The 288358-nt window shown below is 42.0% G+C and overlaps 8 protein-coding genes across 11 annotated transcripts; 5 read left to right on the forward strand and 3 right to left on the reverse strand.

Moving 5' to 3' along the window:
• The first annotated feature begins 31657 nt into the window (after nucleotides 1-31657).
• On the forward strand, nucleotides 31658-72072 carry COG2 (component of oligomeric golgi complex 2). Its single transcript, XM_072141237.1, has 18 exons — nucleotides 31658-31814; nucleotides 32483-32644; nucleotides 35796-35861; nucleotides 45046-45126; nucleotides 48946-49043; nucleotides 50809-50917; nucleotides 52211-52390; nucleotides 54916-55040; nucleotides 55145-55271; nucleotides 56815-56954; nucleotides 57960-58021; nucleotides 59746-59897; nucleotides 61383-61574; nucleotides 62437-62509; nucleotides 65307-65449; nucleotides 66064-66203; nucleotides 66637-66814; nucleotides 70086-72072. The coding sequence occupies exons 1-18, from the start codon at nucleotides 31758-31760 to the stop codon at nucleotides 70179-70181; spliced, it is 2181 nt and encodes a 726-aa protein (XP_071997338.1). The 5' UTR covers nucleotides 31658-31757; the 3' UTR covers nucleotides 70182-72072.
• Nucleotides 38897-42030, forward strand: LOC140121534 (uncharacterized). The gene is made up of 2 exons (XM_072141236.1): nucleotides 38897-41640; nucleotides 41713-42030. The coding sequence occupies exons 1-2, from the start codon at nucleotides 40012-40014 to the stop codon at nucleotides 42013-42015; spliced, it is 1932 nt and encodes a 643-aa protein (XP_071997337.1). The 5' UTR covers nucleotides 38897-40011; the 3' UTR covers nucleotides 42016-42030.
• Nucleotides 72073-74464: 2392 nt separating the features above from the next.
• AGT (angiotensinogen) lies at nucleotides 74465-85387 on the reverse strand. Its single transcript, XM_072141238.1, has 5 exons — nucleotides 85228-85387; nucleotides 83098-83889; nucleotides 79787-80054; nucleotides 79544-79688; nucleotides 74465-74787 (listed from the first exon to the last, which is right to left on the reverse strand). Exons 2-5 carry the CDS (start codon nucleotides 83873-83875, stop codon nucleotides 74596-74598), a joined length of 1383 nt encoding a protein of 460 aa, XP_071997339.1. The 5' UTR covers nucleotides 83876-83889; nucleotides 85228-85387; the 3' UTR covers nucleotides 74465-74595.
• Nucleotides 85388-89953: 4566 nt separating this feature from the next.
• On the reverse strand, nucleotides 89954-92756 carry LOC140121537 (uncharacterized). 2 transcript variants are annotated; one of them, XM_072141240.1, is made up of 3 exons: nucleotides 92085-92756; nucleotides 91931-92015; nucleotides 89954-91841 (listed from the first exon to the last, which is right to left on the reverse strand). In XM_072141240.1, the coding sequence occupies exons 2-3, from the start codon at nucleotides 91982-91984 to the stop codon at nucleotides 90528-90530; spliced, it is 1368 nt and encodes a 455-aa protein (XP_071997341.1). In that variant the 5' UTR covers nucleotides 91985-92015; nucleotides 92085-92756; the 3' UTR covers nucleotides 89954-90527. The 2 variants fall into 2 exon arrangements, with proteins under 2 accessions (XP_071997341.1, XP_071997340.1); XM_072141239.1 differs by having other exon boundaries at nucleotides 89955-91841; nucleotides 91931-92756.
• A 740-nt stretch (nucleotides 92757-93496) lies between these two features.
• Nucleotides 93497-120957, reverse strand: CEBPZ (CCAAT enhancer binding protein zeta). Of its 2 annotated transcripts, none has more exons than XM_072141242.1 (16): nucleotides 120787-120957; nucleotides 120548-120693; nucleotides 115487-116994; nucleotides 113922-114153; nucleotides 112083-112230; nucleotides 109021-109109; nucleotides 106955-107008; nucleotides 105675-105777; nucleotides 104605-104670; nucleotides 102873-102939; nucleotides 100179-100279; nucleotides 99821-99878; nucleotides 98479-98672; nucleotides 96397-96458; nucleotides 96053-96134; nucleotides 93497-94067 (listed from the first exon to the last, which is right to left on the reverse strand). In XM_072141242.1, exons 2-16 carry the CDS (start codon nucleotides 120650-120652, stop codon nucleotides 93949-93951), a joined length of 2988 nt encoding a protein of 995 aa, XP_071997343.1. In that variant the 5' UTR covers nucleotides 120653-120693; nucleotides 120787-120957; the 3' UTR covers nucleotides 93497-93948. The 2 variants fall into 2 exon arrangements, with proteins under 2 accessions (XP_071997343.1, XP_071997342.1); XM_072141241.1 differs by having other exon boundaries at nucleotides 120782-120956.
• NDUFAF7 (NADH:ubiquinone oxidoreductase complex assembly factor 7) lies at nucleotides 120763-160690 on the forward strand. Its single transcript, XM_072141243.1, has 10 exons — nucleotides 120763-120954; nucleotides 123265-123422; nucleotides 126228-126308; nucleotides 136299-136409; nucleotides 142780-142993; nucleotides 144962-145020; nucleotides 147559-147672; nucleotides 158401-158544; nucleotides 159292-159465; nucleotides 160452-160690. Exons 1-10 carry the CDS (start codon nucleotides 120897-120899, stop codon nucleotides 160650-160652), a joined length of 1314 nt encoding a protein of 437 aa, XP_071997344.1. The 5' UTR covers nucleotides 120763-120896; the 3' UTR covers nucleotides 160653-160690.
• Nucleotides 160691-180702: 20012 nt separating this feature from the next.
• Nucleotides 180703-225804, forward strand: MOCS3 (molybdenum cofactor synthesis 3). Its single transcript, XM_072141244.1, has 13 exons — nucleotides 180703-180856; nucleotides 185843-185978; nucleotides 189533-189625; nucleotides 190969-191089; nucleotides 193059-193133; nucleotides 199072-199189; nucleotides 200064-200172; nucleotides 200331-200393; nucleotides 208320-208483; nucleotides 209150-209197; nucleotides 220593-220689; nucleotides 222099-222200; nucleotides 223388-225804. Exons 1-13 carry the CDS (start codon nucleotides 180734-180736, stop codon nucleotides 223543-223545), a joined length of 1407 nt encoding a protein of 468 aa, XP_071997345.1. The 5' UTR covers nucleotides 180703-180733; the 3' UTR covers nucleotides 223546-225804.
• Nucleotides 225805-245283: 19479 nt separating this feature from the next.
• QPCT (glutaminyl-peptide cyclotransferase) lies at nucleotides 245284-278404 on the forward strand. 2 transcript variants are annotated; one of them, XM_072141247.1, is made up of 7 exons: nucleotides 245284-245398; nucleotides 253030-253176; nucleotides 257534-257815; nucleotides 259689-259868; nucleotides 267932-268031; nucleotides 271667-271783; nucleotides 276814-278404. In XM_072141247.1, the coding sequence occupies exons 2-7, from the start codon at nucleotides 253102-253104 to the stop codon at nucleotides 276957-276959; spliced, it is 900 nt and encodes a 299-aa protein (XP_071997348.1). In that variant the 5' UTR covers nucleotides 245284-245398; nucleotides 253030-253101; the 3' UTR covers nucleotides 276960-278404. The 2 variants fall into 2 exon arrangements, with proteins under 2 accessions (XP_071997348.1, XP_071997347.1); XM_072141246.1 differs by lacking the exon at nucleotides 245284-245398 and adding an exon at nucleotides 245758-246063.
• Nucleotides 278405-288358: the final 9954 nt, after the last annotated feature.

A 288358-nucleotide genomic window follows, 5' to 3' on the forward strand; every position in this document is an offset into this window, starting at 1 on the left:
GGGAATCTGTTCCTTCTGGAATAGATATACTGGTTTGGTTTTAATGCTTGATGTCAAGGGAGCTGCCTTACAAGGTAGTTAAAAGAGGCATGGTTTTCCATATCCCATCCTGAAAAACTTTGCACATTTTCCCAGAATCCCAGAATTATGGAGCATCCGTTACCATAAGACTCCACACGCCTGCACGGCAGCCTTAATTGTCAGTCTCCGTAAGGAGAACTCTAACTACCCAACCCTAGTCAATATTTTTATTTAGAAAACACAAACACAAAATATTCACACATGATACATATACACAGGACAATGATAAGACCCTCTTCCTATTACATAATCAATGATGACATATGGACATTCCTCCACAGCAGGTTTTGAGGATAAACCCCTTATCCCCCTCATAAACTCTCGAGAGGGCTTACCAACCCTAGTCACAAGCCTCTCACTCAGCCAAACCAGTTCCCTACGCTGTACTGAGGATACCCAATCAGGTTGAAACAGTGCTGTCTACAGTTGGGAATCTGTTCCTTCTGAAATAGTTATACTGGTTTGGTTTTAATCCTGCATCTTGTCATAAGGCCTCTTGTAGGTCATGCTTGATGTCAAGGGAGCTGTTTAGGTAGCTAATAGAGGCGTGGTTTTCCTTATCCCATCTTGGAAAACTTTGCACATTTTCCCAGATTCCCCCTAATGGAGCATCTATTGGCAGTCTCAGTAAGGAGAACTCTTACTTCCTTAGCCCAACCGAAATTAGACATTGCTTTATCTGTAACAACCTGTACTAAAAATGTCATAGTGGACTTTAACCTAGTATATATCCACCTGAAGACAACTAAATTCAGAGGCTATTTACCAGGGAACTTTGGAGGCTTGGCCCCCAGAATATATTTACCTGGTGAGCTCAAATAAATCTCATTATTTTTTTAGAAAGTGTCACAAAGCAATAGATATCTGGGTGCACTGGTTCACTTCCACAATACATATTAATAAATAAAATGCCACTAATTTTCAAGATGGGAATACTCCTTTAGGGTTATATACATATGTAGCAAATTTGACTGCTACATGCAAAAATATGTATTTGTCACATCATTCTAGCCTCCATTGACTGAGTAATTAAAATATTGAAGTAACATAGAACCATGTTAGGTCTTCTCTAGTCTGGATACATGATGAGACGTGGTTGAACAGGGAGACATACAGGTTTCGTTTGGTATCCTCTGGTGCATTTGCCCACAGATGCTGATGCTAGGTCTGTAGATCCTGCACTTATAGATTGCTGAATCCAATATCCCAGCTGGTCCCATAAATGTTTAATTGGTGATAAATCATATGAATGAGCAGGCCAACAAAGTACTGCATGCAGGATGTTCTGTGTGTGTGGCTGACCCCCAATCATCAACCCAGATCATCACTCCAGCTGTTGGAACATTAGGGCACATTTACCAACAGCATTGCAAACTGTACTAAATGCAGTTTGCCTCTGTAGTGTGCAGAGGGGCCAGATTCAGGATTTATGGCCTCCGTTCTACACGAATCTGTCTACATGGTGCAGTTTTTGGTGCAACTGTAACATGGCGCGTGCGACACACTTCTGTTGGACTTTGCATGTTAAATCTGGCGCATGGTCTGTATGACCACCGGAACACCCACTAATTTGGGTCGCATGATGCCTAGTGCAGCTTAAATACTTGTGCAAGGAGTTTGCACCAAAAGATTGTGCAAAGTCCCACAGATGTGCCCCACTATGTTACTCTACACTACAGCAAAGGCAGTTTTGATGCGCTCTCAAAAAGCCCTTTATACTCAAACACAACTGTCATCAGATTCCAAATCCAGTTTCTAAACTAAACTCCTGGTATGTCCTGCTCTGCCGAGGCTTCTGACGATGGCTATAAGTGCCAGAGCCAGGAAAGTGAAGCAACAGGAGTAAGAGGGGACCCAAGTGTTGAATACATGCCAGCTATTCTGTACTCACCGCTTGTTTACTCACCTGCTCCGAGCATTACACTGCCTAGGGTCCTAATGCCGGCCAGTGTCAGAAGCCAGGGCAAAGCAGATGAAGAAGAAAGGAGAAGAGGAGCCTGGGGAGGTAACCATTTCTTTTGCTTTGCCTGATCTGGAGGATTTAATATAATTATCTGCTCTGGAGGTCTCTAACATTGTATGTCTTATTTGCGGTGCAGACACTACTTCTTTCCACCCAAAAGACAATGCAAAGTCTGAAGGAAAACTGGCAAAAGGGCCTTAGTAAATGTGCTATGTTACTCTACAGCATAGGCAGTTTTTTGCTCTCTTCGAGGCGCAGACTTTAGTAAATGTTGCTAGAAATACATTTATACAGCTCCCCAGTTATATATAATATATAAATGTGATAATAACTATATACAGCCCCCATAATAACTGTAAACAGCCCCCTATAATAAATATACAGCCAAAACTATATATAGTCACCTAATAATAAATATATAGAGCCCCCTGAAATAATTATGTACAGACTCCCTACAATTACTATATACAGCCCCCCTGCAACTATATACAGCCCTCCTATAACTATATACAGCCTTCCTATAAGAACTGTATACACCCCCTACCAATAACTATATACAGCCCACTGTGAAAAATATATACAGCCCCCAGTAACTATATATAGTCCCCTATAACTATATACAGTGTCCCTATAACTATATACATACCCCTATGACAATATACAGCCCCCTATGACTATATAAAGCCTCCTATTACTACTTTGTCTTACAAATTTATTTGTCAGTTAAACTCATTGATGGTGATGTGTGTCAGGGCTCTTTATAACACTGAAAGCAATTGCAGACACCTGTGCTAATTAGTTTGGCAGGTGTGTCCAATTAAAGGCAAGACTACTTAAAAAGTCTGTCCCACATTATTAAGCAGTGTCAGCTGCTGAGAAACAACAAATTGTGGAGACGGAGGCAATTTTGTGCATAAAAGTAACTTATAGTTCTTTATTCAAACCAACAGCAGCAGCAGGCCAAAAGATTCTGTATAAGTGCAGTTTACTGGAGTGATCTTGGAGAGAGAACCTCAGGAGTTGGGCCACCAGCCTGGATAGAGGGGCAGGCTGGGAGGTAGCTTTGTTCAATGCCGGAATCTGCAGCTTTAATCCTGGGTAATGTTCAATATCAGCCCTGAAGGTGGACTGACACTGTAGCTCTCTAGTGGGAGCTGAGGCCTAGGAGGCCTGTAGTAAGAGCATGTGCTCTAAGAGATGCTCCTCTGTCACAAGCTGGATCCAAAGAGCGCTCGTCATTTCCTGTCCAGAGGTTTTGTTACTCCCTCTGGTCATGTGGTGGCTCACTCTCCAATTACATTACAGTTACAATGAAGTGCATTGAGGCATGTCATTGGATTATAAACATTAAATACATTTTTAACCTTTGCCTATCCAGGCAGAATCTACCGCTGCAATATTACCTAAGCATATGTATAGTGTCCTGCAGAGGAGCCGATCAGACTCTCTACTAGGGGAACATACATATTAGGGGCATATTCGCAACAACTCCTCTGCCTTGCATTGGCAGGGGTGTTGCAGAAGGGTGACTTCAAAACTGTTTTGTTCAACTATGAGTGCCGTGCAATGCCCGACGGTCAAGATGGACACCCCATGCAAACACGGCTATGCCGCCAACAAGGAGGAGGAGTGATGTTTTGGGTTGTGATCATGGAGAGTAAGATTCTCAGCCCCTTTAGAATTTCCTCGTTTTCACCATTATTTCCAAACTAAACAAGGGAAGAAACATTGGACATAGATAAAAAAAAAACAGGTTGGACATTAACAAGTTAGCTATATAAATTGGACTTGAATGAGCTACATGCTAGAGTACAACTTCAGTGGAGAAGATAGGGACATCTACTAGCTACCTGAAATAAGAAGCCGCCTATATGACAGTTTTAAGGGAAACATAAGGAGATGCTTAGAATGAAATTGATTAGAGGTTAACTGGTGGAGTAAAGGGATTATGTCATGAACCTGTCCAGCAACAGCGCAAGCTGTAAGATTGGGCAAGCAGTAATGAACTAACCCTGTGATGTCCCTGTGGGCTATGGAAGATAAAACCGGCTTGACAAGAGGGAATCTGCTCTCAAGAAGCTAACTAACAGAACCAGGTAAAAACCAAGACACCGGCAAACGTACAGAATCGAAAGGCAATAGAATGGTTGATAAGACAAAGCTGAAGACCGATACACAGAATATCAATAGTACAAGCAAAGGCAAGGAGAAGGACTGCAAAAACCAGCACCCTCTGAAGGAAATGGGCAGAATGTAAAGGGGGTAATGGACACTGCCCCCAGCACTGACTGGTCAAGCCATCCATCACTCAAGACACAGCTGCACACAAATCAAGCTCAAATCACACCCAGCTTTCCCTAAGGAAAGATCCTGAAAGTGAGCTGTGTGGCTCTACATAAAAAAACATTCTTGTCCCAGTGACAACTGGATTTTCAAAGTTCTTTTCTGTAATGGCAACAAGGATTATTAATAAAGCTTCACTACAGACACAATGGAGCAGATCATTGCAGCCTGGGACTAAAGTAAAGCATCCAGAGATCTTAATTGAAGGCCACAGTGGGCAGAGGGATCTATAACTAGGTGTCGTCTGTAAGTTAAGTGAGTAGGGGACTGCCTGTAATTAAATATTCTAATTGATGCTGTTGGTTTCAATTGGCAAATCCTCTTTGCCAAGTTTCTTTTAATCCACATTTATTGGATCCAGGTATTTGAAATTTATATTGAAAAGCGAGTTAAGATTAAAATTGAGAATTCACACAAACAATGTTAGCAATATGAAGAGTATTAAAGATCTTGAGTAAGTAGTAGAAACATTAAACAAAATGTTATATTTGATCCTTATGTCATAATACACTCACCGGCCACTTTAATAGGTACACCTGTCCAACTGCTCGTTAACACTTAATTTCTAATTGGCCAATCACGTGGCGGCAACTCAGTGCATTTAGGCATGTAGACATGGTCAAGACAATCTCCTGTAGTTCAAACCGAGCATCAGTATGGGGAAGAAAGGTGATTTGAGTGCCTTTGAACGTGGCATGGTTGTTGGTGCCAGAAGGGCTGGTCTGAGTATTTCAGAAACTGCTGATCTACTGGGATTTTCACACACAACCATCTCTAGGGTTTACAGAGAATCGTCCGAAAAAGAAAAAACATCCAGTGAGCGGCAGTTCTGTGGGCGTAAATGCCTTGTTGATGCCAGATGTCAGAGGAGAATGGGCAGACTGGTTCGAGCTGATAGAAAGGCAACAGTGACTCAAATCGCCACCCGTTACAACCAAGGTAGGCAAAAGAGCATCTCTGAACCCACAGTACGTCGAACTTTGAGGCAGATGGGCTACAGCAGCAGAAGACCACACCGGGTGCCACTCCTTTCAGCTAAGAACAGGAAACTGAGGCTACAATTTGCACAAGCTCATCGAAATTGGACAGTAGAAGATTGGAAAAACGTTGCCTGGTCTGATGAGTCTCGATTTCTGCTGCGACATTCGGATGGTAGGGTCAGAATTTGGCGTCAACAACATGAAAGCATGGATCCATCCTGCCTTGTATCAACAGTTCAGGCTGGTGGTGGTGGTGTCATGGTGTGGGGAATATTTTCTTGGCACTCTTTGGGCCGCTTGGTACCAATTGAGCATCGTTGCAACGCCACAGCCTACCTGAGTATTGTTGCTGACCATGTCCATCCCTTTATGACCACAATGTACCCAACATCTGATGGCTACTTTCAGCAGGATAATGCGCCATGTCATAAAGCTGGAATCATCTCAGACTGGTTTCTTGAACATGACAATGAGTTCACTGTACTCAAATGGCCTCCACAGTCACCAGATCTCAATCCAATAGAGCATCTTTGGGATGTGGTGGACGGGAGATTCGCATCATGGATGTACAGCCGACAAATCTGCGGCAACTGTGTGATGCCATCATGTCAATATGGACCAAAATCTCTGAGGAATGCTTCCAGCACCTTGTTGAATCTATGCCACGAAGAATTGAGGCAGTTCTGAAGGCAAAAGGGGGTCCAACCCGTTACTAGCATGGTGTACCTAATAAAGTGGCCGGTGAGTGTAGATAGCTGTTAAAGTGGATGTTTGCTTTTGACCTTTTTTGTGAGAATGCCAAGTAAAATTTCCATTTATATTTTTTTGTGGATTGCATAAGGTATCTTCAGCATTTCTGTGACAAAATCATGATGTAACATGCAGATATTGCCATGTATTCGCTAAAAAATAATGATGAAATCGTGAATAATGATGAAACAGGTTTTTTTTTTAATGTCCCAAGTTGTACCCACAATCTTAGTTGTATCAGTGTAGGAAGTTATTCTCTATCCACCAGATACCAATATACCAAACTGATCAGTGAGCTTCGAACTGCTAGGACCCCCACCAACCATGCAAACAGGAACCTAGAAATTCTGAGAACTGGGATCACATTCGAATAAATGAGTGAAGTGGCAGGAAGCATGCTCACCCATTCAATAGTATGGGAGTGTGTAGTGTCTGAGTGCTATGCTCAGCTATTTCTGACATTCCCATACTATTGAAAGAAGCGCAGGTCCCATGCTCATCCTACCTCACCAGCCATAACTGAGAGTGCAACCCCCATTCTCCAGATTGCTTGGGGTCCTATTCTCATAATCGGTGGGGACCATAATAATTGGACCCTCACTAGTCAGCTTCTTCTAACCATAACTTTCAAAGTTGGTACAAACTCTTCAAGGGCATTGTAGGGAACTGGCCCAGTAGAGACTGAGGTAATGGAGGTTTGTGGTACAATTCAATACATTTACACCAAAGCTCAGTTCAAAAAGGTCTTGTCTGCATTTATTCAGACAGCAGGAGCAAAATTCTTACCCGTCTGGGTGCGTAGCTAAACAAAGGGTTCCCCTAACTCACCACTAAGACATGTAGTCATCTTGCAGGGTTATCACCTTTCTTGGTGTGGAAGTCAGGGCTATAGCACACCTTGTCAGCTTCTTTTCAGTCACTCCCTCTGCTGCCCAGCACAGCAGCTCTATGCAACCCAATTAGGCTGCTACTACCACCTCTGTCCAAAGTGCTGGACGACACTTGTAAGTGAGAGATGGGCCTTAGGATGATGACACACGTTTTGAACCCGTTTTTGGTCAGTTTTTAAGCAGTCCGGTAAAAAACACATGCGTTTTTTGAAAAACACATGCGTTTTTTGAAAGGGTGGCAGGGTGAAGGGTGGCATCACCCTTAGTCTAACAGGGAGATGGAATAGACTGCCCCACTACCAGCCTGTGAATCCATTCCATATAAATCCGGCCGAGGAGTATATTTAAACAACCCCTCCATCAAATAATTTGTTCGAGCCGTACTTCTCGGATTTACAGTGTTTGCAGCTAGACAAACACAACCTTCGCATTAAGGCCTTGCATAATAGGAAAACTCAGGGGAAAATATTGCCCATCCACCGTTAACCCCTACAGTGTCTCACAGGCATATTCATAGTGTCTACATTAAATGCAGTTTTGATGGAACTATTCAAAAGGCCATTTTTTGAACTTATAACCATTCCGTTAAGAAGTAACGCGTGTTTACAAACAATAGTTTTAGTGGCAACTGTGAAAAATGGATGCCACAAAAAGTAACTCTAAATCCATTAATAAAAGTTATACATTATGCACTTTAGAAAGATGGGGTAACAATGTGGAATAGGAAAGTTCGTCACGCATCTAAAAAATACTGATGTAAGAAACGGAAAGAGATGTGCATGAATGACACAAATTAAACTTTATTAGTATAGCATTTAAAACATATTTAAAAACCCAAAACAAAAATTGGGTACATAGATAAGGTAAAGTTAAATAGTAAGCTTTAAAGCAATGTACACATATACCTAGGACCACAAAAGTAAAAAGATCCCTCATACACAAAGTAAAAGTGAGAATAAATATGTGGTTCAATGTAGGTAGACTGCGGAAAAATGTAGGTGTAAAAGATTACATTACCAGCTAGGTGGTTGCGGACCCTGACGAAGCCCACAAGTCGGGTGATACGCGTGGGGCACTCTCTCCTCCCCGGTCCGCAACCACCTAGCTGGTAATGTAATTTTTTACACCTACATTTTCCGCAGTCTACCTACATTGGACCACATATTTATTATCACTTTTACTTTGTGTATGAGGGATCTTTTTACTTTTGTGGTCCTAGGTATATGTATACATTGCTTTAAAGCTTACTATTTAACTTTACCTTATCTATGTACTGTGGTTTATTTGTGATCCATTTATGTGGCGGCATTGGGGAGTTCTCTGTGATATGTACCCAATTTTTGTTTTGGGTTTTTAAATATGTTTTAAATGCTATACTAATGAAGTTTAATTTGTGTCATTCATGCACATCTCTTTACGTTTCTTGCATATCAAAAGTCATACATAAGTTATATATCAGTTTTTACTCCTTTTGTTATTATATTGTGTGGCAACACATTAATCTGCAATATAGACACACACACATCCTCCAAATACTACTAGTACTAGAACAACAGAGTCAGACATAGATATTTTGAGGCCACGTTTACACATGTGTGTTTCATGCGTTTTTATTGCATTGGAGAAGGCAACGAAGGGTGCTCATTCCAGAAGGCCTGTTTTTCAAGTGTTCTGGCAAAGCCCCTTCCCGTTGCAGTTTCCAATGCAGTCAAATAAATGCATCCAAAAATGCAACGGGTGAATACGGCCTCAGTTAAAATCTGGAATTCTTTTTGTTACTGGGGGCTCCTTACTGCTTATTACATTTAATGAGAGCCGCAAAAATCCATATGCAGCGGGGGCTGTCTTGTAGCAGATGCAGAATAATATGAAAGAAGTTTAACATGTTACGCTGTGGATGTGTAAAAGGAAACAGGATTTGGAACAATTAGAAAAATAACAGATTAAACCATACTTACTTTATATAATATATCAGATTATAACTACTAAACCATTTATTAGACATTATTTGTATTAATCAGATAGACATAGCTAGGTACATTTGAAAATAACAATAAGGATATGTGGTTACTGAGATCACAATAATTTCTTTTCATGAGGATTTTGGAATGCTGGTTGGGCCATTACTACAAAAACAATGGCAGCGTGGGTGGCATTGAACCTGTCCATCCTCATCTTATTTTATAAATAAGAAACATATTTACTCCTAGTCTTAGTCTTTAAATGCGTTGCTTAATTGTGTGGCATTTGTGTGCCAATTCTGGCATAAATAAGCACAGACATGCAGTGAGAAGACGGCTGATCACCATTCTTGAGTTTGCCATTTATGATTAAAAAGATAAATGTATCTCATCTCCAAGTAAACCTCTTCTCACACCAAAAGTCATTTAAAAAATGTACTTGGAGAGACCATATTAAGCTGGTTAGCAGAGGAATACTGAAATCAGCATTGAGATTGCATTTGACAATGACCTTTAGGTGCTTCAATTCTCAAAGTAAAAAACAGAAGCTAGTTGTAAACAAGGTTCACTTCTGACAGATGGATTGAATGACAGAAAGGTTGTGTGTGCCAGAATAGCCCTGGCAGAGGAGGAAATGTTCAATGGAATCCAACAGGAGAGGAGGTGTGAACAGGTGCGGGGCTGCTGTCGGAAGGGGAACCAGATGGAATGAGCCAGAGCCAGTTTATTTAAAGGAAAAAGCAGAAAACATTGATAAGCTATGGGATCAATGGCTAAAATGAGGGAGGTTAACAAAATAAACTGCCTAATTGGAATAATATCAGTGTCATTATATATATATTATTACACTTGCTAAAATTATTTTTGTCTTTTAAATATCATTTTCATATTTGCAGAATACAAAATGTTATGGCCTTATTTAGATTGTACATTATTGTAACAGCAGTAGTGTTCTACTAATTAGCTACGTGGAAATTGGACCTTTTATTTTATAACAGCCGTACATACATTTGTCTGAATCTTAGGAAGAATCAACACTAAAATGTTAATTCATTCAGCTTAACCATCCGTGTGTCAAACAACTGAAAAAAATGTGCACAATGCATTATATAGGTTTGTTTGTGTAAATATGCACTGAATGGCCACTTCATTTGAGAACCCTGTTCCAACTTCCTATATAGAAATTAGACCGCAACATAAAATGAGGTGAGTATGTTTTTCTTGATGATCTCTTCAGTTTTATAGGAATGGAAAAAAACAAGCATTCTGAGTAATTTTAAAGAGGCACATATTTCAAAAACGGACAACCTTGTGTCACTTGCAACACTGTCAAAACTAGAGCAAGAAAGAACTCATCAAGAGAAAGGGAATCCTATGGACATAAATAACTCATTGATAATATGTCATGACAATAGGACTTACTTATGCATAGAAGCCTACCAAGTGCATACTTCTTAGTAACTATTTACCCTACACAACAGTTGTCCCAGAGATGCTGTGTAGGACATAAATCTCAGGCATCGATAGTGTCTAGCTTTTCATCCTATAGTGGATATTTAAAGCTGTAAAGTTAAAGTGATTTTACCAAATTATTAGATGTGTTTCCCTCTTTGAAAACAAACATAATGATGCCTACTTTGTGCTGTTTGTCCTTTATTTTCCAAAGTTATAACATTTTCTGTTCTGAAATTGTTTGACAAAAATCTTTCTCACCAGAAGTGAAGTGGGCGGAGACTAATATCTGTAAGTCTATTGCCTCAAGCGGAAGCCAGTTAGCTTGCCCACAGATCCCATGATGCGTTGTGTTCTCTCTCAAAGTAATTTAGCATTAAATCCATTTAGTTTCCCACAAGTAAATTCAGTGAACACTGCTCAGTGTATATTCAGGATGTATATGGTGAATAGCCTGGCGGATTCTATCACATGGAGGAGCAGGGAACATGTAATAAGTGGTGCATGACATCTTTAGACTGTGATGAGTGAGAACTAAGGGTTAATAGCTCATCTGCACAAAGCTGATACTGCAGATGATAAGATGGGGGAGCAGCATAAGGTGCAGGGACAGACAGAGAAAGTTCTATAGAATCACAGACTGGGATGGAGAGACTGATAGGAAACAGGGAGATCTTGTACCTCACTATTCTGTGCAGGAGATCTGCATTCACTGTCTTGGAGACATTGGGCTCTGCAGAGAGCTCAGTCACATGTCCTCCTCCCTTATGAGCAGGGAGCAGCAGCTCCTCTGGTAAAAGGAAGATAGTACCAGCTCACCTGCCCATCAGGTGTCAGCAATGGCAAGGAAAAAGGAATGCACGGTCCAGCCAGGCTCCAAATACCAAGGATTTCTTTATTCAGTGCATATACAAAATTCAGTAATCCACTCGGATAGACAGTGATGCCTGCGCGTTTCGGACAGTTGCCCTGTCCTTAGTCATGGCTACATTACATGAGACATGTTGATACATTTAAAGCCCAGTACAAATAGAGGTACCTCCCCTTCCCCCCAGCATTCCGCCCACTTCCGTTGCCACCCACCAATAATAAAGTATAGCAATGACATATAATATTAACCGTGCCAGGTATTTGGTGGTACAGAAATTGCTGGCCGTAATAAAAAACAGCCCACAGAAACATCTTATCTTTTTCCTTGAATTGTAGATAGTCCGTCTAGTAGCGCAGTCCCGGTATCATGATCGTGTTCGATCACATGACTTGGATCACATGACACACCCAGGTCACATGATCTTGCGGCGTGTCACGCTTGTGGTTGCCTAGCAATCCAGGCGCACAAAAGTCTCGGGCATAGAGAGCTGTATAGCAGGCAAGGCAAATCTCAGTAGGAACAGAAAGGGGGGACCATGGCGAGGAGGAATCCTGTCGGCATCGCGGCGGAGATCCCAGACAAGAGCCCCTGGAACAACTAGGTTCAGACAAACACGACAAGGATCCTCGCGGCGAAACCGAGAAAACCCCCCAAACGTCAAGGAAGGTGGCATTAGATCTAGGGCAAATAAAACAGGTAATGTTAGAAAAACATGAAAGTACAATCTGGTAAAACCAACAATTTGAGCAAATTAAAAATTATGACAAGGAGTCATTTAAAAGAAAAAGCATGGACAATGGAATACAGTGGTGCTGGGTAGGCTGCAAACAGTTAAAAGCAGTCCTGAACCAGCACCACTGAAGCATGAAATATTTGGAAATTTTTAGGAGACCGGCATGACATAGGATTCGTAGTGATACATTAGTTCCTTTCTCATGTTGAGACCTTGAGGGAAACAGGTTTCCAAGGAGAAAATCCAAAATGCCTCTCTATTGGCCAGGCGGGCTGTCATGTTGCCCCCCCTTATGTTCACATGGACCTTCTCTATGGCATAAGTGGTAAGAGAACGAACATCCCCATTGTGAGCCGTAACAAAGTGCTGTGATGCACCAGAAAGGTTGCGACCCGTAGGATTCATAATGTCACGTACATGTTCCAAGAACCTGATTTTAAACTTGCGGGATGTGTACCCAATATACATCAGATTACACATAGTGCAGTGTATGATGTATACCACATTAACTGAGTTACAGTTAAGAAATTTTTTGATGGCAAATTCCTTTGAGCCATTACTTGAGGAGAAAGTTTTCTTTCTGTTTTCCACAAATTTCCACAAAGTTTGGCAGCGGGTGGCTCCACATTTAAAGAAACCCTGGGTGGAGAGCCAAGTTGGTTTGGGTTGTGAGGAGAACAGAGAGGGGGAAAGTAAATTCCCCAGACTTTGACCTCTTCTGGAAACAATACGGTAACCATTTTTAAGAATGTTTTCAAGTACGGGGTCTGTTTTGAGTAAGGAGATATGTTGGTTCACAATGTTGGAGATAGCTTTGAACTGGGGGCTGTATTGCAGGACTAACGTGGGGGTGTAGGAAGAGTCAGAATGCCTGTTGAGGGTATAATTAGAATCCAGTTGTTGTGGATATATAAGATTGCGTCTGTTTCTGAGGGCTCTGGTATAAGATGCCTCCTCACGGAAAGTGGAAATATCACTACAGTTTCTCCTTACTCTTATTAGTTCTCCTATTGGAATGGCCTGTATGGTATGGGGTGGGTGTTGGGAATCGGCATGCAAGATCGTATTGCCTGCCGTAGGCTTGCGGTAAGTTTTGGTAGTAATTTTTATGCCCACAGCGCCATGTAGGGATAAGTCGAGAAACGAGATATCATTGGGGTGAGTGGCATGTGTAAACCTTAAGTTAAACATGTTGTTATTAATATAATCAATAAAGAGTGGTATGGCAGGTATATCACCGCGCCATATGATCAGGATATCGTCGATGTACCTGCCATACCACTCAATGCAGTCCAGGAAGGGGTTGTCAGGGGAATAAATGGCAAGTTCCTCCCACCAGGACATCGTGAGATTGGCCAAAGACAGAGAAAATTTGGCCCCCATGCTTACCCCTTTTACCTATAAATAAAAAGTGTTGTCAAACATAAAGAAATTATGTGTAATAAGAAATTAACAAGTCATGATGACAAACTCCTTAAACTCTGCCGTATATTCAGTGTATTTATCCAGATGAAATTGGAGTGCCCTAAGGGCAACAGTGTGGGGGATGGAGGTATATAATGATACCACATCACAGCTCAGCCAATGAAGATCATCCCTCCAACAGATTTTATCCAGTGACTGTAGGACATCACGTGAGTCCATGGAGAAAACCCGGGGGGGCTTCGTACCAAGGGTTGTAATATCCAGTCCAGCCAGCTGCAAAGATTTTCGCTCAAGGACCCGATGCCTGAGACAATGAAACCGACCCAGAAACATAGTGTAAACAAAGTACAGATTCATAGGACTTATAAGCAGAGGGAGAGGAAGCAGATACTGAAGCTCTGAGGTAATCTGAGGGGGATAGCAAAGAAACTGCTACCATATGGGTAGCAAAGATTTTAGGCAAAGTTGTTTTACATCCTAAGAGCTATTGATTTGTGGGAAAATAAAACTTTACAGTTACTCTTTAAGACAAGATAGCGTAGGCTATACTGAGCAGGTCAGTGTCTTCATGAAATTTACATATATACAAGAAGCCAAAATTTAGCTTGGCCCAATATTCCTGCAGAATAATTTTGTCACCTATGAGAATTAATTCCAAAAAGTATTTTTGAAGGAATTAATTTTTGAGGTCTATGCTACTGGATGGATTTTCTACAATGTTCCTTATAATAAAATGTAAAAGATGCACAAAACTGTATATGGCTGCTCTCTCAACTGGTCACATGTCCATATGACATTTTTTGCAACTGCCTGGGAAGGTCATGTGATCATCACTATTTTTTTTTCAACAAGACTATATACCATATTAGACCTTTACGTAGACCTAGATCTTCCTACTAGTTTCGAAAGTGTCGGCTTTCTTCCTCAGGAAAATGAAAGGAGAAATCTCATGATTATGCTTAGCAGGTTGCATGTGTGCACAAAATACATTTATTAACCTTACTCTGCTTTAAAGTTGGCATTTGGGTCTGAAGACTACTTGCAAAGATGGCATCTGTGTTTGTGCCTAAAGATGGCATTGGCATGTGAGATAAGACTGGTATGTGACCACCCTGAAGTCTTGGTCATCTTGGATTTTCCTATCAAGAACTCTTGTTTCTATATGAGTTTGTGAACTTCCTTGAATAAAGCAGAACTGTTTGTGCCTCTGATCAAGTGGGTAGTGTATCTGCTTTTTGTCTGATGTGATTCTTTATGCATGTACTTGGTTTCATCAATTTGGACAGGAGCAACAACTCATATAAAAAGGGGGTCTACTCATAAGGAGTATCCTACCTTATCATTATCTCTTTGGCAGATTTCAATGTATACTTATGAACCGTGTTATTTAATATACTGTCAACAAGTTATGAGTGTAATTTTTGGAGGATGTTCTGATTTAATTGTAGACACATACATCATGTTCTATTGTATTCTTTCATGTCACTGTACTTATCCATTATCTATATATTTGCAATCCTGACATATTGTACTACAAAGATGTGTACATATACTGTATATAATTTGTTTGTAATTTTTATTTTATTCCATTTACTGTTCCATAATGTCTAAAGAAGGTCACTGTTTTGACCGAAACATCACAAAATTTACTGTGGATTGCGCAATTTTTGTATGACATAATCACCACATTGCATTAAACATGGGTGCCAAGTTGCTTATTAAATTGTGGTATCCTACTAAGGCACCTCTTACCCATTAGGAGTGATGTGTATTCTAAATAAAATCATCACAATGTTTAGCTGTATTTGTTTTTGGGTATGGTTACACAGAGGGGTGGGGTCTATTGTAATTAGGGGGTAGAACCATCATCGAGAAGCCTGTTCTGACAGGTCAGTTCATGGAGGAGAGAAGTAAATGTAGAAGAAGTAGATGTGGATGTGTTGAAGGCAGAACAGGACTGGATCATAATGTGCAAATGATGCTCATTTGCGTATCAGTTTTTTTCTTGTTCACTGTAACAAAGATGACAAGTTTGTGCAAAGTGCAATATTAGAGGCTTCATTTGCTGGCCGAGTATTGTCTTTGCCATGAAGGTTCCTTCAGAACCTTGGCTCCCTTTTTAATTCTTTCAAAACTGGAGAAATGTTGTGCTATCTCAAAAATTCTCCTTTTGGGTTTACCATTGTAGATGTGCACTACCTGTATTCAAGAAACTATTTGTAGCTTTCTCCTTGCAGGAAATATCAGTCTTAAAGGAGTATTCCCATATTATTATAATTTTCCAGTATATTTTCTGTATCAAAAATTGAATAGAAAATTGTATATCTTTTCCTCACAAAACAAAAAAATTTATTTGCTGAAATGGCAATTCCCCTTTAATCTTGCCATCTTTGCACAACTAGTTACAGTCATTTTTACCTCTGCTGGGTAAACATCCAGACCTGCATACCATTAGATACAATGCAATATATGTAATAACTCAAGCCCGGGCCAAAATAGAAATTTGTACTATACCTACAAGGGACTATTCAAACAGCCATACATAATATGATTATGGTATCTTATGCTGGCTCACATGTTCAAAGTAGGAATAGAAACTAAAAAGTGTGACTGCTAGTTTGCTCAACTTTCTGGTTATCCAGTATAATCAACGCCACTTTGGCCCACATTTGTCAAAACCAGTGCAAACTTCACTAGTTGCAATTTGCTTGTGGAGTGTGCAGGGTGCGCAAGATTCATGTGGTGAACCTGTTCTGGTGCACTTTTAACATACAGCGTGCGTCACAATTCTGTCGAACTCTCCATGATAAATGTGGAGCACGGAACGCCCCTTTGAGTGCAGAATTTTGTCTCATGTCGGGTATAATGCAGCTGTGATAGAAATGTGTCACAGACACTTTACGAATACATGTGCAAGCATTTTGCACTGATAAGAATGTGTATAGTGAGACAAAAATACGGTGCAGGGGATTTAATAAAGGTGAGCCTTTATTTTTTTTAATGCCTACATGGGTTTATTTTAATCCGATAGATATGCTACAATATATTGAGCTGCTACATTTTATATTTACTTTGTGTATTTCATATTTATTTATCTTGTAATATCTGATCTAAATATCATATACTGTATTTAGTGAAGGGCCATACACAATATAGTTCTAAACCTAGTCATATTTTATGTACCGTATTTTTCAGACCATAAGGCACCCAAAAATCCTTTGATTTTCTCAGAAATCAAAGGTGCGCCTTATAGTCCAGTGCTCCTTATATAAGAACTGTACTTACAGACAATAGCTGCCTTGAACTGTGCACAGGTCTGCCACCTGCTGGTCATTCATCCTTATAATCCGGTGCACCCCTTATATGAACCTAGACGTTTTAGCAGGCATTTATTGATAGTGCGCCTTATAATCCGGTGTGCCTTATAGTCCGAAAAATACAGTATGCTTTTATGTTGGTTTGAGAAGTTAAACTTGCCTTACTTACAGTTACAGATTTTAAGGTATATTCACACGGAGGTATGTCCGGCGGGCGGGCATACCACCTTGTGCTGGAGAGGAGGAGGAGGTGATCCCTCCCCCTTCATAGAAAACAGCGGCGCACGGCCGCCGACACAGGGAAAGATAGACATGCCCTATTTTTTCCCCATGTACCATTGCCATTGCAAATTTGTGGCCGCATATACAACTCCACAGACAGCCACCTGAATGAGGCTTTAAAGATATTACTCCTGACACATCTTGATAGTATAAAGTCCTTATATTCAACTAAAGAATTAATTGTTTTTATAAATCTAACATAAGCTGGTATTATTTTAAAATAGGACCTTACCAATGCGCTTCCCTTATATATATTTTTCTATATCGTTTGTCTAGCTATACACAGGACAGTATATGTGCACAGTATAGTCCTTTACCTTTAAATAGGTTGCCCCATTGAATTGCATAATGTGGTGTGTATAGTCCTGTAACTCTTCTTCCCACCAACTAAGGAACAAATTCGCAAAGGTGGTTGAGCAGCCTGCCCCAATTGCGGTTCCCTGGGTCTGGAGGAAGAAGTGAACAACAAAAATAAAATAGTTGTGTTTTCATCTCCAAATGCACTTCTTTAAGATCTTTCAAGATTTGCATAGTATTCTGGTAAATGAGGCCAACCAAGAGGAAGAGTCTCTCCTGGGAGGAGATGGCTCTCTTATTCCATTTTTTCTCTAATAATATTTTATATTTATCTAGAAATTCTTCTAGCCTTCTCTTAGCCTCCTTAGGCCACACAACATTTCCATTAACTTTTAATGCTTGATGCTCTTCCCTGTTGATATTAACCCTTTAGTGAACACCCATCCAGATTTCTCATTTCTGTACCGTATGTAGTTTCCACATTTTTTTTATCCATTTTGATTATTAGCTATTACAGTGAAATCTGTCAATGAAAATTACTTGAGTTGTAGATTAAAGCAATGTAATTTTTCCTGGAAAATACAAATCTGCAATAAAAAATGGGGGGGTTTGTGGGGTTAGGAGGTCGAGCTTGACATCATTGGATAGACTACTGAAAAATATTTAACACTTATATTTTTGGCTTTTCAATCCAATGTGTATTTCACAAGATATTCCACCATTTCTGATGCAAGAATTCCAATGCCATTGTTACCATTGGAAAGGGGTCACTTTTATAATAGTGATATGAGACTTAGAGTTTTAGATACCGTATATACTCGAGTATAAGACGAGACCCCTAATTTACCACCAAAAACTGGGAAAACCTATTGACTCGAGTATAAGCTGTGGGTGGGAAATGGATTGGTCACAGACACAACCCCCCCCCGCAGTATATAGCCAGCCCCCTATAGTATACAGCCTGTCCCCAGTAGTATACAGCCACCCCAGCCTGCCCCCAGTAGTATAAAGCCATCCCAGCCTGTCCCCAATAGTATACAGCCACTCCAGCCTGCCCCCCGTAGTATACAGCCTGCCCCCAGTAGTATATAGCACTGCCCAGCCTGCCCTCAGTAGTATACAGCACTGCCCAGCCTGCCCCCAGTACTATACAGCACTGCCCAGCCTTCCCCCAGTAGTATACAGCACTGCCCAGCTTGCCCCCAGTAGTATACAGCACTGCCCAGCTTGCCCCCAGTAGTATACAGCACTGTCCAGCCTGCCCCCAGTTGCCCCCAGAGCAGCAGTAGAAAATCATCACTTTTTTACTCTTTTTTTGTGTGTGTGTTCATCATATAGCCTAATAATTATGTTATCTTTATTCTATGGGTCAATACGATTATGGGGATACCAGACTTGGATATTTTTTCTTATGTATTACTAAATTTACCAAATAAAACCCTAATGTGGGGAAAAATCTTTTTTTCATTGCCATCTTTCAAGTGGCATAACATTTTTACTCTTTTGGAGCTGGTTGATGACTTGTTTTTTGTGGTACATGTTGTACTTTGCAACAGTATCATTTTGGAGTACATATGTTTTTTTATCACTTTTTGTTGCATTTTTTGTGGGATTCAATAGGTAAAAATTAGAGATGGGCGAATTTGTGAAAATTCGCTTCGATCCGTTTCGCCGAATTTTCAAAGAAAATTGGATTAGAATCGAATCACGGCATGTGACGTAAATTACGTCACATGCCGGCTGCGGGTACTTGGAGAGGGCTCACGGGCTGAGCCCTCTACATAGCTGGTAAGTCTTTGCTGCATATTGCCGATCGCAGGTGCTACCGCTATGATCCTTTCTTCTTCCCAGAGCTCTCTGGCCCATGTAACACGTTGTGCTTGCCATTTTGCTAATAAAGGGGGTAAAAAAAATGTTTGGTTTTTTTTACATTCGACATTCATTCCCACGAATCACTGTAAACTTCGGATTCGTGACGAATCAAAGTTTTCCTGAAATTCTAAACGAACTTAGAATCGTTAGAATCGATTCGCCCATCTCTAGTAAAAATCATAATTTTTGGTGGATTTTTAACAGGTATCGTGCGAGTTCAATAATTATTTACTTTTATTCTACAGGTTGTTACAGACGCGGTGATACTATATATGTGGGTTTGTGTTATGATTTAGACTTTTTTTGTGTTATATGTCTCTATATACTTTTTTTACTTTTTTACTTTTTCCACCATGGGTCATGAACAAGCGATCATCTGATTGCTTGCTCATGATAATATGCTGTAATACTGATGTATTCAGGGTATTAGCAGTGTCAGCCTAGGCATATGCATAGGCTGACACTGTGCCTTTAAGATGACGTCACTGCCGCCATCTTTCAGGCAGTGCCTACAGGCAGCTCTGGGGTTCTGATCGGACCCCAGCACTATCATAGCAACGATCGGCACATCTGCTTACTTGTCGGGAGATACGCGCGGAACGGTGCGAACAAAATAGCATGTGAAGAACACTTTATATGTGTGAAGAACACATTGCAGATGTATGGAAACATCATCACATACTATTTTGTTCGCACCGTTCCATGCGTATCTCCCGACAAGTAAGCAGATGTGGCGAACATCTGCAATCTATTCTTCACTGTGTTTTTCACTTAAATGATCCTGTGTTCACTGTGTTCACTGTTTTAATTCTATTCTCTGTTCTTCACATCTGCTAACTTGTCGGGAGATAATATACGCGCGGAACAGTGAAGAATAGATTGCAGATGTTTGCATACATCTGCTAACTTATCAGAAGACATTCTTTTTCAATTAAATAACACATTTTATTCCCGAACCATGGTCCCCTTGAAAAATTCTCGAGTCTCCCATTGACTTAAAAAACGTGTGTGAAAAACACACCGAAAACGCAAGAAAAACGTGAACAACATGCGTGTGAAAAACGCAAAAACGCTAATGACTCCAAGGAAAAATGGAACAAAAACGCAGCCAAAAACGTCAGTTTTTCACGCATTGCACCCTGACGTGAAATGCAACGCTAGTGTGGAAGGGGCCTAACACTCTTGCTCAATTAGGTTAAAATGAGGCTAAAGGGAAGAAGGAATGTGTACCAACACCCTGGCCATAATTATCACAAGCGTGTTGGCTGAAATTTGGGACCAAACTTTGACCCGAACATGGACCCCATTGAACACCCAAAAATGTCTGTAAATGGGGCTAGTAAGGGCTAGAAGGCTGACAAATGGTAGGAATAACAGGACAGTTGCCATGCCCAGAATGGGCTAGGGAGAGTATTTAAAATAATCAAATAAAAAATAAAAGAGAAAAGCATTAAAAAATGATGTCACAGCGGTTAAAGGTTCACTGAGTTCTCAGACCCAGTTTTTCGCATTGCTTCTTTTACAGCGATCCATGTCTCGGATCGCGGGGGCACCCGTGCCCTGCTGTGCGGCATCGTGCCCCTGCTCCCCCCGCCGCGATCCTCCCATCTGACAAGGCCGACAAGTCCTGATTTAAAGGGCCAGCGTCCTCCTAATTGGCGCTGGCTAATCTGACGTGCCCTTATATTCCAGCACCTCCCTTCACACTCTGCCGGATCTTCAAGTCATTCCCTGAAGTGAAAGCCCTCCTGTGTTTCCTAGTGTTCCAGAGTTCCCAGGTTTCCTCCATGTGTCTATTCTCGAGTGTTTTCCAAGTTCCCGTGTTCCTGTGGTGTTCCCGTGTTCCTGTGTTGTTCCTGTGGCGTTCCCGTGTTCCTGCTATTCCGAAGTGCTGCCTACCCAAGGTCCTGCCTTCCCTGTCTACCAAAGGTCCCAGGTTGCGGCTAGTACCATTATCCCCTGCAGTGGTCCAGGAAGTCCAGGCTTTAGCCCCAAGAGACTCACCCACACCCCCGTGCGTGACAGAAAACCACACACCCTTCCTCTCAATGCAGTTAAAGGCGCTCTGAGTATTCAAATCCTGTTATTTACATAGAGATTTAAATGACAACTGTAATAGCAGACACCCTCACTGTGTTTAAAATTCTGGAAATATAAAAAGTCTAAATTGTCTAAATTGAAGTGTAACCGTCATCCTGAGCAAAAAAATAAAATAAAATAAAATACATAATTCTGCTCCAGGTGTCCCTGGGAATCATTCCTCAAAGTATTTTCCTTCTCGGTCCTAATTTAGTACCTTTTTTGGCCCATAGCAACCAGGGTTTCCAGCTCTCAAAAAAACTACAATCAGCAAGATGGAGGGGCGGGACCTGCTTCCTGTCACCTCATCACAAGCACAAGGTGCCGTCCAATGACACCAGAGTTATCTTACATCCGTCTCATATCTTTCTATCTCCTATCTATGTATATCCTATCTATATCATATCTATCTATCTATCTACGTATCCATGCCTATCTGTCTATCTATCTACCTACCTAAGTAATACTCCAGCACAGCACATGAGGGCACAGCTTGTAGACTTGGAGATTCTCTCCTGCCATTTCCTTGTGTGAGGTGGTGGGTGGAGAGGGGGGCTGCAGTTTCTGTCTGTGTGGATAATGTGTGTATACACAAGTGTAGGGAAAGCTGAGGACAGAGAAGATGAAGGTGCTTGGTTATTACATTAGTCAGGTCTTCTCCCTGCACATGGCTGAGTGCTGGGGCAGTGACACATGAGGTAATCAGCTGTGTGCAGGGAGACATGAGGTAATCAGCTGTGTTCAGGGGGATGGGGGCGTGTCTCCTGTTCCGTAGTCTGGCTTCTTTATGAAGACGGAATGTCCATAGTAACAGCTATCTGAGCAGTCACTGCCATCTAGGGGAAGTCTGCAGAATACAAGAGGACGGAGCAAGATTCGGGTAACTAATCCAATTGCAAAAGGGCTTAAAATTACCTGCCCTACAACATCAAAAGTTTTTTGAAATGACGGTTACACTTTAAGTTCCAGGACTGTGAAATTGAAAAGTTTGAAGTTTCAGTTTCGGGAATGCAGAACTTATTCAGACATTGGCAAAACCAAGTTGAATGGGTCCCTGCCAGGTTCAGCTAATGAATGTTAGGATGTCCACATTGGTTGTATAGAGGCAGATCTTCTTGTCATTGATGATACCACTGGCGGTGACAAACATGCAATCTGACAGCAAACTAGCTGCAGGGAAACACAGCACTTGCAAGGCATAGAGGGCAAGGTCTAGTCATGCCCAATTTTACAACCCAGAAACTGGTCAGGGAGGGTCCATCCTTCAGTACCAGTAGATGTGTGGACAGATAATTCCTTCAGCATGTCACATTCTGCCTCCTGATACTATGTGCCCCATCCAATGGTTTTGATCCTTTTTTTTATATTGGTACCACATTTGCTATGCGCCAGTCCTGTGGAACATGACCAGTCCAACAAGTTTACCTTGCAAACCCTATCCTAAAAATGCAGACTACTAACACTGTGCAGAAGAGTCATATTTGGAACGGCGACTTACTCACTGACACTCTGTGAAGAATTCTAAACTTGATGAGGGTTGTCTTACATACCAGAAGGTTAGTCAGTTATTACAGGACTGTAGGGGCAACTAGAAATCACAGGTGATGATCTGTTTCAATGGGTCCAGAACTTTTTGGTGATTTCTACAGAATTTTCACCAAGATGTTTCCAACAACTATAATTCCTCACTTAGCAACTAAAGATACCACAGTCACCATTATATAATGTCACCTGGATAACAACAATGGGGCACATTTACTTGGTCCCTGCGCAATCCCCGAGGTACGTTTTCCGACGGGGATGAAGTCTTCTGCAATTCAACGAGATCCTGCATGTGTCGCTTCCCTGCTCAGGTCCGCCGGAGTTCACCTTCTTCTTCCAGGTGTATGTGACTCAATTTGAGTTTTTTGGCGCAATCCCTCAAAACGTCGAAAAAGCCGACGGAAATGCGGCCAGGGAACCTTGGTAAATAAGCCCCAATATGTTCCTAAATAATCCATACTTCTCACACCATAACTGAGCACACTGTGACCACTCAAATAAATATATACACGCCCCTTATTACTGAAAATAATGCATCCCCTAAATAATTTAAGATGCACCCCCTTAACAGCTATTTATATCCTTCTTCCTGTAATTAACCCCTTCGCATTGCGACCTTTTTAATTTTTTGCTCCCCACATTCAAAAATCTATAATTTTTTCATTTTTCCATGTAAAGAGCTGTACAAGATCTTATTTTCTGCATAACAAATTGTACTTCTTAGTGACAGTATTTATTATTCCACGCTGTCTACTGTGTACTGGGAAGCTGGAAAAGAAATTCCAAATGTGTTGAAATTGACAAAAAACACATTTGTGCCATTTTCTTATGGGCTTGGTTTTTACGGCTTTCACTATGCACTTCAAATGATAAGTCTACTTTATTATTTATATTGTTTTTATAGTGTTTTAATACATTTTATAGATGTATGTACGAAAAAAAAATGTCACCATAATAATAACTTTTTCATTCTACAGAGCTGTGTAAGACATCATTTTTGCGAGATACGCTGATGTTTTCATTGCTACCATTTGCAGGATGGTACAACCTTTTGATCACTTTTTATTAAATTTAACCTTAGTGTGCTATTTAGAAGATAAAAAGACAATAACCATGGACCTTAGCCTGCAGCAGCTGGTGTAGGGTGGGGGACCCCATGCAAATTTATAATATCAGGGTTGGATAGTAGATGGATGATGTTCCTCCACACCCTAAAAATAACAGCTTATTTCCTGGCCAATACTCAAGATGGTTAGACAGATAGGTGACCTATTTGCCAATGCCAATACTAAGGCAATAATAAATTAAAGAAATGCTTGAATATCTATAGAATATCTATAGAATAGAGAAAAAAGGATTTAGTCACCCACCAATTGGGCAAGTTCTCCCACCTAAAAAGATGAGAGAGGCCTGTAATTGACATCATAGGTAGACGGGCAGACCTCAACTATGAGAGACAAAATGTGAAAACAAATCCAGAAAATCACATTTTCTGATTTTTAAAGAATTTATTTGCAAATTATAATGGAAAATTTGTTCAATAACAAAAGTTAATCTCAATCATTTGTTATATATACTTTGTTGTCAATGTCAGAGGTAAAAGCTTTCTGTAAGTCTTTACAAGGTTGGTACACACTGTGGCTGGTAGAGCAGTGATGTTTTGGGGCTGTCACTGGGCAACACATACTTTTAACTCCGTTCAAAGGTTTTCTATGTGGTTGAGATCTGGAGACTGGCGAGGCCACTCCAGGATCTTGTAATGCTTCTTACGAAGCCAGTCCTTCATTGCACTGGCGGTGTGCTTGGGATTATTATCATGCTGAAAGACCCAGCTATGTTTAATCTTCAATGCCCTTGCTGATGGAAGGAGGTTTGCATTCAAAATCTCACAATAGATGGCCCCATTCATTCTTTCGTGTACACTGATCAGTCATCTTGGTCCCTTTGCATTTCCTGAATTTTTCCGATTTGCGCTGAATTGCCCCGGGATTTTGGCGCATGCAATCGTATTGTGGCCGTCGCATGGGATCGGGCGCATACGATCGGGCGTGGCCATCGGAAAACCCGATGGATTCGGAATAAACACGGAATTAAAAAAAAAATTGTGTCGCAAAAATAGCACTCACATACACCGAGACGAAGAAGGTGAATTACGGTGAACTTCAGCGCAGCAGCGACACCTAGTGGAAATCGGGCGCACGACCTTAGCGAATCCCGGCAGAACCAGAATCAGCGTCGGTGAACGCGCTGCTGGATCGCGACTGGACCGCGTAAGTAAATCTGCCCCAATGAGTTGTGTTTCAACCAAACAGTTCTACTTTGGTTTCATATGACCATATGCAAAGTAATTGGCCAGTTTAAAAAAAGAGTACATTTAGTGAGTGGAGAACCCCTTTAAGCAGGGGGACACATCTGGCACTTGAAGGAGTCCCTGGTATCATTGTGTTTACTGACAGTAGCATTTGTTATGTTGGTCCCAGCTTTTTGCAGGTCATTCACTGGGACCCTCCCCCAAGTGGTTCTTGGATTTTTGTTCACCATTCTTGTGATCATTCTGACCCCAAGGGGGAGATGTATGGAGCCCCTGATCAAGGGAGATTATCCATGGTTTTGTATGTCTACCATTTTGTAATTATTACTCCCACAGTTGATTTCCTCACTCCAAGCTGCTTGCCAATTGCAGATATAGTCTAGCCTGGTGCAGGTATACAATTTTGTTTCTGGTGTCCTTCAACAGCTCTTTGGTCTTCACCTTAGTGGGGTTTGGAGTGTGACTGTTTTAGATAGTGGACTGGTTTCTTTTATACTGATAACAAGTTCAAACAGGAGCCATTACTACAGGTAGTGAGTGGAGGACATTGAAGCCTCTTATAGAAGAAGTTACAGGTCTGTGAGAGCCAGAAAACTTGCTTGTTTGTAGGTGACCAAATACTTATTTTCCACCATAATTTGCAAATAAATTCTTTAAAAATAAAAAATATGGATTTGTTTCATATTTTGTCTCTTTTTAAGTGGGAGAACTTGCACTTGAGTAGGTGGCTGCCTAAATAGTTTATTCCGTCAGTTTAACTGTCAGGAACCAGGGGTAGTGGACCCACTAGACCACAGCTGACGGTGAAGTAATCCGACACCTGGGATCAGAGTCTAAGTAGTATCCGGTTTTCACCAGAGCCCACCGCAAAACGAGTTGGACTTGCTCTGGCGTGGTACCACCAGGTAGCTATACAGGCACGACTTTGTCCACGGTGGCGGCCTTGGTGTAGTACAGAGTCGTAAGGCAAAACCGTGGACGAGGACAGGCAGGAGATTGAGACAGGCAGCACAGGATCAGAGTTAGGGATGTAGCGGGTCAGGAAAAGCAGCATAGGAAGGGAATCGATGTCACAACGTGAAATCAGGATGAACGCACAGGGCAAGAAACACAGCTTTCTCTCAGGCATAGAAGCAGAAAGATCCAGCAGGGGACACAGGAAGTGGCTGTGAATTTATCAGGGCAGGCGACCGGCCGGCCCCAACTATCAGCGCAGTGGCCCTTTAAATCTTAGTGAGCCGACACTCACGCGCACTAGGAGACTGGTACGTCCGCCCTGGAGTGCAGGAGACCGTGGATTCCGCTGCTGGAGCCAGGAAAGGTAATTTACAGTGCTGCCTTGCCATGCTCAGGGAGCATAGGGAGGCACACAGGTGCACCTGCGACCCGGGATTTGGGTTGCAGGAGCACCTGTGTCCGTGACACCAGCTATATTTATTGATATAAACAATCCACTCAAAAGCCTTGTTGATTATTTTATTCAAAATTATTTGGTTGAAAGTAATAGATTATATTCAAAGTAATCCACTTGAATCAGGAACCTGTTGAAAAAAAAAAACAACACACACACAAAACAATTTTATGCTAACAATCTCCTGGCCAATGTATCTTTCTTTTTATTAAACTAAGCAATTCTATCTGTAAACTCTAACTGGCTAGTTTAGATGATGTGGTCCCAGGTAACTGAAGTCTATCACCTTTCTTTCAAAAGTACACTAATCAGAAGTACGGCTAGATATTGGGGGGTTTGGGGGATATTCCCAAGCCACTTTTTCAGCTAGAAATTCCTGCTATTCCTCATAATCCTACTGTTTAAAGTAGACCATTCATAGGTCTATTCATATGCTTTAAAGAAAGCCAACAGGAAATTAATTAAAAGTGATAGATATGCATTGCACATGCTTTCAGTTTCAGGCTGCATGCTACACCTTTATATAAAGGATTTTTTTTTTAAATAAAGGTTCTTTGTTAAGAAATAATGGAAAAATTACTACTTGGGGAGTTGCCAAAATGTTGACTCTCCAGATTTTACAAATAATGCCAACACATGTTTAGTAGATGGGACATAATTCATACCTGCATTTAATCATTTTACAGTGGAACATCCCAGGATAAACCACAGTAAGAACATAGCAGATGGCACCACATAGTTGGATTGCATGAACTGCACAGCTTTGAGATCACATTGAAGCACAGTAACCAGCAAGGAGATACAAACTTCCAAGTATGTTTCCCCCACAAGCAAGAGGAACAGGAGAGATTTCAAAAGCTGCTAGCCAAATAGCGGCTGGCTAGGATGGAAAAATAAGAGGATATTGTGCAGTAAGGCTGAGAGGACTCCATATGGCCTCATATAGGCTGGGTGAGAAGCGCATCTGCAATACAATTGTTTATGCCACATGTATGTGTGCTTATGAGAAGTAAAATGGGCTTTTATAACGAAATGGACGAAATATATAAGTGTTGTCTTATATAAAATTAGTTTGCCTTATACCAGTGACTAAACATTTTAATCCAATAGGAATTTACAAAAGCAGAAGGAATAAAATTGATACCAGTGCATAATATTGTGCCTGGTGTGGGGTGGTTTAGCTTTCCTTAATAAAATATTCTTGGTGTACCTTTTAAAATATTTTTTATTATGTATATAAAATATGTAAATAAGTTTTCCAGGATGGGATAAGGAAAACCATGCCTCTTTTAGCTACCTTGTAAGGCAGCTCCCTTGACATCAAGTATGACTTTCAGGAAGCCTAATGACATGATGCAGGATTAAAACCAAACCAGCATATCTATTCCAGAAGGAACAAATTCGCATTTGTAGACAGCACTCTTTCAATGTGATTGTATCTCTACAGTACAGTGTACGGAACAGCTTTGGCTGAGTGAGAGGCTGATGAGGTAAGACAAAAGCTTCACTTTACATATCAAGAAAGTGGTGCAGAACTTTTAATATATATATATATATATATATATATATATATATATATATATATATATATATATATTACCTAATATCTTGCCCCCCACTCTTACACACACATTACAAAACCCATTAAGCCATTGTGGGTACTGATGCGCAGAAAATTGTGTGGGGGCAGTACATTTAATATTTTGTGCCATGTACTGTGAAGCTGGAAAAACCACAGTTTCAGCCGTATTCTTTCAATGTGTGGTCCAGATGACACCTTTTCGTTTATTCTTTGAATGAGTACAATCATAGATACCCCACATGTATATAGTTTGGTAATTCAGAAACCTTGTATTACAAAAGCCTTGGGTTGCCACATTCTGACACTCTTTCAAATTTTTCATACTTTGGTTTACTGAGCTGGGTAAGGTGTCATTGTTTGCGGGATGAGAGGACATTTTTATTGATATCATGATAGTAACTGTACAATCTTTGGAACATTTTTAATTAAACATTCATTAGACATTTCAAAGCTATTTTCCATTACAAGGGTTCACCACCGGGAATAATTTTTTAAAATATTTTGTTAAATCACACATTTGAATGCAGCACATTTTGGGCTACCCAAGACTGCAGGAAGAGGCCATTAGTCAAGCAACTGGCATTAGTCTGGCAAACTCTGCCCACAGAGATGGTTCTGAGTGCCACCTCTGGCACCCATGCCATAGGTTCACCACCACTGTCCTAGGGTATTTTGAACCTAAAGTTGGCCTGATCATTTATACATTATACTGCATATAGCACTTCACCACCACAAATATAGAACTTATTGCAAGTTCTGAATTTCAGTTATGCAGGAGATAGGATAGCTCTGTAAGGCACCTTTCACACAAATGTATTAAAACTGTCATATGCTAATTGGGCAATATGGACATACATTTACATCGCCGTATTTCCCAGCGTACCATATCGTGAGCCAACGATCTTTCCTGTGGACCAACTCTCCATGAGCATCCCAGCATAAAGAATCTGCTGTTAACCCGTTTCTGGGCGTTGCCTGCATTTCAATAAAGAACTGTAAGTTGATTTGCACAACGTTGCCTCCGTCTGATCCCTGGATACGGCTGCTTAGCACCCCGGACTCCCCATCCATCACCCAGGGATTCCTACAGACAACTCAGGGGTTGCCCCAGGAAGAAACCACTGTATCAGCTTCAGCAATGCTTTTTAATCATAGTTTTAATGAAATATTTATTTTGGGTATGTTAATTTTAATGGCGGCTTCTCTTTAACAAACTAATATAACACTTTGTAGTTCAAACAATGACTATTAGGTGGTGATAGAATTCTTCCTTGCTCCTCCATCTAGGGCAGTGATGGCGAACCTTTTAGATACAGGGTGCCCAAACTACAACCAAAACCCACTTTTATGTCGCAAAGTGCCAACATGAGCAGTAACCTATTGACCTCTGCTGTATCACAGGTTTAAATCATATTGGCATCCTGAGGACACCAGTACAATAGAAAGCAGGAGACATTTGGATTGTAGCTTCCCTCCAGGGTCCCCTGAAGAGGAAGAATCAGGGGACCCAGAGCAGGAGCTCCAAAGATAATCCATCGCTGTCCACATCTTCTGGCTCCTCCTGTAGTCCTGGCAGCCAAGTAAGCCACTTTAAAATAGCACTGAGCTTGGCTCCTCCTAGGCTGTCTTGGACTGCAGGAGGAAGCCTTGAGTCCTATCTGGTAAATTCTGTGCTGGGTGCCCACAGAAAGGGTTCGGAGTGCCACCTCTTGCACCCGTGCCATAGGTTCGCCCCAGGATCTAGGGGATTAGACACTGAGAACTTGTTGCCATGACTAAGGCTCCTTTCATCTGCCGTATGTTAGCCCGAGTGAGTATACAGCCTCGAACTGGAGTGGAGGAGGGGTGAGCACTTCTCACCCATCCACTCTCCATAGGGAGAAGTGCAGCACAGGGGAAAGATAGAGTAAGCAAACTCTACCTTTTACCCAGTACAGCATGGTGGGCAATACGTCTATCAAAATGGATGGACGTATTGCCCATTGAAATGCATGGAGATGTATGCTACCAGTACCGCAGTGGTTTTCACACCACCCCTGGTTTAGACACCAAAAACTGAAAGTGTGAACTCACCCTAACCGTATGTTGATTGTAGGGTAGCGTAGGCAAAGGTGAAAAATGAAGTGAAAAGCTTGTTTCTGATTCGGATACTGCTATGATGCTGACGAAGCCAGTGGGTGGAGTTTAATGTTGAACCTCAGCAATAGGTACCATGACTACAGCAAAAAGGCTCATATACATGTGCAACATCCCCCACCGGGGCCTAGCCTTTTCTTGTGACCTGGAGGCAGCCGGGGCCCAGAATACCGGAGTAGCTGGCTATTGTGGACTTGGGCACGGTCTGGTCATGGTGCTTGGTATGGGGACCGGAGCGCTGTCCTACAGCCTGGCAAGTCTCCAGCAGGTGGTGTGTGCAAGAATATATATAAATGGAGGGCGAGGCTGATGCAATGGTTTCTCCCTGGGGCAACCCCCTGATAACTGCAGGCTGTGCTGGTAGAGATAGAGTCCAGATGGGGATCTAAGTTCTAGGGTTTCGAGTGTCCTGACTTGCCCTCAGGTATCAGGAAGCAGCCTGAGGTACCTCTACTTCCTGGTACTGGGTCTGGAGAGTAGCTCTGCTGGAGCTGCACACTGGACCTGCTCCTCTACCTACTGACTGGAATACAAGACCATGTGCTCCCGCCCACCAGGGGTTTATATACTCCCTTGGTCATGTGGTAGCACTCTCCAAACAGCTTCCAGCTTGCTTTACAAGAACATCATTGGACAATAACGTTTGGTATTGTTACCTCTTGCCTTACCAGGCAGTGGCTACAGCTGCAATTACTAAGTTCTCCAGTACTTAGAGACGTCCTAGATAGGTGTCCAGTCTCCCTAACAGCTCCGGATATGGAGAGGGCTCTATTTGTGTGTTGCATATACAAATATGCATATTTTCAGGGGGGGTATAGGGGCCCGTTTGGAAGTCTGCAATGGGGGCCAGACTCGCCTAGTTATAACCCTGCTAGGGGGTGTCATAGGTGGTCCCATGATCCCGTAGACAAAAAATCCATCCTCTACAAGAGTTGGTTAAAAAAAAAATGGAACAACCAAATAGTAAAACTACCAATGAGCTGGGGTGCTGAAACAACAGCTCCATGTCAACCCCAGGCGAAGCCATATTCCTGCTAAACAACAAGCTCCATTACAACAACAGCTCCATGTCAACCCCAGGCGAAGCCATATTCATGCTAAACAACAAGCTCGATTACCTACAACATTTTTAAGTAATGTGAATTTACATTTAGGCATCTCAGGCAAATTACCATATTATATAATGTCAAATAATAATGATATGTTAATTATATGCAATAATTATTAAATGTATTATAAGACTTGTACACAAGAATTAAGGGTCCGTTTTGTGTTACAAACCTGTCAAGTATCGCATACATAATTACAGCATAGTGATTCTACGCGGTTACACCTGGCGACCAGCAGGTGGCGCTATGATTTGCAGGTTCCCTGGCGTGCTGTCACTCTCTATGTCTCGACGTCACCAGATTGTGGAGGTTGGCGGAAGTGCCGCGTCAACCGAGAGTTGTCATCAGGATTTTGACGGAGCGAGTGACGATGCAGCTGCCGCAGAGCCCGAGCGCCTTGTGTTTCGATAAAGATGAGTTCATGAAGGTTGGGGCGGATACTTATTGGTTGTGCTGCGTCCTGTCATTACCCTGTGTGTAGTCTTCCCCGGCCCCCATCATCTGCTAGTGCTTATAGCCTGTCTGTATAGTCTGTAGCAGCCCGTGGTCATTCTCTTGTAGCAGGACTGAATACAATGATTTTATATTCCAGCTTAGTTAAAGGGGGTCTTCCTTTTAATGAAACGTATCCACTGTCTAACTTGGTAGTTGATAATGGGACCCCCAACGATCGGCAAAGTTTGTCCTGCACTTCATTGATTAGTACTTAACTTGTAGGTCAAGCCACTGAAATAAAAGTAAATCAAATTATTAAACTGGATTAAACAATTAATATCAGTGCAAGAATAGTGAACTAATATGGGATTTGGGGGAAGAAGCGCAACCCTGAAACCTTCACTGACCAGCTTCTGAAGTTATCATGGAGCAGGCCTCTTCTAATTTTATAGGGCCCCACTACAGTTTTCTGCACTGCGGGTGTCAGGGAATCCACAGTGTACAGTTATGTGGCCCCTTTATTCTCGGATTCTCATAGGTTGAACCCAAACTGGTCATTAAGTGATTTTACAAGATGGCATTTCCCCTTTAAATTTCAGATTGTTAATGTATAATGTTTCTGTAATCTTAAAATTGTGAATTTTTTTCTTTCCTCGATAGGACTCTTTTGATGTCGACCACTTTGTGTCAGAGTGTAGGAAGCGCGTGCAGCTGGAAGATCTTCGAGATGATCTTGAAATTTATTATCGTCTTCTTAAAACGGCCATGGTTGAGCTCATCAACAAGGACTATGCTGACTTTGTTAACCTCTCAACCAATTTGGTACGGATTCTTTTTATTTTTTTGTTCAGTGGTCTTAAAGATAACCTGTCACCAGGTTGCACAAGTGACCGTGTGGGAGACAGAGGCAGGGTCTGTCACCTGTAAGAAGGGATCCAGGAGCAGACTGCCTTTTAGTTTTCAGATACCAGAATATTTATGTAACGGGCTTTAGAAACCTCTCCTTTATTTAAAAATGAGAATTCTGGTAACAGGTTCCCTTCAAGGGGGTATTTCCATTTTGAACATTTATGGCGTCTCTTTTCTATTATCGGATGTAGCCTTTACACATCTGGACTGCTTTGCTGGTACTTTTCCGTTTAAGATGGGAAAAACCCACAAAAGTAACTTTACTTAAAATCAACTAATGTTAATCAGATATTTCTTATGGATGGGGGTTCAACAGCAAAATGAAGCTGTCTCGGGTGTGAAGGAGCCATCTCCAGACTGCGGCTGCATTTGAATTGCGCATTGTCAGTTTCAAGATTTTTTTGTGACTACTGAGGGTTTGTCTGAGTGAATGTGAAGGTTCTTTAAATTTACTGATGAATTAAAAGGGCATAATTGTTGAGGATATTTATGGCATATCAATAGGTATTCTTCAATCTGCACCTCAAATTTCTGTGCAGGAAAATCTGCTGCTTAACCCCATAGCGCAATAAGACGTACTCTTACGTCTTGATGCGCATGGGGGAGTATGAAGAGGGCTCACGGGCTGGTGTTAACGAGCCTGCGGCGCGTGGGCGCCGCCATGTTGGCTCCGGTCGTCACTCCTCAGGGAGCGGCGATACGTTGCCATGACAGGCTATATATTACAATGTCAGATTTGCACATTGTAATAGATGGTGTGAAAAATTCAGTAGTATGGCCCTATATGGAAGGATCAATCAGACAACCTAGGGTTATAATACCCCAGGGAGTCTGAAAAATGGTAAAGGAAAAAAAAAATATATGTATTAAAGAACTAAAAATTTAAATCACCCCCCCTTTACCTAGAAGTCATATATAAATAAGCAGTAAAAATCATAAACACATTAGGTATCACCGCGTCCGAAAATGCCCAATCTATCAAAATATAATAACTGCGTTTTAACTACGGAAAATAGCGGCCAAAGTTGAAAATGCCATTTTTTTTGCCATTTTGAAAAATATTAAAAATTCAATAAAAAGTGATCAAAAGGTTGTGCAGTCCTAAAAATAGAAGCATTGAAAACGTCATCAAAAGTCGCAAAACATGACACCACCCACAGCACTGTACACCAAAGTATGAAAAAGTTATTTGGCCAGAAGACGGCAAAATGAAGAATTTTTTTTTTGTACAGGAGATTTTTATTTTTGTAAATGTATGAAAACATTATAACCTCATGATCGTACTGACCCAATAAAAGAAGTAGACATGTCATTTGGGGCGCACAATGAAAGCCATAAAATCCAAGCCCACAAGAAATGGTGCAAATGTGTTTTTTCATCATTTTTACTTCATTCAGAATTTTTTTCCCGCTTCCCAGTATACGGCATAGAATATTTAATACCTCCACTATGAAGTGCAATTTGTTATGCAGAAAGAAGCCCATACACATGCTCTTTACATGGAAAAATAAAAAAGTTATAGATTTTTGAAGGTGGGGAGTGAAAAATAAAGACACAAAAAGGGGCTGGTCCTTAAGGGGTTAAAGGACACCTGTCATCATGTCTCTGTAACTAATTCTACCTGTTAGAGCAACTCACTAGGATTCTATCTCAGCTTTTATCTAGTTAATGCTTACATTAATCATTCTTAAATCATATTTTCTTTATTATGCAAATAATAATATGTCACTTGTTACCCCTCCCTTCTCCTCCCCCTGCTAAGGTCTGTGTCTAATGTAAAGTATTGCTAATTGTGCTTTATTTGTGTGTTCGAGACACAGAAATCAGCTACACAAGTAGCGGACATGTTCTCTTCTCCTATACACATGTTAGAGACATAGACATCAGCTACACGAGTACCTGACATGCTCTTTTCTTCTATACACATGTTAGAGACATAGACATCAGCTACACGAGTGCCTGACATGCTCTTTTCTTCTATACACATGTTAGAGACACAGACATCGGCTATACAAATACCAGACATACTGGGGCAGATTTATCAAGTTGTCTGAAAGTCAGACTATTTCTAGTTGTTCATGACAAACAATCACAGCTTAGCTTTCATTTTACAAGTGCTCATGAATATTTTAAAGGGGAGCTGTGATTGGTTGCCATGGGCAACTAGAAATATCCTGACTTTCAGACAGCTTGATAAATCTGCCCCACTTTGTTCTACTATACACATGTGAGAGACACAGACATCAGCTACACAAGTACCTGACATGCTCTGTTCTCCTATACACATGTGAGAGACACAGACATCAGCTACACAAGTACCTGACATGCTCTCTTCTCCTATACACATGTGAAACAAACATCAACTACACAGTTCCACCAAAATTGTCCTCTCCTAGACACAGAGAATACTCTTTTACCACATTTGTCCTCCAGACTACACCTATAAGATTGAACCACTAGATGGCTGTACACAAGTGCCTGACATGCTCTCTCCTCCTATACACATGTGAGAGACACAGACATCAGCTACACAAGTACCTGGCATGCTCTCTTCTCCTATACACATGTGAGAGACACAGACATCAGCTACACAAGTACCTGACATGCTCTGTTCTCCTATACACATGTGAGAGACCCAGACATCAGCTACACAAGTCCCTGACATGCTCTGTTCTCTTATACACATGTGAGAGATACAGACATCAGCTACACAAGTACCTGGCATGTTCTGTTCTCCTATACACATGTTAGAGACACAGACATCAGCTACACAAGTACCTCACATGCTCTCTCCTCCTAAACACATGTTAGAGACACCGACATCAGCTACACAAGTACCTGACATGCTGTCCCCTCCTACACACATGTGAGAGACACAGACATCAGCTACACAAGTGCTAAGTCCTAAATTACTCGTAAAAACTAGAGTTCCATCTACAGATAAATCTGCTCCAGATGCATCTAGCCTTAGCGATATAATGACAATATCTATATTTGAATGAGTACTTAGGATTTATTTGCTATTCCAGGTTCACTCCTATTTTTATTTTGTTTTTTTGCACAGGTTGGAATGGATAAAGCTTTGAGTCAACTTTCTATACCACTAGGACAACTTAAAGAAGAAGTACTGGTATGTGTGGGGTTTTTTATAGCTACATTTGGTTATGATTCTCTGCAGAAAAATATTTTGGTAAAGGCGTTTTCCCACAAACAAAAATTAGGCCCTATCCACGGGATCGCGAAAAAGGGGGGGGGGGGGTCCGTCTGACACCTAGTCGCACTGTCAGACTAATGGAGCAGACAGCCGGGCATAACCGTTCTGCTCGATTAATCTCGATGGAGATGAATGAGCTCAGACCCCTTGTTTTTGCAATCTGTGGGGGTCTCGGCACTAAGATCCCCACTGATCAGCAAGTTAGGCCCTTGAAGAGGACCTGCTGGGGGGGTGTCGGTAGGCGAGTACACTTTTTTTTTTTTTTTTTTTTACTACTACAGGCATTATATTGGTGCAGGGGCTGGCAGGCTATATACTGGGGTGGTGCTGGCTGGCTATATACCGCAGGGACTGGCTGGCTATATACCGCAGGGACTGGCTGGCTATATACCGCAGGGGCTGGCTGGCTATATACCGCAGGGGCTGGCTGGCTATATACCGCAGGGGCTGGCTGGCTATATACCGCAGGGGCGGGCTGGCTGGCTATATACCGCAGGGGCGGGCTGGCTGGCTATATACCGCAGGGGCGGGCGGGCTGGCTGGCTATATACCGCAGGGGCGGGCTGGCTGGCTATATACCGCAGGGGCGGGCTGGCTGGCTATATACCGCAGGGGCGGGCTGGCTGGCTATATACCGCAGGGGCGGGCTGGCTGGCTATATACCACAGGGACTGGCTGGCTGGCTATATACCACAGGGACTGGCTGGCTGGCTATATACCACAGGGACTGGCTGGCTGGCTATATACCACAGGGACTGGCTGGCTGGCTATATACCACAGGGACTGGCTGGCTGGCTATATACCACAGTGGCTGGCTGTATACCACTGGGCATGGGCATGTCCGATTTGCACATTGTAATAGATGGTGTGAAAAATTCAGTAGTATGGCACTATATGGAAGGATCGATCAGACAACCTAGGGTTAAAGTACCTTAGGGAGTCTGAAAAATAGTAAAAATTAAAAAATAAAAATTCAAATCACCCCCCATTTCCTAAAACTGAAATAAATAAACAGTAAAAATCGCATTCACATTAGGTATCGCTGCATCCGAAAATGCCCGATCTATAAAATTTATAATAATGTTTTTTCAGTGTGTTTAACCCCGTAAAGGAAAAAGGCACTTTCCATAACGTCCCCCATGACGGCCCACTAGGAGGATGACCCTTGACCTCTGTAGGGACAGGAAGCAGAGAGGTTAAAAGCCTCCCCCCCACATCCTCCCGCCAGTGTCTTCCTGTCCCTACAGGGGTCAGGTCAAGAGAGGGTCTCTCTCCTCCTAGGGGGGGGGGACGTTTTAAAAAAAAAAAAAAAAAAAAACGGAGAAGGATCTCCATACTTACCAACCTTACCTGGGGTTACGCCGACTGCGGTCCAAGTTCCCCTCCGGACAGATCCTCGGTTAGCCCGGCGGCTGCGGGCTCTCCCTGGACGGAAACATCGTCCGGCTGGCGTCCTCTCCGGCGGGCTGGCCTCCAGACTCTCGCGCGGACGCAGGGAACTACGTTTCCCAAAATTCCCCCTGATCGATGACGACTTCCGGTCGCGACCGGAAGTGACCGCGGACCGGGCGCGGGACGCGGAGGAGGCCACCGGCAGGGGGATGGGCTCCCCATGAAGGTATTTAAATCCTCAAAAGCGGGTAGTCAGTTGGTCTGAGGTCTATGACTTGTTTCTTTCTTGGCTGGCCGTCCCAGACATCATAATGGCTGATGAGGCAGACTTGGGCCTACTCCACCCCCCGGTGCACGTGAGTGGTGCTGTATGGCAACATATACAATTATTTTTTGTTGTGAGCTCCAAGTCATTGTCTCCTTGCCTTCCTTCCCTAGGAGCAAGTTTCTAAGGGGAAAGGCAAGGAAGAGAAATCAGGAAAGTCTGAAAAGAGTAGAGAAAAACCTGAAAAAAGCAGGATTCCTGTTAAAAAATGCAGTATGTGCTTCCGTACCCTACTAGAAGGCTATAAGAAACCGATCTGCAAACCCTGCATCGAAGAATTTATGCGGGAGGAGAAGACGTCTTTTATGGACGAGCTTAAGTCCTTTATAGACGAGAAAGTGGTTTCTTCAGTGGCGGCGGCTACGCAGGGAGCCCCCCCACGTAAGAAAGCTCGGATAATATCGGCTTCCTCCTCAGAGGAAGAAGAGGGGTGCATTTCAGACTCTCCTTCCTGCTCTCTGGCGGGAGACCAGGATCATCAGGATCGTGAGCAGGCAACATGCTCCCGCTACTTATTCCAAAATGAGGATCTGGACGATCTTCTGAAAGCTATGCGAGATACATTGAACCTCGAGGACGAGGAACCCCCTCTTTCTCGTGAAGATGAACTATTTGGGGGACTCAAAGCCAGGAAACAGCGCGTTTTTCCCCTCAACGATACCCTTAGGGGACTAATTAGTCAGGAATGGAGAGACCCTGAGAGAAAAATCGCGGTCTCTAAGAATTTCAGGAAACGCTTAGTCTTCGACCCTGAAGAGTCAAAGGATTGGGACTCGTTCCCCAAAGTTGATGTACAGGTTTCCAAGGTCTCTAGGAAGATGGACCTGCCCTTTGAAGATTCGGCTCAGTTAAGAGACCCGATGGACAGGAAATCTGAAGCTCTTTTAAAGAAAGCATGGGAAACTTCCATGCTAAGCCTGAAGTCGAACTTAGGAGCCACCTCGGTGGCAAGAACACTATATTTCTGGTTGGGGAAATTAGAGTCCCATATCCGGGAGGGTACTCCCAGAGAAGACTTACTGGAAAGCATACCATTGTTAAGATCAGCTACTGCCTTCCTTGCTGACGCATCTGCCGAAGGAATAAGGTTTGCTGCAAAAGAAGGAGCTCTTACCAATGCCACCAGGAGGGCCTTATGGCTGAAACAGTGGAGCGGGGACATCCGCTCTAAATCCAAATTGTGCAGCATTCCTTTCTCCGGGGATTTTGTGTTCGGACCCGAATTGGACGCTATACTTGAAAAGGCGTCTGACAGAAAAAGGGGATTTCCAGAGTCCAAAACAATACCCAAGAAATCTTCCTTTCGTCCTTTTAGGAACACCGGAGAGACTTACCGTGGCAAAGGTAAGCAAGGACGGTGGAGTTATCCCAAAGGAGGAAGGGGAAGGGGTTTCCTTTTTTCTAACCTCCCAGAGGGTCCAGGAAACAAGAAACAATGACGCCAGAGTGGGGGGGCGTCTCCTGGGATTCCTATCCCAGTGGACAAAGGTCACCTCGAATCCCTGGGTACTGTCTATCTTGGAATCGGGCTACAGGATAGAATTCTCATCACCCCCCCCCTTCTCCAAGGTTTGTCGCTCCCTTACCATCTCTCTCTCACTCTACACATTCCTTCATTTGGCAGGAAGTATTTCATCTAATCCACATGGGAGTGGTGGTGCCGGTCCCTCAAGAACAAGAAAAATTGGGATTCTACTCCCCGTTGTTCCTTGTCAAAAAACCAGATGGATCAAATCGCCTAATTATCAACTTGAAAGAACTAAACCGCTTCATCGTTTACAGAAGATTTCGCATGGAGTCGGTAAGAACAGCTACCCAACTTATTCACACAGACTCCTATATGTGCACTTTAGATCTAAAAGATGCATACTATCATGTACCTATTCACCCCTCATCTCAGAGATTCCTAAAATTCTCGGTTCTCTCTCCCGAGGGCTCTGTCTTACACTTTCAATTCCGTGCACTTCCATTCGGTATCTCATCGGCTCCAAGGGTCTTTACCAAGATCATGGTGGAGGTGGTAGCCTTTTTAAGACTACAAGACATATCAATCATCCCTTACCTAGACGACTTGCTAATTATAGGGAAAGACAAACAAAAACTAATTTTGGCAAGAGAGTCTTCCCTAAGAATTTTAACAGAGTTGGGGTGGTTAATCAACCTGAAAAAATCAAGTTTAGTACCCTCCACTCGAAAGACCTTTCTAGGGATCATTCTAGACTCAACTCACCAAATGTCTTTTCTTCCTCAGGAGAAAATATCCAACATAAAGCATCAGATTCGTTCATTCAGACGGAAGGACTCTGTACCAGTCAGACAGGCGATGAAGATCCTGGGGCTCCTCACAGCATGCCTACCTGCGGTCGCCTGGAGTCAGAGCCATACCCGGATCCTTCAGAATTGGATCCTAACTTTCTGGAACAGGAAGTCTTCAGGTCTAGACAAGAAGATCCGGATTCCTTCCTTTGTAAAGAGGGACCTGCTGTGGTGGATGGAATTAAGGAACCTAGAGAAAGGGGTATGTTGGCACCACCTCCCAACCATCACCATAGTGACGGACGCAAGCAGCTCAGGCTGGGGAGCAATCCTTCCTTCCCACTACGAGCAAGGGTCCTGGACTCTAGCCCAAGCAAAAAACAGCTCAAACTACAGGGAGTTAAGAGCGGTCTGGGAAGCGCTAAGATCGAACACAGCCTATCTGAGGGATCATCATATCCACATTCTCTCGGACAACGTCTCGACAGTGTCCTATTTAAGGAGACAAGGGGGTACAAGATCCCCAGTATTATCGAGTCTGGCTCGTACCATCTTCCAGTGGGCAGAAGAAAACATCCTTTCCATCTCTGCCACTCATTTGAAGGGATCCCTAAACAGAGAAGCGGATTATCTCAGCAGGAGAGAGATCCTACCGAACGAATGGTGTCTCAACCAGGAGATTTTCCTACATCTAACCAGCGTCTGGGGCATGCCCCAAATAGACCTATTTGCCACGAGGGAGAATTCAAAATGCCAACAATACTTCTCTCTGGAGGCCGGCGAGTCCAGAGACCACTTGGACGCGTTCAGCCATCGTTGGAGCGGAAGTCTCATGTATGCCTTTCCCCCAATTCCCCTAATTGCGAGAGTACTCAGAAAAATCTTGCTCGACCGGTCAAGGGTGATCCTGATCTGCCCAAACTGGCCAAAAAGAAGCTGGTACCCACTGTTGAGGTCCCTATCTGTCCAGCAACCTTTTATTCTACCGATTCAGAAGGACCTTCTATACCAAGGTCCGATTTTCCATCCCGATCCAGGAAGACTCCGTCTGGCGGCTTGGATCCTGAGTTCGAGTTCCTAAGGTCCCAAGGTCTCTCTCGAGCTGTAATAACTACGTTGAAGGCAAGTAGGAAAAAGGTTACTTTCGCCATATATCATAAGATATGGAAAAAGTTTGTGACCTTTTGTGGGGCTAATCCCCCCTCTCAGTCTAACCCAAATATTTTACAGGTACTAGACTTCCTGCAAAAAGGACTAGAAATTGGTCTTTCTACTAGCACTCTGAAAGTCCAAATTTCGGCTCTGAGCGCATTCTTCGACCATCCCCTGGCGGACCACAGGTGGGTCAAAAGATTTATTGCTGCTGCAAATAGAATTAGGCCTCAGATTCTGAAGCGGGTTCCCTCCTGGGATCTCTCCCTGGTTCTGGATGCTCTCTCCAGACCTTCCTTTGAGCCTTTAAAGGACGCTAGTATAAAAAACTTAACTTTAAAGACTTCCTTATTGGTAGCTGTGACTTCAGCTAGAAGGCTGGGGGAACTCCAAGCCATTTCTATTAGAGAACCCTATATGTGTATTCTCCCTGACAGGATAACTCTGACTCTGGATCCAAGCTTTGTTCCCAAAGTGGCGTCCAGGTTTCACAAGAATCAAGAAATAATTCTTCCATCATTCTACGGGAATCCTTCTTCAAGCAAGGAATTGGAGTGGCATTCCCTGGATGTAAGGCGCTCGGTCTTAGAGTACTTAAAAGCTACAAAACCCTGGCGCAAAGATCACAATCTCTTTGTTCAGTTTCAGGGGAAGAACAAAGGGGTAAAGGCATCCAAAACCACGATCGCCAGATGGTTAAGGACTGCCATAGCCTCTTGTTACACAGAACAAGGGAAAGAAGTTCCTCCTAACCTTAAAGCCCATTCCACCAGAGCCATATCCGCCTCCTGGGCAGAGAAGAGGGGCGCTTCTCTTGAACAAATCTGCAGAGCTGCCACCTGGGTTTCTTCGTCCACCTTTGCAAAACACTATCGGCTGGACTTACCCAACTCACAGGATCTCGCCTTCGGTCAGAAGGTTCTCCAGGCTGTGGTCCCACCCTAACTCTACTAATTTTGTAGATCTCCTAGTGGGCCGTCATGGGGGACGTTATGGAAATTGGGAATTAGACTCACCGGTAATTCGGTTTCCATCTAGTCCTCCATGACGGCCTATATATTTTTCCCTCCCATGTTTCTTTCACTTTATTGAAAATTCTGTATGTGATTCAAACAAGACAGAATAAAAATATGTTGTATCTTCCACCGGTGTAGTTATTTGGTAGACACTGGCGGGAGGATGTGGGGGGGAGGCTTTTAACCTCTCTGCTTCCTGTCCCTACAGAGGTCAAGGGTCATCCTCCTAGTGGGCCGTCATGGAGGACTAGATGGAAACCGAATTACCGGTGAGTCTAATTCCCAATTTTTTGTGCCATTTTAAAAAGTACAGAAATTTCTATAAAAAGTGATCGAAAGGTCCTAAAAATGGCAGCATTGAAAATGTCATCAAAAGTCGCAAAAAATGATACCACCCACAGCTCCATACACTGAAGTATGAAAAAGTTATTATAGCACCAGAAGATGGCAAAATCCAAAAAAAAAATTGTGTACAGGAGGTTTTAATTTTTGTAAATGTATGAAAACATTATAAAACCTACACAAATTTGGTGTTACTGTTAGAAGTTTACTTTAACTTTTACTTTAACTTTTACTTTAATAATTGCTTTATTTGCGATGTATACCATTCTCTAAGTGTACACGCATTACTGACTGTTGCAAGATAAGTAATGCCTTATCACATCGTGTATTGCGATGCAACAATCAATAAAGTTTGATGTTGAACTATAAAACCTATACAAATTTGTTATCCCCGTGATCGCACCCACCTAAAGAATAAAGTAGACATGTAATTTGGGGCACACAGTGAAAGCCGTAAAATCCAAGCCCACAAGAAAACGGCGTAAATGCGCTTTTTCACAATTTTCACTGTATTTGGATTTGTTTTCCCGCTTCCCAGTACACGACACAGAAAATTAAATACCATCACTATGAAGTGCAATTTGTTACGCAGAAAACATGTCGTCACACAGCTCTTTATGTGGAAAAATAAAATGGTTATAGATTTTTGAAGCTGGGGAGTGAAAAATGGAAGTGAAAAAACTAAAAAGGGCCAGGTTGTTAAGGGGTTAACTGGGCGAAATTAGCAGGTGCCATCTTCGCATTGGATCACTGAGCATGCACCCGACAGAGAAGACAGAAGAAGGGACCCCTCAGCTTAGCTCGGTGCATGCGCTGTGTTTCAGAGCTGTGCCTCTATCCCCTGAGCAGAGACCTAGTAGTGAACACTCACAGTAGAAAATTGGCTACGTCATGGGACCATGCACAGGACGGGAGGAAAGGCATGTGTTCCTCGAGGGAGGGAGCTGGCCAGGACAGACTACACGTTGGAGAATAGGCTGCCGGATAGCTCAGGAGGATCGGGGAAATGCTGGAGATTTCTTTATAAAGGTAAGTAACAATAATATTTGTTAGCCTGCCCCATACAGCCACAAGAAAATTAAAGTGGCTAATCCCTTAAACATTTTGGAATAGAATAGAATAAAACTTTATTAATCCTGTTGGGAAATTTTGTGCATCATTACTCCCGGCAAGGCATGAACAGTGTTTCACATAATAAACAAGACAAATAACATTACAGTTACTACGGTCGGAGCTACGAAGGCACCCTTCTATTAGAGGACAGCAGCAGCAGCTTCATCCTCTGGTGCAAACATACTCCGTCTACCTTCTAACTGCTGAGGCTGTCACAGAATAGACAGCAGGAAGCACAGTGGAATCTTTAGGAGGAGGGAGCTGCACACACTGGTCGCTGTGTCAGCTGGAGGTAGCTGCGGGGTTGCACTCTGGCTGTCACTGCTGTTTCTTCATCCCTCAAATCACAGGATGCAGTCTGATGAGCCACTGTCGGGGGGGCTCTCGGGAAGCTTAGGGCCCTGGGCAATTGCCCAGATTGTGCCTCCTCCCCCGTAATGCCAGCCTTGGCAGTGTAGCTCACAGATCTATATATGCAGTCCTGGGATAGTGATGCAGTGTTGTCTGCTGGTATGTACTTCTAGCATTTCCTTTATGCACTGCTTGCTATATTTACTACTTTGGTGCACTGTATGTAGTACTGAATGATCACTTTTCTGAGTTTTCAGTTTTAATAACATTTTTTGTAATAAAACTTTTTTGTAATTAAGAAAACCCTTGAAGGAGCTCATAGTGTTGGCCTGACAGAGAATAGATACAGCCTTTCTATTAATGATTAGATACGTTGGAGCACTTACAGGGAAGTTGCTGTAATAGGGACTGACAGGGAAGCAACATTATTGAAAACCAACCTCCTCCTTTGAATCGGCAGTGAGAGCAGCCTGCAGCCAGGAAGCTACTGATAAATGTGTCTCTATACAGACGGTCCCCGACTTAAAACACCCAACTTACAGACGACCCCTAGTTACAAACTGACCTCTGGATGTTGGTAATTCACTGTACTTTAGTCTTAGGCTACAATAATCAGCCGTAGGAGTTATAAAAGGTGTCTGCACATAAGCTTTATTGTTAATCCTGGTTTTTGAAATTCAATTTTCACAAAAACCAAAAAAATTTTGACTAGGGTTACAATGATAAAATGTACAGTTCCGACTTGCATACAAATTCAACTTAAGAACAAACCTACAGAACCTATCTTGTACATAAACCGGGGACCGCCTTGTATTATATACAGCAGCAAGATGGTAGGATACTGCACGCAGCAATGATTCTACTGTGGTAGGACCAGCCATAAGAAGATATGGGCAAGTTATTATGGGGCTTGTAGGAAACTGCTACTATGTGTGAATCTTCTGCTAGACTCTGCATGGACAGTGGAGGTAGATATAGGCTAATTGTGTGAAAAATGTATATATGCATAATGATGTTTACTGTTTACCCTTCCTATAAACATCGCTCACATTTTGTGGGACAAACCCTTTTAGCTGTGCATTGCATAATTTATTCTATACATATTTTGACAAACTTTGCTAAAAGGTTGCACTTTGTAATTTTCTATTTGCAGAGCCTCAAAACATCTGTTAATGATGGCATTAGTGCGGTGGATGAACGTCTGGCAAAACAAGATGATATAAGGAAAAAGAAGGTAAGTTCCCTCACACTGAATTATTAAAGGTAAATATTTCATCAAAATGAAGCATGCTACACCAGGGACACTTACTCGTAGTTCCAGGCCCTGTGACTGTGGTAATCGCCTTGTTTGTTATCCATGGCCTCCTTCCTTCTAAAACTCTTTAAACTTTTAAACTTGTGTTATTGAGCCAGAAGGGCTCTGGGAGGCGTTAACCTGGCCCCTCTTTGCTGTAGCTTTGTAGACTGTTAAACTGTGCAAGGAGCACTCCTTCCCATTGTGTGCAGAAACTTCCTCTGCTGCATTGAGATTGCATTAGGCAGGGGGAGTGGAGACAATGTAACGGCCTGTGAAGCTGCAGCACCAAGGGGCTCTGGTAGAGCCTCCATAGCACTTCAGACTAATTAGCATATTTTAAAATTCATTTTTGAAGGAATGAGTCTATGGATTAACAAATATAAGAACAACAGTCATGGTGCCTGGATTTATGACTAAGTGCCCCTGGTTATTCATGCTTGATTTTGGTGGTAGATTTCCTTTGGCCTAGATTTGAAGCAGGGGCCAGCGGCGGCGCTCTGGACCGGAAGTGGCCGGATCCCGGACCGGCCCTGGAATAATGGGCCCTGCTCCATCCAATGGCGCTCAGCATCTGGGCCCCATTAGCCCTGAGGACCCTACAGTGGTGCTCCATGCTGTGGCCTGTCTGGGTTGGCAGCCTGGATCTAGATTTTAAGAGATTGGCTGTGTGAGACCTCCCTGGGGCCGGCGCAGGGCTCTAAAACCTGGCCCTCACTAAGGAAATCCACCTGTGTGCTCCTGTCACCCCTGTTACCTACAGCCGATCCTCAAAAGTTCTCCATCACCTGTGACAGATTGCCAAGTGCCTCCGCTGAGTGCTGACCCCCCGGAAGAACTCCTATCTGCTGCACTCTCTCTGAGGACTATACTGCATTACGTCCGTTTCGTGGGCCTGCCTAAACTCTGAGAGTTGAGATCCAGTTACATCCCTGGAAAATCTGCCATCTACCTAAGGGCATGATAACTTCTCCTCCTCCTTTCTGGTGGAACAGGCGCACCACATTCTCCCTAAACCACCTCCACCTGGCTCTCCGCCGTGCCCATTCATTGCTAAATTTCTCAACTATAAGGACTGCAATGCCATTCTCCGCTTGTCCAGAGAGCAGGTTCTGCTGTGTGTAATGCTGCATTGTGGGAAACCTCCTCCTCACCCCACTCTCCTGCATGCTCAACCCATTTTGGCTTACAATCCTGCCCCCTCCTGCATACTTATCGCATTGTCTAAGGTGCAACTTCTTGAGATTGCTTATAAACCATACAAAATGTGTTCTATACAATCACTTTAAGAGCTATCTGCACACTTATCTCCCCTCTTGACTGACAAATATAGGAAATAAGCTGTATATTCCATTCAGTATTGAGAAGATTGGGAGAAGACTGCTAGTTCTCAGTGTGCCTTCAATCAGCAGCAGTTATAGAAAAATAAGTGCTAGCTTGACTGTGTGTATGTTTGCAGCATATCGTTAGCTTATAGCATATTTTTACTTTTTATTATTACGTTGATATATATCCCCTGTGTGATATATAACCCCCTGTGGGTTGGGCAGGGTGCCGCTTGAAAATCTCAAATGGGACCCCCCATTATTGATTGCAGATTCAGAGGAAACGATTACAATGATTCAATCTACAATTTTTGTCATTTTCATTGATAGTTGGCACTGTAATTGCCAAAAATCAAAATGGGTAAAAATTGCTCAAAAATGGGGATATCTGTAGAAATACACATTAGATCGGAAAAAAAATATATATGACAAATGAAAATGTATCCAATTATACTAAAATTGACCCTGTATATTCAGCCCCCAGGGTTGAGGTGGTGGAAATCTAGGTTTGTTTTATGTAGAACTACATTCGGCGTAACCCGGGAACAACAACTTGGAATATAGTAGTTTTCTGTTCTCTCGGTGGGCTTGTTTCTACCCTCTGAAGATGAGTATTTTTCTTGTTGCCTACAAAATGTTTAAATATCAAATGCTGTACATTAAGTGCTCGAATTTGGTGACATTTTATAGCTTATAGAAAAATATTGCATACGTCTATTTTTAGATGTTTGATCTGATGTGTATTTATCAAAATATCTCCTTTTTCCAATGTTTTTTCAATGTTCATATCAACTATGCAAAATTTTTAGTGCAGAAAAACATGGGCAATATTGCTTTTTTGACACCAGATTTGGTGTACAGGCAGTCCCCGGGTTACACACAAGATAGGTTCTGTATGTTTGTTCTTAAGTTGAGTTTGTATGTAAGTTGGAACCGTATACTTTATTATTGTAACCCTAGTTTAAATTTTTTTGGTCTCTGTGACAATTGGATTTTAAAAATGTTGGGTTGTCATAAGAACCAGGATAAACATTAAATCTTAATTACAGGCACCTGTGATAACTGTTAAAGCTGTTTATTGTAGCCTAGGACTAAAGTACAGTAAATTACCAAAATCCAGAGGTCCGTTTGTAACCAAGGGTCGTATGTAAGTCAGGTGTTCTTAAGTAGGGGACCGCCTGTATATGTAAAATGAGAAGTGACATGGAAAAAATGATTAAACATGTAAAGAAAGAGATGCAAAAAGCCACAGGAAGTCATTACAATAGCTAAATCTATCATAAATTAGAAACCAATGAGCCACCTCAAGACCTTATGACTGAACACTATTCAGGGGTCAAGACTCCAAGCATCATTGTTATGTGATGCTATTAGTCCCTTCTTCACCACAAAACATCCACACTGCGCTGAAAACATGATTTTACTATGGTCCAATAGTCCGCAGCTTTAATATGCATTTTATATAAACTGTAACTATGATGCTTGAAGCCCCATCCCCATGGCCCATTGATATGTGAAATTATACCAACACACAGTCAGTAGTTGTTAACTACTGCAGGGCAGGGAGCCCTGTTAGAGCCATAATCCAGTAGAAGTGGGGAAAACGCCATGTCACTCAACCTCCATGGCCTGTATATGCACTTGCCACACAAGACCCCATTGCTGAACAAAAAGCATGATCAAGTGCTTTTAAAGTTTTCTCAACATGTAGAGAAATCTGTGAAATACCGGGAGAATATATTTGAACTCTCTGTTTGCAGTAAACCCCTCCCCCCGGGAAAATTCATATGGTTGAAGGTATGAATGTATCAAGACATCAATCAAAAATCTGCCACCTACCAGGATGATGAAAAGGACACTGATGCCAAACACAGATCTACTGAAACTGTCAGTTGATTTTAGAGAAAGTTAATATACAGCCAATCGCTTGGGCCGAAAAAAATGACTTGGTAATGAAGGCCCAACACAGACGGGTTTCTAAAGGGGTGTTTTGAATGGCACACATTTTTTTCAGTGCAAAAACTTACTGGAGGTGCCTTGGCCGTGCACAAGGGAATCAGTAGGGAGAGGATACAACTATTCCACTGTATTTTTCTTTGTTCACATTACGTGCCATTTAGCAAAGCACTCTCTATCTATGAAGTTATGAAGATCGCTTGTAACTTTCATCTGTACTCTATGCTGTGTAACTACACGATTGCTGTGGTCCAAAACACTTCCAGTATCTCTGGTAGTAGCACACTGTACTTAAGGTGTTTGTATTATTTTTAATGTATGTCTAATTATATAACATTACAACATCAAGGTCTGTCATTTCTGATTGGGCAAGTTGTATTTTAAACAATTAAAAATTAAATACCACATTTAAAAATTAAAAAAGAAAGTTTCCAAAAAAAAGTTGAATAACTGATTTTGTGTACCTTTTTTATTTTAGATGTGCGTGTTGAGGATGATTCATGTAATACGTTCTGTTGAAAAAATCGAAAACATTTTGAACTCCCAGAATCGTAAAGAAAATGCCGAGCTGAACAGGTAAGGTATAGGACTCGCTGATGGTGGGTGGTATGGCTCTGTACAGCTCTAGTCTGATTCTATTAGCACTCAGTTTCTTACGGATCTTTACAAAAGTCATTTTTTTTCTTACCAAACTCTTTAGGATCTGTCTATGTAGTTCAAAACAACATTTTCTGCCATACACCAAACCATGAAACGTGAAACTTACACACGGATGTTTACAGACTGGCAAGAAAAAATATTTCAGTTCTTTAATCCATACTAAAAAAGACTCACTGTTATTGATCAGATAACATGGGTTACAAACCTCATAATTTGTGAAAGCTGCATACCCTGCCATTGCACTACCTCAAATGCACCTAAGCTGCAACCCCATGCACAAATGAAGCCAACTAAATAAGAGTTGTAAAGTAACTTTCGGCAACTGTATATGGCAGAATTCAGTGCCTGATAAATCTCTGACAGTTTAAGAGCTCATTCAGATGTCTGTGTGCTTGGCCAGACCGGATCAGGGGTGAACACAGGGTCGGGAGGAGGAGGGGAGATAGGTAAGCGCTCATCCCCCTTCCTCCTTTCATACAAAGACAATCGGCCGTGCTGCAAATATGGCAAAATATAGGGCATGTCCTTTAGTTTGCATCGCAGTCACCCGCCTCATTCACACTGCAGTGACACATAGAGATCTGGCCACAACTTATGTGACCAGATCACAGGCCCCCAAACCAAAATAACTCTTAACTTTTAAAGAACCTAGCCATTTCCTTTTTTTTTTTTTTTTTTTTACTCCCCAGCTTCAAAAGCTGTATCTTTATTTCCTGTTAACAGCGTTTTTTTGAAGGCTTGTTTGTCCAGTGGCACTATTTAATATTGCGTGCCATGAACTGCAAAGCTGGAAATAAATTCCAAATACACAGCTTTTTTGACACCCATAACTTTGGCATATGAAGCTGTGTTAGGTGTCAACTGATCTTGAAAAGAATTCTGTTTTCATTAAAGTGTTTGTCTGACATTAATAAAAACTTTCCTGGGGCTGGGGGGGGGGAGCTGAGAAAAAAAATAAACCTATACTTGCCACCCTTGGCGCTCCCGATGTACCATGCCACCGTCCATTGCTGCTATGCCCCTGTTTGTTTACAACGCTCCCGTCTGGTGCAACCACCCGTCCTTATATCCCAGAACAGGAGACTGTTCGGTATGTTAAGTCACTAGCAGTTGTTGAAGCGGAACTGACGTGCCCCTGTAAACAAGTGATACACGTGACGGACTGCCCCATGAGACACTGGAAGCACAGAGGGGGGTAAGTTTAGGTTTATTTTTTTTCACAGCCCCCCAATCCAGTAGTATAATTATTTATTAATGTCGGACAACCCCTTTAATACCATTTTCCGTACTGTTTGACCTTTTTTCTTTAAATTTTTATGAGTGGCAAAAATGCAGCAGTTAAAACATTGGGACCACAGGGATGCCTTTGTGATTTTGTCTATTGTGTACATTCTAGGAAAAGGGGTTAATTTGAATTATTAGGATTTTTATTTATAATAGCTCATGCTATGGAGTTTTATTGGATGGATTATTTCTTTCCATTTTTCAATTTTCACACCAACATGAGAAAATTAATTTTGTCTTATTAGAAAGATTGTTTTTTGTTGCAATGAAATGATGCAAAGAAAAAAAAGCCTTTCTGGTCTTGGAATAAAACCGAACATATGATATCTTAGAACAAAGTAATAGTAGAGATTTAATTAGTCTTAAATGTATTCTTCCTGTTTTTATCTCATTGAAGCACATTGCTAACCGGGCAAATCTTGGAAAGAATTGCTACAGAATTTAATCAGCTGCAGTTCCATGCTGTTCAAAGCAAAGGCATGCCTCTTCTAGATAAAGTGAGACCTGTAAGTATACTAAACAACGCCATGCAGATGTAGGTGTTCAGATCATTACATATTACTTCTTATATTCACATATACAGTGTTTTTTTTTTTTTTAGAATGTTTTTGAAATTTAAATTAAGATACAGTTTATTGTATAATTATATGTGGGTATGTTGTATATTTAACTTTTTTGCCATATCAATATTTCAGACTTTTTATTTTTACTCAACACTAGAAAAAGCAAACATATGTGAAGATGTTTGCGTAGCTCTGCTGGTGTGAGTCTATTAACCTCCTGATCATATGACTTATCCAGGACCCATAGCAGTCACCAGAACAGAGGTTGTCTGACCTCCTTCTCAAATCTGCAGCACATGGATTATAGGCTAGAATTCGCAGCAATCTCCATTTACTTTTATAAAATTGGAAAAAAGCAACACAGCTATATGAATGCTGTGTGCTGTCCACGATCCAACATGTCCACTTGCAATAAAACAAAATATATCTTTGAAAAAGTGAGATCATGAAGGTGTATTCACTTATAAGTTTGAGTGCTGACTAATTTTTGTTTCATTCACTTTTATACCTTTCTTAAAAACCAACCATACCTGTATGAATGGCGTACATGTCCAAGATGGAAATTCCCCATTAAACTTAAATTCAGACTTTCATGAATCAATGTAGTATAAGAAACTATCCGAATAAAAGTAAAAAAGAGGCAGAAAAGAATTTGAGCATAGAATTATGCATTGTACTTCCAATAGAGGGGCTATAAAAATTAATTAAAATAAATATAAAACTTGCCCCAATAAATACCTAAACTGCTGTTTTTGCTCATCTTGCCAACTGGAATGAAATGATTCAATAAATACTACAAAATTAATCTGCAAGTCGTAATAGCCTAAGACTAAATTAATAGAATTGTGGGACAGTCCTGTGGTTTGAAATGTGAGCTTTCCTGTCTGCTGCTTCCATTGGACCCGGTGATCATATGACAGTTGTCCGATACAGAAGAGCCGCAATTAACTTCCATCCCCATTGACGGCTATTTCTTATGTAACTGAAATTATTATTCATGACCCCGTTATAAAATAAAAATGTAATAAAAAATGTTTCCCAAGATTCTTAAATGATCTCAGCCTTAGCCCTCTCCCCCAGACAACGATTACAGTATTAACTGTTTTCCAGCCTTTTACATGATATTTATATTCAGGCCCTTTTAAACATTTTGCAGTCAGGACAGTCTGGCTTGTAATAATGCCAGTGTTTTATTACTTTACCTAACATATTTTTACTCTTCAATTGGTGTCTAAGCGTATTGCAGGTATCACTGCTATGTTACAGCGCTCCTTAGAAGGTCTCCTGTTAGAAGGTCTTCAGACCTCGAATGTGGACATAATCCGTCACTGCCTGAGAACATATGCCACCATCGACAAAACAAAGGATGCGGAGGCACTTGTTGGCCAGGTGCTGGTAAAACCCTACATTGATGAGGTACGTTTGCTTTTGGCCTACAATGCATCAGACACTGAAAGAATTCTGTTTCACAATCCCAGAAGTCCAAATGGCATCTCTTGTCTTTATATGCAGTAGGTAAGGCTGCCTTTTGTTTTAGGTGTCCGAGACTATTTTATGCTAAAATCTCTTCCTCCTGATCTCAATTATTCAGTTAAATAACAACTATGGTATTATGACATTTTTTTACATCTACTGGAGGCTTCACTGGTTATATCCAACCAAATAATGACCAGAGTGTCATATTGGCCCCTTATAATGATTTCATTCTGTATTTTGCTGTTAATATACAAAGAAAGTTGTTTTTTCGAAAACTTGTATTAGAAAAAAAATGCCAATATCTTAACTTTGTCTAAAGCTTGAAGCTTTATAGATAATGCTATAAAAACAGGACTGTATGAGAAGCAAAGTAATTCAAAGCTTGTCCCTTTCAGCACATCCCCTCACCTACCGCCCCTAAAAATTGCAGTTGAGTCTCAACTTTTCCACAGATCCAGTTCAAAGTTTATTGACCTCACCTTAAAGACCATGGTCTATGCTCAGCTTAAACACTATTGTTGTGGAGGCAAAAGTGTATTTCCTGTACAGATGGTGAGAATGAAACAACGTATGCTGTTTAGCATAGAACGCTGTTTACACTGTCTCCTTGACGACATCTGCCGGCCCTCGTATATATATTGTGTGCTACGCGGACAGATGACGTCAACGGCTTGAGAATGCGCTAGGAAGCCCGAAACAGCCCGTCGCCGCCAGCCCCTGCGCCTTCCCTGTACTCTACTCTATTAATAAATAAGGACTTTTGCGCAGAATGGTGAGTGCTGCTTTTATGGATTGCTTATATGGATTGAATATCCTCAGCGGAGCACCACCGTTTACATTGCCTAAGAGAGGCTGTTTTGATGGCTGTTGGTAACTTAATGAAAGTGGATGGTGCCGTAACCTTTTTTCTTTTTGTACCTCAGAGTGAAACAAATCTTATACACACACTGCACAAAAAAACTTGCAATGCAAACTTTGAATAAAATTTTGCAGTATAGTGGTTGTGAAATAGACCTTCTATACAATAATCACATGGGGAAATGGTTTTCAGTTACATAAATTCTGTGACAGATCTGCCACATATAAAGTTAACCTTAGAAGTGCCCCATTGCAGATTATCTGATGTGTTTTAATATTGTCCTGACTCGCCCTCAAAACAGAGAGAGAAAGCTTGCATTTACAGTATTGGAGTTGGAAGGAATATCTGTTGGGTGAACAGATATTCAGCTACCGCTGTAGATGCTCAACAGATTTACTGCTACACAACATTTTCTTCAAATTTAAAGGAGTTGCGTTTTTGTTTGATCAAAATTCAAATGTAACGAGGGTGTCTTAGGTTTAAAGTCAAAATTGTAAACCACCTGCCCATGTACTTAATATTTTTGTATGTTTTTCAGTAAAGAAAGTTCTATTTTCTCATTCTTATAGGAAGTTACAATTGTTCATATTCAGCAGAACAGTGCCACCTGCTGGAATCTAGAATAATGCAGTAATTTTTTTTTTATTTAAACTGGTGAACTTTTTTTTAACAATTTTGGTGGTTTACCACAATTGTTACAGCCTGTATGCAGTAAATGGGTGAAAAAAAATGTAGTTAAGTGACTCAACCTGTAAATGTTTCTGTATTATTAATTGAGGGGAAAATGTAATATTTTGATATTATGTACAATTGTATGTACATGTATTTTCATAAATTAATGTCTATTAACTAGTGTGTGTGGGGGGTATTGTGTATCTACTCTGTATTTATTGAAGGAGATATACTAAGCACAATGACCCACCTTTAGCAAAACTGTGCAAACTGCACTAGATGCAGTTTGCCTGTGTAGTCTGCAGATGGCGCCAGATTCTGAATTTGTGGAGCCCGTTTATGAAGAATCTGGCGCTCCCATGATTCCCCCTACAGAGTGCACCAACTTCAGTAGTAAGACTGAACTAAATTCGTTAAATGTTCTGTTATGTGTAATAAATCTTCCTGTATAGGTTGACTGACTTGTCATTTAGTGTCATGGGAACTTGATAAAAACACTGTAGAGCTGTAGTGATGACCAGACTGATTCTATATGATACGCCCTGATATTGCAGATTGTGTATAAATAGTATGTCTTTCAAAACCCTGAAGAGGTTGCTTTCCCCATAAAGTAGAAGGCTAAGTTATTCTACTCCTGAGAAACCCTTATGTAGACTGTCCATAAATGATTGCAAAGATGACTGGGTTACTTCTTTTGGACTTTCAGGGTAGCTTATAGATTTCCCACAACCCGTTCTGTATGGGGCATGTCATGGTGACTCTCAGTGGTTAGATCGCCAGCAATAACTCATATACCCCCTTTCCTGTGAAATAGCTTCAGGTTCATTTCTAAAGAAACATGATATTCAAATTTAAAGACGCCTTAAAATCTAGCCTATCATGTATTGATGTGGATGCTATTTAATTTTTTTCCTAATGTCTCTTTATTTGTCAGGTTATTGTAGAGCAATATGTGCAGTCCCACCCCAATGGCCTCCAGGTTATGTATAACAAACTTCTAGAGTTTGTTCCTCACCACTGCCGACTTCTAAGAGAGGTGACAGGAGGAGCCATATCAAGGTACATTTACAATTGACATGAACTACATTTTGCAGAACATTATTTGTTATCTTGCTTTGATATTTTTTGGTTGAGGAAGCTGTGTTCTCATTCTTATCTTGTAGTGAAAAGGCCGATATGGTTCCTGGATATGACTTTTTGGTGAATTCTGTTTGGCCAGAAATAGCTCGTGGAATAGAAGAAAGATTGCCTTCACTCTTTAATCCTGGGAACCCTGACATATTTCATCAGGTCCGTAACATGCACTTTCTATAGCAATGTTTCTTAGTCAAGTTAATGGATGAATTGCATAAATATGAAGCTTTGGTGCCTTAAAGATAACCTGCTATTAAAATTACTGTAACCCTACCAAAATATATCATTAAAAACTATTATTAAAAAGCATTGCCCTTATCCCTAAATTGTTCTTTACAGTGGCTGCAATGTTAAAAAGTCAGTTTGTAAACTTACCATATTTTTTGGCCTATAAGGCGCACCAAAAATCCTTTAATTTTCTCAGAAATCAAAGGTGCACCTTATATATGAACTTATACAGAAATGTACTACAGACAAGATGTACTGTACATTTACCAGTGTTTAATAGCTCCATCCCCAGAAACGTCCTGCACCTTCCCACACAGTATACAGGGTCCCTAGCTGAAGTGCCCTGGCACCACAACTAACATTGTGCCCATCCTGCCCTCACCTAGACCGGAGCTGCCATAGTACCGACCAGGAGGCAATCATCATCATCATCTGTAAGAAATCCCCCATACCTGACAGCCCTGTAACAGGGGAAAGAGAAGGAGCCACAGGAAACCCCACCGAAATAACACCCTGGCTGAGGAGGGAAGGAGAAGGGGCAGAGGGAGACAGCCTAACCCCTGCTGCATCATCCTGCATTAACCCCCAGCAGCCCATACCTCTGAGATCGGAGCTCTCTGACAGCTGAAGACAAGTTTCCCGGGAAGTGTAGCTGGCTTGAACTGTGCGCAGGTCTGCCACCTGCTGGTCATTTTTAGGTACTGCATTTGCTCCTGCGGCTTATACTCCAGTGCGCCTTATATATGAACCTAGATGTCTTAGCAGGCATTTATTAGAGGTGCGCCTTATAGGCCGAAAAATACGGTATATGCAACTCACCTGAGAGTCCATCACACTGAGTGAGTCCAATGAGGCCCTTTTTCAGCGGTTACTGTATTGTCCTGCCTCCTTGTTACTGATTGACAGGTCTCAGTGCTATGGTTTTCTGCTGGAACATTGAGAGAGGGCTATTTTACATCATTTGGCACTTAGTTTACTGGGGATAGTGTCCTAATTAGACTGCTCGTTCAGTCTAGGCAATTCTAGCATGTTTCTAATGCTCAGAAGTCATGAGGTTTTTTCCTATCAGTAAACTGTATTCACAGAAGAGAACAAGTATGGCTTGTCACAGATTTTGGAACGTTTTAACCCATGACATGAAAATTAGTATTTCAGGAATTCCAGTGAGGGGGTTTGACTCCTAGAATGAAGTATTGTGCGGGAAGGTATTTTCACAATGGGGATTATGCAGCATATTTGTAATGGATTTTTAGGTCTTAGATTTCGATTTAATAATGTATTCAGTTTATACTGTAAAATCTATTGACGTATAATTTTCAAACTGATAGCAGCTCAGTATAACATCACTGTTAATATATATAACATCATGATTAATATGGTACCGGTGCATGTTGTGGACTTCACTCTGAATATTAGCTTAAACTTTAATTTTTTTTCCTTTGTTTTATTTTCTCTTTTCTTTGTTATTCAGAAATACAGCATAAGTATGGATTTTCTGAGAAAATTTGAAAGACAGTGTGGTTCACAAGCAAGTGTAAAGCGATTACGTGCACATCCCTCTTACCACAGTTTTAATAACAGGTGGAATTTACCTGTGTATTTTCAGATAAGGTAACCTTTCCATTGTATATGACAAATGTTTAGATCAGTATCAGATTGGAGGGGGCTTAACACGAAAGTCTCCCTTTAAAAAGATGGCGCTAAAATGGGGTTTGCTATAGATAAAATAATTTCAGATATTCAACAGCAGTTAGGAGCCACATGTCCCCGGCCTCTATATACCTATTGTTAATAAGTAGGTAATGTTTATGTGTATAGATGGGAAAACTTCACCTAATAAGCACCAATGTGTTCATTTTCTGCATGGTCCTGGGCATTAAAGGAATGGCACTGTAAATTTGATGCCATGATCTCCTGTACTCTAACATGAGCACATTGGCTCCCTGACATGTGATCACCATGTTCCCCTCACAGGGGCGCAGAGCCAGATCAGTTATGCTAGAGAGGGTTCACTGTAAGAGGCTGGTTTTACCTGTTACTATTGCTTCCCTGGATTCCCCATTTACACTGGAAAGCAACAAAACGTACAGCTCCATCAAGGAAAAAGCCTTGAATTTTATAGGAGGCAAAATTATTCCTTGGAAGAATACGACATACATACATACATACATACCTACCTACCTACCTACCTACCTAAAAAGGTAAAATTATAACTCATCCACACCGTGGACTTGTCCTGTGGGATGAAATCAAGGGCTTTGGCCTTGTCCTTCATGGGGTTAAGTCTTCAAAAGACCCCCAAAGACTGTTAATTTTCTATAACAAAAGAATTGGCACTAAACAAGGAACCCATTTTGTTTTACTTTGAAAAATATGAAAAAAATGAATTTGATAAAGAAAGTTAAACTCTAGTTTTTATAATTTTTGTATATTTTGTAGTGATGGTACTTTATTTTTCATATATGCACATATGAACAGAGCTTAAGATCTGCATTTTGTTACAATAATTGAAAACTTGTGGAGCTTTTGGCTATGATTTTTTTAACTGCATGACGTACATTTCTATATTTTTGTTGCAAATGTTTCAGAGCTGATTTGAAGTTTTACTCGTTTTAGGTTTAAAGAAATAGCAGGAAGCCTAGAATCTGCATTACTTTCTCATGTGGAGGAAACAGCAAGTATATATCATTTCAAGTATTCTGTTCTTTACCTTCTGCAAATGCTACAACAGGGCACTTGATTTTGCAATAGCCCTATATTTTGGAATCTAAGGTATCACTGACAGCCTAGAATGGCTGGGTTTACCCATAATGCAATTCATGCAATAGCTCCAGAGATCAGGAGGCCCCACATAGAGGTGGTATACAGTTGTTAATGTAAAAAATTTGATTAACCAGTGTGAAGCAGTACCTCTCCCGTACAGCGCCGCAAGGCCAGTGAAGTGTATGGGGGATGTGTATATTCCGTATATACGTCCCCCATACGTTCGTGTGAATGTAGCCTTAAACTGCATCCTTAGCATGTCAATACAGTTTTAACATATGGCAAAGCAGGCAGCAACCGTCTTATCTTATATCTAAAAGCTATTCACCAATGTAGGAGTGACATATCAGAAGTCCTTTAAGTTCCCCAAATGTTAAGAATACGAGGGTTAGAAATGAAGACACCATTTTTTCAAAAACCTTTTTTTTTTTTTTTCAACATAGTCCCCTTTTACACGTTCCTGCCATTTTTTTTAACCCCTCCAAAAAATAGGATTTGTCAAACTCTCCAAAATACACCTCTGTCTTGGCAATGACTTCCTCGTTTGAGTTAATTTTTTTCCCGCAAGCCATTTCTTCATGTTAGGGAACAAGAAAAAGTCGCAGGTAGCCAGGTCGGGTGAATATGGGTGGTGTGGCATCAATTCATGCAGTTTGGCGGCGACAACTCCGGATGAATGTGCTGGTGCGTTATCGTGTTGAAACAGCACCTTCTTTTTCGCCAAATGCAGCCGTGTCACCTTTAATTTTTTTTGTCGAAGCGGTCCAATAACTCACTGTAGTATTGTCCAGTGATTGTTCCTCCTTTTTCTAAAAAATCCATGAGCATCCCAAAAAATCGCAGATTTAACAAAATCCATTATTTTGATTGTTACTTAGTTTCTGGTGTGTAATGATGAATCCAGGTTTCATCAACGGTGACAACTCGATGCAAAAATTCCTTCATATCTCGTTTAAATTGCTCCAAACACTGCTTCGAAGTTAACAGCCCGCATCTGCTTGTTGTCCACCGTGAGCAATCGCGCCACCCGACAACTTATCATGTAAAATATTAATTGCCATTCTGGTTGTCACACCTACGACCTTTGCTACTAGCGCACTTTCGTTCGTCCATCAGCGAGTATCATATTGTGGACTTTGTGAATGATTTCCTCGGTAGTTTAAATTTGTTGATCCCATATCTAACTGTGGTCATAGATGGCGAAGTGTCCTCACAAACAGCATCCAACTTTGCATCTCCTCGCATTTTTTCCCAAACCAAAAAGCAAATTGCCGAACGAACTGCTCTTTTTCCATCTTGGTGAAAATATGTCGTCAAAAACTGGTACTTATTGAACCGCCCTCGTATGTTCAGGTTCAGCCTGCTGCCTGGCGTGTATGGGGGTTTCCAGTGTGTTGGAATTGATCAGGAATACTGCTGCTGATCATTGTTCTCTGGCAATAAGCCCATGCATGCAGCGTTTCTCTCCTTTCAGTGCACATGTACTTTTTGTTAAGGTGTCCATACATGGATATGAGGGATAAGGTAGAGATGGTGGTTGTCTAAATTTGTTTGGGGATTTTTAGACCTAAAGCTTATTTTGATCCATCAACACCCAGCATGCGTCAAATGAAATAATTTTTTTTGTTGCCCTTATCAGATGAAAGTGCATTTTGCCTCAGAGCCACCAATGTCCTGTGGAACTGTCTATCTGCATGTTGGTCTGATCACATCTATCTGCCATTACTTGCTCACCGTTTCTATAAGCTGACCCTGCAACTGCTGTCTCGGTATTGTGTCTATATTAAAGAGGTGAGTAGATCCTAGTATTTTTTTTTTCCTTTATGACAATTGTTTGCATAAGCTACAAAGGTAAAATGGGAAAACATTGGTGGTTCAAGATCAGGACTGTGGAGTCGTTAAGCAAAACTTCTGACTCCTCAATTTCCTTAACTCCGACACCAACTCCAGTAAAATGGACTCTAACTCCATAATCCTGTTTTCCCGATCACACTAGCAGAGGAGCTTCACTACTGAGCACGTACATAAAGAGCAGCCATTTTATCTAATCTAAAAGTCTAGATCAGGAATGTATAACCCGCAGCTAACCGTCCATGCGTGGTCTGTCAAGAAATGTGTTGCAGCCCACACCCCACTAACAGTGTTCTTACGTAGGTGCAAGGGACCAGGTTGCGGTGAGTGCAACTGAGAAGTCCAAACTGCTCTTAGGTCCTTCCCCGTCACTCCGCTCTGTGACCTGACTCCTGATGCTGGTTGTATGCGTCAAGGTCAGGACACAGAGTGGCCCCAGGAGTGGAAAGTATTTGTCATCTGTACTGCTCCTGGGTCCTCTCCTGCTTCTGGGACAGTTCTGATGCTGCTACATACAAACAGCGGGGCACAAAGCAGAGCCACTTATGGGGGAGAGAAGAGGTGCCATGAAAGGAGAAGATTTATTTAGGTTTTTTTTGTCTGCTTTGGGGGCTTCAGTATCATTGTTTTAAATCAAACAACGCTTTATTGCTACATATAACACCGAATGTAATACAGCGCCACACCATGTTAATAACACAAAAAGGTTACCAAAATCAATTACAACAATATACATGGTTACCGGTGCAACCCCTTAAAGTTGAGTATTTGTTTATGTATGTTTACCCCTGGCATAAATCCTTAGATCGGTAACAGGACTGACATTTATAAAAGGAAATTTCATAATTTGTATAATTTTATATTATTTGTCTGAGTTTATAACATTTTATCACAACTGACTGTGACCAAAATGGCTCTGACTCCACAGCCCTGCCTTGAATCATAAATGTTACAGTTCAGTTATATTTTCAGAATGGAACCTTCAATACTTTTAACCTCCCTAGATATTCCATCTGCACTTTCGGTTTACGTTTCTGTTGTTACTGGTGATGAACCCACATCGGTGATATTCCATTTTATTAATGGTATATAAGGACAAACATGACCAAAGTGAATAATCCTATTAGTTGTAGCAGGAGCATAGTGTATGTGCAGTGAAGCAAGGAGCTCCGGAACAAGGTAATTATAAAGGTTTTTTATTTTAATAGCAGACACGGAGAGACTAGCTAAAGGGCGATTGTCCAGACATTTTAGGGGTCTTCTGGAATTTCGGCAATAGGCAAAACGTTTATTCTTATTATAGCATATATAGCAGAATGTAACGGAAGGGGCTGCTCATAAAAAAAAGAATGGTCACAAGTGTTAAACACGTCTAAGAACATTTAAGGGGATCTTTTGCTTAAATGATTGTTTGCGACTTTACAGTTGTCAGCCTGCGCCACTGCAGATGGAAGTGTAACCGAGAGCAAAAGTTTGCCAACCCGTGGCAAAGAAGAATCTGCTTCTCTCAGTTCTGAAGATCAACAGACTGGATTGGCAGCGGATGCTCAGATGTCTGCTTTGTCAACACGTCAGCTCATTCTCATAGTTGCTGATATAAATAAAATAATGGAAAAGGTAAGAGAAACTTATTTATTGCCTAATTTGTTTGATGTGGTCTTCATTTTATTTAGCTGATTAACCCCAAACACAATTTTAAAAAGTTGCACTGAATTACCCAATATAGTTATTTCCTTATAAAAATGCTGAAAATGTGACCTTAGGCTTTGTATATTATAAAAAGTTATAGACTGTAACACATACTCCTCACAGTTGCTGCTGATCATTAGACTGCTCCTGTCGCACAGTTATAATGAAGGAGATGATAATTCAGCCTCCCTGCCTGTATACATATGGTCTTATGGAGTATATATAGAGAAGGATAACTATATACTTGTACTGGGGGTGATTAGAGATGACAGGAAGCTCCACTGCAAGGAGTAAGTGGTTCAATGATTTTCATGGATGCCTTACTGAGACATTGGTTTCAATAAGTACCGTATATTCCAGCGTATAAGACGACCTTTGAAGACTGAAAAATCTTCTTTCTGGTCTGGGGTCGTCTTATACGCCGGTAATTGACCGCCCGCCGTGTATTCACGGCGGCGGTCAGGTCGCGCTGCATGGAGAGGGCTCACAGGCTGAGCCCTCTCCATAGCCGGTAAGTCTTTGCTGCATATTGCTATGAGCTCAATGTGTTTTACTATATAAAGAATTCATGAATATTTATTAAATTTAAAAAAAGGATTTTTTCCAAAGTTTTTTTTTGCCTAAATCCATTTTGAAGTGTTGGTATTTATTTTCATGTGGATTAACACTAGAACACTATACCTTTTTGGACCTGCATCTCTGTTCAATTAATTATACTGTGATACTATGAATTCTATAGTATCCCAAGATACAATTTATATATTCTGTAATTTTTTTTATTTGCTTCCAGCTACCAGAATTAATTGAGGTTATTAAAGTCAAACTTAATAAAATTGGATTTAAAAATATGGAAATCATAAAAGGTAAGATATATTTCTACTCCTAACATAATGTGCAGTTCTATGAAGTTGTCATTTTCTATTTTGTGGTGTAAAATTTAAGTACAGGCAGTCCCTGGGTTACGTACAAGATAGGGTCCGTAGGTTTGTTCTTAAGTTGAATTTGTATGTAAGTCGAAACTGTATATTTAATAATTGTAGTTCCAGACAATTTTTTTTTTTGCCCTTTTGACAATTGGAGTTTCAAAAATTTTTTGCTGTAATTGGACCAAGAATTATCAATAAAGCTTCATTACAGACACTTTTAAGCTGATTATTGCAGCCTGGGACTATAATAAAGCATCCAGAGAGCTTCCCCAGAGGTCACAGTGGGCAGAGGGGTCCGTCTGTAACTATGGGTCGTCTGTAAGTTGGGTGTCCTTAAGTAGGGGACCGCCTGTACTTAAAAACCAAGAAATGTTTGTGTTAATATTCAGACATCACATACCATAATTAACCGGTTAAGGACCGGGCCCTTTCCCGTCTTTTCATTTCCATTTTTCACTCCCCACCTTCAAAAATCTATAACTTTTTTATTTTTACACGTAAAAAGCTATGTGATGGCTCGTTTTTTGCGTAACAAATTGCACTTCATAGTGATTGCATTGAATATTAAATGCCATGTACTGGGAAGCGGGGAAAAAAATTCCAAATGCAGGGAAAATGGTGAAAAAACGCATTTGTGTCGTATTCTTGTGGGCTTGGATATTACAGCTTTCACTTCACGCCACAAATGACGCATCTAATTTATTCTTTGGGTCAGTACGATTACAGGGATACCAAATTTGTATAGGTTTTATAATGTTTTCATACATTTACAAAAATTAAAACCTCATGAACAAAAATTTTTTTTTTATTTTGTCGTCTTCTTGTGCTTATAACTTTTCCATACTTCGTTGTACGGAGTTGTGGGTGCTGTCATCTTTTGCGACTTTTGATGAGGACTGTACGACCTTTTGATCACTTTTTATAGAATTTTTAATTTTTTTTTAAATGGCAAAAAATTGCCAGTTTTGACTTTGGACACGATTTTCCGTTACGGGGTTAAACGCAGTGAAAAATCGTTATTATATTTTGATAGATCGGGCATTTTCGGACGCGGCGATACCTAATGTGTTTATGATTTTTACTGTTTATTTATATTTATATCAGTTCTAGGGAAAGGGGGTGATTTGAATTTTTAGGTTTTTTTATTATAATTTTTTTTTTTAACTTTTTTTTTATTTTTATTTTTACTATTTTTCAGACTCCCTAGGGTACTTTAACCCTAGGTTGTCTGATCGATCCTACTATATACTGCCATACTACAGTATGGCAGTATATGGGGATTTTACTCCTCATACATTACAATGTGCTGATAGCACATTGTAATGAATGGGTTAACCCGAAGTAGCTTTGGGTCTTCGTGAGACCCGAAGCTACCATGGCGACGGATCGCCACTCCCCGATGACGTCACGGGGAGCGGTGATCCTCGTAAAGATGGGGGCGCCCATGCGCTGCCATCAGTTTGAAGCCGCCGGCAGCTTTGCCGGCGGCGATCAGCAAGAAAACACCCACGATCGGTGCCGGCACCGATCGCGGGTGTTACCGGTAAGCCTTTGCTGCAATATGCAGCAGAGACTTACCGGCTATGGAGAGGGCTCGGCCTGCGAGCCCTCTCCATGCATCGGAACGCGACCGCCGCCGTGAATACACGGTGGGCGGTCGCGAACCGGTTAATGAAGGGCTTAATGATACACACTGTTACATTGATTCCATAAATATCAACCACATGCAGTCATTGACAACACCCTGCTTCTCACTCTACAGTCAACATTCTCTCTCTGTTTTTATCCCAAATATCTGTGTAAGTCCTTGGTGTTGTGTATGATACACACATTTCCTTTTCCAGCTACCTCCATATATTATATTGTGAGATTATAAAACAATCACGCCTTGATGCACAGCTACAATACTGTAGAAATAAAGTAGGGCAGCATAGTGCAAAGCATATTCTAAACATATCACCCATTTGGTGGATAACATTACACATTAGTACAGGTGGTTAGAAGGCTTTGATTTAACCTTTTACCTCAAATGCCACCATTCATTTAGTAATGAGCACCGTGGACGCACCAACAACCAAGGTAGAGCCGACCTTAACACAGGAGTCACACACTCACCTCCAGAGTGGACTATAATACAAGAGGGAGGGACACTCAGACGCTGTACAGGAAGTAGGTGCTGGGCTGTCTGTCTTGGCCTCAGTACAGCTCCGGAGGAAGCGGCTTCCCTGAAGAAGAGCCCTGGCAGTAATAGAATAGAATTCTTTATTGTCCCCACAGGGGAAATTGATTGTGTCACAGCAATAACACGTCCATCTCCGCATAATCACAACTACAGATACAAACAATAAAAACATAATGGCATACATACGCAAAACATTAAAAAATAGTGAAAAAAAAACACAAGATGAATAAAGGTAGTGATTACATGCCTTAGGTATATATAGCCTCAATTACTTACCCAGATTGACTAACCCAATTACCCTGGGTAGAAATAATTGTGAATATCTTGCTGACTGCACACGGGGTTCTAGGTTCTGCCTGCAGGGTGCCGGCCACAACTCGAGGCTGCTGGTTGAGCACCCCTACTCTGTAGCCATGTTCTTCATCAGTGAAAATAAATCCTTTTTCAACTACAAAATTCACAATTAATGTTCAACTGTGTATAGCTATATTTTGATGGAATAATTGTTTCCTTTGCTAAAATACTGAAGAGTTTCTTTTTTGTGTTTTGTAGGGGCACTAGAAGACCTATCAAGTAGTTTATCAGAACCTCTTTCAACCATAAATAATAAAATCTCAATGGACCTTGGAGAATCGTGCTTGATTTACTTTAAAAGCGCTCTAGAAGTACCTAGGCTTTACAGGAGGACCAACAAAGTTAGTATCTATAATTTATCTTATAGAGTGAATGTTAACAGTAACTAACAAACCTGTGTGGTGTAAAACATTGTGGGGGGAATTAATCATTCGCCGGCAATTGTGCACCAATGTATGATAAAGACCACACTCCCAACCCCCTTCCCTATTCTGGCAAATACATTAAAAGGCGCAGGTCTCTTGATGCATCCATCAGGTGGCATGGCTGCTTGGCAAAACTACGCCAGGACGGCCAAAATTCACACCGCTGGCAGCCACGCCCGTTCAAGCCTCTCCACATCCGCATGGTGTGGAGGTGGTGTAGTCGCTCACTACAGAACTGTAAACCACATCCCAATAACAAAAGTAAAATAGTCTCTCAGTGCTGCAACATAACCAGTTCAACAGCTTGGCAGGGGGATCCTTGCATTGTATTTCTCTGTCATGTAAAGACTCCTGTCCGCTGGACTGTGTTTGGTCCATGGGATCAGACCAGCATACAAGTCCGGTTCCATAGCACCCTAAGTAACCTTTAGTCATACAACACAGAAATATATTCACCCTGAGACTAAATGAATGGCTACTACCATATAATATATTAATGTGCGTGTGAAATAAAGGTCTATTATTTGCAGGAGATACCTACGAAACCATCCTCTTATGTAGAGAGTGCGCTCAAGCCACTCTTTCAGCTTCAGCATGATTATGGGAATAAAGTAAAAGTGCAAACCAGACAAGAATGGCTAAGAGGAGCCCTTTCTGAATGTACACACAAGTAAGTGGAAAACTCTTACCAAATACATGTAAATCTCTAAACAAAAGAACATACACAGTATATATGTGTAGTGCTAATCCATGGAATAAAAGTAACTACTCATTTTCTGATGCTACCTAAATGCTTTTTTCAATGCATTACTTTAAAAAGTAAATTGTGCCATTGTAAAATGAAACATACCCCACAAAAGCCTAGTAATTCTTGGAAGGTGAGATGGCAAAAAAAAAAAGCATATAATCATCGGTCCAGTTTTGAAGGTTTTTTGCAGCCTTGCTGGGTGTTAAGCAGGGAATATTAATGGAGGATGTACAGTATTTGTATAATTATCTGCTCTGTCATTGGTCTTTGCTTTGGAAATGCAGTACTGAAAAAGGTATTGGTAAAATCGGCCTGTTCCTTCTGCACCCTACATACACTGTTATGTGCTTTACAGGTATTATGAGACGGTGTCTGATGTTCTCAGCTCTGTGAAGAGAATGGAAGAAAGCCTGAAAAGACTCAAACAGGCACGAAAAACCACAATGTCCAGTAATACTCCCAGTGGCGGAATGAGCGATGACAACAAAATCAGGCTTCAGTTGGCACTTGATGTGGAATATTTTACAAATCAAGTATGCAAATTATTTTTTAGTTTACAGGGGAAAAATGTACCTAAATATCTTAAAATAATTGACATTTGTTTTTATTGCATGTCTTTAATACTGCTACAGGAATGCTAGAGGGGTTAGTCATCCCTGGCACCCCAGGCTGTATCTAGGGAGTCCCTCCCTCCCAGCACTTGCAGTGCAGTTCAATCATTAACCCCTTAAGGACGCAGCCTGTTTGCAGGTTAAGGCTCGCAACTTTTTTTTTGAAATTTGACCAGTGTCTCTTCCTGTGGTAATAACTTTTGAACACTGTTACTTATCAAAGCGATTCTGAGATTGTTTTTTCCCCACATGTTGTACTTCATTTTAGTGGTAAATTTTGGCTGATAAGTTTTGCGTTTATTTACAAAAAAAAAGAAAAAAAATGATGAATTTTTAGAAAAATTTGCCATTTTCGAAATTCAAAATCACCGCGTTTTCAGGCAGATAGATTTACCACCTAAATAACTTGCAGAATAACATTTCCCATTTGTCTACTTCACATTTTCATAATTTTTGAAATGTTTGGATAATTTTGACGTCACGCGGCCTACAAATCGAATAGCGATTTTCCATATTTTCGGAATTGACGATTTTGGGGATAAATACTGTTTGAAATCAAATTTTACATATTTAGCAACAAAACCCCCTATATAACCAACCCATTTTCAACTCTGCACCCCTCAAACTATCAGAAACAGCTATTACAAAGATTGTTAACCCCTTGAGATCTTCATAGTAATTGAATCAAAATGGCGGTGAAATTTAGAATGGTCAAATTTTGTCGGTTATACGTTCATTTAGCCCTAAAATTTACACATTTCCAAAAGATAAAAAGAGAAAACCCACCATAAAATTTGTTCTACAATTTCTCCTGAGTGCAGCGACCCCCCACATGTGGACATTACTTGTGTTATGGGGGCACAGCGAGGCGCAGAAGGGAAGGAGCACCCTGCAGCTGCCAGGATTTTAGTTTTCTGGTTGCCCCCTTTTGAAGGCTATAAAATTTTCGCTTTTCCGTTATTTGGGCCATGTGACGGCATTTTTTTTGCGGGACGAGATGCTTTTTCCAGTGTTACCATTTTGGGGTTGGTATCACCTATTGTTGAAAATTTTGGAACTTTTTTTGAGGTCATGAGTAGAAAAGCATCAATTCTGTACTGGATTTTTTACTTTTTTTTTTTTTTCGTGTTCACCGTATAGCCTAATAATCATGTTATCTTTATTCTATGGGTCGATACGATTACGGGGATACCAGACATGAATATTTTTTCTTATGTTTTACTAAATTTGCCAAATAAAACCCTAATGTGGGGAAAAATCTATCATTTTTGCATCGCTGTCTTCCAAGTGGCATAACATTGTTACGTTTTTGGCTACAGAGCTGGTTGATGGCTTTTTTTTTTGCGGGACATGTTGTTCTTTGCAACAATATCATTCTGGAGTACATATGTTTTGTTGAGCACTTTTTATTGCATTTTTAGTGGGATATAATAGGTAAAAATCATAATTTTTGGCGGGTTTTTGACGGTTTTTTTTTACGGCGTTCATCATATGGGTTCAATAGTTATTTAGTTTTATTCTATGGATTGTTACGGACGCGATGATACTATATATGTGGGGTTTGTGTTATGATTTTGACTTTTTTGAGCGTTATATGTCTCTTTATATGTTTTGGGGCTTATGGGCATTTTTAGTGATTTATAAAGTAATTTTTTATTGAAAAACATTATTTTGTACATTTTTTACATGATCCAGCATGGGATATGAACAAGCAATCATCTGATTGCTTGTTCTTGATAATACTCTGCAATACTAATGTATTGCAGGGTATTATCAGTGCCAGCCTATGCAGATGCATAGGCTGACACTTTGCCTTTAAGATGACGTCACAGACGCCATCTTAAAGGTAAACCCTCCAGGCTTCTCTGGGGTCCCGATCGGACCCCAGAGGAGCCAAAACAGCGATCGCGGCGACCGGTGCGGGGGGGGGGGGGGGGGGCGATCGTGGGGTAAAGACCCCCAGAAGGCATGTTAAATGCCGCGGTCGCGTTGACCGCGGCATTTAACGGGTTAAACACCCGCGATCGGAGCCCACTCCGACCGCGGGTGTTAGCCGGGGATGTCAGCGGTAAATTACTGTTGAAATCCCGCGGCTAACGATGCCGGTTCGGCTGCTATGCAGCGCTGAACCGGCATCGGCTCTGCGCAGTAGCTGTACTGCGCTGAGCGCTAATCGCGGGACTCAGCGCAGTACAGCTACGGCGCAGCGCGCTAAGGGGTTAAAGAAACTCCATCATAGCCCACAAAGTCTGATTATAGTCCAGTACTTTTCTCCCCACGTGCAGTATATGAGGTACAACTAATTTATGGAATAGTCATTAATAATAATCTTTACTTATATAGTGCTATCAAATTCCATAGCACTTTACAAATCAAACATCATACACTGTAATGGGTGTTAACCATTTAGGTGGTTTGGTCTAACAAACCCAACAGCACATGGACCTGCACCCTCCCAAGTGATTCAATTGCAGTATTTTGAATCTGAGATAAAATCCTAAATCAAGGCCTTAATAAAGTAAATATAAACTTAAAATCACAGCCCTTTTCTTACCACACACATAACAAATAAACAAAGCAAATAAAATCACAAACATGTTGGGTATCCCCACATATCTCATGTCCCAATCACATATTTTTGCGATTTGAATGCACATAAAAGATAGATCAAAAAGTCATTTAGTTCCCAAAATAGCAACCATGAAAACGCCAGCTCCTCCAGCAGGACGCCTTACACAGATCTGTAAACTGAAGTGTAAAAGTGTTCGAAGGGTCAGAAAAAACTTTAATGGAGAATTTTTGTTTAAAGTAACAAATCTTTATAAATTTAGTATTTGCATGATTGAATTGACTAAAGTAAGAAAGGAAATCTGTAGTGCAAAGCCAGCAATACCATACCTGCATTTGGAATTTTTTTCCATCTTCCCAGTAGATTGCACAGAATATTGTATGACACCAGAGTATAATTTTTACAGAAAACAAACCCCAGTTCAGATCTTTACACAGAAAAATTCACAAGTTATGGCTTCCAAAAGTAGGGGAGAATAAAAAAATAAAATGTTAACGTAGTCAAATCAACATTTGGCACATACTGCAAATGCCAATTTTAATCCGTTTCATTGATAGGATTTGCTTTTGTCAATCTTTTTAATATTGTATTGTTTTCTCCTTTTTTTTCTATTCCTTCATACAGATTCAGAACTTTGGATTGAGTATACACGAGTTAAAAAGCTTTGCTGCCCTTATAGAGTTGGTTCAAGCTGCCAGGGAGCAAATCACAACGGAATAAAGCAAAAGACTGAAATACAAACTGCAATGGTTTATTTCCATACATGTTTTTGGTGCGTTCCTGGTTATGTTTTTCTTTAAGGTTTCAAATGACAGATTTTATTAAATTGACCAAACTAATGAACCTAGAACTATCTGATAGGCTCCCATTCATATTGTTTTGTTATAAAAACCTCTTTGGGTCCAGATTTGTGTATAATATGAATATTCATGTATGAAAGTCTTTTTAGAACTTGCAAAAATAAATTTATTTAAACCCTTTACTACAAAATTTAAAAAAAAATGGTTAAACAGTGAAATATTATATATACCAGTACAGTAATCATTTACCTAATTAAAAGTCTTCATGCACCCATATTGGCCCACCAGTTAACCATGTAGTATAGGGCTCTTTCTAATTGTCCAGGCATACTTGCATAACTAGAAGGAAGGAAGAAGACTTTGCTCAGCTTGGCCAAACCCATGGTTCAGGAGAAGCTTAATAGACTGAAGTGCAGCTTCCCTAAAACAGATTTCTGTGAAACAGGAGAGGCCTGCAGTTGTCACTTTATTAAAGGTGTTGTCTGCAGTTTGGAAAACATGGCTGCTATCTACCAAAAACCGCTCCATACCTCATGGGTAATGCGTGGTATTGCAACTAAACTCCACTAGATAAAGCTGAGCTGCCAAATTGATGCAAACCATGGTGAGGTATGAAGTTGTTTTGTTTTTTGAATGAAAGCAAGCATGTTTTTCAATTACCGGACAATCCCTTTAACGTGTAATTATTTGATCTCACAGGATACTTTTGTATACCTTATGGTGAGAGTTTGACTGCTAGACATACTTCTATCTAGCCTATTTACAGACTTTGAGAAGGGGGGACTGCCATTGTTGGACTGAGAGAAGCAGGATGGTTATTTTGACAAATGACAGGCTCTTGCTGGCCTGCTAGTTCAGCAGTAGCAGAGGATCATTTGATCACCCAACAAACATGAGCAGCTCCCACAGTTTCCATGTTAAACATTCAGACTTTGGTGGTACCTTCATTAATTTTTTTTCTGCCTGAGCCATTTCCAAGTGCTCATGTCATGGGGCTGCAAAACATACCCAAATCATTGACCCTCAACTTTTGTGCTTGACAGTGTAGAAAAGATGATTGCATTTGGGTTGCTGTGATGTTTTGGACAGTGGCCAAACGTCTTTAGTTTGGCCTTGTCTATCTAAAGAACATTGTTTCAGAAGTCATGTGGCTTCGGCAGCTTACGAGTGTTCAAGATCTGTAGAAGTAGCTATAACATCATTGCGTAGATGTGTTAGACATCTTACAGAACCTCAATGCCTCTATACAAGTGGTAGCGCACCTATGGCACTCAGAGCCCTTTCTGTGGGCATCCAGGACTTCACCCCAGCACAGAATTTGCTAGATTTGACTCAAGGCTTCCTCCTGCTATTTTAAAGCGACACCTCCTTGGCCACCAGGTCTACACAAGAAGTGAGAAGGTGTGGACAGAGATGGATTATCGTTTGAGCTCCTGCTCTGGGTCCCCTCATTCTTTCTCTTTTGGGGACCCTGGAAGGAAACTATAATACAAATTTCTCCATCTTCTTTCTATTGTATTGGTGTCCTCAGGGCGCCAATACGATTGAAACTTGTGATACAGCAGAGATCAATAGGTTACTGCTTAAATTGTCATGTTGGCACTTTGCGACATAAAACTAGGTTTTGGCTGTAGTTTAGGCACTCTGTCTCTAAAAGGTTGGCCATCATTGCGCTATAACCCACCATTATCTCCGCTATCTAGGAGACTAAAGCTTCCCTTTAATTGTACAGTATAAAGTCATACTTTTGAGATTGTTTATCACATGTATCACCATTATATCACACACAATTAAAACTATTTTTCAATGTCTTTGTTTTGTCAGTGCAAAAACAGTAGTGTCCTAGTTATATTGTCAAGCAGTAGTCTACCTGACACACTTTTTCTCAATTGTAGTCAAAAATAAATATCAATTTATTTCCTCAAATTACTAATGCTGGTGCCTTGAAATCAACACTGGTACACCCAACCATACAATGATCAAATGGTGGTAGATACTGGTTATCCACAACCCTCCTTATTATAATAAAATATAACACTGTAGTGACATATAGGAGACATCTCTGTACTCATACACATTTCCTTTCTTTTCCGGATGACCGGTACCACTCTGACTTCTACCAGCCACATCTCTGATTTGGCAAAGAGAACCTGTCTGGGGGATTTAGGACACCTTACCGCCCACAGGTCCTTATGGGGCATTTATACTTGGCTAGACCTGAGTCGGATGGGGCACATAGGACTCACATCTGAAGCTCTTGGCACCTCCTCCCTCAATGCTTCTGTGATGTTGGAACACTCTGGCTCCATACAGAGCGATTTGGAATACTAAACCACCAGTCCATAAGGACCTGTGTGTGGTTCAGGCTCCCAATTCCACCTGACAGGTTCCCTTTAAGTTGATGACAAGATATATTTGGCAAATGCCGTCACTTTACTGTTACAGAGCTGTGCATGACGACAGATATGAAAGGAAAATCATCAACCTGGCTTTATCATTACTAGTACTGACCTGTCCCATATATACAGAATAAGAGTAGTACTGTGCTGTGCCCAAATATACAAGATAGGAGTAGTAGTGAGCTGTGCCCATATATACAGGATTAGAGTAGTAGAACTGTATTACTACTCCTATCCTATATATATATATATATTATGCATAGTACTACTACTCCCGCTCCCCACTCCAGATTCGGCTAGACAGTCACATTTTTCACTTCTGTACTGACCGGTTGGGACAACGTCCAGAAAATGCCTGGAGTGTCCCGCACTCGCTGGTTTTGTCCCGTCTCCATCCTGGTCACAATACAGTAAAGTATCTTTGTCCGTAAAGTGCCATGGTCCAACCAGCTTAGTTTTATCACTGTCACATGCCAGGAGCTCCAGTGTTTCTCTGGGCATGGATGGCGGTAAAACGAGCAGCAGTGCAGAGATTGATATTATCTGCACTGCCACTACACTGCTGTCCTCAGGAATCAGCCTCCCAGTGCAGGCTGCAACTCACCTTGTTTCCCTCTGTTTATCAGCACCAGGTCCATCTCCCCTCTGTATATAGGGGCTTTCAAGTGATTTGAAAAAGCCTAAATAACACTAAAGCCCCATAAATTACCCCACTATACAAACTACACCCCACAATGTATATAAAACAACATCTATTAAGTCTATTAACCCTAAATTTTTCAAATGGGTTAAAACAAAATGGACCTGCGATGTAGAAACTTTTGACTTTTTTTGGAAAATACATTCATTTAGGCCAAAAATGACACTTTCATAATGAATAAAATGCTCTGCAAAGTTTGATACCCCATATGTGGTGGTAACCTGCTGTATGGGCGCACAGTCAGGCATAGGAGATACAATGTATAGCTAATTTTGGGGGTCTATACCTTATTCATGAGATTTTATTAACTTTTTAGCACTTTTTCTCCCACTTGCCATTACATAAAAATAAAATGTATCTTTATTTTCTGGTTCACTACGATTATGGTGACACCTCATTTATATAGTTTTTCTTATCTTTGTTCAATTTTACTGAGCAAAACCAATATTGGAGAAAATCGCATTGTTTTAACCATCGCCAAATTTTTAGGGGCATAACTTTTGTATTTTTCTGTGGAGAGGTCTAGTTGACGGCTTATTTTTTGCGAAAAGAGTTGTTCTTTTCAGTCATATCATATGCAAGGGCTTGCAACTTTTTTTGATCACTTTTTAGAACATTTTTTGTGAGCCGAAGGCTCAGTTGGAGCAGATACGCGTGTCGGGGCGTACAGTCGTCCCGGGCAGTGGAACACCCTACTCCATCAACTGGTAAGGACTGGCATTTATACAGCCCTGGGTAACCTAGACCCTTTTCATTTGCCACTTAGGCACGGTATTTACCTCATCAGACTGACCCGCATGTTCTTCCTTGGGCTTCACATACTTCATCCCAGTTCCTTCATTTGTAATACTATACATATGTAAGGTTTTTTCACAATGTTCCGCATCCTGTCTCGGTGTACGACTGCAATCATTCTGTGTTTCACCGCTGTGTGTGCCTAGCATCTTTTCTGTACTATGTTTTTTAATATATTTCATCAATAAAGATTTATTCTTTTATTCATTCTTTGTGGTAGTCTCTTCTCCCTTCCCCCTGTTGGGGGATACCTTTGGCTAAACATAAACACACCCCTTTTGGAGTGTAAAATATTGCCAGAATTCAGTGTAAAAGTCCAATCTATGTTTATTTTCTCACACAAGTAAGTTAGAATTATGTAGAATACATAAAAACAATATATGCATCTATTACTCTATTTATTGGTTTACTTTAAAAAAAAATGTTAAAACTGGTTGATATTAAATGACATTTGTTGGTTTTACTACTTTTCCAAGCAGCAGTAATGATTTGGAAGTTCCCTCAAACAAGGCCAGAATGAAAGGTTTATTGAGCTTTATGTCCAACGGTTCTTCTTTAGTTTCCGGTACATTGGTATCATCATTTGGATCCACATCACTTTCTTCCAACACAAAGTCAACCGTGTTAATAACCTATGAAAACCAAACAGGATTGTAACTAAGTATAATGACTTTAACATTAATAGTGATTACTTTGTGCATATAATAGTTAAGCTTTAGTTCCCATTTACGAAAATATTTAATCCCTTTTAATGGGATTTGTACATAATCTATTCCACATGTCCTATTTGCACAGCTATGTCCTATAGGTTTGCTAAAAGAAATGCTTTTGAAAAAAGACTTTGACTACACCCATATCAAGTGATAAAATTGATTATTTATGTGGGGAAAAATAAGTACAGCCAGTCCCCGGGTTACATACAAGATAGGGTCTGGAGGTTTGTTCTTAAGTTGAATTTGTATGTAAGTCGAAACTGTATATTTTATAATTGAAGTTCTAGACAAATTTTTTTTCTTTTGTCCCAGTGACAATTGGAGTTTCAAAATTTTTGCTGTAATTGGACCATGGATTATCAATAAAGCTTCATTACAGACACCGTAAAGCTGATTATTGCAGTCTGGGACTATAGTAAAGCATTCAGAAAGCTTCACCAGAGGTCACAGTGGGCAGAGGGGTCCGTCTGTAACTATGGGTTGTCTGTAAGTCGGGTCTCCTTAAGTAGGGGACTGCCTGTACTTTATCCTTCCCCCAATGTTCCTTTGCCATATGTCTGGTGTCGTTTAGGTGCTTCAGGAATAGCCTGACTTCCAATGCCAGTGACTAGTTGCAATAGAACATGTCATTGACATCTTCTCATGAAAGACTGACGGACCACTAGGGGAAAAGGCTAAACTTTTATGACAAAGTGGCAATACTGAAAGACATTTTAGAAAAGCATCCTTCTGGCCTCCGTGTGCTCAGTATACATTGCATTCTGCAGAAAACACAGGATGAAAAAATGCAGCAGACAGGAAAGTTTAGTCACCCAGAAAATCTGCTGCCGATGTTCCCTCATTCTCCAGCAAATCACTTCCAGCTGCCGATGTTCCCTCATTCTCCAGCAAATCACTGCCTGCTGCCGATGTTCCCTCATTCTCCAGCATATCACTGCCTGCTGCCGATGTTCCCTCATTCTCCAGCATATCACTGCCTGCTGCCGATGTTCCCTCATTCTCCAGCAAATCACTGCCTGCTGCCGATGTTCCCTCATTCTCCAGCAAATCACTGCCGATGTTCCCTCATTCTCCAGCAAATCACTGCCTGCTGCCGATGTTCCCTCATTCTCCAGCAAATCACTGCCTGCTGCCGATGTTCCCTCATCCTCCAGCAAATCACTGCCAATGTTCCCTCATCCTCTAGAAAATCACTGCCTGCTGCCTATGTTCACTCATCCTTATCACTGCCTTCTGGAGGATGTTCCCTCATCCGCCAGAAAATCACTGCCTGCTGCCGATGTTCCCTCATCCGCCAGAAAATCACTGCCTGCTGCCGATGTTCCCTCATTCTCCAGCATATCACTGCCTGCTGCCGATGTTCCCTCATTCTCCAGCAAATCACTGCCTGCTGCCGATGTTCCCTCATTCTCCAGCAAATCACTGCCTGCTGCCGATGTTCCCTCATTCTCCAGCAAATCACTGCCTGCTGCCAATGTTCCCTCATCCTCCAGCAAATCACTGCCAATGTTCCCTCATCCTCCAGCAAATCACTGCCAATGTTCCCTCATCCTCCAGCAAATCACTGCCAATGTTCCCTCATCCTCTAGAAAATCACTGCCTGCTGCCTATGTTCACTCATCCTTATCACTGCCTTCTGGAGGATGTTCCCTCATCCTCCAGAAAATCACTGCCTGCTGCCGATGTTCCCTCATCCGCCAGAAAATCACTGCCTGCTGCCGATGTTCCCTCATCCGCCAGAAAATCACTGCCTGCTGCCGATGTTCCCTCATCCTCCAGCAAATCACTGCCTGCTGCCGATGTTCCCTCATTCTCCAGCAAATCACTGCCTGCTGCCGATGTTCCCTCGTTCTCCAGCAAATCACTGCCTGCTGCCGATGTTCCCTCGTTCTCCAGCAAATCACTGCCTGCTGCCGATGTTCCCTCATTCTCCAGCAAATCACTGCCTGCTGCCGATGTTCCCTCATTCTCCAGCAAATCACTGCCTGCTGCCGATGTTCCCTCATCCTCCAGCAAATCACTGCCAATGTTCCCTCATCCTCCAGCAAATCACTGCCAATGTTCCCTCATCCTCCAGCAAATCACTGCCTGCTGCCGATGTTCCCTCATTCTCCAGCATATCACTGCCTGCTGCCGATGTTCCCTCATTCTCCAGCAAATCACTGCCTGCTGCTGATGTTCCCTCATTCTCCAGCAAATCACTGCCTGCTGCCGATGTTCCCTCATTCTCCAGCAAATCACTGCCTGCTGCCGATGTTCCCTCATTCTCCAGCAAATCACTGCCTGCTGCTGATGTTCCCTCATCCTCCAGCAAATCACTGCCAATGTTCCCTCATCCTCCAGCAAATCACTGCTAATGTTCCCTCATCCTCCAGCAAATCACTGCCAATGTTCCCTCATCCTCTAGAAAATCACTGCCTGCTGCCTATGTTCACTCATCCTTATCACTGCCTTCTGGAGGATGTTCCCTCATCCTCCAGAAAATCACTGCCTGCTGCCGATGTTCCCTCATCCGCCAGAAAATCACTGCCTGCTGCCGATGTTCCCTCATCCGCCAGAAAATCACTGCCTGCTGCCGATGTTCCCTCATCCTCCAGAAAATCACTGCCTGCTGCCGATGTTCCCTCATTCTCCAGCAAATCACTGCCTGCTGCCGATGTTCCCTCATTCTCCAGCATATCACTGCCTGCTGTTGATGTTCCCTCATTCTCCAGCAAATCACTGCCTGCTGCCGATGTTCCCTCATTCTCCAGCATATCACTGCCTGCTGCCGATGTTCCCTCATTCTCCAGCAAATCACTGCCTGCTGCCGATGTTCCCTCATTCTCCAGCAAATCACTGCCTGCTGCCGATGTTCCCTCATTCTCCAGCAAATCACTGCCTGCTGCCGATGTTCCCTCATTCTCCAGCATATCACTGCCTGCTGCCGATGTTCCCTCATTCTCCAGCAAATCACTGCCTGCTGCCGATGTTCCCTCATTCTCCAGCAAATCACTGCCTGCTGCCGATGTTCCCTCATTCTCCAGCAAATCACTGCCTGCTGCCGATGTTCCCTCATCCTCCAGCAAATCACTGCCAATGTTCCCTCATCCTCCAGCAAATCACTGCCAATGTTCCCTCATCCTCCAGAAAATCACTGCCTGCTGCCGATGTTCCCTCATCCGCCAGAAAATCACTGCCTGCTGCCGATGTTCCCTCCACCGCCAGAAAATCACTGCCAATGTTCCCTCATCCTCTAGAAAATCACTGCCAATGTTCCCTCATCCTCTAGAAAATCATTGCCTGCTGCCAATGTTCCCTCCTCCAGAAACTCACTGCCTTACTGTATATAGACAGGTGTCTGCCTTTCCCATTAAAGTCCAATCCATTTAATTAAACACAGCTGGACTCAAATGAAGGAGACGAACCAGAAGGAAATGGAAAGCATGTGGACGACATGTGAATTAAATATAAGTGCCACAGCAAAGGGTCTGAATACTTATGATCAAGTGATATTTCAGTTTTTCTTGTTTAATAAATTAGCAAACATATGTACATTTCTGTCAAAATGGGGTGCAGAGTGTACGTTAATGAGCAAAAAAAAAATAATATTTTTGATCTTCGCTCTTGGCCAGCTGTATATCAGGAGGCACTCAGTTACCTTTGCTGTGTGAACACAGTCCAGCCTTCAGCTCTCTATGTAGTGCCTCACCTACTGCTTCTGGCCTGTAGATTATATCAGGCTCTAATGAGGTCTGTGACCTGCACCTGTGGGCTATGCAAAAGCCCAGGACCGAAGCCCCTACTCCATAATAAGCAGGTACATTATGGACTTTACAAAGGTGTCTATCCTAGCTAGGCCAACATAGACTAACAGACTGCTCCTGCTTACCAGGTTACTGAAGACAAATCCAAGGCTTTTACCATGCACCTTTCATCTGCTTGTATTACAAATAACACCTCTCACTTTCTCAAACTATGGGGCATATTCATCAGGACATCTGCGCCACGTTAGTGGCACAGAAACCCTGAAATAATCACAAATGCTAGCTTATTGCTAGCACTTGCAATTATCTGCCCCAATCTGCCACTTTTACACCAGTGGGGCATGAAAGGGTGTAAAGGGGGGGGCATGGCTGGCGAGGAGTGGGCTGGCGTGTTAGCTTTACTGTCCTCACGTCGGCGCACTCGCTGCTGCCGGCGTCTTTTCACATGATAAATGTCACCCAATATATCTACCTATCTATATCTATCATATTACCTCACATATTACTTCACATCTTACCTAACACATAAGCTGCCTTATACTCATTGCCTGTATTAAACAATCAAAGCTCAGAGCTCATTATATATATATATGTATATATATATATATATATATATATATATATATATATATATTATAGTATATGTGGTCCCAGCTTGCCAGTTCAGACAATGGGGCAGATTTATCAAGCAGTCTGAAAGTCAGAATATTTCCAGTTGCCCATGGCAACCAATCACAGCTCAGCGTTCATTTCACCAGTGCTCATGAATATTTTAAAGGGGAGCTGTGATTGGTTGCCATGGGCAACTGGAAATATTCTGACTTTCAGACTGCTTGATAAATCTGCCCCAATATGTAGAAACAATGTGCAATACCTGACCTCATGTGATGAGGTTAAAAATATGATCTTAGAAACTTTGAGAGTATTACCTTTCCCACTTTTATGCTTGTTGTGCTCATTTTGTTGAAGTCGGCATCTTTTCCAAGCAATTCCGACAAATTTAAATTGTGAAGCACATCTTGAATATTGTATGAACTTTCTATTTTCAATTTTGGTAAAGATAAATGTATATATCTAAAAGACAATAATATTGATTTGCAGTTAATGAACAGTAACATATTATATTTTCCTACATTTTTCTAACAATATTATAGTTTATTATTATATCTTACCTTTTTGATAATTCCTTCCCCCATTCTAAATGTGTTACCCACATCATAGAAGACTCAATATTTTCAAGGGTGTTCCCATTTATTGGTTGGACCAAAAGCAGGAAATCATTGTCACTTAGGGGAATTTTTATTATTAATTGGTTTCTTGTGTTGTCTTCGTGAAATTGAAATATTCCTGATACTGCAATCATAGGAACCAAAACTATCTTGTTTGGCTCAGTCCAGAAGGGTTGATGGTTTGGAATTAGGGAAGACTTATCCACTTTACCTGAATCAAAGCAAAAGTACTTGTTAGCTTATGTAATGTATGGGTTGAAACTTGGGCTATTACTGCTATGAGATCAACCAAGGTCAAAGAGTAATTGCTTTACTTACTATCAGATCTTAGTAATAGCTTCTTTGGCTGGCTTCAAACAATTACCTATTTTTAAACCAGTTTTTTTGATAAGCACAATCTTTAGAAATTTTGGATGCTTTGTTTTTACTTTTTCTATGGCACTAAAAAATATTTATGGTAAAAAATACTACCGTACATACTTGAGTATAAGCTGACCCAAGTATAAGCCCGAGGTACCTAATTTTAACACAAAAAATTGGGAAAACCTATAGACTCAAGTATAAGCCAAGGGTCATCTAATGGCTTCCTGTAATTACTAAGCAGAGGCTCAGGAGTAGGGACAGTGCATAGCCCCACCCCTTTACCTCCCGCTCACTCCTGTTGCCTCCTGTTTCACTCTATAGATTCTTCTTGGCAACTAGAATGCTGGGCTGAAGGAAGAGGTATGTACTAACTGTATGTAAATATGTATAGTTAAACTTGAAGCATAATAATATACTGACATCTGCTAATACTGTAGAGGTTTTCAGTGCAACAGTCATTTATATCACTGATAGGATTACAGTAAAAGGTAACATTTCTATAAAAAGCATCATTATAACATTCACTATGGATAAAAGATGATGTCATAGGACAGGTTATTTAACCTGGATTTCCTTCCCATAGTGACAATGTATAAAATTACAGTGTACTTGGATACTATTAAAAACATTCCAAATGTGATGAAATAAACAATAAAATTTCAAATAATCCCCTTTTCCTAGAACTGACATAAATATAAATAAACAGTAAAACTCATAAAAATGCCACTTTTTTAGAAAAAAATATATGAAAAGTGATCAAAAGGCTGTACGGTCCTCAAAATGGTAGCATTGAAAATGCCATCAAATAATTACACTCCCCACGGCTCTGTACACCAAAGTTATTAGCGGCAGAAGACTTCAAAATGAAGAATTTTTTTTTTGTACAGGAGTTTTTAATTTTCGGAAATGTATGAAAATATATGTATTATAAAACCTATACAAATTTGGTATCTCTGTGATCGTACTGATCCAAAGAATGAAGTATGAATGTCATTTGGGTGCTCAGTAAAAGCTGTTAAATCCAAGCCCACAAGAAAATGTTGTAAATGCGTTTTTTCATCATTTTCACTGCATTCAGAAGTTTTTTCGCGTTTCCCAGTACAGGGCATGGAATATTAAATATGGTCAATACGAAGTCCAATTTGTTACGCAGAAAACAAGCCCATAACACAGCTCTTTGCATGGAAAAATAAAAAAGTTATAGATTTTTGAAGGTGGGGAGTGAAAAATGAAAACGCAAAAACTAAAAAGGGCCTGGTCGTTAAGGGGTTAATAGAATATTAATCTGTAACTAATTAATAAAATTTTCATTTCGCCATTGGTATTTTCCTCTATTCTTTTGTATTTAATTATGATTAAAACAGATCAAATATTTTGTACAAAATAAATATAAATTATCTGTGTAAGGTGTCATTTTTTGTCAGACAAGATGATGTTTTCATTAATTTGGGATGTTTGGGATGTATAGCACTTTCACTTTTTATAACATTTTTATGGGTGGCAAAATGGTGAAAAGTGGCTGCTATTTTCCAATACAGGTTTCACCGCCAGGGGTTATTTGTTTTTATATTTTGATAGATTTGTAATTTGGGATGCAGGCATACCTTAAATGTTTATGATTGTATGTATTTGTTTATTTACATATGTGTGACTTTTGTTTGAATTTTTTACATTTTTTCTTACTCCCATTTCAGGCCTTCTAGTCTACTTTAACCCTAAGAGGTCTTGTGACTCTTATAATATACAATAATACAACTGTATTGCAGTATCTAATAGACTGTTAGGGTTCAGGCTCCATGACAGGCTTAGGAGTCCAAGCTGTCATGGTAACTGATTTATGCCCTTTATTGCCATGTGGGGCACCCACCGGCAGTACTGCTAACTACTACAACTGGTGCCAGCACTGACGGTGGTAATTAGAAATAGGTGACACAAGCCCTGTATGGAGAAAATTGAACACATGAGCTCTTTCTATACAGCCCCTACCACACCGTGATCTACTATAAGATTGTGGTGTGTGAAAGAGTTAAACCCAAGGAGAAGGAAACTCCATAGACTTCAATAAGTAAGCTCCAAACTATTGCAATCTATGGCCATAAGGTAGAAGTAAAGCTAATACCTAAATGCTGTTAATAGAGCACCTTATAAAATGTTTAAAATATATGTAATGAGCACAAACTGCATTGGGGGGCTCTGGCTCCATGGTCAATTATACGCCTCTCAAAGCACTTCCAACTCATTAGCATTTTTTTAAATATCAGCCAATAGCTAGAAAAAATGGCTTCACTATTTGGTTTAAAGTAGAAATATAAATTGGGGATGCATCATATATTGCATCATAAGCAATCTTCTAAATAGTTCATTAAAAATGCCCCAATTTGTTGCTTTAATGCTTGCGCTGACATAGGGCCTGAGGCTGCCATCATTGGTTTTTACTGAAAGCTTGCTTTCTCAGCTTGGAAGAGGAAGGAAAAGAGGAAGATGTTCTTAACATAAGAGAGGGATTGCATCCAATGCATTTTATACAAGAGGGGGCTTGTTGGAAGCCTGCAGATGTGCAGAGTTTCTTTTAAAATGGACCATCCAGTTATTGAACTAATCTGATAAGAAAGTTTTATAATCGCTATATGTAACTATTATAAATATTATATTATATTAATATTATAAATATACTATTTAAATAGGGTTGAAGCTGTGGGGAGTCAATACACTCCATATTTTGCTATGGGGGATAACAACAAGCCATTTTGTATTGACAAACATTTTGCAATCAGCCTGGAAATGGTTCTAAGCTTAACCTTGAGAGAAACTCATGTGAATGTCCCAGCAAGAATGGAGAATGGGAAACTTCACAGTATATGGCCAAAATCACTATATAAGCATTAACCTACCTTTGAAAAGAACATGGCTTATGTACATCAAGTTGGCGGTTTCATCAATGAAAGTTAATCCAGATTTAGTATCTTCTGACAGTTTAGAATCCAGAAATTCACTGATTGATTTGACGGCCTTAGTAGAATCAGTGAAGTCCACAGCCCTTACGAAGAAGTTATCAACAGATCCGGCTAATGCATGAACAAATTTCTCGGACAATTGGACTTTTGGAGATACAAAGATACATACAGTTCTTAGTGTATTGATATTGGAATCTTTAGAAACCAGGAGGCTGTCAATATTTCGGAGCACTGAGATTACTTTGAAACCATTCATTTTAGAAGTGCAGTTTTTAGATCTTGATGGGTCTTCAATGCCTAAAAAAGATTGTAGACTGCTGGAAGTGCTTTCAGATGCTCCAAGATAAAATGACACAATTGTTCGAAAAAAATCAGTGTAGGGTATTAGGATACTGTCTGTTGTATGTTGTTTAAACAATTTAGCTGCACCCCGAAAGCTAAGAGCTTCAATAAGTGGCACTATATAATTTCGAAGGATTTTAAGCTTATCTTCTTCCAGAACTGTTTGGGGTTTGACATTTTTCTCTTCAGCATTATTTTTTGATTCAATAGCTGGAGGGAATAGCATATTTTCAGCACTAGGATTCTGAGACTGGACTTTTTCACATTCGTCCTTGCTATAAGCCACTAGATTGAATGGATGGACATAGACACGGTTGCATGTTGAAAAGCCAATAACTGCAGTTAAGCTCAGAAAAATAAGTTGAAAGTGCATTGTTAGATGAAAAGCTGTAAAACAAAACCATACATATAGATAAGTTTCTTCTATAACGTGTTATAAAAAGATGTTACTATTATACAATACACTCAGTATACATAACGTAATTAGTAATTACCATGGTAAAGACTAAAAATTAACTAGACTTGAACAACTAATGCAATAAAATAACGGGGTGCATCAAGATTGTGGTAGATGATAAGGACATAAACTTTCTCAGATAACATCTTTTGGGAAGGATGTAGCTGAACTAGAGCAAATGGAGAGGAGTAAGGAATACGTTAGAAATAGGTGGATGAGAGTACAAAGACAGGTTATCAAAGTGTAGACACTGGACAACAACAGTGATCACTATTTTGGAACTCTAACTAACCCCACTAAAAATCAATTATATATATGAGGCCATATTATTACTCTCGTCTTATTGATCTGGCAATGCTTTAAAGCTTCATCTTTCTGTAACATAACATGTAAGGCTGGGTTCACGCCTCGTTTTTAGGATACACTCAGTGTATATGTCAGGAAAGCTTCCGACATATGTGCTGAGCATATCCATCAACATATATTGGCAGAATTTGCTTAGAATTTTCATAACATATTCCGCAACCATATGTGATTTACGTTTTGTCTTGCTTCGTTACCAATGTATACAATAAAGAATTCAGTAACATTCTAAGGTGAGGCACATGTCAGAAATATATTGGGTTATTGTGGCCAGTATTCTGCTTGCACAAGAAGGTAATCTGCTCACAATAAGTCATGATTGAGTTAAAGACAAATTTCGTACCATAGAAAGCTTCCACATTTATAAGTTGCTTGAAATTTATAGAAAAAAAAATAAATAAAAACTTTGTCAATTTTTATTTGCATAAATATTTAACTGTTGTCCAAAATATGGTTCTGAACCTTTTATACTTCTAAGCCTTAAACAAAAACATGTATCAAAAGACAGATCTTTACTTGTAGCGGAAGTGTATCAGAAATACTACAATAAAAGAACAAATGTAAACCACGTCCTGTTTGCAGTCCATGGTCCATGTTCTCTGTGTATTTTTGGCAGAAAACAAAAAAAAAAAACATGGAGGTAATGGATTTGTTGAACATTGTATATCACATTTACTAATTATTCTAATGCACTACATATTACTTGAATAGCAGCTGCCCGGCACTGGTTAAAAAATTATTTTCAGTCCCTTTCAGTGTTAATTTTACCCGATTTCCATTTAAGCCTTGGATGTACATGTGAATATGTGTTTGTGTTGAGCTATCTAAAGGTTATTATATAGGCATTGTCTAACAATTTAGATGACAATGTACTATTCATAATTTGAAATAATATAAGAACCTACCTTGTGATAAACCACCTTTTTGCTTTGACTTCTTCTTGTCTCTTTGGAAATCTAGAGCAAATAGACGTGGCTTCAGATATTATATCAATGGTTGCATAACCACTGTTACTTATTAACTCATCCAAGTGGGCCCCACACTGTTCAGAATGTTCTGTGACCACTCGCTGTTCTTTATTTATTTTTAAAGGACCACCATCATTTCCCACAAGGGCTCAAGTACTGAGGACAGATCAAAAGTATTTCATCATATGATGCACTGTTTCTTATTAACACAGTATGACACAAAATCTAAGCAAACAAATGTAACTTTTTGTGTTATTGCAATAGCAGGTGGTTTTATGAAAATCTGTTTCCAATTCGGTTGTTTATGCTCAGTCGGCAGTAAAATGTTCTTGTAGTGTATAAAAGATCACTACAAAACAGAAATGGAATTGTTCATGGCATGGTGATACAGTCACATGATGTTGCATCATGCCAATAGTGAAATGATTACAAATATTTAACCAACCCAAAACTAAGAGGTTTATTCCACCCAAATCCTGAAAATTCAGGTTTGAGGACAGTTGTTCTAACATCAATTCCAAGTTATACACATGGGTGTCCAAGTGAGCTTAGGTCTAGGAGCTTCTCTAGTGTACTCTTTGGTAACATGTTAGAAACAAACTTCTTTTTTTTTTAAACTTTGGTTAGAAAATTCATTTATAACTTGTATGAAGAACACATTTGTACATACAATTTGATTGCACATAACTTAAAGGAGATCTACCATCAAAATCAAACATATATAAACCAAGGACACTTACTCATAGATCCAGGCACCATGACTGTGATAATCATTATTATTGTTATCCATGGCTTCCTTCCTTCTAAAATTAATTTTTTAAAATTATGCTACTGGAACGGTTCACAGCTCCTGCTGGACACTCTCCGTCCATCTGTCTGATGTATTCTCACTGCAGCACAGGAGGTGTCAACACACAGTAGGATGGAGGAAGTATTCATTCCACACTGTAACAGCCGGTGAATCTCAGCATAATTTTAAAAGTTGATTTTAGAAGGAAGGAGGTCATAGACAGCAAATATAAGACGATTACAACAATCATGGTGCCTAGATATATGTGTAAGTGCCCCTGGTTTATCTATGTTTAATTTTGATGATAGATTTCCTATAAAGCGTAATCGTCATTTGAAATAATATTTTATATTGTGTGGGGGGATGTGGTAACCATTTTGCTAATATACATCATTAACAAATCAAGCTACTCTCTACCATAATGATCCATATACCAGCCTGTACCGTGTGTGTCTATGGAGGCTGCATGATATATCTAATCTCCCTGTGTTTGCTTAAACAACTCTGAGATGTGAGGATTAACCCCTTCCCTTTCAGCACGATCCTTTAAAATAATGTTTGTAGCATACTAAAGCCATGGAGAGAGCAAAAAGGATTAACAATCACAGCTGTGTAACAAACAGGAGAGGAGAGAGAGCCCGTCCTCAATCTGGTAGACAGATTTGCCATAGCAACATAGAAGTAGCATTGTAATTTAGGGGAACATTGCAGCCAGAACATAAGCAGAATTTCTTAATGAAGTATACTATAAAAATGTTCAAAAATCTAAAAAAAAAAAAAAATCACCTGAAATTACAGTTACTCTTTAAAATTGGGATATTTGTACTGTATAATCTGTTTTTGTTGCTAGATTGGAGGCCACAGTACCATGGGTATAGGTCCGGCCATGTAGGTAGAAAAAAAAAGGTATTTTCTCCACCTTGGGCTATACGCTCACCACAGGCTTTATGCTGATCAGATCCTGCAACAGCTGGATAAGAAGTCCGTGCTTGATCAATCCACAAGGGTGCAAAATCAACACTCCAGGTGAGCTGACATAACCATTGCTATAGACATTACAATTTTTTGGTCCATGGCCAGGAAGCTCTTCATATCTCAATCCCAATGTTCAGGAATATTTGTACTTCTATACCATGGAGAATAGTTAAAGGGCAGAAAAGGAGAATTATTCTCACCGTTAATTCGGTTTCCATTAGTCCACCATGACGGCCCCAACTGGAGGATGGCCCTTGACCTCTGTAGGGACAGGAAGCAGAGAGGTTAAAAGCCCCTCCCCTACACCCACACTCCAGTGGCTACCAAATAACTACACCGGCTGTGGATGCAACCCATTTATTGTATGTTATAGTCACACACAGATACAACAGGTTAAATAATAAAGACTAAGACTACTCTGTCTTAAAAATAAAAGGGGACGGGAAAAATATATGGGCCGTCATGGTGGACTAATGGAAACCGAATTAACGGTGAGAATAATTCTCCTTTTCCATGGCGTCCCCCATGACGGCCCCAACTGGAGATGTACCAGATTACCAGTACCTTAGGGTGGGACAACTGCCTGCAAGACTTTCCTACCGAAAGCCTGGTCCCTGGCGCTTTGGATATCTAATCTGTAGTGTCTAGCGAATGTTAACTGGCTAGACCAGGTAGCTGCTTTACAGATATCGACTAGAGAGGCCCCACGTTTTTCAGCCCATGAGGCTGCCACCCCCCTGGTTGAGTGGGCCCTGACAGTCCCAGGAATGTCCATATTTTCTGCATCATATGCCTCTTTAATGGTAGTCCGGATCCAACGGGCAATAGATGCTTTGGAAGCTTTCTTCCCCTTATTCTTCCCTGTATACTGCAGAAGGATGTTGTCGTCCTTCCTCCAAGGCTTAGAGATGTCCAGATAGTGGAGAAGACATCTCCTCACGTCCAGAGTATGCCATGCTGACTTCTTACTGTTCTTAGGGTTCTGGCAAAAAGAAGGTAACACAATTTCCTGATTGCGATGAAAACTGGAAGACACTTTGGGAGTAAAGGCCTTATCTAGAGTTAGAATCACTCTATCTTCCAGAACTCTAAGGTAAGGTTCTCTAAGGGAGAGAGCCTGGATTTCTCCTAACCGTCTAGCTGAGGTTATGGCTATAAGGAAGGTTAGCTTGAGGGTTAGGCTTCTAAGGTCCGTAGTCTCTAAGGGCTCAAACGGAGGACCTGTCAGGTGATTCAACACCAGAGACAAATCCCAGTTTGGGATATTTTGTTTTAAGTGAGGTCTCAATCTGGAGGTAGCTTTTACGAACCTCTGGATCCACTTGTGCTCCGCCAAGGAAGTATCAAAGAAGGCACTAAGGGCTGATACCTGGACCTTGAGTGTACTCGTCTTCAGCCCTTTATCAAACCCAGCTTGCAGGAAATCCAGTATCTGCGAGATGTTGGGAGACAACTGGTTAGGAGGGACTGAGCCACAAAAAGACACGAATTTCTTCCATATTCTGGAGTAAATTCTGTGGGTGACCACCTTACGACTAGCCTTCATCGTGGAGATCACTTTGTCCGATAGCCCCTGGGCTGTCAGTATCTTCCTTTCAGGATCCATGCAGCGAGCTGGAGAGCCTGCGGATTGGGATGAAGGACTGGACCCTGGAACAGGAGGTCTGGACGGGGTGGTAACAGGAATGGATCCGCCATTGCCATCTTTTTTAGCCAAGGAAACCAGTTCCTTTTTGGCCACCAAGGCGCTATGAGTATAACCTCCGCCTGGTCTTCCCTGATCTTTTGTATGACCCGGGACATAAGAGGTATCGGAGGAAAGGCATACAGTAACAGCCCCCCCCAGGACTGGCTGAACGCGTCTCTTTGGTTGAAGGGAACTGTAGGTTCCAGGGAAAAGAAACGCGGGAGCTTCGCGTTCTTGCTGGAGGCAAACAGGTCTACTGACGGATGTCCCCACCTCCTTGTTATGTGAAGGAAGACCTCTTCGTGAAGACACCACTCGTTTTGATCTATCTTCCTCCGACTGAGGAAGTCTGCTGCCTGATTTTCTTCCCCCTTGAGGTGGATGGAGGAGAGGGATTGAAGGTTGTCTTCTGCCCAGGTGAAGATTTTGTTTGAAAGTGCCAGGAGACTCGGATTTTTGGTTCCCCCTTGGTGACGTAGGTAGGCTACCGTAGTGACGTTGTCCGAAAAAATTCTGACATGCTTTCCTCTCAACATTTGTGTGCTGGACCTCAGGGTTTCCAGAACAGCTCTTAACTCCCGATGATTCGAGGAACGGGTTTTCACTGAATCCGGCCACAGGCCTTGGACAGGATGACCTGCGACAATCGCTCCCCAACCTGACTGACTTGCGTCCGTCTGTATAGTTGTCACTGGCCAAGGATGCCAGGGTACTCCTTTTCCCAGGTTTGCTGGATCTGTCCACCAGTCTATGGACCGTAAGACTGAGAGGGGAATCTCCACCTTTTGATTTAGGTGACAAGGATCTTTGTCCCAAGAGGACAGCACCCAGTTCTGTAGTGTCCTTGTATGACTTTGGCTCCATTGCACGCACTGGATGCATGCAGTCATGAGCCCAAGGATCCTCATTGCTTCTCTTATGGAGCAGCTCTTCTTTTTCTTGAACGCGTTTAGCTGGAGAATTAAATTTTCTCTCTTTGCTGGAGGGAGAAAAGACATCTGTCGTGTGGAGTCTATTAGAACTCCCAGGAATACCACGTTCATGCTTGGTTCTAGGTTGGATTTTTCTGTATTGATGATCCAGCCTAGCCGCTGAAGAGTCTTCATGGTGATATCCCTGTGCAGAATCAGCTCCTGACTTGAGGCACTTACTACCAGAAGGTCGTCCAGGTACGGAATGATGGATATTCCTTCTTTTCTCAGAAACGCTACCACCTCAACCATAATCTTTGAAAAGGTTCTCGGTGCAGAAGATATCCCGAAGGGAAGGGCTTTGTATTGAAAGTGAGCTTCCTCGCCTTCTGGTGACAGGACTGCGAACCTGAGAAACTTCTGCGAGTTGGGGTATATTGGGACGTGGTAGTAGGCGTCCTTCAGGTCTATTGTACACATGAACGCCTGACGGTGGATTAGCGCTGAAGCAGAAGAGACGGTCTCCATCTTGAATTTTCTGTATAGGACGAACCTGTTTAGCCCTTTCAGGTTGCAGATCATTCTGGACCTCCCGTTCGGTTTCTTTATGAGGAATAGTGGAGAATAATGTCCTCTTCTCTGATGTTCCTGGGGTACAGGGATAATCACATCCAGATCTAACAACTTCTGCACTTCTGTCCAGAGTTGGAGCGACAGGTCCCGAGAGGGTTGTCTGGTAAGGACGAAACTTGTGGGAGGAAGAGCGGTCAATTCTATCTTGTAGCCGTCCTGGAGGATGGACAGAATCCAGGGGTTTGATGTTATCCGGCTCCATTGCTGATGAAAATTCAACAGTCTTCCTCCCACTTTGGCGTCATTGTTTCCTGAAACTCGTAGCGGAGTTACTGGGGTTGAGCAGAAACCCCCTGCCTCTTCCACCTTTAGGGTAGCTCCACCTTCCTTGTTTACCCTTGCCCCTAAAGGATGGTCTCCTCTCTTTGGGGTCACGAAAGGAAGGTTTCTTCAGACTGGTCCTGGATTCTGGGAAGCCTTTTTTCTTATCCGCCGCCCTCTCCAGGATGGTGTCCAATTCGGGCCCAAACACATACTCGCCCTTGAACGGGATGCCGCACAATTTAGACTTCGACCTGAAGTCTCCGCTCCACTGGCGCAACCAGAGAGATCTTCTTACGGAGTTGGAAAGAGCCCCTTCTTTAGCACTAATCCTCACTCCTTCTGCCGAGGCGTCAGCAATGAAAGCTGTGGCTGCTTTCAGGGTCGGGAAGGTATTAAGTAACAGCTCCCTTGGGGTTCCATCCCTTACATGCTTTTCCAACTCCATTACCCAGTGGAATAGTGTGCGGGCTACGGACGTTGTAGCAATGTTGGATTTAAGGTTCAGCATGGAACATTCCCAGCTCTTTTTTAATAGGCTGTCTGCCTTTCTATCCAGCGGATCTTTCAACTGGGTAGCATCCTCAAAAGGCAAATCGGTCTTCTTGGTCATTTTAGTGACCTGGATGTCCATCTTAGGAGCCGAGTTCCACAGCTTGGCTTCTTCTTCATCAAAAGAAAGACTATTTCTGAATTCTTTTGAAAGAGAAATTTTATTTTCCGGATCCCTCCATTCTTCTAGAATCAGATCCCTGAGAGTATTATTGACCGGGAACACGCGCCGTTTTTTGGCTTTGAGCAGACCAAAGAGTTCATCCTGAATGGACTGCGTCTCCTCTACCTCTTCTATCTTCAGGGTATCTCGCACTGCCTTTAAAAGGGGTTCCAGGTCTTCGGAAGCCAGCAGATATCTCGATTCCATCCTGTTTGCAGAGGTGGAAGGGAACGTATCAGGTTCCAAAGAATCCCTGACCGTAGCACCATCAGAATCTGAAGCGGGGTCAGAAGATGAATCCACTATTTTCTGGCGCTTTTGAGGTGGTTCCTGGGGGGCAAAGGCAGCCAAGGATGATGACACAGAGGATCTGACTTCCTCCTGGATAAAGCTACGCATCTCATCCATGAATGAGGTCTTTTCTTCACGAATCAAATTATCCAGGCATTTTTTGCACACAGGTTTCTTATATGCACTAGGTAATTTTTCAAAGCACATGTTGCATTTTTTATGAGGAGTTTTCTTCCTCTCAGAGGAGGATTGCTCCTTAGCACGGCCTTTTTCCTTTTCCTTGGGATCCTATCAAGGAAAGGAGAGCCCGGATAAGGAACTGCTATAAACGGGACGTGCGGGTGACCCACCACCCTATCCCTTTAACCCCTACTCACAGGAGGTGGGGATATGAGGTCCAGACCTGAGGCCTCTAAATTGCAGGGTTCCATGCTCCTAGAGGAACTACAATAACCAGCCAGCCTAGAATGTAATAATAACAATTGAAGGCTTGTAAATCAGCACTGTAATGGTTAAAGGGTAGGATGTTACCTGGTAACGGTAAGCCAGGAGAGATCCACCAGGGTCTATAAGGTAAACGTGGCCAATATCAGAATACAGTGCAATAAAATATAGTATGTGCCAGCATAATATACAGTTATACATATCAGGGTGTTTGAAGCCAAGACCTGACCTGAAAAAACGCCAAAGGGAACCTTTAACTCGTAAGCCGCAGGTTAGAGGTGTGCTCCGGAATGAAGATTAGACCTCAGATCAACGTGATTACCACGCTAGAGCAATTTAAACTTACCGCCCCGCGATCCTGTTTCCGGGTCGCGTGGCTTTGACGTCACTTCCGGTTTCGTCACTCCACCGGAAGTTGACGCCGGGGTCGACCGGAAGTGCGCGGGAGCGCCAGAATCACATATTCCGGGTGTCGTAAGCTCCAGGAGCTGCGGGCAGAGCCGGAAGACAACACACAGATCCACACAGGCAGAGGAAAGGGCCGCAACCCGATCGAGGCCCGGAGCTGTGCTGGGTAAGGGATAGGTCCCGCGCCATGGTGTCCCCCCTCACTGTCCCAACTAGTGGGAAGCGAGGAGAGAAACTTCTCTCTACTCCCTGCCCTGTGTAGGGACAGGAAGCCACTGGAGTGTGGGTGTAGGGGAGGGGCTTTTAACCTCTCTGCTTCCTGTCCCTACAGAGGTCAAGGGCCATCCTCCAGTTGGGGCCGTCATGGGGGACGCCATGGAAAACCAAAATCTGCCTACAGGGTGTACATATAGTTGTTCCCAAAAGCTTTGTTTCACATTGTTGAGCTGTGGCTATATAAAGGGATATTCCCACAAAGACAAGATTCTTAACATACTAAGACATAAGAAAATAACACATTCTCTAATACACTGTTATATCTGTGAAATGTGGTATTTATGTTAATAAGTCCAACCTGTGTCTATCAGTCCTGCTGTACATAATTTCTGTTGCCCCAGGTTCTGACTGTAAATCCGAAGTCTAGGTTTGGGTGGGATGGATTCTTAACCAGTCTGCTGCTGCACGCACACACTTACTGCCGGTTAGCAATAGTGTCAGGAGACTTGCTCTACAAACTAGAGGCAAGACAATGTCTTTATCAAGGGGAGGGAGGCACGCAAGAGCTGGCAGTGTGTGTTGTGGCAGAGACAGAAGAGCTGAGAATGTCATTGTGTGTTATATGCATCTCAACATCTCTGATCTGTCTCATCTCTCTATGTGCCAGATAATAGTGGACGTTCAGAAGCAAAATGAAAGTGTATATAAAACTGGACCCTGATAATCTAACCACATTGTCAGCACACAGCATTTCATAGTACAGAGGAATCATAAAGTGTCTGTTTAGATAGTCCCCACCCGCACTCTGGAATTTTACACTGACCATCATAAGTGATAGGATCTAAACAGCAATAAAACTGAGTAAAATTATAAAGTAAGGGGTTAAAAATGATCTTTATTGTGTAAACATCATTAGGGAATTGAAATGTGAGAATTTTCAGGAGCAAACCCATTTAAGTCCTGGTTATGGAGTTTTCCAGGCCGCATAACTAATAATGACCTATACATAGGATAGATCATTAGTATAGGCTTATGATCTCATCCCCCTTGGAAGCAGTTGCTTGATTCTGGATGCTGAGGTTAAATTAACAGTCAACTACATATCCCAAACCTGCAGGACAAGAGGCCACATTAGATGGATGGAGGTATTTTGTGAACTGTGAAACTATGTAACTTTGTACCAGGTTATAAACCTTATAAAAAGTTGCAAAAAGGCAGTCACACCAAACAGTAACTGCAATGTTATACATTTGTCACAACTGATATGTCTACAGTTAAGTTGGCGCTTGCTTATAAAAAAACAAAAAACAAATCAGCAACAAAACAATCATTTTTTATTTCTTCCTCTTTTATGAATTTTTGTTCTTTTTTTCTTGATCATCGTTTTGGCATCTTTGTTGTGAACCCACTTGTCTCGCTGTTCCTCCCATCTGAGTTGTTTGACACCTAGTGGGAGAACAGAAACATGACTTAAAACTTTGAAGAAAAAATAAATAAATGTAGTTGTGTCTTTGTGGTAAAATAGTTGAGTTAAGTTGTCCCCCCCCCCCCCCATGCGGAAATTGGTGTCAAACGTTTGTGCAGCTATCATTTTTAATATATTAATAAAAGTTTCCAGAGGTCAAAGATCAACCAGCCCCCCCCCCCAACCACATTGCCCAAACAAAACTGGTGCCAATCAATTGTTCTATGTTCGTGCTGCTTTTGTTTTGAATATATCAACAAAATTGTAAAGGCCAAAAGGTCAACCAACCTCCCTCCCCACATTAACCGAATCAAACAAAACTGGTTATGAATATGAATATATATTCATAATTTTTCCCAGAGGTCAGCAGAGTTTATTCCTTACAAAGTACAATGTGTTTGCCATCTCCCTCTGGTGATCAAGCCAGAGAAGTGATCAAGCAACAACTTTGACCACCAGCCTGGTAAACCATTGATATAAAGAAAATATTCCATAAAGCAGCAGCCTGCCTCAGTAATTGCCAGACCATGGGAAAAGCTAGTTGCAGGGTATAACCACATCTATCCTCTCACACTATAAAGCATTTGATGAGAACAATGTTGGGAAGAGGAAGCTGCCCTGCCACTGCCTCTTAGGTTTGGCAATAACACCAAGGTTACATTCACACTTTATTTTATAGCGCTGTTGGCAGATCTCAACATACAGCTTATTACAGAGGGGTGCAACTTATCCTATTATTAACATTTCCCCCTAAGGAAGCTTAGATCATAATACAGAATCTTGATACATTATTTTTGAGTTGAGTTAATGAGCAAATTTTAAAAAATAAACTTTTTTACAAAACTGAAAAACAAAAAACGAGTGAGCCTTCTTCGTAGAGACATGGTTTTTCTGCATTTTGCAGCAAACACCCACCGCTGGCACCAATCGTGGGTGTCAACCACTTGATTGCCATTGGGGGCCACCATCTTTGTTTTGATTGTTGCTGCCCGTGACGTTATCTGGGAGAGACAATCTGTTGCCAATGACAGCCCCGGGTCTTTAAAAGGCCCGAGGCTGCCTTGTTTCTGCAGATCTGTTACAATGCGCTATTTGCTGATCAGATGTGGAAAAATCAACATATATTGCCATACCATAGTAAAAAATAAATCCTAAAACTTCAAAAATCGCCCCCTTTTCCTACAACTGACATAAAAATAAACAAACAAGTAAAATTAGCAACATGTTAGGTTTCCCTGCGTCCCAAAATGTACAGTCCACCAAAATATAAGTTATTCCCAGCGACTGTTTTGCCATTTTGCAACATATTAAATGTAATAAAAAGTGATCAAAAGACAGTCCTCAAAATGGCAGCAATGAAAAAGTCAGATAATCTTGCAAAAATAAAAAAAAAAAGTCTGACGTACTTTTGATGAAGTTTTCAATGGTACCATTTTGAGGTTTATTTTCTATATAATATAATACAAGTCCAAGGGAAAGGGGGGTGATTTGAATTTTTAGGTTTTTAATTACATTTTTTTTAACCATTTTTCAGGTCACCTAGGGTACTTTAACCCTAGGTTGTCTGATTGATCCTACCATACTACAGTATGGCTGTATATGGTCATTTTCCACATTGTAATAGATAGCCCACAATCAGACAACCTTGTGGCTTTGTATGACCCGAGGCCATCATGGTAACAGATCGCTGCTCCCTGATGATGTTACAGGGAGTGTCTGAGCCCATATGACGGCACCCATGGCTTTAATGCTGCCAGAAGCTTTGCCAATGGGCATCGAAGGGTTTACACCCCCGATTGGTGCTAGCACTGATTGAAGGGGTTACTGGTGGGTGTTTGCTGCAATATGCAGTAAACAATCACCGTGTATGGAGAGGGCTCAGACGTCACACGTCTTTAGGGGGCTATACAACAATTTTTACAACCTGTATACATGTTTGACATTGGTTATAGCCTTATATACTTACTAGCATTTTCCTTATTCGAGACAGCATTTATTCCAATGTTGTCAAATTTAGAGCCAGTGTTGTCATCCAGTATATCGCCAAACTGAAACACAAAATATATGTGATTTAGAATGAGATAAAATCTACAATTGCTACCTCTTTGCTCCATAACTTCAATTGTGAAATGTTATAGGATCCTTATTCAACCTCCTGCACATCTGTTACTGTGATGCGATATATATTAGTCATCATTTGCTTATACAATTTTGTTGAAAAGTAAGTGACCATTTTAGGTGTTTAATTTTTATTAAGAATAATTTTATGCTTGGGCTATATCTTGTGAAAAAGTAAACAAAAAACTATACCTCTTCTGCAGCAGCTAACAATTCTTCTTCCTTTAAATGTCTCTTCTTTCCCTTTTTTACTTCTGAAAAGAAAATATACCAAGTCACTAAATGTGAGAAAACACAACAAATAATGACAATGTGGAAAACTGTAATCTTTATGGGTTCACAGGGCAGAAAATCTGTGTCAAAAAACGCTATTGGATCTGCCACACAGATTTTGGAAGACATGCCCAGTATTTCTAGCAGAACCTGTCCAGATCCCCTTTGGCGTCTAGGACAGGTGTCTTTTCCCCATGACCAATTTGTTGTTGGCAAATCTGCAACAAAATGTTCAGTATGAACCCAAATAATAAGCTACAGGCAATCCCCGGGTTACGTACAAGATAGGGTCTGGAGGTTTGTTCTTAAGTTGAATTTGTATGCAAGTCGAAACTGTATATTTTATAATTGTAGCTCTAGACAAAAATAATTTGGCCTCAGTGACAACTGGAGTTTAAACATTTTTTGCTGTAATGGGACCAAGGATTATCAATAAAGCTTCATTACAGACACCTTACAGCTGATCATTGCAGTCTGGGACTATAGTAAAGCATTCAGAGAGCTTCACCAGAGGTCAGAGGGGTCTGTCTGTAACTATGGGTTGTCTGTAAGTCGGGTGTCCTTAAGTAGGGGACCGCCTGTATTTATAAAACTTTGTATACTACATTGGTCACTTCTAAACAATCCACACAATATATTGTTCACAATGAATGTTTTTTTGGGTAAAACCAAATGTATAGTAAAAATGGGATGTAAATATAGTAACAAGATTGATCCATGTTTAACATTTATCTACAAATAAGGGAATTACAGTCTGACTGATGTGAGTCTGATCACTGCGACCACCATTACTCAACAGAATTGGGGTAGCAGAGCGATAAGCGTCAGTGCCCAATACCTCCAAGCACAGTGTTCAACTAGCTTTTATATTTCTAACAACATCTGAAATGCATAAAACTTTGATTGCTGTTCGTTCGTGTAAGATGGAAAAATTTTGGTTTTGGTTATAGTGCATGAGAAGCTTGTCTATTGAGTTGTTGGAGTCCAATATAGAGTAAATATATTGGTTTAATTATATAATACTACCATACCAATATTGCATAGTTTTTTACCCACAAAAAACATTCTGTGACAGAAGACTTTTACAGTATTATTATTATTTTTTTTTTTAATACAAATAGGAAGCTTAAAGGGAACCTGTCACCTCCGATTAGCTAAATAAACCCTGGACAGTACCTTAGAGCACACTGTAGAGTCATCTAAATTATCCTAATCCTGTTACTCTGTGTTGCTGTTGTGTGATAAAAACTACTTATATTTTTCTTGTCCTTGTTCATTTCTGCAGTCAAGGAGGCGGGACAGCTTTCCAAGCCACTCAAGCTCTGCCCGCCTCTTCACGGCTGCTCTCACTTGAACCCACAAATAAAAACACTTCCCCAGCTCTGTGTCACTACACGCTGTTTCAAAATCCCCTGCATGCGCAGTCCGTCTGTTAGTCTGGCATCGGCGTGCACGTCCACAGCCGGCCCTAGAGGTGCACCACACATGGGCCAGTGCACTGCTGGCTAACTCTCAATCACACCAGCGCCATGCACGGGCACAGACGCGCACACCAATGCCAGACTAACAGGCAGACTGCACATGCGCAGAAGTTTGATACCTAGTGTAGTGACATAGAGCTGGGGAAGTGTTTTGATTCGTGGGTTCAAGTGATAGCAGCCGTGAGGAGGCGGGCAGAGCTTGAGTGGCTCGGAAAGCATTAAAGAATTAAAGTTGTTTTTATCACACAACAGCAACGCAGAAACAGGATTAGGATCATTGCAATGACTCTGCAGTGTGCTGTAGGGTACTGTCCAAGGTTTATTTATCTGATCGGAGGCGACAGGTTCCCTTTAAGCTTCCTATTTCTACCGTAAAAGTCTTTGTCACAGAACGTTTTCTGTGGTTCCCTTTAAGCAATAACAAAACGAACAGTAAACTCATCTTTTATTTATTCGTGATGAACCACAATATTGAGCCCCAGTAAATTGTTACTATGCAGTACCACATATGAAACTTTACCTTTTCCTGTATAAGATGCTTCTTCTGTGTCCATAAAAACACCCCCAGCATCATCAGCGTCTTCAAAATCTTCTTCACACATGCTACCCAATGAAACTTCTTCATCATCGTCGGCAACATCAGAATCCCAGTCGGAATCAGAATCGGAAATGTTGCCTTTTTTCTTTGTAGATTTCTCACTGGGCTTTAAGTTCCTAACGTGTATATAAAAATTTGTTACTAACGTACATAGCAAGTAATTGACAACACAATCCAGATGTTTGCACTTTCAAGGTTTCCTTCAAAATTGAAACACTTCGCGTAAAAAAAATTCCAAACCGAGTACTAATCCTATTTTAAATCTTTAACCCCTTAACAACTTAGCCCCTTTCTGTCTTTGTGTTTCCATTTTTCACTCCCCACCTGCAACAATCTATAAATTTACTTTATTCTTTGGGTCAGCCCAATCATCAAAATTACCAAATTAACAAAAGTTTATTGTGTTAAATGAAAAAATTCTGTACAGAAAAAAAAAAAAAAAAAATTCTTCTTTTCCCCATGTTCTGCCACTAATAACTTTTTCATACTTCTGTCTTTTTTTGGCGGGATGAGCTGATGTTTTCATTGTTACCATTTTGGGGGTTGCATTACCTATTGATTACCTTTTATTACATTTTGTATTTGTTGCAAAAAGTATAAAAAAATGTGGCAGTTCAGACACATGGGCGTTATGTTTTGTTTCTAATTCTATCTTATGTTTTATATCAGTTTTAGGTAAACGGAGAGGGAGGGACAATTGACTGTTTAGATTTTTTAAAACTGCAGTACATGGAGACATTTCTATAGATTTGTAAAAGTGTGCCACTGACAGGCCATGGAGTTGTTCATGTTGCTCCCCAATGACATCACGGGCATCCACTATCAAATAGGGCTTTGCCATAATGGGAAAGGTAACTAGATCGTATTAAAAAATTTGAAGAGATCAATTTTGGGGGGGGGGGAGCGGTATTGTAGTAGGTATACTTTTTGTTAGATGTATGTGATTTTTGTGATAAGAAAATTTCATAAAGAAAATTTAGAAAACCGTGAGTAATTGACACAGCAAGTATATTGGAAAATTGTATAACTTTTTCTTACACAAACCATATCAATTATTAACCAAAAGAGGACATTAAAACAAAATAAAAAAATTATGGCTTTACCAACGCCAAAGGGTTAACACTTGTGATTGGTGCCAGCAATATGCAGTAAACACCCACCTTGTATGGAGAGGGCTCAGCCCGTGATAAAAAGGAAAACAGCCAGTGACTGGAAGGAGTTAAACTGTCAAACAGTATTGTCATTCTACATTTAACAAACTTACCCAGCAAAATCAAGATCATTGTTCTCTTTAGTATATAAGCTGTCTCCTTCAAGGGAATCTATGATAAAAGTAGACATGCATGTGAAAAGCTATCTCATATAATGAAGCCTTCTCTGCGTGGCAGTTACTACTCTGGATGTATAAAGGACAACATACTATAGGGTCACACTACAGCTACAAGCAAGCAGTGTGTGCAGCTATAAGGCCTGTTTGGGGGGGGGGGGGGACTGTTATCGACCCCCAACAAAACTGCAAGTACAGTAGGACTCAAACCAGAGCCGCCTGTTCAAGTTGGGACAGCTCTATATCTTTTAGAGGGGATTTTCCGCTTTATAAACCTGTTGACTTGTCCTCTTACCCAGAACTTTTTCAAACTCATCATCGTCTACATCTTCTAAACTCTCTCGGTCTGCATCTCGCTCATACTTCTGTTTATCAGTAGACAACTTCTTGAAGTATCTATGTTTTGAGGGAAAATATAAAATTAGGAAAGAATGAAAACCCTATTAGCCATGCAATGCCCACCGTGCGTGTAAAGCAAACTACATCAGGGAAAAGTGAGGGGGAGAGTTTTCAATCTGTCTACACGGGAATTCTGCAGAGATTTCTGTCTGAAACCCACACTTACTCAGGGTTTTAGAGCATTTCGTGTGCAGGAGGCATGATCTCGGTACCAGAGCGTGTGGACTAACCCAGCCGTCTGACGGAAACTAAACGAACTACCAGCTGGACTGAAGTATGACTCCACAGTTCTAAACTATTCCAGATAAATCATTGAGCATGGTTTATCTGGCGCAGAACTAGGATGAGGAGTGTGACTCAGCACTGGTGTATTCACCGACACTTTATTAACACTAACTTTATTTGCCGTAAAAGTGTAAATCTCTAGTGCAAACAACCAAAAGTGGTGGTTCAGAAAGAGTTTCAGGTTTTTTAAATGAACACTACATATGAAATATTACATGGGACATATAGTTCACTAAAAATTTTAACTTTGCACCTATAGTACAGTATAATAATCTTTATTTATATAGCACCATCAAATCATAGATCTAAAAGAGTTCTGTAAATTGTGGGGCATTGAAGTACTCAAACCCTGTTCAAGCTCTTTGTTGTCATGGCACCAGTGTGCTGCAAGAAGTGGTGCAGAAGACACTTTGCAAAAGTACATGCACCCTCTGCCTCTGAACAGAAAATAGTTATGGATTGGCTGTACTTATTTATAACATATTTTCGTAAAGGTTTTTACAAGTACACGTTTGTTCTTAAGTTGAATTTGTATGTAAGTGGGAACTGTATATTTTATAATTGTAACCCCAGCCAGAATTTTTGTTTTTGGACTCTGTGACAAATGGATTTTTTAAAATGTTGGATTGTCATCAGAACCAGGATTAATAATAAAGCTTAGTTGCAGACACCTGTGATAACTGTCATAGCTGTTTATTGTAGCCTAAGGCTAAAGTACAGTAAATTACCAACATCCAGAGGACTGTTTGTAACTAGGGGTTGTCTGCAAGTTGTGTGTTCTTAAGTAGGGGACCGCCTGTATACCCAAAATTTAATGGGAAAAAAAAAATGACAAAATGCATATATTTTCACATTTTTATTTGCCTACTAGTTCTACATAAAAAAAATTCTCTCATGTCATGAAATAAAACAAAGTAAAAATTATAATGATATGTAAAGTATTTGGAAAGATATCACCATTCAAATAAGAGCAGAACAGAAGTGCCCTGGACATTCGTACCAATGACCCTTGGTTATAAATAAATATTTTCAGGATTAAATAATAACACATTCCCTAATTTACTATTATTAAACATAAATACAGCATTTCACAGATATAATTCCAATCTGTCTTTCAGTCCTGGTGTTTAAGGTTGTATCCAGGAACAATCATAGTATTATAGTATCATAGTATATAAGGCTGGAAGGAGACGCAAGTCCAACCTTTAAGAATTAAATAAATGTTTTATCCCCATAACCCGTGATATTTTTTCTCTCCAGAAAGTCATCCAGGCCTCTCTCTATAAACTGTTGACTATGGTCGGGCAGATTCCTTTCACATAAAAAGCTTCTCTTGTACTGCAGGGGGAGGTGCACGGGGCAGAGAGCATTACAGACAAAGGCACTTTCTGTCGAGCAACAGCTCTACAGACAAGATAAGGTCTTGATTGGAGGGGAGTGGGACAAAGCAGTACAGACTGTTTTATAAGTGTGGTAGCAGATGTGAGTGTGTTATTGTGTCTTATATCCACCTAAAGACTCTGTTTTGTCTCATCTCTCTTTTCCTATGTGTCAGATACTAGCAGAATGTTCAGAAGCTAAATGAAACTGTAGCTGAACCCTGTACTATGATAATCTAAGCACATTGTCAGCACACAGCATCTCATAGCACAGAGGAATCATGAAGTGCCTGCTTAGCTAGTGCCCACTCACACCGCTAAATTTTACACTGACCATCACCAACAACAATAAAAATGACTAAAATTGCTGATTAAAGGGCTAAAATGATCTTTATTGTGTAAACATCACTAGGGAAATACATTCTGAGAACTTTCTTTCATGGGCAAACACCTTTAAACTAATAATGCCTTTAACTCGAACTTCAGAAAAATATGAAAAAGGTAATAGTTTATATGACTAATAGAGGCATAACTTGAAAGTGCTATCAAGCTTTTCTAGGCTACGGATTAGAAAATGTGGCTAGCTGCAAGAAAAGATAAGGTAAGAATTTTGCACTACAGATAATTATTACTTCATAAAAAATGTGACCTGGATAACAAAGACAACAAAACTGATGACACACAAACTTCCAGGCCCCGAGCCAGCAAAGCCCAAGCTGTGATGCCCCTGATCTGTAAATATTTACCCAACCATTTATGTGCTATTAGTTTATATTATGGTTGTCTCGGACTCCAATAACTAGCAGACCAAGGACTACACTCTAGCCACTAATTCAATTTATATTTTCTAGCCATTTGTAAATTTCAGCAATATTAAGATTTGTTTAGATTTTATTCTGTTTAGTGGTCCCTTAAATATAATTTACCTGTGGAAGAATATTTCATCTACTGGAATGTCCGCCTCTTCTTTTGCTAGGAAAGTAGCACTATTTACTAAAAAAAAAAAAAAAAAAAACCACACAACATAAATGGCAAATCTATTAGAAAAGGGATACTGTAGGCAAGAAAAAAAAATGATTCAGACTACAGATGAAATTAAACTTGGTCTGTACTTTGAAAAATAGTTTTTTTTTCAATACTGATTATCTGTCTTCAATGCAGTATGTCTGGCCTTTAAAGGGAGTCCACGGCAGTATTGACCATACAAATATGCAGACTGTGGAAGGTCTTGATACGCGATACGAGTATAACCATAACTTAGTGTTTGTTATTAGCAGCAGCACTTTTAAAAATTCACTTTTATTTTGGCTTTGGTGGGGTGCGAGGTCTCCTCACTGAACAAGGCACAGCCCGTACCCTCTGTGCTGAGTAAGAGTGATAATAATAAATAATAATTCCTTTATTTATATAGCGCACACAGATTACGCAGCGCTGCACTGAGCTTGCCACATCCGTCCCTGTCCCCAATGAGGCTCACAACCTAAATCAACATAACAGCATGTTTTAGAGTGTGGGAAGAAACTGGCGGACGCAGAGGAAACCCGAGCAAATACGGAGAGAACATACAAACTCTTTGCCCCTAGTGGTAGCAGGCTTCTGGTTTTATATGACAGTAGAAGAGAGAGGCAGTTGAATGCCAAGAGAAAAAAAAAAAACATAAAAAAACACAGCAACTTGCAAACTCTACCCCTCCATCTTCAAGCTTGATTACACACCTGGTGGATAAACCCATTTTGCACAGTCCTGCTGCTACTAACAAGACACAAAGGTATGGTTACATGAATATCCATGAGGGCTATACCATACCGTTTGCAGCTTAGCGTGGTCAAAACTGCTAGTAGACTCACGTTTAGGGCTTGTCACAACTAGAATATCAATAGTGGAACTTAAAGCAAATTATTATATTCTTTGTCTTATACAAAGTTATACAACTTTTCAATATTCTTTCTGTATCAATTTCTCACAGTTTTCTAGACCTCCGCTTGCTGTCATTCTATAGAAAGCTTCTGTTTACTTTCATCTGACAGAAATCTGACCATGGTCACACAGGTGCACAACTTGTTATAACACCCAGTTTTGATTACTCTCTGTGCACCTGTGTGACCATAGTCAGATTTCTGTTCACTGGAACATAGAAGCTTTCTATAGAATGACAGCAAGCAGAGATCTAGAAAACCAAGAGGAATCGATACAGAAAGTATATTGGAAAGTTGTATAACTTTTTATAAAATACAAACAATAACATTAATTTGCTGAAATGGAAATGCCCCTTTAAAAGTTTACCCATCTCAGGGGCATATTTTTTTATTGGCTTCTCTTATGATAAAACCACATTCCAAATGTTTTATACTAAAAGCATAAAAAAAAAATCCTAAACACCCCCTACCCCAAGGCATAACATAATGTGTAGCTGTGGATGTAGTCACAGGATTATATGTATGTGTAAATGTATGATCTTGACACATATTGACTTGGTATTTTAGGCAGGTTTAAAAAAACAAAACAAAACAAAAAAAAAACAATAGGAATGCCATCTTGGTGTGTAGATCGACACGTCAGAGTTTGATTTTAAGGCTGTGTGTTGTTTTAGTGTTGAGTTCATGCCGAGAAGTATATCTTTTATACGAGGTAACTGTATTTTGTGTAGATAAGACATACCTGGTTGTTTTTCTTGCGTCATGTACAACTTCTTGTTTCGGTGCCTTAAATAGCCTCTGTTGTTTTCTATACAGAGAGAAAATTAAAAAGGTACATTTTATATTTTTTTCTAAAAACATAATTAAGATTTTCATTCAGAGGCTGGTTTGAATCCGTTTTACTTTATTGCTTAAATGAAGCTGCTTCCAGCAATTAAGTAAAACAGAGTCAAACCAGCCAAACACATGGTAAACCTGCAAAATGCAGTCTCACTAAAACCTGCAAGCCATGAAATACAACTTTTATCAGTTTTATTTTAAAAGATGTGCATCGGTTTTGCGGTGATATCAAATGTGTAGATTGTTACTTGAATTTCAGTATATTTTTGTAATTAAAGGGAATCTGTCGAACCAGGGGCTCGTTTTAGATTCCCCCACAGGCAATTTTAGCACATTCTTAAACTTTGTTTTTTTTAATAAATCAGATAAAAGAAAAGTTTACTTGGATCTCAGTCCTCCTTTGTCCCGCGGGTGTTTGTAGCGAGGAGCGTCCCCCCCCCATTCTCTACCCTCTAGGGCACAACTATGAACACTCCCTACGTGTCCGCCCTTTCTCCTCTGCCTCCTCTTCCCACCGTCCGGTCTCCATATTTATCTGCTTATACGCTTGCGGTTGCTAGGCCGAAAGGTAAGCAAACTCACTATTATTGGAGTATGTCATCATGAAAATGTGGAAGATGCGAGGAAAGGAGACAAAGGGCAGACACATAAGATGTGTACATAGTTGGGCCCTAGAAGGAAGAGAATAGGGTGGGGGGGGGGGGGGATGAAGGAGCAGTTTATTTTTTTTTTAAATTTTTAAATTTTCTTATAACAAACTTCTTGTCACTACAACATGAATGTGCCGATCGGCTGCTCCATAAATTATAGTGACGGTCCTATTCCTGCCCAGACTGTGGTTCCTTTACTCATGGACAGAAACGGGCGGCTGAAACATACACATGAACGTGTGTGCATAATGGCTAAGGCCTTACTAAAGAAGATCCTAGACAATATTTAGCCTTGATAATTCTCAGCTAACCAAAGTATTACCTGTGATTTTCTGCTGTTTAGGATTACGATACACAAATCGATCCAAAAACCTCATTAATGTGAAATCTTGGAGAGGATCACCCGTATACTGCACAGAATTGCCCTGGAGAAAAAGAAAGGACATGTGGGTTTTCATAGACATTCAGCCTTCTGGTGTTTCATCTCAGCTATTAAATAGCTTCCACTAATAACCCATTTTTCCTCCATTCTTTACCTTTAATTCACCCTACACCAAAATGTACACACTAAAGAAATGGTCAGCACACCCTCAGCCCTTTTCATCCATATCCCAATTCCTTTCCATAGCACTACACATTTCTGTGTACAATGCCAATTGGATAAAGCAGTCATACTAACAGCAGCAACCTCTATTGTGTGCGCTTTTACCACAGCCAAGATGTCCCTGAAAAACTCATTTAAAGAAAATAAGATGCAAGCATTTTCATTTTTAATACTTTTAACATAAAACTACTTTTATCCTATTTGTCATGTGTTCTCCAATCGCACCTCTGCTGTCATGAATGTGCCCTATGCCGCAAGATGTATTTGTATACAAAACACGTTATTGCCAATGTGTAATATGGCAGACATAACTCTCCAACACTGTACAGGTTTGTAACCAGTATAACAGTCTAAGGGTGGTTTCACATTGGCATTTTTTTCACATCAGTGATTTTTCACTGAACCCATTTGGTTATGGGCACATACAGATTGCTTTTCTCTTCCTGGCTTCAATGATTTTCACTGATACATTACTGAACAATTCTTTTCAATGAGCTTTTTCAAACTTCAGTGAAAAAAAAACCTGAAGTTTAAAAATTAATGGTTCCGTAAGGCATCAGTAAAAACAAAAAAAACAAAAACACAATCAAACTAACTGTATGTGTGTATGGGTTCAGTGGCAAATCACTAAAAAAACGCCAATGTGAAACCACCCTAAGGCCTCAGTCACACTTTGTGCTTCAATTGCATTTTGAAACTAGCACCACATGGTGTGCATTAGCCATGGTATGTGTTTGAGTTCCAGAATGGTGTAAGCCCCATGGCACATGCATTTCCACTCAGAATCTGAGACAACTAGAATCGCAAAGCAATGCAAGATCTACTAATATTTCTCACTGGGCAGCGGAAGAGATGCCACACTGGCAATATGGTCAATAGTTGAACTTCTAGCACATAAATCACCTGACCAATGAAAGTGCTATAAAGAAACCATATAATATATGTGTACATGATTTTTAGAAAGATACAAAGTTAAATACTGTGTCCTTATCACATACCTCTAGTATGGTCCTCGCAAATAAAGCAACAGATGGATGAAAGTGTTCAGAGAGCTGTGTAAAAGAGAGTTACAATGAACAAATATGCAAATAAGGTGCTTGACACCTAGTGGGGATTTTAAAAAACTGCAGCAAAAAAGGCACATCCATTATATAAGCATTGCTTCTTTTCTGTAAGCTTCAACTGATATGTGCCTCACTGATAAAACCTGTGTTTTATGCTACCTCACCCCCTTGCGTCGGTATAAAATGAGAAATGTGACAAAAGCGGATATAGGTTGTGTGATTCCCCTTTGACTTTGTACTCTGTGTCGACCTTCTCCTCCTTGCATGGTGACTTTTGAAATTGAGATTGCTGCCTTCAGAATCATTGTTTTTTTTGTGCTGGTATTTTGGCTTGATATTATAACCACACTGTAGCATCAGGTTAATGACTATGCTATGTATATGCTAAGCAAGTTAGTTTGGTGTCCTTTCTTTACCATTGCATTCTGCTCCTTGACATGTTTTTGTCTACTCTCATTGTGCATACGTCAACTGACCCTTCAATAAGCAAGTTAAAAAAGTAACTTTCCTTTTATTCTCTTTACCCATGATATTTGGTGCCCGAAATGAAATATTAAGACCATGAAGCAAAACTTCACATTTATCTACATTGAACCTTTTTTCCCATTGTATATGGAAAAAACCCCAGTAGGTTAATTTATGACAGCATGTAAACCAAGGACAAAAATGTTGCCTGGCTGTGGATTCGGAGACGATTTTGGTGGAGTCAGACATGATAAAATATACCGATTCCACACATATATAATACATTCTAAAATTATGAAATTTTCTTTTATTTCACCCCCAGACAAGTAATACTGGAGACCAACAGAACAAACTAATAACAATACTGGAAACCAATAGAATAGACAACTAATAATGGAAACAGAGCAGATTAGCTCCTTTCATGTGTCCTTTTCTGCTTCCTGCACCACAGCTGCTTCTCTCCTCCATGTGCCCCTCTGCTCTGTTAGTAGCATGCAGCAGCACCAGAGAAGAGATGTGCCAGGAGAAGACCTGGGAGCAGAACAGTACAGCCGGGGCCATCTGCTCAGGGTACTGACACCGCCACTTTTAAACAGCATCAGGAGTAGGGAGGCAGGAGAGAACTAGGAAGAGGTGAGAACTTCCCAGCTGCACTCACCACAACCCAAGGCTTGACATGCTGCATTTGGCCAGGCAGCCGCTGGTTGTGCACCCTCCTCTAGGCTTTTGGTTAAGGTGAATGTGTGGGGCACATGCAAAGTAATGAAGCTTCCCCGATACAGATCAGAGAAATTAATCACTGGGAAGGCATGTCTGCATCTATCTTGGCACTGCTAGAGTTACCAGGAAAACTGCCTGTGGAGTCAAAGTAGTTGACCATTTTGATGGAGTTGGAGTAGAAGTTAGGGAAATTGAGGATTCGAAGTCAGAATTTTGGTTTACAGACTGCACAGTCCTGAAAGGTTGTGTATTATTTTGTGTGTACATCAACTGCAAAGTTTTATGCAGATGCATTTGAATTAAAAGGAACAGAATAAAAAACACCGGCCAGACCTAGGGTAATGTTTATTTGTACAGTTGTGATTATGATCACTGTTTATTAATGCTAATGCCGTAATAATTATATGATTTAATAAAAGTTTCCTGATATAAAAAAGACACCTACAGTTCCATGGCCCTTTTATGTAGGATAAGAGACCAATGTTGCTTACCACACGTTTAATGTATTGTTTACAGTATTTCCTATAACCCTATTATACACATGCTTACTGTTGTGTGGGTTTTAACGTAACAAGGACAAAAGAAAACTTTGTATGTATGTACATCACTGGAGAACAAGGTGAACTGCCGATTGCTACTATAATATTATATTCCCTATAACAAAACATTTTATCAATTGAGGCATGACTTCATATAGGTGTAGCAGATCTATAGGACCATTTAGCCATGTGAGAAATCTCCTCTTTCTAGTATCTTATACTTCTTGTATTATATGGAATTCACCAAATGGATAATTACATTTGAATGGCTTTTACCTTTTTAAGCTCCCAGATACTCGTGTTATCAGCTCCACAGAATAAAGGATTTCTATTCACTGGATCATACTGGCTTGTTTTTTTGAAACCTTTAAACAAAAAAAAAACAAAAAAAACATAAATAAAAATGTTTAGCTTTGTTCTTGAATATCACAAATAAACTTTGTGAATCCTCCTGCATGTCAATTTCATGTCACAGGCACGTTATATGTCTGTATCCTATGTGTCATTAGAGTTTGTCTGCTCACGTGCCGATGACACTATAAAGCCTGAGCCACAAGCAAAGGCAGGAACAGGACCTACTCTATAAACCGTGGCCAGAGAAGTCAGCGCATACCACGGCCGTATGCATGAGCCCACTGAAATAAAAGTGGATCTGAGCAGCTACAGCCAAGAACTCACGCTATGTAAACTATGCAACTAATGCAAATGTCATCCAGTAGCAAATGAAAATACTTTTGAAATAAATAAACGCTGTATGCTATAACAGCTATTTTAAGGGCAGTCCACAGGATAGTGGTGATAGTCTCAGAAGTGGGACCCCAATGGCTATAAGAACAGGGGACCGTTGTACACCAAATGAATAGAGCAGCAGGTTGCATATGCATTGCATTGAGCTATCTAAGTCAGTTCCATACACAATGAAAGGAGCAGCAGCTCGCATGTGTGGAGCTCCCATCAGTGAGATCCCCTCCGATGGATAGGGTTAACTTGTTGATTCGGCACAACCCCTTTTATTCTACAAGAATAAGGCTAGGTGCAGATGCTTATGGTCCAATATTATAAGATTGCAATGTCACATTACTACATAGTATGGTACAACAGATGGCTTATTTCCCAAATTTGTAGAAATCAACAGCACACATAAAAAAGTAACTAATTTGTGTGCATGAGGAATATCCTTAGGAAATTCCACACATAATGAGGGAATTTAACAATATATCTCAGGTTTCGCCAGTCTCTGGCTAGAAAATGCTAGTCTTTTATTGCGCCAGTTTTATCAATGGGATGATGAAATCTGGTGCAGTATAAATATGGTTAGTTGCTACTTTATTCCTAGTTGTAGTCTAAACTGTTTGGCAGATTTTTTGGCACAGACTTTTTTTTCCCATTGGCCAAGCCCCTTTCACATGAGGTCACATCTAGTTTCCAATGGCTATGTCCCCTTAGTCTGTCAAGTTGGAAAAGTGCCAAAAAGAAGGTCTAAAAGCTTTGATTAATGTGGCACAAGGCAAGTGTTTTAATACGTTCCGCCCAATCTGTCTGTGTGCCTTAAGGTCACTTAACACATTCTGCATTACCTGCGGATTTGTTTTGTGGGAGATCGATGACAATTCCAGTGGGGAAATCAACTTGTGCAATGCAAATTGGAATTTCTCAGAAACAGCATAATGTACAGAAATAACAAAGGTGTTTTGGAACCCACAATACATTTCTCTACAGCATGCATCCACCATATAATGCTTGGGGAGTTGGAAGACTTAAAACGCATCATTATACATACACAGTGCAGGTCAAAAGTTTGGACTCAGCTTTTCATTCAAAGAGTTTTCTGTATTTTCATGACTATAAATACTGTACATTCACACTGAAGGCATCACAACTATGAATTAACACATGGAATTATATTCTTAAAAAAATGTGAAACAACAGAAGAACCTAGGATATAAGACATTTTCACAGTAGCCACCTTTTGCTTTGATTACGGCTTTGCATTCTCTTGATGATCTTCAAGAGGTAGTGACCAGAAAAGATTTTCACATCACAGGTGTGCCCTGTCAGGTGTAATAAGTGGGATTTCTTGCCTTATAAATGGGGTTGGGACAATCAGTTGTGTTGTGCAGAGGTCAGGTGGATACACAGATGATAGTCCTACTGAATAGACTGTTAGAATTTGTATTATGGCTAGAAAAAAGCAGCTAAGAAAAACAAGCGGCCATCATCACTTTAAGAAATGAAGGTCAGCCAGTCTGAAAAATTAGGAAACTCTGCTTCGGAGGATAAGTTCATCTGAGTCACCAGCCTCATAAATCACAGGTTAACAGCAGCTCAGTTTAGAGACCAGGTCAATACCACACAGAGTTCTAGCAGCAGACACATCTCTACAACAACTGTTAAGAGGAGACTGTGTGCAGCAGCCTTCATGGTAAAATAGCTGCTAAGAAACCACTCTAAGGACAGGTAACAAGCAGAAGAGACTTGTTTGGGCTAAAGAACACAAAGAATGGACATTAGACCAGTGGAAATCTGTGCTTTATTCTGATGAGTCCAAATTTGAGATTTTGGTTCCAACTACTGTCTTTGTGCGATGCAGAAAAGGTGAATGAATGCACTCTCTATGCCCTGTTTCCACCATGAAGCATGGAGGAGGTGGTGTCATGGTGTGGGGGTGCTTTTCTGGTGAAACTGTTGGAGATGTATTCAAAATTGAAGGTATACTGGACCAGCATGGTTACCACAGCATCTTGCAGCGGCATGCTATTCCATCCAGTTTGCATTTAGTTGGACCATCATTTATTTTTCAAGCAAGACAATGACCCCAAACACACCTCCAGGCTGTGTAAGGGCTACATGACCAAGAAGGAGAAAGATGGGGTGCTACGCCAAATGACCTAGCCTCCACAGTCACCAAATCAAAATTGTTTGGGGTGAGCTGGACCGCAAGGTATAGGCAAAAGGGCCAACAAGAGAATGCCAAGAATGTGCAAAACAGTATCAAATACAGTATTACCAAACACAGCTAGGAAAATGGGTTTTAACCCAGAGCTGTATCCTGGGCTGTAGCACTGTGTGAGAGACATTGCTCTGTCACTAGCTGCTGTTTTGTTAGAGAGGGAACCGCTGATGTACAGGTAGTGCTCAGCTTTTGTTTTCCGTTTTGTTTTATTTTACTTGCCTGTAAAGATGCATTGTTTTGGCTGCCAATAATGTTATCGTTTCTAAAAAGTGTCTAAAACCCTTGGAAAATGTGATACTAAGCCAGAATTCTACCACAGTGCTTTTCTCAAAATGGGAAATTAATATTTACAATTGATATCAGATAAAGCACAAAACAAAGTTACCTTGGAGAGACTGTGTGTGTATCCATGAAGCAGATGTAGGATTTCCTGTGGGCTCCTTATTAGTATTAGCTTCATCCTTGTTGAGAGGTTCTTTATCATCACCTTCATCATCAGGTAAATCATGAAATTCTTCCTCTTCATCGTTTTCCTAAACAGTAAAAAGTAGATTTAATTCCTACATGCAACATACCTTGTCAATAGAGCTGTAATGCATTACCATTTGTTTGTTTGTGTTTACAAAAATCAAATAAAAATCTGATTTAAAAAAAAAAAGTAGATTTCTAAAAATTATTAAAGAGGTTGTGCCAAGTTTTTTTCCGCAAGATGGGGGGATAAAAATAAAAATTAAAAAAAAAAAAAAAAAAAAGGTGGAGGTTCTGCTACTGGGGTCCTGTAATTACTAATAAATGGAGCAGAAGTTCGAGCAGGCATCCTGCTGCTCCATTCAGTGTCTACTTGAAGTTGCTGAGTACAGCACTCAACTTTCTCAGGCACTCTCATAGAATGGTAAAAGGTATTGCTGGAGATAGTCGACGGCTATGCTTGGCAATTTCTGACACACCTTTAGTATCGAATGTAGTAGCTGGACACATGATCGACCTGCTGCTCCATCAAGTGAAAACAAGACAACCCCTTTGTGATGAATGGAGGGGGGGGGGGGGAATGTTTTATGCATCATACAAAATATTGTGCTGCTATGGTGGGTCTAAAACCTGAGGTACATGTCACTTATACAATTGTTATCTATTTCTTATGTTATTTGCTTGATGTTTACACGTTGTGTCCCCATAATTTCATATATCTTCTGAAAACTATTTCATGAGCCCAAGTACGTCACAGATTTTGCCAAGCTGTTGACTGTCTGCGACAATAATCCCCCGCATACGTTATATATCTAGGTTGTGGGGTAGAGGGAAGTACAAAAGCCTTTTCTCACAAAGAAAACACATCCAAGCCCGGCTACGATTTGTCAATATCTACATTTTCTTTCACCTAAGGAGTCAAGGGTGAACTTTATATCAATAATTTTGACAGATGTGTTGTGTTGTCTATGAACTAAACCTCCAACCACTTCCATGTCAAGAAAAGAACAGTATTGTCTTGGCAAGACCAAAGTGCCAAACCGAAACGAACTAAAAATCTTTGTAGAAAGCTCTACACAGGAGATACCATCCCAATCTGACAGTTTTGGCGAGACTACCATATCTAGATGTGCCATGCCGATAGACCCGTAACCAAAAATACTCAAAGCTGTCATAAATATAAAAGATTTTTCTACAGAGTATGCCATTCAAATTAACCCAAATATATTAAATACTATAATTGCCCTTACCTCTTTTACCTCCCTGTCCTACGGCATTTAAAGATGCCCGTACAAAGGAGCATACTTGTTAGATCCTCCGGTTGGGTTTGACTGAGGCCCCTAACAGGTAAACTGCCGTGATCGTTGCCAGCTGCTTAATGCAGCCCTCTCCATACACCGCATCACAACGGGCAGATGTATATTTATGTTGGTCGGTCATGAAAGGGTTAATCTAAAGCTACAATACCATAATATTGGCATTTATGGAAAAATGTATTGGTTACTATTAAACCCTGCTAAAGAAAGGGTTTAATAGTGACCTTACATTGGCAAGCCTGGAAGCCTTCAGAAGACTTCCACAGGAACTGAACACATTCTGCAATCTCACAACTGGGGACCATCTGCCAAAAAAATCTAAAACGAAAACGAAAGACAAAAATAACACCTCATGCTATTAAGCAAACAGAGGTAGATTAAAAAACACAGAAAAATATATATATATATATATATATTATACATAGATCACAGGAACATACCCCATTTTCATTTAGCAGCACTTTCAATGCCGGTTTTAATCGGAAAATCTCAGATATCAGGTATAAGGCTCCACAGATGAATGCAGGCTTTTGGCAGCATGTAACTTGTAGTAGTCTTTTTACAAATGCTTTCACGCGTCTCACTACAACATCCGCTTTTAAGGATTTGAAGAGAAGATTGAGGAACATTGTCTGCCTGCTGCCCTGTGATAATCCAGGATCAAGAAGCTTCCTGTTATTGGAAATCAAATAAAAATATTTAACATCAGTAAACTAATTGCACAAGAGTAACTATTCTATATATCCATCAATGATATATTACTTGCCATTCAACACACCGAATTTCAGCATTCAAATTGCCATTCAAATATGTTATAAGATATACTAGTTCACAAGGACATTCTGCATGCTGGTCTTGATAATCCCCAGTTCCGTTTCATCATAAATCATGGCATGGCATGAGAGGATACAATGCAAGGATCTACCCGTATCAAAGATGATAAATCCACTTAAGCATATGTAGCCCTGATGTTTCATTAGGCAAATCTGAAAACATCCAATATATAGGATCGGAGTATGCCAACATGGATAATACACTGGAGATCAAAATTAGAGAACACCACACAATTTCCAAAATGCCAAGGTCATCGTGTAGTCATATGTGAATATATTCTTACATGTAAAATAGCAGTATTTTAGGCTTATTTCATAATACATATTAGATATATATTGTAAAACAGAGTAAATTGAGATAACTGTAAAAGACCACCGATCAAAATTAGAAAAAACACTTTAAAGATACCTGCAAGTTATTGGTGCTAATCAATGTTTAAAGGAAACTTGTCATCAGAAACTAGCCTAATATACCACTAACAGTATGTTGTCTAGCATCTTTACACCTGCGTTCTTGCCACATGTGTACTCGCTAAAGCCTGTGAACATTCACTACTGTCTCTACACAAAACCGCTAGGTCAGCCTGGCGTTGTTGCTCTGGTGCTCGACGGATTCATCAGGATGTCTAAGCCTCTTTATGTATCCACCACAAAAGGTGGAGTTATAGCTTACATCATACGCCAGCATATTATGATAAATTCTTACCATTGAAAATCCTTGGTGACAAAGTTATGTCTAAGAAACCCACAACTACCACAGAACTATGGAAGAGACTGGAAGAAGAGTGGACCAAAATCCCACCAGAGCAGTGTGAGAGATTAGTGATGTACTGTGGCCGCAGATCTGCTGAAGTCATTCAAAGCAATGGCTGCACATTTCCTATTTATTGGTGACGGATGTAACATTCAGAAAATGTAGTTATAATCTTTCTCTATGCCACAGTCATTGCTGTTCTCTAATCATCAACATTTTTTTTTTTAAATAAAAGTTTCATGCTAATATACTTTAGAAAAATGTTTTACAGAATAACCAGTGGCATGGTGTACTCCTTACAAAAATACATCAAATGTTTATCAATGGAGATTCAATATTTCTGAAAAAAAAAAAATCAAGTGATCATACATTGTACTCCAGTATACAAGCTACATATAAAAGGTGCTATGATATTTACCTATACAAAGCTGCAAAGTATCTATTTGACACAGTCTGCTGTGAATCCATGACTTGGAACAGAAGCATAAGGATCTGCACCCCTGTGTTGAAGTTCACTACAGGCAGGATTTTGAATAGGGTGTCCAGTTGCTCCTTGACCTTTTCACTTCCTATTTCAGCATATGGATATGCTCTATTGACTCCAGTCAACAAAGCCCTCAGAATTTTGCTGTCAAGTTCTTTTTTCTTTATGCAGGCCCGAAAAAAGGAGAAATAAACTGTAATGAGCTGATTTGCTAAATCAGATTCTTCATGGGAAAACATGATCTGATTTAGAAAGCAAATGCCATAATACTGAGCCTTCTCGTTTATGTTTGGCCGGTACAAGAGTCTTTCCACTTCCATACACACAACCACTTTCATGTTAGGATGCTTATCGAGCAACATCTCCAGTAAGTAGGAGGCTTTGGTGGCGACTCTATACTGGGGATCTCCAATTTTATTGACCAACAAGACTAGAAGGCTCTTCTCCTCTTCAGGTTTATTACAGAGAAGATCGAAAATCACGTTCAGAACTTTTGTCTTGGTTGCAATCAAAGTGTCATGAGTTAAAGTTTCTAAGACTTTAATAAATTCTGCCACATGCTGTTTTAGCTGCTCTTCAAAGTACCACAAGATCAGGCGCCGGTCCCTGGCATCTCTGTTACCACTGGAAATCTCTTCAAGTTTATCAAAAGGGTGCTGAACAAACTTGTACAGTTTGCGGTACTCAGGCAGAAGGTCCGACTGTAGCAAATCCTTGAAGGTATCCAATCCCATGATGTTTTGCCTTTTGCTCCCCTTTTTCCTAATCAAATTTACCAGCATGTCTACAAACTGTAAGGTATGAACAGGGGCGTCTTGTATAAGAACCGTCATTGCTGCCATTCTGTCTGCTAACGTACCTGTTGACACAACAGTTTTCATCCATGTAGTGTTGGCCCCTTTCTGGAACTGCTTCTTATTTCTGTACAAGTTTACCTCGTGCTCATATAGTTTCTCAGCCAAAGCTTTGTATTTTTTGACCTCCTCTTCATTTTGCACTTGCGTTGTATACTCCTTAGTATATTCATGGTCATACCACTTTCCACCAGGCTTTAGAAGCAGAGTCGAACGTTCAGAGAACTCAAAGGTAGGCTTCACCTTGCTCTTTGAAGATGTGCTTGTCACTTGACTGTCTTTTTCTGAGACTTTAGACTTTACCTCTTTGGTTTTCTTAGTTTGTGTTTCAGTTGTATTCTTTTTCATATCACTGTCTTTTTTCTCCTGTTTAGTAGAGATTTTAGGATCCTTTTTCTTTCCTTCAGGTTTGGTAGAAGCATTCCCATTATCATCTTGTTCTAGAATTTGTTTGCCAATTTTTCCAATGCCCAGCTTTTCAATGAATGTCTGCAATTCACCTTCCTCCAAATCATCAATTTCTCCTTTCTTGTTACCCTCCAATACTGCGGCTGTTTCATCCAGGCTGGCAAGCATTATATAATCATGCTAAAAGAGAAGACAAATTATTGAAAGGATTAACACCAATATGATATGGACAAAAGAAAAGTTTCTTAACAATTCCTTTCACAAAAGATTTTATGTACATCTAAACTACATATTGTGCAGGACAAAATTTATCCCCTTGAAGGGGTTGTCTGTGAATTGTTCATTTTGAATATATGGCTGAGGGAGTGGGGTGGTGTCTTTAAAGATAAACCCTTCTTATACTCACCTCTACTCCTGTAGCTACTGTTTATATATACACTGAAGGTCACGCAGTAGCTCGGCTGTATTTGTGCAGCCACTGTATAAAAACAGAAGCCGCCAGTGACAGAGAATGGGAGTTGGGGTCTTTTTATTATAAACACCCCTTCAGCCACATAATAAAAATTGTCTATTCCCGGGCAACCCCTTTAAGGGGTATTCCCACGAAGAAAAGTTTCTTATACGTACTCAGGCTTACAAAATAATACATTGTCCAATTCACTGTTATTAAAAGGGAACCTACCACCACAAATCTACTTATAAAGGTAGATTGGGTGGTAGGTGGATCAATGGGACGTGAGGATAGCCCTTTTAAGGGCTAATCCTCACGTCCCCACACTTTTTTGTTAACTTTTATTAGACTTCTATGCAAATTTACTGGGGCGTGGAGTAGCCGCATCTGAGGTTACACGCATCTTTTCCCCTCCTACTCACCATCTTCGGCGCGCAGCTCCGCGTAGCTGCGCGCCCTCGTCCGGCGATCCTGCCGTCTGCGCATGGGCAGAAGAGCAGGCGCGGGCCTGCTCTTCTGCGCATGCACAGACGGCACGATCGCCGGACAATGGTGAGTAGGAGGGGAAAAGAGGCTACCGGGGCGGGGAGTAGCCGCCTCGTGTAACCTCAGATGCGGCTACTCCCCGCCCCAGTAGCCGCATAAGTAAATTTGCATAAAAGTCTAATAAAAGTTAACAAAAAAAGTGTGGGGACGTGAGGATGATCCACCTACCACCCGATCTACCTTTATAGGTAGATTTGTGGTGGTAGGTTCCCTTTAACAAAAATACGGCATTTCACAGATATAGATCCAACCTGTCTCTATCAGTCCTGCTGAACACAATTTCAGTTGCCCCTAGACACGACCCTGTAACTTCTGGCTTAGGGTCGAGCAGCCATCTTGGATTGGCATTTGCAGCGTGCAGATGTCTGTCTCTGCTAAATGTCTGTAGCCACCTCTCTGCATGGAGCTCAGAGACGCTCACTTATTCACATCCTGTCAGCACATGGCGAGCAGAGAAGGAGATAAGTGATCCCAGGGAAGGAGGAGGCAGGCACAGATCTAGCAGAGCTCACAGTGTAAAAATCTGTCAGCCTCTCTCTGTGTAATCTCTCTCTCTCTGTGTCAGGGTGTTAGTACAGAAGCCAGATGAAAGTGTATATATACACCTGTTCCCTGATAATGTAACCACATTGTCACCCCACAGAATTGTATTGTGTTTTAAAACATTGGGCATTCTGCAACAGGAGAGTTTACATATACATATACATATATATATATATATATATATATATATATATATATATATATATATATATATATATATATGCAACACCCTCGCCGATGCAATGGCGAGGTAGTGCTTGCGAATAAGCCCCATAACATGTCACCACATCACAAAAGGGGAAATTGCAGTGGTTAATCCTGCCTGGCAAGGCAAAAGTTAAATCTGTATATGATGTAAAAGTCCAGTATCCAATGATATGTGTTACATCCTGTCTTTGTGAACTGAGAGGTAATTGGAGGAGCAGCCACCACCTGACCAAAGGGAGGTAATAAAACCTCTGGCCAGGAATGTTCTAGAGAACACGCCGAGAGTAGTCTCTCTTAGGAGAGTTAGGAGAGCAGTCTCTCCCAGAAGGGAGAAGAGGCCGGTCCTAGTCAGGCCCTCTGGGTCTGCAGGACACATGCAGAGAGTAGTTAGCTGAGCAGCAGCTCAGAGACTCTAGCACACCGGACCAGTGCAGGAAGAGCCTAGCCCCTGCCTGAAGTGGAGAATAAGACTAGAGTTAGTGTAGTGAGGAAAGGGGTATCATCCTACCTTCAAGGGTGATACCTGAAGAGATCCAGGACCGAGCTGAAGCATCCTCTAAGGACACAGCTGCCTCCCAGCCTGCCCTTACATTCAGGCTGGTGACCTACATCCTGTGGCTCCCTCCAAATACCTCTCCAGTGCTCCATCTACCTGTTAAAGGCACGTTTGCTGAAGTTCCTGCGGTTCCAATAAAGAACTGTAAGTTGTTTTCTTCAACTTCTGTCTCCGTCTGGTCCCTGCTAATACGGCTGCCTTCACCACCGGCACCCTGTCCATCACCCAGAGACTCACACTCGGGACATTAAGGGGTTGCCCCAGGGAGATACGCTATAGCAGCCTCTCCCTCATCATTTCTTGCCAACACCACCCTGCTGGAGACCTGCCAGGCTGTAGGACAGCCCTCCGGTTACCCCGTACCAAGCACCGTGACACAAGCGTGCTTAGGCCGCAACCGCCAGCCACTCCGGTACCGCGGGCCCCGGCTGTCTCCAGGCCTCACCTCAAGGGCTAGGCCCCGGTGGGGGATGTTGCATATATACACACACACACACACACACAAGTTCTAGGAAAAGTGCTTATTTGAACGCTTTGAAAGCAGTCCGGCTTTTCTAGTCTAAATCGCGTCAGTGTCTGCTAGCATTATCGGAGGTTTCCGATAGTAACACTGCTGCGTCTGTTGTAGCACTAGGAGCTGCTTACTTTATCAAGCAGCTCCCAGTGCCATTTTTACAGGTGACAGGTCCTCTTTAAAGAAGCCAGCAGGATAATATAGTTCGCTCTATCCTATGTTGTCAGCTGTATGCAACATATGCTCTTTTAGCCTGTCAGACAGTTATGTCTTCAGACACAGCTTGGGTATCAGTAGAGTCATTGAGAAGGGCTTCTGTTTCCCCATCTTTGGTGTTCATTATTCTATTCCATAGCAGAACAGACTAATGGACACCAATAGCAGTCGTGTGAACCCAACATAACATAGTTCTTGGTACACAGATTGCATAGGTGATGTATACTTTATTCTTAAGGAAATCTACCATTGATTTCATGAAATATGAACCAAACATACATCGAGAAGGCTGTAGCTGCACGGATGCAGGAACATTTCTTAGTCAATCCCTGAGCTGAGTGGTTTTGCTGAAAAAAATAAAAAATTCAGGACCAAGAAGCGCTGAGCAAGGCTAAGGAGCAACAGAGCCTCATTATCCTGAATTGTATAATTGTTTTTAAACAAAACCACTCAAATCAGGGATTAAACAAGATATGTTTCTGCATCAGTGTAGCTACAGCATTCTCAAGGTTTGTTTGGTTGATAATGCATGAAACCAAATGGTAGATTCCCTTTCATTCTGCACAGATCTGCTACATACATAGTCTACATCTCCCAGAATGATCAAGTATTATTAGTAGTATGACAGCACCACGTGAGTACTAGAAGGACAACATGCCCGCAGCGTACCAGCTGCTGATGTATACGAGGGGAGCCATACCTTAGTGCCCCCTAACCGCAGAACCTCCTCTAGAGTGAAACCATCGCCTCCGGAGTTGGAGGTCTCGGGGCCCAAATTGTCGTCCATCTCCAGATCGTCCTCCATCTCGTCAGATACCTGGCAGCGGTGACGGCGTCCTGTCTGGGCTGTAAGAGGAGATAGATAAGGCTGGGATCACAGCGGTAACATTCCGTAAACTATACGGGGCATACACTGTAACAACACGGAACATACCTCACCAGTGGGTCTGCCAGGACCTGCATGCGAGGAGCACGATCAGCAGACACGTGGTCGCGGCCACTTCCGGGACCTTCCGCCGGCGGAGAGAGGAAGAGGTGACGCTGCGGCCATGCACGCGCTCCACAGGATGCAGACATGTGCGAGGAGGGCGCTGCGTGCGCGTGCTGGTGAGCGCTGGGACTTGTAGTTCCACACAGCAGATATGATATCTGACAACCTATCACAGTCCTAGAAAGACCAAGCCCACCCTGACATTAAAAACGTCCCCTCTATGTCTCCTTCCGCTGGTGACACTGGCTCATAATAGCTGACACTTTTCTCTCAAGTCTCAGCTCGAATAGTTGTGTGGTGACCTTCTAAAGCAGTGGTGGCGAACCTATGGCACTGGTGCCAGAGGCGGCACTCGGTGCCCTCTCTGTTGGCACCCAGGACAGAATAGTTCACCAGACAGAACTCAAAGAATCTGCCTACAGAATCTTCCTACAATGATAGAAGAGTTTGCCCTCCTCCTTTCAACTGTGTTGGTGTCCTTGGGAGGCTGAAGAATTGAAAGTTGTCAATGAACAAGGAGAAAAACATTACTTCTTAAAGGAAACCTACCACTTGAAGTGGCAGGTTTCCGATGGCAATACCGGGCACCAGCTCAGGGTGAGCTGGTGCCGGAGCTTATTTTAGTTAGTGTTTTAAACCGCTGTATCGCGGTTTAAAACACTTTTTAAACTTTATAGCCGGCGCAGGCAGGTACGCGCTCGGCGCTTACCGTGCGCGCGGCTACATAGGAAGTGAAGGAGAGCCACGCGCATGGTAAGCGCTGAGCGCGTACCTGCCTGCGCCGGCTATACAGTTTAAAAAGTGTTTTAAACCGCGATACAGCGGTTTAAAACACTAACTAAAATAAGCTCCGGCACCAGCTCACCTTGAGCTGGTGCCCGGTATTGCCATCGGAAACCTGCCACTTCAAGTGGTAGGTTTCCTTTAAATTGCTACGCTGGCACTTTGCAATAAACAAGTGGCTTTTTGGTTTTGGCACTGAAGCTGAAAAAGGTTCGCCATCACTGTTCTAAAGGCTTTATACGATCACATATGGCATCATGTATGGATGGACTTAAAGGGGTTGTCCAAACCCTAGCACATTTCCTTTAAGGGGGCTCCCGATCGTGATGTGATGAGCACACAAATCTAACCATGGGCACAAACTATGTGCAGTTTACCCCTTGGAATGTGCAGAGTAATTTGCACTGAAAAGGACGTGCAAAGTCCGCCAGAAAACTGGCGCATGGACCTTAGTGCGTGATGAGGCGCTGTGCAGAACATGGGACATATGGGCGGCTGCTTAGCGTCATGCCACATGTACCGTTTTTGGGTCGTTTTTTAAGCATGCGTTTTCAGTCCGTTTAAAAAAGCATGCGTTTTTCATGTGTTTGGCTGATTTGAACCAATTTATCTTACTAAACAAATAGGTTCAAAGCATCCAAACACATGAAAACAGATGCATTTTTAAATGGAATGAAAACGCATGCTTATAAACATACCAAAATTGTCACGTGTAGCATCACCCTTAGACTGTTAACCCCTATACTATGACGAGGGGATAATAGTTAAAAGTGGTTTTCTAGAGATTCCAGAAAACTTCCTGGGGGCTGTGACAGGTGTAACCAAAAAAAAAGTGTACTTCCAGTTCCAGTGTTGCTGTGGTTACTTCAGCATTGTTGGCTGAACTGAAAATGTATCCACTGTGCCATAAGTCATAGCATAAGTGCAACATCTGTAGTCCGAGTGTGAGGCTGGAAATCACAGCATCATAGATCCATCACAGAGAAATTTTAGAAAGTTGAGGCTTTTAAAAACAAGTTTCAAACCTAAAAATGTGTTTGGTTCTACCCTGCCTTTATCTGGTTATCAGAGATTGGACCATCGTTACATTTATCGTCTCAGCTTTCCATGGACATTGTTTCAGGGGTTTTACCTTCTTTGCTTTTATATCTTTAAAGAAAATCTACCTTTGGCTTAATCCCTGTGCTGAGTGATTTTGCTGAAAAAACAATTATAACATTATGATAATGAAGCTCTGCTCCTTTGTCTGGCTCAGCACTTTTCCTTTCACATTAGCTATGCACTGCCCCAGAGGATGGTGCAATCACTGTTCTCCCTGCCAGGCAGAATAATCAATTGCTGCACCATCCCCCAGCTGCTGTATATGAGTCATCCACCTAAGGTTGATTAGTCATGTCTGGAAAGTACAGAAACCCCCAATGTGATGTGTTCATCAACGGCAGGCTGAAGCAATCCAGCTTTCCCAAGGTCCTGAATGGTATAATTGTTTTTTCAGCAAAACCATTCAACTCAGGGATTAAACAAGACATGTTTCTGCATCATTGTAGCTATAGCATTCTCAAGTTATGTTTGGTTCATAATGCATGAAATCAAATGGTTTGATTTAAAGATATTTTTTTACATTTCTTCATATTTCTTTTCAGCATTTGCTGCAAGTTGCATTGTCAGATACCAAAGTAACAAAACTGGAGACTCCGAGGATGGCAACAAGCTATTGAAACACCTTATAATGAAAATAAAGGCCACCGGTCCTATTACTGTAGCTGAATACATGAAAGAGGTTTTAACAAATCCAATAAAGGTACAGGTTCTAATTTATAAAGTTGTCAGGAATTTTGCTGAATACCAGTGTATATTCCTATCTGGTGATAGGTTTGAAGTAGAGTAAAAACTCAGCTTAGATTCTTTGTGTTTTGTGTGTATTGCAAAGGGGTTTTCCTAGAGTTATACCGTATTAAAAAAAAAAACGATGTGGCTGCATAAAAAAATAAACATGTACATACCTCCTCGGTCCCTCTCTGTGTCCTATGCCACTGTCTCTTTGTGCTGTGCCTCTTTACAGGGGCTCAGAAGCTCTTCTCAGACAACTTCCAACCAGACCGGCCCGTCGACCTGTTCCCTGTCCTAGCTCTGTATCGGGTGCTGGGATATGGTGACAGGTGGGTGTGCCCGGCTGGCTGGAAGCTGTCTGAGCACGGCACCGGCGCGGTTAACTGGGAGGGTCCATCCATGGCCCCCCTAAAAGGCTTGTACCCTTGTGCTACCGCTCAAACCGCCTATATTATAATACACTACTGGCTGCTGAATGTCCCCTAGGGGTAATACTACTTTTCTTCTGTAATCCACAACTTGAAATGCCTAGCTTGTTGTGGATTCCCTGGAAGAATTCATTTTTTTCTTTAAAAGCACATTAACCCCGTAAGGACCAAGCCCTTTTTCGTTTTTGCGTTTTTATTTTTCACTCCCCACCTTCAAAAATCTATAACTTTTTTATTTTGGTATTATTCAATATTCCATGCCATGTACTGGAAACCAGGAAAAAAATTCTAAATGCAGTGAAAATGATGAAAAAACACATTTGCACCATTTCTTGTGGGCTTGGTTTTTACAGCTTTCACTGTGCGCCCCAAACGACAGGTCTATTTCATTCATTGGATCAATATGATCACGGGGATACCAAATTTGTATAGGTTTTAAAATGTTTTCATACATTTACAAAAATTAAAACCTCCTGTACAGAAAAAAAATTCTTCATTTTGCCATCTTCTTGCGCTAATAACTCATACTTTGGTGTACGGAGCTGTGGGTGGTGTCATTTTTTGCAACTTTTGATGACGTTTTCAATGCTTTTATTTTTAGGACTGTACGACCTTTTGATCACTTTTTATAGAATTTTTTTCTATTTTTCAAAATGGCAAAAAAATTACATTTTCGACTTCGGCCGCTACGAGGTTAAACGCAGTGAAAAACCGTTATTATATTTTGATAGATCGGGCATTTTTGGACGCGGCGATACCTGATGTATTTATTTTGATTTGATTTTTACTGTTTATTTATATTTATATCAGTTCTAGGAAAAGGGGGGTGATTTGCATTTTTAGTTTTTTTTAAATATATATATATATATATATTATATATTATATTTTTTTTTTTACTATTTTTCAGACTCCTGTCTGATTGATACTATCATATACTGCCATACTACAGTATGGCAGTATATGGGGATTTTGCACACTATCTATTATAATGTGCAAATCGCACATTATAATAGATAGCCGAGATCATGATAGCCTCGGATCTTTGTGTAATCCGAGGCTGTCATGGCAACGGATCGCCGCTCCCCGATGAAGTCACGGGGAGCGATGATCGGAGCCAAGATGGCGGCACCCACGCGCCGCCGGCTCTTTAATGCCGCCAGAAGCTTTGCCAGCGGCGATCAAAGGGTTAACACCAATCAAAGGGTTGCAAGCACCGATCGCGGGTGTTAGCGACGGGCGTTTGCTTCATTATGAAGCAAATGCCCGGTGAGTATGAAGAGAGCTCAGCCCATGAGCCCTCTTCATACTCCCCCATGCGCAGCAAGACGTAAGGTTACGTCTTATTGTGTGGTGGGGTTAAAGACCATGCCACAAATGAGAGAGGTAGGGTTGGGTGATGATTCAAATGAATAGATTAATATGCTAATTCAGTTCATAATGATTAATTTATTTCAGATTTATTCAATTTAAAATATAATGCATGTTTAGAGAAGATTTGCCAAATTGCACGTCATCATCGTTTACGTAAACACGTTATTAACACAATACAGTTAGGCAGCTCTCCTCCAAACGGCCTTTAAATTGTGTTTTAGAACTGTACCCTGTAAAACTAAGGTAGAGATTGGGCATAGAAAAATGCATTATGTGAAAAAAAATTAATAAATAAAATGAGATTAACATAAAAATTGATATGGAGTTTGTGCCGGTGCCAGGGAGTAAATGACAGAAGAGGTGCGGCCACGGAGCTGTCGCGGACCTGTGGCATGAAGATAAAGAGGAGCTGCCCGGGCGATAATTTCCAGGGGGCTGGCAGACTATAACTTCCAGGGGTCTGGCAGCCATAACTTACAGGCAGGCTATAACATACAGGGGACTGGCAGGCTATAACTTACAGGGAGCTGGCAGGCTATAACTTCCAGGGGGCTGGCAGGCCATAACTTCCAGGGGGCTGGCAGGATATAGCTTACAGGGGGCTGGCAGGATATACCTTACAGGGGGCTGGCAGCCATAACTTACAGGCAGGCTATAACATACAGGGGACTGGCAGGCTATAACTTACAGGGAGCTGGCAGGCTATAACTGACAGGGGGCTGGCAGGCCATAACTTCCAGGGGGCTGGCAGGCCATAACTTCCAGGGGGCTGGCAGGATATAGCTTACAGGGGGCTGGCAGGATATACCTTACAGGGGGCTGGCAGCCATAACTTACAGGCAGGCTATAACTTACAGGGAGCTGGCAGGCTATAACTTCCAGGGGGCTGGCAGGCCATAACTTCCAGGGGGCTGGAATATATATACATACACATCTATATGAATGCAAATCTAAATCTTTTTTTTCTTATCATCCAGGGATACTATATGCATCGTGACATGCTGGGAGAACATGGAGATTTTGTTACATCACCTGAAATAAGCCAAGTATTTGGAGAGGTATTTGTGTTCAGTGCTGCTTTGTTTTATATTTTGCCATGAATCCTCTCAATAGTCACCTTAGTACAATAGGGTATCTAGTTCTTTAGTTTTTTACAGCCCCATTGCATACTATTACATTGAGGTGATAATTAATCCCTTAAGTGCCAAGCCCTTTTTTGTTTTTGCGTTTTCATTTTTCACTCCCCACCTTTAAAAATCTATAACTTTTTTATTTTTCCATGTAAACAGGTGTGTATATATTCCATGCTGTGTACTGGGAAATTTATTGAATTTTTTATATTTTTCAAAATGGAAAAATACACTTTTTTCCATTACAGGTTAAACGCAGTGAAAAACTATTATCATATTTTGACAGATTGGGAATTTTCAGACACGGCAATACCTAATATGTTTATGATTTTTATTGTTTATTTATATGACTTCTAGGGAAAGGGTGTAATTTTAATTTTGAGGGTTTTTAATATACAGGCAGTCCCCGGGTTACATCCAAGTTAGGGTCTGAAGGTTTGTTCTTAAGTTGAATTTGTATGTAAGTCGGAACTGTATACTTTATCATTGTAACCCCAGCCAAATTTTTTTTGGTCTCTGTGACAATTGGATTTTAAAAATGTTGGGTTGTCATAAGAACCAGGATTAACAATAAAGCTTCATTACAGACACCTGTGATAACTGTTATAGCTGTTTATTGTAGCCTAGGACTAAAGTACAATAAATTACCAACATCCAGAGGTCCGTTTGTAACTAGGGGTCGTATGTAAGTCGGGTGTTCTTAAGTAGGGGACCGCCTGTAATTATTAACTTTTTTACATTTGTACTTGTACATTTGTATCTGTACTATTTTTCAGACCCCTATGGTACTTTAACCCCTGGTTGTCTGATTGATCCCACCATATACTGCCATACTACAGTATGGCATTATATGGGGATTTTGCACATCATCTATTACAATGTGCAAATTGCACATTGTAATAGCCTAAATCGCGCTCCCTAATGACGTTACAGGGAGCAACGATCCGAGCCAATATCAGCTTGTTAATGCCACCGGCTGCTTTGCCGGCAGCAATCAAAGGGTAACAGAGTTCAGTCCGCAGCATAGTAATAAGTCTGTAGCACGGCACCTCTTACATCTCTGATCACAGACCAATGTGAAACCGGCTTAAGAAGAACCTGTGCAGACATCAGCATGGGGTCTGACTTCCCTTGGGATACCTTGGTTGGAATACTGGTAGGGCAACTCCCTTAAAGAGGACCTTTCACCACCCCAAACATTCTCAAGTGAACATAACAGCATGTAGGCACTTGCATCATAATTCAGGGGCACTTTGAATTTTCCTTCTAGCTACCTCTGTTCCTGAGATGAGCCCCGGGATCTTACTATTCCCTGTGCTTACTTATTCTATCTGTCACACATTTTTAATCATATCATAGTAAAAGTTAATTTTTGAATACTTCAGCAATTTTTTTTGGTCTCAGCATAGGAACATTTTTGAAACATAACAAATTGTGAGAATAATTTCCCATGGTCTATGGTACTTTGTGGGGAAACCCTTTACTATGCCCCAAATTTATCACAATGACTCATAAAGGATCACAGATTTGGTGCTCTAAAAATATGCTTTATAAACAGGTGCCACAGTGCAAGAAATCAGCATTTGTTCTTGTCTTAATGTAATATATATGAACCCCTTTTGATTGTATAGCACCATTAATGGTGCTCTATAAATTAATAATAGCTTAGAAGAAGATAGTCGCTGAGATATGTAGAAGGTTAGGAATCGATACCAAACCTTCTATAGAAAAATAGCCAAACACAGGCATAAAAAGTCAAGCTTTTACCTCAAATCCAAGGGTGCCAGATTCTTCACAAGTAGATCAACAGTACTTTTAAGTGCTCCAAATAAACAATAAAGAGCTATTTTCCATAGCGTCCCCCATGACGGCCCCAACTGGAGGATGACCCTTGACCTCTGTAGGGACAGGAAGCAGAGAGGTTAAATACCCCACCCCGGCATCCATACACCAGTGGCTTCCTGTCCCTACACAGGGCAGGTAGTAGAGAGAAGTCTCTCCTCATCCCCAGTAGTTGGGACGGTGAGGGGGGACCAAAGTGGCGCAGGGAATCGTCCCTTACCCTAAGGCGGTCTCGGCCTCGATCGGACTTCGGTCCTTTCCTCTGCCACAAGCAGAGACGCCATTTTCTCCGGCTCTGCCCGCAGCTCTGCGCAGCTAAGGACACCCGGAGCGTGTCCATCGCGGAAGTCACGTGGACCGGCCGCCGTCAGACTCTGGTGACGACTTCCGCCTTAAATGACGGGACCGGATGTGACGTCACGATGGCGCGACCCGGAAGCAGGAGCGTGGAGCGGTAAGATTCAAAAGCGAGATAGTCATGTTGATCTGAGGTCTAACAGTTGCTCGTATAGCCCTACTCAAGCATCGCTGAGATCGGACGCTATTCTAGGCATTTCCAGCCATTAAGGTCGGTTACATGCTGTATGGTTGCCTCATATGTGTCTGGTCAAAATCCAGGTCTATATACATGTGTGTATTTTTCTTAGGGACCTGTGCAGTATATCCCTCATTTGAAGATACCTCAGGTACTCCTTCATTTTGTATTCCACTTGGTTAAAAGCAGAATTTATCTCACCTTCTGTTAAAATGTTTAGGCTTATTCATACCAGTGGTCCCACAATTGGGAATATGGAGACGCATGGCATGGAGGCTTCGAGTCTGGATCTCTTATCCTTGAACCCTGTAAGTAGGGTTAATTAGGGATAGGGTGGTGGGTCACCCACATATCCCTGTATTTTCACATAGGGTCCGGTTAGGACTAATTACTTCTCCTTCTCCTTGGTAGGAACCCAGGGAAAAGGAGAAGGATAAAGGGAGAGCTAAGGATCAGTCGAGCGCAAAGAGAGTCGCTTCAAGGAAGTGCAATATGTGCTCAGAAAAGCTCCCTGCAGACTACAAAAAACCAGTCTGTAAAACTTGCGTGGATAACCTACTCAGGGAAGAGAGGTCTTCTTTCGTGGATGAGATGCGTAGTTTTATCAGGGATGAAGTTAAAACATCTATAGCTTCATCTATAACAGCCCTTATACCTCAAGAGCCTCCGCATAAAAGACAACGAGTTATAGAATCCATGTCAGACTCCGCATCGGACTCGGAAGGGACCAAGGAATCTATTGACATGGAGCCAGGACCATCCAATTCAGCATGTAAAATGGAATCTAGATATCTACTAGCTTCAGAAGATCTGGAACCGCTTCTAAAGGCTATGAGGGATACCCTCAAGATTGAGGAGATAGAGGAAACTAAATCCATTCAAGATGAGTTATTTGGACTCCTTAAAGTTAAGAAGAGGCGAGTGTTTCCTATAAATAACACTCTTAAGGAGCTGATTCTTGAAGAATGGAGAGAACCGGAAAGTAGAATCTCCATTTCTAGAGAGTTTAAGAACCGTCTCTCCTTTGATGAGACAGAAGCAAAAATTTGGAACTCTACCCCCAAAGTCGATATTCAAGTCACCAAAATGACTAAAAAGACGGATCTTCCATTCGAGGATGCAATTCAGCTAAGGGATCCTCTGGATAGGAAGGCGGACAGCCTTCTAAAAAAGACATGGGAGTGTGCCATGTTGAATCTAAAATCTAATATTACTACGACATCTATGGCGCGCACTCTGTTTCATTGGATTACAGAATTGGAAGGTCACGTTAGAGACGGCACTCCAAGAGAAATGTTATTGGGCACATTCTCCACCTTAAAAGCAGCTACAGCCTTCATTGCAGATGCCTCAGCGGAAGGAGTAAGAATAAGTGCCAAGGAAGGGGCACTGTCAAATTCAGTTAGAAGATCACTCTGGCTTCGCCAATGGTCTAATGATTTCAGGTCAAAATCAAAGTTATGTGGAATTCCATTCGAGGGGGAATATCTTTTTGGTTCAGAACTCGACACGCTTTTGGAGAAGGCGGCGGACAGAAAGAAGGGGTTCCCGGAGTCCAGAAGTAACCCCAGGAAACAGCCCTTTCGGGACTCTAAGGACAGGAAACAGCCCTTTAGAGGGAAAGGCAAGCAAGGAAGATGGAGCTACCCTAAAGGAGGGAAAGGAAGAGGCTTCCTACTCAGTGCCAGCAACTCTACCCCGGCTTATAGAAAGCAATGACGCCAGGGTGGGGGGAAGACTATTAAAGTTCCACTCTCAATGGACTCAGATAACATCAAACCCCTGGATACTAAGTATTCTTCGGGAAGGTTACCATTTGGAATTAACCTCTCTTCCTCCCAGAAAATTTGTTCTGACCGAGCAGCCCTCGGAAAATCTCTCAAACTCATTATGGTTGGAGATACAAAAACTAATTCGACTGGACGTCATCATCCCTGTAGCTCAAAAACAGTTAAAAGAGGGACACTACTCTCCCCTCTTCTTAATAAAAAAACCGAACGGTGCCTTCAGAATGATTTGCAATCTGAAAAAATTAAACAGCTATATACTCTATCGAAAATTCAAGATGGAGACCGTGAGCTCGGCAGTCGTTCTGATACAACAAGGAGCGTTTATGTGTACAATAGACCTGAGAGATGCATATTACCATGTGCCGATACATCCAAAATCTCAGAAGTTCCTCAGATTTGCAGTTCGATCGCCTTGGGGAGAAGAAGTCCACTACCAGTACAAGGCACTGCCCTTTGGGATTTCTTCAGCCCCAAGGACATTCACAAAGATCATGGTCGAGGTAATAGCTTACCTGAGGCGGAAAGGGATACTAGTCATCCCCTACCTGGACGATCTGCTAGTGGTGGCCAGTTCAGAAAAGGAGCTAATACACCACCGAGATGTTACAAGGACAATCCTACAACAGTTAGGATGGATGATAAATTGGGAGAAATCCAGACTAGTCCCAAATACAAAAGTCGTGTTTCTAGGAACTTTGTTGGATTCGATCCAGCAGATGTCCTTTTTGCCACCAGAAAAAGTAGCAAGACTGAAACAACAGATTATGACGTTTCAAAAAAGAAATCATTGTACAATAAGGGAGGCCATGAGGATACTAGGACTTATGACATCCTCCATTCAAAGCGTACAGTGGAGTCAAAGTCACACCAGAGCCCTTCAAAACTGGGTTTTGACCTCCTGGGACAAAAATCCCCAACACTTGAATCAGAAAGTTCGGATATCGAGTGCAGTCAAGCAATCCCTGGAGTGGTGGACAAATACTTCAAACCTGGGAAGAGGAGTGTCATGGCATCCCTGGCCAGTGATAAACATCCAGACGGACGCAAGTCAGTCAGGTTGGGGAGCAGACATAGCAGGGCGACCCATTCAGGGGCTATGGCCATCGACAGTCAGATCCCGTTCCTCGAACTTTCGAGAATTAAGAGCTGTCCTGGAGACCTTGAGAGCCAGCGCTCAAAGCCTGAAGGACAGACATATAAGAATTTACTCAGACAACACCACCACAGTGGCGTATCTCCGTCATCAAGGGGGTACCAGGAATCCAGATCTCCTCAGTCTCTCAGACAGAATATTTGCTTGGGCAGAAGCCAACATCTGTTCTCTCTCGGCCACCCATCTAAAGGGAGAAAAGAACTTAATAGCAGACTATCTAAGTCGTCAGACTATAGACCACAACGAGTGGTGCTTGAACGAAAACATCTTTCTACATCTCACACAAAAATGGGGACAACCAGTGACAGATCTCTTTGCCTCCAGCAAGAATACAAAGGTTCCCCATTTCTTCTCTCTGGAACCAAATACTCCGTCTTGCCAGAGGGATGCCTTCAGTCAGACTTGGGGCGGTCCTCTAATGTACGCTTTTCCTCCTATACCTCTCATAGCGAGAGTGGTTCAAAAGATCAGAGAAGACCAAGCGAAGGTTATTCTCGTGGTTCCCTGGTGGCCAAAGAGGAACTGGTTTCCGTGGCTAGGGAAGATGGCATTAGAAGAACCTGTCATGCTGGAACCAGTAAACAATCTGTTATTCCAGGGTCCAGTTTACCATCCAAACCCACAGGCTCTCCAGCTCTCGGCGTGGATCCTGAAAGGAAGTTGCTGATTGCCAAAGGACTGTCAAACAAGGTAATTTCTACACTTAAAGCAAGCCGCAAACCAGTCACCCACAAAATCTATGCAAGGATATAGGGAAAATTTGTATCCTTTTGTGGCAGGACTCCTCCTAACCAACTATCCCCTAATATTTCACAGGTGCTAGACTTCCTGCAGGCAGGATTCGACAAGGGCCTTAAGACGAGTTCCTTAAAGGTCCAGATTTCAGCCCTCAGCGCCTTTTTTGACACCTCATTAGCAGAAAACAGATGGATCCAAAGGTTTGTCAAAGCTACTGCTAGGCTAAGACCACATATTAAGCAAAATATCCCAAATTGGGATCTTTCATTAGTGCTAGACTACCTCACAAAAAGGCCGTTTGAACCTCTCGAGACGGTTAAACTCAGAGAATTGACGCTGAAAATTTCCTTTCTCATAGCCATAACAACAGCTAGGCGTGTAGGGGAAATCCAGAACTTATCAATTAAAGAACCATATCTTAGACTATGTGAGGATAAAATTGTGCTAATGTTAGATAAAACCTTCACACCTAAAGTAGCATCTTCTTTTCATCGTAATCAAGAGATTGTTCTACCTTCCTTCTGCCAGAACCCAAAGCATGCCAAAGAACAGGAGTGGCATACACTGGATGTCAGAAGATACCTGCTACATTATCTCGAAGAGACCAAATCCTGGAGAAAGGACGACAACATTCTCCTACAATTTAGAGGAAAAAACAAAGGCAGAAAAGCTTCAAAAGCATCCATCGCCAGATGGATCAGAACGGTCATCAAAGAAACTTATGACGCCAACAACCTGGACATCTCAGGGACTATTAGGGCCCACTCGACCAGAGGGGTGGCAGCCTCCTGGGCGGAGAAACGTGGGGCCTCACTAGAGGACATATGTAGAGCAGCTACCTGGTCTACTCACCTGACTTTTGCTAAACACTATAGGCTAGATGTCCAAAGTGCTAGAGACCAAACCTTCGGAAGGATGGTCTTACAAGCTGTTGTCCCCCCCTAATTATTTAATCTGGTACATCTCCAGTTGGGGCCGTCATGGGGGACGCTATGGAAAAAGAGAATTATTCTCACCGTTAATTCGGTTTCCATTAGTCCACCATGACGGCCCATATATATTTCCCACCCTGTATTTTGATTAAGTTAAATTGCCTATTTGTTATGTGTGAATTGATAACATACAATAAATGGGTTGCATCCAAGGCCGGTGTAGTTATTTGGTAGCCACTGGTGTATGGATGCCGGGGTGGGGTATTTAACCTCTCTGCTTCCTGTCCCTACAGAGGTCAAGGGTCATCCTCCAGTTGGGGCCGTCATGGTGGACTAATGGAAACCGAATTAACGGTGAGAATAATTCTCTTTTTCCTCTTTATTTTCCATTTATCACATTGGTCTCTGTGGACACTTCCTACAATCCAAAGCCCTGCAGTTTCACAATCGATTTCTATGAAGGAACTATATTTAGGAAAATGTGCTGAGAAAGATAGATATAAAGGGGTTATCCGCGTTTAGGAATAATTTAGGGTCAGGCTGGGGCAGGCTATTTAAAAATAATAAAAGTGTACTTACCTCCTCCGGCGCTGCTGATGTCCCGTGCCGTGGTCCGTCTGATATGTACACCAGTTTGATTACAAGGGCGCATAGGCCAGCCGGAAGCTCCCATCCGACACATCTCCCAGCGCTTACGGATTTAATACTGCAAATAAATAAAACTTGGGTAAGTTTAAAAGTATTTATTATACTCACAATGCTACGTGAAAAAGTGCTGTGTAAAATCAACAGGGTAGCCAGCAAGACATCATCGCCTAATCCTGGGTTTCACCGTCCCCCCCCCCCCATAATATGATTTATTGGAAGCCAGAAAATTACAAGACATAGGACAAAAATGCTCCGCAGGACCCACAAGTCATGGAGAAAAAAGTGCAAACAAATTATTGGATACTTCACTTTAGTCCCAGGCCGCAAATTGTCAGTGGAGCAAAAAACATTTTCTGGAGTTACAATTATAAATTATACCAGTTCCGACTTACATGCATATTCAACTCAAGGGTGCGTTCACACATTTAGATTTACAGATGTAGTTTTTCTAAGCCAAAGGCATGTGTGAATCATATTCGGAGGACTTATCATTAAAAGTTGTTGCTCCTCTGTTTTCACTCCACTCCTGGTTTGGACATCAAAAACTGCATCTGAAAAACTGAACATATGAACGCATCTTCAGAACAAACCTAAAGAACCTTGAACCTAACCAAGGAACTGGCTGTAAATACCAGAGTTTTGATTTGCACTATTAGTACTGTCTTCCTCAGGAGATTTTCCTAAAAAGAGCTTATCCATAGAAATTGATTGTGAAACCGCAGGGCTTCTGATTGAAAAAAGTGTGCACCAAGACCAACCTGATAAAATAGAAACTAAAGAGGAAATGGGTTGAAAATAGCTTTTTATTGTTTATTTGGAGTACTTAAAATACTGTTGATCTACTTACCTTTTTAAAGAATCTGGCACCCTTGGATTTGAGGTAGAAGCTTCACTTTTTTATCACTGTTTGGATTGAATGGAGGTTTGACTTGCCTTTGGTCCCTAAATACGGAACAATATCGCCTGTCCAATTTTCCCCACAAATAGCATACATTTAACAATGTAGTGCAAATGGACCTAACAGAAACCATTAAAAGTTCATCCAAATCAATAAACTGTTTAATAGATCAGTTAGTCATTTGTTGTTATTATTTAAAGGAAATCAAAATCCATCATGATAAACCAAGGGTTCTTACTTATAGATCCAGTCACCGGGACTGTGGTAATCTTCTCATATGTGTTATTCATGGCCTCCTTCCTTCTAAAATAAACTTTTAAAATTATGCTTATAAGTCTGAATGGCAACTGGGGTGGTTCCCAGAGCCCCAATGTGCTGTTTTCACAGGCTGTTACACTGAATTTTTAAAGTTTATTTTAGAAGGAGGAGGCAGTGTACAACAAATATAAGAAGATTACTAAAGTCATAGTGCCTGGATCTATGAGGTAGTGCCCCTGGTTTATCATGATGGATTTTGATTTCATGATTTCCTTTAAAGGGCACCTACCACCACAAATCTACCTATAAAGGTAGATCGGGTGGTAGGTGCATCAATGGGACGTGAGGATAGCCCTTTTAAGGGCTAATCCTCACGTCCCCTCACTTTTTTGATAACTTTTATTCCACATATATTTAAATTTACTTATGCGGCTACCGGGGCGTGGAGTAGCCGCATATGAGATTACACGAGGCGGCTACTCCACGCCCCGGTACCCACTTTACCCCTCCTACTCACCCATCTTCGGCGCGCAGCTCCGCGTAGCTGCGCGCCCTCGTCCGGCGATCCTGCCGTCTGCGCATGCGCAGAAGAGCAGGCCCGCGCCTGTTTCGGAGTTGTGACCGCGCAGGCGCGGGCCTGCTCTTCTGCGCATGCGCAGACGGCAGGATCGCCGGACGAGGGCGCGCAGCTACGCGGAGCTGCACGCCGAAGATGGGTGAGTAGGAGGGGTAAAGTGGGTACCGGGGCGTGGAGTAGCCGCCTCATGTAATCTCATATGCGGCTACTCCACGCCCCGGTAGCCACATAAGTAAATTTAAATATATATGGAATAAAAGTTACCAAAAAAGTGAGGGGACGTGAGGATTAGCCCTTAAAAGGGCTATCCTCACGTCCCATTGATGCACCTACCACCCAATCTACCTTTATAGGTAGATTTGTGGTGGTAGGTTTCCTTTAAGTAACGAAAGATAATAACAGCAGTGCAAATTATTTACAGTAACACTTTTCTTGCCTAAATTGAGCCTGTTGTGTGTAGTACCCTTCACTATTATTTTCTCTATTTATTACTGAATTAAGCATCATACTTTTTTTGTACAATAACCTATTTATGTCTTTAACCTAGCTAATTGGAATTTGGTGCATCAGTGAGTGGATGTCTGCTGGAAAACCTAAATCTCTGAATTTAGTGGAACTAGGTCCGGGAAAAGGAAGTCTAATGGATGACATTTTGAGGGTGAGTGTATTTAATTCATTAGGTTACACAGTAGGTCATTGAGATGCTGTATAACGGCTCACAAGTAAAGGGGAGAGGAGCGAGAAGGAGCACATTAAGGACAGTATCCCACTTTTCTTAATTCACAGGTCATTCAAACACTTTATCAGTACAGATCAGCAGTTTTCCAAGTCATCCTGCTGATGCTTTACACTGAAGATTGTTGTGTAGCTAGTTCTCCTCCACTTTCTTTGCTCTGTCTATAGTAGACATCAATGCAGCTGGTCTTCACCTTCTAGCTCTGAGGCAATTAACAAGTTGAGATACCTGCAAAAGCGAAAATTACTAAAATACAATGCTAACTGTAGTCATATAATGGTCACATGGATAAATGTATGATCACCAGGATTGACTTCTGGGACTCCTGGGGACTGCACAGCATTACAGAAAACTGTCTTTAGATCCAGCTGTTACTCTCCCTGAGTGTCTCTCACTCAGACTCACTGGCTGTCTCTTTGTGAGAGACAGATGGGAAGAGTGAATGACACACTCAACAGCAGTTCCTCTGTCACTCACTTACTCTCCCTGGTTGTCTCACTCTCCCTATCTGTCTCTATGTCACTCATTCTCCCTGTCTCTCTCTGTCACTCACTCTCCCCTTCAGAGCTCATATTAAAGACATGTGGCAAAATACAAGCTGAGCTGTGATGGGTTTTAATGCCACAGCAGATAATGGCTCCCGTATATGGTGGTTATCATGTTACCTAAAACTACCTGATATAGTACATCACATCTTACCTCACACCTAAGACTAACATTGTAACTTATACATTTGTTAACATATGCATTAACATCGCATTAATGCTTGTGTTTTGTAAACGCAATGTTGACAATGTAATTAGGCAAATCCCCTTTTCTATGCTGTTAACCCAAACAAAACGCAATGTGTGAATGAAGCCTAAGCTGTGTTATACTTATTGCCTATAATAACCTAGAACAGTTCTGCTTTAACCCCCTTCCCCACATTTGACGTACTATTACTGCATGGCGGGACATGCGTTCCCGCAATATGCAGTAATACTACGTCATGCTTCTGGCGCCGGCTCCTTAACGGGGCCGGCGCCAGAAGCTGCAGGTGTCGGCTATATATTATAGCTGACACCCGCCTCTAACACCCGCGATCGGAGATTTCTCCGATCGCGGGTGTTAACCCCTAACACGCCGCGGCGTGTCAGGGGCATTTAACGTGAATCGGCCCCACCCGGAGCTGCGCGATCCTCTTCCGGGGAGCCGGGTGCTGTCTTATGCGCAGAATGCTCAGTGTGTCACATAATACAGTGTAATACATCTGTATTACACTGTATTAGGTGAAGAATAGCTTGAACAAGCGATCAGAGGATCACTTGCTCAAGCTAGCCTGTAAAAGTAAAGAAAAAAAGTTAGAAACTCTAATTTAACACACTTTTTAATAAAAAGAATTAATTAAATAAAGTTAAAGTCCCCTTTACACAAACATTCCCTATACACATCTAATAAAGTAAAAAAAAAACCTGAAAATCACCAAACCCCCCCCCCCATATATTTGGTATCGCCGCGTCCGTAACAATCTGTACAATAAGTCAGAAACATTATTGGACCTGTACGGTGAACGCCGTAAAAACCAAAACCCGAAAAACTCGCCAAAAATTAAAATTTTTTATAAAATCCCTTCACAAAAATGTTCCAAAAAGTGATCAAAAAAAGTTATGTGCACCAAAATGGTACCAATGAAAAGGACAACTCGACACGTAAAAAGTAAGCCCTAAACCAGCTTTGTCAACCAAATATTAACGTTATATCTACGAAAAGATGGCGATGCAAAAACAATTGAGATTTCTTTATATTCGTTTTTTTGAGTAAAATTGTAAAAATAAATAAAAAACTATATAAATGAGGTATCACCGTAATCGTAGTGATCTATAGAATAAAAATATTATAGTATTTCTAGTGTACGGTGTACAACCCCAAAAAGATACAAAAAAAAGTAACCCAAAATTGACAATTTCCTTTTTCTCCATACATTAAAGAGTTAATAAATTGTCGTCAAAAAGCTACAGACCCACTACAATGAAGTATTTGTAAAGTGCATCTCATGTCGCAAAAAATAAGCCCTTATATGTCCAAATTGCCAAAAAAATAAAGATTGTATAGCCATTATATAGTGACAATGAATAATCTGCTCTGTATGGCGCAGCTCCCCCCTCAATTCCCTGGCGTGTGCCCATACAGCAGGTTACCACCACATACTTTGTGGAGCGTTTTGGTATTTTATCCACTGAGAATTTGTACATTTTATGAAAAACACATTAATTTAGCCAAAAAAAAATTAATTTTGAAATTGCATAGTTTTTAACCCCTGTAAACCCCTGTAAAGCAATTAAAGGGTTAACAAACTTTATAAAAGCTGTTTTATGTACATTGAGGGGTGTAGTTTCTGTAATGGGGTAATTTATGGTGTTTTGCTTTTATTTAGGTCTCTCAAAGTGACTTGAAACCTGAGCAGGTCCCTCAATAGCAGGACTTTGTTTTTTTTGTGAAAATGTGAATAATTGCACCTGACGTTTTAAGCTCCATAACATCTTACAAAAATAAGAGTATGCATAAAAAACCACGGAGGTATAAAGTAGACATTCGGTGAATGTTAGTTATTACGTTGTTTGCTGTTATGACTCGTGTGGAAAAAGTAGAACATTTTGAATTTCGAAAATTGAGAATGTTTCCAAATTTTCACCAAATATCTGATTTTCTCATAAATAAATGCAAAACATACCACTGAAATTTTTTAACTAACATGAAGTACAATGTGTCACAAGAAAACAATTTCAAAATCACTTGGATATGGTAAAGCGTTCCAAACTTATAACCACTTATAGTGACACAGGGCAGATTTGAAAAAAATGGGCCGTGTCAGGAAGGTGAAAAGTGGCTTCGGCGTTAAGGGGTTAAGAGACTTATGATAAATTTCCCCCATACGCTCAGCTTTATATATTATATATATATTCCTCGAAGTCAATGAAGTTCAGGACCAGCTGTGGATAGGGAAGAAATGTCTCAGCACCCCTTTAAGTTACAAGAAATTTTAGGTTCACTTTAATGTGACTTTCCTAGTGTTAAACCACATTCTCTTGTGTTTCCTAGTGATCTATCATTTTGGAGAACTTTATGTTTTTATCTTGAACAAATTAGCTTGAGTGTCCAATCAGCATAACTTTTTTTTTTTTTTTAAATACAAACTAAACAGTTAACCAAGAAAGCAACAAAGAAAATCTTGTGACAGTGAGGTAATACAACAGAGATGTTTGTACAGGCAGTTTTACTCCTTAAAAAATGCTTGATGCCTTCAACATGATGCCTTTAACATGTACCACAGCAGTACTGCTGGACCAGCTCCTGACATCTCACACGCAGCCACTGTAGGCTGCAGCTGACACTCCCTGTATGCCCTCTATTCCCAGGCAGAGCAGTGACTATACCTTGATCAGTGCACAGACAAAGTCATTTTACCAAACACATACCGTAATTTTGTTTGAATGCACATGTGCTCTTGGGCAGCAGACACATGGAGGGTTAGCCACATTGGAATTAGCAGCATATGGGAAGAAGTTATATAATATCCCATTCATGTCCTTTATCAAAAACCTGCGGTGGAAGCTGAGTTCCACTGCAAGTTTAGAATCTGCAGCAAATTATTGCTCAGCGATTCCAATGTGTCTGTCCCTGACCTCAAGTTAGATTCCCATAACCAAGCCTAATGGCATCTGTGAAAAACAGACATTAACTTCCAGGCAGAGCTGCATCCGTTTTTTACTGTTTTCATGAATTATAGTGAAAAAGATCAGTGAAAAATGGTTTAGACTAGGACATTCTTTACTATTTAACAGAATAACAGCACTTTTTAATTCTTCTATGTATCTTGGAATAATAAAATGGACGGCACTTGTCAGTTTTTCACTTAAATCATGAAGTTTGTAAAGGGTATGGTTAGAGTTTGGTCATACATGGAATAGATCTGTCATATTGCTACATATTCCATACTCTTCCTCGGCTAAAAATACTCCTTAGAAATGGTAAGAGAAGTATTTTTGACAATTGTAATAAAAAAGAAATAATATGTAATAACAAAAAAACATATAATGAAGACCACCCCTATCCAACCCCACAGTCCTAATACCATTCATAATTGGTCAGTTCTACTAATACACATCTGCTTCCCATCAAGAGGAGTATTTTTACTCTGCCACTTTATTCCAGTAAATTCACAATGATTATTTGGTAGAATAAGGAAAAAACTATAGGAAACAATACAATGTACAGGTGGTCCCCTACTTAAGAAATCCCAACTTACAGACGACCCCTAGTTACAAAACGGACCTGTGGATATTGGTAATTTACTGCCTTAGGCTACAATAAAAAACAAACCTACAGAACCTATCCTGTACGTAATTGGGGACTGCCTGTACAGTATCTTGAAAAAGCTCCCACTGTCATCACACCTTAACATGCAGTCACATACATACATTGTGGCTGGCCCACTCTCCCCAACCACATTCAATAAGCTAGCTTCACTGAATAAAATATCTTCTACATAAAGTGCTATTATCACATTGACATTCACATTAATTCATCTGCCATGTATAAACATTTCTTCAATTGAATGTTATTTTAAAAAAAATATTTCCTGTTTGACGATGAATTGCCATAAGCATGATATCGCTTATAAACAAGATAGCTGGTCCTGGATAGGACCACCTCAGCACCATGGCAGCAGTGGCCATGCATAAAACTCTTCTTGCAAAAAATAAACCCTTAACCAGATTTGTCAGCGCGAAAAATAAAGCACTTATGAAAAAATGGTGAGGCTAAAATTAACAAGATTTTCTCCAAATTAGTTTTTATTCAGTAAAATTGGAAATAATTTTTTTAAAAACTATATAAATGAGGTATTGCCGTAATTGTGGTGAACCATAGAATAAAATGAACATACTATTTTTAAAGTATAGTGAACAGCCAAAAAAAACTAAAAAAAATCAAATTGATGATTTTCATCTCTTCCACCAAGAAAGAGTTAATAAAGTCTCATCAGGTAGCTATAGACACCCAAAATGATGTGATGTACCTGAAAAGTGCATCTCATCCGGCTAAAAATAGGTCCCATATGTCCACATAAAAATTATAGCCTTTACAATGTGACTATGTAAATCTGCTCTGGATGGCGCTCCTTCCATTCTATGCCCGGCCGTGTGCGCTTACAGCACTTTAGGCGCATAAAAGGGATAACGGCAAACTCAGGAGAGTTAGGTATCAAACTTTGTTAAACTTTTTGTTTTGTCCCCCCCCAAAAAATGAGAATTTCTAAACCGTATCTCTGTTTTGTTGTAACCGTTATAAAAAAAAAACCTAAAAGGTTAACAAACTTCTTAAACGTGATTGTTTATACGTTTAGTGGAGTAGTTTCTGTTATGGGGTCTACTATTATTTAGTCACTTGAAAGCTCAGCAGGTCCCTCTAAATACAGGTTTTTGCAATTTTCCCAAAAAATGTGAAAAATCGCACCCAAATGCTTAAAAAAAACAGGTCATCATAAAGCAGACTTTTTGGGAAATGTAAGATATAATCAAATTTGGGTGCTATGACTATATGCCTGAAAAGTAGAGAATTAGGAATTTTTAAAATGGAGAATCTTTCAAAAGTTTTTTTTATAACTATACACAAAAGTTATCATCCAAATTTTTAAACTAATTTGGACTACAATGTGTCACAAAAGCGTTCCAAAGCTATAACCACTTTTAGTGACACAGAAGAGTAAAAAAGTACCTTTTTTAGGGTAACTGAGTATATTTGATGATATTAGTGACACGGGGCAGATTTGAAAAATCGTTCTGAAGGGGTTAAAAGGGTATTGACATACAGTATATTGTATTTATGAAATATCCACAGGATGTGCATGTGTAGCCACCCTCCATTCGAGTGGAGCGCCAGAAATACCTGAGCAAACAGACTGCCATTTTCGGTGCTGTAATATACCTGAATGGACAGTGGCCTTGCATTTGAAGCGATTCAGTCATGGAAGCTCTATAAGGCCCAAAAACTGGGACCTAAGTGTGGACTGGATACGAGCATCCAAAGATATGCCCACTCAACCAATTCAGAAACCTAGCATGTATAGTCTCATGGAAGCAATATTAATATCCATTATGTCATTTATGGAGGGACTCATCATGTGTCCACTAGATAAAGCATTGCAAGTCTATGTTTAATTTATATGCAACATGTGACTCAGCAGGTTCCCATAAGGATTTTTTGTTGTTGTACAATCATAGTAGCTATAATCAGTTCACTCATTTACTTACAGGTCTTCAAGCAGTTTCAGCATCTTCTGAATCCATGTGATATCTCCATCCACTTAGTAGAAGTGAGCCCTAAACTGAGTGAAATCCAAGCAATTACGCTAACGGGAAACAATATTGAAACACATTATGATGAAGCTACCTCCGCCTATAAGAAAGGCATAACAAAATCTGGACTTCATATTTCCTGGTATAATGATGTACAGAATGTTCCTTCAGGTAATTTTTACAAAGTCTGAGTTAATGTGTATTCCCTTAAATCCCTTTATCACCCAATCCCCCCCCCCCCCTTGGTTGAACTTGAGGGACATATGTCTTTTTATTTTAAACATTCTTTACTAAAGTATCATCTGTGAAACAAGAGCATGTACATAGTACGAACATATAGGGATGGGGGGATGGAAAAAAAGAGCAGTGGATCAGAAAAATTGCAGTTAAAGGAAACCTACCACTTGTAGTGGCAGGTTTCCGATGGCAATACCGAGCACCAGCTCAGGGTGAGCTGGTGCCGGAGCTTATTTTAGTTAGTGTTTTAAACCGCGGTATCGCGGTTTAAAACACTTTTTAAACTTTATAGCCGGCGCAGGCAGGTACGCGCTCGGCGCTTACCATGCGCGCGGCTCTCATTCACTTCCTATGTAGCCGCGCGCACGGTAAGCGCCGAGCACGTACCTGCCTGCGCCGGCTATAAAGTTTAAAAAGTGTTTTAAACCGCGGTACCGCTGTTTAAAACACTAACTAAAATAAGCTCCGGCACCAGCTCACCCTGAGCTGGTGCTCGGTATTGCCATCGGAAACCTGCCACTACAAGTGGTAGGTTTCCTTTAAAACATAAAATGCCAATACATATAGTAATGGGAGAACAGTCCCACGCAGTGAAGCAATATGGTTGTCCTAGTACAAGCAGATGAGAAGACACATCTTGAGAAATATTCAACAAAGTTTAAAAAACACAGCAAAAAAAAAATACAGTAGAGGGCATGTATTAATGAGACCATTCTGTATTCGGGTTAGCATTGGAAGTCAGGCCAAGGGGCCCAGCATTTAAAATAAGGATCACCAGAGGAGTGGAGTTCATCAGTTAGTTCCTCCATTCTCTTAATATGTTCTATTTTCATGAACCAATCTGAAATAGATGGAGGAGTGGTAGATTTCCATTTGTCTTTTTTTTACTGTATTAATTATGTAACCCCTTTAAGGTATGTTGTAACTGTGATTCATCTCTCAAAGCTAGCACCAATGTCATGTTGGGCTATACACACACTGGCCCACATTTATTAAAGTGTTTGTGCCAGTTTTATGTCTGCACTAGAAAGAACATACAAACTGCTTGCACTTGTATTTATAAAGTATATGCACCAGTTTTGTGTCCTAGCTGCACTGTGTCCCACAAGGCAGAAAGCAATGTGCACCAAAATTCTGTCTTGCGTGCACCACAAACATGACTGAATAGAAAACCGTAACGCACTATGTGCGGATCCATCTCACCCTTCTAGCCTCTTTGCCTTCAGTCGTATGCAGGCGCTCGTAGATCCATATAGAGGCTTTAACACATCGCTGGACAAGGGCACTTATCCGAAAAATTCAGAAGCGTGGCTTGTGAAATCTTCTTTATTGAACGTAAAAATTGAAAACAGAACATGTATCCAATAAGAGCAACACACAGACCTACGCGTTTCAGCTGTCACGCCTTATTCATGGTCAACGTTTAGGTCCGTGTGTTGCTCTCTTTGGATACGTGTTCTGTTTTTAATTTTTTACGTTCAATAAAGAAGTGCAGGGAGCACCAGATTAATGAAGAACGCACAGCATAATTCATGAATCTGATGCACTCAGCACACTTCCCAGGTAAACTGCACATAGTGCTGTTTGCACTGTTTTTGCTAAATGTGGGCCACCATCTACATAAACCTTTGCTTTGGGCAACTGAAGGGTGATTTTGTGGGCATTATCAAAACACCAAAAGCTGCATACACAGCGTGTAGATAGCCCTACACAAAAGTGTTGTGATTTTCAAAAGGGTTTGTTTATTCGTGGTGAAAGACCCCGTCCAATCACCATCTTATCATGTGTAGTGGGAGTAACATGCAACTTGTCACATCCCCTTTAAACATTCATTTTAATACAGCAGTGTTTTAAATAAAAATTAGCAAAGTAATAAATATTGTTGTTTCGTTTTTCCTGCAGGTTACACATTGTACATAGCACATGAATTTTTTGATGCATTACCAATACATAAATTGCAGGTACTATTGTTTTCTTTTGACCAGATCAGGACCAGTACAAAGCGCATTAAGCTAAAGAAATGTAAAAATAATGACGAATCAGAGCTCTGCTCTTATTTATTTATTGAAAGGAAATCTATCCTCAAAATCAAGCGTGATAAACCAGGGACACATAATTATAGTTCCAGGCACCGTGACTGTGGTAATCTTGTTATATTTGTTATCCATTGCCTCCTTCCTTCTATAATCCACTTTTAAATTATGCTATTGAACCTGAAGGAACTGCCTCAACACCTCTCCTTCCTCTGCCTGATGTAATCTCACTGCAGAAGAGAAATTTGCTCCACAGAGAGCGAAATAACCTGCACAGTGAAGCAGCCTGTGAAGCTGCAGAATGGAGAGGCTTTGTTAATACCCCCCACCCCACCCCCAGAGCCCTTCTGGCTCATTACAATCATTTTGAAAGTTGATTTACCCTGGTCCCTGGTTTATCATACTTGCTTTTGATGGTAGAATGCCTTTGAGCATAGCAGTTACTGTAAAACTCCAGTGTAATCTGATGGGATGAGGAATCGGTTCTTATATTTGTCTAAAATGTGTCTGTTTCTGTAGCGTTAAGGCTATCCATTAGTACACAGCACAGATATATGTTCCAGTTGTAGAGTAGTTTTCCATGTGAACAGTTGTAAAGGGATACCCCTCATACTGTTCTTATTCCCACCAAAATGATTTCTGTGTAATCATAAAAGATGTTGTTAGTAAAAGATAAGCAAATTATAATTTTTCATTTGACCACTGGACATGTTTACAGAAGACAGTAAACTGAAATGTTTGTGGGATAAACCTTATCGCTATGTGTATGAGGTTGTTTAATGTGAAACTCCCAGTTTACTAATTGTTAAAAACAATGTTTGTAGTGTCACATGCTGTGCTGCGCCTGGTATACCCTTTTTTTCCCATAATGTCTTATGCTGCAGGGCTTTTTAAACAACTCAGTAAAAAGGATTGTCTGGCATCAATCTTTCCTTTTACATGGGCCCTAGGTTTTGTAAAATTAACAACCAACTTATACTTACCTCTCTCAAGTGCAATGCCTACTGTCACCGCCGGTGTCTGTTTGTACATAGAGGTTCGGTGTTAATCGACACCATGCTCCTGCAACAGCTGAATTCCGTACTGCAGCGGGTGAGGGGTGGTGATGTGATGCCAATGCTGAGCTTTTGTATGCACACATAGGCTGGCAGTGACAGGAACACAAGATATATGTAATTACCGTATATACTCGGGTATAAGCCGACCCGAGTATAAGCCGAGACCCCTAATTTTACCATCAAAAACTGGGAAAACCTATTGACTTGAGTATAAGCCGAGGGTGGGAAACGCATTGATTGGTCACAGACCCCCCCCCAGGATGTATACAGCCTGCCCCCAGTAGTATACAGCCAGTCCCCAGTATTATACAGCACTGCCTCCCAGTAGTATACAGCACTGCCTCCCAGTAGTATACAGCACTGGCCCCAGTACAGCTTGCTTACAGTAATATACAGCCAGCCCAGCATTAAAAGAAAATAATAAACTTTTATACTCACCCTCCGATGGCCCCGTTGCGCAGCGCTGCTCCCCGATGTCCGCGCGGGTCCTCTTCTGGCTTTGGCGCCCGTCTTCTTTCTTCTCTAACTTCGTGCTGGGCGCTGCCATTGTTCTCCCCCGGACGACGCCTAGTATGACGCACCGCTGCTGATGTCATACTAGGCGCCGCCTGGAAGAAAAACATGGCGGCGCCCAGCACGAAGTTAGAGAAGACAGAAGAGGACCCGCGTGCTGCGGGGAGCAGCGCTGCAGGTCGGGGCCACCGGAGGGTGAGTATATAAGTTTATTATTTTTTATGACTGTATGACTTATGTATGACTCGTGTATAAGCCGAGGGGACTTTTTTCAGCACATTTTTTGTGCTGAAAAACACGGCTTATACACGAGTATATACGGTATATGCTGTTTGTCATTTTTATACCACCCTTTTCCCACGAACTAAAGTTAGGCCCTATCCAGGAGATCTGTGAACACGAACCCCTCTTTGTTGCGATCTGTGGGGGCTCAGCACTGAGACCCCCACTGATCAGCGAGTTAGGTCCTATCCTAGGGATAGGGCCTAACTTTAGTTTGTGGGAAACCCCTTTAAGGTCCATTAGCCCCTCATTTTAGCCATGTCCAATGTTTGATTGGAAACACACTTTTTGCTTGAGTGGTTCTATCAACCCCAACTTGCCCCCAATTCCCTATACCTTACACCACTTCCCTATAATCCAATGTTTACTTTCTGATGTAATGTTTGCATTTTCTTTCATTGTGTTTTGAGTAGACATACAATTGTGTTGTATCTCCCTGTGAGTGGAACATTTCCACTTGATGTGCGTATTATACATATGGATTTTACAAACCTAAATAAAACTCTTTTTAAGTAAAAAAAAATGTTTTTAACAATTAAGAGTAATAGGCTAGAATCATAAAATATTCACACAGGACTAAGTGTTTGTTTTTGTCTTTGTGTTTTTGAAACAGAAGACCTCAGATGGATGGAGAGAAATGTTAATTGACATAGAACATGAGATGTCACAAAACTTAAGATTTGTTCTTGGTTCTAGCAACCCTCTACTTACAAATACATTTATTCAGGTTTGTTTTACTGTAAAAATTGAATAATTAAAAGGTATTTCATTGTGCAATACTGTATTCAACTTGCTACAAGAAAAATATGCAACTTGATGCATGTTTATTAGAGATGAGCGAACATGCTCGTCCGAGCTTGATGCTCGGTCGAGCATTAGGGTACTCGAAACTGCTCGTTACTCGGACGAATACTTCGCCCGCTCGAGAAAATGGCAGCTCCCGCCGTTTTGCTTTTTGGCGGCCAGAAACAGAGCCAATCACAAGCCAGGAGACTCTGCACTCCACCCAGCATGACGTGGTACCCTTACACGTCGATAGCAGTGGTTGGCTGGCCAGATCAGGTGACCCTGGGATAGACTAGCCGCTGGCCGCGCTGCTCGGATCATTCTGTCTCTGGATGCCGCTAGGGAGAGAGCTGCTGCTGGTCAGGGAAAGCGTTAGGGTGTTCTATTAGCTTACTGTTAGGCAGGAGTGATTCTCAAAGAACCCAACAGCCCTTCTTAGGGCTACAATAACGTTCTACTTTTTTTATTTTAATTTGCATCTTTTACCATTTTGTGAGGAATTAGCAGGGGGACTTGCTACCGTTGTGTTTAGCTCTTAGTGGCACACATATCCATAGCAAAGACCGAAGTGGGAAAATTCAGTAGGGGTTGGATTTCTATTAGGCACTAACTCAGTGTCATCTCATCTGGCATAGTAGTGTGCTTCCTTTGATACTTGGCTAGAAAATAGCCATAGGAGAATACAAACAGCTTCTTGAAGCCTACAGTAGCGTTCTATATATTTGATTTCTGGTTGATCTGCTGGTGGCTTTAGTTTCTGCAGTGCATGTACTTGCCAATTCTGAGCAATTTGTAGTGAGACTTGCGACCGCTGTGTTCTGCGCTTAGTGGCGCACATATCCATAGCAAAGGCTGAAGTGGGAAAATTCAGTAGGGGTTGGATTTCTATTAGGCACTAACTCAGTGTCATCTCATCTGGCATAGTAGTGTGCTTCCTTTGATACTTGGCTAGAAAATAGCCATAGGAGAATACAAACAGCTTCTTGAAGCCTACAGTAGCGTTCTATATATTTGATTTCTGGTTGATCTGCTGGTGGCTTTAGTTTCTGCAGTGCATGTACTTGCCAATTCTGAGCAATTTGTAGTGAGACTTGCGACCGCTGTGTTCTGCGCTTAGTGGCGCACATATCCATAGCAAAGGCTGAAGTGGGAAAATTCAGTAGGGGTTGGATTTCTATTAGGCACTAACTCAGTGTCATCTCATCTGGCATAGTAGTGTGCTTCCTTTGATACTTGGCTAGAAAATAGCCATAGGAGAATACAAACAGCTTCTTGAAGCCTACAGTAGCGTTCTATATATTTGATTTCTGGTTGATCTGCTGGTGGCTTTAGTTTCTGCAGTGCATGTACTTGCCAATTCTGAGCAATTTGTAGTGAGACTTGCGACCGCTGTGTTCTGCGCTTAGTGGCGCACATATCCATAGCAAAGGCTGAAGTGGGAAAATTCAGTAGGGGTTGGATTTCTATTAGGCACTAACTCAGTGTCATCTCATCTGGCATAGTAGTGTGCTTCCTTTGATACTTGGCTAGAAAATAGCCATAGGAGAATACAAACAGCTTCTTGAAGCCTACAGTAGCGTTCTATATATTTGATTTCTGGTTGATCTGCTGGTGGCTTTAGTTTCTGCAGTGCATGTACTTGCCAATTCTGAGCAATTTGTAGTGAGACTTGCGACCGCTGTGTTCTGCGCTTAGTGGCGCACATATCCATAGCAAAGGCTGAAGTGGGAAAATTCAGTAGGGGTTGGATTTCTATTAGGCACTAACTCAGTGTCATCTCATCTGGCATAGTAGTGTGCTTCCTTTGATACTTGGCTAGAAAATAGCCATAGGAGAATACAAACAGCTTCTTGAAGCCTACAGTAGCGTTCTATATATTTGATTTCTGGTTGATCTGCTGGTGGCTTTAGTTTCTGCAGTGCATGTACTTGCCAATTCTGAGCAATTTGTAGTGAGACTTGCGACCGCTGTGTTCTGCGCTTAGTGGCGCACATATCCATAGCAAAGGCTGAAGTGGGAAAATTCAGTAGGGGTTGGATTTCTATTAGGCACTAACTCAGTGTCATCTCATCTGGCATAGTAGTGTGCTTCCTTTGATACTTGGCTAGAAAATAGCCATAGGAGAATACAAACAGCTTCTTGAAGCCTACAGTAGCGTTCTATATATTTGATTTCTGGTTGATCTGCTGGTGGCTTTAGTTTCTGCAGTGCATGTACTTGCCAATTCTGAGCAATTTGTAGTGAGACTTGCGACCGTTGTGTTTAGCTCTTAGTGGCACACATATCCATAGCAAAGACCGAAGTGGGAAAATTCAGTAGGGGTTGGATTTCTATTAGGCACTAACTCAGTGTCATCTCATCTGGCATAGTAGTGTGCTTCCTTTGATACTTGGCTAGAAAATAGCCATAGGAGAATACAAACAGCTTCTTGAAGCCTACAGTAGCGTTCTATATATTTGATTTCTGGTTGATCTGCTGGTGGCTTTAGTTTCTGCAGTGCATGTACTTGCCAATTCTGAGCAATTTGTAGTGAGACTTGCGACCGCTGTGTTCTGCGCTTAGTGGCGCACATATCCATAGCAAAGGCTGAAGTGGGAAAATTCAGTAGGGGTTGGATTTCTATTAGGCACTAACTCAGTGTCATCTCATCTGGCATAGTAGTGTGCTTCCTTTGATACTTGGCTAGAAAATAGCCATAGGAGAATACAAACAGCTTCTTGAAGCCTACAGTAGCGTTCTATATATTTGATTTCTGGTTGATCTGCTGGTGGCTTTAGTTTCTGCAGTGCATGTACTTGCCAATTCTGAGCAATTTGTAGTGAGACTTGCGACCGCTGTGTTCTGCGCTTAGTGGCGCACATATCCATAGCAAAGGCTGAAGTGGCAAAATTCAGTAGGGGTTGGATTTCTATTAGGCACTAACTCAGTGTCATCTCATCTGGCATAGTAGTGTGCTTCCTTTGATACTTGGCTAGAAAATAGCCATAGCAATAGGATAGGATTGTTTGGTTCTAAAAACTAAAAAAAAAACAAAAAACACAAAAAAAAAAAAAACACAAAAAAACACAAAAAAAAACAAAAAGAAGTAAAAAAAAAAAAAAAGTTATAACTCTCATTTTAAAAATGTTTAACCCGAGGGCTAGGGGTAGAGGACGAGGGCGGGGACGTGGGCGTCCAACTACTGCAGGGGTCAGAGGCCGTGGTCCTGGGCGGGGTGAGACACCACCTGCTGATGAGGGAGCAGGGGAACGCCGCAGAGCTACACTCCCTAGGTTCATGTCTGAAGTTACTGGGACTCGTGGTAGAGCACTGTTGAGGCCAGAACAGTGCGAACAGGTGATGTCGTGGATTGCTGACAATGCTTCGAGCAATTTGTCCACCACCAGTCAGTCTTCCACGCAGTCCACCCATGTCACCGAAATCCCCACTCCTCCAGCTCCTGCACCTCAGCCTCCTCCCCCCCAGTCTGCCCCCTCCCAGGAAAATTTGCCATTTGAACCGGCATACTCTGAGGAACTGTTTTCTGGACCCTTCCCACAGTCACAAACCACTTGTCCGGTTGCTGCTGAGCAATTTTCCGATGCCCAGGTTTTCCACCAGTCACAGTCTGTGGGTGATGATGACCTTCTTGACGTAGTGGAAGTGTGTAAAGAGGTGTCCGACGATGAGGAGACACGGTTGTCAGACAGTGGGGAAGTTGTTGTCAGGGCAGGAAGTCCGAGGGGGGAGCAGACTGAGGGATCGGAGGATGATGAGGTGACAGACCCAAGCTGGGTTGAGAGGCCGGGTGAACACAGTGCTTCTGAGACGGAGGAGAGTCCTCGACCTGAACAGGTTGGAAGAGGCAGTGGTGGGGCCAGACGGAGAGGCAGGGCCAGAGCTGGTGCATCAGCGCCACTGTCAACTAGTGAAGCTCCCGTGGTGAGGGCTCTTGCGGCGAGGGCTAGATCTTCAGAAGTGTGGAGGTTCTTTAAGGAAACACCGGATGACCGACGGACTGTGGTGTGCAACATTTGCCAAACCAGGCTCAGCAGGGGTTCCACCACTACTAGCTTAACTACCACCAGTATGCGCAGGCATATGAATGCTAAGCACCCCACTCAGTGGCAACAAGCCCGTTCACCTCCGGCCGTGCACACCACTGCTCCTTCCCCTGGTTCAGCTGCTAGTCAGCCCCCTGCCCAGGACCCTGGCCCAAAAACCCCATCGTCGCCTCCACGATCCTCCACAGCATCCACCAGCGTTCAGCTCTCCATACCCCAGACGCTGGAGCGGAAACGCAAATATAGTGCAACCCACCCGCACGCCCAAGCCCTTAATGTGCACATCTCCAGATTGCTTAGCCTGGAGATGCTGCCCTATAGGCTAGTAGAGACCGAGGCCTTTCGCAACCTCATGGCGGCGGCCGCCCCTCGGTATTCGGTCCCCAGCCGCCACTACTTTTCCCGATGTGCCGTCCCAGCCCTGCACCAGCACGTGTCAGACAACATCATCCGTGCCCTGACCAACGCCGTTTCTGACAAGGTCCACCTGACCACGGACACGTGGACGAGTGCTGCCGGGCAGGGCCACTATATATCGCTGACGGCACATTGGGTTAACTTGGTGGAGGCTGGGACCGAGACTGACCCTGGGGCTGCTCATATACTGCCGACGCCGAGGATTGCGGGGCCTACCTCGGTCCAGGTGTTTCAGGCCTACTATGCCTCCTCCTCCTCCCACCCCTCCTCCACCTCCTCCTCCGAACTACCATCCGTGGGCACGGCGCCATCAGTCGGTAGCTCTAGGCACAGCAGCAGTGCCGTCGCTAAGCGACAGCAGGCGGTGCTCAAACTGCTGAGCCTAGGCGACAAAAGGCACACCGCCCAAGAGCTATTACAGGGCATCACGGCGCAGACTGATCTGTGGCTGGCACCGCTGAACCTGAAGCCGGGAATGGTTGTGTGTGACAACGGCCGTAACCTGGTGGCGGCTCTGCAACTCGGCAGACTGACACATGTGCCATGCCTGGCCCATGTGTTAAATCTGATAGTGCAGCGTTTCCTCAAGACATACCCCAATCTGTCTGATTTGCTCACGAAGGTGCGCCGCATCTGTGCGCATTTCAGGAAGTCCAGCCCAGATGCTGCCACTCTCAGGGCAGCGCAGCGCCGCCTCCAACTGCCCGCTCACCGACTGTTGTGCGACGTGCCCACGAGGTGGAATTCAACACTGACCATGTTATCCAGAGTTTACCAGCAGCGCAGAGCGATTGTAGACTGCCAGATGTCAACTTCCACCAGAACTGGTAGTCAGGTCAGTCAGCTTCCTCAAGTCTACAATGAGGAGTGGACGTGGATGTCTGATATCTGTCAGGTGCTGAGTAACTTTGAGGAGTCAACACAGATGGTCAGTGGCGATGCCGCCATCATCAGCCTCACCATCCCGCTGCTTGGCCTGTTGAAAAACTCTCTGGTCAGCATGAAGTCGGAAGCTTTGCGCTCGTCACAAGAGACGGGGGAAGAATATTCCCTTGTTGATAGCCAAAGCACCCTGAGGTCTGTTTCTCAGCGCATATCGGAGGAGGTGGAGGTGGAGGAGGATGAGGAGGAAGAGGAGGAGAATGTTGGCGAGACACAAGAGGGGACCATTGTTGAGTCCTTCACTGTTCAGCGTGTATGGGCAGAAGAAGAGGAGTTGGAGGAGTTGGAGGAGGAGGAAATGGACAGTCAGGCCAGTGAGGGGAGTGAATTCTTACGCGTTGGTACTCTGGCGCATATGGCAGATTTCATGCTAGGCTGCCTATCCCGTGACCCTCGCGTTCAAAGAATTTATTCCAGCACCGATTACTGGGTGTTCACTCTCCTGGACCCACGGTACAAGCAAAATCTTGCCACTCTCATCCCTGCAGAGGAAAGGAGTGTGAGAATGCATGAATACCAGCAGGCCCTGGTGCACAAGCTGAAACAGTATTTCCCTTCTGACAGCGCTAGCGGCAGAGTGCGTAGTTCTGCGGGACAAGTAGCGAGGGAGAGTAGGCGAGCAGGCAGCTTGTCCAGCACTGGCAAGGGTACGCTTTACAAGGCTTTTGCCAGCTTTATGTCACCCCAGCAAGACACTGTCACCTGTCCCCAGTCTCGGCAGAGTAGGGCTGATCTTTACAGAAAGATGGTGAGGGAGTACGTAGCTGACCATACCATCGTCCTAAATGATCACACAGCTCCCTACAACTACTGGGTTTCAAAGCTGGACATGTGGCACGAACTGGCGCTGTACGCCTTGGAGGTTCTTGCCTGCCCTGCCGCTAGCGTCTTGTCCGAGCGGGTTTTCAGTGCAGCTGGTGGCATCATCACCGATAAGCGTACACGCCTGTCGACTGACAGCGCTGACAGGCTGACGCTTATTAAAATGAATAAAGGCTGGATTTCTCAGAATTTCCAATCTCCACCAGGTGAAGGAAGCTCAACCTGAATAATTGATCCACTCCTCCTCCTCCTCCTCATTTTCCTCCTTCTCCTCCTCTTTGTACAGTAAAGCAGAGGAAAATGGCTATTTTTTGACAGGGCCCACTGGCTCTTGCTATACTTCATGCATTTAATTTTTCTGGAGGGCCACCTACCCGGTCCTCTGTTTGAAACAATTTTTGTGAGTGCCACATACAGGCACTCAATCTATTCCATTTTTCTGGAGGGCCACCTACCCGGTCCTCTGGTTTGAACAATTTTTGGGACTGCCACATACAGGCACTCAATCTATTCCATTTTACTGGAGGGCCACCTACCTGCTCCTCTGGTTTGAAGAATTTTTGGGACTGCCACATACAGGCACTCAATCTATTCCATTTTACTGCAGGGCCACCTACCTGCTCCTCTGGTTTGAAACATTTTTGGGACTGCCACATACAGGCACTCAATCTATTCCATTTTACTGGAGGGCCACCTACCTGCTCCTCTGGTTTGAAAAATTTTTGGGACTGCCACATACAGGCACTCAATCTATTCCATTTTACTGGAGGGCCACCTACCTGCTCCTCTGGTTTGAAGAATTTTTGGGACTGCCACATACAGGCACTCAATCTATTCCATTTTACTGGAGGGCCACCTACCTGCTCCTCTGGTTTGAAGAATTTTTGGGACTGCCACATACAGGCACTCAATCTATTCCATTTTACTGGAGGGCCACCTACCTGCTCCTCTGGTTTGAACAATTTTTGGGACTGCCACATACAGGCACTCAATCTATTCCATTTTACTGGAGGGCCACCTACCTGCTCCTCTGGTTTGAAGAATTTTTGGGACTGCCACATACAGGCACTCAATCTATTCCATTTTACTGGAGGGCCACCTACCTGCTCCTCTGGTTTGAAAAATGTTTGGGACTGCCACATACAGGCACTATCCAAATTAAATTGTCTCCATAGCAGCCTCCACACGTTGTCTCCATTGCTACCTCCAAAAGTCGTCCATATAGCTGCCTCCATACATCGTCCCTTTATCAAACGAGGTGTGTCAGGCAGAAATTTGGGTTGTTTTCATGGATTCCACATCAAAGTTGTTAACTTTGTCGCCACCCTGCTGTGTTATCCACAAAATGTACTGGCAAACTTTTACCATTTAGGGATATTATTTCAGCGCTTCTTGCGCATCTGTTTACATTCCCCTCACCCGGCATATCCTAAACTTATAAGAACGCTACTACACTTGATCTTATACAAAAGGTTCTTAGAAGTGCTGTTTGGGGAGTAGCCTAGAGACAGGGGCTTGGATTGGCGAAAGCTCGCCTGGCAGCGGAACGCCAGCTCCATGCGCATCATGCGCTTCTTGCGCATCTGTTTACATTCCCCTAACCCGCCATATCCCAAACTTATAAGAACGCTACTACACTTAACTTGGTGCAGGCTGGGACCGAGTCTGACCCTGGGGCTGGTCATATACTGCCGACGCAGAGAATTGCGGGGCCTACCTCGGTCCAGGTCTCAAAGGCCTACTATACCTCCTCCCACCCCTCCTCCACCTCCTCCTCCTCCGAATTACCATCCGTGGGCATGGCGCCATCAGTCGGTAGCTCTAGGCACAGCAGCAGTGCCGTCGCTAAGCGACAGCAGGCGGTGCTGAAACTGCTGAGCCTAGGCGATAAAAGGCACACCGCCCAAGAGCTATTACAGGGCATTCCACATCAAAGTTGTTAACTTTGTCGCCACCCTGCTGTGTAAGCCACAAAATATACTGGAAAACTTTTACCATTTAGGGATATTATTTCAGCGCTTCTTGCGCATCTGTTTACATTCCCCTCACCCGCCATATCCTAAACTTATAAGAACGCTACTACACTTGATCTTATACAAAAGTGCTGTTTGGGGAGTAGCCTAGAGACAGGGGCTTGGATTTGCGAAAGCTCGCCTGGCAGCGGAGCGCCAGCTCCATGCGCATCATGCGCTTCTTGCGCATCTGTTTACATTCCCCTCACCCGGCATATCCTAAACTTATAAGAACGCTACTACACTTGATCTTATACAAAAGTGCTGTTTGGGGAGTAGCCTAGAGACAGGGGCTTGGATTGGCGAAAGCTCGTCTGGCAGCGGAGCGCCAGCTCCATGCCAAGATCCAACTAACATAGTTTTAACTGCAGCACCTTTAATCTACTACTAGTTCACTGCCTCCATACATGGTCCCCTTATCAAACGAGCTGTGTCAGGCAGAATTTTGGGTTGTTTTCATGGCTTCCATGTTAACTTTGTCGCCACCCTGCTGTGTAATCCACAAAATATACTGGCAAACTTTTATCATGTACCGATATTATTTGAGCACTTCTTGCTCACCTCCTTTGGTTCCTCTCTGCCACCCATTGGTTTGAAGCCTGAGTCCATTTAGGGTATGTCGCCATGACACTCTCTAGCCTGCTGCCGCTGCCTCTGCATGCCGTCCCCTATAGTGTCAGGGTCAATTATTGCATGTTTTAGATACTATCTAGCTTCATTCTGTCACTCTGTCATGGCCATGCTGTTGCCCTTAATTTTGGCATAATGGTGCGTTTAAGCAGCCTCAGAGGCATCCATGCATGCTGCCCCTGCTGTTTCCTGTCCATTTCCGTGGTGTTTCCATCCTTTTCTGAGGTTCCCAGGTGTTTGGCCAAGCTTCCCTGTGCAGAGCCTTGGTCCCCTTGAAAAATGCTCGAGTCTCCCATTGACTTCAATGGGGTTCGTTATTCGAGACGAGCACTCGAGCATCGGGAAAAGTTCGTCTCGAATAACGAGTACCCGAGCATTTTAGTGTTCGCTCATCTCTAATGTTTATGTTTTAAAACATGGAAAAATGATTCCCAGATATTAAAAGGGAGTCTACCACCTCCCCAAGCATTAAAATCTGCTGTTAGCATGAGAAATACACAGATTGCAAAAAGACCTTTATGTTGTAATCGCCTTTCCTACACCCCCGCAGGTCCTTCTTTCTTCCAGAGGCACACACTTGGCACACACTATATCATCAGACGCTTTGCTGACATCATAGTGTGTGTGCCGGAGCACCAGAAGAAAGAAGAGGCCTTTGGGGGTAGTGTCGGAAAGGTGAGTACAGAGTATAAGTTGAGGTTTTTTTCAGCACATTTTCGTGTGCTGAAAACCTCCGCTTATACGAGTAAATACGGTATGTTGGAGGGTATTAGACTCCTTTTTAAATGGTCACTCATTTTTTAACAAACTTTGAGTAAATTCATTTTTAAAATTAATATTCTTACAAGAGCAAAGAGCTTGTAACTTCACTTACTTATCATCCTTCTGTCTGAAATGTCCACTCAAAATTCCCCCCTGAATTTCATCTTGTAAGATGGATAAAAGCTCACTGAGGTGTTTGATTACCTAGAGGCTCTTTTAAGGGTGAGTCACAGCAGCTAGCTTCCCACTACTTTAAGTCTAAAACTTATCATACAGAATGCCACTGCACTGCCGCCCAGCATGGCCCCTCTTCAAACCCACTTGGTGAAGACGGCGTAAGGGGATTAATAGTATAATAATGTAGTAGGAATTATTTTAGGGCTTGTTCACTAGAAAACTGTAGTACAAACCCTGATAAGTTTCCTCCTTGGTATTCTATCTTTCAGATTGTAACTAGCATGCAAAATTAGTAGTGTGGATGTCATAGTAGCTATAAATGAGGGGCTTCCTTGGTCCATGAACCACGTGTGGCTCCTGAAAATTTATAGGGATTGCTGCCTCAAAGGAAATCTACCATCAAAATCAAGGATGGATAAACCAGGCACCATTAATGTTGGAATCTTGTTTTATACATTATCCATGGTCTCCTTCCATCTTTTAAGATTGTGCTAATGAGACAAAAGGCTTTATGGACGTTACCAGAGCCTCTCTGCTGCAGCTTCACAGGTTTTTACACTGTGCAGGAGCCCTATCACTGTGTGCTTAAGCTTCCAGATTACAGAGGCTGGTAGTGAGACACTGTAACAACCTGAGATGCTCTGGCACCACACACAGGGGTTCTGGTAACGCCCCCTACCCAGAGACCTTGTGGATTTTAAAAAGGAGGCCATGGATAGCAAAAATAAGAAGATTACCACATGGTGCCTCAATCTATGAGTAAGTGTCCCTGATTTATCATGCTTTCCAGCAAACAATATTTTAAGTGTTCTAAAGCCTCCAGTTTTAAACTTGTATTTTTGACATTTTTAAAAATTATTTCAGGCAGATGAAAAGCGTGATCATATAGAGATAAGTCCCCAGGCTGCAGTTATTATTGAGAAGCTTGCCACTCAAATCAATAGTTTTGGAGGAGCTGCGTTGATAGCAGATTATGGACATTCTGGAGACAAGACGGACACATTCAGGGTATGTTATTAAGGTTGGTCACAATAGCATTGTTTATATATATATATATATATATATATATATATATATATATATATATATATATATATATATATATATATATATCGTACTACATGAAATAATCAAAATAAATTCATGTTTTGTTGTGATTTTGTTGTGATTTTTATTTAGGCAGTTTCCTGATCTGATGTTATTGACCTTTTTAGAGGTTAGGTTTTCCTGTACTAATACTTTGTTTAATTCTCTATTTTTGTATGTATTATAAAGATAATTAAAAAATGTACAGACAAGAAAAGGCAACTGTGAATCCTGTACTGGTCCTCAAATGATGTTTTCAGGGATATTTACTTCCTCAGCTAGTCAGAATACTTAAGGGGTTGGCCACTCCTTTACATAAATTGCCTATGTACCTTTATTGCCTTATAGATAAGACCTGAATGTTCATCAAGTGATTAAGCAGTCCTGCTACTGATTTTTGCAGTCCTGCTACTTTCTTTACATCTGAGCTCCACTGAATAGGAGGAGCTGCAGCAACAAAGCTATGACTTGTGCTACATGCTCCCTTTTCATCGTCTATCATTTTGGAGAGGTTTACGTCACATCAACAATCTAGGGAACTTGTGTTGGCTTAGTTTACATAGTAAAATGTGGCAAAAGTTAGCTATTTTTTCATAGTATCACTGTCCACTTGTCAAACAAGTCACAAAAAGCATCTGAAAGGAATAAAATGGTTTCTTTCTATTTTAGGGATTTCGGGCACATCAGCTACATGATGTTCTAATAGACCCTGGAACAGCAGATCTTACAGCGGATGTTGACTTCAGCTTCTTAAAAAGAATAGTTGGAAATACTGTGATTTCACTGGGCCCGATTACACAGCAAGAATTTTTAAAGAACATGGGAATTGATTTAAGAATGAAGGTGTGTTTGGTCTATCAGCAAAAATTTAGATTTGGCTTTGCAAATTTGTATGACCGACTGATGGGGTCCCCTTTTTATGTAACCCATGTAATACATCTGTATAGGAAGTTAAGTAACTTTGTAAACAAAATGCGCTACTTATGCCGCACTACTGTCCTATACGGGAGTGTATGCAAAGAGAACAGAGCCTGTCTCTATGAACCGTAGCTGAAGTCGGGTGGGTATATTTTCATTTTTTTTTCTCCCTGTCCTTTTTTATAGAATATTATTTTTTGGGATGTAGCTATAAATCTCTCAAATTATTAAGAACTAAGAGATGTATTGGAATGAAATCAGAAGATCATGTTTTTCTTCAAGTTCAGCTTGAGCTAAAATTAACTGATTTCTATCACTTACACAAATATAGACCAAATGTAAGTTTTATCTATCGGGAGACCTTACTTTACCCCTTCATGTGCCTTGACATAACTGTGCATTTTAAGATGCTGGTACTTACCGCACCATGACGTACAGTTACATCCTGGAGATTGATGCGCCTCAGAAGCTGAGTCCGGGTGATCACCGCAGGATCCCGGTGGCATGTGATGGCCGGGATCGCCATAGTTAAAGGGTTCCAAAGTTATAACCTCCTATAATACAGGGCAGATTTTTTTTTAAAAAATCGGACATGGTCCTAAAGTTTAGTCCTGAAGGGTTTAAAGTTCTAGAGCAGTGTTTCCCAACCAATGGGTCGTGATGATTTAGTTCCCAGCTGCAGGAGGAGATGAGCCAGTAGCAATCGCTGACTGGAGGTTTGGAGGTGCCTGGTACAATGCTTCTTCCACCCACCCCTCCCTTTGCCCACAGTACCAGTAAAGGTGTTGGGACAGAAGAGCGATCTATGTCAGTGGTGGAGTAAGCTTACAGATTGCCTCTGATACACTGTCACAAAACTTGCATGTCTTACCTAAATCATTTATAATATTTATATATGTATTTTATTTTAGGTACTTCTGGAAAATAACAAAGATGAAGCTACTCAACGACAATTAATACAAAGCTATGACATTCTCATGAATCCAAGTAAAATGGGACAGCGATTCAAATTTTTTTCCATGTTTCCACATAGTAGAATGGAAAGAATCAATGGAGATTCAAAATTAGATTCTCACCCAGTAGCTGGATTTACCAAATTACAACTTACTTGACTTGTCTTCTGCACAGTAAACTTGTTTTGTGAACTTTTTTTAATACTATGTTTTATTTTGAAACACAGTATTATATATTATCTATATACTGTATGTATATCTACAAACATTTGCTGTTGTAATATTTCAGACACTTAACAAATTTAGTAAAGGGCATGCAAGTCACAATGATTATATAACTTCTAACAAAGGCTAATTTACTTAGGGGTCTGTCTGGTTCTTCCACATCACCCATACAATTACAACTGCACCTGTCTAGTTACAAAAATAAAAGCTTAAAACCCTAACAGATTGCATAAAAGCTGGAATAGACTAATATATAATGTGCATTGTAATGCCGCTTCAATAAAAAGTGAATGACCACCAGTGCTACACAAATAGCATAAATGCCATATTAACATTAGTCTGTCCCAAACTGCGTAAATTGAAACTGCACCTTCTGGGTCAAAGGTTATTTTAATTACCACATACACAGTGCCTGGATCTACAGTAAGTGTCCCTGGTTTATCATGCTTCATGTTATTGGTTAATCTCCTTTAACTCCTTAATGACCGCATCAGGATTCTACGATACATCCTTAATACAATCTATGATCTAAGAGAAATCATAGATTTTAATCAAGTATTTATCTTGGGTGGGTTAATTTGCATAATAGGTTCTCTTTAAGGGGTTTCTACAATGCTGCATCAGAAGAAGTTTGCAGGGCATCGCTTCCTGTTTCTGCTGGGGCTTGGCCGCCCAACACTAACACCCAGTCCTGCAGTCAAACAGGGACAACAGTGTCTAAGCGTGTGCAGAGGGTGTACGTTCCCTCTGCTGCCCATCGGCACAATGGATCATAAGGTACCGATGTTACTCAATGGTAGCCTGGTACCCTGACTGGTCTGCTCTGAAATGGGCGTTCCGGTACTCACTCAGACCGTATGCCACATTAATCATGCAAATGTGTTGCATAATCTATGTTCAAGGTGCACCAAAAAAAGTGGTGCGCTCTGTCAGGGCAGTGTTGCACCTTAATATTTAGATTTCTCATGATGGGTTTCCTTTAGCCTTTTAGGTGCTGCTGTTGAACCTGACCTATGCACCTAACAGGTCTGCTTCTGAGCTCTGCCATCTTTCAGTTAGCAGATGGTGCAGAGTCAGACTGCAATATAGAAGCATTACACACGTTCTATATTCTTATTTCTCTTTTTTTATTTTTCAACAAATTTTTCACATGATAAAGCCTTTACCACAAAGCAACAAATCAGTGAGGATTTTTCACAAGAAACAGATCAAAATTACGATGTTTCGGTCATCCCGACTGTTAGGGATTTTTTATGCAGGGCCCCAACAGCCCTCTTGACTTTTGTAAGGTGAGTCCTAATTAACCCTTTCATGATTGAACATAGAGACCAAGACATGTCAATCTCTTAGTCAGGATCTTCCACCCTTTAATAATCAAAATGCATAATATATATCAGACAGAAGAGTCATCAAAGGGGTGTGAATAGTATACTGCAAAGCTATTGGACATCAGCATATTCTAGGAAAAAAAGTGAATTAATTGTGCTCAGTTCTCAGAGACCTTGTACACAGATATTGTTTATACTAAGAAGAAGATAAGTGGCTCCAGAATCATATTATTATGCAGCTTTGAGGACAGACTGGCTTCTCATTAAATGTCAAAGGGTATTAGCTGACAGGCCAGCAAACAGGTTACATAAAATGAAGTTTGAATCATGACATTAACTTGACAATGGTCAGGGAACATGGCCGCTGTATCTAAGATGGCGGACAGTAGTCAAGATGGCGTCCGAAACCAGTGCGACCTCCTTAACAATTCCCCCCTTTGAGCTTTGCTGGCCTGTAACTCCATCCTGAGCAACCTCCTCAAGCTCCAGGTACCCACAGGTAGGCTAAGCCCTTACCTGCTGGACTTGTTAACTCTTCACCAGATCCCCTGGAGGCTGGTCACTCAGGGGTTACAGGCCTGCACACTCAAATCACATCACTGAGTTCCCATAGTCCATAGGCTTGTAAACAGGCAGCATCATCCTCCGCTCCGGGCACTTCTCCTGACGGCCATCTGGGACATGGTGGACTTGATGAGGGGGACCACACAGCACGCAGTAAGTGACAAGAGCAAAATCACAATCCCCAATATCACCCCCGCTTAAAGGAAACCCTTCCAATCCCCCACCCACAAAGTGAAGGACAAAGTGTCCACCCCAGAGTTTCTCTTGAGTTCCCTGGGCAGTCCTTCAATCTTTTCACGAGCATGGGTAATGGATCCATAGGGGGTGATGTCATCTGGGATGTATATGCGACAAGCCACTCCCACCATCTTACAGACTCCTCCCTTCTCAGCAAGGATCATGTCCAAAGCCACGCGGTTCTGGGAAGCATCTCCGATATAATTCACAAATCTCTGTTGATTACAATAAAAACCAGTTACCCAACCAACATCTTTGCTCATAGCTCTCTGGGGAATAATGGACTCTAGACCTGCCCATATCTGATTGTGGGCCTTGTACTCATCTGGGACCCCCCTTGGTGCTCCCACTGTATCTATATAAACGTTGTCATCTAGGTGCTTCTTTCTCAGACCTCCAGAATCCTTTGGGATTCTCTACCTTTTCTTATGTGTCTGATCAACCTTATCCCTGGGGATCACGAGGAAGGAATGCACAAGTTTTATCACCGTACACTCACCTTCCCAGCCTCTAGGCCTGACCCGACTCTCCTATCCCCACAAATACAGTACACATCAGACACTGCTAATACAGGGTTATCTGTGCTGTCAATGTTATAGAAGGTCATTGTCGTGTTGCACCAACCGTAGGTAAAGTCTCCTACCCTGGGGGCATCCTGGTCACCCCTATAGATACAGTGATAGTCATGGTTGGGGTGTCCCTGAGCATACAGTCAGTCAGAAGAGACCAGCTAGCAAGAAGAATAAGTAAGTTTGCAATAGAAAGCGTGGCAGCATGCTGACTTCCCTCTAGCTTCACAGACGTGGCACTGGTCAGCAGGACTTGGAAAGGACCATCGTAGCAAGGCTCCAGACTCTCTCTCTCTCTCTCTGGTGTCTCTCTTCACCACCACGTAGTCTCCAGGTTTCAGGTTATGCATCCTGAGGTCTCTGTCTGGATCTGAAAAAGGAATCAGAAACACTTTTGTGGAGCTTTTCCAAGGCCTGGCTCAACTGTGTGGCATGTTCCACCTGGTTTCCTGCCATCAGCTATAGGGTCTGTGGAAAGTAGAGGCCTAGTCTGGGTGCACAGCCAAAAAGTATTTCAAAGGGGGACAATCCCATCTTTCTGTTGGGGTGTGGTCCTAACTGAATGATGGTCAGCAGGAAAGCACTCGCGCCATGGTTTCCCTGTTACTTCCATGGCCTCCCGGATCTCTAACTTAAGAGTGCCGTTTAGTCTCTCAACCCCACCACTAACTTGGGAAAGGTAAGGGGTATGCAGGGCCTGTTCTACACCCAGGAGGGACGAGGTTTCAGGTCTTTACCTGTCCAGTGAAGTGGGTTCTACGACCGGACTCTTTGGTCTCTGGAAGTCCAAACCTGCAGAAAAATCTCACTCACCAACTTCTTGGCTGCAGCTCTGGCAGTAGCCTTGGTCATGGGAGAAGCTTCTGGCCACCCTGGAAAGAGATCAATGCACACAAGCAAGTACTCCTACGTACCACTTTTTGGTAGCTGGATAAAATCCATCTGCAGTCTCTGGAAGGGATACAGCAGCTTGGGTGTCACCTTCTGTGGGGTCTTTTCCACCTTACCCGGGTTGTGGCGGGCACAGACTATACAGGCTTTCACTAGTCTAGTGACAGGGGTAGTAACGCCCGGGCAAACCACTTATGGTTTATGAGCACTAGCATGGCCATTTTGGATGTGTATGTGTCTGTAGGCTACTTGACTTACTGTCGGGTGCAGGGCTCCGGGCAGGCACACCCTCTCTCCCAGCATCCAGGTCCCATCGGCATCTGGGCTCCAGCTCTCCTCCACTCTTCCTTCACTTCTGATGACTCTCGGGCCACCAGGGACTGGAACACCTGTGGATCAAACTTTTAGCTCAGAACTCACCGCTGAGACTTCAGGACAGTCTCCAGGCTCCATCTGTGCAGCTGCCTTCGCCATCCCGTCAGCCACATACTTGCCCTTGGCTTGTGGAGTTACCAAATTGTGTGTGCTTTTCCTTTTATTATCCCCACCTCTTGTGGAAGTAGGAGAGCATCCATGAGCTCTTTAACCAGCGTGCCATGCTTAAAGGGGTTCCCTGCAGAGGTGAGGAAATCTCTAGCCTTCCATAAGGGTTCATAGTCGTGTTTAGACCCCAGAACTATACCTTGAGTATAGATGTTTGCCCTTTTACCTTCCACCAGCTGTAGCACTTCCCTGAGTGCCGTCACTCCACCTCCTGCACTGACCTGTGTGGAGGGAGTGGTTCTGCTTGTACTACCTCATGTGCGCCACTGACCACTGTATATCCAGTGTAGAACCATCTGTCTTCTCCTGGAGACCTGGAGCCATCTATGAGAAAAAACTCAACATCTGGGTTAATCACCCTTCTCTCCCCCCTCTGAATCCTGGAAGACTGGCGATAGAATGAAGGATTCAGAGCTGTGCACCTTATCAGTGTGACGGGGGATCAGGAGTGCACACTGGAGTCTGAGCTGTCTGGCCTTTGCTCAGATGCTTGGGCTGTACTTGGGTGAGGACAATGTGCAAGGTATGTGGGGTTTGCACTGTAACTGAGTGATCTAGGGTCTGGGATCAACTCACTGGCCTTGCTGAGCAGATTGCTGGCTGCAGCTACTGACACATGCGGGACTCCCCTCACAACTGAGTCTAACCGGGCCTAATAGTGGGCCACTGGGGAGGCCACCACGTTCTTGGGCTAGGACACCTGTGGCCTAGATACTCCGTGCAAAATAAAATAAAAGGTCTGGTTCAGTGGCATGTGCCTAAGGCCGGGGCAGACAGGATTTGCCAGCTATGGAATGCATCTATTGCCTCCTGACTAAGGGCAAATGGGGAAGAGGCAATTGAGTCAGAAAGGGGCAGCATCAGGCTGGAGGCAGCAGACCTTATCCCAGGCCTGCAGGAGCTGGCCAGTCCTAGAAACATGTAAAGAGGCTTAGGGCCTCAGGACAGGGGCACATTATGGACTGCCATCTTTCTCTCCTCTGTCAGGTGTCTGCCTGTGGCTGAGAAGCAGTAGCCTAGGAAGACCACCTTCTCCTGGCAGTACCGGAGTTTGTCTCAGGAAACTTTGCAACCCTTCTGGAACAGAAAACACATAAGGTCAATAAATGTATCCTGGCAAACAAAAACAGTAGGTCCTCCGCATACTGAAAAGGAGAACATCCAGTAAGGGGCCAGTCTGCCAGTCTACTCCCTGTAGGGCCGTGGGGTATTGGCTGGGTGAGTTTTACCCCCCCCCTTGTGGGAATCTACATCAGATATACTGGAATACTGAACTGGTAAAGGCACATAGGTACTGTACTGGTAATCCTCATGTAGGGGCACAGAGAGGAAAGCATTTGCCAAATCAACAGTGAATAATATGTCACTCTCAGGGACTGCTGCCAGTTTGGGCTAGGGACCACTGGGCTTCAGTACACTCATTGGCAGCTTGGAGGTCATGGACCATGCTACATGTATCCGGCTGTTCTTTCTGAGTCTTTTCTTGACCGGGAATGGGCTAAAATCATCATCGGACTAGCAGGGGAGAGTTCTACAATGAAAGGCACTAACTCTGTCTGGGGGGGGCGTTCTTGCTGACATCCTTGTCCGTAACCACCCCCCCTTGTCTTGCCCTGTGGGGGCCGTCTCCGCCACTCACTACAGTAATGTCTCCTCCCTGCAACGCCCACTTGGGTTGGTCGGTTGAGACTTCCGGAGATGTTGTCAGTCTCACTTTGGCGTGGTCTGTGAAACATCCTCTATTCCCTCTGTACGTCAATGTCCCTCCACCACATCTCCAGCCCAGTGTTCTATGCTACCTATAAAGTTCTGGCCAGACTCCAATGTCTCAATAAAATCCAGGTACACTTAAGATGGTTTTTAATCAAAAAGTAACAAAAGTCAGTCATAGGCTCTGTAATACAGTTGGGGGGCTCATTCTTGCTTAGTCTGTCTGTTCATGGGGTACACAGGAGGACATCACATCATACTGTATTCTTGTTCCACAATCAAATAAATTCCTTCAAGTCTTTTTTAGATTGTCAGGGAGAAGTCTAAACACAGCGATCTACCCCTCCCAAATGTAAATGTTCTCACTAGTCTGTAAACCACGAGATAACAGAACACAGAATCCAAGCAACTCAATATGGAGAAATTCAGTTTTCCGTGAACATCAAGGTCACTGACAGACACAGCACATGTCAGTTCTTCACAAAACAAAACGCAGCTCCAACAGCCCCCACCCTTTTGTTAATCCCTTAAATGCCAGAAAGCAGGTACCGGAGACATTGTAACACTTTTTATAGTAATTTTTCTCTAATTGTCGGGATCAATAAATTTGAATAATACTCAAACAACCTCCCACACTCCAAGACCCCTAGCAGACGCCCCAAGCATGGTCAGCTGTTATCCTACAAAGCCCCGCAACAACTTTTATGGCTGCCAACAGCAAACAACTTTCATCAACTTGAAGGGAATATAACTTAAAATGGCTGCCACTGAAAAATAAACTGACATAAGATGGCCGCCACTGAAGAATGGTAGGGCGTGTCATCTTCTCTAACCACCAGATACAGGGGTGGAGTCTGGATTACAGGGGCCATTTTTCACTCCAAGGAAAATATAATTAAATCTCTTTTTCTCAAATTCTTTCCACATCAAAAACTTTGAAATGTCCCTTATTGCCTGTCTCTTTCTTCATTGGGCACGCAGAAGAATCCCAGTCACTCTGTCCTAGTCCGTCCGTCAAAGTCAGAGGCTATAAGTGTCTGTTTCCTAATCTGATCAAGTTTTCTCACTTGTACAATCATCAGATCATCTGACACATCCCAAATCCTTCAATACTACTTCTCACTTCAAACACAAAACTACCAGCCCTTATGTCCGATCATGTCAACTTACACTTTTCCATCAGTCCTACTTAACTCAACAACCTTTTGTCTACTTACATCATCTTTCCCCTCCATGTGGGACACAATCTGAGTAGCTTTTCTAGGTCCGCACCCTTGGCTTACTTTACTTTGCTTACTTCCCATCACAAATGTCTACAACTGCAACACTGCCAAACCTGTCCCCCACAGATACAACGAATCCGACACCTTGTGTGACCGACCCCAAAGAAACTAGATACCAGACTTCCACAGAGGACTCTTTACCAAGTCTCCCTTATTGACTCTTAACCAAATCAACTCTCTTTACTGAACTACTCTCTCCTTGACTCTTTACCAAGTCAACTCTCTTACTGACTCTTTACCAAGTCACTACTAGTTCTTACAGTCATCCACAAAGTCGTTCAGACTCCAAAATGAAGCTAAACGCACACTTGATCAGAGTGGGTCTCCGCTGCACGTGCACAAATTGAGCTCTATAACTCTATGGGCAACCCTATTGACACTAGTCAAACAGTACTATAGACACTATGATAATCTGACAATCACAACAAAGTATCTCCTACTTTAGCAGTGCAGACCTCTAAGGGCTACTCCCTCCCGTCCCACAGTTTCAGCTAACACCACAGACTGTCTGACCATCCGTCTCTGTCCAGTCTCTGTCCATCACCTTACAAAGTGGTTCTTTGCCAAAAACTATGAGCTTAGGTTACAGTGAACAACAGTGGCAAATACATAACACAGAGACAGTCTTACCCGGTCCGTCCAACCAGTGAACCAGAAGTGACATATCAAGGTAGACAATAAAAAATTAATATCTTACCCTGAGAGCTCTCTGGTCAGTTCTGTTCACCAAGCCGGCGGGGACACTTCACGGAGGCTGTCTAGGTGTTGTTGTTGTTTACTCCTAAGCCCACCCAGGGACGCCAAATATTGTTAGGGATTTTTTATGCAGGGCCCCAACAGCCCTCTTGATGAGTCCTAATTAACCCTTTCATGATTGAACATAGAGACCAAGACATGTCAATCTCTTAGTCAGGATCTTCCACCCTTTAATAATCAAAATGCATAATATATATCAGACAGAAGAGAGACATCAAAGGGGTGTGAATAGTATACTGCAAAGCTATTGGACATCAGCATATTCTAGGAAAAAAAGTGAATTAATTGTGCTCAGTTCTCAGAGACCTTGTACACAGATATTGTTTATACTAAGAAGAAGATAAGTGGCTCCAGAATCATATTATTATGCAGCTTTGAGGACAGACTGGCTTCTCATTAAATGTCAAAGGGTATTAGCTGACAGGCCAGCAAACAGGTTACATAAAATGAAGTTTGAATCATGACATTAACTTGACAATGGTCAGGGAACATGGCCGCTGTATCTAAGATGTCGGACAGTAGTCAAGATGGCGTCCGAAACCAGTGCGACCTCCTTAACACCGACCTTTGTCAAGTTATATCTGACATGGGAAGGATAGAAATAATGTGAGACTTGCATGACTATTACATAAGATAAATCATATGACATTAAGTAGACACAAAATAAGCAATATCATAATGATGGCCAAGAAGCAATCAAATCATAGAAAAGTAAGAAGACATTTAGTGGTACACAGGTATAGAAGAGGGAGGTCTAAATAAGTTTGTGTAGGAGAGCTGTAGTCAGGTAAATGGTATATACAGGCGGTCCCCTACTTAAGAACACCCGACTTGCATACGACCCCTAGTTACAAACGGACCTCTTGATGTTGGTAATTTACTGTACTTTAGCCTTAGGCTACAATAAACAGCTATAACAGTTATCACAGGTGTCTACAATGAAGCTTTAGTGTTATTCCTGGTTCTTATGACAACCCAACATTTTTAAAATCCAATTGTCACAAAGACCCCAAAAAATTTGGCTTGGGCTACAATTGTAAAATATACAGATCTGACTTACATACAAATTCAACTTAAGAACAAACCTACAGACCCTATCTTGTACATAACCCAGGGACCGCCTGTACAAATAGTGTGTGAAGGAGAAAAGGTAGAAGTTTTGAGTTGCTATTGGGTAACCAGGTTAAGGAGAACAGGCACTTTGTAAGGAGCAGTCATACAAGTAATAGTCATACAAGTTTCACATCATTTAAATCCTTCCCAGGTCAGATCTAACTTGACAAAGGTTGGGATGACCAAAACGTCATAATTTTGATCTGTTTCTTGTGAAAAACCCTCACTAATTTGTTGCTTTGTGGTGAAGGCTTTATCATGTGAAAAATTTGTTGAGAAATAAGAATATGGAACGTGTGTACAATGTTTGGATTGAGAATCCCACATTGAGCACTACCACTAGAAAAGAGTGTGTGGTTTCTATTGTTTTGGATATAGAAGCAGTACAGTCATGGCCAAAAGTTTTGAGAATGACACAAATATTATATTTTCACATGATCTGTTGCCCTCTGGTTTTTATATGTTTATCGGATGTTTTTATCACATACAGTAATACAAGTGCAATCATATTATGAGTAACAAAAGCTTTTATTGACAGTATAAAAGAGTTTATGCAGCAAGTCAATATTTGCAGTGTTGCCCCTTCTTCTTCAGGACCTCTGCAATTCTCCCTGGCAGCTCTCAATCAACTTCTGGACCAAATCCTGACTGATAGCAGTTTGGTTTTTGTTTGTCCACCTGTCTCTTGATGATTGACCACAAGTTCTCAATGGGATTAAGATGGTGGCATTGCTCACCTTGTCTTCTCCGAACAAGCTGTTTTCCAGATGTTCCAAACGATCGGAAAGGGGATTCATCATAGAAAATGACTTTACCCCAGTCCTCAGCAGTCCACTCCCTGTACCTTTTGCAGAATATCAGAGAAGTGGCTTCTTTCGTATCTTTTAATTTTTTCCACATAATTTAACCATTCCTTAACCCTAGGAGGTATGTCTTCTTTCCAGTGTTTGACAATAATTAGTTTCGCTATAAACATAAGTTTTACCACCAGATCTCTCTTCTTCCCAGTTCCTATTTCTTCGTCTGTGTACCCCAATAATGCAAGCATTGCTGTTCGTGATACTCCTAACCCTAATTGCACCTTTATCTTATCGAGTACTTCGTTCCAATAATTCTCTATCTGTATGCATCCCCATAAAACATGAAATAAATCCGCGTTCTCCCTCCTACACCTAATACAACATGAGTCATTTTTTAACCCCATCTTAGACATTAGTGCATACGAGAGACGGTATAGAGGAGGAAATAAGCTGAAAATGGTCTGGGAGCAATGGAGTATTTAACCGTTGTGCGAAGAAATAAAAGTGGAAAATCACCCAAGATAATTGAATAGGGGGGAGGGGAATCCCCCAAAACCAGCACTGGGAAGGGGGGGGGGGGGAGGGGAAGGGAGTTTATATATAATGTTGTCATGTGGTTTTAAGTATTTTTGCTGTACAAGGTTATTTAATGTAAAATTTGTTATTTGCCTTTCTTCTAATAAAGTTAAAAAAAAAAAAAGTTGCTTCTTTGCTGCCCTCCTTGACACCAGGCCTTGCTCCAAGAGTCTCCGACTCACACACCTGCCTGCTGCCATTCCTGAGCAGGATCTAAACTGCTGGTAGCCCGATCCTGAAGCTGAAACAGTTTTAAGAGATGTTCCTGGCCCTTGCTGGTCCTTCTTGGGCGCCCTGGAGCCTTTTTGGCAACAATGGAACCTCTCTTCTTGAATTCCTTGATGATGCAATAGATTGTTGACTGAGGTGCAGTCTTTCTAGCTGCGATACTCTTCCCTGTTAGTCCAGTTTTGTGCTGTGCAATGATGACTGCACGTGTTTCTTTAGAGATAACCATGGTTAACAGAAATGAAACAATGAGGCTGAACACCACCCTCCTTTTAAAGTGTTCAGTGGTGTGATTCTTACTAAATCATGACAGATTGACCTCCAGCCCTGTCCTCATCAACACCCACACCTGTGTTACTGGAGCAATCACTGAAACGATGTTAGCTGCTCCTTTTAAGGCAGGCCTGCAATGAAGTTGAAATGTGTTTTGGGGGAAAAAGTTCATTTTCTAGGTAAATATTGACTTTGCAATTAATTGCTGTTAAGCTGATCACTCTATATACATTCTGGACTATATGCAAATTGGCATTATAAAACCTGATGCAGTAGACTTTGTAAAAAATAACATTTGTATCATTCTCAAAACTTATGGCCATGACTGTATATTATATAAGTAATCAGACCGCCTAAGGTTCAAGTACCCCGGGGGGGGGGGGGGGGGGGGGAGCTGAAATAACAGTAAAATAAAGTTTTAAAAGTTTAAAATATGTATCCAGTCCTAAAAATAGACAAAAATTATTATCATACAGCGATGTCCCAAAATGTCCGAAATTTTACAATATAAAAACAATTATTAACAGCAATGATCCCCATAAAATGTCCAAACTGCCAATTTTTGCCTTCAATAAAGATTCTGGGCCTCCTCAATATAGAACTCGCAATGGAGGTTAAGCTGACTTTGAGGGCGCGTTCACACGTTGCCAAAGCACAACGTGTGAACGCGCCCTAAAAGAACAGGTATATTTTAGGCTTTTCAGAACAGAACTTGCTGGAGAGAAAATGGATGACTGAGACCTCAAAGAATCACATACATTTTAGGCTATTCAGTCCAGGGAATGCTAGAATGTTCGGGTTGCTTGGAAACCTCAGAATCACATACATTCTAGGCTCTTCAGTCCAGGGAATGCTAGAATGTACGGGCTGTATGGAGACCTCAGTATCACACACATTCCAGGCTCTTCACTCCAGGGAATACTAGAATGTACAGGCTGCAGGGAGACCTCAGTATCACATACATTCTAGGCTCTTCAGTCCAGGAAATACTAGAATGTACGGGCTGTATGGAGACCTCAGTATCACATACATTCTAGACTCTTCAGGCCAGGGAATGCTAGAATGTACAGGCTGCAGGGAGACCTCAGTATCACATACATTCTAGGCTCTTCAGTCCAGGAAATACTAGAATGTACGGGCTGTATGGAGACCTCAGTATCACATACATTCTAGGCCAGCGGTGGCGAACCTATGGCACGCGTGCCAGAGAGGGCACGCAGAGCCCTCACTGCTGGCACGCGCCCCATCCTCCCAACCACTGCCAGGTGCGGACAACCACTGTCCACACCTGGTTGTCATGGCCGTTAGCAGTATCGGAGCTACGCTCCGATACTGCTAACGGCCATGACAGAGCAGGGCGCTGACACTTCCTGCTCTGTCACTCTGATCACTGCAGCGCACAGGACAGTAAGCGTCCCAGCGCTGGCAGCATAATGATGTCATTACGCTGCCAGCGCTGTGCACCTTACTCCGTGTGCGCTGCAGTGATCAGCCAGAGGAACGCGGAGTCTGAGGTGAGTTTTTTTTTTTTTGTTCAGCGCATCCACGGGGCATAGATCAGCAGGAGGCTGATTTCCTGCCCGCTCCCGCCCCTGCCCTAAGCAACCGGCCCGAAACGCCGCTATCACAAGCCCCCCCCGCGCCCGAACCCGAGCCCGCTATCGCACCCCCTCTCCCAACCCCCCCCCCCGCCCAAACTCCGCCCACTACTGCAATTTGCCTGCCCGAACTCCGGCCGTTCTCACTACCCCCCCCCCCTCAACTCTGGTCACTGCCCCCCATCACCCCCTCCCCTGGAACGAATACCTCATAACCCCACTGCCCCGAACTCCAGATGCTGCATTACCCCCCCCCCCAGCCCTAACTCTGGCCGCCCACCCTCTACCCATCTACCCTACTGACACCCCCCCCCCCTCCCCCGGAACAACAGACACCTGAACTTCTGCCCGCCAGCATGGCCGCCACCTTGGACAACCAAAGAGTAAGTAACATATGTATTTCTATGTATGTATTCATGTATGTGCATATTATATTATATATTTATATGTGCATTTATATATACCTCTGTGAGGGATTATTTTTTGCGTAACATATTTTACTTCTCATTTATTATTCCATGTCGTGCACTGGGAAGCTGTAGATTTTAATACTTTCGCTGTGCGCTCCAAATCATTTGTCTCCTTTATTCTTTGGTTCGATGCAATCACAGTGATACCAGACTTGTAGGTTTTATTGTGTTTTAATACTTTTTCAATAATTAAAACAGTGTACGAAAAAGAAAATAGTTTCGCCATCTTGTGACGCTAATAACTTTAGTGCACGGAGCTGGGGAGGTGTGAGTTTTTTTGCTTAATGAGCCGTTGTTTTCATTGCTACCATTTTGAGGACTGCGGGACCTTTTGATAACTTTTTATTACTCTTTTATGTGATGTAAAATGGTGTAAAAGTGGCGTTTCAGTGTGTATAGGACTGATGGAATCCGAGCTCAGACAGTCCTGTGTAAATTGATTCTAAACTTTACCGTCAGTTTTCTGGTTAAATTGCCATACTGGCACTTTGCGATAAGTAATTAGGTTTTGGGTTGCAGTTTGGGCACTCGGTCTCTAAAAGGTTCGCCATCACTGTTCTAGGCTCTTCAGTCCAGGAAATACTAGAATGTACGGGCTGTATGGAGACCTCAGTATCACATACATTCTAGACTCTTCAGGCCAGGGAATGCTAGAATGTACAGGCTGTATGGAGACCTCAGTATCACATACATTCTAGGCTCTTCAGTCCAGGGAATGCTAGAATGTACAGGCTGCATGGAGATCTCAGTATCACATACATTCTAGGCTCTTCAGTCCAGGAAATACTAGAATGTACGGGCTGTATGGAGACCTCAGTATCACATACATTCTAGGCTCTTCAGTCCAGGAAATACTAGAATGTACGGGCTGTATGGAGACCTCAGTATCACATACATTCTAGACTCTTCAGGCCAGGGAATGCTAGAATGTACAGGCTGCATGGAGATCTCAGTATCACATACATTCTAGGCTCTTCAGTCCAGGGAATGCTAGAATGTACAGGCTGCATGGAGATCTCAGTATCACATACATTCTAGACTCTTCAGTCCAGGGAATGCTAGAATGTACAGGCTGCATGGAGACCTCAGTATCACATACATTCTAGGCTCTTCAGTCCAGGGAATGCTAGAATGTACAGGCTGCATGGAGATCTCAGTATCACATACATTCTAGACTCTTCAGGCCAGGGAATGCTAGTATGTACAGGCTGCATGGAGACCTCAGTATCACATACATTCTAGGCTCTTTAGTCCAGGGAATACTAGAATGTACAGGCTGCATGGAGATCTCAGTATCACATACATTCTAGGCTCTTCAGTCCAGGGAATGCTAGAATGTACAGGCTGCATGGAGATCTCAGTATCACATACATTCTAGACTATTCAGGCCAGGGAATGCTAGAATGTACAGGCTGCATGGAGACCTCAGTATCACATACATTCTGGGCTCTTCAGTCCAGGAAATGCTAGAATGTACAGGCTGCATGGAGATCTCAGTATCACATACATTCTAGACTCTTCAGGCCAGGGAATGCTAGAATGTACAGGCTGCATGGAGACCTCAGTATCACATACATTCTAGACTCTTCAGGCCAGGGAATGCTAGAATGTACAGGCTGCATGGAGATCTCAGTATCACATACATTCTAGGCTCTTTAGTCCAGGGAATGCTAGAATGTATGGGCTGCATGGAGATCTCAGTATCACATACATTCTAGGCTCTTCAGTCCAGGGAATGCTAGAATGTATGGGCTGCATGGAGACCTCAGAATCGCATACATTCTAGGCTCTTCAGTCCAGGGAATGATAGATTGTACAGGCTGTATGGAGACCTCAGTATCACATACATTCTAGGCTCTTCAGTCCAGGGAATGCTAGAATGTACAGGCTGTATGGAGATCTCAGTATCACATACATTCTAGACTCTTCAGGCCAGGGAATGCTAGAATGTACAGGCTGCATGGAGACCTCAGTATCACATACATTCTAGGCTCTTTAGTCCAGGGAATACTAGAATGTACAGGCTGCATGGAGATCTCAGTATCACATACATTCTAGGCTCTTCAGTCCAGGGAATGCTAGAATGTACAGGCTGCATGGAGATCTCAGTATCACATACATTCTAGACTATTCAGGCCAGGGAATGCTAGAATGTACAGGCTGCATGGAGACCTCAGTATCACATACATTCTGGGCTCTTCAGTCCAGGAAATGCTAGAATGTACAGGCTGCATGGAGATCTCAGTATCACATACATTCTAGACTCTTCAGGCCAGGGAATGCTAGAATGTACAGGCTGCATGGAGACCTCAGTATCACATACATTCTAGACTCTTCAGGCCAGGGAATGCTAGAATGTACAGGCTGCATGGAGATCTCAGTATCACATACATTCTAGGCTCTTTAGTCCAGGGAATGCTAGAATGTATGGGCTGCATGGAGATCTCAGTATCACATACATTCTAGGCTCTTCAGTCCAGGGAATGCTAGAATGTACGGGCTGCATGGAGACCTCAGTATCAAATACATTCTAGGCTCTTCAGTCCAGGGAATGCTACAATGTACAGGGTGCATGGAGACCTCAGTATCACATACATTCTAGGCTCTTTAGTCCAGGGAATGCTAGAATGTGCAGGCTGCATGGAGATCTCAGTATCACATACATTCTAGACTCTTCAGGCCAGGGAATGCTAGAATGTACAGGCTGTATGGAGACCTCAGTATCACATACATTCTAGGCTCTTCAGTCCAGGGAATGATAGATTGTACAGGCAGTATGGAGACCTCAGTATCACATACATTCTAGGCTCTTCAGTCCAGGGAATGCTAGAATGTATGGGCTGCATGGAGACCTCAGTATCACATACATTCTAGGCTCTTCAGTCCAGGGAATACTAGAATGTACAGGCTGTATGGAGACCTCAGTATCACATACATTCTAGGCTCTTCAGTCCAGGGAATGCTAGAATGTACAGGCTGTATGGAGACCTCAGTATCACATACATTCTAGGCTCTTCAGTCCAGAGAAAACTAGAATGTACAGGCTGCATGGAGATCTCAGTATCACAAACATTCTAGGCTCTTTAGTCCAGGGAATGCTAGAATGTACAGGCTGCATGGATACCTCAGTATCACATACATTCTAGGCTCTTTAGTCCAGGGAATGCTAGAATGTACAGGCTGCATTGAGATCTCAGTATCACATACATTCTAGGCTCTTCAGTCCAGGTAATACTAGAATGTACAGACAGTATGGAGACCTCAGTAACACATACATTCTAGACCAGTGATGGGCAAACTTTTGAGCTAGGTGTGTCAAAATTCGCCAAAAAAACGAGCATAACTCGGTTGCTGTGTCACCTTTAGGAAAAACCTAATTTTGTAATAACATGTCCAGCAGCGGCCTCCCCTTATCAATAACATGTCCAGCAGCGGCCTCCCCTTATTAATAACATGTCCAGCAGCGGCCTCCCTTTACTACTAAAATACCCCTAGCGGCCTCCCTTTACTACTAAATTACCCCTAGCGGCCTCCCTTTACTACTAAAATACCCCTAGCGGCCTCCCTTTACTACTAAAATACCCCTAGCACCCTCCCTTTACTACTAAATTACCCCTAGCACCCTCCCTTTACTACTAAAATACCCCTAGCGCCCTCCCTTTAAATATAATATAATAAAAAACTTACATACTTACCCAGTGATGTCTTCTTCCCTGTAGCTTTACTGCAGGCGGCTCGGCTCCTCCAGGTTGCACCGCGCGCCTCGGGTCACGTGACTGACGTCAGGTCGCCTCAGTCACGTGACGAGCAGCGCGCATTGCAGCCTGGAGGAGCCGGAGGAGTTGCAGAAGGTGGGCGGACCAACGTGGCGCCGGACAGGTAAGCAGGGGGCAGAAACACAAGGACAGGGGCGGGACATTAACATAGGGGTAGCACATTACACTGGGGCAGCACATTACACAGGGAGGGAGGCGGACAGCGGGCGCTGGGCGGCCGAGTGTCAGCAAAAATGACTACGCGTGTCAGTGCTGACACGCGTGTCGTAGGTTCGCCATCACTGTTCTAGACTCTTCAGTCCAGGAAATACTAGAATGTACGGGCTGCATGGAGACCTCAGTATCAAATACATTCTAGGCTCTTCAGTCCAGGGAATGCTACAATGTACAGGGTGCATGGAGACCTCAGTATCACATACATTCTAGGCTCTTTAGTCCAGGGAATGCTAGAATGTGCAGGCTGCATGGAGATCTCAGTATCACATACATTCTAGACTCTTCAGGCCAGGGAATGCTAGAATGTACAGGCTGCATGGAGACCTCAGTATCACATACATTCTAGACTCTTCAGTCCAGGGAATGATAGATTGTACAGGCTGCATGGAGATCTCAGTATCACATGCATTCTAGACTCTTCAGTCCAGGGAATACTAGAATGTATGGGCTGCATGGATACCTCAGTATCACATACATTCTAGGCTCTTTAGTCCAGGGAATGCTAGAATGTACAGGCTGCATGGAGATCTCAGTATCACATACATTCTAGGCTCTTCAGTCCAGGGAATGCTAGAATGTACAGGGTGCATGGAGACCTCAGTATCACATACATTCTAGGCTCTTTAGTCCAGGGAATACTAGAATGTACAGGCTGCATGGAGACCTCAGTATCACATACATTCTAGGCTCTTCAGTCCAGGGAATGCTAGAATGTACAGGGTGCATGGAGACCTCAGTATCACATACATTCTAGGCTCTTTAGTCCAGGGAATACTAGAATGTACAGGCTGCATGGAGATCTCAGTATCACATACATTCTAGACTCTTCAGGCCAGGGAATGCTAGAATGTACAGGCTGCATGGCGACCTCAGTATCACATACATTCTAGACTCTTCAGTCCAGGGAATGATAGATTGTACAGGCTGCATGGAGACCTCAGTATCACATGCATTCTAGACTCTTCAGTCTAGGGATTGATAGATTGTACAGGCTGCATGGAGACCCCAGTAACACATACATTCTAGGCTCTTTAGTCCAGGGAATACTAGAATGTACAGGCTGTATAGAGACCTCAGTAACACATACATTCTAGGCTCTTTAGTCCAGGGAATACTAGAATGTACAGGCTGTATGGAGACCTCAGTAACACATACATTCTAGACTCTTCAGTCCAGGGAATACTAGAATGTATGGGCTGCATGGAGATCTCAGTATCACATACATTCTAGGCTCTTCAGTCCAGGGAATGCTAGAATGTACAGGCTGTATGGAGACCTCAGTATCACATACATTCTAGACTCTTCAGGCCAGGGAATGCTAGAATGTACAGGCTGCATGGAGATCTCAGTATCACATACATTCTAGACTCTTCAGGCCAGGGAATGCTAGAATGTACAGGCTGCATGGAGACCTCAGTAACACATACATTCTAGGCTCTTCAGTCCAGGGAATACTAGAATGTACGGGCTGTATGGAGACCTCAGTATCACATACATTCTAGGCTCTTCAGTCCAGGGAATGCTAGAATGTACAGGCTGCATGGAGACCTCAGTATCACATGCATTCTAGGCTCTTCAGTCCAGGGAATGCTAGAATGTACAGGCTGTATGGAGACCTCAGTATCACATACATTCTAGGCTCTTCAGTCCAGGAAATGCTAGAATGTACAGGCTGTATGGAGATCTCAGTATCACATACATTCTAGGCTCTTCAGTCCAGGGAATGCTAGAATGTACAGGCTGCAGGGAGACCTCAGTATCACATACATTCTAGGCTCTTCAGTCCAGGGAATGCTAAAATGTACAGGCTGTATGGAGACCTCAGTATCACATACATTCTAGGCTCTTCAGTCCAGGGAATACTAGAATGTACAGGCTGTATGGAGACCTCAGTATCACATACATTCTAGGCTCTTCAGTCCAGGGAATGATAGATTGTACAGGCTGCATGGAGACCTCAGTAACACACACATTCTAGGCTCTTCAGTACAGGGAATGCTAGAATGTACAGGCAGTATGGAGACCTCAGTATCACATACATTCTAGGCTCTTCAGTCCAGGGAATGCTAGAATGTATGGGCTGTATGGAGACCTCAGTATCACATACATTCTAGGCTCTTCAGTCCAGGGAATGCTAGAATGTACAGGCTGTATGGAGACCTCAGTATCACATACATTCTAGGCTCTTCAGTCCAGGGAATGCTAGAATGTACAGGCTGTATGGAGACCTCAGTATCACATACATTCTAGGCTCTTCAGTCCAGGGAATGCTAGAATGCACAGGCTGCATGGAGATCTCAGTATCACATATATTCTAGACTCTTCAGTCCAGGAAATACTAGAATGTACAGGCTGCATGGAGATCTCAGTATCACATACATTCTAGGCTCTTCAGTCCAGGGAATGATAGATTGTACAGGCTGTATGGAGACCTCAGTATCACATATATTCTAGACTCTTCAGTCCAGGGAATACTAGAATGTACAGGCTGTATGGAGACCTCAGTATCACATACATTCTAGGCTCTTCAGTCCAGGGAATGCTAGAATGTACAGGCTGCATGGAGATCTCAGTATCACATACATTCTAGGCTCTTCAGTCCAGGGAATGATAGATTGTACAGGCTGTATGGAGACCTCAGTATCACATACATTCTAGGCTCTTCAGTCCAGGGAATGATAGATTGTACAGGCTGTATGGAGACCTCAGTATCACATACATTCTAGGCTCTTCAGTCCAGGGAATGCTAGAATGTATGGGCTGTATGGAGATCTCAGTATCACATACATTCTAGGCTCTTCAGTCCAGGGAATGCTAGAATGTACAGGCTGTATGGAGACCTCAGTATCACATACATTCTAGACTCTTCAGTCCAGGGAATGATAGATTGTACAGGTTGTATGGAGACCTCAGTATCACATACATTCTACGCTCTTCAGTCCAGGGAATACTAGAATGTATGGGCTGTATGAAGTCCTCAGTATCACATACATTCTAGGCTCAACCCTTATATCTCATCAATGAACTCACATCTCAGCACCAGACTCCTCCTACACATGTGACTGATCACATGATCATTACATCATGGAAGGTCCTACTGCACTCTTAGTTACGTGTGTATCTGACATGGAGGCTCTCAGGGAAGAGATCAGGGAAAAAGATGCTGAGATACAGAGGCTGAGAGAACAGCTCGCTGCCTGCCAGAAGGTGAGGAAAGAGTTAATAACGTGCAGACACCGGAGGATGACTTCCTATAAATATGTGGAGACCTGTCAGCACTTGGCGCCTCCTTCTACATGTGTACAATTAGTAGGGAGATGCCCGGGCTCCTATAACATAATTATCTAGGTTTTATTATGGTTTAAGGCTCTGTTCACACTATCTTTTAAAATGACAGAATCCTGGTATTAAACTGTTCTGACTTTGAAAGTATCAAACAAGTATCAAGGTTTCAATACATCCTGCAACCCTAGTAACTGCAATGTCTTCAGTTATGTTCAGTTCATTTCTCATGGGTTTATTTTATGGAGATGGACATGGTTATGGACATAAAGAAAAAAGCAGTAGTGTGATCTGCACCTTATCCATTTTTTTTTTAAATGATCTTTTGTAGAAAAAAACGAATACATGTGCAAACAGTTTGCACGTTCTTTATGTTGGAAAGTCACAGAAAACTGGCGCAAACCCCTTTAATAAATAAAGTAAATAACTTGTGTAAGGTGCTGCCACACATCGCATTCTTTGACTGTTTTTGGACCATTTTTAGGGTGATGTCACACGTTCAGTTTTTCAGATGCAGTTTTTGATGCCCAAACCAGGAATGGAGTAAAAGTAGGAGGAGGAGCAGCACCTTTAAAGGAAACCTACCACTTGAAGTGGCAGTTATAATGGGGAACTACCGAGCACCAGCTCAGGGTGAGCTGGTGCCGGAGCTTATTTTTGTTAGTGTTTTAAACCGCAGTATCACGGTTTAAAACACTTTTTAAACTGTATGGCTGAAGCTGCTTTGGCGCAGGGAGGTACGCGCTCGGCGCACCATGCACGCGACCGTGCACGCGGCTACATAGGAAGTGAATGAGAGCCGCGGGCACAGTCACGTGCAGGGTGCGCCGAGCGCGTACCTCCCTGCGCCGAAGCAGCTTCGGCCATACAGTTTAAAAAGTGTTTTAAACCGCGATACTGAACCCTTAGGGTGAAGACACACATGGCGTTTTTGGGCCGTTTTTACTAAGTGCGTTTTCAGATCGTTTTTCCTAAATTGCACAATGAAAAACGGACAAAAACGCATGCGTTTTTAAAAAACGGATGCGTTTTTTAACGCATGCGTTTTTAACGATCTGAAAACGTACTTAGTAAAAATGGCCCAAAAACGGCCCAAAAACGCCATGTGTGTCTTCACCCTAAAACAGACTGAAAACGTATATGTTTTTGTAAGCTTACCATGCATTTGGCTGTTTTTAAGAGCTGCCTGCACTTCTAGAAATAAAGATAACTGGGTTCAAAGCAGCCAAACCCAGGGTAAACATTATAAAAAACACATCTGTTTTAAAACTGACTGAAAGGGCATGCTTTAAATCGGCTGAAAAAACACAATGTGTGGCATTACCCTGATGCCGGTGCCACAAGCACCGTTTTGTCTGCGTTTGCGTTTTCAAACGCAGACAAAGCGGTGCCTGTGGCACCAGCCTAAGGGTGAAGACACACATGGCGTTTTTGGGCCGTTTTTACTAAGTGCGTTTTCAGATCGTTAAAAACGCATGCGTTTTTGTCAGTTTTTCCGAAATTGCGCAATGAAAAACGGACAAAAACGCATGCGTTTTTTAACGCTTGCGTTTTTAACGATCTGAAAACGCACTTAGTAAAAACGGCCCAAAAACGCCATGTGTGTCTTCACCCTAAGGCTGGCAGCTGTCGTTTTGAACCCGTTTTTGGGCCATTTTTAAGCAGTCAGTTTTTTAAAAAACGCATGTCTTTTTGAAAAACACATGCGTTTTTTGAAAATGCATCAGTTTTTGACCGGTTTTAGCAATTATCTTAATAAAAACGCGTTCAAAACGCCATATGTGCCACCAGCCTTAGGTGAATTTTTGGTGGCATTAGCCGATACTGTCTTTTGCTACCATTTTTGAGACTGTATGAAGTAAATCTTGATCACTTTTTATTAAAATTTTTATGCAAAAAGGTGGACTTTATTTTTCTTTACCTGGTTCACCTCCAGGAATAATGGTTTTATTTTCTTATAATGTCTTTCCCAGACATTTTGGGATGTGGCAAACACTTGCATGGTTTTTATTTTTTATTTGTGTTAAAGGGCAAGAGAGGTGATTTGAAAAAGAAAAAGTTTGCCACAAAGTAAATACTCAAGTATAAGCTGAGTTTTTCCGCACAAAGAAAATGTGCTGAAAAACCCCAACTCGGCTTATAAACCTATGTACTCACCTTTCCGATGCCCCCCGCTGGTCTTCTGTCTGCGGCTCCCCACGTGGTCCCGTCACACACACCATGACGTCAGCCGCTTGCCATCTGCACGCACTATGATTTCAGCAAACGGTTGACGGCATGGTGTATGCGACAAGACTGCGCAGGGAGCTGAAGACAGAAGACCTGTGGGGGGCGTCAGGAAGGTGAATACAGAGTTTTTGTGGGGTTTTTTTAGGCTGGGTAGAGGGTTGCTGTCTGTATACGGGGTGGGGGAGGGAGGCACTGGCCATATATGGGGTCGAGGGGAAGGCACTGGCTATGTATGGGGGGGACGGGTGGGGGCCCTGGCTATATGCCGAGGGGCAGCTTATACTTGAGTATATACAGTAGTGTATCCTGCACTGTATTGCATTATATGGTCATTTTCTGCTTATTTGCATCAGTCTGCCCTGTATTATGCAGCAAATCCCTTTAGCTCATCCCTCATTGAAAAAAGACCTGTCACCTGTAAAAACTGCACTAGGGGCTGCTTACTTAAAGGGGTATTCTCATCTCGGCATTCACATTCAGTTTCATTAATCTTCCATATATAAACATTTCTTTAATTGGATGTTATTAAAAAAAATGTTTCTGTGTGAAGATAATTTCTCATAAATGTAGCCATGTTGTCCCTTAGAAACGAGATAGCTTCCTCGGTTACGACCACATCACATTTAGGCAGCAGTGGCCAGACATGTACTATTGAGCCCTGCCTGACCTCCTGGATTCAGCGATCATTACTACAGGACGGCTGTGGGACATGTAGTAATTCTCAGATATTTCATATACAAAACCTTTTTGTTTATTTGTGAAATCCCTTCAGCAGAGCTGGCCGTATCCGAGGAAGCTATCTGGTTTCTAAGTGACCAAATCACTACATCTATGGAAAATTATCTTCACACAGGAATATTTTTTTTAATAACATCTAATTGAAGAAATGTTTATTAATGGCAGATTAATCTAACTGAATGTGAATGCCCAGACGAGAATACCCCTTTAAGTTACACTGCTAGCGTTATCAGAAACCGATAACGCTAACAAACACTGCAGCGCTATACAATTGAAAACGCCGAATCGCGATGTAAACGGTAGCGTGTATTCATGAGGTGTCGGGATTAGGGGCGTTGACTGCAGCGTGAAGCTCAGCAGTCCTATGGAGTAGGAGGGTGGTCCAGGGGAGTGACAGCACCTCGGACTGCCCCTAATGAATACACCTGACCGCTTACAGCACGGTCCGGCGCTTTCAATTGTACAGTGCTGCAGTTTTTAGAGGTGACAGGTCCTTTTTAAGGTTGCTGTCACACGTGGCGCTTGCATTTAGTTTTGAAATACAATGCAAATGACAAGAGGAGGGGCTTGGCTTGATCACATATGCATTTCAATTGAACCACATGCATTGTTTACGTTTGACAGCGGCCTAAATTGTTAGCCCCTTAACCCCTTCCCGGCGCCCATGCCCGGACCCTCTCCATGCACCGGGACCCGGCACATGGAGAGGGCTCGCGGGCCGAGCCCTCTTCATAGCGTTTAACCCCGTAACTGAAAATACCGTCCAAAATCGAAAATGGCATTTTGAAAAATATAAAAAAAATTATAAAAAGTGATCAAAAGGTCGCACAGTCCCAAAAATTATAGCAATGAAAATGACACCACCCACAGCTCCGTACACCAAAGTATGAAAAAGTTATTGACGCCAGAAGATGGCAAAATCCAAAAAAAAAAATTTGTACAGGAGGTTTTCATTTTTTTAAATGTATGAAAACATTATAAAACCTATACAAATTTGGTATCCATGTGATCGTACCGACCCAAAGAATAAAGTAGACATGTCATGACAGTGAAAGCTCTAAAATTCCAAGCCCACAAGAAAACATCGCAAATGTGTTTTTTCACCATTTTCACTGCATTTGGATCTTTTTTTCCCGCTTCCCAGTACACGCCATGGACTATTAAATACCGTCACTATGAAGTGCAATTTGTTACGCAGAAAATAAGCCGTCACACAGCTCTTTATGTGGAAAAATAAAAAAGTTATAGATTTTTGAAGGTGGTGAGTGAAAAATGGAAGTGAAAAAACTAAAAAGGCCAAGTCGTTAAGGGGTTAAAGAAAACCTACTGTTTGATTTGATGCAGTATGAAGCAAACAGACTTTGAGAATGCTGTAGCTACACTGATGCAGGATCATATCTTGGTTAATCCCTGTGCTAAGTGGTTTTGCTGATAAAACAGATATAACATTATGATAATGAAGCTCTGTGGCTTCTATCTCTGCTCTGGTGCTTGCTTATAGCAGGGCAGTTTCTCTCTGATTGCATCATCATCTCCTGCACTTCTCTTCCAGCCAGACAGAATAATCAGCCCCCCCCCCTAAGGGTGAAGACACACGTGGCGTTTTGAACCCATTTTTAATCAGTCTGTTAAAAACCGCATGTGTTTTACCAAAAACGGGTTCAAAACGCCATTAGTGTCATCACCCTTAGGGCGCTGTCCCACGTTGCCACCGGGGCAGCCCGCGGCCTGACCGCATCGGCGCAAAGGGGTTAATAAACATGTATCGGTCACAGCCTGTTTACAAATTCCAAGCCCAGCCACTATACAACAGAGCACTGCGTTTGTTAAAGCAGTGAGGAGACCACTTGACAGTGCAGTCCATGTTAGGCAAAATATTTTCACCGAACACTCGTATTATGATGTGTTGAACAATACTACAGGTTTTTTTTCATATTTCTATAGGATAAAATTTGTACACCAGGACCGGAGCTCCACAATGTAGATGAAAAATTGGTTGAACTTGAAAAGACTTGTCTTTCAAATGCTGACATTCTGAGATACAGCAGGCAACTTGTCTTACCTGAGTTCGGTGTTAAAGGTAAGTCATATGGTCGGATTTATATGTCCTATTCAGCTATCCCTATTTTATCTGAAATATGTCATGTTCACCTGTACACAAAAAATCACCTCCAAAGTCATGTGAGAATGAGCCATTCTTCGTTTGAGATAAGACAAGATTTGCAGGGAAATGTCACTTCTAAGGGTGATGTCAGACGTGGCGCTTTGTCTGCGCTTGCAAGCGCAGACAAATCCGCATCGGCGTTTCCCCGGTGGGCGCGGCAAACGCAGACAAAGCGCCACGTCTGACATCACTCTAAAGTGCATCTTTGGTTCTATAGTACTTGGAAACATGCTGCTGGTGTCATATTAAAGCTAAGAATTTTCAAAATGTATCAGGCTTGTTGTTCAGTGGGCTACAGAACCAGAGATACAGGCAGTAAGACAGTTATTTGGAATGTGAGTTGCAGATAATAATCAAACTTATTCAAATTTAACTTATTTTTAGAATTAAAAAAAAAAAAAAACATGTTAGGTGTCACTGCATCCCAAAATGCCCAATCTATCAAAATATAAAAAGGATTATTCTATGTGGTGAAAAAATATCCATCTGTCCAAATCGCCCCTTTTTTTCATTTTCTTTCCTATTAATATTTATATAAAAAGTGGTTATAAGATTGCAGGGCATGTCCCTCTCAAAATGTATGCCTTACCCATCGAATTATTAAAAGGTATGGGTGTAAGATTGTTACAATGAAGTAAATTTTTATTTTTAGCTTAAATTTTTTTTTAAAGGTATTAAACTTTAATGAAACCATCAATTTTTTTGATTGTACTGAAATCTGTAAAAACAGATTTCCCAAGAAAATGGCACCATTAAGTTTCACATAATATTAAAAGGTGCCACTAGAAACTAAAGTTTGATCCGCAGATAACTCATGGCGGATGAAAATGCAAAAACACAAAAGGGCCAGATCGTTAAATGGAACCTGTCACCACAAAGCACCATTATAAACCTCACACAATACCTTAGAGACAAGGATAGAGGCATTCCAATGATTCCACTGTGCTGTAAAAACATATTTTATTCCTCCTCGGTTGATTACTGTATCCAGTCAGGGAGGCGGGGTGAGCTCTCAGATCCAGTCAAGCTCTCCCCGCCTCCTCTCTCTGCCTCCTTTCTCTGAATAGATACAGTAATCAGTTGAGGAGGAATAAAAGATGTTTTTACGGCACAGCGGAATTGTACAGAAACCTGAAGGGAATCATTGGAATGCCTTAAAGAGAACCCGTCATGCAAAAAAACCATCCTAATCTAAATAGATTTTCATAAACTGCCATTAGAGAGCATTGCCTCTACCCCTTCATTGTCCCTCTACATGCCTGTAAACCTAAGAAACAAGGCCCTAAAGTTGTATGCAAATGACCTGTGAAATGTCCAATGAGTCATTAGCATATTCAAGCTGTCCAGCTTATTCATGAGTGGGAAGTACAGCCACACACCCCAGTGCTTGACTGACAGCCTGTATAATGGTGTGAGGCTGTATAATGATGTGCTTCCCCCTGCAGCCTGTGTGTGTATAGGAGAGATACAACAGCTCCAGGCAGCCATGTTATAGCAGAACATGTCAGGTACTTGTGTAGCTGATGTCTGTGTCTCTGTGTATTAGGAGGATGCAGCATGTCAGCAGATGCAGCACAGACACTAGCAATGCTTTACTATACATTACACACAGACATGAGCTGGGGGAGGAGAAGGGAGGGGTAACAGGGATGACATCACTTCCTCTAAAGACATAAAGGCTGGGATGGGATCCTTGTTAGCTGCTCCAACAGGTAGTGGTGACAGGACAAGTGACACAGACCTGATGACAGGTGTCCTTTAATTGACAAACTCTCCATTAGGAGAACTCTTCAGACCCTAGTCAATAGCCTCTCACTCATCCAAATCAGTTCCTTACACTGTACTGAAGTTCTATCTTACTACAGTTTGGAATCTCTTCCTTCTGGAAAAGATATACTGGGTTGGCTTAATCCCACATGTTATTATCCACGGGATAGGACCTAACTTGCTGATCTCGAGACCCCCGAGATTGCGAACTGACGAGCACTGAGACCCCCACTGATCAGAAAGCTGGATAGGGCCTAACTTTCCTTCGTGGGAAAACCCCTTTAAGGGGCCGCCTTTCAAGGTAGCAAAAGGAGCCATTGTAAAATGTATTTGCATATTTCCCTTTATCCGTGTCTCTAAGGCATTGGGTGAGGTTTATGGTGGTTTGTGGTGACAGGTTTCCTTTTAAGCATTTAATGATGTTGCACAACTGATACTGTTGCAGTAGTATTTTTCTGTAAACAACAGAGAATTGAAATGGTAAAAATAAAGCAACCTCCAGAGGGAGCTACAACCCTAGTGCAAAAAAAAAACCGCTAGGAACAAAAATAATTATAAAAAATATCAAGCTTTTGGAAATCCAGGTCTTCTGTTTGAGGTAATTACTCCATTTCACTTTTAAAGGGAACCTATTACCACATTTTTTATAAATACAACTAATGACAGGTTCCTATAGAGTCGTAGTAACTATTTGACACCCACCTTTTAGCTAAAATGGTTTCCCTCACATCCCCATAAAAGCAGAGCTATAAACTTGTACAAAGTGTACCCCATGCACATATATCACCACATGAGATCACAGCATGCCTGCATGGACTTCTACTCCTCTTCATGCAAGCTGCTGTGATTTCATGAGATATATGCTTGGTGTACAGTTTGCTAATGTTAGGAGGCTAAAGGACCTGTAAAGATGTCCCCCTGGTCACATAAAATTACTTCTGCATGATCATAAAGTAAGGGGATGAGCTGCTGGCTTCGGCCTGAGAAGGCCACATCCACCTCGACTTGCTAATGATATCCTGGGATACCACGTAAAATTATAAAGTTGAATATATGGGAATCAGAAGGGAACAATTCTTTTGCTTAAAGAAGGGTATCAATTAGTTAATAGGGATCTATGGGAGCCTGCTACTAGCTGTATTTGTGAACAATGTGGTGACTGGTTCCCTTTAAGTTCTGAAAATAGAAATAAAGAGTTTTGGACTGCTCTCTCTTAATATTTTTCTTTTGTATCCAGTAGGTATCAAAGCACATAGTCTTTCCAATCGATGTCCTGTAGATACTATATAAAGAGGTGCAGATCCAATACAATCCAAAATCAAATTTAAAAGTATTTATTATTTTCACACATTTTTTCATTAATTCTGATTGTATTCATTTTAAAAATTCCAAATGCTCTAGACATCTAGGTGAGAGTCTAGCATAAACACAATCATCAATAATTTATACAAACAACTTATCCAGTACGCAAAGGGTGGCAAATAAGCATTGGTGTTCTGCAAGGAACCAGCAATATAACGGAGTCACCACATATGCAGGGATAAGCTTTCTTTTTATACAGCACAACTGTCCACTCCTAGCCCTCATGTATTCCACCATTACTGTGATGCATGTCCACTACTATTTGGGTTTTGTCTCTCATCATTCAACTGCACTGCTTTATCATTGTTCTAACAGTTTATATTCGTTGGTATTTTTTCCAGGCCAACTGAACTTATCAAGAGCCTCTGTGCTAGTGGTAGGATGTGGAGGTCTGGGATGTCCATTAGCTCAATATTTGGCAGCAGCTGGAATTGGTAATGACGTTAGAGATTTACATTTCTGTCTGCATTTATTGTTTCTTGTTTTATTCACACACACGGTGCAGTTTGCTGTGTATAGTGCAGAGGGCGCCAGATTCAGGATTTATGGCGTACATTCTTCATGAATCTAGCGCTCCCTGCACTACCCCAACGGAGTGCACTAACTTTTTTTTGGGTACACCTTTAACATGGGGCGGGCGACACACTTCTGACTGACTCTGCTTATAAAATGTTGCGCATAGTCCGACTGTGCCCTTCAGTGATGAAAATTGTTGTTGTGTGAAGAATAGAGCAGCCACAACACAAAAGGGTTGTGTGCGACACATTTGTGGCACGGGCACTTCTTAAATACATGTGCAAGCAGTTTGCTCATGAAAGAATGTGCAAGTTCCATCAGAGAAGTGGCGCAAGGACCTTAGTAAATGTGCCTTACTGTCTTCTACAGTATTGCATGTTCTCCAATCTAGATGACCCACTCTTACAGAAACCTCAAGCTCCATTTTTCCAAGAAAAAAAATATTCTCAGCGTCAAGGGGTTGAGAACCTTCCAGTGTGAATTTGTCCTATCATAGCTGTAGGTATTAGACGGCGCAGGAACCTTCCTTAATAAAGGAGTCCTTCGTTAATCTGAATTCCGTTAACAGCAAAGTCAGAATAATTGTAAACCAGGCACTGGTTAATTAACAAATATTTTTTTGGTTTTTTTTTTGTTTTCTACTGTTGACCACAAGAGGGAGCATCATCTGTGTGCTTCAATGCAGTACACAGTTGATTTGTAGTTTGTAAGCGTCCTTTGATGATGACATGATTGGGGAGGGGTAAGAGTCTTGATCCCATTCTCCAGTACACACGACTCATCATGTGGCTGCAGATTCCTGTAGCAGTGAAGTGCTGTGTTTGAGTCACTACCACATTGTGATGACATCAAAGATACTTTATAATTCAGCACAGAGCATGATATCGCTCCAGTCCCTACTCTCCTATAGACTCTGTTCTCTCTGCACTGACACAGTCCAGAGCAAAAATTCTCTCTAGTGACCAATAGTGTAAAATATTTCATGTACAGTGGAAAGAAAGCCTCTTTGTAATCCTGTTGCTACATTCATTGTCTATGGAAATGTTCAGAGGTTGATGAGCGCTGTGCTCTCCTATAGGATAGAATGAATCATGCACCTGTGCTGTTGTACCCATTGGTGAGAACAGAATACCCTTTCTCTTTGTTATTCAATATTCTGTGGGACAATCCCTTTAAGGTTTTTTCTTGCTTGGTCATTTAAGATTTAAACTGTGTTTTGCGGCTATAATATGGTAAAATTCAAACTTTTTTCTACACTCAGGACGATTGGGATTGCTGGATTATGATGTAGTGGAAACAAGCAATCTTCATAGACAAGTTTTGCATGGAGAGAAAAGAAAAGGCATGTCAAAATCTGCATCCGTTGTGAAAACTCTAAGGAAGTATGTGGTCTGTCATGTATTTTATAATTTCATTCTGTAAGAATTATAAGGACGACTTATAAATACAAAGAAAAGTCTGAGATTCCATAGCAACAGGTATTTTCCAGTGTACCTATAAAAATGAAAGCTGGATGACTTTCAGAATAGACCATGGCCCACATTTATCAAAAACAGTGCAGTCTGTACTATTTGTAGTTTTCCTGTGAAGGGTGCAGGGTGCGCCAAATTCATCATTTGTGACACCCGGTCTTCATTAATCTGGTGCCCCCTACACTGCTCCGGAAGTTTGCACCATTTTTTTTTTTTTGGTGCACTTTGTTCGTGCTGCAGAATTCTGATGCACATCAGTAATAAATTTAGCGCACGGTCTAAGGACTAACACTCCCTTTAGGTGCACATTTTTCTGTCTTGTAGAACGCAGTGCAGCCGGGGCACAAAACTGGCGCAGACACTTTATAAATACATGTGCAAAGTCAAACAGAAAACTGGTGCAAATGCTTTAATAAATGTGGGACACTGTCTGCTTATTCTTCATCTCTTGATTCTCCAAGACAATTGAATACGTTTTAAAAAGTCTTCCTAGTGTAATAAAAGAACTCATGAAATATGCTTCAACCTATTTTACACTTTGAGGACAAAAAGTGAAAAAAAATTTTATGGTCTAGGGTTCAGCGTTATTTAGCGATGAAGGGAGAAGACAGTAGCGGTGATAAACTGCTTCTGTCTTTTCTCCCCAGTGACCAGAAGTCATACACCTAGTAGCCAATGTAATATCCCCAGTGACCAGAAGTCATACACCTAGTAGCCAGCAATTATGCTCCTAGCAACCATTAATCATGTCCCCAGTAGTCAGCAGTCATGCCCCCAGCAGCTATGCCCCAATAGCCAGCAGTCATTCCCCTAGTAGCCATGCCCCAGTAGCCATCAGCCATTCCCCAAGTAGTATTAGAACCCCCTGTGCAGATTTGAGAAAAAAATAATAAAAATAAAAGTTTATACTCGCCTGTCTTCTTGTCTGCTGTTGACACCTTTGGTCCTTTCCCGTGAGGTGCCATAGCAACGTCATTGTGTGTGCCTGTGTCAGGCTCATCACAGGTCAGAGGCTTATTCAGGTCTCTGGCCTGAGAGGCAAAAACATGGCGCAGTCGCGCACAGGAGGTGGGGGGTGTGGCTTCCTGCCTCACGGGTCTGCTATGTCCTGTGAGATGGGATTTGCAGAGCGGGATGACTAGCTCAGGTGCTCAGGGGGAGGGAGCAAAACTTTGCTTCACTGTTCCCAGCTGTGTAAAATTCCATGTTCCACTGCAGCAACACAGAAAAAGTTTCCCATGTGATTAATGTTGAGACCGCGCTTGTCATGTTCCTTACAAGTACAGCAACCGGGAGGAACTGCAGCAACCCTAAAAAGCTTTGCTGCAGTGCTAGGATTCACACCTCCCGCCACCTAAAAATGGTGGCTTGTTATTATCCCGTTAGGTGTAAGCACTCTTCAATATGTTATCAAGGATTTTTGGCACTTTTGTGACTGTTAAAGAAAGGGTTATGATTTATTACCTTAGTTTGTTACATAAATGTGCGAAAACCTGACTAGACTAGACAGTCCTCAACCACACCAGATTTATTATTCTGCGTAAGGCACTGCTAAATCTAACCCCCCCCTCTGTCTAACTTGGCACAGTCAACAGTTAAAGTGTTTTAAAGACACCCCTGGGTTGCCAGGGCACGGCTGGAAAAAACATGTGTATTCATCCTTAAATTGTAACTAAATAATGTAGTTTAATGCTTGTTAATGTTATCTTTACAACCTTATATATGGTTACTTACATGCACGGGGAGAAACGATTGTGCCCACAATACAAGCAGTCTTAAAGGGTCACACGTTACACTTTTGGGCTAGTTACTGAGCTTACTCCTGTATGTTGCATGCAGTAGGTAGGAATTGTGTCATTAGCTCTTCTGTTTATTTCAGATTGAATTCTTCAGTGGAATATGTTCCTTATCAGATGATGCTAAACCCCAGTAATGCTCTGCATCTTATTCAGCAATATCCTTTTAATTGTACAATGTTTCTGCATTGTAAAGAACATATATGGAAAAATCCACACCTATGTTCAGTTCATGTATAGCGCTTGTTGATGTTAATACTGCATTATTTAAAATTCATTCATTTCTTATAAAAAATATTATTAATAGCAAAAAGGGGAAAAGGATGCCACTCTTGCACATATATAGCTTAACTATTGTCCAATGTGTACAGTGCTGCAGGCAAATGGTAGCTGATGCTAAGCTACAGGAAAGAAATTAGAAGTATAAAAGAGACTGGCACTATTGGACATGGTAAATATGCAAGATATGATCATTTTAAATAAATTTCATAGATTTAATGGGCTAATGAAATTCTAAACTATTTAACATAAAAAAATCATCAATAAATTCATCAATAAAAAAAATTAATTACATAAACATTTGTGCAAACCACATCCTTGAAATAGATGCTACAATGGATCCGTGTGCCACAACATCCACCTGATTATCCCCCGGGTTAGGTACACAGACCATGGAGGAGAGGTGTGTGATGCTATTAGCTGGGACTCCGCTTTATTGGATTTATGTGTAGTCTTTATTCCTGTTTCTTTTGTTGCAGTTTTATTATTATGTTGCCCCTCCCCTATTATTTTCTCAAGGGACACTACTCCTACCCTGGGCTTTTATAATACATAGAGTCATAAGTCAATACATGATACCTTACACAGGACCTAAAGGCCAAATACCAACCCATTTATTGGCCAAACAAGGTCAAACACAGACGTGAATGTCAGATTAAGGCCTCTTTCCAACTGTCTTGAAGTCCCCCCCAATTCTTTCTTTTCTCCTTTTTTCTTAAAAAGTTTGAGGCACAGTAGCCGACCATGGAAGAATGTTATATATCACCATGTCTGATACAAAAGGAACATTACTATATGGATGTACACATATATTATATGTGATATTGATGTTTTGTTTTTTACAAAAAAAAGGCTGTTAAAATATTGCAAAATTAGGCTAATTTGCATAATTTTTAAAGCCTTTTTTTTCTTAAAAACCATAAACATGTCCTGCGAGAGGGGGCACACACCAGTATCTCAGTGTACTTGGTTTACAAACCTTCATCCTGGTGGTGGATGTCCTTTAAGATGACACAAAGTTGATCGGCTTTACGTGTTCTTTCCGTGTGCTATAACTATGCATCACTCAGTTTTCGTTGGTGAGTCTCTCTCACTCTCTCTCTCTCTTTCTCTCTCTTTCTCTCTCTTTCTCTCTCTTTCTCTCTCTTTCTCTCTCTCTCTCTCTCTCTCTTCTCTCTCTCTCTCTCTCTCTCTCTCTCTCTCTCTCTCTCTCTCTCTCTCTCTCTTTCTTTCTTTCTCTCTCTCTTTCTTTCTTTCTCTCTCTCTTTCTCTCTCTCCAGATTGTAGTGAAAAATACCTTAGTGGATTTATTCCACGTGAAAGAGCAATGTTGCGGCTCCAAACAGTGAGCCTTTCTCAAGCTCACTGTTTGGAGCCGAAACATTGCTCTTTCACGTGGAATAAATCCACTAAGGTATTTTTCACTACAATCTGGTGTGGGAAAAAAAAAATATCAGGACTCCGAGGTAATTTTGGCCTGGAGCCTTCCTCAAGCTTGGCACATGTTGGAATAAACCAGTACCTGTTTCACAAAGTTACCTCGGAGTGCTGCCATTTTTTCTTTACTTAGAATCCTGGAGGGACTGTTTGTCCCGGTTCTTGGATGTGCACCCGAACATTATAGTGGTTACGAGTGCTGCTACCACTACATCTTTGCTCATATATGTGTGTGTGTGTATATATATATATATATATACACTGTATATATATATGTATGTGTGTGTGTATATATATATATATATATATATACACTGTATATATATATGTATGTGTGTGTGTATATATATATATATATATATATATATATATATATATATATATATATATATATATATATATATATATATATATATATATATTGATCCAATTTCCAGAGTAAGGAGTATGTTACCCTCGAAATGCATCTAGAAGTTTTTAAATTAGTTTCCTACACACCCGAAGTAATGGCCGATCCATCAGAATTTTGACTTGAAAAGGTGTCCATTTTTATCTATTTTTATTTCTACATATATAAGGTGGATGCAGTCAGCTACAATGGTGTCAATCAGCCTATTTGAAATCAAACTGTTTACAAATACATTTGTACTGCAAGCTAATTGTTGCATCACTTTTCTGTGACCTGTGGTACGTCTCGCAACTTCAATACACATAAGAAAAGTACTGACTGCACAGTACTAACCATCCACACTCTGAAGTTGTTCTCCTGTGACCTGTGGTACATCTAACATCTACAATACGCATGCGCTAAGTACCGACATGTGTCCTCTGCAGACGCAGAACAATCACCAACGTACTAAAGTACTGTGTATAGCTCAGCACACACACATTGCAGTGAGTTATAACTTTTGGATATTATGTGTTGGCTTACTTAATTATTTATTAACTTCAAAATGAGACTGTGAGGACTTAGCTTAACCACTATATAATTGAAGTTAAAATTCTGAGTCTATATATATGACCAACTTATCTAAGGCGAACACTGAACGATGCACAGGTATAGCACATGGATATAACACGCAAAGCCAATAACCTCCAGCTTTGTGTCATCTTGAGTTTTAACAACTGAATTGTAAGCAATAAGTTTATGAACAAGTGTATATGTGATGCATTTTTATGTTAAATAGTTTATCATTTCAATAACCCTTTAAATCTATGAAATGGATTGAAATTATCATATCTTGCATATTTACCATGTACATTAGTGTCAGTCTCTTTTATACTCCCATTTTAAAAATAGTTTTTGATTTTTACTGTTTATTTTTTATATGTGTTCTAAGGAAAGGGGGTGATTTAAACCTTAAAAAAAATGTATGTACGCTGCTGATTGCTCATACTATATATTGCAATGATATTGTATTGAAGTATATAGTCATTTTACGGTTGATGTCTAATAGCCTACGAATCTCTGAGACTGTAGGCTGCCATGGAAACCGTTCGGCGCCCTCCGATGACATCCAAGATGGCAGCACCCACCGGCAGCTCTATTAGATGCTTCTTACCATTAATGTGACTTCTGTTTTTTTTCTGATGGCTTTATAGTCAGATTGATACATGGTTTGGTTAAGCTTTATGCAGACGTTGGTGAATTCGTGCAGTCGTGCCCAGTAGCCAGTAGTCACATTCATTCTCCCCCAGTAGCCAGTAATCACATTGATTTTCCCCCAGTAGCCAGTAGTCCCAATGATGCCCCCCGAGTGGCCAGTAGTCCCAATGATGCCCCCCGAGTGGCCAGTAGTCCCATTGATGCCCCCCCAGTGGCCAGTAGTCCCATTGATGCCCCCCCAGTGGCCAGTAGTCCCATTGATGCCCCCCCAGTGGCCAGTAGTCCCAGTGATGCCCCCCCCCAGTGGCCAGTAGTCCCAGTGATGCCCCCCCAGTGGCCAGTAGTAACAGTGATGCCCCCCAGTGGCCAGTAGTCACAGTGATGCCCCCCAGTGGCCAGTAGTCACAGTGATGCCCCCCAGTGGCCAGTAGTCACAGTGATGCCCCCCAGTGGCCAGTAGTCACAGTGATGCCCCCCAGTGGCCAGTAGTCACAGTGATGCCCCCCAGTGGCCAGTAGTCACAGTGATGCCCCCCAGTGGCCAGTAGTCACAGTGATGCCCCCCAGTGGCCAGTAGTCACAGTGATGCCCCCCAGTGGCCAGTAGTCACAGTGATGCTTCCCCAGTGGCCAGCCATCACAGTGATGCCCCCCCCCAGTGTCCAGCCATCATAGTGATGCCCCCCAGTGGCCAGTAGTCATAGTGATGCCCCCCCCCAGTGGCCAGTAGTCATAGTGATGCCCCTCCCAGTGGCCAGTAGTCATAGTGATGCCCCCCCCCCCAGTGGCCAGCCGTCACAGTGATGCCCCCCCCCAGTGGCCAGCCGTTACAGTGATGCCCCCCCCCAAAGGGCCAGCCGTCACAGTGATGCCCCCCCCAGTGGCCAGCCGTCACAGTGATGCCCCCCCCAGTGGCCAGCCGTCACAGTGATGCCCCCCCCAGTGGCCAGCCGTCACAGTGATGCCCCCCCCAGTGGCCAGCCGTCACAGTGATGCCCCCCCCAGTGGCCAGTAGTCCCAGTGATGCCCCCCCAGTGGCCAGTAGTCCCAGTGATGCCCCCCAGTGGCCAGTAGTCACAGTGATGCCCCCCCAGTGGCCAGTAGTCACAGTGATGCCCCCCCAGTGGCCAGTAGTCACAGTGATGCCCCCCAGTGGCCAGTAGTCACAGTGATGCCCCCCCCAGTGGCCAGCCGTCACAGTGATGCCCCCCCCAGTGGCCAGCCGTCACGCTGATGCCCCCCCCAGTGGCCAGCCGTCACGCTGATGCCCCCCCCAGTGGCCAGCCGTCACGCTGATGCCCCCCCAGTGGCCAGCCGTCACGCTGATGCCCCCCCAGTGGCCAGCCGTCACGCTGATGCCCCCCCCAGTGGCCAGCCGTCACGCTGATGCCCCCCCCCAGTGGCCAGCCGTCACGCTGATGCCCCCCCCCAGTGGCCAGCCGTCACGCTGATGCCCCCCCCCCCAGTGGCCAGCCGTCACGCTGATGCCCCCCCCCCAGTGGCCAGCCGTCACGCTGATGCCCCCCCCCAGTGGCCAGCCGTCACACTGATGCCCCCCCCCCCAGTGGCCAGCCGTCACACTGATGCCCCCCCCCCCAGTGGCCAGCCGTCACACTGATGCCCCCCCCCCCAGTGGCCAGCCGTCACACTGATGCCCCCCCCCCCAGTGGCCAGCCGTCACACTGATGCCCCCCCAGTGGCCAGCCGTCACACTGATGCCCCCCCAGTGGCCAGCCGTCACACTGATGCCCCCCCAGTGGCCAGCCGTCACACTGATGCCCCCCCCAGTGGCCAGCCGTCACAGTGATGCCCCCCACCCAGTGGCCAGCCGTCACAGTGATGCCCCCCACCCAGTGACCAGTAGTCACAGTGATGCCCCCCACCCAGTGACCAGTAGTCATATTGATGCCCCCCAGTAGCCATAGTGATGCCCCCCCACAAGTAGTCAGAGAGCCAGTAGCCACAGTGATGCCCCCCTGCAGCAACAAGAATGTCCCTAGTGATGTCTCCAGTAGTCATTAGTCCCAGTAATGCCTACTATTGTAGTCATGTTCCCAGTAGCCAGTAGTAATATCCCCAGTGACCAGAAGTCATACACCTAGTAGCCAGCAATTATGCTCCTAGCAACCATTAATCATGTCCCCAGTAGTCAGCAGTCATGCCCCCAGTAGCTATGCCCCAATAGCCAGCAGTCATTCCCCTAGTAGCCATGCCCCAGTAGCCATCAGCCATTCCTCAAGTAGTATTAGAACCCCCCCTGTGCAGATTTGAGAAAAAAAATAATAATAATAAAAGTTTATACTCGCCTGTCTTCTTGTCTGCTGTTGACACCTTTGGTCCTTTCCCGTGAGGTGCCATAGCAACGTCATTGTGTGTGCCTGTGTCAGGCTCATCACAGGTCAGAGGCTTATTCAGGCCTCTGGCCTGAGAGGCAAAGACATGGCGCAGTCGCGCACAGGAGGTGGGGGGTGTGGCTTCCTGCCTCACGTGTCTGCTATGTCCTGTGAGACGGGATTTGCAGAGCGGGATGACTAGCTCAGGTGCTCTGCGGTGCTCAGGGGAAGGGAGCAAAACTTTGCTTCACTGTTCCCAGCTGTGTAAAATTCCATGTTCCACTGCAGCAACACAGAAAAAGTTTCCCATGTGATTAATGTTGAGACCGCGCTTGTCATGTTCCTTAAAAGTGAAAGTTCTCAGCGATCATCTTCTAATAGACCTTCTTGTCTTCTTTGAAAGCATATCCAGCATCAATATTTTTCCTTAAGCAACATATAACATATGATCTCATAGCAGACTGCTCCGACAATGTTCCTACCAGATATTTGATCAATGATGCTTGTGTCGCAGCTGGTAAACCATTGGTATCTGCAAGTGCACTAAGATGGGAAGGCCAGGTAAGTGAATAAAAATGACAATATCTCAAATTTTGTATGGGCCTCACTGGGAAAAAGTATAGGTAGCAGTTCTAATACGTCTAAGTACCGATCATCTGTTTTGAGAGGTTTATCCTTCACCGATCAAAAGGAAATCAGACCACAGCTACCAGTGTATACCAACACCCTATCCAGAGCACTCCAGAAACCAACAAAAATAGGCACAGACCTCACTTTCCTATTAAATGGTTGAAGGTTTTGCAATTACTAGTAAAACCATGTGGAAGCTGAGAATTTGCGCATTACTCTGACATTATTTTTTCAGGCAATAAATATTAATCTTGTTTTTTTTGGAGATGATACTTTGATACCATTAACATTCTTACAATGACAGATTTACCTTGATTTAAAATGTACCATGAAATCAAACATGATAAACCAGGGGCACATACACGTACATAAATCCAGGAACCGTGACTGTGGTCTCCTTCCTTCTCAAATCAATTTTTGATATTGTACTAATAAGCCTGTAGGGCTCTTAGGGTTGTTACCAGAGCCCCTCCATGCTCCTTATTCACAGGCTGTTACACTGCCTCCCCCTCCTGCCTCCTCTCCCAGCACTTTTCTCCTCCCTCTGCCTGATATAATCTCACACAGTTGGAGGGGGGCTCCTGGCATTTAACAGCCTGTGAATCTGATAATGCCCCCGGAGCCCTTCTGTCACATTAGCATAATTTTAATAGTTTATTTTAAAAGTAAGGAGACCATGGGTAACAAATATAAGAAGATTACCAAAGTCACAGTGCCTGGATCTATTGGTAAGTGCCCCTGGTTTATCATGATGGTGTATTTCCTTTAAAATGTTTTCCACATCAATAGAGTTTTCTCTTTTTAGCTAACAGTGTATAATCATAATGGAGGGCCATGTTTCCGCTGCTTATTTCCTGTGCCTCCACCCGCAGAGACAGTAACCAACTGTGCAGATGGCGGTGTCCTTGGCATTGGTATGTGTATATAAATTAATTTTCCTTTCGAATTTTCACGCAAATAATGTGCAATTTATCACTACAATGAAAATTTGTCTAGGAAATGTCTTTGCCTTTTTGTTATATAAATCCTTTTTTTCTGACATGTTAGACCAGTGTGTGTATACTTTTTACAGTGCCTGGAATCATGGGATGTATTCAAGCTTTGGAAGTGCTGAAGCTAGCATCTGGTATGGAATGTATCCTTTCTATAGCTTTCTATACCTTTTGAATCAATTTGGAATTATTAACATGTTTTTATGGCATAATAAAAGAGGATGACAACTTGTTCTGTCAAAGTGCATGGGGAAACCTATTCACATGTGACTTGCATCTATTAAAGCAAAACCAGAAAGTGAGGTTCCTACTATCGAGTTCATACAGTATGTGGCTAATATAAGAGTTTATGAGAACCTAAATAAAACTTGTCTTGTATCTATGCGGCTACTTGGTCGTGGAGTGGCCGCGCCATGGAGCAGGAGCAAAGGCTACTTCACGCCCCTGTAGCTGCGACCGATGCCTCCTTTTGTTAATGTCCAGAGTAGTCCCTCCAATAAATAACATGGCCAGCAGAGTGCCCCCCTTAATAACATGGCCAGCAGAGTGCCCCCCTTAATAACATGGCCAGCAACTTAAAATCTCGGCTTATATTCGAGTATATGCGGTAATATATATCTTATGAGATATCCCGAGTGTTATCCTGTCAATCGCCGCCAGGAAAACTTGCCATCGGCTTCAAGAAGATGGCGGTGCATGGGCGGCGCCATCTTGGTGATGATCGCCACTCCCCGTGACCTCATTGGAATGCAGCGGTTGGTCGCCATGACAGCCTTGGTTCTTCCGAAGACCCGAGGCTGTCTCGTTTTAACACATTCATTACAATGTGCGAATGAGGTATAAAATCTCCAAATACTGCCATACTGTATGGTTGTGGTACCCTAGGGGGTCTGAAAAATAGGGAAAGTAAAAATAAAAACAAGTAAAAAAAAATAGCAATAAAAAAACTAAAAATTCAAATCACCCCCCTTTCCTTAGAACTGATATAAATAATCACATAAACACATTAGGTATCGCCGCGTCCGAAAAGTCTCAATATATCAAAATATGATAACGGTTTTTTCACTGCATTTTAATCCTGTAAATGCGCCCAAAGTCCAAAATGGCACTTTGGCATTTTTTTGCCATTTTGAAAGATATAAAAAAAATTCAATAAAAATTGATCAAAAGGTCGTACAGTCCTAAAAATGGTAGCATTGAAAACGTCATCAAAAGTCGCACAAAATGCCACCACCCACATGCACCAGAAGATGGCAAAATCCCCCCAAAAATTTTGTGCAGGAAATTTTAATTTTTGTAAATGCATGAAAACGTTATAAAACCTATACATATTTGGTATCCCCATGATTGCACCAACCCAAAGAATAAAGTAGGCATGTAATTTAGGGCGCACAGTGAAAGCTGTAAAATCCAAGCCCACAAGAATACGTGGCAAATGCGTTTTTTAACCATTTTCACTGCATTTTGAATTTTTTCCCTGCTTCCCAGTACACGCCATGGAATATTCAAAACCATCACTATGAAGTGAAATTTGGTAGTCTGAAAATAAGCTGCCAAGGAGCTCTCTTTACATGTAAAAATAAAAAAGTTATAGATTTTTGAAGGTGGGGAGTGAAAAAATGGAAATGATAAAACAAAAAAGGCCAGGTCTGTAAGTGGTTAAAGGGGCTGTCCGACTTTATTTAAAAATCTTCAGGTGGCCTGGGGGGGGGGCTGTAAATAAAATAAATGTCTACTTGCCTCCTCCAGCAGCATGCCCACCTGTCCCAGTGCTGTCCAAGTGCTGTAACATGGGAACGAGTGGGCGTGCCAGGACGGTGGAAGTAGTCGGAGCAGAGGTGCCGTGATCATGTAAACAACATGTAAACAGCCTCTTTAATTGTCATCAGTCTTATGGGGTTTATTACTAGAGATGAGCGAGTATTTCCCCTGCTCGAGATCGAGCATTTAATTAAAAAAACACAGTGAAGAACAATGAAGAATAGAATAAAAACAGTGAACACAGTGAACACAGGATCATTTAAGAGAAAAACACAGTGCAGAACACAGTGAAGAATAGATTACAGATGTTCGGCACATCTGCTTACTTGTCGGGAGATACGCGCGGAACGGTGCGAACAAAATAGTATGTGAAGAACAATATATATGTGTGATGAACACGGTGAGCAGCACAGAGACATGGGGCAGCGGCAGCACGGAGACATCAGGGAGCGGCACGGAGACATCGGGGCACGGAGACATCGAGGGGCACGGAGACATCGAGGGGCACGGAGACATCGAGGGGCACGGAGACATCGAGGGGCACGGAGACATCGAGGGGCACGGAGACATCGAGGGGCACGGAGACATCGAGGGGCACGGAGACATCGAGGGGCACGGAGACATCGAGGGGCACGGAGACATCGAGGGGCACGGAGACATCGAGGGGCACGGGGAGACATCGAGGGGCACGGGGAGACATCGAGGGGCACGGGGAGACATCGAGGGGCACGGGGAGACATCGAGGGGCACGGAGACATCGAGGGGCACGGAGACATCGAGGGGCACGGGGAGACATCGAGGGGCACGGGGAGACATCGAGGGGCACGGGGAGACATCGAGGGGCACGGAGACATCGAGGGGCACGGAGACATCGAGGGGCACGGAGACATCGAGGGGCACGGAGACATCGAGGGGCACGGGGAGACATCGAGGGGCACGGAGACATCGAGGGGCACGGGGAGACATCGAGGGGCACGGGGAGACATCGAGGGGCACGGGGAGACATCGAGGGGCACGGAGACATCGGGGAGACTTCAGTGGAAGAAGAGCAGCGGATCCCGGGACAGCGTATCTCCCGACAAGTAAGCAGATGTGCAGAACATCTGCAATCTATTCTTCACTGTGTTTTTCACTTAAATGATCCTGTATTCACTGTTTTTATTCTATTCTTCACTGTTCTTCACATCTGTTAACTTGTCGGGAGATAATATACGCGCGGAACAGTGAAGAATAGATTGCAGATGTTTGCATACATCTGATCACTTATCAGAAGACCTTCTTTTTCAATTAATTAACACATTTTATTCCCGAACCATGGTCCCTTTGAAAAATGCTCGAGTCTCCCATTGACTTCAATGGGGCTCGTTATTCGAGACGAGCACTCGAGCATCTGGAAAAGTTCGTCTCGAATAACGAGCACTCGAGCATTTTAGTGCTCGCTCATCTCTATTTATTACCTTTTTGATCCATGCTGTTGTTTCAATGGTTAGACTTGGTTAACCTGCCTCTATATTCACTCTAATCTGCCTGGATTACTCTGATATTGTGGGGTTTTTGTGAAAATTCTCTTAAGCATAGAAGAAACCGATATGAAAAGATTTTCACCTCATTCCTACTTTTCTTGTTATACGTTCACATGTCCTGTTAGAAGTAACTAGATGCTTTTATTAAGAGAATCACATGAACTCTTCTAGTCTTAAGAAGATCACATGAGTGTTACATTCCCGACATCACAAGACCCTGAAGTTAACTGCCTCCACAAGGAGAGTTTTGTCTGCAAAGCTTATTTGATTCGTGTAAACGCCTGATGATGATGAAACACCAGACACTATTCAGCAATGGAACATTAACAGTGTATTAAATAAGGCACCAGGAAACCTTGTCCCACCTATTGAGGTAGATGCAACATCCAGGAGAAGAATGAAACTCAATCTCTACTCTCCACCTCAATTGTTATTCAATTTTTGCACTAATGCAGTGAACTGCAGCCACCATTCCTAGCAGGGCACAGAATATTTAAAGAGGAGATTTTACCCACCTCCTACCTTTTAAAAGGTGTCATCCATCCATTACGATAATTGTGTTTATGTGTTTACTGTAAGGAGGGCAATAGAAGACTCTCTGCTCCAATGCATGAATGCCCTTCCATCAGTATTTGGAATATTGTGTTCCACAAATAACATGGGAGCAATGTGGGGGTGGTAGGGGTGTAGAAAAAATTCCAACAGAGGAAATTGGGGAGGTGATGTCAGTGAAAGAGGACCTTTCACCACCTCACACTTTTGTAGATTTACACACAGTTGCGGAGATATCAGTCCTGTACATATATAAATACGAGGGCGGTTCAATAAGTAAGTACCTGTGTTAGAAATGAAGACACCATTTTTTTATTTTTTTTTTAATTATTTTTCAACATAGTCCCCTTTTAGAAAGATACACTTCTCCCAACTTTCCTGCCATTTTTTTAACCCCTCCAAAAAAATAGGATTTGTCGAACTATCAAAATTACGCCTCTGTCTTGGCGATGACTTCCTCGTTTGAGCTAACTTTTTTTCTCGCAATCAATTTCTTCATGTTAGGGAACAAAAAAAAGTCACAGGGAGCCAGATCAGGTGAATACGAGGCGTGCGGCAGCAATTCATAACCCAATTCATGCAGTTTGGCGGCGACAACTCCGGATGATTGTGCTGGTGCGTTATTGTGTTGAAACAGTACCTTCTTTTTTGCCAAATGTGGCCGCCAACTTATCATGTAAAATATTAATTGCCGTTCCGGTCGACACACACCTACGACCTCTGCTACTTTGCGCACTTTCGATCGGCGAGTGTCATGTTGTGGACTTTTTGAATGATTTCCTCGGTAACCACGTCTGCATGGCGTCCCCATCGCTCCTCATCAAAAACGGATGTTTGCCCACGTTTAACCAGTATCTAACTGTGGTCATAGATGGCGAAGTGTCCCCATAAACCGCATCCAACTTTGCTTTTATCTCTTCACATTTTTACCCGTCCAAAACAAAAAGTGAATTACCGAACGATACTGCTCTTTTTCCATCTTGGCGAAAATCACAAAACACGTCTTACTCAAATAGCTGCCAAATCCAAACTAACCAATCAATCAGTCTGCAATTTGTTTAGCCGTTGTTTGATACAAGACAGCACATGATGGTAACACCAACTTCCCTCAGGAACGCCCTGTCGTCAAACACAGGTATTGCTGGAGGAGGGGCCTGTGTTATGCTAATCTTTTCTCATACTGTCCAATAAGCAGCAGGCAATGTCAGAGTAGCTATGCTAGAGAAGCTATGCTATATCCATATCTAGATGCTATAGATTTCATAACACAAATGTTACGAAAAAAGTGCCCCCCGAATCTGTATAGCAGCCAGTGGCGTAACAGCAGCCGTAAGAGCCGTAGCGGTTGCTACAGGGCCCATGCTGCACAAAGGCCCTGAAAGGACGGCAATACCAAAATTTATTAATGCCGTTCTCCCGGGCCCCGCCTACTGTGCCGAACGCAGAGCTGCCCACTTGTGCTGCCCGCACTCTCCTACCCGCCCTCCAGCCCGCCAGTACGTCCTCGTCATCCTCCCTCCCTGCGGACGGCACGCCTTCCCTCCCACGCGCTTGCCGGCACGATCCTTCCCCCTACTAGCCGACATGTCCTCCGGCCGACCGGCACTTCCTCCCTCCTGCTGTCAGACACGTTCACCTGCCGGTACTTCCCTCCACTCGGCAGCTGACACTATCTCCTGCTCTTCCTCCCGCCTGCCGGCCCATGCACTCTACCGCCAGCCGGCATTGCCTTCCACCTGCTCGCCGACACGTCCTCTTGCCGCCCTGCACTTCTTCTCGCCGGCCTGCACTCCCCACCACCAACTGGCCGACACGTACTCCCTTCCCTACACAGCCTGCTGATTTTAAAGGAGGCAAGACCAGCCCACCAAGACCAAAAAAGTAAGTAATGTTATCTGTATTTGTTTATGTATATATGTGTATATGGTGTATATGTGTCTGTATATATGTGTATATGGTGTATATGTGTCTGTATATATGTGTATATGGTGTGTATGTGTCTGTATATATGTGTATATGGTGTGTATGTGTCTGTATATATGTGTATATGGTGTGTGTGTGTATGTGTCTGTATATATGTGTATATGGTGTGTATGTGTCTGTATATATGGGTATATGGTGTGTGTATATATGGGTATATGGTGTGTATGTGTCTGTATATATGGGTATATGGTGTGTATGTGTCTGTATATATGGGCATATGGTGTATATGTGTCTGTATATATGGGCATATGGTGTGTATGTGTCTGTATATATGGGTATATGGTGTGTGTGTATGTGTCTGTATATATGGGTATATGGTGTGTATGTGTCTGTATATATGGGTATATGGTGTATGTGTCTGTATATATGGGTATATGGTGTGTGTGTGTGTATGTGTCTGTATATATGGGTATATGGTGTGTGTGTGTGTATGTGTCTGTATATATGGGTATATGGTGTGTGTGTGTGTGTGTGTGTGTATGTGTCTGTATATATGGGTATATGGTGTGTGTGTGTGTGTATGTGTCTGTATATATGGGTATATGGTGTGTGTGTGTGTATGTGTCTGTATATATGGGTATATGGTGTGTGTGTGTGTGTATGTGTCTGTATATATGGGTATATGGTGTGTGTGTGTATGTGTCTGTATATATGGGTATATGGTGTGTGTGTGTGTGTATGTGTCTGTATATATGGGTATATGGTGTGTGTGTGTGTATGTGTCTGTATATATGGGTATATGGTGTGTGTGTGTGTGTATGTGTCTGTATATATGGGTATATGGTGTGTGTGTGTGTGTATGTGTCTGTATATATGGGTATATGGTGTGTGTGTGTGTGTATGTGTCTGTATATATGGGTATATGGTGTGTGTGTGTGTGTGTCTGTATATATGGGTATATGGTGTGTGTGTGTATGTGTCTGTATATATGGGTATATGGTGTGTGTGTGTGTGTGTGTATGTGTCTGTATATATGGGTATATGGTGTGTGTGTGTGTGTGTGTGTCTGTATATATGGGTATATGGTGTGTGTGTGTGTGTATGTGTCTGTATATATGGGTATATGGTGTGTGTGTGTGTATGTGTCTGTATATATGGGTATATGGTGTGTGTGTGTGTATGTGTCTGTATATATGGGTATATGGTGTGTGTGTGTGTATGTGTCTGTATATATGGGTATATGGTGTGTGTGTGTATGTGTCTGTATATATGGGTATATGGTGTGTGTGTGTCTGTATATATGGGTATATGGTGTGTGTGTATGTGTCTGTATATATGGGTATATTGTGTGTGTGTGGTGGCATAGAAGCCCTAAAATAATTGCAAATGCTAGCTTATAGCTAGCCCTTGCAATTATTTTCCCCAATCCCCTCTTTCACGCCAGTGTGGTGCGGCCAACGAGGAGTGGGGCAGCTCGGGGCATTCCTGACCCAGGGCCTGCGGGATCCCTGTAGCTGGTGTATTTTCACATGTGAAAATTTGCCGGCTGTGTTTATTTCTATGCCAGGCCCTGCCCAGGACCTCACCTCTTGATGTATCCAGCTGAGCCGTGGCAGGGCTGTCATACGCTGGCGCACGTGCACCAGCATATGATAAATGGCCCTCTGTGTGTGTATATAGTGTGTTTTATACTGCATGTATGTGTATAAACGGTGAGTGATTACTGTATATATTAGTATATGTATGAATACAGTAGATGTGCAAATTTGTGTATTTACGGTATGTGTGTATATTCTGTATGAGTTTGTATATACTGTATGTTTTGGTGTATAAATTTATACATGAGTGCATAAATGCGTGTACCGTAAGTGTATAAGAGTATATAAAAATTAGTATGAGTTTCAAACGTTATGTGTGTATATAATACAAATGTGTGTACATGAGTGCGTAAATGTGTGTGATTTTATAAACGTGTCTTTACAAATTTGTATTTTCTTTTTTTTTTTTGGTGATGAGGGGGAGGGGGGGGGGCCCAAGCAGAAATCTGCAATGGGGCCCAAGCTCTCCTAGTTACGCCTCTGATAGCAGCAGAATGGTATGGTAATCTCCATATAAGTGAGGTGGTAAAGGGTTATTTTTAAAGAATGCACATTGCCTCTTAAAGAATGCATGATACATTGCTAGTCAGTCCTGACAAATTTGGCCAATGTGTTTGTCCATCATATTTTGCTTAAGAAGTAGTGTTCTGCTGACTGTAGTTTATGGAATTCCAAATACATAAATCCTTTTTCTCCTTAACCGTTATTTTAGCATCTTTTAGTGGTATTATGTTTATGTTTGATGCTCTGGACGGTCGCTTCCGTAACATAAAGATTCGAAGGAAAAAATCTGACTGTGCAGTTTGTAGCAGTAATCCAGAAATACAAATACTTGGAGACTATGAGGCTTTCTGTGGTTCTTCTGCTTCAGATAAGGTTCCTAATACCACTTCTATTTTTTTTATTACCGTATATACCGAGTATAAGATGACTTGAATATAAGCTGGTACATGTAATTTTACCACAAAAAACTGGGAAAATGTATTGACTCGAGTATAAGCCTGGGGCAGAGGGGGGTGTCAGCTAGTCATCCCCCACATCATTCAGTTATTCACCCATATATTTCAGTTATGCCACTCATGTTTCTCCCTCTTACCCCTCACCTTACTGTCATACCCATCATCTTCTGCTGCCTGTGTGATTGATTTTCCCTGCAGGTCATGTTATCATGACAACATTGCTGGTCCTTATAGCCTCCAGGAAGTGATATCCTCCTGGGGGCTGCAGGACCTGAATGACATAATTTAAGGTCCTGCAGCGAAAAGCGTGTGTAATGCACACTTTTCATTGCACATTTGCACGGGGGTCGGGGGGAGTTCTGCCCCCCCCCCCCCCAATATGCCGTCCCCTTTCACCCAACAGGTAAGTTTGCCTGCTGGATGACACACTTGAGTAAAAGCAGAGGGGCACCTTTCAGCATAAAAAATGTCCTGAAAAGTCAGGGTTATACTCGAGTATATGTGGTAATCATTGGTGCAATAAATATGTTTTCCTGCTTTATTATCATTAACTGCTTCTTTTATTTGTTTTATGATTTTTCAGTGCAGAACATTAAATTTATTGTCTAATGAAGAAAGGTTATCTGTTCAGGTAAGGAATCTTAATGTTAAAGCAAACTTTCAGATGGAATTTGCTGTGCTATGTTATAGAGCAGGAAGATTAATCACAAAAATCAAGGTCCTGATTTGGGGGACTAAGAGGCCGCCTTCCCATGCTTTACAACAACCTAAGCTGAACTGCAGTTTTTAAACTTCCTAAACATCAGATTGTGGAATCTAGTAGCCTTGACCAGAATCCTAACTGGGTATAAAAAAATCATTCTTGGTCTACTCATTCAGGCACTTGACCAAGGTCAGGTTACACATAATGCTGGGAAACCCCCTACAGCTTATGTATAACCAACTTCCTGGTGAAAATCCCCTAGAATGGGAGCATATGATTCTTCTAACTGTTCTGTAAATGTGGGAAACCAGAAACAAACCTGTCTGTCGGTGTCCTCGTGGGATGAGGCGGGTGTCTGCATGCACCCAGTAAATCATTTCCCTAATAACTCTACGTGGGCAATCCTGGTATTGATAGTTTGAACATTGCAGGCCTTACATCTTAAATCTAGTGGCAGCAGCAAGTAGTAAACCAATCCTGCAAATACCTTTACAATTTGTCTATGGAAATTATCGATCATTATGAAAATGATCTGGGTGGAGGTGGTGCAACGTAAGGAAAGCTTTTTCCATTTTTATTTAACTATTATTACAACATATCAAGAATAAACTCCAGTCCACAGTCTGGTACCAGAAACTTTGATTGTGGAACCATCCATTGGCCAAGTATCCTTGTACACAAAAAGGGGGCATATAACTCATACAGCCCAAAAAAACTGTTGGCAGATGTAGGTAGAGAGGGGAGAAGGGACTGGAAACCTCCAGTTGCTGATATTGATATTATACGTTCATTATTTATTTTTGGCCCCAGGCTATTGGATAGGATCATAATTCTAATTATGATTGTGATGGTGCCTGGTACGTGGGAGCTGTACAATCCTTGATAATTTGAAAACAAAGACCTGGATTAGGGTACCGCATATACAAGAAACGCTAACCCTGAAAAAACCTAACTCGGCTAATACTCAAATCAATGAATAAAACCTCTGTACTCACCTTTCCGACGCCCCCCGCAGGTCCTCTTCAATCTTCAGCTTCCGTCTCCGTGTCCCCATGGCTGCGTTGCCGACATAACAGTGTGTTCGCTGCCATTGGCTGACGTCATGGTGTATGTGGCGGGACCCCGCAGGGAGCTGAAGATAGAAGAGGACCTGCGGGTGGCTAAATATGACACTGGCCATATTTGGCGGTGCAGGCACAGGCTATATACTAGGGGGCACTTGCTGGCTTTATACAAGGTGGCTGTTGGCTAAATACTGGGGCAGGGGGATGCTGGCTATCTACAAGGGGCCTATCTAGAACAAAAAAAGCCATTTGACCTGACTTATATGTGAAAATGCATCTATATTGGCTGTATTTTGGCACTCTGTTTTTATACTTTTATTGCTACTTTTGTATTGCCGTTTACTTGTTTATTCAATAAAATCTATCTGTCTGGCATTCATCTGACTCAGTCGTTTTAGAGTATCCAATATTTTGGTTGTACTATATGTAAATAGCGGGGGGCTCATGTGATAGAGACTTCACGCCTACACCCCTCGCTTTATGTTTATTTTGGTTTTGATACTACAAATGTAGTTTAATCAGAAAAATATCAGGTGCTAAGAAAGTGCACAGATTATGTGATTCCCAGATATCGTCTACTGATATTGCACTGTTTAATATGTTACTTGTAAACTGAAACACATATTCAAGTCTAATCCTATTGCACAGTAATGTACCATAACATATTGCACATGCCCAGTATCATTGCTACATATCTAAATGCATAGTACATATAGTACATATGCACCATGTACTTTCCAAATTGTCTCTAATGTCTTGTACATCTATTCTTTCTAATTACTCCCATGTATCATCCTGGACCATCTGGTTGTGATTCTGAATTTTCTGTAGTGTCCTTGTTTCGGGTCAAATGGCTTTTTTCGTTCTAGATAGGCCTTGTATGTAGTCATAGCCATACCGCAAAGCTAGATTTGGAGCACAATATAGAGGTAGAGTACACGCTTTATGCAGTCAGATTTAATTTTTCTATGATTGTCCGCGTGATTTTCTATGATTGTCTGATATAGGCACTGGCTATATACAAGGGGGCTGTGGGCTATATACTAGAGGTCAAGGATCTTGCTATATACTAGGGGTCTGCTGGCTATATACTGGGGGACATAAGCCACTGGCTATATACAGGGGGCTACTGGCTTTATACTAGGGGGCAGGGGCTGGCTATATACAAGTGACACAGGAGCTGGCTATATACTGGGGGGGCTACCGGCGTATAAGACGACTTTTGAAGACTGAAAAATCTTCAGTCTGGTCTGGGGTCGTCTTATACGCCGGTAATGTTTCTTCTCACCTTTTCCGTGATCCACCGAAGCTACGCTCCGGCCGCCGGTGACAGCTACGTAGACATAGACAAATTGTCTGGGGTCGTCTCATACGCCGGTAATGTTTCTTCTCGCCTTTTCCGCGATCCACCGAAGCTCCGCTGCTACGCTCCGGCCGCCGGTGACAGCTACGTGGGTGCCGGCGTCGCAGAGAATATGTCGTCGGCACGCGGCATACGTTATATTCTGTGAGCCGCCAGCGCTCAATGAGCTGTCACCGCCGGCCGGAGTGTAGCAGCAGAGCTTCGGTGGATCGCGGGAAAGGTGAGAAGCTGTTTTATTATTAGTGTGCCAAGCAGGCTGGCTATATAGAGGGGGAGGCGGCAGGATGCAAACTGGGGGGGCCGGCATTCTGCACAATTGGGCGCCGCCAGGCTGTATAATGGCTGTATACTGGGGGTACAGGCTGGCAGTATACTAGGGGGGGCAGTTTAGCTATATACAGGGGGGCTGGCTGTATACTGGGGGTACAGGCTGGCAATATACAGGGGGAGCTGGCTGTTGGAAAAGGGGTAGTCTTATACGGCGAATATATCTTAAACTCTATATTTTTAACAGGAAAGTAGGGGGGTCGTCTTATACACCAGGTCGTCTTATACGCCGGAATATACGGTATATACTGGGTGGCATGTGGCCAATGCATTTCACACCCTCAGCTTATACTGAGGTCAATAGGTTTTCACTGTTTGTGTTAAAATTAGGTGCCTTGGCTTATACTCGAGTACATACAGTAATTTAATTTTCTTTTTAATAAATACAAATGCGGGGGGCGTGGTTTGGCCATGGAAGCGTGAGGCCGTGTCTCCTGAGAGCTCCCGCGCTGGGCCCAGAGAAACCGGCTTAAAATCAGGGCTGCTTCTACCCCACTATCCCGGCCAGCGACCCGTCACATCGCGACCTACATGACAGGCCGATCTTCCACTGCAGCTGCGGCGGACCTCATCGATCTGGCCACATCGGAGGCGGGGACCACTGCGCGGCCAGGAGCTCCGGAGGCCTTGTAACCGGAACGCTCCATCCTGGACTCGCCTAATCCGGGCCGGGGAACGCGGCCACTAACGCCCGCTACACCTGGCACTTCAGGGTCTCCACATGGCGCAACCAAGATGGCGCGGCGCGAGCGCAGAAGAGCGCGAAAGTCGGGCGCCACAGAGAGCTGGAGGGACCCCAACAAGCAGCTGGGTAAGCGACTCAGCCCTGGCTAACACCGAGGCTTCAACCTCTGACAGGTCTCACAAGGACACAGTGCAGGCAGCCACGTCATCTGCTACAATGCGCTCCCCTCGGGCAGTTGAGCAGCTACCCTCACCATGCCAATCACTGGCTTTATCACTGGGGTTCCTCACAGGAATCGCTCTCTCCCCCTGTGGATGGGGTGCCCCCGACTCTTTGGCCAATGTCACCTCAGGGACTGAATCCGATGGCTCCTGAGTGGTCAGGACAACAAGCCAACTATGAGGTGTCCTTGCCCTCTCCAGCATTGTGCCCCTCCTCAATGCATGCTGCAGGCTCTATTTCAACTACCCCAGTACAATGTGGCATTCCTGTAATAGATCAAGCGTCCCAACATCATATGTATCCTCAGAGAATCTCATTAGATATGAAAGTGTTGGCGGACATCAGAGCCCTGCAAGCACATATCCGCACCATACCCACTAGAGAGGACATGGAGTCCTATGTCTCCAGGCTCGAACAATCCTACAGATCTGAAATATATACCCTCAGAGATGAAGTACATCATATTGAAGAGAGTGTCCACAGCAGAGACTTCCCAACGTAATGTTGAAGAAAGGCTGGCAGCTCACTCGGCGCAGCTGGCTTCGCATTCCTCCCAGCTTCTGGCGTTATCTGACCACCTCAACGATCTGGAAAATCGTGGTCGGAGGAATAATATTAGGGTCAGGGGTCTCCCCGAATCCATTGAACCCTCTGCTATACATTCAAGCCTGCAAGAGCTCTTTAATGTGGTCCTGGGAGTTCCGACAGATACGCCATTAGAGCTTGACCGTGCACACAGGTCCCTTGGCCCTAAATCCCCTGACCCGAATAGACCACGGGACATAATCTGCAGGGTCCATCGGTACCAACTTAAGGAATCCATTATAAGCTGTGCAAGGGAACAAGGGGAAATGCGCTTCAAGGGTTCTGTGGTGCAATTCCTCCCAGATCTATCCAGGCTCACCTTGATGAAGCGCAAAGCATTGCGTCCTGTGTTGGATTCTCTCCGACAGAAAGCACTTCAATACTCATGGGGATTCCCCTTTCGTCTGCAAGTGCGTCATAATAATAATCATCAAGCGGGCCCAGACCTGCAACCTCCAAGATGAGGCTTCGTCTGGTGAGAGTCGAAGTTCCTTTCTTCTGGCCTTTTGGCCTCCACATCCAGATGACCCATCCTGTCTCAACAACACTGTGAAATAACTTACAACGTCCATAGCTATTACCTGATTTACCTACTGTTCCTTACTTCCATAGCGGGCTTCAGGTATTGGACTGTCATTGATGATACCTTCTCGAGAGGTTCTATTCTTGTTTTGGTATTTGAGGGTGTTTATTTTCTTTAAATGTCTTTGTGATTTGCATATATACTAACTGATGTTGGGTATAGACACCTGGTTATCTTTGGGTGATGACGATTAAGAAGGGGGAGAGGGGGGTTTGGATTCTAACTTGCTTCGCTTTATATGGTTATAACTTTTGAACACTGTTACTTATCAAAACGATTCTGAGATTGTTTTTTCCCCACATGTTGTACTTCATTTTAGTGGTAAATTTTGGCTGATAAGTTTTGCGTTTATTTACAAAAAAAAAGAAAATATGATAAATTTTTTGAAAAATTTGCCATTTTCGAAATTTTAAATCATTGCGTTTTCAGGCAGATAGATTTACCACCTAAATAAGTTGCTGAATAACATTTCCCATTTGTCTACTTTACATTTTCATAATTTTTGAAATGTCTGGATAATTTATTTTGATGTCACGCGGCTTACAAATAGAATATCGCTTTTCCGGATTTTCAGAATTGACTATTTTGGGAATAAATACAGTTTTGAATGAAATTTTACATATTTAGCATCAAAACCCCCTATATAATCTACCCATTTTCAAATCTGCACCCCTCAAACTATCAGAAACAGCTTTTACGAAGATTGTTAACCCCTTGAGATCTTCATAGTAATTGAATCAAAATGGAGGTGAAATTTAGAATGGTCATATTGTTCCCTTATACGTTCATTTAGCACTAAAATTTACACATTTCCAAAATATAAAAAGAGAAAACCCACCATACAATTTGTTCTGCAATTTCTCCTGAGTACAAAGACCCCCCACATGTGGCTGTGACTTGTTTTATGGGGGCACAGCGAGGTGCAGAAGGGAAGGAGGGCGCTGCAGCTGCCAGGATTTTAGTTTCCTCATTGGCCCCTTTTGAAGGCTATAAAATTTTCGCTTTTTCGTTATTGGGGCCATGTGACGGCATTTTTTTTGCGGGACGAGATGCTTTTTCCATTGTTACCATTTTGGGGTTGGTATCACCTATTGTTGAAAATTTAGGAACTTTTTTTGAGGGCAGGAGTAGAAAAGCATCAATTCTGTACTGGATTTTTAACTTTTTTTTTTTTTTGGTGTTCACCGTATAGACTAATAATCATGTTATCTTTATTCTATGGGTCGATACGATTACGGGGATACCAGACATGAATATATTTTCTTACGTTTTACTAAATTTGTCAAACAAAACCCTAATGTGGGGAAAAATCTATCATTTATGTATTGCCGTCTTCCAAGTGGCATAACATTGTTACATTTTTGGCTACGGAGCTGGTTGATGGCTTGTTTTTTGCGGGACATGTTGTACTTTGCACCAGTATCATGTCTGAGTACATATGGTTTTTTGATCGCATTTTATAGCATTTTTTGTGGGATTGAAAAGGTAAAAATCATAATTTTTGGAGGGTTTATAACAGTTTTTTTTTTACGGCGTTTATCGTGGGGGTTCAATAATGATTTACTTTTATTCTACGGGTTGTTATGGACGCGGTGATACTATATATGTGGGGTTTGTGTTATGATTTAGACTTTTTTTTGAGTTATATGACTCTGTATATGTTTTGGGGGTTTGGGGCATTTTTAGTGATTTATGACTTTATATTTTTTATTGAATAACTTTTTTTTTTTTTAACTTTTTCACTTTTATACCATGGGACATGAACAAGCAATCATCTGATTGCTTCTTCATGATAATATTCTGCAATACTGATGTATTGCAGAGTATTATCAGGTTCAGCCTATACACTTGCATAGGCTGGCACTGTGCCAGTAAGATGACGTCACAGACGCCATCTTACCGGCAATTCTTGCAAGTAACTCTGGGGTCCAGATCGGACCCCAGAGTTGCTATAGCAACGATCGGCGCCCCCCGAAAACGGTTCGGGGGGGGCGATCGTGGGGGAATGATCCCCCAGATGCATGTTAGATGCCGCAGTCGCGCTGACCGCGGCATTTAACGGGTTAAGCACCCGCGATCGGAGACAACTCCGATCGCGGGTGTTACACTGGGGTGCCGGCTATTAGTTACAGCCGGCACCCAGTGTTTCCCGATGCCGGTTCGGCTCTGATCCAGAGCCGAGCCGGCATAAGCGCCGTGGCGGATATATCCGCCACGGAGCGTGAAGGGGTTAAAGGTGGGGTCCCTCAATGTTAGGGGGTTCAATGTCCCACAGAAAAGATTGCAAATCTTATACGGGATGCATAAGCAACGGGTGCAGATACTCTTCCTCCCACTTTAAAGTGGGGCACATTCCCATCATACGCCACCGGTATTTCACGAGTTGGCATCACAGTGCCAATCCAGACGCTCGCTCTAAAGGCGTATCAATTGGCCTTCATAGGTCCCTTCAGCACACAGTCATGGACACTAGAATAGACCCCAACGGGAGGTACATCTTTATTAAATTGGGCATTCAAAATACGATTTTCACAGTGGCCAATTGGTATTTGCCAAATGCCCAGGCCATACCTGCCTGTCGATCCATCCTGCGTTGTCTGTCAGAGTTCGCTGAGAGCACACTCATTACAGGGGGGGACTTCAATTTCCCAATGGACCCCACCTTAGATACCTCATCGGGACGTAGTAATGTCTCTGCTAGGCATATGCACTCCTTGAAACACGACCTTCATGCTTTACGTCTCATAGATGTGTGGCGTATCCTACACCCTGTAGACAAAAACTACTCTTTTTATTCCACTGCTCATGGTTCATATAGTAGAATTGACGCATTTTTAGTCAGTCACAGGACACTAGAATGGCAGCCCACGGCGACAATAGGCAACATAGTTCTCTCCGACCACGCTCCTATCTTCTTCACGGTGTCACTGCCTAACTCAATGCGCCGGGCCTGGAACTGGCGACTTAATGATAATTTTCTAAAGGACCCTTTATGTGTTGCCGAACTTAAGTCCTCTATGGATAATTTCCTAGCAACACATTCGGGTGACTCAATACCTCTTCCCTTGGTGTGGGAAACTCTTAAAGGGGAGTTTCGTGGTGTATTCATTAGGCATGGCACCCGTTTGAAGAGGGAAAAGGCGGCGAAAATTACATCCCTAGCACAGGAATCAGTGATTTGGAGTCCCGCCATAAATCCTCCTTGTCTCCTGACCTCCTGGCGCAACTTACGGGGAAGAGGGAGACATTGAGGGGACTATTTGACCAGGCCCACCTTCATCATAGAACTCAATTTTCCCGCTATTTATACGAATATGCCGACAAATGTGGACGGCCACTAGCGAGGCTTCTACATCCGCGCAGTGTAGCAACATTTATGCCTAAAATAAAGACCACTAATGGGGGGCTTACACATAACCCAAGGGAGATTGTGGAGACCTTTCGTAGCTATTATGATGAGTTATATAACATCCGGCCACAGTTTGCAGATATGGGAGAGGGGGCCCTTCTAGATCGCATGCAGGAGTATATTTCAGATACCGCGCTACCGGGTATCACTAGTGAATCTACTGAATCATTGGAACAACCAATAGAAGAGGGGGAGGTGCATCATGCTATCAGGGAAACCCCTTCAGGCAAGAGTCCTGGACCAGATGGGTTCACGCCTGCTTTTTATAAACTCATGAGAGAATCCCTCACCCCATTTCTCACCAGGGTGTTTAACTCTATATCTACTGGCACCCCATTTGCCCCTCAGTCGTTGGAGGCTCATATAAGTGTATTACCAAAGCTGGGCAAAGACCCTACGGCCCCTAGTAGCTATAGGCCCATCTCTTTGATAAACGAGGACATCAAATTATACTCCAAAATCCTGGCCAACAGATTAGGCCCACTTCTGCCATCAGTAATACATAATGACCAAGTCGGCTTTGTTCCTGGGCGTGAAGCACGGGATAATCTCAATAAAACAGCCTTGCTGATCTCTTGGGCCAAAACATCTAAAACCCCATTATGCCTCCTGTATATCGATGCGGAGATGGCATTTGATAGGGTCCACTGGGGGTTCATGATAGAGGCACTAAAGCAAATGGGTCTAGGACCGGGATTTGTGGGCAAGGTAGCAGCTCTTTATACTAGTCCATCAGCCAGAGTTAGGATTAATGGATCTCTCTCGGATCCTCTGTTAATTAACAATGGCACTAGACAGGGGTTCCCAGTATCCCCTTTGTTTTACGCCATCATGATGGAACATCTGGCGGTAGCAATCAGAAAGAACCTGAACATCCATGGAGCATGCATAGGGGACACGCATTACAAGGTGGCCCTATACGCCGATGATCTATTACTGTACGTCTCACAGCCACGAATCACTATTCCGGGCATCTCCATGAGTTTGAAAGGTACGGTCACCTGAGTAGTTTGAAGATAAACTACACTAAATCAGAAGCACTGAATATCTCGGCGCTTACCGTGCGCGCGGCTACATAGGAAGTGAAGGAGAGCCGCGCGCATGGTAAGCGCCGAGCGCGTACCTCCCTGCGCCGGCTATAAAGTTTAAAAAGTGTTTTAAACCGTGATACTGCGGTTTAAAACACTAACAAAAATAAGCTCCGGCACCAGCTCACCCTGAGCTGGTGCCCGGTATTTCCATCAGAAACCTGCCATTACAAGTGGTAGGTTTCCTTTAAGCCTTTCTGGGAGAGAGTATCTAGCACTTACACCGCGGTCACCAGACGCACGGTCACTTTCACTCCTAAGATAGGCCTGTTGTCCATCCGTCCGGGAACTTTCCGGTCCCAAAAAAAGGGGCTTCTGCTCTTTTTTCTAACTGCGGCCCGTTCAGTTATCCCACGTTATTGGAGGTCTCCCCTTACCCCACCATTCATTGATTGGGAGCGGGAGATGAGTCACATATGAGTCACAACAGGGAAGTTCGTGGAATTATGGCAGCCGTGGTTCCTTTTCAAAGATACCCCGGAGTATAACAATTTATTTGTCTAAAGACTGGGTCAATTCGTAGTCCATGTCGCCTGGGTATTTGTCTGTGTCAACCCTCAGCCCTGGATGTGTGTCCCTGCCTCCCTCCTCCTCTCCACTCCTTCTCCCCTTTTCCCAAGCCTCTTCTTTATCCTTCTCTTTCTTCCCTCCCCCCCTTCTTTCCTTTCCCAAAATCGTTCTTATTGTGTTATCATAGTTCTTATATATTTGTTGGCTTATCAAAGCCATATGGGGTGATGTCATTAGAGAGCAGCATAATGAATGGGGCCTTATGACAATTTTACATAGGGCTTCCTTCCTGCTACCCACAATTTCGACAACAATGTTATTTCCCTACTATGGCTTCAGTAATGAAAAATGTTTCATTTTCCGCATGTCTTAATAACTCTTGTTAATCTTTGGGTCGGAAGTCATGCTTGACCTCATATGTACAATTATACTATCCACAAAAATCTGTTGTATATGTTTTCTGTGTTGTTATAATCAAAAAGAAAAAAAATCTAATAAAAATATTTTGAATATAATAAATACAAATGCGGTAAGTACATTGCAGGAGTAATTCAGTGATAGTTCTACTTTTTGCTATTGTGATGTCATGCATGGCTGATTTTATTTGCTAAATTCTATAAATTCATGACCTCTGAAATTGGAAAAATTTTATTCTTTAGTTTAGCAGCAATAATTGTTAGTTGAAGCAGTAATTTACCTGTTCTTAAACAAAAGTAATGTTGTTAATTATTTGTTTAGTAGTTTCTGCAGTGGAGGAAGTTTAAAAATTTACCTCTGTAATAGAATAAACTGTAAGTGTTAATATTTGAACATGTAATTTTGTATTTTACTTGTATTTATACACTTATTTTTTATTTTATGTGATGTCTATCATGTGGCTTTTGTCATTTTTGAAAGTTATTGTGATTATTGTCACACATTTCCTATTAGGTTTTTTTTTCAATCATCTGGAAGGGAAGGAAATGCCAAAAATGTTCTCCACCCTGTTTGTGCATCTAAAAAGTTATATTTAGTTGTCATTTTTCCGCATAAAATATTGTGCAGCTGTGGTTTCTATGCTAACAACACAATGTGAAACTAGGAACAATGCTCATCCTTCCCACCCTCTATTTAGTATATTTTAGAATAGAAGATTTTCTGCGTTAACAATATAGTAGTGGTCTGTTGTTGAAAGAACTTTTGCATAAATTGGTATGGAGAAGGAAAATTCCTTGAATTCCTGTCTACACTGATGTAGTGGATGTCCCTTGACTCCTTTTTCCTGCAGTGTTATTTCCAGCCCGATCCTATGCATGTACATAATGAACATTGCACAGCTGGGTGGTTTGGAGGTCTGTGCGCAGGGAAAACTAGAAGGGGACAAGGTGGTAAATCCGCACTAGGACTCACATGGATATATACAGATCATTTCATCAAAAATATATACCGTAAAAGAATAATCTATTGAGCTTATTCTATTGACTTACATTTTCATGTTTCAATTTTAGGTCTATAAGCAAATACTTGATGACAAAGTTCCTCACTTGCTGATTGATGTACGACCACAGCCTGAAGTAGATATATGTCGCCTGAAGCATTCAATTCGTATCCTTGCTTGTAGTGAATGATTAATGTTTTTGTAAAATACTGTATTATTCAGGCTATAAAATGTACCTTTCAGCAAGAAAAAGTCTTGCTAAAAAGTACTTACGTTGTCTAGTCCGAGGTCAGGAGGATCCTGCGCTGCCAGACCCTCCTGACTCTCCTGGAGATTGGATGAAGACAAAGGGGCACATTTACAAAGAAAGACAGAAACTTCACTAAAAGTGCTCTTTTCGTGTATAATGTTGGATGTGACTGACCCACTAAGATTGTGCGCCAGAAATCATGCATCTGTCACTTCCCCCGCACTGGCCCTACATCTTTTTTTGCGGTGCACCTTTAACATAGGGCGCGCAACACAATTTGCACGGTCCTTGTTGTGACGCCTAATTTGTGTCACAAAAGGGTCGCATGCAACACTATAGTGGCACAGAAACTTATTAAATACCTATGCAAGCAGTTTTCCCCTACAAGAATGTGCAAAGGTCGAAAGAAGTGCGTCGCAAAGCCCTTAGTCAATGTGTTTCACCTGTTCACTGAGCCTGTGCACCGCTCTCTCCATGCTCATCTTGAAAATATTATTACAAGCAACATGAAAAGTGTGAAAAACTTTCAGTGATGCAAGAAGCATTTGATCAGTCACATTGTGGGGAGGAGCCTTCAATGGTACATGCATTACTCTTTAAACAGCGGCTACAACATGGCTGTAATAGAAGGGTATATAGCAGAGGGGTGTGTTTATGTGTATACATGTAGTAGGGCTGTGTCTATGTGTATTTAGCAGAATTGTATGTGTGACCACCAGGAAATGTATTCTTCTTATGTAGAATATGGGTTGTGTCTTATAGTCCAAAAATATGGAAGCACTGGTGCCTTTTTATTTATACGTATTTATTCATACATCTGTAAAATCTGTGAAAATCCGTGAAACACGCGGTTTGGAATCATTGACCGACCACAGTCGTCTTATGTGTAACCTGAAAGGTTGTTCCTTACCTTCTCTTTCGATGCCTGCGGAATAGTTAGATTCCTTCATTTCTTAAGCTTAGTGAGACATTTCAATTATATCTACCCTCATTACCACCTTCTTCTGTCTGCATAAGGCTGAGTTCACACTTGTGTGTGGCAGGTTCTGTTTTGCTCTTTTGTTCTAGTTAGTTAAATATAACACAGCAGTCGATGTTTTTCTTTTTGTTATAAATAACAGAAGCATGACAGTAAATTTCTTCTGTTAATGGATCCTTATGCTTTACCTTCCTTATTTTTTTTCCTTTATGCTCTTCTATGACAGAAGAGTGTAACTGAAACCTCCGTTACAAGTATGAACTGAGTGAATTATTCAACTTACCTGGTTATTCTTTAAGACGTTTGATGTGACTTGATCTATTTTTTTCTTATAAAAGTACAAAAAGATATACCTTTAAGACAACTGGAGGACAAGAATTTTAATTTCAATTTTCTGACTGAAAGACTTTCAGAAATAAGCAAGAATGCTGATGAATTGGACAATAAGGGTAAGCAGTTTAACCAGTAATGTTGTCAATGAGTACACCTTCTGCTTTATATAGAAGTCCTATGTCCATTGCAATCAATTGTTTGTTCCCTGGACTTTCACCTGCATGGCTCAGCACATCGTGTAATGAGCCGGGAAGTTGAATATGTGCAAAGTAGTTAAAGGGGCTGGCTACCCACTCACCCTATTAAACTTTCCTAATGGTGGCCCTTTAAGGAGTCAAGTAGGCATGAGCTTTTTTTTACCAGCACAAAAGTGATGCCTCAAACTGGCATGGAAAGGTGGAGGTGTACAGTGGCGCTGCACTGGAAGCAGAGCCAACTACCCAATTGCATCTACCACCTCAGTTGCACATTTCATAAAAATATGTTTAAAGGCAATATGGACATAAAAAAAATCAGTTAAAAAGTATGTATGGCAGTGTTTTTACGAGTATTTATTTGTAATGTTTATATATTGAATATGAGCAGAATATCATTATTACATTTTAATCAGCATGTAAAGAAAAATAATAAATATGTTAACATCTGCTGTAAGGAAGTTGAGTTGCAAATTCTGACACTTCTGCAAAATCTCCAGACTCAGTATGCAATGATAATTGTGAAAAAAAAGAATGTTTGTTAGCAGATGACAATATCTATCATTCAAAAACAAATGTGAGGATGCAAACGGGACAGGAGAGCCTACAAAAACCCAAATCCGCTACAGGTCCAGAATAATATCCAGGGGCCCAGATAGCTGAAAATACAGGCAACATGCATCATTGCCCACCTTCCACTGGTCCACTGACATCATACGGTTCAATGCCTCTACCCAGCAAGTTCTAAAGTGGCAGTAGTTGTCCTTCATAGTCTTGAGATAACTTGGCTTATATAATCTTAGAAATAAGGTAAGGCAAGATCGAAGGAAAGACCTTATAAAGATCTACAACATGTAGTGATGTAGCTGGGAGACACAAAAGTATCACCTTATTGCAGCTCCACAAAATAAACAACCTTGTGCCAGCAGCCCTCCCTCTGCACCAGCACAACTCCGAAATCCTTAGAAGTCACCCATGTTTCAGCCCAGAGAACCCTTTTAAGTTTCTCTTTATTCAGCTACTAATGAATTAGTGTTTTAACTTTCAGATTTAGAATTCAGTCAAAATGGTTATTTATAATATTTATCTTTATGTCTTTATTCTTTTAGTGATTGTTATATGCAAACTTGGAAATGATTCCCAGAAAGCAGTGAAGATACTACAGGAATTTTCAAACAGAGGAATATACAAATTCATAGCTAAAGATATTAAAGGGGGTTTGATGGCATGGTCTGAAAAGATTGACCCAACTTTTCCACAATACTGAAGTTTCATTCATTGATGCAGCAACAGATTGTATATATACTATTAATAAAGCATCTTTTTTTCTAAGTACATATGTTTGGTCAGACTTCAGCAGTGGAGAGTCTCAGAGGGTGCTCTATGAGATGGGAAGTGCTACATAAAATTGGGCTTATTCAGCTTTAGAAAAAAGACCGTTTCGAGTTTGACAATGTGAGTATAAAGGTTTGAAATGGTGAATGAAACATCAATAAAACAAGACTCTTTACAGTTAATATTTTTTCCCATAACTAGGGCTAATAGTTTGGCTACAGTTATAGAGAAAAGTCAGCTACACTACAGAGCTGATGTGAATCTCCCAGGGTCCTTTAGCTGCCAACCAATCACAAGAAGGCTTTCATACCTGTGAATACAGCGCTCAGGAAGACTGGAGCAGCCTGCATAGTACTGTACCTGATCAATAAGCAGGTGGGGATGTTAATTTACCCTTGCCTAGGTTCAATTCACCTGTCATGCCCAGGGATTTTCAACATAGGCCACTGTAGGAGCCAGTCTTGCAGCACGCCAATAAGCAACCACCAACTGTACTAAAGTTCCTGCTAGAAGGTACCTCAGTTTCAATGTCAATACTGCCATTCTTTTGCTATTTTGCTACACCTGGGTGAAATTACTTGCTTACATCAAGTGGTACAGTGTTTGGGGGCAACACCTACCAACTTTAATTTATGATCTGTTATGTTACCTTGTTATGTTCTTCTTTTTCCTGACAGGAGGGACAATTTATACTGATGGTGGGTGCTCAATTATGCTGTCATCTAGCAATGGGCGAACTGAGTACCGTGCAATTTTGCAATGACTGTATATGCTATGGAGTTGTTTTGCCATGTTTTTTAGCTGCACTCCAATACTCAGTGTTCTGGTATTTATACCTTATTTGCCTTAAGAGGTTTTTGAGGGTTCAAGGTAGGGAGTGGGGGTTTTCTATTCCTAAATATGCAACTTACCCCTGACAACCCTGGGGAGAGGATAGTGCTCTCACTCGATGCGATGAAAGCTTTTGATAGCGTTGAGTGGGAGTACCTGTGGGCAGTTATGGATAAAATGGGCTGTGGGCCGAATTTCAAAAAGTGGATAACATTATCATACACTGGGCCCTAGGGCCTGTGTTAGAGCTAACAGGGTACTCTCGGATGGTTTCAAGTTGGGGAGGGGCACTAGTCACCCCTCCTATTTGCATTAGCGGTGGAGCCATTGGCGCAGTTGCTGTGTAATGCTCCACACGTTCATTTTTTCAGATGCAGTTTTTGATGCCCAAACCAGGAGTGGAGTGAAAATAGAGGAGGAGTTTGTAATGATAAGTCCTCACTCATTATTATCCACACATGCTTTTGGCTTCAAAAACAGCATCTGAAAAACTGAACGTGTGGCTGCACCCTTAATGTACTTCCCCTTATAACAAAGCTTTCTGCAAAGGTGAATGCCTGGTGTAAGCTGCCACTCTCGATGGTCGGTAGAACTAACCTCGTTAAGATGATAATAATGCCTCAATTACTATATGTGGTACACAATGCGCCTATCTGGCTCCCCCTTAATTATTTCCACAAGTTTCAAGCCCTATTTAGGGATCTGGTCGCATTAAATATGAGGCGCTGCAGCGTCCCAAGGAGGAAGGGGGTTTGGCAGGCCCTAACCTGTGGCTGTGCTTCCTAGCTTCCCAGCTCCAACATTTTCGTGGCTGGTGGTTAGAAAAACACCAGGACCGGTAAATAATCTACTTGCCACTCCACAGTGGCCACTCTTTGCTGCCCTGGAAGCCAAAATCAGAAATCATAATCAGAAACCCCTAGTGCCAAAAAGCCAAACAATTGTTAAGTGTCTCAAACTGTCTATGATTTACCCCAATATGGCATAATCCACAGTTGCCTGAAACATGGGGCATATTACTGGTGTCACAATTGCAAATTGCAGGTGTGTTTAAGGAATTTGCAGAACTACAGAAGGAGTTTAGGTTACCACACTGCCAATTCTACAAATATCTACAATTCAGACATGCATGGCAAAAACAGGCAGCAATAAAGCACCTTAGGGGGTCATCTTTGTCTGCTGTTAGGATTCTTGCAGGCACTGCCTAAGGTGGGCTTATATCTACCGTGTATTGTTTTCTACTGGGTGAATGCCTGAAGCAAAAGTGGGAAAATTTATGTGTGAACCTCTCTTAGAGGACCAGTGGGAGGCTATCTTGTCCGCCACCACTCAGATATCGACCGGTGAAGCTCAGAAACTCTCTCAGCTTGATTTACAGGGTATATAGAACACCTGAATTTATTTGTCGCATTGCAGTGCGCTCCAATGCTGCGTGTCCCAGGTGTGGTATAGAGCCTGCATATCACATACATATGTTCTGGAGCTGTATGTCTCTGGATCAATTCTGGAGATAAGTGTTAGACCTCATTTATGCGGTCTTGCAGTTGCGGGTCCCGGCGACCCCTGTACACTGTGGGTGATGATTATGGGAAATTGGCAGTCAAACAAACACTTTATCAGGCTTATCAAAAGATAAATTATTCCAAGCACTCCTTTTTGGTTCAATGCCAGAAGGTGATTTTTATTTACATAAAGTGATCAATTGGTGACGTTTCTACCTCTCACAGGCCTTGGTCAAACACTACAAGACATAAATATAATGTACATATAAACATATGGGTAAGAGGACCATCATGGTATCCAGTGTATAGGTAAGGAGAGCCCTCAGGCGTGAGAAATGGAAGATTTATAGGTTACTGGGTATCCTGGATAGCAATATTACATAGAATATAGCGAACATGTTACGTCTAGGTACAGTATAATAGCAGAAAAATATCCCTAGATATAGATAAAGTGCACATAAAGCATGAGTATGGTGCTGTAAAACAACATCCAAAGTAAGGCATATTCAAAGGTACTATCAAATCCATAATACATGTGGAGCAGATGCAAGCCATGACACAGTAAAGTAAGCTTGTCTTAGCTGGTTGCGATCAAAACAGCACATATTCTCTATTATGCACGATGGGGTCTTGTATATGATCGCAACCAGCTAAGACAAGCTTACTTTACTGTGTCATGGCTCGCATCTGCTCCACATGTATTATGGATTTGATAGTACCTTTGAATATGCCTTACTTTGGATGTTGTTTTACAGCACCATACTCATGCTTTATGTGCACTTTATTTATCTAGGGATATTTTTCTGCTATTATACTGTACCTAGACGTAACATGTTCGCTATATTCTATGTAATATTTCTCTGCAATGTATCACCGCCTGAGGGCTCTCCTTACCTATACACTGGATACCATGATGGTCCTCTTACCCATATGTTTATATGTACATTATATTTATGTCTTGTAGTGTTTGAAAAAGGCCTGTGAGAGGCCGAAACGTCACCAATTGATCACTTTATGTAAATAAAAATCACCTTCTGGCATTGAACCAAAGAGGAGTGCTTGGATTAATTTATCTTTTGATATACTTGGGGTGGGAACCCTAATCCTCAGTAGCACCCAGTCTCGATGTGCGACCACACAAATTAGACAATTACTGTATCAGGCTTGAAAACTTTTTGCATCTAAATGGCTTTGTCCAGCCTCACCGATTGCAGGAGTTCCAGGATAAAGTAACACACTTGGTCAGATTGGAAAAAGGGGTAAATATGAAGAGCAAAGCTACTACTAAATTTGATAAGTTATGGCCAGGAGTGAGGAACTGGGGTAATGTGCTAATGAGAATTCGACAGGAGTGAAGGAGTTGATGTCTGGGGAAGTGCAGGGAGATTGGAAGGAATATGTTGGTCAGACTTCTACAACTATATTGTAAAATTTTATCGCAACTGTTATTACATAATCCATCGGAACAAGGGAACTGGATTTTGTGGGCTTACACTTACATGTCCATCTCACTAACCCATGTTTGTCCAGAGTTTGGTGCGCGAATTTGGGACATTTCCGCAAGCTACATGGCTGAGAGCATTTGAACTCTACCATAGATTCTCCAAGGCCTGTAAAGCCCAAGAAACTAATTGTAAAGTGCTATCCCACTAGTATAGAGCCCCAACTAGGCTACCCTCCGTTCCGAATTAGTGCCGGAGCTGTTCTGAAGCTAGGGGTACCACGTGCCACGTCTGGTGGGATTGTCGATCAGTTCGGGCTAAAGTTTGTGAATTTATCAACCAGCTCTTGGGAGTTCATCTTGAGAATTCGCCAGCCTTAGCTTCACAACATCTTAGTATATTGCATTTAGTTTCAAATTGCTTCAGAAAACAAGCCCTTATACATCTTCTGTCTGTAATCCATTGTAAATAGAAAAATAAGAATAGTTCTAGCTCTTGGAAGGAGGGGGAGCAAAATTGTAAAAGGGCTGCACAGAGGTATAGAAATTGCAGGAAAAGGAACAGTTGAAAGACTGACACCTGACATGCAATATTTTGTTTTGGTGTATCCCTTGAAGGATGTTAACAGGGAAAGGTCTGAAGCAGAAACTGTTTGATAGTTTTGACAAGCAGAATGACTATTTGTCATCAACCTACAGTTAACCCATTAAATTGAAGTTTCAATCTCCAACCTTGCGCCATTTTGATCCTTCTCATTTATCAATTACACTTAAAATGTGACTGAGGCTGTCTGCGCAAATTACACGCAGAGTTTATGCACAAATTTTGATGTGGAAAATCAGCAGCATAATACAGTAGCATTAAAGTGAATTTGTTTTGGAAAAAGTAAGTAATTTGCTTGAAACAAGACCAGGTGAAACAAAACGGGTAAAAAAAATGCATACAGAAAAAATACATGTAAATATGTATCCAAAATGCACTAAAAATAACACTAATTGCATAAAAAACATAAAAACGCCTATAAATGAAAAATTTTCATGGGGATTTTCTGTTTGTTAATTCACAACGTGTGCAAATAACCTACATATATATGTTTATACACAAATATGTATAAATGGTAGTATAAGTACAAATCACGGCTATAAATCTTGAAAGAAATTGTAATGCATTTCTTAATGAGTTGTTGCTAGGCAATACCCTCAATTCCATGTCTATAAAGAATAGTCTCAAGGGAGATGACCATATCCACCCATACCATTTATATCTATCACTGAACATCTTTCAAAGGTTATGGCTGTACAGACAGACATTTATTCTAAAGAAGCTGAAATAGGAAGTAGAAGTATACAGGCAGTCCCTGGGTTATGCACAAGGTTCTGCAGGTTTGTTCTCAAGTTGAATTTGTATGCAAGTTGGAATGGTATACTTTATAATTGTAACCCCAGGCAAAATTTATTTTGTCTCTATGACTATTGGGTTTTAAAAATGTTCGATTGTCATAAGAACTAGGACTAAAGTACAGTAAATTACCAAAATCCAGAGGTCCGTTTGTAAGTCGGGTGTTCTTAAGTAGGGGCTGTCTGTACTGGTGCATACTGTTTCCTAAACTGGAAAAAGCCATGTAGTACATTTTCTTCACTATTTGGATTAGCTAAACATGTTACATTGTATTATCCTCGAGATTTTTTTGATTATTATAAATAATTAGCAAAATATTGGGGGCAGATGTATGCAAGCATTATCAAAGTCCAAGAAACATAGGCATGTGTCATGGTCCAAAACGCAAAACAATCTTTTTTTTTTCAAACTGTATTTATTGAGTTTTTCCATTTTTATAGGAAAACAAGACCCCAACATAGGGTCAACAATACAAAGATTGGGCCTGGGACCCATAGGAGAGAGGGGAAGGGAAAGGAAGGGGGATATGAAAAAAAAAGGAAGGGAGAAGTTCACTAGGTTTCATTGAATTGAGAATGGCAATTCCAGTTCTCTTTAGGCGTTAGTGGGATCCTTTTCCAGCTTAAAGGTCGAAATCCATAAGGTATCAGCTCATAGAATGGTGGCCTTGCAGGATAGTTTCATCAAGTTGTGGGAGAAAGGACAGGAGGGGGAGGAGGGTGGGGGAACACACAATATAATTAACACAAAACAAAAGCAAAGAATCATGGCACCCGCTCATCATCTCATCCCTGGAGGCTACGCCGTCCCCACCCCAGCCCAAGCATAAGATGTTACCACATTCCTGTATTAGATTACAACATTCCTGATCCAATTTCAATCAAGTTCTATCAGGGCATCTCCCACATGTTGTCGTTCCTGGTACCACACTGTGTTCACATAGCAATTTCTGATATCTCGCCTTATCTCTGGTGATAGCACACTCATAAAACTTTCCCAAGTGGTGAAAAAGGACTGTACTCGCTTTTCCCTACTCAGGGAGGCCTCTATCCGGTCCATCCGCATTATATACGTGAGCTTGTCTAGAAACATTCTGAAAGGGGGAGCTGTGAGGCTGAGCCAGGTTTGGAGGATGCTTTTACAACCCGCTGCCGCCACTGCTGTCAGTAATCCTTGGGCAACACCCCCCCCCCCCCAGATGAATTTCCGGTAGAGGTAATTAATTTTATTTAAATCTTTGGGTGTTAAAGTCAGGGGGAGAGACTGTAGGAGATATAACAGCTTAGGCAACTCCACCATCTTAATTAGATTGGCTCTACCTATGAAAGAGAGGGAGTGATGTTGCCATTTGGAGATTGTCTGTTCCATGTTTTGTATGTAGGGGGCTATTTTCGTGTTGTAGAGCTTGGTGGGTTGTTTAGTAATTTGTACACCTAGGTACCTGAGAGAAGTGGTTTGCCATTTAAAGGGGAAGTTCCTTGTCCAGGCGAGAGGCTAGAATGGATGTCATGAGTTTATAATCGTTATTGAGCAAAGTTATGGGCCGTAGGATTTAAGAGAGTTAGTGTCTTTATTGGGTTTCAATAGTATAGTCCTGGCCTCTGTGAACCTGTTTGCCATGATGCCATCACGATATGTCAGGTTAAATAGCTCAGTGAGTAGCAGGATTAAGTCGGGGACTAGTATTTTATAATACTCCGCCGACACGCCGTCTGGCCCTGGCACCTATACTGACCGTGATCCTGAGATAGCAGCCTTGACCTCCTCCTCAGTAAACGGGGCCTCAAGTACCTCCCTCTGTTCCTCAGTCACTCCTGGTAAAGAGAGAGAGTCATGGGACGTCTCAACACTGGCAGTATCAGTGGGCCCAGCTCTATAAAGATTCTCAAAGTAATCAAGTAACAGAGACGCTATCTCATTGGGAATTGTAACTAGTTGACCTGACGATGGGTCTCGAGGGCGAAAGATGGGCTTGGTAGTTCTCCAGGGCTTAGCTAAGGATCCCAGGAGTTTGCCCATGCGATTATCTCCCCTATAATATCTATTTTGTGCCTAGTTTGCCTGTCCTTGGACATTGGTGTCCAGCAGTCTCTTAGCATCCATGTAGGCCTGTTTAGACTGAGGTGTTGTGAGGGCTTCTGATGTCCTGCAGTAAGGAGGTGTGGAGTATTTCACATTTTTTCAATGCTACATAGGCTATCATGTGGCCTCTCATAACTGCCTTTGATGCTGCCCACATTAAAGCCGGCAATGGTCATCTAGGTAAGTTACCCAATTGATTTTAAGAAAGGTACGGAAGTCTTCCAACTCTGCTAAATGTGTGGGGAAGCGCCATATGTAAGACTATGGGGCACATGTATCATAGTTTCAGTTGGGCAAATTGTCAAATTTTAGCAACTTTTGCTGTTTTTGCGCCATTTTTGCGACTTTTAACTTTGTTCTTTTTCAAGTACGCCTTGTCTGCACCATTGTGAGTGTGCCTTATGTGTCATTGTTTTCCAGATGTTCCGTGCGACATTTCACTTTTTTGCTACTTTTTTGGCGCAAATCTGCACCTGGTCCAGGGCAGGTGCACAGGAAGTTTTTTTTTAATGGACCCGGTTTTAACATGTAAATTGGAATTATTTCACATTCTTTAACCGTTTAACATTTTGCACAGTAACCTCTTTTGTCAAAATTCTTAAATTATTGCATTTTTTTTTTTTTGGTTACTTCTAAGGGTGAGGTCACACATAGCGGTTTAATTGCGTTTTTAATGCATTTTGAAACTAATTACAATAGCTGAGGAGAGGTGATTTGCCTTCTTTCATTACTGTTAACATTTGCATTTACAAAACGCAATGTAAACGCCACATTAACGCATGTGCTAACATTGCATTTACTATGCGTTTTGTAAATTCAAATGTTAACAGTAATGTAATTAGGAAAATCACCTCCCCTAAGCTGTTATAATAGGTTTCAAAATGCATTAAAAATGCAACATGTTAAATCCCAAATTAACAGTAGTGTCCACTCCTGTATATAACCCCCTCCATGTGGATTTGAGACATTAGCAACAAAAAGTTTCAAAAGAAGCCAAAATTTACACCTGACAGGATAGGAAAAACTGAACATGTATCACAAGTCAAAAAAAAAGGATCATACACAAGGTACAAAAACTAGCCGCCAAGAGTCTCTAAAATTCACCACAGAGAGACAAAACTATGATACATGTGACCCTATGTGTTCTGGTAGGACTGTCAAAGTCAGTGTGATCGTAGCGTGGTCTGATATAGTGATTGGGTGAATTTCAACCGAATGGAGGGAATCCATCAGGGTGATGGGTAACAGAAAAGGTGTTGTGCACAGCCGAAAAGCATGTGTGTCACAGCGAGGGCGCCGCTGCCTTGTCACGAGACGTGGGGTGCAAACTGGCGCTCACCTTTCACTCAGGACACAAATTGAGCATAAATCACACCTCATACAGCTCCAGCACCAAATCCGCTGCCACCACTTATTGCATTTATACTGGGATCAATAAGTATCCCACTCTACATCAACTCTTCCTTCTCAAGCAGTCACCTTGTTACACCACTAGACATGCACACTCAGCACTCTAGCAGTCACACAGCTAACCACACTTTACAAGGCTATGAGTTTGCAGAGCATACAGGGACCAAATTAATTTTTGAAGTCACCACAGAACATTCTGAAGGTCAGAGTTTATCTGGTTGTAAAGACCTCCAGGATGTTTTAAACACTGCCAATTGTAATATATCTCAACAGAGTTAGTAATTGCCCTGGTTAAACAAATCTTATACATTCACGATTAATATCTCCTTGACAATGTATACTCCTTTGCAGTGTTATGAGTTGTCCGCCAAACATCACAATGCGAAAGTTGTTCAATTAGGTGTGATAGCGATCTAGAGGAAGGTGTTGGTCTACTGTCTGGTGAGGAGTGGTGGGTCAGTCACCGCATTGAAATCTACCCCCACTATCAAATTTTGTGCATCTACCTCCAGCATCATTTCAATCAGTTTGGGGGAAAAAAATTGTATTGGACCGATTCGGGGCATATATGTTTAGTATGTTATACTGGGTACCTCCAATCATTTCCAATACGTCTCCTGTAGTAATATAACTACATTATTCCCATTATTCCCCCCCCCCCATTGACCCCCCACCCCGTGTGGCCAGAAAAAAAGAAAAGAAGAGAAAAAAAAAGGACAACCAGAAAAGAAAAAAAACATTTTTTCCCCTCTTTTTAACTCAAACAATCCTCCGATGGATCGGCCCATGCTCCTTTGCTCCATCAACCCTCATTCCCCCATACCTTCTCCCTATATTCCCCCTTACCAATTATTTTATAATATGCAATCTCATACCTCCCAACCAGATTTACCAAATCTTCCCAGTTCTTAAAAATTGGTGGATCTATACTTCTCCATTTCCTAACCACAAGTAACCTTCCCAGAAACAGCAATTTGTTGATCCTGTCTTTTTCGACTCTTGAAAGCTTCTCTGGACCGACCACCCCAAATAATGCTTCCATTATTGACACCCTCCTATCCCCGATACTTCCCTTTTCTACTTTGCCTATAACTTTTTCCCAAAATACTCTAATTTTCAGGCATCCCCAGATTTTGTGATGGTAGCCGGCCTCTGGCATTTGGCATTTCTCACAATTAGCATTTTACCCTCAGCTTCATCCTATACATCTTTTTAGGTGTATAGTGTAGCCTTTGAACAATATTGAACTGAACTATTCTATGGTTACCATTAAATGAAGAACACTTTATATTCCTATACATCTGAGCCCACATTTTTTCTTCTATTTCTCCTAACTCTTGAGTCCACCCTTTTCTTGCTGGGAAGTGCTCACCACTACTTTTCTTTTTCATAATATTTTTATATAACCGTGACATTACCCCTTTGTGCCTAACACCCACTCTAATTATTTCCACACTCTTGTGGGTCTCTACTCCAAATCTGTCCTTATCTATTTTCAGAGCTGCATGATATACCTGCAATGCCCTAAATATCCCCATCCTACTTACCCCTAGCAATTCTCCCAGTGATTCCATAGTTATCCTGCCTTCCCTATTTAACAATTTAATTATGTGTCTAATCCCTTGCTTGATTGCTTGATCCAGAAACCTTCTTCTGGAATAGATGAGAATTCCTCAAAAATTAAAATTGTGCCATATAGGAGAGAAAGAGAACACCCCCCTTATCTTCAACCATTTCTTTTTTGTACCCCAACAATTATATAATAGTCTACAAATGTGCAATTTCCTATACACCCCACCCTGTGTGCCAGTACGCCGCTCTCCAAGACTTCAAGTAACTCTGAATATCTCCCTTCCCCTATAACCACCAACCTATTAAAGGCTGAGCAACCTTTTCTTAGAACTGTCATGCTCAGTTGTGATGCCAAAAAATATCCTTCAAAATTTGGAATAGCCAGCCCACCTTGGTCTACAGGATTATATAAATATGATAGTTTCAATCTAGACTTATCCCCCCCCCCCCCCCACATTAAGTCCCCCAGGACCTTTTCTATGTTTTTAAATATTTTCTGTGGAATCCAAACAGGGGAACAGCTAAGCGGATAAAGTAATTGGGGTAAGACCACCATCTTTATAAGGCTGACCCTATCTGCTCTTGAGAACGAAAGTCTTTTCCATCCCTAAACCCTATTTTAATTTTTTTCTATTAAAGGGACAATGTTTAAATCTGTAAATCTACTCGGATCCCCTGACACCGCAATCCCCACATATGTGAATGTTCCCCCCTTCTCCAATTTCTTAATTTTACACTCGGTTAGATAAATTTCCTTCCCCAGTGGCAGTACAATAGACTTTTCCCAGTTTATTGTCAACCCAGAGAACTTCCCAAATTCTTCCACTTCTTTTACCACTCTGGGGATTACTGTCTCTGAATCCTGTAGAGTAAACAGAATATCATCTGCGTTCAGGGATATCTTATCCCTCTCCCCGCCACTCCCGAACCCACGAATGTCCTCCATCTCTCTCATCCTTATAGCCAGAGGTTCAATATATAGTGTGAAAAGGAGCGGAGAGAGGGGACACCCCTGCCGCGTACCCCTAGTTAACGCAAAGGGGAGAGCTACTTCCGCCTATCCTGACCCTAGCTTTTGGGAACTGATACATTGCCCTAACTCCTCCTATAAACCCTGGCCCGAATCTCTGTAACACGGCCCGAAAGGAAGCGCCACTCCACCCTGTCAAACGCCTTTACCGTGTCAAGTGACAGGATGGAGCGGCACTCCCCACCCCCCAGCTGAATGTCAGAGAATACCCGGTGCAGATTGTAACTAGTGCTCCTACCTGGTATGAATCCATTCTGGTCCGGGTGCACCAGTGAGGTTATCACTGTTTTGAGTCTATTTGCTATTGCCTTGGTGTATATCTTCACGTCTGAATTTAGTAACGATATAGGTCTGTACGATCCTACATCTCTTAGATCCTTATCCTTTTTTGGATTTACAGTAATAACTGCCTCCTTCATGGAGTTTGATACTCGGCCCTGCTTCCTTACCTCCTCAAACACCCGGAACAGAAGGGGTCCCAAAACCTCTGAGTACTCCCTATAGAGTCCATATGGGAAGCCATCTGTTCCCGGGCTGGTGTCCGGCGATGTCCTAATGACCTCCATTATTTCTTCAAGGGACAGTGGAGCCTTGAGCTTCTCTCTGTCCTTAGCTGATAATTCTGGAAGGGCAATTTTGTCCAAATAGGCCTGAAGCTCTAGGCATGAACCTTCCCCTTCAGATTGGTACAGTTTTTGATAATAATTCCTAAATTGCTCCATTATACCTACTTCTGTCCTCTCTAGCTCTCCAACTTGATTTACCACTTCCTTGATCTTCTTGTCCTGGTATCCTGGGCTAATAATTGAGGCTAGGATTCTGCCTGGCTTTCCCCTTTCCAGAAAATTTTTCTGGCCCCTAAAAAAGATCTTCTGCTGAGCTTTTTCCTTGGAGTAGGCGTTGAAAGCTTCCTTAGCTTCCCACCATATTATCCTTCTTTCTGTTGTAGGATCTTTTACTAATTCCCTAAGTTTTTCCTCCGTGCTTTCTTTCAACTTCTTTTCCGGAGCCCTGAATTCCCTTTTTTTTATCTATTTTATCCTTAAATATTCCTCTGAGATAAGCCTTTAGGGCAGTGATGGTGAACCTATGGCACTGGTGCCAGAGGTGGCACTCAGAGCCCTTTCTGTGGGCACTCAGGCCATCACCAGAGATGACTCCAGGTATCTTCCTGCAGTCCCAGACAGCCCAGGACTTGCTGTGCACAGAGCTATTTTAAAGTGACAGGACTATTTGGGACTATTTTCTGCTTTATTGGTGTCCTCAGTGAAAACTGTGACAGAGAAGGGAGTATAAATCACAAATTAAATTTCTGTGTTGGCACTTTGCGATAAAGTGGGTCTTTGTGGTAGTTTGGGCACTCTGTCTCTAAAAGGTTCGCCATCACTGCTTTAGGGCATCCCAGACCAGCAATACTTCTGACGATTTATAGTTTCTGTCCCAGAACTCGGTTATCAGTCCCATAAAACTAACTTTATCATTCAAAAGATTCAAACTGTGAGGGTTGAGCCTAAAAGAGACTTCTCCCCTCCTTTTATCGCACCCATTGTTCACATTCATCACCATTGGGGAGTAGTCAGATATCCCTTTTGGTTCATACCTCATCCCTTCTATTAATTCTAGTGCTTTATTATTTGTGAGGCATAGGTCTATCCTTGAGAAGCTTTCATGGATATGTCTTGATATAGATACAGCCAGACATCATGGAAGCCAGCTTCCTGGCAGAAATTTCTCAAATTCTGGGTAGTGCTAGTCCCACAATTCTTTATTCCCCTTATCCTTATTCTGTCCTTATGCCCTTCCATGATAGCATTCAAGTCTCCCATGATAAAGACTGGGCATGCGTCTCTGTGCTCCACAAATTCCAACAACTTCCCAAGTACAAAAAAATGAGAAGGGGGGGGGGGGTATAGATGAATGCCAGGATACCTCCCCAACTTATCAATCTCTACTTTAAAAATCTTAAAGTCGATCTTATTATGAAACAAGACCGCCACCCCTCTAGAGTATGAGGAACCGAATGAATGAAATACCTTTCCTGCCTATTTTTTCTCCAGTCTATATTTGGTTTCTGGTGTGAGATGGGTTTCCAATAAACAAACTATAGCTGGAAGATTTCTTTTGATTAAATCCTCCACCAGACACCATTTCACTCTGTCCCCCAGTCCTCTAACGTTCCATGAAAGTAGCTTTAATTCCATTTAGAGGAGATAAAAAGGAAGAAAAAAAAAAAAGGGTGGCTCTGCTTTGCGTGCCCTTGCATGTTGGCCTCTTGTCCTTCTCAATAGCTTTAAGTCCTTTTTGGGAGGTAGGTTGTGAACTGTAGAGGGAATAAAAACTTTTCCATGCCCTGGTGCCAGAGGAAGATATAATGAGAAGAGGCGAAGGTGGGCAGTAGGTGAAGCAGAATCCCTTCATATTTTGTTCAAAAGTCCACTGATGGAAGGAAAAGGCAGTTGCCCCAAAAGCAGTGGAGGAGGCAGTAAACCATAGGAACAGCAGCTATACAGTTGCTATTGTGTAGTGAGCAGGAGGCAAGTTATGGGGTTGTTTCAGCACTCTGCCAATTGTACCTCCAGAGTAGCATATGATGCTGGATAACTCTATAACAGAGTATGATGTAGGGATCCTGGGTAGCAGTGAAGATAGCATGGTAAATCTATAACAGGGTATGATGCAGGGATCCAGGCACCAGTGAAGATAGCAGAGTAACTCTATAACAGGGTATTGTGCTGGGATCTGGGTAGCAGTGAAGATAGCAGAGTAACTCTTTAACAGGGTATGATTCTGGTATCCGAGTAGCAGTGAAGATAGCAGAGTAACTCTGTAACAGCATATGGTGCTGGGATCCAGGTAGCAGTGAAAATAGCAGAGTACCACAACTAAAAGCATACGATGCGGGGATCCAGGTATCAGTGAAAATTGCGGAGTAATTCTATAACAGCGTATGATGCTGGGATCCGAGTAGCAGTGACGATAGCACAGGAATAGGCGACACAGGTAGGTGTAATTACCCATTGTAGTCGTCTACATAAGAATTATTTATTGTGAAATAGACCAAATATATCAAAATTAACACCCAAAATTTTAATTGTATATTTATAATGAATACCAAAATACAGGTCACCAAAAAAAGTAAAATTGTTTTGCTTACATCCACAGAAATCACTTAGGGGAGAAAGTCTTAGAAAAGAACCCGCATGTAAGGGTTCGGCTTTTGGGTCCTTTCTGGGTGAGCACCGCCCCTGCCCCTACTGAGGAGGCATCTACTTCCAGTTGAAAAGGCTTCTCTATATCAGGCCGTGTGAGAACTGGGCCTGAGGCAAAGGCAGATTTTAATTTACAGAAGGCCACTTCAGCCGTAGGGGGCCAGAGACGGGGATTAGCACCTTTCTTAGTGAGCGCTACAATAGGAGACACTAGGGAGGAAAAATGCGGGATAAATTGCCGGTAATAGCACGTAAACCTACTGGGTGCGGCCATTGGAGGACCGCAGATAACTTGCCTGGATACATCTGTACACCCCTGTCAGAAATGATGTAGCCAAGGAAGGGAAGACTCCTCTGATGGAACTTGCACTTTTCAAGTTCGGCATAGAGGCGATTGGCTCTTAGACGGCTGAGGACTTGACGTACGTGGGACCAATGGGATTCAATGTCCGCAGAGAACACCAGTATATCGCCGAGATAAACCACGACATAGATTTTGTAAATCCCTGAAGATGTCGTTGACAAACTCCTGAAAGATAGCTGGTGCATTAACCAAATACTCAAAGTTCCCATCGCGGGTGTTAAAGGCAGTCTTCCTCTGGTCACCCTTGCGGATTCGGATAAGGTTGTAGGCCCCACGGAGATCAAATTTGGAGAAGTTATTGGATCCACGTAGGTGATGAAACAACTCCGTGATCAAGGGCAAAGGATAACGGTTCTTAACGGTGACCTTGTTAAGTCCGCGGTAGACGATACATGGACGGAGTGACCAATCCTTTTTGGTCACAAAAAATAAACCTGCACCAGCCGGAGAAAAGGATTTACGCATGAACCCTGACATGGCTGCTATCTCGGGCACAGAAAGTGGGTACAACCGACCCCGAGGAGGAGACGTACCCGGCAGCAGGTCAATAGGGCTATCGCAGGGACAATGTGGAGGTGAGGTCTCTGCTTGTTTCTTTGAAAAGACGTCTGCAAAGTCCCGATAGCAAGCTGGAAGACCCTCCAGAGGCTTCTGGACCACGGAAGATAGCATGACTAGCACATGATGAGGAACTTCCATGCAATGAGATTGGCAGTCAGGTCCCCAACGAAGAATCTTCCCCGTCTTCAAATTGAGTACTAGTGCATGGAGTTGCAACCTGGGAAAGTCTAGCAGGAGGGACGAAGTAGATCGTGGCAGAACAAAGAAGGACAGTCTCTAGAGTCTATGAGGATGAAGGGGGGTGATATGAGGGAAGGGAAATAGGGATTCCACGCACCACATATCACTACACTACATATCAGTGCTGTCCAGGATGGGATAAGGAAAACCACGCCTCCTTTAGCTACCTTGTAAGGCAGCTCCATTAACAATATATATATTGCCGAACGTGCAAACCCTCTTTTTTACAAGGCCTTTTTAGTTGAAAGATTTGTGAGTATATCTAATAAAAAAATAAAGTTTTCATGGTGAGAAACTTTTTGCACTATTGCGCTTTCTTTTTTCCTACCGGTGAGTGGAATTGAAGTTCTGTCTGGAGTCGAGCGGAGCCGAAAGTGAAGAAGTGGAGCTTCCAAGTCGGGAACTGTGAGACCTACGAGCAACTCTTTCTGTAAGAACCCCACACCGAAGGAATACAATACGTGATAAGGATTTGCCCCAACGAAGTTATATGAGTTGGAAGATGGAGAGGTACTGTTCCTACTGATTTCTCTACATCGTATAGTTTTTTCCGAGAGACTTTGATGCAGAGAAACAGTTTTTATTGTTTGGACTAAAAATGGGATATTGGACTTTTATCCCATTGTGTTTTCTCTTGCGCCATCACAGTGTGTTTGCAGCCAATGTGTTTTTTCAAAAAAAATTTCCGTTGAGGCAAATGATTGGCTTGAGGAATCGAAGGAAGTGTATATAAGTTATTTTGCTTTATTTAAACCATATGCAGCCCAGGGAATCACATTTTTAAGGCCGGTTTTCATACCCAGAAGTATTTGTTACATGAGCATGATGTTTCCATAGTAACCAGATACGATCTGACTTCAAAGCAATAAAGAAGATAACGATTTTAGCAATTAAGGAAGAGAAACCAAGGGAAACATTAAAGTAAAGGAAGATTATCTTTGACCAAGGGAGATGCAGGAATGGGAAAATAGAGAATATTTTTATATATGAAAATAGCCAGGAGGGTGGTTAGTATTACCATGGCACTGGATACCAGTCTTTTTATTGATATTTTACATTTTTTAACCCCCCTGAAAACCTTTTTCTTTTTTGGGTTTCTGTTTTTTATTCTCCACCTTCAAAAATCCATAACTTTTCAGTATACTTGAAACGAAAGGAGGTTGCGCCATTTTCTTTATTGACACCTCTCATTCATTTATATAGTTTTTACTATGTATTAATACTTTTAAAAATGCAAACCTTTCAACAAAAAAATGATTTGCCATACCGTCATATTCTAAGGCCAATAATGTTTTCATACTTCAGTGTACAGAAATCATTAAGGTGTAATTTTCTGTGGGATGAGCTGATTTTTCTTTGATACCATTTTGGGGCTGTACAGGCTACAACAAAAAGGTCGGGATTGTGGAATATCTTGTGAAATACACATTGGATCGAAAAAATAAAAATATATGTGTCAAATATTTTCCAAAAATCTATCTGAAGATACCAAGCTAGGCCTCCTACCCCCATACCCTGAGTTGTGGCGTAAGGGGACACCGATAACATAATAACATCATAACATCCAATGTGGCCATTCTGGCTGTCTGGTGCAGAAAAGAACATAAGCACTATTAAATGACAAAAAAGAAAAATGTAAGAAGAGAGACAATGAAGACACAAGACAATTGGTAAACATGGGAGGGAGGGGGCGTGGCCTGGCTATAGAGGAGCTGTGACACATGCTGCACTAGCTCCTGCCTCAACCTGGGCTTTTCCGTGTCTACCTGAATATACCACCAGCAAATCATGACACCTTATGGGCCGCCATTTTGCCGGTGGTATTGGCCGATACCTCACAGGTCTTGTGACAGCCGTGACTGCGCCATTAGCTGCAGACATGGTGGCAACCCATCCCACCCCACCGCGGAAGGCACCCATAATATCGCCTGCTCCAGCTGCTGCGTGCCCTACGAGACCCGAGGATGCGGGCAGCGAACCCAGGATGGAGGTAGACCACAAAGACTTGAAGTCTTCACACGGAGGAGCAGTAGCAGCCGGCTAAGATGGCCGCCGGCGACATCCAGCCTCCTACCGCGATGATGGAGACGGGTCTGAAGGCGCAAGACCCCACACTGTGACAGTAAGGTGCCTGGGGTGAGTCGGCAGCAGCTGTTGGGAAACAGGCAGACAGTGATTCTTCCAGACACACTCCAACCAACCAGTATTCCCAGGAATCAAGTGCCTCTCCAGCCCCACTGATTTGTGGATACCTGCAAAGCCCCCAGGGGTCACAATCACCAATGTAGCAATCCGAGGGAGAGCCATGGTACAGTCTGCATCCTGGGGTCTCCTCTCCACATCCACCGACCTTCAGCCCGGAGAGCTCACCACCTCCTGAAACACACAGAGCAACGCCCCTCGACCCCCAAATTGCTCGCCTCCTCTAACAGGCTTTGAAGGGACTGGCTGAACTACGTACACTCAAATCCCACCTGAAGGCGATCCCCACCAAAGAAGACATTGAATGCTACGTCTCCCACTTGGAGCAGTTCTATAGCGCTAAGATCAATGTGCTTAAAGAGGAAGTCCAGCTCCTAACGAACGAGAGTCACGGCATCAGAGGCAACACAAACAACAATTACAGAACGCCTGGATTCCCATGAATCCTTGACTGCTAATCACTCCTATCAATTACAATACTTGACAGATGAACTAGACGATGCAGAGAACAGGGGAAGACAGAATAATATCTGTGTTCGTGGGCTGCCCAAGTGTGTCCCCTCCTCACAACTGCACAGCATTCTCCGCTCGGTCTTCAACTAAGTACTAGGTGCTCCTCCTCCTACCCTTACCCCAGTTTTCCCTTCCATCTGTCCTCTTTAGGCCCTCTTCTCCCCTCCCCCGACTTTGTTATTCACATTGAGGAGAACCAAGGCCACTGTCCCTCATGGTAACGCTCAGATTTTGGGTCCTTAAATGTAATCCAAAAGCGATCACAGGTCTTTTACAGTATGCACAAAAAACAGGTGAATGTCTTGTTTCAATGCAGCAATTTATGTGGGGCGCATCCAGGCTTCAAAGGCTGGAAGTTCTTTATCTGCCCCAAACTTGAGAGAGGGATGGGGTAACCAGACCTGAAATCGTATCATCAAGCCTCACTACTACTCCACCTCACTGACTGGCATTACCAAGCCGCTTCTAGTCATGATACAGGCGTGTTCCTCGACCCCCCTAAAACTGTTTCCGTGGCTTCTACAATCAGCAACCCCAGTACAATCACAATCACAGTTAAAATTCTTCCTTAGAGCCTGGGGGACAGAAGCATCCATCGAGAAATCCCTCACGGCATTTGAAGGCTTGTTTTGATCCGCTACCCCTACCCCCCTGGTAACACGTAATTTCACAGATATACACCCTATTGGTCCAGGAGTCTGACACTTCGACCTTTCACTGTGTAGTGGGTGGGAGCTGGACTTGGAAACTTCAATTACACCTGAGGATTGGGATAAGGCATTCATGTATACACAAGCTCTCAATTGCTTGCTCTGTCCAAGAGCGAAACTACAAGGTTCTGTCACGATGGTACCGGGTCCCATCCCTGTTGCACAAATTCCATTCGTCCATCCAGAGACTTGTTGGCGCTGTGAGGGCTCCCGATGTGATATGCTTATACAATAAATAGATGGGGTATAGAATATATCAAAGAATTGCTACATCTGTAAACTTATAGTTGCATATCATGGAGAAAGATAGATGTATTGGCAAAATATATAGTCTTTATTGGGATAAGCAAAACATGTTAAAAACACTTAAAACCCCCTCACATCTGGTGGAGTTACCCTAGACTTCGCCCTTTCTGGGACCAGGCCTATCGCACTGTTGCGGGCACCCCATCTGACAGCTCCCCTGATGTGGCATTACTATCTATCCTTCCAGGGTCTATTGGCTCTAGTGGGCACAGGGAATTATGTTGATCTATCCTACGGAGGAGCTGTTGGCTGAGGTATTTTGCACCAGAGAAAAGTTGCTGAAAGTTTTGCAACCATGGCTCCTATACCGAGATTCCACATCCTTCAAGGAGCTCATAAGCATGCAAGGTACTTTGTGAGGTTCGAAAGCCGTGAGGGACATCCTATCCTTGAATCCCATGTTACCGCTACCCTTTCTCCCTCTCGCTGATTGTTCTGCCATGTCTTCCCCCCCATCCCTCCACCCCCTTTTCTTTATTCGTTAGTTGATTGTGATTCATAGTACTTTAATTGTATGTAACATGACCTATAACTTGGCCATAACCATGTATTGCAGTGCATTAGAAGTGTCAGCGTATGCCTCTGCCAGGGGCTGGACCGAGCAAGGCAGATGCCGATGACAGACCAGGGGACCTTCATTAGTTTCCCGGCTGCCCGGCAGTGAAGACGGCAACCCGCGATCACATCGTGGGGTTCAGGGAAGAGAGGGAGCCCCCTCCCTCCGAAGATACACCGATCCCGCTATCACATCAAACGGGTAAACAGCTGGATCAGAACGGAGTCCAATCTGGACTATTAGTGCAGGGTCCTGGCTGTCATAAGACAGCCGGGGCACTGCTCTTTCCTGCATGGGAAGCCCGTCGGCCTAGCCTAAGGTCCCTTAGTGACCGATGTAGAAACCCGTATGTGTGGTCACTAAGGGGTTAAAGAATGTTTCACAAATAACAGGCTTTGTACTTTTTAAATTTATTTTTAGACCGATTTGTTCCCCTCTTTATGGCCTCTCTTTTTATGCATTTCACAGAGTCTGATGGAATCTAAGAAACAAGAGTCTATGAAACAAAACTTTATCCGATAATATAAAGATATATACCCAAAAAATATGCTTTTTTACATAATTAGAGTGCCGAGTTATTGTTGAATAGTGCCTTTTCTTGTTGTTGCCACGTATATAGAGGTGTAAGCTGTAATTATATGACTGGCAGCCTATTTGCAATCATGTCTGTGGAAGTACTGATGCTTAACGGAAGGAGCCCCCTCCTTCTTAAAACCACATACATGACACAAGTTTTGTCACAGTATTTATGATGCAAAATGTTTATGTTCAGTTTAAAAGCCTTTTAGTCAAAAGGTATATTAGATGTCTCATAGGGCTAAAGCAGATTTCACCTAAAGGATCCAAGGGTTATACTTCACTCTCACCTGTAGATAAAAGATGACTGAAAGCCGCTACAGAAACCACCCGAATCCACCCGAATTACATCCCAGTGTGCTTCTAGCCCTAGGCTTTGTTCACATTGGTTATTTTACAGGCTGATTTGAAGTCTACAATTTTTTTTACTACTGCGGTTTTGTTTTTCAGCTACATAAAGTCTGCAAACTACATACCACACAAGTGTCACCTGTCGCCACACTGATCCCGCTAATCCCATAAACATAATAATAATAATCTTTATTTATATAGCGCCATCAAATTCTGTAGCGCTTTACAAACATTACCTTCTTTTGTAATCTGTATGTCCCCTCAAGGTCTTTTGAGTATATTTCTAGGATGCAGCATGTATGAGAAATCGGCTTTTATTCTTTTGTGTGATGTAGTCAGGTAACCCCCCCCCCCTCCCCTCCTGCAGTCAGGGAACTCCGCATCCTGCAGTCAGGGAACTCCGCATCCTGCAGTCAGGGAACTCAGCCTCCTGCAGTCAGGTAACCCCCCTCCTGCAGTCAGGGAACTCCGCATCCTGCAGTCAGTTTGCTCTGCAGACTCCATGCATCTGGCATCCAAGCTCTGCCTTCTAATTGGGGTGTCATTCTCTGACTATCTGGAGATCTCATGCATGTGCATCGCGCCTGTGCATACTGTGCAGGCTAAGAAGGTGCACCGAACTTGCTCTGCTTTGCATGATATGCGCTAGGTGTTGTGTGAGATCTCCGAATAGCCAGAGTATGACGTTGCAATTAGGGGGCAGAGCTGGGATGTCAGATGCAGGAGGTGGCGTCTGACTGCAGGAGGTGGGGTTGCCTGACTGCAGAAGGTGGGGTTGTCTGACTGCAGGAGGTGGGCTTGCTTGGCTGCGGAAGGCGGGGTTGTCTGACTGCAGGAGGTGGGGTTATCTGACTGCAGGAGTTGGGATTGCTTGGCTGCAGGAGACGGCGTTGTCTGACTGCAGGAAGTGGGATTGCTAGGCTGCAGGAGGTGGGTTAGCTGACTGCATCATACAAATGAATAAAAGATGGTTTTGCATTCAAGCAGCAACCTAGAAATATGCTAAAACCCCTCCAGGGGATGCACATATTACAGAAGAAGGTTATGTTTGTAGGCACGCAGTTAATGTGGTGACAGGGTACCTTTAAGTGTATTTGGGTAAAATTTCCATTTATTTACCTATTTGTGTAAAAGTGCATTGTATAAATATTTCCTATTCCCATGCCCCCGGGGCATAGAGGAAGGAGTCTGTAGGTCTCCGGCATTATGCACATTGTGTGGCTTCAGGGCTGCTGTGCTGTGACACCTGTATCTGATAAGCAGAGATGACAGGGATTTCACATGCCCGGACCCCTCCATCATTACACGCTCCAGGCTTCCTCTTCCCAGAAGCCACACCACGGTTTACCTCAGGATGACGTACCCTATGTTTCCCAATTCCTCCTCTATCTGATATCTAGCACACAAGTCCCACATCTGCTGGAGGCGCCTGTCCCCGCCCATGTGTGACTTGTCCCCTCCTGCTGTGCGGGATCAGACTCACTGGCCCGGGCAATATGGAGAGCCGGGCACTGCCAGCCTTCCTTCTGGGCACCGTCTACCTGTGCACTCTGGTCAGCGGGCAGAACGGAGACATTCAATGGACCGAGGAGAAAGTAGGTGCATCTCCGGTTACTTGTTACATGGCTGCCCCTTGTGTGGTGCCGTGTGCGGGGCAGGGGAGGTGTATTACTGCTCTGTCCGCTATACAATGTCCTGGTGCCCCCTCACCCTGCAGCAGCTGGGGGCATCCTGTCCAGTGTCTATGTAACAAGTGGCAGCGCCATGGAGTGCGGGTGCACAGCTGCTATCTGCTTTAGTGTTGGATGGCCAAGCCATTTTTCTTGTTTTTCTGTCATCCCATCTTATTTTTACATAAATATCGCTGTATGAGGCTTGTTTTTTTGCATGTATTTTGAGTTATATATAAAAACCTTTCTTGGGGGGAAAAGAAAAAAAGCTTTTGTAAAATTTTACCTTTGCGCCATTCAACTTAAAGAGCATCTACCATTGACTGATAATAGATGTCCGCCATTAGATGCCCGCTTCTTTATGCAGGAATTAATACAGTTTTTAGTGTATAAAGAAGGCGAATGTTAGTTCAGAAAATAACTTTTTTAGAATATGTAAATGCACATTCATATACCTTTTATTTTATGTTTCCTATTTTTGTTTAATAAAACATTATTCTTGTCTATATATTTTTCGTGCATTGCCAAGCTTCTGTGGCGAAGTGTGAAAACAGCCTTTTTGATAAGTGTTTTTTTTTTTAGTTATGAAGGTCTTTTGGTGACATATAGACAGCAATTTTGGCATTTTTAAAAGACATTTTTACAAGGCATGCCAAAAGAGATAACTTGCAATTGGGTGTCACAGCAATCATACACGTGGAGACCACTCTTCTGATTGTATGGGTACATCCTTGCAGAATTAAGGGTCTATTGCCCTGAAACAATAGTCGATGGTGGTCTCAATGCCTTTAACCGCCTGACACGTAAGTACTGTATGTACAGGTAAACTTTGCAGAACACCACTGTAGTAACGCTACATTCACATCACATTTTTGGCACACGCTCATTGTATACCCCAGGTAAGGTCCCAGCTCTACTTAAAATGCCAATGAGCCATAGGTGACCTCCCAATGTCTAACCTGTTGCAGTTCTGATTATTTTCTCTTCAGACTAACAGGTTTTCTGGGACGTTGGGGTATGAATCCTGGTATCCCCCCCCCCCCCCTTGATAAACTGAATGCTTGTTAAGTCAGAAAGCTGGGCAATTTTTCCTTAAAAGAAAATCTTAACCCCTTAACTACCTGGCCATTTTTTGTTTTTTTCATTTCCATTATTCACTCCCCCACCTACAAAAATCTATTTTATTATTATTTTATTTTTACACTTGAAGAGCACTGTGATGGCTTGTTTTCTGCTTAACAAACTGCACTTCATAGTGATGGTATTGAATATTCCATGGCATGTACTGGGAAGTGGGCAAAAAATTCCAAACGCAGTGAAAATGGGGAAAAAACACATTTTCTTGTGGGCTTGGATTTTACAGCTTTCACTGTATGCCCCCAAATGACATGTCTACTTTATTCTTTGGGTCGGTACAATCACAGGAAAACAAATTTGTATAGGTTTTATAATGTTTTCATACATTTACAAAAATAAAAACCTCCTGTACAAAATATTTTTTTGATTTTGCCATCTTCTGGCGCTAATAACTTTTTTATACTTTGGTGTACGGAGCTGTAGTTGGTGTCATTTTGTGCGACTCTTAATGACATTTTTAATGCTAGCATTTTTAGGACTGTACGAACTTATGATCACTTTTTTATAGAACTTTTAATATTTTTCAAAATGGCAAAAGTGCCATTTACTACTTTGGGCGCTATTTCCTGTTGCGGGGTTAAAGGAAACCTACCACTTGTAGTGGCAGGTTTCTGATGGAAATACCGGGCACCAGCTCATGGTGAGCTGGTGCCGGAGCTTATTTTTGTTAGTGTTTTAAACCGCGGTATCGCGGTTTAAAAGACTTTTTAAACTTTATAGCCGGCGCAGGGAGGTACGCGCTCGGCGCTTACCATGCGCGCGGCTCTCCTACAAGTGGTAGGTTTCCTTTAAATGCAGTGAAAAAACGTTATTATATTTTGATAGATTGTGCATTTTACGGATGTGGCGATACCCGACGTGTTTATGATTTTAACTGTTTATATTCATATCAGTTCTAGGGAAAGGGGGTGTGATTATAATTTTTAGGTTTTTTTACTTTTTTTATTTTTACTTTCACTACTTTAACCCTAGGTTGTCTGATCGATCCTGCCATATACTGCTATACTACAGTATGGAAGTGTATGGGGATCTTCCACCTAATTCATTACAATGTACAAATCGCATATTGTAATGAATGGGTTAAAAAGAGACAGCCTCGGGTCTTCAGAAGTCATGGCATCATCGGGGAGCAGCGATTGTCACCAAGATGGCGTTTCATGGGCATTCTGGCACCGATCGCGGGTGCAATATGCAGCAAAGACTTATCGGCTTTGGAGAGGGCTCAGCCCGTGAGCTCTCTTCATGTACCCGCACCCGGCGTACTATTACGCCGTGCGTTGGGAAAGAGTTAATATACAGTATATTTGGGGGGGGAGTTTGCAACTTTTGGGTAGTTCTAGATTTCTTTTTTTTTTTCATTTTGCTGAAACAAACTAAAAAAAGTTGGTGATCTGGAACCAGGAGAAAGGGTCAGATGTGTTACGATAGGTTTTTTATGTCCTGTGGGGAAATTGTTGTTCCGGCAATTGTTTCACTCAGAGACAGGCTTAACGTTACAGTTGCATACATACACCACGAGAGGCTCATTCTTACATGTTGCTAGTTACTTTGTTGCAAACACGACAGTACAGTTTAACAAGACTACATTACAATACAAAAGGTAAAACAATTACAGTATGAAATAGTGGTGTACTGCAGAAGTGACACTGCCCGTAGTAATGCGACATGGAGCTCCTGATGCTGATGATTGGCTGTGTACTGAAAGGGGATGACAGGCTGAGCACCAAGCTTTTGCCGCAGGGAAGGAGATAGAGTGGGGGAAGCCGGAGGAGATGCATAGGCAACCACCTACAGCGACGCCATTCTTGACAGTACATTCTATTTGGTGCAACTGCAAGTCCACCAGATTTAGATTATGTTAGTCATTGGAGGACAGAGTTGAATGGAGTGACTTTACTTTTACATTTTGCAAGTGTAAGATTAGTGATAAAGTAATTTGAGTTTTACAAGTTTGCACTCCAATATAAGCAAAAATTGTGCTGAAAAATTCGGCTTATACTCGAGTATATACGGAGAAGTCGATTGAACCAGAATTCTTCACTAGGCATGTGATGGATGGCCGTAGCTGTCACATCTGAATAAGTGGGACATGACTGCTGAATCCAGCCATTGCCTGTGTGCTCATCTGGAAAGGAAAGTATTTTTTAAACAAGATAAAAGCAAAGTGTAATTGCAACCTGACGGACAACAGGATGTGACCAGAAGTGAGTTCCCCATGACCAAGTGTAAAATTGGACCTTTTTGCAGAGTAAATGTTGTCCTTTTAGTGCAAGTGCTACCTGACTATCCGTTTTTGTAGTCTTTTTGTCAGATTTTCATATATGACTTTCACAGCTCTGAGCTTTTACCTCTGACCAGCTTTTTTAACACACCCATTGATTTCAATTGACAAGCTGGACACACAACTCAGATCAGTGTAGAACATGCTTCATGTTTTTTTTGGGGATAGGAGCAGATCAAAGGAGGACCGTGAAAAACATTAGACATGTGCATAGTATGATATACTATCATATCTACTATCTATCATATCTGAGTGCTGTGTGATGGAGCCTCCGACATGAAGGTTGTCAGTGGGCAAAGGACATGGCGCCACCTGGTGTTCAAAGTGTACAGCAACTTGTCTTTCACCTAATCCCTGGAGTGCTGGAGTTTCCTTTTGCCTAGTCAGCAAAGAAGCTTCTGCAGTATCCTGGAAATAGACTATTGCTAAATAGACGGCTTTATCGGCCAATGGAACTATATACTATTATCAGTTTCTAGAAAGTGAAGGAGATTGATTCTGTTAAGAGTTCATCCCAGAAGCAAAGCCTTTACCTATAAGTTACCCTAAGTTGAAGATGTTTGTGACCACCAGTAACCAGCACTGGAAATGCAGCACTACTGCTCATGCTCGACCAGAGCTCCATTCACTTTTATTGTGTGACAAGAGAAAGTGATCTCAGAAGTCTTTAACAAGTGAGAGGAGCCCTGGTCAGGAATAAGGATATCAAGGTGTTTATCATCTGGTCTGATTAGTATGAACAGCATTCAGCATTTTGTGGAATAATTTAGCTGCAGTCAGCAGACCTGGAAGTTCCCAGTAACCTGCGGGGGGCATTGATTTTTTTTTTCCATGCCAGTTAAAGTGGTCGATGGACAACTGTGACCAGTGTGTTACATACTATGACAGATACTATTCCTGTAGAGATAATATCTCCCATGGGGTCTATTTATATGGTTTAAGAGGCAAAGTAGATGATGGATCTGTTAACCACAGGATTCAGACAGAAGCACACATTGGTTATTACTAAGGTATCTAAAAGAGGTTATTGATTGTGCCTCTTAAAATGTTATCGCTCAGGATCACACTCTGCATTGGGAAAGTAAAAAAATAAAAAGAATTGGATTCATGGTACAGCTGGCTGGCATTTATGGTCATTTCCTGCCATAAGTGTCCACCAGAAAACTGACGTAAATGGTGCCTAAAAAATCTACCAACTGTACCACTCAGCATAAGACCATGACACCAATAATGTTTCACATTATTTACATACAATACATTGGGGGCTTGTTAGCGATGTGGACCATCCCACATTAATTTGCCTTGCATTACTTAGGGTGCGGTCACACGTTGCAGTTAAAACTGCATCGCAATCAGTTTTGAGGTGGTTTTAGGTGCAGTTTTGTCAATTGAACAGGTGAAAGACATGAACTGAATGAGTGAATTTGATTTTGAAGGGGAAACCTGTTCCACAAATGTCATTCACCAGTTCAGTAAATGTCTTTCACCTGTTAAATTGACAAAACTGCACCTAAAACCACCTCAAAGCTAATTGTGATGCAGTTCTAACTGTAACGTGTAACCGCACCCTAAATGTAATGTAAATGCAGCCTAATAAGGAGCCAATTACCAAGCATCTTGTTACTATGTGCAGGTCCCCAGCTGTGTGTTCATGTATTCATTACTCACATAGGCTGCTATCACACGTTAGCACTTTGATTCCGTTTTGTTTACGGAATCAAAACGCACTGGGGAGGCCTGTGGCCAATCATATATGCGTTTGTATTTATTAACATGTGTGCACCAGTTTTCTGTCTGACTTTGCCCTGTAAAGAATGCGCAAACTGCTTGCACATGTAGAAATCGTCTGCGCCAGTTTTGTGTCACAGCTGCACTGTGTCCAACAAGACAGAAAAATATGCACCTAAATGGGCCTGTTAGTGTTAAGGGTGATGCCACACATGGCGTTTTAAACCCATTTTTGGTCCGTTTTTAAACAGTCCGTTCAAAAATGCATCCGTTTTTCACCAGTTTTAGTTAAGATAATTGGTAATACCTGTCAAAAAACGGATGCGTTTTGTCTGATTGATTGTACCAGATGGTACATATTCATACAGATACAGTCATTGCTGTTCTCTAATTATGATTAGCATATTTTTTGCTAAATAAAGGTTTTAGATTGATATGCTTTGGTACTTTTGTAAAAATGTTATATTGGCATGATGTTAATCAAGTGATCATACCATGCTCTCTGGTTTTGATCTCCAGTGAACTATTTCCAAACCGCTATATCTTCTGACTGTAGTGGATAGAATCACAATTGTGGTGTAATTCTAATCACACCATTAAAGGGGTATTCCCACAAAGACAAGTTTTTTTTAAATGTACTCAGGATAACAAAATTACACATTCTCTAATTCACTGTTGTTAACAAAAATGCAGCATTTCACAGAAGTCCAATCTGTCTCTATCAGTCCTGCTGTACACAATTTCAGTTGCCCCTGGACACAACTCTGTAAGTTCTAACTTAGGGTGAAGACACACATGGCGTTTTTGGGCCGTTTTTACTAAGTGCGTTTTCAGATCGTTAAAAACGCATGCGTTAAAAAACGCATCCGTTTTTTAAAAACGCATGCGGTTTTTGAAAACGCATGCGTTTTTGTCCGTTTTCCGTTGCGCAATTTCGTAAAAAACGGACAAAAACGCATGCGTTTTCAAAAAACGGATGCGTTTTTTAACGCATGCGTTTTTAACGATCTGAAAACGCACTTAGTAAAAACGGCCCAAAAACGCCATGTGTGTCTTCACCCTTAGGGTCGGGTAGCCGCCATCTTGCATTCCTGTGTGACAGCATGGAGCTGTGATTTCTGTGTCTTTCTTTTCTGATCTGCAGCCGCGCCCACTGCAGTCCTTGCACAGAGTTCACACTGATCAATTCCTGCCAGCACATTGTGAGGAGAGAGAAGCTTCAAGTTACAAACTACAAGGAGATAAGTGATCTGGGGGAAGGGGGAGGCAGACACATATCTGTGAGAACACAGATGTAGCAGTGCTCACAGTGTGTAAGTCAGCCTTTCTCTGTCAGCCTCTGTGTAATAGCCATCTCATGCATCTCTGATCTGTCTCATCTCTCCTTCTATGTGTCAGTGTGTTAGTACAATGTTTGAAGCCAGATGAAAGTGTATATACACCTGTATCCTGATAATGTAACCACATTGTCACCACACAGAGCTAGATGAATCATAATGTGTCTGCTCATAGAGTCTTCGCCAACACACTGGCGCACTTAACATTAACACTCAGTCAAAGTAAGGGGTTAAAATGATCTTTGTTGTGTAAACATCACTAGGGGATTGAAATTTGAGTATTTTCTTTCGTGGGAAAACCCCTTTCATATTACACATGGATTTTGTTAAAGAAGGAATGTGATTTTCTAACACCCATATTTATTTCATTTTTTTAATTCCAATTATAATCATGTTTTGTTTTTACAGAATACACACCGACCTCTGGTTTTGCGCACAGCTGATGTGCGACGCGTTTTATCCCAAACAGACATTTCTCAAATGTGGAAAAATGATTTAAAGCCTATGCTCATCGAAAGGGTTTCTGGATCACCAGGGAATTTTGCTGTGCGGCAAGTGAGTAATAATAATAATGTATATTTCATTGTGTGAAAGGAGATAAAATATGAGACCAAAGCTAAATAAAAGAGAAAACACTGACACTTGTACCAGCCGGTTCTTTTAACCAAGTGGGTTGCAGTCAGTTTTATATCATTAAACAGGGCATGTAAATGTCTTGGTGTTTTGTACATGTGTACATATAAAGAATCATGTATAGACAGTATATATAATCTACACCTCCATGAAAACATTGAGGATATACAGTGCAAAGACAAATTTAAATGGGATCCTGCTACAGGTCACTGATATATTGCACTGTAAGAAATGTTGACACACTCACTCCTAGAATATCTTTATCTTTTGCAATGACATTTGTGAAAGAAATTCAGTACAGCTTGTAGTAGAAATAAATAAAACATCATTTTTATTCGATATGCATACACATATGGACAATAAAGGCCAGTATATAAAATCCACACTTTAACAGCCAAGTCCACACGTTAAGCACTATTGGTATAATCACCAATACAGCAGTCCTATACTGTACAAGTAATAGATGTATCTTACCAAAGGAGAAGATATGCAGGTAGACCTGCATGATGGGAGTTTTGGGTGTCGTATCCACTCCTAGAGGGCATCCATATCTAAGCTTGACATGCCTAGAAAAAAAAGTTAGAATTAGCAGCTCGGAGTGCGGGGACGAGATGTTCGGTGTTCTGGACTGCTAATTATGAATTCATGCCTCCTGCAAGACAGATGCCTCCCTTTCCAACATGTCAGAGGGAGGCATCTGTCATGCAGGAGGCATGCATAATTAGCAGCCTAGAGCGCCGGACATCTTTTTTAGGTGATCCCAGTGTGTCAAGCTTAGAGTACACCACTGGGATCAATAATCAAGAGGAGTGTAGGTAAGTATTTGTAAATTAATAGGAATACCGCCAGGATCAAGGATTGTAAACTAAGCACACTGACCTACTAGTGTGTACCCTCTCTTGCAGGATATGCTCTTATTTAAGCTTTTTATGCCCTTTTTTAAAGGTATATTTCCATGAAGACAAGTTTCTTAAATGTACTCTGGATAACAAAATAACATATTCTCTAATTCACTGTTATTTACAAAAATACAGCATTTCACAGATATCCAACCTGTCTCTATCAGTCCTGGTGTACACAATTTCAGTTGCCCATGGTTTCCGACCCTGTATCTTCTGACTTAAGGTTGGGGAAGCCATCTAACTTTTCTACCTGATGGTGCATGAACTGAGTTGCCTCTGCCTCTGACACCCTCCCCCTGCATTCCAAGGTGGAGCTCACAGAATTACACTGACTTCCTGCCATCAAACAACACATAGTGAGGATAGAGAAGCTGCAAGCTACAGGCAGATAAGTTCTTTATCTGGAGAGGGGGCTACAGGAGATCTTATGGTGTGAGAACAGATATGCAGAGCTGAGCAGAGATATGCAGAGCTGAGCAGTAATATGCATTTCATGGATCTCATCATCTCTCATCTGTCTCATCTCTCTTTCTTTGTGTCAGATACTAGTACAATGTACAGAAGCCAAATGAAAGTATATATAAACCTTGTACCCTGCTTATCTATCCACATTTGCAGCTCATAGAACTAGATGGATCATAATGTGTCTGCTTAGAGAGTTCCCGCCCACACCCTGGGAAATGGCACTTCATGATAGGAGATAAAACAGCAAAAAAACTGATTAAATGTAAAGTAAGGGGTTAAAAATTATCTTTATTGTGTAAACATCACTAGTGGATTGAGATTTGGGGATTTTCTTTTGTGGGAAAACCCCTTTAAGAAGAAAAGGCTTTTAAAATTATGTAAAAGAGTCTGAGGGGCTCCAGACTCCATTAACACCTATGGAGTCCAGTGCCCCTCAAGCTCATGCGCATAATTTTAAAAGCCTTCTTTTGTGAAAACCAGGCCATAAAAGTTAAAAGAACAGCAAATCCTGCCAAAGGGAGCACAAACCTGTATGTCAGTGTGCTTGGTTTACAATCCTTGATCCTGGTGGTAGATGTCCTTTAAGACTAGTGCACAATGAGCTAGTCTTAATAAATCTCCCCCACTGTACTGTTTTACGCTAGCATGGTTGCACCCCTCCGCCCTGATTAAAGGCCTGGGATTTGCTGACTTTACTTGACCTTACAAAAGCCAATATTTGCTGTTACTGCTGCTTAACAAAAATATATTAACCCCTTAAGGACGCAGCCATTTTACAGCTTAAGGCTCAGTCCCATTTTTTAGATTCTGACCTGCGTCTCTTTATATGGTTATAACTTTTGAACACTGTTACTTATCAAAGCGATTCTGAGATTGTTTTTTCCCCACATGTTGTACTTCATTTTAGTGGTAAATTTTGGCTGATAAGTTTTGCGTTTATTTACAAAAAAAAGAAAAAAATGATGAATTTTTAGAAAAATTTGCCATTTTTGAAATTCAAAATCACCGCGTTTTCAGGCAGATCGATTTACCACCTAAATAACTTGCAGAATAACATTTCCCATTTGTCTACTTTACATTTTCATAATTTTTGAAATGTTTGGATAATTTATTTTGACGTCACGCGGCCTACAAATCGAATAGCGATTTTCCGTATTTTCAGAATTGACTATTTTGGGGATAAATACTGTTTGAAATCAAATTTTAGATATTTAGCAACAAAAACCCCCTATATAACCAACCCATTTTCAAATCTGCACCCCTCAAACTATCAGAAACAGCATTTACAAAGATTGTTAACCCCTTGAGATCTTCATAGTAATTGAATCAAAATGGCGGTGAAATTTAGAATGGTCAAATTTTGTCGGTTATACGTTCATTTAGCCCTAAAATTTACACATTTCCAAAAGATAAAAAGAGAAAACTCACCAAAAAATTTGTTCTACAATTTCTCCTGAGTGCAGCGACCCCCCACATGTGGACATTACTTGTGTTATAGGGGCACAGCGAGGCGCAGAAGGGAAGGAGCACCCTGCAGCTGCCAGGATTTTAGTTTTCTCGTTGCCCCCTTTTGAAGGCTATAAAATTTTCGCTTTTCCGTTATTTGGGTCATGTGACGGCATTTTTTTTGCGGGATGAGATGCTTTTTCCAGTGTTACCATTTTGGGGTTGGTATCACCTATTGTTGAAAATTTAGGAACTTTTTTTGAGGTCATGAGTAGAAAAGCATCAATTCTGTACTGGATTTTTTTTTTTTTTTCGTGTTCACCGTATAGCCTAATAATCATGTTATCTTTATTCTATGGGTCGATACGATTACGGGGATACCAGACATGAATATTTTTTCTTATGTTTTACTAAATTTGCCAAATAAAACCCTAATGTGGGGAAAAATCTATCATTTTTGCATCGCTGTCTTCCAAGTGGCATAACATTGTAACTTTTTTGGCTACAGAGCTGGTTGATGGCTTGTTTTTTGCGGGACATGTTGTTCTTTGCAACAGTATCATTCTGGAGTACATATGTTTTGTTGATCACTTTTTATTGCATTTTTAGTGGGATATAATAGTTAAAAATCATAATTTTTGGCAGGTTTTTAACTTTTTTTTTTTACAGCGTTCATCATATGGGTTCAATAGTTATTTAGTTTTATTCTATGGATTGTTACGGACGCGATGATACTATATATGTGGGGTTTGTGTTATGATTTAGACTTTTTTGAGCGTTATATGTCTCTTTATATGTTTTGGGGCTTATGGGCATTTTTAGTGATTTATTAAGTAATTTTTTATTAAAAAACATTTTTTTTTACATTTTTTTACATGATCGACCATGGGATATGAACAAGCAATCATCTGATTGCTTGTTCTTGATAATACTCTGCAATACTAATGTATTGCAGGGTATTATCAGTGCCAGCCTATGCAGATGCATAGGCTGACACTTTGCCTTTAAGATGACGTCACAGACGCCATCTTAAAGGTAAACCCTCCAGGCTTCTCTGGGGTCCCGATCGGACCCCAGAGGTGCCAAAACAGCGATGCCCCCCCCCCCCCCGAAAACGGTGCGGGGGGGCCGATCGTGGGGTAAAGACCCCCAGAAGGCATGTTAAATGCATTTAACGGGTTAAACACCCACGATCGGAGCCCACTCCGACCGCGGGTGTTAGCCGGGGATGTCAGCTGTAAATTACCGCTGAAATCCCGCGGCTAACGATGCCGGTTCGGCTGCTGTGCAGCGCTGAACCGGCATCGTCTCTGCGCCGTAGCTGTACTGCGCTGAGCGCTAATCGTCGGAAGCTGCGCAGTACAGCTACGGCGCGGAGCGCTAAGGGGTTAAAGAACTCTATTTTGATGACTTACTTTTGATGTCTTATTTAATTTCTGCATTTTGTTGCTTTGTTCTGTCAATAGCACATTAAACAACGCTTGCAGAGACTTCAAGCTGGATGGCTGATAGAAGAAGACACATTTCAAAGTCAAACTCCTTTGGGATATGTGACATTCAGCAATATTATTGCCACTCTGAATCCATCTGCTCACCGTCACTTGGTTCTTGCCTGCCATTATGATTCCAAATACTTCAGACCTCAGTGGGATGGTAGAATATTCATCGGGGCCACAGATTCAGCCGTACCATGTGCAATACTATTAGAGCTTGCCCGAACTCTGGATTATCGCCTTAAACTGTTAAAGGTATGAAATATCTATGCGTAAAGATGGTTTTTCACAAGCATGTTCGTGAACAGCCTAATTATGAATCATAGTGCTTTGGTACAGTTAATCATTTAGAGTTCTTTTTGGATACATAATACATGTACATTACATTATGCCCACATCATTTTTTTAGGTCTTCACAAGAGATCTATTTGATGTCTGCAATTGGGTTCTGGATGTAATGCCAGATTAGCAATTGAACAGCCAGTCTGCCAAATTAATGCATATGAATGGACATTGGGAGTTCCCTTGGCCAATCATAGCCATGGATAGTAGCTTTAAACTGAATTTGCACTGATATCTGCATAGTTAGTTGAACGGTTACAATGCTTTAGATGGATATTCCCTTGAAGACAAGATTCTTAAATATGCTCAGAATAAAAAAATAACACATTCACTAATTCTTTCACTGTTATTAACAAAAATATAGCATTTCACAGGTTTAATTCCAACCTGTCTCTATCAGTCCTGGTGTTTACAATTTTAGTTACCCTTGGATCCGACTGTAAACCTTCTGACTATGGTCGGAATCTTCTCACGAATAGCTTCTCTTGTCTGCACACTGCAGTGCTCTCTGCCTTCACCCATCTTCCCCTGCATTACAAGACCAGCTCAGACACAGGCACTTGCTGTCAGCAAGCAGTGTGAAGAGACTTACTTTACTAGCTACAGGCAAGGTGAGGGTGCAGTTTTATCAAGCTGTCTAAGAGTAAGAATTGTCTTAGTTGCCCATGGTAAAATGAAAGCTGAGCTGTTATTGGTTGCCATGGGCAACTAAGACAATACTAAGACAATACTCTTAGAAAACTTGATAAATCTGCCCCAAGGTCTTTATCCAGAATGGAGACATAGCAGACCTGACTCTATGGGGAAGATTTACTTACCCGGTCCTGTCGCAATCCCCGCTGTGCGTTGTCCGACGATCATGCACTCTGGCACAATACACAAAAATCGTGCGCCCGATTTCCTGCATGTGTTGCTTCACCGCTCAGGTCCGCCGGAGTTCACCTTCTTCTTCCCGGGGTATGTAAGTGCATGTCTTGCGACACAATTTGAAAGTTAAATCCCGCACTCAGTCCGAGTCCGTCAGATCGTCTGACAGCCAGCGCCCTGATTTCTGTTGCATGAAAGTAGGCGCAATTGCGCCAAAATCCGATTGCATGCAACACAATCCCCTTCTAAATTGCTGTCACAGTGGCGCAAATCCCGAAAATTTCTAAAAGCCAATGAAAGTGTGATCCGCGGGACCCTTACTAAATAAGCCCCTATGTGTGTTATAGGTGAGTTAGCAGTGCTGAGCGTGTGATTGTGTTTTATATCCATATCATGGATCTATCATGGATATCTGTTTTTCTATGTTTAAGATACTAGTACAATGTTCAGAAGCTAAATAAAAGTGTAGCTAAACCCTGGACCCTGATTATGTAACCAGATTGTCAGCACACAGCTGTAGAGGGATCATGAAGTGTCTGGTTAGAGAGTCGCCACCCACACTGCTGAAACTTACACTGACCATCACTGACTTCTAGGAGCAAAACAGCAATAAAATTGTAAAGTAAGGGGTTAAAAATTATCTTTATTGTGTAAACATCACTAGGGGATTAAAAAAAATTTTAATAGCAAACTTTATTATTATTTAATGCTTAGTTAACATATTGGAGAATCCACCAAGCACTATGATGGGACTTTACTAACCTCACTACATGTCAATGGGTGGGCTGTCTGTAATGTGACAGATTTATCACAGCTTAGTTATCATAGTTTCCATTTTTTTTGCTACAGTATGGCACAGATAAATATATCATCCAAAGATTTTATATTTTCAAGTGTTTTGTTATATATATTTATATAGGGGAGAAGCTCAGGATCAAAACCAGATCTTTCCATCAAGTTAATTTTCTTTGACGGTGAAGAAGCTTTTCATTACTGGACTCCTTATGATTCTCTTTATGGCTCTCAACATTTGGCTCAGAAAATGGAAAGAACTCCACATCCACCCAATGCTGAAAATACAAATCAGCTTCATGGTATTGTAAGTATTCAGCAGTGTTTCATATGCTTTTTAATTCTGTAGTTCTGAGATATACTTTTGTAGAAATGTAAAATTGATAACTGAAACTGACCATGTGGCTGTTGGCATATAGAAATATGCATTTAAATTCTATGAATGTGTAGTATTTATTCTTGTAAAGGGATGTTCACATGTGGCAGTTCCATGCTTGTGAATAGGGTTTTTTCTGGAGCATATTTATTTCTAATAAATTCATTATACATTATATCCAATATTCCTGTTCCCAACAGAGCTTTTTTTTTTAAATTGTCCTCAAAGTAACTTGGAAAATGAGCCAACGACTAATACAGTTCCAGTGGTGCAGTTCGCCTGCCATATGGGAGTCCTTGCATCATATTTCTGGGGATCTTAAAAGTATTCACTATTTCCTTAACTGTGGCATCTAAAAAACCCAATATCAGGATTGTGTTTCTAGGTGACGCAGGACATTTACACTGTAAATGTGCAGTAAAAGTTTGATTTTTAAATATAAACATCAATTCCCAACAGTAACTTTAACTGTGGAAATCTCCTGTTCTGTTCGCCTAGAAACACAATCATGATATTCTAGGTGCCAGGGTTCAGGAGATATGACTGTTTGAAGTGCACACCCCTCCAGTCTGTCAGCTGAAGGCAAAAACCAGAAGGAGTTGCGTTTTGTAAATGTACATGCACCCTCTGCCTCTGAACATAAAAAATGGTGATGAATTTACACTGTACATATTTATAACGTGTGTATAAGGGTTTTACTGCTTATTAAATTTAAAGGGGAAAAATTACAAAAAAGCATATTTTTCCCCTTTCTTGTGGAAAGTGGGAATCTTAACCCCTTCCCGACATGTGGCAATCAGTCGCCAAGACAGCCTCTGGTCTTCCGAAAACCTGAGGCTGTCTCTTTTTAACCCATTCATTACAATATGCGATTAGTATGGCAGTACAGGCGGTCCCCGGGTTACGTACAAGATAGGTTCTGTAGGTTTGTTCTTATTCTGAATTTGTATGTAAGTCGGAACTGTATACTTTATAATTATAGCTCCAGGCAAAATTTTTTGGGTCTGTATATCTATTGGATTTTGAAAATGTTGGATTGTCATAAGAACCAGGATTAACAATCAAGCATAATTGCAGACACCTGTGATAACTGTTACATCTGTTTATTGTAGCCTAGGTCTAAAGAACAGTAAATTGCCAACATCCAAAGGTCAGTTTGTAACTAGGGGTTGTCTGTAAGTTGGGTGTTCTTAAGTAGGGGACCTCCTGTATATGGTAGGATCGATCAGACAACCTAGGGTTAAAGTACCCTAAGGGGCCTTAAAAACAGTAAAAATAAAAAAAAAGTAAAAAAAATTATAATAAAAAAACCTAAAAATTCTAATCACCCCCCTTTCCCTAGAACTGCTATAAATATAAATAAACAGTAAAAATTACAAACTCATTAAGTATCGCCGCATCCGAAATTGCCCGATCTATCAAAATCTAATAACGATTTTTCACTGTGTTTAACCCCGTAACGGAAAAAAGCGACCAAAGTCGAAAATGGCACTTCTTTGCCATTTTGAAAAATAGAAGAAAATTCTATAAACAGTGATCAAAAGGCTGTACAGTCCTAAAAATGGTAGCAATGAAAACAACATCAAAAGTCTCCAAAAAAATGACACCACCCACAGATCCGTACACCGAAGTATGAAAAAGTTAATAGCGCCAGAAGATTTCAAAATTTAAAAAAAAATTTTGTACAGGAGGTTTTAATTTTTGTAAATGTAGGAAAACATTGTAAAACCTATCCAAATTTGTTATCCCCGTAATTTTACCAACCCAAACAATAAAGTAGACTTGTCATATGGGCCGCACAGTGAAATATGTCAAATCTAAGCCCACAAGAAAACAGCGCAAATGCGTTTTTTCACCAGTTTCACTGCGTTTGGAATTTTTTCCCCTCTCCTCTGTACACGGCATGGAATATTAAATACCATCATTTTAAACAGCAATTTGTTACACAGAAAACAAGCTATCACACTGCTCTGTACATGGAAAAATAAAAAAGTTATAGATTTTTGAAGATGGGAAGTGAAAAATGAAAACACAAAGATGAAAAAGGGCTGCAGCGGGAAGGGGTTATAGAGTAACTGTAAAGGGTTTTTTTTCACAAATCAGTAGCTCTTGGGATGTTAAACAACTCTGTCCTCCTAAATCCAGAAATTTTTTTGCTATCCCCCTCAGATTATCTGAGTGCTGGAATGGATCATTCCTCTCCCTGTTCTGACAAGCCCTGGACTCCGTAGTATAAACAAACTATAGGAACTCCTGGGAGAGGAGGGGCTGCTGCTCCCTACTCACAGAGGAGGAGGTCATATGACAGAGCTCTCTCTGTGTATGTGACAGAGCTGAATGTGTTCAGAACTCTGGATTCAGATGTCTTCTGCACAAAATTCTGCACAAAAGATCTTCCCTGTTCCCTTTCAGTCCCTTCATCCCAATCTGTGATTCTAAAGAACAATCTCTGTCTCTCTCTGCACCTAATGCAGCCCTTCCCCTATTAACCCTTAGTGCTCACACAGCAGAAGCAATACACTTCATGTAACTGGTTTACTAATGATTTCTTATTTCTTTCACTTATTACATGTTCCCTGTTCCTCCATGTGTTGGAAGCCGCCAGGCTGGTCACCATATACATCCTGTATGTGCACTGTGCAGTGTTTAGTGGATTTACTTGTTGGAAATTAAATGGATTAAATGCTAAATTACTTTGGGATCTGTGGGCAAGCTAACTGCCCTTAGCCTGAGGGCATAGACTGACAGATATTAGTCTACACAAACATTTTTGTCAAAGACTTTTAGAACAGAAAATGCCATAACTATGGAAAGAAAAGGACGAGCAGCACATCACATATAATAATTTGGTAAAACCATAACTTTACAGTTACGCTTTAAAGATTTTGAGTATAGTAGATGGTCAATTATTAAATTATTGAATAGGTGATGGCACAATAGTAATATTAATGACTTGCAGTCAGTTCCAGATGTAGTTTTCCGGAAAAGACAAGGAGTAAGACGCATGTCACTGGTAATGGAGGAGAATTTGATTCTTTTATTTAACATTCTCCAAAGAAGATATTCTATTGATTCTAAGGATTATATAGAATTATTTTCAGTTACCACAGAAGTAAGTTTTCTACACATTTTATGTTGCTTTCCAAGTATTGAGTCTTATTGGTGGAAGGTGTGTGAACACGTGTCTATAACACTAGGGATCCCAATCCCAATCTTCATCTTTTGGATATTTGAAGGTGTAGAGATGAAATCAAATCTGCTTTCATCATATTTTATTATTTTGAACGATGCACTCAGGTAACCCCGCCTCCTGCAGTCACGTAACCCCGCGTCCTGTAGTGAGTTTTCTCTGCCCTCTCCATGCATCTGGCTTCCCAGTTCTTCAGATAGTTGGAGAATGGCAGGACTGATGCATGGAATGAGCAGAGCAAACTGACTGCAGGAGGTGTGGGTCCCCTGACTGCAGGAGGTGTGGGTCCCCTGACTGCAGGAGGTGTGGGTCCCCTGACTGCAGGAGGTGTGGGTCCCCTGACTGCAGGAGGTGTGGGTCCCCTGACTGCAGGAGGTGTGGGTCCCCTGACTGCAGGAGGTGTGGGTCCCCTGACTGCAGGAGGTGTGGGTCCCCTGACTGCAGGAGGTGTGGGTCCCCTGACTGCAGGAGGTGTGGGTCCCCTGACTGCAGGAGGTGTGGGTCCCCTGACTGCAGGAGGTGTGGGTCCCCTGACTGCAGGAGGTGTGGGTCCCCTGACTGCAGGAGGTGTGGGTCCCCTGACTGCAGGAGGTGTGGGTCCCCTGACTGCAGGAGGTGTGTGTCCCCTGACTGCAGGAGGTGTGTGTCCCCTGACTGCAGGAGGTGTGTGTCCCCTGACTGCAGGAGGTGTGGGTCCCCTGACTGCAGGAGGTGCTGTTACCTGACTGTTACCTGACTGTCTGACTGCATCGTACATAAGAATAAAATATCATTTTTCATTCATGCTGCAACCTAGAAATATGCCTCCAGGGGACGTTCATATAACAGAAGAAGGGCCTGTTCCCTTTAATGTTTTTTTTTCACTGAGGATTTAAAGGTTCATTGTAGTTTTTCAAGCAGATGAAGAAAGATAAGATTCCATAGTATTATTTTCCTTCGATTTTCTAATTCCTTATCATGACCTACATTTTCCAACCTTGTTGTTACCATGACGATTAATAAAAGCACCTCCAGCCAACAGCAATAATTGGTTTGCAGCAGCTACACGCTACACTTCACAATAATTCATTTACTCGCCAGCTGTGAACAAAAACTTGATCAGAGAAGATTTTTGTATCTTTTCATTTAAATCAGATAAAACAAAAGAGAAAACATTATTCTTTTCTCCATTTTTCATAAACAATTTATTACATAGATATTGGTCCAAGGCCTCATGAACATTTCCACATGACCTTTCTCTGCCTGATCATTTGTCTTAAATTAGTTCTCATTATCTGATTGGTTGATGGTAAACCTCCGATGCCTTCACCGATTCACAAATTGAGCCACAGCCTCTTGACTGTTTCAGGCACAGCAAAGCGATTCAGTTTTCATTAAAATAATATACATATATAGTTTACAGTTTAATTGGATTTCTGGGCTTGTTGGCTAGAATAATGTATATGGTTCAAATGTTTTTTTTAGATAGGTATTTTTTTCCCTCCCTGCATTTAATTATTTTAATGATTCACTTTTGATATTCAGGGGCACTTAGGAGCAGGCTCCTCCTATGAATACTACAAAGTCTGACAGGGCCCTTTTTTCTGCAAGTCACCGACACGGGAACATAGACAGCATGTCATTGTTTAGTTCCTTCTGATTGGTAAAGCTGCACAAATGACTGCTTCTCCTCCAGTCAGAGGCAAGGAAATAACAAATTACACAGTCAGATAAAGTAACTTCCTGAACAAAAGGTTACTTTACTTGTTTCACTGAAAACATGCAATCAGCATTTATATTGTCTCATCATATTCTGAATAATATTCAGCCTTTTACTGTATAAAACCTGGAATGATTAAGACCTACTTCTTTAAATGCGTTTTCCCACGAAAGAAGATTCTCACATTTCAATCCCCTAGTGATGTTAACACAATAAATATCATTTTAACCCCTTTCTTTACAATTTTACTTAGGAGATAAAAAAGCAATAAAACTATCACTCTCTATGCTGCTCAGTGTAAAGCCCAGGGTGTGGGTGGGGCCTCTCTAGCAGACACATTATGACTAGAGATGAGCGAGCATACTGCTCGGTGCTCGGATTTTTTTCGCCAGCTCGAGAAAATGGCATCTCCCGGCATTTTGATTTTTGGCGGCCACAAACGTTTTGTTCTATACACACAAAAAAAACACACACAAAAAACAAAGCAAAAAAAAAAAAATTACTGTTTATATTTCTGTTTTGTCTATAAAATAGACTTTAATTTTGAAAATGTTGAACCCGAGGGCTAGAGGTAGAGGGCGTGGGCTTCCAATTACTGCAAGAGTCAGAGGCCGTGGTCCTGGGTGGGGTGAGACACCACCTGCTGATGAGGGAACAGGGGAACGCCGCAGAGCTAAACTCCCTAGCTTCATGTCTCAAGTTACTGGGACTCGTGGTAGAGCACTGTTGAGGCCAGAACAGTGCGAACAGGTGATGTCTTGGATTGCGGACAATGCTTCAAGTAATTTGTCCACTAGTCAGTCTTCTGTTTGTAGCCCCCGCCTGCTTTGAAAATGATAATTTTTTCAAAGTAAACGCTTCGGGCTCCCTGGACCATTTTGGGTGGGGAGGAGCCGAGAGGCAGGGGATTGGACAGGCGAAAACTCGCCTGGCAGCGGACCGCCAACTCCATCCCAAGATCCAACTAACATCATTTTAACTGCCGCAACTTTAATCTACTACTATTACCTTTTAACTCTAAAATCTATCTTTTCACTCCTCTTTTCTCACCTCCTTACATTCACCTCGGGTGCCATAACTATCCCCATTGCCTCCACACGTTGTCTCCATAGCAGCCTCCACATGTCGTCTCCATAGCTGCCTCCAAAACTCGTCTCCATAGCTGCCTCCACATGTCGTCCCCTTAGCAAACGAGCTGTGTCAGACTCATTTTTCGGGTGTTTCACCAGATACGTTATGGAACTTGGTCACTCTGTCGCCGCCATGCTGTGTTATCGACTAAATATACCGTCAACCTTTTGTTTACATAGGAAATCATTTCAGCTCTTCTTGCTCACCTCCTTTGGTTCCTCTCTGCCGCCATAACCGGGCCAAATACTGATGCGTACAGTGCTACATGTTATCCTCGCCAAAAGGAATTTTTTAAATTGGTTTGAAGCCTGAGTCCATTTGGGGTATGTCGCCATGCCACTCTCTAGCCTGCTGCTGCCTCTGCATGCCGTCCCCTATAGTGTCAGGGTCAATTATTGGATGTTTTAGATGCTATCTAGCCTCATTCGGTCACTCTGTCATGGCCATGCTGTTGCCCATAATTGTGGCATAATGGTGCGATTAAGCAGCCTCAGAGGCATCCATGCATGCTGCCCCTGCTGTTTCCTGTCCATTTCTGTGGTGTTTCCATAATTTTCTGAGGTTTCCAGGTGTTTGGCCAAGCTTCCCTGTGCAGAGCCTTGAAAAATGCTCGAGTCTCCCATTGACTTTAATGGGATTCGTTATTCGAAACGAGCACTCGAGCATCGGGAAAAGGTCGACTCCAGTCACTTGGGCATTTTAGTGCTTGCTCATCTCTAATTATGACCCATCTAGTTCTGTGGGGTGACAATGTGGGTAGCAGGGTACAAGGTGTATATGGACTTTCATCTGGCTTATGACATTATAGTAACACACTGATGCCTATTATGCCCTTTAGATGCCTATTACAGAGTCAGCCCTGCTACATCTCTGTTCTCCCTCTCACAGATCTGTGCCTGCATTCCCCTGGATCACTTATTTCCTTGTAGTTTGTAGTTTTCAGCTTGTCTCTCCTCACAATCTCCTGCCAGGAAGTGAATCAGTGTATGTGTCTCTCAGCTCGGACTGCAGGGGGCGAGGCTACAGGCACAAGACACAGTAATATCAGCAGCACAATCTTATCCAAGATGGTGACCCGACCCTAAGTCAGAAGTTTCAGGGTCGTGTCTAGGGGCAACTGAAATTGTGTACAGCAGGACTGATAGAGACAGGTTGGACTTGGGAAAGGCTGCATTTTTGTTATTAACAGTGAATTAGAGAATGTGTTTTTGATGTGCTGAGTACATATAAGAAACTTTTCTTCGTGGGAATACCCCTTTAAGTTTTTGCCTGCAACTTGTCTGGGTCAATTATCATTAAAAAGAAATTGCTCCTGATGTGATGGCCTGGTGATTCCCTGCAGCAAAGTGCAGATCCTTGCAGAGGGGCTAAAGTCAGGAAACTACTTAGAGCCCAGAAGAGTAGACCCCAAGCTAAATAAGTTTAGTGGCAAAGTGGTACAATCAGTGACGGAGGGTCAGGGGAAGTTATCCATTCATAAACTGGAAAGCTTCTGGCTCACAGAGGGCTCAGCTCTTGCTGCACTGATATAATACTAGAAAATAATTGACACACCACTATATATAGATCTATAAGACTAGTTTATGTTCTCCTCAACTAGGGCAGCATAAGCCTTGCTGACTGTTCCAGATACTGTATCACAGATTTTTTTTTTCAGGGTGTATTCACAAAATATTTATGAGAATTTTTGTTCTTTGAATTAAATTATTTGGTTTGCCACACATTTCTTGCTGATATACACAATACGCTGTAACTGAGTGGAGTGGTAGCATGCATACTTGATTATAGACCACCATTATGTATATGTAAATTGCATGAAAATAATGTCTTATTTTTGTAACAGGGTGACAAACTAAATATTATTTGCTATTGTTTATTCAAAACTTGGTTGTATTTGTACCTTTATATTAAGTTAGTTTTAGTAATAATGCTAAAGTTATTGATTATTGGGTTAATATGTTTTTGTTTCTTTAGGATTTATTTATTTTACTTGATTTGATTGGAGCTACAAATCCTACTTTTCCAAACTACTTTCCAAATACAGTCCGCTGGTTTAACAGACTTCAGTCAATTGGTAAGTATGTTACATCAAGATCTAATACTAAAAAGCTCTCAATATTAATAGTACCGTATTTTCCGGGCCATTAGGCGCACCGGAATATAAGGCGCAACAGTCCGATGCGCCTTATATATGTAATAATTCCATATATAAGGCGCACGGACTATAAGGCGCAGGGTCGGGGGCGTGGCGGAGGTCCGGGGGCGGAGCGGAGACCCGACGAGACGCGACGCCGAGAAGAGACGCGGAACGCGGGGAAGGTGAGCGGGGAAGGTGAGGGGGAGGTGGAGAATCGCATACTTACATAGATCCCCGCTACCGGAGACAACAGATCTCCAGCGGGAACTGCAGACCACGCAGCAGAAGTTGTTCGTGCCGCGTGGTCTGCAGTTCCCGCTGAAGATCTGCTGTCTCCGGTAGCGGGAACCTATGTAAGTAGGGTCCGCTGCCCTCATATAGGGCGCACCGGACTATAAGGCGCACTTTGGATTTCCAAGGAAATCCAAGGCTTTTAAGTGCGCCTTATAGTCCGGAAAATACGGTACTGTGATCTCAGAATGATACAAGTGAAGAGGTGGTTTAAAGAGGTTGGCCAGGCTGCAAAAAATGTTTTTTTATACTGTAAATGCATTTGGCGGTGTTCACAAGTTGTGGTGGAATTGGGTTTTGAACTATAATTCAGTCGGACTGGGAAGGGGCTAGTCCCGATTGCCAGGAGCGTAACTACAGTGGTAGCAGACATAGTAGCCGCTATGGGGCCTGAAGTGTCTAGGGGACCGGCATTCGACCTAACACTAAATAATTAAATGCATATTTTACAGCTTAATATGTATATAACATATATGTGATGTATACATTCTGTATAAATGTGTGTATTTGTGATGTGTATATGGTGTGTGTGTATATACTGTAGGTGTATATATATATGTTGTATGTCTTTATATGGCACAGTATGTGTGTATATGCTCTTCAGATTTGTGTATATGTGATGTGTATATGAAAGAGTGTATGAATGTGTGTAAATTTATGTATGGAGGTATATAAATGTGTGTATATATATGGATACCTTTAAGCACAAAAGGGCCCCATTCAGAAGTCTGCTAAGGGTCCCAGCCTCTGCTAGTTATGCCCCTGTCGAATGCATATGATACCAATACCAGGATTGTGATTCTAGGTTCCAGAAAACAGAATATATTCACATTAAGTGAATTTTGAGTATGCAATCTTCTTAGCTGGCAGGCAGAAGAGATGAGTAGGGGGTGCAGAGAGGTAGAAGCAAGCACTTTGCAGATAACCCAAATATTATCTGGTAATGCAGCTAAACGTGAGTGAGGGGTAACATGAAATTATGTTCATGTCATCAACCCTCTACTACCAATAATAATCAGAGAGTACACTTGCTTGTTCTTTATGAGCAATCAGGTGAGAGGTGCAGACTTGGAAAGTTCCTTACATCCTTCTTTAAAGGTAAATGTTAGATGTGAACTGTGGCAGGCTAGTGCTAAACGGTAACGTGCTGCACATCATATCTAATGGTTGTGTGTACAGTTTTTTTATTGTTTCAAAACATATATGTTATCCAGATATCATGTTGCAGTACATTTGAAAACAAACACTATCTTTTAGACTGTTAGAAAATATAAGTACAGACAGCCCCCGAGTTACATACACGATAGGCTCTGCAGGTTCGTTCTTAAGTTGAATGTATGTAAGTCGGATTTGTATATTTTATAATTGTAACCGCAGTCAGAATTTATTTTGGTCTCTGTGACAATTGGATTTCAAAAATGTTGGATTGTCATACCAACCAGGATTAACACTAAAGCTTAATTACAGACACATGTGATAACTGTTACAGCTGTTTATTGTAGCCTAGGACTAAAGTACAGTAAATTATCAACATCCAGAGGTCCGTTTGTAACTAGGGGTTGTCTGTAAGTCGGGTGTTCTTAAGTAGGGGACCACCTGTTCCTGACTTTGAATGTATTTCAAATAATGCTTCAAAATAATTCCATGCTCTAAAGCACTTACAATAATCAAATGTAGATTAAATGTATATTAAATTAAAGTGCAACTCCGAAGTTACTTGGCCAAAGATTGTTTTAACTCAGCTAGAGAGCTAGAGAGAGACTTTCTCAACAATTACAACTATACCTATGTCATGTTTCCGGCTTCTTCCTAGCCTGAGGTCCCTCTGAATATATCTATCATCCTCCTTATCATAAAATTCTCTCCAACTTCTGCTGAAGTAGGTGGGCACTTTCTCGTTGTGACATCAGCCAAGGGCTCTTAGGCCAGAGCAGCTTTCTCTCACTGCCCATAATGCTTAGCTCTCATCTCATACATTACTACTAGCAGCGCAGTCAATCAGGACACAGAATCTATAGCTGAATCATCTCCTCGTTATTATTGCTGTACAACGGATGGGACCCTAACCTAACAGATAAATTCAATGTCAGTTTTACATCTTCACATCCATGGTAACATGAACATAGTGTTACAGTTACAGTCATCTATACACACAGGTAATTAATATAGGTAATGGGCAGGCCTGTTCCACCACCAGGCAGGTACCCTTTCAAGACTTTCAAGTGTGCAAGCCCTGATAAAACAGACACATGGAGTGCAGCTCTAACTTTGAGCAGCTGATTGGTGGGGATCTTTTGTTAATGACTTATACTACGGCCAGGGGCCCACCTACCATGTGGCGCCCCCTGTTGGTTGTCAAGGGGGCATTTTAGGACTGCACATTGGCTGCCTGTGATTGCAGGAGGTGAGGTCTGAGAAGGAGGCCTCTACCACCTGCCTCCCTCACCCATACCCCTCCTAGCAGGCCATAGGAAGGAGACAATGCTGGAGAGCGGGGGAGGACTGTTACGTGCTGCAGAGCGGAAAACTTAGAAGAAACACGCTGCTAACTGAAGAAGAGCAGAAGAGTCCTCAGGTAACAGCAGACAGCAGGGTATAAGGTCCAGCCATGTCCTCTCCTCCCCCATTGTCTTGTTGTGCTCACCAGTGTCTGTATTAACTCCTCACTGCCCTGTGTATAGGAGCCCTCAAGTAAAGGTGGGCGGTTTTTGATGTTCCATGCAGTCTTCTTTACAGCATGAAAGGCCCTTATAAGGCTACGGTCACACGTTCTGCTCGCGTTGTGTTTTATTTAATTATTATAAAATGATTTTAGGCTTATGTTTTGCAAAAAGAGTTGTTCTTTTCAGTCGTATTATTTTTAATTTTTTTGATTGTTTTTTTTAGAATATTTTTTGTGAAGGTATTGGATATATTACGGGAAGTTTTTTTTTTTTTTTACGTGTGTTACCATGTGGGTTCAATATTGCTGAGATTTATTGTACAGATTAATACGGATACAGTTATACCAAATATGTATGGTTTTTTTTGTTTTATGTACTTTATTTGGTTGTTATATGTAACTGAAGTAATTAGGGGACTTTTATTTATTTAATTATTATAAAATGATTTTTTTTCCTTTATTTTTCCCCACTTGGGCTTGAACAAGGGTTCTAATCACTTGTTCAAGCCCTTATACTGCTATACACTTGTAAGTAACTGAGCATGCTGACACTTCTAAATGTGAAGTGAGTCTGTTATAAACATTCATCTCAATTGAAATTAATATATTTCTAAATTAGAAAGAAGACTCCATAATCTTGGACTACTAAAGAATCATCCGTCTGAACTTTTATATTTTCCAAGCAGTTTCAGAGTAAGACAAGTAGATGATGATCATGTTCCATTTTTACAAAGAGGTAAGATACACACTCTTCTAATGGAGATATTTTAATGTATCGTATATACTCGAATATAAGCCAACCCAAATATAAGCCGAGGCCCCTAATTTTACCACAAAAACAGGTAAAACCTATATTTTTTTTACTCGAGTATAAGCCAAGTGTGGGTTTTCAGCACATTTTTTTGTGCTGAAAAACTAGGCTTATACTCGAGTATATAAGGTAGGTATTATTCCTTCTTTTAAAACCTGCTACATAGGAATTGATATTTAATCGATAATAATTTTTTTCATACAGCATAAGGCCCCCATAGAGGTCTATAGCACCCAGTCACAATGCAGTGTCTCACAGCCTCATGACCGAGCCAGACAACCACTGTGCAAAATATAGGATAGGTTTTTTATGGAGAAATTCTTTCTCCTGCACGGCACTGGCAAGCACATACTCGCGTGCATGGGGCCTTTAATTGGGAGTTTTATGTACAGATCAAGCATTGCAGAGTAACAAAACAGCAAACTAGTCAAAAATGTAAATAAAAGGAGTGAGCGTCCTTGCTTAGTCAGAGTTCTTGCTTAGTAGAATGGTCAAAACATAAAGCTGTCATCACTAACTGCTGGCTATATACTGGAGGCAGGCAGGGGCGCACCTGCCATGAGGTGAGTTGAGAATCTCTCCTCGGGCGGCGCGCCTCCTGCTGTACGAGGGGGCGGCACCGTGCTCCCGCCAGCCGGCACGCACCGTTCTCCCATCCGCCCTCCGACCCGCACTCCAGCCAGCAAGAGGCTCCCTGCGCCAGCCGGCACTGAGCTGCTGCCCGCCCCTTCTGCCGGCCGGCAAGCACAGAGTTCCCGCCGGCCGGCGGGAACTGAGCTCCCGTTTGCATGCCCTCCGGCCACCACTATTCTCCCGCCCGCGCTCTGGTCCCTGCCTGCCGAAACCAAGCTGCCCGCCCCCAGGCACCGAGCTACCGCCCGCGCGCACCATGTGACCGGCCGTCGGCCGGGACTCTGCGACCGGTATGTATATGTGTGTGTGTGTGTGTATAAGTGCATATGCTGTATGAGTGTTTATGTATATTCTGTATATGGTGTGTGTGTGTGTGTATATATATGTATATGTTTATGTAAATGTGTGTGTATGTATGTGCAGTGTTTGCATATGTTGTATATACTGGTTGTATATGTGTGTGTATATATGCTGTATGTATAAGTAGTATTTGTGATATTTATCAGAGCTTCTATTTTGTACTACATGGCAATACGCTGTATACATTTTATACTACATGGCGGTACGCAGTATGCATTTCATATTACATGGCGGCACACTGTATGCATTTTATACTACATGGCGGCATGCTGTATGCATTTTATACTACATGGCGGTACGCTGTATGCATTTTATACTACATGGAGGTACGCTGTATGCATTTTATACTACATGGCCGCATGCTGTAAGCATTTTATACTACATGGCCGCAGGCTGTATGCATTTTATACTACATGGCGGCACACTGTATGCATTTTATACTACATGGCCGCACGCTGTATGTATTTTATACTACATGATGGCATGCTGTATGCATTTTATACTACATAGCCGCACGCTGTATGCATTTTATGCTGCATGACGAAACGCTGTATGTATTTTATACTACATGGCGGTATGCTGCATGCATTTTATACTACATGGCGGTATGCTGTATGCATTTTATACTACATGGCGGTACGCTGTATGCATTTTATACTACATGGAGGTACGCTGTATGCATTTTATACTACATGGAGGTACGCTGTATGCATTTTATACTACATGGCCGCATGCTGTAAGCATTTTATACTACATGGCCGCAGGCTGTATGCATTTTATACTACATGGCCGCATGCTGTATGCATTTTATACTACATGGCGGCACGCTGTATGCATTTTATACTACATGGCCGCACGCTGTATGCATTTTATACTACATGGCCGCACGCTGTATGCATTTTATACTACATAGCCGCACGCTGTATGCATTTTATGCTGCATGACGAAACGCTGTATGTATTTTATACTACATGGTGGTATGTTGCATGCATTTTATACTACATGGCGGTATGCTGTATGTATTTTATACTACATGGCGGTACGCTGTATACATTTTATACTACATGCCGATATGCTGTATGCATTTTATACTATATGGCGGCACACTGTATGCATTTTATACTACATGGTGGTACGCTGTGTGCATTTTGCGTTGGTTAATTTTTCACACCAATATGATGGATCTGGTCCTGACACTCCCAGATATATTACATATATGGGGGGGGGGTCTCTCTATTGCGCGCCTCAGACAGCAGAAAGGCTTGGTACACCACTGGAGGCAGGGGCTGCTTCTATATACTGGGGGCATGGGCTGCTGGCTATATACTGGAGGGCAAGGGCTACTGGTTGTACAGTCATTTCCATAGGTTTTGAGAATGATACAAATGTTAATTTTTACAAAGCCTACTGCATCAGGTTTTATAATGCCAATTTGCATATACTCCATCATGTTATATAGAGTGATCAGCTTAACAGCAATTCATTGCAAAGTCAATATTTGCCTAGAAAATGAACTTTTTCCCCCAAAACACATTTCAACTTCATTGTAGGCCTGCCTTAAAAGGAGCAGCTAACGTTTCAGTGATTGCTCCATTAACACAGGTGTGGGTGTTGATGAGGACAGGGCTGGAGATCAATCTGTCATGATTAAGTAAGAATCACACCACTGGACAGTTTAAAAGGAGGATGGTGCTTAGCATCATTGTTTCTCTTCTGTTAACCATGGTTATCTCTAAAGAAACACGTGCAGTCATCATTGCACTGCACAAAACTGGTCTAACAGGGAAGAGTATCGCAGCTAGAAAGATTGCACCTCAGTCATCAATCTATCGCATCATCAAGGAATTCAAGGAGATAAGTTCCATTGTTGCCAAAATGGCTGCAGGGAGCCCAAGAAGGACCAGCAAGTGCTAGGTCCGTCTCTTCAAAGTGTTTCAGCTTTGGGAAAGAGCTACAAGCAGTGCAGAGCTTGCTCAGGAATGGCAGCAGGCAGATGTGAGTGCATCTGCACGCACTGTGAGGCGGAGACTCTTGGAACAAGGCCTGGTGTCAAGGAGGGCAGCAAAGAAGCCACTTCTCTTCAGAAAAAAACATCAGGTACAGACTGATATTCTGCAAAAGGTACAGGGAGTGGACTGCTGAGGACTGGGGTAAACTCATTTTCTCTGATGAATCCCCTTTCCGATTGTTTGGAACATCTGGAAAACAGCTTGTTTGGAGAAGACAAGGTGAGCGGTACCACCAGTCTTGTCTCATGCCAACTGTAAAGCATCTTGCAACCATTTATGTATGGGGTTGCTTCTCAGCCAAGGAAATCGGCTCTCTCACAGTCTTGCCTAAAAACACATCCATGAATTAAGAATGGTACCAGAATGTCCTCCAAGAGCAACTTCTCCCAACCGTCCCAAGAGCAGTTTGATGATCAACAATGCCTTTTCCAGCATGATGGAGCACCTTGCCATAAAGCAAAGGTGATAACTAAATGGCTCAGGGAACAAAACATCCATGGCCTGGAAACTCCCCAGATCTTAATCCCATTGAGAACTTGGGGTGAATCATCAAGAGATGGGTGGGCAAACAAAAACCAACAAATTGTGACAAAATGCAAGCATTGATTGTGCAAGAATGGACTTGGATTGTCAGGATTTGGTCCAGAAGTTGATTAAGAATTGCAGAGGTCCTGAAGAAGAAGGGTCAACACTGCAAATATTAACTAATTCTAACTGTCAATAAAAGCTTTTGTTACTCATAATATGATTCTACTTGTATTTCTGTATGTGATAAAAACATCTGACAAACACACATAAAAACCTATATGTACTAACAGAGACCAACAGGGCAGCGTCAGCCTGTATATACTAACAGAGACATGGCAGAGACGGACAGCACAACAACACAGGGACACCCTGCATTCTGTATAACCATAATGCTTGGAATATTTTCCTGGGTAAATGTGGACCAGTGAAATCTTATCACACAGTCATCAAAGATAAAACTAGATCTGTACTTTATTATATAGGTATAATATATATATTACTTGTATCACAACTGTGCTTTGAACAAACTTATAGGGATTTCTAGTGATAAGAGATATGTTCCCTTCTCTAAGTCATTTATTAATTACCTGCCTTAGCTGAGAAGATTCCAGCAGCAGCTTCTACAAGTGTAAGAAACTAATGCAATGGATGCTTGGTTATTTTCCCTCCCCTTGCTCTCTTCTTAATTGGCTGCCACAGTTTGTAGAAAGATAGAATGTATTATTTATACAAGTTTCTGAGCCTGAGATATGAGGTTTGATGATTGTCAGATCTCATTTTCAACCATCATTTGAGCATGTTTTCCAGGCAGGCTGTAGGTGTCAGACTCCGGTGTCAGCCTCAGATCCTAAAATGGACACTGTATAGTAAGGAATCATCATAATGAGGCATTATGTCACAATGGGGTATGATGAGGTCACTGTGGGAAATTATCACAATGGAGTATTGTGATAACATGGGGAAAACAGGTATAGGTAATTATTACAACTTTTTTTTTAATAAGGCTACATGCAAACAACGGTGGGGAAATATGGGCCACAAAAAGGTTAAGGTTTTTTGTTCCATTTCGGCCAGGTGGAGATGGGAGCGGTGAGCGCTGCTCATCCCTCCCATCTCCATAGGAGCTGGACCATATTTCAATGGCCCTGGAGAATAAGGTCACTTACATAAGGTGGAGCTGTGGCTGCTGACACGTCTTAGAGACAAAGGTTTGAAAACATAAGAATGGTTATACACCTTGTGCCAGTGCTCAGTGTGCTCTGATATGATCATGGTTGCAGAATATGGTATGTCATTATAGAAGACACTTCTAAAATATTAACTACTTGAACAAAAGCTTATAAATATGCAGGGATCTCCCAGCCCCGGAATATGCCACCATGTTTAAAGCACTACCAATTTAATGATGAGCTCTTTTTTTTACAGGTGTTCCCATCCTCCATCTTATTCCTGCCCCCTTCCCTCATGTTTGGCATACATTTGAAGATAATGAAGAAAACCTTGATCCCTTAACTACCGACAACATCAATAAAATTCTGCACGTTTTTGTACTTGAATACCTAAATATATGAGTGTTGTGTAGCGTTTTTGGTAAATGATAAAGTATAATATGTGGTAAATTGTGTAATTCTGTTTTATATACATTAAATATGGCCAATAAGTGTTGTATAGAAGCTGTTTGTCAATCTTAAGGTATATTTAAATTTGCAGAGAGGAGGGAAATGATAGGAAGGCCGCAAGTTCTATTCTTCATTGACATTTTCTTCAAGCTCATCTTCAGAACATCACAGATGCGCAAATCAGGGAAAGCACTTTGGATGTGCCAGACTGGAAGATTTAAATGTATCAGTCAGTGACATGGCAGAATTCTGGTGCCACCTAGAAACTCTGGAGTGAAGGGGCTAGTTCTATCTAAAGGGATGTTCTTCCTCATGAAGTAGCTCAGTACAGGTTACCAGATTTATGTACACAACAGCAGTAGATTAGAACACTGTGACGTAAAAGGAGCTAGATTTTCTCAGAAGGATCTTGTGAATCTATTTATTTGATGACGGGTGCTCATTTGTATTATAATATAGGCGGTAGCCCAGGGACTAAGTCTTCTAGGGGGCCCATGTTCACCCAAACCGCCCAAATGTGTTCCTGCTCTTAATACACATGTATACAAGAGCCATTTCAAGAAACCACATACTTAGAGCTGGCCGAAGCAATGCATCATCCCTTCCCCAAGAAGCTTGATTCTAGTACTGTATGTGAGAAGTGATTCCAGACTTGTGGGGGCTATAATACTCATACATCCCAGGACCCTTGGCAGTCTTATTCTGCCCCTGCTTTTGTTCCCTTCCCTCCTCTGCTCTATGTAGAGGACTTTGCTCTTTGATTTTGTGGCTTTTCAGTGAGTACAGAGACTGAACAGGCACACCAATAACAACCCTGGCTGGGGAACTCGTACAAATATGGAAATATCCCTTTATGACTAGTAGACCAAGGATAAATATGAACAATGGTTAGATATATAAACAAGCTTTGTCTCTAGTCAGGAAAGCACTCCCAAACATCTACTCTTCCTCAACTCTGAAATCTTGAATGTGCAAATGTGAAACAACTACAGTTGTGAAAAACTTGCACATTACGGCAAGGACTTCACTTAACGGACTCTGCAGAGAACAATTTTCTCCTCGACCAATGAGGAACTAAAAGCTATTGTCCTTGGGACGGCTAGAGACATCTACACTCGCTGGCAGCAATCAGTGTGGCAATTTGGAGCTATTGTTGTTGGGCTATAAGGTTCCTCTCTTTCTGCACTTTTTCCCTTGGTACCTCATATAATTCACATCCTTTTTACTTTTTTTTGCTGTCTGGTTGGTTTAAGTTTGCTTCCTTCACAGACCTCTAGTTGGTTTTAGGTGTGGGTATATATGTTACCCCACTGTGTTGATGACAACCCTTGTTTTTATTTTATTTGTATGTTTTTAAATGTTCCCTAAATAAAGAAAAAAAAATACTTGCGAGTGAATGAGTTCTAAGTCAATGCTTTTGCCTAGTATACAACTAGATTTGCTTTATTTATGTATTTATATACAATGGTCCTGTTTTGCCCAAATGTGAGTAAAACATCTTCAAGGTGCATTATAACACCTTTTAAGGCACGGTGTGATTTCCTGGCCAACATTTGTTAAAAATAAAACAACTGTCAACCGAAAAATAGTTTTATGCCTAGAAATGTAAATAAAAATATATATGTTATAAGCAAATCAATCATATTTTACTGTGTTGCCTATACATAAATATCCTGATACTTCCACAATGGTGAAGAGGAGGAACACAGGTATAATATGCATTCAATTTCAAAATCTGAGGCTCTACATATCCAAAATACAACTCCCTTTCTTTCTATGAAGTTGTAATTCCGAGAAGCCAAACCAAGTAGAAGAAGAGTCAGGACTCACTGGTCTACGATCCAATTTCTTTATTCAACAGAGCATCGACAAAGACACATGGATGCCGTGTTCTTCTAGGTAATTCCAAGGAGCAGCTCTTCAACAAGGTTTTTCCAAGGCAAAAGAGGGAAAACAGAAGGCAAGAATACTAGATCATTGCCTTGTGTTTTCTTTATTCAAAGTGTGATCTGCCATCTTTCATTAGCACATAGCATAGCCCATTATATATTTTTTTAAAGACCCTTTCTTTGATCTACGTGCATAGAATATAGCAATAAGAATATCTATTAAAATGCATGCAGAATGCTAGACCAATTTTCTACTACCCAAGGTGTCGCTTTCTCTTAGCTTCTTCTGGGGCATTTACTGACAGTAAATAAAAAGCCACTGTTACATACTGTCAGGCTAAGAAGACTCTGGTGCTTTTCATTTTGCAATCTGAACAGTGCTCTTTTCACTGGAATGTTGTCTCTCTGAAATCCTTACTCCAAACCAGCACATATTACTACTCTCACACCTTCAGAGCTCTGCCCCTCTTACTGAAGAATACATCACACCCTAATAAAAGCTCTGGGTATCCCATTGTCCATTGCTGGTTAAAGGTTTGTCTTGCTAGCTTGCTTGTCTGTACTTTCTTTGCTATTTATTTGTACTTTTGGTTTTTCAATATTTAGCTTATGTCCCTGACTATTCTTCTGTGTATACAATTTTGTACTCTATATGCTGGATTGTCGACTGTCCCTCATAGTTGTTTGTTTCTCTGTCTTGGCGCTTTTGTCTTTATGGTTGTCCTGTATCGCCTAGGACAGTGATGGCGAACCTTTTAGAGACCGAGTGCCCAAACTCCAACCCAGACCCGCCTATTTATTGCAAAGTGCCAATACAGCAATTCTAGCAGTATCTTAATGCAATCTTCTTGTTCTGTGGTATACCACAGCTTTTGGTACCACGCGGTCCTGAGGACACCAATATCATTGACAGAAAGAGGGAAAATTAAGATTTCAATTGGAGCTTCCCTTAAACAACCCCCTGAAAAGGAAGAATTTTGGGGCCAAGAACAGGAGCTTCAATGGCTCCAATGATAATCTGACCCTGTCCACACCTTCTCCACTTGCAGTCTCTGGTAGACCCAGATGCTTCACTTTAAAATAACGCTGAGTTATGTAGGAAGATCCCTCAACTCCTGTCTGGGGAATTTTGTGCTGGGGCAACAGCCTGAGTGCCCACTGAGAGGGCTCAGAGTGCCACCTCTGGCACCCTTGCCATAGTTTCGCCACCACTGGCCTAGGATATGCAGAGGCAAGTAGGCAGGGCTGTTGTGGGGCTGGAGTTTTATGGGTCACTGTCCTGTCTGTTGTCTTATTATATTATTACAGACACATAAATAAATTTACTTTCACAAAAGTATTATTCAAAGCAATTTTATCCAAAGCAACTTCACAAGTTATAATAATTTTTCTTTGTGATTCCATCATTTTTCTCCATCATGTCTTATATTAAGTGACTGAATTATTCATAATTCCCTTTCTTTTTTTCTATATTTTTTTATATTTTATTTTTGTCCTTTGCATTCCTCCACTTACATTACACTTCCCACTTCAGTCTTTGCAATATACAATAAAAATCCACTTCCAATCTTAATTTTTGAGACAAATACTGTAAACTCCATGTGTCCAAGAAACTCAGAAAAAATTGAGGAAATCAGGTAATACTGTTTTGTATTTGATGATGATCTTTACTAATTCTCTTCATCAGACTTTATGCTCCTCATGATATACTATAAGAAATAGTTTATATTAAAGGGTATCTCATTTCTTTCACCAGTAAAGACATTCATCAATCAGGAGAGGAAAACATATATATGCTTACTGGCCCCTTTGCTTGTTGCAGCAGGCTACTTTTTGTCCCATAGTCAGTGACAGTAGGTTAGCAACTGATGCTTCAAAGAATTAACAGAGAAATCTAGTCAAAATCTACTGCAAGGAACTTTGCTTTGTATGAGAGGCTTTTGAAGTATCCAGAAAGACTTAATTTAACAAGTCATGTGCATTGAGCTCCTCCTAGTGGTATACATGTATATTTTATAGTAAATAGCTGGAACACTATAAGTCTGCCTCTAACTCTTTACTCTGATGTCCTTCATTAGGGTATTGAAATTTGTAAACTACATAAATTCTTGAGGATCCGAACTTGAGGATGTATCCCACTATATGATGATATGTCGGGAATCATGATGACGTATGCTTACAAAGTTGGGAAAAATTAAATCTGAATGTGGCCTAAGTGAATAAATTCTGCATAGTTATGTGGCAACTGTGTTTCTTTATGTATAACAAAGGTCATTGCGCCAAATCAATATGACCACATTTCAGTTATATATAATACCACCATTCTGTTTCTATATAAAAAGACTGTATAAAAACCTATGTTTTCAATAAAATTACTGAACCAGAACAACATAGCACCTCCGTAGTGGGATTAATACCATTACATCGAAAATTGTAGAGAAAAGACGCCCACCGTCTCCTCTTATTCCGAGTCTCTTGATCTTCCCTAACAGCAGGTGCAGAGAACTATAATAATAATTCTTTATTTATATAGTGCACACAGTTTCTGCAGCGCTGCACAGAGATTGCCAAATTGGTCCATGTCCCCAATGAGGCTCACAATCTAATCAACCTACCAGTATATTTTGAGGGTGGGAGGAAACCGGAGGTCCCAGAGGAAACCTGGCAAACACGGAGAGAACATACAAACTCAAATATAGAAAGATGCAGAAGATGTGAACACCTATATCCCTTTGTCCGCTAATCCCACCACTAGGTTTAAGGGAAAGTTACAAACATTACTGAGAACAGGGGTGGAAAGAGGTATCTTTTCTGAGCGTTTTGCTGAAAAACTACTTCCATTACACCCAATTTACCCCCCATGGTATTTTCTACCTAAAGTGCACAAGGGGTTAAAAGAACCCCCGGGTCGTCCGATAGTGGCAGGAATTGGTTCCTTAACGGAACCCCTGTCCAAATATATAGACTGGTTGTTGCGACCACTGTTGCAGGACATACCTTCGTACATAAAGGATACCAATTCGTTCCTCTTGGCATTCGAAGTTTGTATACAAAAATCCCACAGAAGTTAGAGGTACAAGTCATTAGAAGGATTCTTACTAATACTGCCAGGATACACTGGTAGACTTTATTTGTGAATCATTGGAGTTCATACTAGCACATAAAGCATTTGTCTTTAACAATAGGTGGTACATCCAGAAAAGTGGGACGGCCATGGGGACCCCCGTTTCTTGTGCCCTGGCAAATCTATTTTTGGCCGCTCTTTAGGACAACATGTGTATTCCACATCAAACCCTTATCTGAGGTATGTACATACATACTTCAGATATATGGATGATGTGTTCATTGTGTGGAGAGGCTCTGCGGAGCAATTTGCTGAATTTGTTAATTTTTTGAATAACACTAATGAATACAATATGTTCTTCACAGCTAATTTTGGGGATAAGAAACTGGAATTTTTTGGATGTCTTGATCACCATTGAGGATACCTCTTTGAAAACGGAATGCTTCAGGAAACTTACCTCCTCCAATACCTTATTGCATTTTAAAAGTTTTCACCCGGAACATACAAAATCAGGGGTCCCCTATAGTCAATTCCTCAGACTGCGCAGATTGAACAGTGACAATTCCACCTTTTTAGGCCAGGCTACAAAATTAATGAGGAGATTTGAGGAACGTGGGTACCCCAAACATTGTGGAGGGGGCAGCTAAGAGAGCCTATTCCATTTCAAGAGAAGAAGCCCTGAGGGGGAAAGTGAGAAGTAGAAATATCACCAAAAAACAGGATCGCTTTGTTTTTTTCCTTCAAGTATAATACTTTCGAAGCGGAGATCCGCTCGGCCATAAACAGAAACTGGGGTATTCTTAAACAGGATCCACACTTAAAAGAACTAGCGGTTCAAAAACCAATAATAGCCTTTAGAAGAAGTAAAACCCTTAGAAGTCTATTGGTTGATAGTCGCTTCAGTACACCTACGGGAACATGGCTAGATACATGTGCCCCACAAGGCAATTTTGGACATTGTAATTTTTGCAATCAAATGATAACCAGTAATTATCTACGAATAGGTGGTGTTACACATGAAGTACATGATTTCATAAACTGTAGATCATAATTTGTTGTATATGTAATTTTTTGCCCGCGCAAACATTTTTATATTGGTAAAACCATACGTAACCTGTTCGTGAGATTCCGGGAGCATTGCAACTATATTGCGACCTTAAAAGGTTGATTCAGCAAGTCATTGCATCCCATGGTGGTAATGCACGTTCTTTGAAATTTGCAGGAATTGTATATGTGAGGAATAATCCAAAGGGGGGGGGGGGATCGTCAGAGGGAATTGCTAAGAGAAGAAGCAAGATGGATTATGAAGACGGGGGCTATACGTCCGAGTGGACTTAATGATAAAAATGACTTGAGCGTATTTCTGTGAAGATTACCGTATATTCCGGCGTATAAGACGACCTGGTGTATAAGACGACCCCCCTACTTTCCTGTTAAAATATAGAGTTTAAGACTACCCCTTTTTCAACACATACAAAACACCGGTAAAAATTAAAAAAAAAAATGATTTGAATTTAACATGGTCCTTTTTTTAATTTAAATTCTTATGACATGCAGGTATATAGCAGGAAAACTGTCGCTCATAAACATAAGGCATACAACAACAACATTACCATCGTCCATTTTACTGTAAATGTTACCATACTGTACCTTAAATTTTTATTTTATTAAATATTCCATGCCATGTACTCAGAAGCGGGAAAAAAATTCCAAATGCAATGAAAATGGTGAAAAAACGCATTTGCCAAATTTGTATAGGTTTTATAATGTTTTCATACATTTACAAAAATGAAAACCTCCTGTACAAAAATTATTTTTTGATTTTGCCAACTTCTGGCGCTAATAACTTTTTTATACTTTGGTGCACGGAGCTGTGGGTGGTGTAATTTTTTGCGAAATTTGATAATGTTTTCAATGATTTCATTTTTAGGACTGTACGACCTTTTGACAACTTTTTATAGATTTTTTTATATTTTTCAAAATGGCAAAAAAGTGCCATTTTCAACTTTGGGCGCTATTTTCTGTTACGGGGTTAAACGCATTGAAAAACAGTTATCATATTTTGATAGATCGGGCATTTTCGGACGCGTCGATACCTGATGTGTTTATGATTTTTACTGTTTATTTATATTTATGTCAGTTCTAGGGAAAGGGGGGTGATTTGAAATTTTAGGTTTTTTTATTATCTTTTTTTTTTTTTTTTACTTTTTTTTATTTTTATTTATACTATTTTTCAGACTCCCTAGGGTACTTTAACCCTAGGTTGTCTGATCGATCCTATCATATACTGCCATACTACAGTATGGCAGTATTTGGGGATTTTCCTCCTCATTCATTACAATGTGCTACCACACACACCACCCGAGGTACCACCCGAGGCTACCATGGAGACGGATCGCCGCCCCCGATGACGTCACGGGGAGCGGTGATCCCAGGTAAGATGGCGGCGCCCATGCGCCGCTATCTTTTTGAGGCTGCCGGCAGCTTTACTAGCACCGATCGCGGGTGTTACCGGTAAGCCTTTGCTGCAATATGCAGCAAAGACTTACCGGCTATGGAGAGGGCTCAGCCCGTGAGCCCTCTCCATGCAGCGCGACCCGACCACAGCCGTGAATACACGGTGGGCGGTCAATTACCGGCGTATAAGACCCCAGACCAGACAGAAGATTTTTCTGTCTTCAAAAGTCGTCTTATACGCCGGAATATACGGTATGTCTGATGCATACCTACTCATTGCACTGCAGTTTACATTGTTTTTAGTGATAGAAAGGTGGATGTTAGGAATTCACAGTAAACTTTTTTTTTATTGTCGCACTAATGAATGTAACTTTTACTGCTCGCCATGATACAGGTACCTCCCCCTTGGCTTTTATAAGGGTGGAGTCCTGGACATGACGAGGAGGTTTGACAAAGCGCTATACGCGCGAAACAGGCTGTTACCTTGTGGACCCCGGTGTCCTCAGATGTCTGATATTTTAACGCTTGAATAAAGGAATCATGGATTGAGAAAAGTGAGTGCCATTCTGTTCTTGGACTTTCCGAACATACAAACTCTTTGCAAATGTTGATCCTGGGAGTTGAACCCAGGTCTCCACTATCCCCCCTGGCTTGGGGAGACAACATAATCAATAAAGTTCAGGAAGAATGTTCAGCACTGTTCAGTGAAATGGATATTTTATTTGCAAAAAATGAAACCATCGTACAAACAGACAATGCATTTAAGTTGTGTAGCTATTAATTAAAGCTAATGGGGCAGATTTACTTACCCGGTCCATTCGTGATCCAGCCGTGCGTTCTCTGCGGTGGATTCGGGTCTTCCCGGCGATTCACTAAGGCAGTTCCTCCGACGTCCACCAAGTGTCGCTGCTGCGCTGAATGCACTGGATTTCACCAAGCCAGGCCGAGTGAAGGTAAGCGCGTGTCCCGCGACACTTTTTTTCTTTTTAAATGCGGCGGTTTTTCCGAATCCATCGGGTTTTCGTTTGGCCACGGTCCTCGATTTCCGTCGCGTGCATGCCGGCGCTGTTGCGCCACAATCCGATCGCGTGCGCCAAAATCCCGGGGCAATTCAGGATTCAAATCGGAAATAATCGGGTAACACATCGGGAAACCGCGAATCGGGCCCTTAGTAAATGACCCCCAATATGTTCTTGCTGAACTTGCAGTGTAATGTGAACCCTAAGTAATGGCCCCTGTATTATGGTACCTTTAGTTGTGCAGTGCCCCATTGTGTATAGCCTCCCTGTGATTATAGTATCCCTGTTGTAATAAAGTAGCCCTACTGTAGTGTAGACACCCCCTGTAGTACAGCAGCATCCATTTAGTAGTATAGCAGCCAACATATAATATAGTAGCCTCCATTTTATAGGTCATCCTAGGTTTTGCCCTTAAAATAAATTATTATATGTGGTGTATAGTGACAATTTATGTATAGCAACCCTCTTGTAGTAATGCCCGTATAGTATATTAATCCCTTGTAGTGTAGTCTCCTTTGTATAGCACCTCTTAAGTGATTGTATCGTGTCCTAATTAAAAACAATTGGAAAAAATTTTGACTTGTCTTACTTGGATGAGCTGACTTGGTGCAGTTGAGTGCGCTCAGCTGTCCAGCACAGGTGGTATAATACAACAACATCATTGCACCAACTGCACAGTTCACTTAGGTTTGGCACACTGTACAGAATGGCTACGCAGGATGCCATATCATATCTATAGAATACATCAAATATATGATCGTCTTATAGGCAGTTGAATTTTAGGGGATCTTGGTCTGTATTCTGTTTTGCTCTGATTCTTAAAATCAAATAAAGTTTTACCTACCAGTTTGGAAGAGCTGGAAGCAACCAGCTGAATTCCATTCCTGGCTTACATCATTTTTGAGTGACAACTCTATTTCAAATTTGTTAGGTACTTACCCAAAATAATGAGGTTTACATTGCCTCCCTAACCCTTTTTAATCAAATAATTTATATTTTATTTATATAATTTTTTATCATATAACATGGAAAAGATGGTAATCAATTAGCAGGTACTGGTAGGTTACCACATACAAACATCACACAGGGATCACACCATTGAGCAGAGTAATACTACCACCTATAGAGAGTTAGTATTCTAGACCAGCCTGCAATTGTACAAAAACAAATAGCGTCCAGGTCACCCACAAAGCTCTTGGTTTCCCAGTGCACGGAGAAGTAATCCGAAGTCCATCATTTCAACAGCATACAAAAGGAAAAAATCTCCAGCACATCCATGGGAATCCGTATAAAATAGTAGCTTTATTTCATCCACATAAAAATCCCGACATCACGATCATGGATACAGAAAAAAAACTGACGCATTTCGTTCTACTTGAAGTAGTCATGGTTTGCATTTTTTAAGTTGTGCACTCAGCGCTCTTATACCAGATGTGCAATCAACAGGCACCCGAATCAGTCTCCCCTGAATTTGATAATTGTGTGTGAACTGGACAGAGAATGCTCAGTGCTCAACCTTCACGGCTTAACTTCACACATTATTGAAAGCTAACTTATATAAAAACATCTTACAAAAAAACGTTTGTTTTTTTCTCATTTGTTATTATCTGTATGTGTTATATCGCATCAGAACTCACCTAGAACAAGGGCACATACACTCACTGGCCACTTTATTAGGTACACCTGTCCAACTGCTCGTTAACACTTAATTTCTAATCAGCCAATCACATGGCGGCAACTCAGTGCATTTAGGCATGTAGACATGGTCAAGACAATCTCCTGCAGTTCAAACCGAGCATCAGTATGGGGAAGAAAGGTGATTTGAGTGCCTTTGAACGTGGCATGGTTGTTGGTGCCAGAAGGGCTGGTCTGAGTATTTCAGAAACTGCTGATCTACTGGGATTTTCATGCACAACCATCTCTAGAGTTTACATCCAGTGAGCGGCAGTTCTGTGGGCGGAAATGCCTTGTTGATCCCAGAGGTCAGAGGAGAATGGGCAGACTGGTTCGAGCTGATAGAAAGGCAACAGTGACTCAAATCGCCAGCCGTTACAACCAAGGTAGGCAGAAGAGCATCTCTGAACGCACAGTACGTCGAACTTTGTGGCAGATTGGCTACAGCAGCAGAAGACCACACCGGGTGCCACTCCTTTCAGCTAAGAACAGGAAATTGAGGCTACAATTTGCACAAGCTCATCGAAATTGGACAGTAGAAGATTGGAAAAACGTTGCCTGGTCTGATGAGTCTCGATTTCTGCTGCGACATTCGGATGGTAGGGTCAGAATTTGGCGTCAACAACATGAAAGCATGGATCCATCCTGCCTTGTATCAACGGTTCAGGCTGGTGGTGGTGGTGTCATGGTGTGGGAATATTTTCTTGGTACTCTTTGGGCCCCTTGGTACCAATTGAGCATCGTTGCAACGCCACAGCCTACCTGAGTATTGTTGCTGACCATGTCCATCCCTTTATGACCACAATGTACCCAACATCCGATGGCTACTTTCAGCAGGATAATGCGCCATGTCATGAAGCTGGAATCATCTCAGACTGGTTTCTTGAACATGACAATGAGTTCACTGTACTCAAATGGCCTCCACAGTCACCAGATCTCAATCCAATAGAGCATCTTTGGGATGTGGTGGAACGGGAGATTCGCATCATGGATGTGCAGCCGACAAATCTGCGGCAACTGTGTGATGCCATCATGTCAATATGGACCAAAATCTCTGAGGAATGCTTCCAGCACCTTGTTGAATCTATTCCACGAAGAATTGAGGCAGTTCTGAAGGCAAAAGGGTGTCCAACCCGTTACTAGCATGGTGTACCTAATAAAGTGGCCGGTGAGTGTATATACAAATCAGTGAAATATTTCAAAACACTTAATGCTAGGCCGCAGTTCACTCTATGGGGCAGATGACAA

This window comes from Engystomops pustulosus, chromosome 3 (genome assembly GCF_040894005.1).
Source record: "Engystomops pustulosus chromosome 3, aEngPut4.maternal, whole genome shotgun sequence".
In the NCBI taxonomy this organism is placed as follows: Eukaryota; Metazoa; Chordata; class Amphibia; order Anura; family Leptodactylidae; genus Engystomops; species Engystomops pustulosus.

Excerpts from the sequence above, each read along its gene's own strand:
- COG2 (XM_072141237.1), top strand. The coding sequence starts at position 31,758 with ATGCAGCTGCCGCAGAGCCCGAGCGCCTTGTGTTTCGATAAAGATGAG. Across the intron at positions 31,815-32,482 it reads ATAAAGATGAGTTCATGAAG|GACTCTTTTGATGTCGACCA; the intron begins GTTGGGGCGGAT and ends TTTCCTCGATAG. Across the intron at positions 58,022-59,745 it reads TCATGTGGAGGAAACAGCAA|ATGAAAGTGCATTTTGCCTC; the intron begins GTATATATCATT and ends TGCCCTTATCAG.
- LOC140121534 (XM_072141236.1), top strand. The coding sequence starts at position 40,012 with ATGCCTACCTGCGGTCGCCTGGAGTCAGAGCCATACCCGGATCCTTCA. Across the intron at positions 41,641-41,712 it reads TGGAGTGGCATTCCCTGGAT|TTTCAGGGGAAGAACAAAGG; the intron begins GTAAGGCGCTCG and ends CTCTTTGTTCAG.
- AGT (XM_072141238.1), bottom strand. The coding sequence starts at position 83,875 with ATGCACTTTCAACTTATTTTTCTGAGCTTAACTGCAGTTATTGGCTTT. Across the intron at positions 79,689-79,786 it reads GGGAAGGAATTATCAAAAAG|ATATATACATTTATCTTTAC; the intron begins GTAAGATATAAT and ends ATTGTCTTTTAG. Across the intron at positions 74,788-79,543 it reads CAAGCATAAAAGTGGGAAAG|GTTATTAACACGGTTGACTT; the intron begins GTAATACTCTCA and ends TGGTTTTCATAG.
- LOC140121537 (XM_072141240.1), bottom strand. The coding sequence starts at position 91,984 with ATGGAACCCTGCAATTTAGAGGCCTCAGGTCTGGACCTCATATCCCCA. Across the intron at positions 91,842-91,930 it reads ACCTCATATCCCCACCTCCT|GATCCCAAGGAAAAGGAAAA; the intron begins GTGAGTAGGGGT and ends TTTCCTTGATAG.
- CEBPZ (XM_072141242.1), bottom strand. The coding sequence starts at position 120,652 with ATGGAGGACGATCTGGAGATGGACGACAATTTGGGCCCCGAGACCTCC. Across the intron at positions 107,009-109,020 it reads GTATCTGGGAGCTTAAAAAG|CTCTCTGAACACTTTCATCC; the intron begins GTAAAAGCCATT and ends TCTTTTACACAG. Across the intron at positions 102,940-104,604 it reads GACGCAAGAAAAACAACCAG|TAAATAGTGCTACTTTCCTA; the intron begins GTATGTCTTATC and ends TTTTTTTTTTAG.
- NDUFAF7 (XM_072141243.1), top strand. The coding sequence starts at position 120,897 with ATGCACGCGCTCCACAGGATGCAGACATGTGCGAGGAGGGCGCTGCGT. Across the intron at positions 136,410-142,779 it reads TAATGGATGACATTTTGAGG|GTCTTCAAGCAGTTTCAGCA; the intron begins GTGAGTGTATTT and ends ATTTACTTACAG. Across the intron at positions 147,673-158,400 it reads TTACAAATACATTTATTCAG|GCAGATGAAAAGCGTGATCA; the intron begins GTTTGTTTTACT and ends AAATTATTTCAG.
- MOCS3 (XM_072141244.1), top strand. The coding sequence starts at position 180,734 with ATGGAAGGTCCTACTGCACTCTTAGTTACGTGTGTATCTGACATGGAG. Across the intron at positions 180,857-185,842 it reads AGCTCGCTGCCTGCCAGAAG|GATAAAATTTGTACACCAGG; the intron begins GTGAGGAAAGAG and ends ATATTTCTATAG. Across the intron at positions 222,201-223,387 it reads TGATGAATTGGACAATAAGG|TGATTGTTATATGCAAACTT; the intron begins GTAAGCAGTTTA and ends TTATTCTTTTAG.
- QPCT (XM_072141246.1), top strand. The coding sequence starts at position 245,965 with ATGGAGAGCCGGGCACTGCCAGCCTTCCTTCTGGGCACCGTCTACCTG. Across the intron at positions 257,816-259,688 it reads ATCGCCTTAAACTGTTAAAG|GGGAGAAGCTCAGGATCAAA; the intron begins GTATGAAATATC and ends ATATTTATATAG. Across the intron at positions 268,032-271,666 it reads TAACAGACTTCAGTCAATTG|AAAGAAGACTCCATAATCTT; the intron begins GTAAGTATGTTA and ends TTTCTAAATTAG.